This window comes from Lichenostomus cassidix, chromosome 12 (genome assembly GCF_008360975.1).
Source record: "Lichenostomus cassidix isolate B80296 chromosome 12, HeHo_3.0, whole genome shotgun sequence".
Classification (NCBI taxonomy): domain Eukaryota; kingdom Metazoa; phylum Chordata; class Aves; order Passeriformes; family Meliphagidae; genus Lichenostomus; species Lichenostomus cassidix.
The window spans coordinates 1,241,895-1,526,839 of record NC_139493.1 but is presented as its reverse complement, the minus strand read 5'-3'; the positions used below and the strand labels follow the sequence as shown (position 1 = coordinate 1,526,839).

General features: G+C 47.1%; 3 protein-coding genes and 1 long non-coding RNA gene across 16 annotated transcripts; 3 read left to right on the top strand and 1 right to left on the bottom strand.

Annotated features, from left to right (window-relative positions):
* Window positions 1-57,424: 57,424 nt before the first annotated feature.
* LOC146431520 (histone-lysine N-methyltransferase SETMAR) lies at window positions 57,425-60,029 on the top strand. The gene is made up of 2 exons (XM_085072242.1): window positions 57,425-57,524; window positions 58,789-60,029. Exons 1-2 carry the CDS (start codon window positions 57,438-57,440, stop codon window positions 59,581-59,583), a joined length of 882 nt encoding a protein of 293 aa, XP_084928368.1. The 5' UTR covers window positions 57,425-57,437; the 3' UTR covers window positions 59,584-60,029.
* Window positions 60,030-62,970: 2,941 nt separating this feature from the next.
* On the bottom strand, window positions 62,971-84,117 carry SUMF1 (sulfatase modifying factor 1). 3 transcript variants are annotated; one of them, XR_014854671.1, is made up of 9 exons: window positions 83,911-84,117; window positions 82,260-82,433; window positions 80,513-80,587; window positions 72,108-72,190; window positions 70,014-70,136; window positions 69,397-69,511; window positions 68,428-68,541; window positions 65,075-65,210; window positions 62,971-63,819 (listed from the first exon to the last, which is right to left on the bottom strand). XR_014854671.1 is itself a non-coding variant. In XM_085072240.1 (9 exons), exons 1-9 carry the CDS (start codon window positions 84,100-84,102, stop codon window positions 63,709-63,711), a joined length of 1,047 nt encoding a protein of 348 aa, XP_084928366.1. In that variant the 5' UTR covers window positions 84,103-84,117; the 3' UTR covers window positions 62,971-63,708. The 3 variants fall into 3 exon arrangements, 2 of the variants coding, with proteins under 2 accessions (XP_084928366.1, XP_084928367.1); XM_085072240.1 differs by lacking the exon at window positions 65,075-65,210 and adding an exon at window positions 65,249-65,308; XM_085072241.1 differs by lacking the exons at window positions 62,971-63,819; window positions 65,075-65,210 and adding an exon at window positions 65,405-66,619.
* Window positions 84,118-94,334: 10,217 nt separating this feature from the next.
* ITPR1 (inositol 1,4,5-trisphosphate receptor type 1) lies at window positions 94,335-241,568 on the top strand. Of its 11 annotated transcripts, XM_085072227.1 has the most exons (63): window positions 94,335-94,509; window positions 101,646-101,753; window positions 103,092-103,133; window positions 105,432-105,502; window positions 133,731-133,846; window positions 136,564-136,650; window positions 137,407-137,565; window positions 138,426-138,524; window positions 139,043-139,126; window positions 139,209-139,355; window positions 140,612-140,707; window positions 141,739-141,783; window positions 144,660-144,811; window positions 145,754-145,853; window positions 146,286-146,446; window positions 147,185-147,326; window positions 147,820-147,978; window positions 148,566-148,738; window positions 148,989-149,108; window positions 150,186-150,380; window positions 151,594-151,845; window positions 153,273-153,414; window positions 154,356-154,509; window positions 155,355-155,542; window positions 157,059-157,197; window positions 157,369-157,423; window positions 157,847-158,012; window positions 158,110-158,280; window positions 159,206-159,271; window positions 159,984-160,121; window positions 161,215-161,340; window positions 161,708-161,908; window positions 163,696-163,947; window positions 164,480-164,605; window positions 165,278-165,406; window positions 167,411-167,437; window positions 168,259-168,379; window positions 169,503-169,687; window positions 169,885-170,033; window positions 170,925-171,036; window positions 174,520-174,546; window positions 183,806-183,841; window positions 184,919-184,972; window positions 187,709-187,841; window positions 188,453-188,643; window positions 202,281-202,461; window positions 203,056-203,309; window positions 206,457-206,657; window positions 207,530-207,640; window positions 208,895-208,990; window positions 209,452-209,574; window positions 210,528-210,632; window positions 211,541-211,733; window positions 214,396-214,518; window positions 217,079-217,254; window positions 217,919-218,083; window positions 219,254-219,449; window positions 219,953-220,054; window positions 222,016-222,155; window positions 223,615-223,780; window positions 224,661-224,821; window positions 235,631-235,792; window positions 240,195-241,568. In XM_085072227.1, exons 1-63 carry the CDS (start codon window positions 94,484-94,486, stop codon window positions 240,282-240,284), a joined length of 8,367 nt encoding a protein of 2,788 aa, XP_084928353.1. In that variant the 5' UTR covers window positions 94,335-94,483; the 3' UTR covers window positions 240,285-241,568. The 11 variants fall into 11 exon arrangements, with proteins under 11 accessions (XP_084928353.1, XP_084928356.1, XP_084928355.1 ...); XM_085072230.1 differs by lacking the exon at window positions 103,092-103,133 and having other exon boundaries at window positions 94,336-94,509; window positions 157,369-157,427; window positions 157,851-158,012; window positions 184,922-184,972; XM_085072229.1 differs by lacking the exon at window positions 167,411-167,437 and having other exon boundaries at window positions 94,336-94,509; window positions 157,369-157,427; window positions 157,851-158,012.
* A 38,279-nt stretch (window positions 241,569-279,847) lies between these two features.
* On the top strand, window positions 279,848-282,677 carry LOC146431517 (uncharacterized). The gene is made up of 2 exons (XR_014854670.1): window positions 279,848-281,102; window positions 282,129-282,677. It is a non-coding gene; the product is annotated as an uncharacterized LOC146431517 (long non-coding RNA).
* The last annotated feature ends 2,268 nt before the right edge of the window (window positions 282,678-284,945 follow it).

Sequence of the window (284,945 nt, the reverse complement as noted above, 5' to 3'; positions counted from 1 at the left end):
TTAATGTCTCAAAAGGACTCTCCTCCACCTCCAAAATCTGTAATTATGTGTGATTTGCATTAATCCTTGGAAAGAAATCGAAATCCCTACACAAAACAGAAAAAGCAGATTAGGAGCAATATTCTGTTGACAGTCCCGCAAATGATTTATGTCAATTAAGATAATTCCTGTGCTCTCATGAAACCACCTCTCACTCCATCACTTCAGAAGAGGGGAACACTAACCCAGAGCCACACAACTCCATTTCCCAGAAAGGAACGACCTGATTTAAAGTTTATCCAGTGGAAAGTGTGTTACATTCAACACTGCTTCAAAAAGCAAAGCTGCAAAGCTATCAAGCAGCAACAAGAGAAAAGTCATTTTTCATTAGAGCCTCGAGATGTGCAGAGATAAAGCCATTAAAGCTCAGGTGTGGTGAATGCACAGGGCTGAGCTGCTCCCTCCCCACATCCCTGCCCTGCTCCTGCATCCCCAAAGGTCATGGATGATGATGACAGGAGGCAGAAACTGTTCAGCCTCCTTGTGAGAGAGATGCTGATACATCCTTCATCTAACAGGCACGTCTGCAGGAATATTTCTGGCAATTGATGAATCATTTTGCAAGTCAAGGCAGAAAAGCCATCATTAAAAGCACCTTGTTGTTCCTGCAACAGGCACCTTGTTAAGAATCAGCTTCAGCTCTCATTTTGCAGTTCTTTGTTAGTGCCTCTGCAGATAAAAATTTCCCACCTCTCAGAGGCTTTAATTTGCCCCCAGATACCAGCAAAGGATAATGCTGATGTACAAAACGTGTCTGAGAAGGAATTGCTGTGCCATCTGACAATATCCTGTATCTGGGGAAGTTAACAGGTGGGATAACTTCTACAAAAGTATGAAAAGGCTCACCGAGGCTCTCTGGCAAAACCAGAGCAGGTGAAACCAGGCAGGGACATCTCCCACTGTCCCAGGTTGCTCCAAGCCATGTCCAGCCTGGCCTGGGACACTGCCAGGGATCCAGGGACAGCCTCACCCCAGGGAACAAACTACTCACACATGAACCTGACCAGGGTTACCTGGCTGTGAGTGAAAACTGCTCTGTAATGTTTTATGTCAAGGAGAACTGACTAAGAGAAATTGCTAATAAAATGCAAGAATGGTTAATTGGCACATTGTTAGGAGAACATTAATTGGCAATTCTAATACACTGAATAAATTAGCATAGTCAACAAGCTGAGGACTTACATGTATTATCATGTACTTCACAATGACTTTTTAATTATTCAGAAAGCAAATAAATGATTTCCAAACTTGCATTTTCCTCTGTTTCATGTTGTCTTTGTGGCTTTTAAATACAGATTAACATTTTTCCTTTTTCAATTCAAGTCTACCAAGCATTGGTAATTCAGCTTGGTTTTTCCCTTCTATGGAAATGCAGGAATGGGAACAGAAATCACTCATTTGTAAAGCCTGCAAGATTTTAGTGATATTTGTAAAACCTAAATCCCTAAAGCTTCAATAACACAAACACCACCTTTGCAGAGGAAGAGGAAGAACCTGCTGATTTCAGTTTAAGGTATATTAGTGGTTTTAAACATGGTATTTATATATGGTGGTTTTAGAGCTACAAAAACAAGGTGTTAACCACATTTCAATCTAAATAACCCCAATGTGGCTTGGATCCATTTAATTACACTTTTAAATGCCTTTGTTTTAAACAACCAACACTTTGGACTGAACAGAAAGATCCATCAGAACAGACAGCTTTGCTCTGACACAGATATCTCCACACTCTGCCTTTTCCAATAATTCCCAAGCTCATAAATCTCTCTCTCCAGTTCCCCCTTTCAGTCCCAATTACAAACACTATTTTTAGCCAAAGCAAATGTCAGTGTACAAATAAAATTAAAAACGCAATTAACATTACCAGATATAATGAGATGTTTAATTACCCTTGAAACTATGCCTTGTGAAGAGCCAATAAACTTTAAAGTGCTTTTGTTACCAATCCAATTATCCATCACACAGAACATCAGACTATTTGCAGTGCCCTCAAATGAGGGTCCAAGAGTTGGGACAGCAGAGCAAGAGAACAATTCTGCCATTAACTAGAGGAGAATATTACAGAAACCTCTGATATAGAGTTACAAAAACATAAATGTGCAGAAAAATGAGTCTGCATTTAAACCCCCCCTGGGTTGTACAGTGTTATCTTTAATAAACACCAAAATCTTTGTATTAGTGCAAAATATTTAAACAGTGGGACCATCAGGTGGCAAATCCACCAAGAGGTTTTTTGAATTTCATGCCCATTTGGAAAAGAAGCAGATTCAACAGGGACTGGAGTCCAAATTGTCCTTAAGGAATGACAAAAGTACCGACAAAAAACCAAACACCACAACAAAACACCACCAAAAAAGCCCAAAACAACTGCACAGACTTTCTGCCCAAATTCACAAGATGATTTCCCATACATGAGAAGTTATTTATGTCATTATTACTTTTTTTCCTGGACAAAATCAACTCCTAGAAAACGTTGATTAATTTGCAGCTTGATGCATAAAAAGTGAGCTTGTAAAATTGCCAGAAGAGGTAAATAAATGATTCATGTGGGTTGGTTTTGCATGAATAAATTATTTGTTCCTTCTCCATGTTTCATCTGATAGAAGAATGCAAAATTAATGCTATTCTATGCAAATAGAAAGCCTTTTATAAAATTCTGACCTAATTATAGGTGTTTGCTAAGAAACCCACACTTGAGTTTTCAGGGAAGAAATTCCTTGGTGCCACATTAGTGTCATGGAAGGAAAGATTCAAACAATAAAAAGATGTCATTCAAGGATTATTAATAGAAATACACATTAATTTTTTTGTCTTCTTTAACCATTTTCATCCTTTTGGAGAGGTGATACAATTGGCACCCAAAATGCTACATCCCCACAGCTAATGTTGAACACAGCAGCTGATTCCAAAGAAATCACTGCAGATCATGCAAAGTTGTGTATCCCAGCAGATTTTCATTAATGCCAATAAAAGAGATGGCATTTAAATGATGTGGTAGCCAAGGAAACAGAGAAGCACCTGACAGATGTTCTCCCCCCAGCCTTCTCCTTCCCAGGCAGCAGAGATGAACAGTTTGGGCCAACCCTGCAGCAGCTGATGACCAACACTGGGATGCTGACTGGGGAGAAGCTGTTAGGAGAATTGTTCATAAAAAGAATGAGGAAAAACCCAAATCTTTTCTTTCTAGCCACCATTTGAAACAACACAAAACATCTTGTCCAGAGAAGCTGTGGTGCCCCTGGATCCCTGGCAGTGCCCAAGGCCAGGCTGGACAGGGCTTGGAGCAGCCTGGGACAGTGGAAGGTGTCCCTGCCATGGCTGGGGTTGAACAGGATGGGATTTGAGGTCCTTCCAACCCCAACCATCCTAGGATCTCCCTTTGGAGTTTGTATCTGGTAGAGAGTTTTTTTAGATTTACAGCTTTCCCTCTTTAACTGCTAACTCCTGAGAAATTCCATTAACAGGATTTCATCACAGTAACTAGCCAACAATTCTGGGAAAAAAAGACATGAAACATATCAAGGATTTAGACAGAAGTAAAAATCACCAAACTAAAAACTATTCATCTGTAAATATAAAGATTAAAAAAAAATTCCAAATCAAATGATTACCTTTAAATCTTTTACCTTTAATGTGAGAGGAACTCACACCATAAAGCTGACAAGATGGACAAGCAGGAGCCCAAATAAGTAAAGAAAATTTGTGCTATCAACTACAATATTTTCTACAGCAATATCAGACACTGTAGTTTCAAAATATAAAAGTCCTTCAAGAATGTACCTAAAGTCCTATTTTATGTACATCAATGAATGAAATGAATCTTTCCTGAATGACCAGAACTGCACTGTTTTAGGGACATTCATGCAGTAGCTTTGGCCTTGCTTGCAGGTATTTGCCCCAAGGCCATTCCATGCTCTCTCACTAACTCCAGCAAGCCCTGTTTGTGTCTATAATAGAGTGACTGATTGAGTGATTCAGTCAGTCTGAAGGTTCTAAGTGGTGTTTTGCAGCAGAATCCCACAAGAAGTTCCCATTCACTGATGTGGCTGCTCTGGCTCTGCATGCAGTGAGGGCTTTGCTCCTTGCTGATGACAATGCAGCACTGATCCCAGCTTTCCCAGGGGTTTAGCCCACTCTACACATTTCAGATGGATTTAATAATTCCTCTGTCAGTCCTTCTAGAGATGGCCAACCTCCCAGCAATAACTCACCTCCCTGACACCACTCCCAGCAGGGACTCCTCATGGACAACAGCCTCTATGTACCCACACTGAAGGGTGGAATTCCTTCTTAAATGGATATTTAATTCCAATTCATGGGAAATACTTATTGGAAAGGTCCACAAAGCAATGAGACATTTCTGAAGCTCCAGCCATTATTCTTCACCAGTGATCCTGCACTCAGGAACATCCTCAGAGCAAGATGTCCCAGACATCTCATCCCCAGGAGCAAACAGTTAAGGCAGAGCTGACTTGTCTCTAGATAAAACTGGCAGATTTTCCAAGTACTGTGGATAATTAGTGAGCTGGAGGTTAAACAGCCACAGAACTGTGGGACTTTATTCCAAGCTTGAATGCCCTTGATAGAAGCTAGTGAGGTGTCGATTCCAAACATTTCTGTTTCTGTACACAAAGTGGCTGCTCCAATTCAAAACAAACAATTTAGTGGGTGGATCTGTAATTAAATTATTATGGCTCATATCTAATTAAAACAGATTTCAAGGCACATTTCAAGCTGTGGTTGGATGTCAGTTTGAAGCTGCCTCGCACGGCTTGGCAAGCAATCGCACTGAAGGAGGGCAGGAACAGAATCCAAGAGTTAGAAAAGGAGGATCTAAAAATAAAAATGTTCTGGAATGCCTGCCTGTGGCTTTGAACCCAGCAGTGCACTGTTGGCACGATACCATCCCACCCCATGGATATCTCCAAGGGCCTTAAACTCAGAGAAAGAAGAAACAATTGGAAATGCACAGCCTGTGGTTGTTCCCAGGCTCTGCACAGAGTTTAACAAAATCCAGAGGAATAAAAGCCTTCCTGATGTATAGGAAAACAGGCTCAGTGGGAATATGTAATTACAAGCTGGACAAGGCAGAAGGGGTACAGCCAAGTGAGGCACACTACACAGTTTGTTAAGCTGAACACACACCTTGGGTTTAACACTGACTGCTGAGAACTCAGTGAGGGAACAAGAGCAGCAGCTCAAAGATCCCATTTCAGAAACCAACACAAGGGTTTGAAACAGCAAAGTTTAAAAATGTTTGGACTTTTTTTTCCTCTATTCGCCCAGTGGGAGTTTATTTCTACATAAACTTTGATTTAAGTAAGTGGATGTGTTTTCAGAAGACCTCAAGGTGCTGAAGACACCACAGGACTGAAACCACAAGAGGAACAAGCAGGAGCTGAAACTCCAACTCTGGGCTCCTTTGGGATCTCCCCCAGCACACCATCCTGCTCACTAATTACTTCCCCTCCCTCTTTTTCCTCTACTTTTCCTTATGTACTTAAACACATTTCAAATGTAATTGCATAAAAGATTGCCTGGTTCACACAGGAACTAATAAGTTCATGTAAGTGTTATTACAAAACTCAAATCAAAGGCACTGAATATTGCCATTGCAAAGTAATTAAGGCAGTAAAACCATCGGCGACTTGAAGGGCTCTTTCATTAGCAAAGAGAATGCAATTATTTCCCTGCCATGTCTCCTGATTCTATTAGGCTGACATGCAGGAACAGGCACACTAAGCAGGCTGATTTCTGTCCCAGCACACTGACATCCTGGAAATCCTTCTTCACGCACAGCTGAGCCATTGATGGTCACCACATTCCCTGTGCTGTCAGGGCTTAGCTGGGCTATCGAGCTTAAACATGAGCTGAGAAGGGCCTAAAACCCTTCAGCTCTCACTGAATAACCAATGAAAGTCCAATTTAACTGGTTAGAAAGGAGCACACAGAGCACCAAGAACGAATAGTGTCCTTGTCTATGGCAGGGGGTTGGAATGAGATGATCTTAAGGTCATTTCCAACCCTAACCATCCTGGGATTCTGTGATTAGGGGTGGAAACTCAGATGTCCCAGACAGGATGAGAGGAAATGGCCTCAGGCTGTGCCAGGGGAGGCTCAGGGTGGACATCAGCAGGAATTTGTCCATGCAAAGGGTGCTCAGGCATTGGAGCTGCCCAGGGAGGTTTGCAGTCCCCATCCCTGCAGGTGTCCAGGGAATTCCTGGCTGTGGCACTCAGTGCTCTGGGCTGGGGACAAGGTGGGCTTTGGGGACAGCTTGGACTGGATGGTCTCTGAGAGCTTTTCCAGCATCAGTTACTCTGAATTTGTAACCTGAGATCAAAGCAAACTTTTGGAAACTTTAAAAAAGTTTTGCTTTTAAAGGACAAGCACCAAGCAGGGTTTTCCTCTAACAAATCCCAGCCATAGTTTGCATTCTGTGTTACAAAAGGCGCCTTCGGCTCGATTGTTCCAACTATTTGAAATCAAGTGAAACAGCGAGAAGAACAGAGTTACATTTGAATCTGAGCAGGTTAAAAAATAGAAAACAAATGTGCTCTGTGAGTACCAACCCTCGCTGTGCACGCTGGGGCTCCTGAGCACACATTTATAATGAGGAGTCACTGCCAAACTCCCAGTGCATCCTAATACCACCAAAATTCAGACTGAATACTGAAAGGGACGGAGAGCGCTTGAAATTCAGCTCAAGAATGCTCCTACCTGACACACCAAAGGAAAAAAAAGGTTTAATTTCAGTGGGTGGTACAGTTTTATGACAGAGGGAAATAAATTTGCCTCGGGTATGATTGGCACTTCTGGAAACTGAGTTAGCTTTGTTTCCAATCATCACGTCAAAATAGATTTGGGTATTTCTATTCAGATCAGCACCATAATCAAAAGACTAGAAAACACCTCCTTCCCACTACACCATTTGAAGTCATCTCTTCATTTTGCATTAAGGCTCTCCTGATCTTGCAACCCACAATATTGAGTAAGATTTCTTCCAAAAGCCAGGGACTGTTTTCATCATCACCTTTGGAGTATTTCATAGAATTATAAATGGTTTGGGTTGGAGCCATATGAGCTTTAAGGTCCCTCCCAACACCTTTCACTAGAAGGTCCCTAGGCCACTCATCACATTATTTCAGATGTGACAAAACAACTACTCTTTTGAAATACTGTATTATCTTACAGCTATTTCTTATTAAAAGAACTCAGCGCTCTCTCAAAAGAACATGAAATTTTGGAACTGATTCTTTGCAGGAAATCATTTCCAACCCTCCCAGCCTGTGGAAGCACTGCTGGTTATATCCATGCAGAAATCTGGAGAAGGGCTGGGGGGAAGGTGCTCGAAGGTCAGCAGGGTGGTATGGCACTGATGTCATGGTTTCACAGGCTGTCAGATCCATCAGGAAAATTCCCCATGGAGGTTCACAAACCTGTGCAAGCAGACAAGTCCTCTCCTCTCACAAGCACCAGGAAAAGAGCCCTTCTTAAACCCTGTCTTTGCTTGAAATCACAATATCTAAGACATCGATAACACACTGGTTTTTCCTTTACTTTTGGCAAACAGAGTTCTGCTCAGGGCTGCCAGCACAGAGCAAAGCACATTTGGAAGTCAAGCAAGGAGGCTCTGAGCTGTGCTGGGAAAGGCTGATCCCAGGGAGAAGGAAGGGCAGCAGCAGGGGGACACTGTTTGATCCAGAAAGGGAATGATGCACCTGCCAGGCACAGCATGCTGGGCTATAACCTCGTGCCTCTGACTCTGGGGATGATTTGATGTGAGCACACACAGGTCAGGAGCTGCTCAGGAGTTTCACCTCCCAGTTCCAGGGCTTCTGATGCTCATGGTTTATCCAGCTGGCCATTGATCAATATTGATGTGACCCAACCCTCTGGTTCAAAGGTTTCACTATCAGCACTGGGTTTACGGCTTCTTCAAAACAGCTTCAATAATCTCTCATCTAAACTACAATAGGAAATTAATTTTTCCCCATCCCTTTTCCTGGGGCTTAATTAAGCATTCTGAAGATGGCTGCAGTGATTCAGCAGCAACAAGGGGGATCAGCTTGGTTGGCCACCCTCCTGCGTGCTCCTGCCTACTTACACTGTCAATACCACAATAAATACATTTTTCTGCCTGAAAGCCATTTGTTAGGAGAAACTTTCCTCTAAGAGGAATGGCATAAGGTCAGCAGACAGAAGGTGAGTGACTGCTCATTCACTTGAAGTGAGATCAGTGCTAAACACACCTAACTAGCTCACCCCATTACTGGTTAATTCCAAGTATGATGGACATTTAAATTAAAGGTCATTTGCTTACAAGGAATAAAAGGAAGACAAGATTAAGGAAAAACCATGACCTTTTGCAGCATCAGTTGGGTTCACATGGACACAGCCTCCATGTGAGGGATATTCCACAGGTGTCAGGAGCTCTGCTCCCTGAGCCTTCACACTCCCACATCCAGGTTTATTTTGCCAAGGATCCATCTGATGGCAATGTGTGGCCCAAAACCCTCATCTGCCAATGCAATTTATTGCCTTGATTGTCTCTGCACCTGTGCTGAAGTGACACCTCAGTCTCCATCCTTTTGCTTACCACAAGGAAATGACTCCAGTGTCACTGCCAGGGCAGCACAATTCTCTGTTCACAGCATTTGGGAGCTGCTGGGACACCTCCAACATCCTGACAGTCCAGGATGGCTCTAGTGACCACACATATTCATGTTGTGTTACATCATTTACAGAGGAAACATCCAAGGCCAGGGAAGGTGTGGGGAAGATAACAAAAACCTGCTGAATTTATGCAGTCCCATGGCACAGCCTCATTTTAGCAGAATGCCCCAAACTTAAGCAATCCCCAGTGGCTGAGCATTTATGAGCAGAACACGAGTGCAGTCAGGTCAAACAGCCCTTACTGGGTGACAAAATTTACAGGGCAGTGTTTGCTCTCCAGGAGAGCAATAAAGCAGTTCCTGGAGAGCACAGATTTACAGGCAGCACCAGCTCCTCGAGCTCTGAGTTACTGGCAGGTTGTGACTGTGCTTTCCAAGAGCTCTCACCAGACCAGCTGCTCTGAGCAAAATCCTCAGCTCCTGTCTGCAGGAATTAAGTCAAAAACTGGATTTAAAAATTGAGACAGTGTGTGCATTTCATCAGCTGGCCAGCGAAGGAAAGAAAACCAGGCTGAGAGATGGGAAAAACACTCACAGGAACAGATTTGATGATGAAAACATATGATGAATGAAACAGAAATAAGTATTTCCTTCAGCCAATTACCACTCAATCCTCACAAATCAAACACAAGAATGTTAAATAAATATTATCTGGTGTTTCCACATGGTTCTTTAATCCATCTCATAATCAAAAAGAATTTTGAACTACACCATCACTGTCTCCATATGTACAACAAGATGGCCAATGGAAAATATCTGGTACATCCTTAAGCCACTGGAATGTTGGGAAAGGTCTCCAAAGCTGCTCTCCACAAGCACTGAATTTGTTCTCAACTACATATTCTTAAGGAATAAATACTTTTTTCCTTAAGAAGCAGAGGGCACAGTGGGATTTCTGAAGATATCAGATGATGTGCAACTGCAGCAGAATACTTTAAATTACATCAAGAGTTGGTGTGCAGTTGTTTAACAGTAAGGGATAGCAAAAGATTAAAAGACCACTTTGCCTACACCTAATTCACCTGCTCTAAACAATTAAATAAGTAGGGAATAAAGCCAGAAATCAGTAGAACTGCAGAAAATGAAAATAATTATTTGACAACATGGGACAACTTACTTTCTTTTGAGTGAGAACAGATGAGGTCATCAGTCTCCTTTTTGCAGAGGCAAACTGGAAGTGGCCTGAATATCAAAAACGTAATCGCAATCAAACAGAGCAAAGCCTGGAATAGTGCAAGAGAGCTGCTCCTGTTGTGCTGCATTCTGGAGCACAAGAGCTCCTATCAGCACAGGTTGGCACTAAAATCAGCCATTTCTCTCTGCTTGCTGTGAAAAATAATGATCTGTTGATCTTGGTTTGTCATTCAAACTGTGTAACCCACTAAGGCAGCATCTGTCTCTTTACTGGATCTTCTTCTGTGGTGTTTACCAACTGCCAGAACGAAACAGAAACAAAAATACAGGAACAAAGCTTCAAGAAGCACTTTGAAAATGAGATTTGTCAGAAAGCCCTGACAATAATGACCATCAGAGCTCATAAAAACTCACATTCACAATGAGTTTATGACCATGTTTGACACTACACACAAACCCTTCTCAGGGGGTGGCACCCCAGCAGTGCTGCACAATTCAGAGATAAATTGGTGACACCTTCATGACTGGATGTGGACAAGCAGGCAGTCCATACCTGCACACTTTAGGTTTTGCAAATTAATGCATTTTGTTGGAAGCCTGATGAGAGTGTCAAGGAGCTTCAGACAGATCCTTAATAGCAGTTAATTATCCTCAAACAAGAGCTCAGACCATTGGCTTATCAGTTACTAACTAACCCAAACCACCACTCCAATTGCCCAAAATTCCTTCTTGGAGCACCCAATTTGCTCCTTTCCCAATGCACTGTATCAATGGGTTTGTTGGGCTCCAGCTCTCCTGACCTGTTTTATTCCATCTGACCACAGATGCTCAAATGGTTCCAGCAGCAAACTCACTCGTTAGAGTTAATGCAAGGAAAAAGATGATCAACCACCACTTGGAAATTGTCTCCTTTTGTTTGGAGAGGGAAACAGAGGAGTCAGCAGAACCTGAGCAATGGAGGGGGAGAAGCACAAGGCTGTGACTTCATCCCTGCCAGCAGCCAGATTGTGGAGCAATGGTGCAGATGAACACCTGTAAACACTCCAGGAGAAGGGCACATCAATCACCTCACTGCTTTTACTCTACCCAGAGTTCACAAAGAAAATAACCAACCCTTTTGGTGGTGCTCTCCACATACAGAGAAGAAAGTTCAGGCCTCAGAATTTTTAAGGAGTAGCTGCAAATAAAACAGTATTGAAAGAGATGAGAGCTCAAAAACTCTGAAGGACGCAGCAGGCATTTAAAAAAAATTTGTCAAGTAAATATGATTATTGCTGTCAAGACTCAGTATTTCACTAAAAGCTGCTGAAAAAAACTTATGTATTAATAATGCAAAACAAACACATGTACACTCATACAAGCAATATTTCCAAGCACTGCCGTGTTTGCCAGGAGATGAATTGCCATGTTCCAATCACACAATGCCAGTAACAAAAGATTGTACATCCTTCTCAGAAGCAAAGAATTAGCTACCACTGACTCCAGCAGTTACTGATCCCAGAAATCATTATTAACTTGAATAGTATTTGCATACAGAAACAGTCCTATCACTGCTGCAGCCCAGCTTCCAAGTGCTGGGAAGCAAACAGCCAGAATTGCAGCAGGTCAAACCCCAGACTGTCCACCATCCTGCTCATTTGCAGACAGGAGCCTCTTCTCTTTTTTCCTGCTAAAATGCTGCTCCCTTTCTCCTCTTTCTACAGAGAACAAAGGCTCTAGAGAAGCTAAAAAAAAAAAAACAGGAGGAAAGAATATCCACCCTCACTCCCATGGAAGGCAGAACATTATGTAAGGAATTTTTTTTGGTGTGTGTGTAATTGATGCAGTTCATGCACAGGTGGCTTCCAGCAGTGAAGGTTGGGGAGTCAGGATGTCCAACCTGGAGCCCCTGCTGCACATGTTTTGGGACAGTCTGGGTGTCCAGCAAGCTTCAGAGCTATGCCTTGGCCTGGCTGATAACAGATTTTGACATCCATACCTTTGCCTCCTGCCTGCTGCCAGACCTCTGCTCCCACTGCAAAAACACACCCTGCGTTTGCAAACAGCACAGCAGCCTTCTGGAAGCCTGAAGGCCTGGCAGACAGCTCCTGCTGTTCTCTGCTCTTGTTTCAAGGGTACTGAAACTGTTTGTACCTCGTTAAAGTGGCTCAACTTGTCTTAGGTGAAACCACAGCCAGTTCTTCAGAACACATTAGCTCCACTGGGAATATCTTTATTATTGATCTTTCAGAAGGATCAGGCATCCACTGCTCCTGCTGCTTGTGAACAGAAGACTGTACACCCAATTCCTAAACCTACACCAGATATCCCAAACCATATCCCTGGCATCACTGGGTACACAAGGATTTTGCTGCTAACATGCCTGGAGAGACATGGATAACTCAGATTATGAATCCTGTGTGTGGAACACTCAGATTTATCTACAAAACCAGTATGTGCATAGTTTGTAGATCAGGAATTCTGTATCTGCACCAATCTCAAACATCAGTAGGGATTTTTCACCTACTTGGAGTTAAGTTTGTCTGTAAATACCTTACTGAATCAGGTCTCAAGTTGCCTCAATGAATAGGCTGCAAAATATATATGCAACAGACTGACCCTGAACCCAAAAGTTTCAGTTCTATGAATACCTAAAGCAAGTTTATTTACTACTTTACACATTGTTCCTTTAATGCACAGCACTTGCTGTAACAGGGTGTTGGCCCCCAGCAGGATTCTGAGGTCTTACAGGTGTAATTAGCTAAAACTGATTAAAAATTAAAAAACAAAAACCTTACAATAAAGTCACGTTGAAGAAGAAAAAAAATAAGGTCTATTAAAGCCATAACTATGGTAGCAAGGAACTTAATAAACCTGCCAAAAAAACCGGCAACCACACAGAAACCCAAACCTGCTATTAATTAATTGAACAGAAAACAGTAACTTTTCTATAGAATTTTAGAAGCTCCACAGCAGTCTCTGATCCAGTTACATATTTGCTCCATAATTAGGTTGGGAAGCCCTGGAGGAAGGGCTCTCTTTTGTGCCACATTCTATTATGTCCTTACTATGCTCTGCTATTGATTTCTCAGCCCCACTCTACCTCTCCGACTCTTTCTAAAGGTTATTCACAAACAGTTGTTTCCATGTGCATAAAAACAGGGAGACCACCAGCCAGCAGGTTCATCACAGTGACCCTGATCCCTGGGAATGCAAGTCATGCAATGGTTTGGGTTGGAAAGGATCTAAAAGCTTATCCAGTGCCACCCCTGCCATGGCAGGGACACCTTCCACTGTCCCAGGTTGCTCCAAGCCCTGTCCAGCCTGGCCTTGGACACTGCCAGGGATCCAGGGGCACCACAGCTTCTCTGGGCAACCTGTGCCTCCCCAGCCTCTCTGGGAACAATTCTTTCCCAAAATCAGCTCTGACAGCTCCTGCTCTGGGCTCTGGTTTTCACAGAGGCAAAGCACAGCAGCTAAATTATGTTCACCACCAATCTCACACCTCCAAACAAGGAGTCAGGTTTTGTCACCAGCTTTTATTCCACACTGAACTTGCAATTTGTTGAAGTGTCAGTCTGGTGGCTTTGTTGGAAACCAATGAGTCGAGATTATTTGAGCAATTAGGAACCAGAATGAATTGCTGTGTTTGAGAAAGATGCAAGCAGAAAAATAAGAAAATATAACCCTTTTCATTGTTCAGCAAAAACAATGGTTGCAAGTGTTAAATACTTCTGCCAGGCCATCCCTGAGACATGCAGAAAATGCATGCAAGGCTTGAGCTTGGTATATTTTAAAGAGTTGTGGAAGTAATAAAAATGTTTGGGGTATTCTCTTAGTTTTATTTTGCAGATATTTTCCTTGCCCCATCAAATTTGCCATATTTATGCTTTCTTTTTCAGAAAAGATGAAAAAATTTTCACAGAACTCTTTCCGTTTGGTACCTGCACAGGATCTAACAAGTTACTGGCATATCTCATCATTTACAAAGCACAGAAACTGAGACATTTTTGTGTATACTAAGACCAGACTAAGCCTCTCACCTATTTCAGTACTTTTTTGCCAGGAGGAGATATTGCAGTGGCCAGGTATGGCAAAACCCAATTGTCCTTGTTGGGAATGGTTTGTATTTCCATGGAACACAAACCTGGGGAGTTTATTTAATGAAGAGGGTATGTTGGCCTCAATCCAGCACAGGATGCCCATAAACCCAGATTAGCTCCCTACACTAAGGACAGATGACCCGACCGGGCCCTCATCTGCTGCTGCAAGGAGCCCACAACCTGCTCCTGGACTGCCCATCTCTGCAACAGCCAAACAGAGCAGCTCAAAGTATTCATGGGATTAACAAAGTCACACCTCACCATGCTCCTTCAAACTCTAGGAAGTTTCTTTACTCTGCTGAAATAAAGCAACATTTCTGCACATATCTGCCAGATCCCTACAGCTGCATCTCCACTGAAACCATGTGGTTTAAAACAAGCAAGACCATGCTGTGCTCTGGCTTTCCTTCCAAAAAAAACCAAACACCAGGTTCAGCTCAAGCACCTTGTTCAGCTGCGCGTTTCCCCAGAATTGCTTGACCAACACCCTATGGTTAGTGTCTGATTAGCATGGATTCCCTCTGGTTAGCCTGGGCATTGAGCTCTCTCCTCAGCCCACGTGTGCCACTGAGCTGCTCTGGGGGCAGAATGAGCTGTTTGGAAGGTGTGTTGGGTGAGCAAAGAGAAAACCAACAGAGCTCAGGAATGAGCACAGCACAGGCCTCTCAGACATTCCCACCAACCCCACAGATCCTGGAGATGTTCAGACTGCTCTGCCAGCCCTGGGGGAACCCTGGGATGGAACCCACCAGCACAAGTTCATCTGCAGGAATTTGTGTTTGTGCTTCTTTCCCAGTGAGCAGCCAAGGTCAATGAGTTTTTTTATTCATGAGATCCTGGCATTGCTCTCGCAGACACAGGGCCCAAGCAATGTGTTTTTCCAGCATCCTGATTCAAGTCCCCTCAAGGCACATGGCACAGAATAAAATCCTTCTAATTAGAGACGACTATTCCAAAAGTGTAGCCCTTGCACAGCCTTGCTCAAGGTCATGTGCTAAGTGGCTGGTGAACAAACAGATCTGCTCACTTTCAGCAGAGTGAGGAATTAAAATCCGATTTAACTTCAGCACCAACCCTGGTATTTGACACTGTCAAAACAATTTTCTGTTTGAAAGCAACAGCAGACTGTGAGTGAGGCAGCAAAAGAAAACTGGCAGTGAAATTTAAAGTCATTTTGTCCTTAAAATTAGATGATTTTTGAAGAAAAAGGGTTATCAAGAATATTAATTAAAAACACCAAAGTTCTAAACCCAGTATTTACTGTTCTGCTGGATTACAAGTTGGATTCTAAATTCATATTAATAATTGAACAAAGGTTTTCCTCAGGCACATTGTTCATATTAAACATGCAGTGCCCAAAATGCCTTAAACACTCTAATTTTTCCTTACTCATTGAATTTGGTCCATAACAAGGTGGACAGACTGAAGAGATCAAACAGTATCAGTATTTCTGTAATTCCATACTTGGCAGCTACTTTTCAATAAAAATAATCACCTGTAACCAGCATCTTGGCCTAAAGATAATAAGAAATTATTCAAAGAAATTATTTTTCACATTAAGTTATAATTGCCACTAGCATGTTAGTGCTCATGTGGGAAATGCTGGTTATTTCCAGGGTTTGGGCTGAGGGATTGGGCTGGAATAGAAGCCAAAGGTGCAGGAGCTCTGCACCTTTCTAAGCATGGGGCAAGGAGAATTCCCTATGGGTCTGGGAATCCACAATCCCCACTGTTCCCTTCTTTCCTTCAGCCTGACAAACAGCAGCTCCAAGCACCACGGGAGATGGCAGGAAAATAAAGAATTCCAAATTGGAGAGAGATGCAAAGGGGATTAAAGCCACTTTCTCAGCTGCTGCCCTTGTCCAAGGGTCTCTCTTTGGGACAGACAGCTGAATCTCAGCAGCAGCTCCTGCTGACTGCAGCACAGAGCTCAGACACCTCGGAACATCCCACTCTCTGAACGACACCGAGTGGAATTCAAATTATTCCGGTTAACGCTTAAAAAATACTGCTCCTGTAACTTCCTGTGACAGATCAAAATCGGCACAGTCTAACAAGGTCTGGGAGCCATCGCAGATGGCATTTGGGATAACATGAGCCCTTATCCCAGGATACACTCCACTCCCATCAAGGGGGTTGGGAAGTTGAACATGGGCAATGAATGAGTGACACAGCCCTGCCTTGGGGACACGGCCCTGCCTTGGGGACACAGCCCCTGCTCCTGGTGCCAAATATCCCATTCAGTGCCTGGGGGATGGCACAGGGCAGTGCCCTCCTCTCCTGAGTGCATTCCAGAAGTACCAGATGCAGTCCCTGCTCTCGTTTTCTGAGCTGTCATCTCTCCCCATGAGCCTTACCCACTCTGACACGGTCTGACCATCCTGAACCAAAAAAATGGTATTTTTGGTGGGCTATTTTCTCTCAGAGAGTCACCTCATTTCCTTTGCCATCCCCCTTGTCCTGGCTCTGTTAAGGGGAAGGCCATGCCACCCTCAGCACCAGCCACAAGAACTTCTGGTGGATGCTCAACTAAAGATAAATAAATAGGAAAAGAACACAACTCCAGGCAGGCAAATGGAGGAAAGAAGCACATTCAAAAACCTGGAAATGATAATTATATGTAGTTTAAACCTCTCCTTTTAGAGACCAACCACAAATATTAGAAGAGACTTCATAATTTCTTTCTCTCTTCCATTAACAACACCGATCCCTGACCTTCATTCAGTGAAGTTATGAGAGAATCTTCCTTCTCTGCAGCGAGATGACTTTCTCCACTAAATCATTTACAGCAGGAATATTAAAAAGAATCACTGTCAAAAAAAAGTAAAAATGACAAAGACATTTTCTCATTTTTAGTAAACTGCCAGGGGAAAAAAACATTAAAACCACAGGTATGAAGATGAGTCAAAATGGTTCATATTCCCATGAAACTATTCCAAACCACCTGTATTACAGCTGGCTTAAGCCCTAAGGGTCCCTTTCAGGTTGGAAAAGTTCAAACAGGAGACAATACAGCATTTAACAATTTTTTTATGCATCAACACAAGGCCAGAGCAGGCAGGACAAAAGGTTGCCACAGTGCTGACAAGTTTTCAAACACCCAGATGGGTGTGAGATCTGACAGGGATGAGATGGAAAAACCTGACACCATTAACAACCTCCTGAGCCCACTCTGCCTCCCACTGCAAGGCCAAGGGCCCTGGCTGGGGTACCCTGATGTGCCACCAAACACAAGGTCAGGGCTCACAGCTCCTGCAGAAATGCACATTTGCTGATGGTAAATTGGCAGTTCACACTTTGCCTTCAAAACTACAACTCCTTTAGAAACTTCTGATAATTAAGCCCGTTATTTTTATCCTTCCAAAGTCCTGTCTCTTGCAGCACTCGGTGTTTGAGTGAAACATCAGCCAAATCTGTTCCTTTTTTACTCATCCACAAGACCTCTCAGCTACAGTTCTTCTGAACAGGATCTCTGCAACAGACAACAGAACATTTCCATTGCAGTGTATTAGCAAGGGGCAATAAAAACACAGCCTAAAGGCATATGCCTCAACATTTCCAAGAATTATTGGTCTTGGACTTGTCTTCTTTCACAAGGAACTTTTCAGACCAAGACACTAAACAGGTACAGGCAGGAGCATTATTATTATTAAGTATTCACAGAGCACTGATAAATCTCCAGTTTTACACAAATCCCAGTACAAACACTGCCAGGATATTGCAGTGATTTAAGAAGGTACAAAATGATGCTCAGCACGTTGCATTTTTAACAAAACCATCTGAACACCATCCATCCTTTTCCTTGTACCCACAGAGAAGAAAACAGTTCACACCATGAGTAATTACAGCATTAATAACTACAAAACTGGATGTATTATTGAACTGTTGGTCCACTTTGCTTTCAGCAGGCACAATGATGAAGCTGCTTGTCGCATTCTTCTCTAAATATTTCACATTTATGGTTCTTCCTATATATAAAAGCCAGCACAACAATTCAAACCTCACTCCACACCAGGCTGGGGATTTCTAAACCAACCTGGCTGCTCTCACAAGTTCTCCTATGAACTATTGGCCTGGAAACATGACCCAACTTCAGCTGCTCACACAAAACTGCTCTGATCTTTCTCTCCTTGTGGTTCTACAAGAACTAATTGCTGAATTTCACAGCCCTCAGTCCCAGCTGCTCACTAAGTTCATACCAGCTCTCCAGCTTGTTGTAAGGTTGTACCTAACCCCTGTTAACAGACAAACCCTCAGTGACACAGATTTGTGAAATATTCTACTTCAGTACTCAGCAATTACACACAGTTGTACATTCAGGGTGGTTTTCCAACATCAACCTTTAAATAACTTTGCACCCAATACAGGCAGCAGCTGCCAATGTGCTGAGTCAAGAATGTAACAGCAAGTCAACAAGTGGCATGAAAATTGTCATAGTGGTAATTAAATCCACAATGAAACCTCCAGTAACCCCTCGGTGCAAGGAACTATCTTGATTTTTGTATTGGAAAAGAAATGTCTTATTTCTATCTGAAATTATTCAGACAGTAATTCTGCACCTTAAAGTAATAGCCTCAGGCTGGTACGTGGGAGTCACACACAATGGAGGCATGTAAATTACAGGGAGAAAGGATTATTCCATCCCAGGGAAATCAGTGGAGACTGATTGAACAAGTTGTTGATGATTGAACAAGTTGTTCTACATTTTGGTTACCCCATCTACCATCCTTCCTTTACAGAGTATGAAAATTTTTAAGAAAGAAAAATAACTGAGGATTTATGAACCCAATAGTTCTGCTGGAAATATGATGCTGTTTATCTTCAGGTTCAATCAGCCTCTGCAAACTTAAGGTAAGTAAATAGTCCCAGGAACAGGCACAGCCTCAGTTCCATTCCCATTTCCCAGGATCAATGGGCTCCAAGGCAAACGTTTGCCCACAAGCATAAGAAGCAGCAGCAGCCCTGCCTGCAGTGCCTCTGCTCCTGACTAATAGAGACCTGCCACGGGATGGATGGCATGGAATGAGAACACAGCTCCATCTCATTTGTTTCCATTTTCAAGTAATAATACAAGATCAAATTCTGTATTAGTTTAGCTGCTAGAACAGGTGGCATAAGGACAAAAACAATTTGAGATCTTATTTGTATGAATATTTGGTCACGTCGTGCAATATTCTTCACTTTGTACTGAGCAAATGGAGAATTAACTGGTTCTGAATGAGCTGTGCTTGTTTACCAGCTGGATTTCCTGTGAGGCAGCTGTGCTCCTGCAGGACCTCACAGCACCCTGGCCAGCTGGGCACTCCAGGCCACTGCTGTCCCCCAGTGCAAGGGGGATCCAGAGCCCTCAAAGTGCCTCATGGTGCTGCTTTGTGGCTTTTCAACCCCCCAAGGGCTTTTCCAGAAGTCACAGAAGGGACATTTGCAAGGTGCCCCATCAGCACAAGCCCCAGTGCCAACTCTGGTGGGGCACAACTCAGATGAGCTGCTTGGGCCAATTAGATGAATTTGGGCAAATGCTGCTTTTGTGTAATTATCACAGAACCATCAGGGTTGGAAGAGACCTTCAGGATCATCCAGTCCCACCATCAGCACCCCTCAACCATGTCCCCAGGTACCACATCCAGGCACCTCCTGAGCACTTGCAGATTCTCCAGCCCCTCCCTGGGCACCCTGTTCAGTGCCTGACCACTCCATCCAGACATGCCAACAGACACTCCCCCTAACTCACAGCTTTCGTTTTCTTCTATGGCCATGACTTTGCTTTCCAATTCTAATATTTTGCTGCTTGCAACACACAGAGTGAGAGTTGTCTTCTCTTGACCTTGATTATCACTGCTGAATTCCAGTTGTTCCCTCTCTAACAAGCAGTTCTGGACACCACAAGAATTTTGAATGGCCCTATGTTACAGCCTTGGAAATCAACCCAAATTCAGGGCAGTGACTCCTGGACACCCAGCAGCACTGGTCCTGAGACTTGTGTTTCACCTGATCCTTGTGTAACAAGATGGACAAGTGAATTAAGTAGTTTGATCTCTGATCTTTTATATCACAACGCCAGTGAAACTCCTTTCTTGCCTCTGAATAGTAGTGATAACATTTGCAGCAGAACAGCATGGATTAGACATGAGAGAACTAAGAACAGGAACAACTTCTTAGGAGATAAGAAATTAAAGCATCTAATTGCTGCAAAGAAATATGCAGAAGCAAACTAAGCTTCATAAAAAAAACCTATTCTATTCCTACTGCCACAGGGAACAAGCCAAAGGCTATAGAGATGCCAAACATAAAACAAATTGGGCTCCTGAAATGAGATGAGGACTGATTCTGTGCATACACACAACAACTCAGCATTCAGATGAATTTATGACAAAGAATCCAACACATGCAATCTCTGTCACTGCTCCTCATTTCCTGCTCCCATCTGCTCAGAGCCAGCTGAAATCTGCTGCTGTGCATCAGACAACCCCTCTGCTCTGGGGCTCTCTGATTATGCCATGGAAGGTGAGTAATGAAAAGGCTGATGTTAGATCTGGTGCCAGGATTTGCTACACAAAGGATTCCAGAGCCATTGTGGCAGGACTGCAGGGGTTGGAGATAAGGGCAATGCCTAAAACAAAACTAAAGCAGAAACCTATGTTTTCCCAATGTGCTGCTGAGGCTGCTCTGTGTGAGGGAAGCAGTGCCAGCCTTCAGCAGGAAAACCCACATGAAATCCACAATTAACTTCAGGAGAGATACAGAGCATCACAAGGCAGAGGAATGGGCACAGTCTGCTGACTTGCTCTGCTCATTGATACATGGAAGCTGAATTAGACTGGAATTTCAATAGCAGACGCAACTCACCACAAATAATAATTACATTGTTTATTACAGTCAAAGTCATCCATATTATCTCTACTCCAAGAGCAGAAAGAATATCCTCCTCCATACCCTATTTTTTTTACCTCTTTGGGATGACCCACACTATGTAGAATTTCTGGATATTGCACCAGGGCTCCCTGTTATCTACATAGAGCTAAAAAGCTAAAAACCCCCAGGTCTCTGCAGGTTAAACTGGCACCAAAACCTTATAACACGACACAAGAAGTTGTCAGTCACAATCAGTGATAAATTCAAGTACACCATTTCCTCTCAACATCGTCACAACCTACTTCTGTCTCCTAGAGTTTATACTCTTGCCAACTAATTAATCTTTTATTACCCAATTTGGCATTATGAAAGTCATCTATTCCATATATAATGACAGGAAACTCAAACCCAAAGTTTAAATAATGAATAACAGCTTACATTACCTAAAGAGCTGTTTTTAAGCCCTTTATTTTTAATTTCTTTGGTAATTTTTGATCCACACAATGTGGCAGTTTTCCAACAGGACATAAGCAAAGCAATTATTTCACCCAGTAAAAGGTAACAGCTTTTGTGACACACAGGTCACACACCATTAGCAGCACTGCTTTCTATGGTCTTAAAATCATAAATATTTTGTTTCATCAAGGAACAGGTCAGGCTAAAGAGGGAGAAGTTGGCAGCAATAGGACTAAGCTGCAACAGGAAAAATTCTGTACAGCTCTGCTGGGAGCGTTCTCACTAGAATAAGGATTAATCAACCTCACTGAGGAAGAAGGAGACAAAAATGTAAATTACAATTCCATGGTAAAGATAATGAAAACTAAATACTAAGGAAACAGAGAATAGCTGGACTAATTAAAACTACATGATATTTAACTAATCTCAAAATACTCTCCCAGCTCTCATCTGTAAGAACTGTCAAGTCATGTACCAGCCCTGAAGGTGATCCTGCTGGAATTCTTCCAAGAGATTCCTTAAGAGCAAATCTGTTTATAGCAATAAGGGTCAGCAAAGTTTCCTAGAACATTCTGCACAGAGTGCCTTTATCAATACCCAGCCACCTGCATGGGGCAATGGCACATTAATATCCCAGGAAGATTGATTACTAATAGGTTCTGCACCTCTCCCCACATCTGGCTCCATTTCTCCAGGTGGTACAAAAACCCTGCAGTGCTCTCCAACACCTCTGTGGCAGGAAAATTCCCAGGCCAGATGTTCTCCTGCACCTTTTTCCTCACTGCAAGGTTAATGAGTAGCAAGATATTAACAGGTAAAATACTTTCTAAAATAAGTTTTGTTGCAACACTTAAGAAAACAAGAGTTGGCTCGGAATTTTTGGGGCTGTTATTTGTTTATTATTAATTTAGATGTGCAGGAATTCTGAATGCTCCCATGCTTCTCCTGCCCTCCCTCCCAGCACTGCTCCAGACACACAACTGCCTTGGAAACATTGCCTTGTCCAACACTGCAAGAAGGGATCTCAAAATGAGAGTTTTAAGGGTTAAGGCAGAAAATATCAAAATATCCAACCCATTCTAGGAGAAACATTTACACATTCTCAGCATTGAAGAGGAACAATAAAATTTTATAAGGCTGCAATAAAACGAGGCCAGTAGCTAATACTAAAAGCTGGCATTTTCCCAAGTGCCAAAACCAGATCAATAAATAACCACCTCAAACTAGAGCAAAAAGGCTGAGGGGATGTGTTATCTGGCAATGAGGGGACACAGCACAGGCACAGGGGTGTTGTGATGCACTGGGCAAAAGGAGAGTTTCTCTACACCCAGGACAAGCAGTTTCCTTTGCTGTCACTGCAGGTGACAGGTAATAGCCACCTTGCCCTCGGGGGTGGCCATCCTGGGCAGGTGGGAAGCTCCCAGCTGCTGGAGGGTGTTTGGAGGACACAGCTGGAGGTGCCTGCCTGGTTCTGAATTCCTCAGGCATGCACTGCAGGAGCTGCTGCTGTGTGCAGTGACACCTGGCAGGGGATGTCCCACCCCATCCAGCTCAGACACTGAGCATTCCAAAGGCACGGAAGCATGGAAGGGCATTTAGCAGGATGGGATAAACACAACTGGGACAAGAGTGTTCAAAGGCAAGCTTAACCTTCACCAATGAGGCAAAAATAGCAACAGCTCCCTATGCCTGAGAGTACAGAATTTACAGAGGAAAAAAAGAAAGCTGGAAGATCTGCTTTAGAATAGGCCATCCTAGAAGAGACACCCATGGGAAGTCTAATTTAAGGAAGCAGTTTTGAAGGATTTCTGATGCACAGAATGATCCCTACGCTCACACAGCAGCAGGGAAACAGACTTTGAGCAACCTGGTCTAGTGGAAGGTGTCGCTGCCCATGGCAAGGAGTTGGAACAAGATTGTCTTTAAGATCCCTTGCAAGCCAAACCACTCTGGGATTCTGTGATTCATTTCCCAGGCTTTTAACCAGCAGCCTTCTGAGGCATGCAGCTAAAAACCAAATCCCAAAATAGCCATCAGCACAGTGCAAGGGAGTGTCTGTAGGGCTCAAAATGAGATCCCCTCCAAACACCAAAAAACATCCCAAGACTCAACAAGATCCTGACAGAACTTGGCCAGCAGGAGGTGAATGGACAAGTGAGGAAGGGCTTTGTGTTGATGGACCAGGTAGGAGCCTGACCACCAAACCTGCTCTGTTCACTAGCCATTCAAGTGTTAAAATACAGGGATGCAAAACATAGGAAATTATGCTTTGAATGTTAATTTTAATTCCTTTTTTTATTACTATTACTTGTTAATTAGGAAGCAAAATGTTTTCATTCCTGTCCTAGAAGTAGGAGCATCTCAAGCCAAGCCTGAAGTACAGCAAGCTCAGTCTGGACCTGCACTGTTTAACACAGAGTGAGGATCAGGAGAGCTAAGAAGGATCAAAGCCATTTGGCCCAGCATGGGATGATCCCTTTGCTTTCCTGCACTCCCTGCCAGGCTGACTAATTAGTTTTTTGAATGACCCAAGTGTGTTTGTCACATCCACCTTAACTACTGAGCTATTCTACACTTTTTAATTATCTGGAACAAAATAAAACAAAAATCAAGTGAATTACCCTGAAGTACACAGTGAAAAGAGAATAAATTTGCATACCAAGAAAATAAAGTTCCATATTACATAGTGGCAACGAGGTCCTTGAAAAGCTACCAGCCAGAAGGGGAGTAAAATGTTTACTGGAATCAGAAGTTGTTTAAAATGGACACATAAAGAGGAGATATATGCTAAGCAGAGAATAAAAAGATAACTTTAGCAAACAACATGGGGAAAGGAGATTCCAGAATAATTTCTCTTTGGAAGACAAAGGAGACCAGTATTGGCTCTGAAGCTCTTTGTGAGGTCCTGTAACAGCTCAGAAGTCAGACGCCCAGGTGATGTCCCATTTCCCATGTTACCAGAAGCTGGGACAGCACCAAGTGTCTACTTAAGTCTAATTTCTAACATCACAACTAGAAGGCCTGTGAGACTTAAGAGGCTTCTAAATGTGACTGGGATATATTCAACACAAGCAAGTGAAAGAAAAAAATCATCATCCTGTGTCAGAAGAGGAAGGTCAATATTGCATCATTCATCAGCAAATAGAATTTGAATTTTCTGTAAAAGTGGTCTTAAAGCGGTTTGAGTCTCTCTTGAAAAATATGAAACAAATACAAAGTCCAGATAGAAATCTCAGTAATGAACAGCAGACCAGGTTGAATAGGAAGGTAGAAGCAAAGCAGGAATGAAATGAGATTTTTCTCACACACTCTGCAGCATTATAGTAACAACCTATCTTCACCAACAAGTCAAATACCCTTTGCTGGATCCCTCACACAGAATGACTCAAACTGCTGCTCTGACTTGGGCTGTACCAGCAGGAAGCACAATGACAAGATGACCTGACCATGACCATGGCACTGCACCACCACTGGGCAAACCAGATCTCAGTCCACACACATTGTGCCAGTCAAAGAGACCAACAGGAAAAGCTCATCAAGGTCACCTGCTCATTAAAAAAAGGTCCCCAAAAGCCCACACCAGGGGGCAGAGGGAGCAGGAAAGGCCTCCTGTGATACAGCACAGTAAGAAAAGGACATTATAAAGATGGAACACAAACCACCAACTTTAATTTCATTGCTTTGTGGGTTTTAGTTTAAGGCCCAATGTTATCTTAATGTGCTTCCTGGCTCCCATAATTAAATTCACTAATCCCCAGTCTTAAGGCATCAGCAAGTTAAGCTAATTTAAAGTTAGTACCTGAGCCTACATCCGTTGGTTGATTTTTTTTCCCCTTCAGCAAAAACAAAATTATCAAACCCTTTCCATGGCAAGGAAGTATTTTGGTCTCTGCAATTTTAATGGCTCCATCTCCACAGTCCTCATTCTGTACTTGAAGGGTTACAAAGAGGGCTTAGTATATTCATTCCTGAAGATTTAGATATGTGTGGATATTAACCAAGCACAGAAAATATCTCCAATATCCCCACTGGACAGCTGCTTGATACTCTGATTATTTGATACTCAGACATCAGTATTTGACAGTGAGTATTTGCTGACTCATCTGTTTCATCTCTCATTTCTCTGTTTTGGGGAGGGGGAGTTCCTGAAGGCAGAACCTGAAAAAAAACTGTGTCAATCACACCTTCCCACACTGTGACCCTGACAGAGCTCACAGGCAAAGCAGGATCAGTTCCCCATCAATCTGCACACTGCAGACAAACACAATTACCAGATAAAAATCTCCCGGAAACATGACTAGCTGGAAAAATAAATTTACCTTGCTATCTGCAAAGAAATCACCCAAGTTTCTCCATCACTTCAATATAATGTACCTGGCTCATCTTTTTAATTACACAGAGAACATTTCTCAAGTATTTCCAACTCTCCAATCTTCCTCAGGCCTTTTCCATCAGCAGCATTAACCATCCTATGGCCCAGTTTAACCTTTGGCAATTGTTTGTGCTCTACTTTAAATACCTTTTTGCAGTTCCAATTATCCCAGTATCATTTGCTTCCTGTCCCAAACCACAGCACCATTGCACATGATTTCTGGAGCCACCAGCTTTTAAGTAATGTCCCACTTGCCAAGTGCATTTCTTCGTGTTAGATACCACAGTTATCCTTGTCCTGTTCTTTCCCAGATACTCCTCAACCAATGCAAATCCAATATCTACTCAAACCATAGTTACCAGCAATAAATTACATCAAAATGCCTATAATGGAACCTCTGCAGTGGTGTTCCAAATGAATGTTGAAGAGAATTAGCAGATCAGAATGAAAAGGAAGACACTTTGCCCATTGAGAACAGCTCTGGCTCCAGACCACCTCCTGCTGGTTTTTGTTAGTGCCAAACCCAGAGCTAGTGAATGTGTTGGGATGAACCCAAGATGATGGATTACAAATTTACACACAAATAGCAGTGTACATCTATTACAATCAGACCTTCAGTCTGATTGCCATCTTAATTAACACCCGATCTGAGCAGAACCAAATGTGCAGCTCTAACCGCAGAGCTCTGCTCCCCTTTCCCTGGAGCAGTGGGAACATGGCTTTGGCAAGGGCACATCCCTCCCTCCTTGCTCCACCAGCACGTTCCTTCTCCAGCGAGGGGGAGAAACCACAGGCAGGATCTAAATGCAGGAACCCATTTTTCCCTGCCACAGCAAACAGGAGCTCATGGCTGTGCACAGGCAGAGCTCATCCATCACTCTGAAGGATGGCTCTGCTTGTTAAACTTGGGCTCAGCCCACCACTTTGGCCTTTTTTTCTTTACCATTAATTAAGCTTTAAAAAAGGCAGTTAGAATAAGAAATTGCTGAAAAATTATGGCTATTTTATTGTTTGTTCCCTAATTGCACACATAATGAGGCAAATTTAAAGTAGTGCACCTCAGAAGTTGCATTTTAATGACGCTGTTACTGTGGTCTGAGTGCTAATGCCCTCGTTTATATCACCAATTGCTGCTCCACTGACTGCTCAAAAAATGTCCTGTTAAGAAATGCTTAAAAGGCATAATTATATATTGTTCATATTCAGGTTACACTTAAAGAAGCCAAGAATTTAGTTGATGAAAATATCCTTATTGTGTATTACAGTGGGCTGGTTATAGTCTCTTACTGCTGTACAAGGCACAGAGTCTTGGCAAAGCCCCTGGTGAGCAGAAGCTATTATGTTTTCCGTTTAAATAACAAGTGCTAATTCAACAAAAAGGGATGCTCTGCTGTTTTTCCAACTTGAGATGCATCTGTCTGTCCTTAACAGATGAAATACCAACAGCATTTCTGCCTGTCATCCAAGCAGTAAGAGCACAGAGTTGAACTCAATACCATTTCAAAACCAAGGTTTAATTACAGGTCTGTCTGCAGTTGTAGTTTGGTTTCCACCAGCTGCCCACAGGAAAAAGGTTCCCAAATTCACTCTCAGGTTGCCTCCAGGCCAGGCTGGATAAGGCATTGAGCAGCCTGGGACAGTGGAAGGTGTTGATGTCCCTTCCAACACTTACCATTGTGTGATTAATTCTCCCATTCTGTCACCCTACAGCCTCTCTTTCCTGCCCAAAAAAAAAAGGGATATCCCCTTCCTCTGCCTCACTACATATAGGGATGTCTAGAAAAGCAGCACAGGACTTGCACACTCCCCCCAAAACAAATGCAGAGGCTCTGAAGATAAAGAACGGGATTTGAATTCTGCTATCAGTGTGGTGAGGAACCCTTACTAAACAACAGATTTATTAATGTAATGAATGACAGTAGAAAAACTCATGGCTGCAATTGAAATTATGAATAAAATATTCCTTCTTGGGTGAAAACTCTGTCACTACTCATTTTTTCAACCATCCTTTTCTGTCTAACTACGTCTGCTATGCTGGACAAATATACATTTAACCTAATGAAATCTGTGGAAACTACTCCTATGAAATATTCCCAGAAGCCCTGAAACATTTATAACTAGAGAGAGATTGTAAAAAACAATAAAGAACCATTAATTGTAGTGGGATATCATCCCTGAAACTGCATTCTGAGCTATTTCCTGAGGCCCCAAGGAACACCATTTGCTCAGGCAGGATAGATCCTTCCAGAGACCCTGCAATTCTTGGCATTTTGTGTTTTCAGTCTAAAACTGCCTGCAAGGTATTTCTGCTAAGCATGTTCAGTCGCTGCAAGGAAATAAGGCAGTGTTTAATTTGAGTGTTCTAACAAGTTCCTTCCTTCAGTTCAGCTCCTGCCCCATCCCTGACCACCCCAGAAGGTCATGTACTGTGCTCAGCTAACAAGGCTGAGAGCTCCAAGCAGGAAGCAGGAAAACCATAAACAATAATTTACCTCTCCTTCATGCTAAACTTCAGTGAGTTATAATTTGGCTTTCTCAATTCAAGGTCTCAGCAGGAGACAGCTAATGACTTTTTCCACCTTAAAATAAGCTGTTCCACACTGTGCTCACTTAGCTTTGTGTGGGAAGCCTGAAGTCAGGTAAAATAAGCCTCTTATGCCACAAAAGAGAGAAAAAAAGAATATTTCAAAACTAAAATTAGTCATATGGCTAAATATCCAATTTTTAGCATGTACCATCAGGGTTTTTTTCCCTGCTTAGCCTGCACTAGGAGCGTGTCACTGTGAAGTGGGGATAGTCAAATTTAGCCCTAAGCAAGCAAGGAAAACGATTTTAATGAGGAACTGGAATACAAAATGCGACAGCTTGGAGTGATTGTACACAAAATCCATCACTCCAGAGAACACTGCCTTGGCTTTTACACTGCTTGAGTCTCCTTCACTTAACACCAAGTTTGCCCAATTCCAAATTTAATGCTATGTATGTACAGAGCTACACTGCTTCAGCACAGGGGTCCATTATATCTGAAAGTATCACAGGACTACCTATCAACTTTTTAATATAGAGAAAAAACTGAGTAACTCGCAAAGATTGCACACATGACTTAAGCTAAAATACACATGCGTCTCGTTTTCTAATTCTTTGAAAGGTGGAAAAAAATGAAAAAGAAAAGGCAAGGAACTAAATTATAGCAACAAACTAGAATTGGATTATGAGATTCAGTAGCTGAAGTGGTCAAGAATGAACAACAACAGATTTAAAAAAAAAAATAAACCAAAGCATCTATTAGTAATGAATATTAGGAAAAGAAAGCTATATGGAGATGACAGAAGGACCAATGGACATGGCTGATAACCGAGAGCTTTCACACTGCTGTTCAACACGCTGCTGAAAACCCAAGGACAAACCCTGAAAGCCAGAAAACACATCTGTGTATCAGAATGAAGTCTTCCTCTCGGAGGAGAGTTAAACATTCAAGGACAAACCTTAGATTTCATGAGTTGGGCGAGAGTTACTTAAAGGGAACTGTGGTGATTTTCCATCTCTGTGCACACTGCCTGCCAGCCTCAGGGTGAAGCAGTGATTGCCTCCTCCTCCTCCTCCAGAGCACAGCACTGCACTGCTGCAGCTTCAGTGCCACGAGAGCATCCCCAGAGCATCCCTGCTGGCTCAGCACTCCCTGCTGGCTCAGCACTCCCTGCTTGGGATGGCAGCATGCCCTGCACACCAGTGCCTGAGCTGGGGAGCTTCATGCCAGCTAAATCCACTGGGAATTCACAGAAGCTCTGAGCTTGCCTCAGAACTGTCAGATGTGGCATGCACTTAGAATTAATTACAGAACCTCAGGAGAGCTTGGGTTAGAAAGGACCTTCAAGCTCATCCAGTGCCAACCCTGCCATGGCAGGGACACCTTTCACTGTCCCAGGCTGCTCCAAGCTCTGTCCAACCTAGCCTTGGACACTACCAGGAATCCAGGGACACCACAGCTTCTCTGTCACCCTGTGCCAGGGCCTCACCACCCTCACAGGGAACAATTCCTTCCCAATATCCCATCTAAATCTACTGCCTTTCAGCTATGAATTCTCACAGCTCCAAACAAAGGTGGCTAAAACTCACTGAGACAGAGGTAGAGGTCTATTAATAGCACTGCAATCCTTCTGTCAACCAGGCTGTTCATTACAGTGTCAGAAAATATTTAACCCGCCGCACTCAAACGAGGTGTTGTATTCCAGGTGGAAAGCTAAAAATAGCTTCTCACGCCTTAACACACAGTTTGTCACAACATTCCCATTTCCAGGGCCAGGAGGTGACAGCAGACAGCAGCACTGCTGATTTTGCATTGGCTCCACTGTGCAGACAGCAGTGCAGTGACCCAGGTAATGAGCTGTGTATTGCATGTTTTACTGCCCAGCTCTGCTGCTCTGACAGCCACCAGCGCTCTGTGTGCAGCAGTTACACTGAAACATCTCTGGGTAGAACTTTGGGAGAAGCTGCTGAGGGGTGGCAGAAGGGACAGCAGTGCCCCAGTGCTGGCAGCATGGCACTGCCAGCCTTCCCTGCCCACAGCCAGCACAGCCAGAAGCACCAAGTAATTCATTCCCTGACTGTGTGAAGTGTGGCCCTGGGCTCAGGACTGAGCCCTGCACAGTGTGTCACTGCGAGGTGAAGGAGAAAGCTGCAAGGAACACAAGCAGCTGGGACGTGTTTTGCTCCTGCAAAGTGCACAGTTTCCTTTAATAGAAGCAAATCTCTCATTTTGTGTTCTTCCAGCGCAGCTGAAAATACTTGGACTGGTTTGGCTGCTTCAAATACTTGGTGCTCAAATAAGAAAACCTTTGTGGAGATGTCTCCAGAGGTCAGTGCCACTGCAGCAGGCGTGACCATGTCTGTCTACAGCACAAATAAATACACACTTGATGAGCACAGGACAAGAGCATTAATGCCAGAAATTCAGAGTGCTCATTCCCTGAAGTGGTAGGAAGCAGTTTACCCCCTGCCCACAAAGACAAATAATTTAAAAACAGTTTTAAGCTGGCAACTCATTCTGACAGAAAATACACTTCAATATTAACATCATCTCACCTAAAGACATTTTCCAAGTATCATCCCCAGGTCTTAAAATGAACATCTGGGAACTGACAGAGCAGCTAAGGGAAGAGATTGATCAAGCCACAAATGCAGTGACCAGCACAAATCCAAAAATTGATCTGCTTGACTCATTGAAACCTCCCTCAGTTCAAATACAGACAAAATTTTATTCTTACCTTCTGTTTCCCATCTACTAGCAAATTACTAATCCATTTTTTTACTACAAATAAAAACTTTTTTTTTTTAAAGGGACCTTGCTGAAAGCACTCTGAAAAAATTGTACACATATTGACTAGACCACTCCTATCCACACATCCATTAACTCCTTCAGACAAATCTTATTTGCCAGCCATGAATCCCTTGGAAGGTTTTCTTTTCCTACTATTTCATGTTTATATATCTGTCTAGTAATCTTTGCTCTCTCTCGGGGAGCTGGTACAGAAGCCACACCTGCAGTTCCCCATCACCTCTCCTACTCCTTCCCACAAAGAATGTCCTTTTTGTCTCTGTAACACTGAGAGTTATTTAAGTGACAGGTTACTCCACAGTTAATAGCCCACATTTAAGTTCCTTTTTCACCAAGGATGCTGCCATCTGCTCCTGTCATTTGGTTCCTTTATTGACTGTTTTGACCATCTCCTCCTGACACATCAATTTGTGACAGTTCCTGAGACTATTCCCACAGGAAGAGGAGCTGAGAGCTCCCCGAGCTTCCCTGCACTCTGTGCCAAGGCAAATCCTGCTTTTACTCTTGTGCTATCACATTCCTTCCCTTGACTGTGACTTGTATGATTGTTTGACACTTTACCATCAATTACCTATTAACTCAAAACAGGAGTCCCAGGGCTGGTAAAGCCTCATTTTCAGAGTGTTTGCTTTTTTTTTTAATTAAGGCTGTCAATTCCTCAGAATTTTTTCAGCTTTTCTTGTGGTTTAACATTTAAATTAATCAGAACGTGCATTCCTTAAATTTTCCTTTTATTCTCTTTCCCTTCATTTTCTAATGATGCTGGTGGTGTCCTTTCCAAATCATTGTGCTTGAAAGCATTTATACTCTTAGCTGCTCCTTTAAAATTATGTCTAAGCAGCCTCTTAGGTGTTTTTTGAAGTTAAATGCTCTACTGTGCCAGATTTATTGCTTCTCCCAGGAGGTCACATTTGAATAAAATGATGACAAACCTCATCGCAGTATCTTGAATCATGTCCTGTTCGCTATGCAGGATTAATCAAGATTTGCTTTGCCTTTTCAGATGAAGTTATTTATTTTGCTGCAAATACCAGAGGTTTGTAAGATTTAAAATCTTATCTTCAGCCCCAAACCCAGCCAATATACCCATAATTGCAGTCTAATTTCTGCTTTGGCAACTTCTCTAATCTCTTTTAGCCATTCATGGACACTATCAGTATATCATGACAAAAGCTTCTGTCATTGTCTCATGATTATAATCATTCTACAGAGATTTTTTTATTCATAAAATTTCACAGCTTCTTTGGATGCAGTTTAATATTTTATCCTATTTGAGTTGGAAGTGTCTTGAATGAAAATATACATATATTTCACAATTCCTCCATAGCATATTCTGCTCTACCAATCCTATGTCATTTTTAACCTAAAAAATGATCCTCTAAGTAACTTCTCTTTTACTTTGAAGAATGAGCAGAAGAAAAATGTTTGTCTAAAGAGGGAATTGCATGATATGCAATAATTTAATTCAGATTAAATTACAACAGTTGAGCCCTGAAAGCCCATGGACATCAGGGTGTTGCACTCAGCCAGCCCCTGGGCACAGCTTACACACCAGGCAACAACCAGCATCTCTCTGCTCTTACAAGAAGAGAAAAAAGACAAGCCCTTTCCTAACTTATTTTTTTTTATAATCACCATTTTCATCAACCCCCCCAGCTTCAGATGCTGGGAGAAGGAAATAGGATGGGATGCATCAAGCTCCTGGTTTACAGTGACACATCCAGACAGAAAACTGGGGAAGGATCTTTTCCTCCCCTGCAGCTTACAAGTGTTGCATTGTGAAATCACACCAAGTTCCCTTGATTACACACATCAATACAAGCACCACAGATCCTTTGGAACCATTAGGTATCTGCTGATGATAAAAACTACTGTTAAAGCCAAGCTGCTGCTCTGAAATTCAGCCTGGGAAGGTGCCACCTGCCCTGGGAGGAGGACACCAGGCACAGTGGTGTTCCCAGCCCAGGGAACAAGCCCTGCCAGCTCTGGAGCCACAGCTCCAGTGGGGAAGTGTTAAGCTGGGTGTCTGCAGCCAACTTCCAGCCAATTACAGCCACAGAATCCCAAATGCACTCCAGCAACCTCATTAACTCTACAGTCAGAAATACGCTGCTGTAACTCTCAGCAGCACGAGGGTGCAAGTGTCTGTCAGGTGTAAAACTCCTCCAGACCTAAAATAAAATATCTCCTCAGCTGAAGTTTCTTTATATCCTCTGGGTCATTCTCTCAGAGTTAACGGTGTCCCGTAAATCTGATTTAACTACAGCGCATAAATCTAACGTTTCAGTGACAAAAACTTATGTAAACTGATCTCCATTCCCCCACTGGGGGCTGGGGCTAAACGAGGGACAGATTTAGGGTTTCAGACAAACTGAGAATACTTACAGGCTCTTCTAAATAAAGTCTGGGATTTAAAGAACTGTTGTTGCATTCCCTCAGGCTGCCATATTTCTGTCTCAGCACAGAAATACTCAGCCATGCCCTGTGCTCCTGCAGACACCCCCACAGCTCCAGAGGCAGCAGATTTATGGCTCCTGCTGGGCTTCCTGCACACAAACAGCTTCCCAAGGGGACAGGACATCGAGTGAAACACTCAGGGGCATCTTGTTCCCTACACAGCACGACCTCTGAGCTCAGGGCAGATGGAGAACAAGGTTGTTTTGATTTGCCAAATGTTTTAAAACCTAAATCAAATGAATGGCTGCAGATGAAAAAAGGAATTTGTGTTCCACTACAATTCTTGTTTGGATTGAATAAGAATTGTTATCTCAAAAAAACCATTTTGTCCAGAGGCACCTTTTAACCACATCCCTACAAAATCCAGAAAACCTGGCTCTGCAAGGCAGTGGTGGAGTGACCATTGCTGGAAGTGGTCAAAAATCAAGTACATGTGGAACCTCATGATATGGTTGATAGGACACAGTGGTATTGAGTCAAAGGCTGGACTTGATCTTGCAGGTCTTTTCTTAATGATTTTGTGATTCTCTGCTCTAGGTCCCCAAGTAAAAGCCTCAAAGACATCACCCGGGGCAGCTTCCTCTGCACTGCCATGAGAGGAGAGCCCTTGGCCTGTGGCAGCTGGGACATTGCTCTTGGGGACACCACGAGCTGGGGCTGCTGCCCTGCCCTACAGCAATGCTCGGCTCTCCTGTCCCGAAACAGCAGCTGAAAGCCCCACGGGCTCAGCCAGGGGGTTTGTGCCACTCCTACAGCTCCTGTGGGTCACACACACACCTCCAGTGGGTCACACACCCCCAGGGCAGCACCAACACACCCCACTGCTCACCCTGCTTTGCTGGTTCCTCCTCAATCGCGATCACTCAGCATCAAAGATGAACTCCAGAATACTTGAGAGGGAGACCTTGTTCTGTTTCTCCTACTGAACCTGTTCTTTTTTGCATAAATAAATATTCAGGAGACACAGAATTAGAATCCAGGCTCTCTCTGTCTCACTTTGTCCATCCCAGGAGTCCTCTACCCCACTGGCTATAATCACTCTTTCCCATCACTTCTCTCTCAAAGACAGAGTTTTCCCTAATAAGTAGAACAACTTGAGTAGAAAAGGTTGAGAATTCACTCTGTAGAATATTCCTTAGCACGGTGCTTAGAATATTTATTGGCTATTATAGGAAAATAAAGAATTGAGCACAAATCCCATACTAGAAGAAATTAATGATGTGTATACAGGACTCTTAGCACTGAGTAAACTATTTGTACAAAGCAGTCCCACAGACACACAGCAAAGGCACCATGAAGAGTGGAGGAGAAGAGGGATTTGTACCCAGAATGGCTTCATACAAAAATGTATCACTGATGTCCTGTTCCCCAAAATGGGTTTTCCCAGAATCCTGACCATCCCCACAAGACCAACAAGCATAGGAGGCTGAAACTCTCCCCAAATCACTAAATCCAGGCAGGGAGGCACTGCTGAGGGATGGAGCTCAACCTTCCCAACCCACAGCCTGAGGAGCCTGACTTGCCCTGAGAATTGCCACCATTGCCCCCCAAAGGCACCTCAGCTTGGGGTTCTGGCTGTAGGGAAAGAACTCACTGAGATCCAACCTTGCCTTCCCACACTCACTTTTCCAGAAGCTTCTCTCATTCAATGGAGGCAATTAAAACTGTTATCAAAGCTATCAGCCACATATTTTAATCATCTAAAAGGGAATTAAGAACTAATAATAATAGCCAAAGGAGCTTCCAGGCAAACAGTGCATCAGTGTACAACCCATCCTCTTAAACCATTAGACATTTCCCAAAACACTGCACCTACCACTGATGAAGTGTGCTGTCATCCACCAAACTGCCTTGGAGATTTATGTATTCCCTCCATTTCTCTGTTTCAGTACCTCAGTAGACAGATAAATTGATTACTTTTTTCTACCAGTTTCTCAGAAAAATTAATTCACTACAGAGATAAACCTGCAATTCTCTTCTTCCATCTTGGACTTCCTCCTTTGATTCCACAGTTCCAGCTAAAACATGTCCAAGTCTTCCCTGGGATATTGTGCCTCTAACCTGGCAAGGGCCATGTTTAGTATGTCCCCTCTGGCATTACAATTTCAGTAAGTGGTAAAAAGATGAGCAGCAAATACTCAGCAGTTCCCAAAATGCCACTCATTTTCTGCAATGGTTTAGGTAGCCTCTTCTGCTGAAAAAGCATAAAGCCATTTACATGATTTCATAATGTAAAAGCAGAGAGAAAGGAAAAATGCCAGATGTGCTCAGATTTATAACTGCTTTTCTTGGTATGGCCCTGAACTTTGCCTGCATCTGAGGGCAATAACAATTTCCAGAAGTCTGGATTGGATTTTCACTGAAGTGCCTCTTGAGGAGGCTGGATTTATTAGTGAAAACACACTGAACCAGTGCTAAAAACACATGGACTTGGTTCATCTGCAGCAAAGAACAAGGCCAGCAGCCACTGGTGTTTATTCCAAATTGGACCCATTTTCTACATAAAATGAAAAGATCATGAAAACAATGATTCTGTGCAAGTACTTTGTTTGGTCTCTTGTGATTTCCAGCAGGCAGCTGGCAGCACCTCGTGGCACTGCTGCCAGGTACACTCAGCACCAAGGAGCCATGGGAGCAGCCAGGAGAAAAGCTGGAACTAGCTCAGCAGGTCAGGGAGGGCTGGGCAGCTCCACAGCTTCCAACCCAAACCATTCCATGACAGTCAGAACTGCTGGCACAACAGTCAGGTGCTCACATCTCATGACTTCATTGGGAGCTATTTTACTGTATCTAACACGAGTGTACTTCCCCTAGTAACCCTGGCTGGAATGCAATTAGTTAATTATCTAGAGGACTAAAAACCCAGGAAGCAGCAACCACTAAATGGAGCTGAGCCTGGAGGAGAAAGCTTTGTATCAGACATAAATGCAACAGTAATAAATTACAGGGGTTTCATCCTGGAGTATTATTGTTGTCTTCTGTTATTTGCAACAAGTACCCTCAACAACTGCAGCCAGAGAGTCTCTGCCTTTTGTTATTTCCCAAGTGTTCAGTGGTAATGAGCCACATCTGATTAATCCTCCTGCCTTTGGGGGTTATGGGCACCAAACACAAACCATTCCAAGTTAGGGCTCTCTGGCCTGTCTGACCAAAAACTGCTGCCCAGTCTGACTGAAAGAGATGGAAAATATAAATCTGTAATGAGTCTTATACCCAGAGTTTGGATTATTTTTCCTTACCCAATAGCAATTAGAACACCATAGAAAGTGGAAGGTGGCAGGGGAAGATTGCTGTGATGTTTTTATTTGTTGTTAAATGATAACATTTAGAAGCCAAGCTCACCCCTAACAGCACAGTAGTGAGGAGGCCAGCAATCAGCAACCAGAAAAGACCTGTTTTTCATAAATACCCCTCCCCAGCTCTGCCTTTCTTCTTGTGTGCTCAGCTGGAGCAATTAAGAGAATAATCTATAGGAAGCCTACCCCCAAAAGCCTCTCACAGCTTTCTCCAGCTGTTTCCTTCTTTTTGTTGCCAGTAAACCCAAGCTCTGAAGAGATGATTCACCTCAGCAGGACTCCAAACTCTGCATCTGCTCTGGGGGCCTAATCTTTGCTGGGTACATGGAAACGGTCTTTAAACTAATGGAGTCACCAGACTAAGAAAAAAATCCTCTTCTCTGAATCCACACACAAAGGGTTTATTTTCAATTTTATTTCTAGATGGGCATTTTCAAGATTATCATCTTTCTTTTTTAATCATCATAATGCTTCTTTGCAACACACATTGCTCTTCTAAAAGGACCTTACTGCACTTTATAAATGCAAATCTGCATCATCTTTTCAGAGATTCAGACACTGCCTACAGTGGCTTGTCCAGCAACACAGAGAAAATCCCTGGAAGAAGTGGAACTGGCATTCAGTGACTGTAAACTCTCCAAAACCATAATGCTGCCCCAAAAACAATGCTGAGAAATTCAGAAATATGTTTAAAACCTGGAATTGAGCTTCCCATTCTACAAGAAAACTGAGTGTTCCATGTTAATTACAGCAAGTGATTGGAAAAAAGCTGTGTCTGTAATTGCTGTGAAGTATGGAGTGTGTCCCTAGCCCAGGGAGGAATCCACAGTTCAGCTGAGAGGGAAGGAAAGGGCAGAAGGATTCCATGGGTGTGGAGGAAAGTTTCAGTTTGTTGCTCCCAAGGAACTCCAATGCTTTGGAAATCTACAGCAACTTTTTGTGGCTTCCCTCTTCATGCCTCCATGTAGGAAAAACATTAATATAGGCTGAGGAACGGAAAAGGGAAATTTTTTCCTCTTTATATATAATGATTACAAATATTTTCCTCCCAGGACATGTGGAAGTTTCTGCAACTCAGTGCTATACTGGGAAAAAACCCCACTATTGCTGATCATTCCAGACATTGTCCAGAGCACCTCCTCTGGTATAAAGCTACTGGAAACTCACACTGAACTTTAGAGTTGATAAATACAATTTTCCCTTCTCAGAAAGGAATACTTATTTTCTGTGAGGCCCAAAGAAGTCAGAGAAGTGCAAAATAAAGTAATATTTTTCATCACACAATGGTTTCCTGGCTAAAAGAATTTCCTATAGATAGCAGACACTTCTCTCACAGATGCTGAACAGGCCCATTTCCACTCACTAGGGACCAAAAATTCTCTTTTGAACTCCTGGGATTGTGAATTGTCACTCCCTCCACATTCATTACCCAGCTACCATCTGCCAGGAACTAATAAAAACAACAGTTACCTCATGCTCCTAAGATAACTAATCTCATCACCTTTGGAGAATCATTAACAATGAAGAAATGCAAGCTTAATAATCCCTCCCTTGGGATTGGGAGTGCTGGGCATGTATTATCATAAATGAAATTCATTTTTGTTATATATTCCAGAACATGAGCTTCTATGTAAGACAGAAAAATGAAAGACTAGGAAACAAAGCCTGAAAAAGTCATATATTGTGCTTTGCTTCCCCAGGGAGCAGAGGATGAAGCTCAGACTGAAGCTTAGCTGTGGACCAGCCTTATTAAAATAATTCAACCCAGAAAGAGACCCATAACCCCAAAAAGAACATGAAAAGGACTCTTACATTCTGTGCTTTCACTTCTGAAACATAACAGAACCTACTCATCATCACAATATAAAAAATTATTCTCTCAATAATCAATTTGCTGACTCCCACTCTAGCAGACACTGTTATCCACAAAGAGCTCAACAATCTGGTGTTTGAAATGCTCACAACATCTGCTTCTGTGTTTGTCATAAAAACATTGAAGTAAGCAGGCAGCTGAACTCCAATCAGAACACCCTGGGCTGGAGGAGCTGCCAGCCCAGGCAGGCAGGGTCACCTCCTCCACAGCACTTCAGCAGCTCACAAAGCTCCACTCAGCTCCTCAACACTAAACCTGCTGCCACCTTCAGCTACAGAGAAGAAAAGTTGATTTTTTTTCCACAGAAGAGACTTTTCAACTCCAACGCTGACAGAACAGCAGTGGATCACAAGGAGAAACAAATCTTCAATCCCAAATTCTGGATTCAATTCAATCAGCTCCAATCCCACAGCACATCAAGGGCAAGCAGAGGAAAATAGTTTTAGCAAATTCACATTTTGTAGTGCTAAGGTTATGACCTTTTCCCCCAAATCTCACTTCTGTTACACCTCTGAACTATCTTTGAATAAAACCAACAGATAAAACTGAGGTGGGGTTAAAATCATACAAACTTTGAAATATCCAAACCCTGAAGGAACACCTGCTGCTGTACCTGTACCCAAAAGCTGCGTGGTTATTCTTGCCCTTGCTGACAATGTTACTTAAAAATAGTTAGTACATAGTCCTCAGTCTAATCAAACTGCCTTTTGCTTCGTTCATTATCAGCATTTGAGGCCCAGAGTGAGGGGAATTGCAGGGGAGTGACATATCCAAGCTGACAGCCCCCTGTGCCAGGGCTCTGCACTGGCTCTCCATCGCTCTGCTCTCTCTGCAGTCAGCTCTCTCTGCCAAATGTACTTCTCAGGACCAGAATGGCCTCATTTACTGCTCTGTGTTGGCTATTTCTGTTCACATCACAGGGCTTAATTAGGCTCTTGCAACTAAAATTACTTCTTTGGACTAATTTGTATTAGAGCATGCTTTATTGAAGGCTTAAAAAAAAAGTTACGTGTGTTCCCTAATGCCTCATCTCAGCTACACTTGGTCCTTGTTTTGTTTCAGCTGTTTTAGGGAAATATCCTTCACTGCAAAACTCTTGTTGTCTTTCAGCCTCCATGTTTTTTTGTCACATCTAGAAAGCTCAGGTTCAAATTATCAACCAGTTTATAGAGTTTTTCCAAATACTTTAAATCAGACTCAATGTTGGGAAAAGCCTCCAATATCTCAAGTCCAGTGTTTGACCAAATGAGCCCATGGACTGATGAGGACCTACCTCAACATTTAGGATTAAATTCAGTATTTTTGTTCATGGTCAGGAAGGCTTCAGTTCCCTGGAGCTCCCTTGGACACCTTCAATGCAACAGCAGGTCAAATGTCTCACCCCACAGCAAATGTTTGTCCTTTGTGACACCAAGCAGAATGTGAATTGTGATCTATAAAGTCTTTAATTTCTACTCAGTGAAAAACCTAAGCCAGATGGGAAGCAGGAAGGAGAGTTAGAGAAAACTCATTATTACAGAATATGAATTATTACCCACAAGTCTCTTAGGTCACCTCTGCTCTGCTGTGGAACACAGACTCCTTGCACAAGGCTTATTAAAATACAGACTACCTGACAGAATGGGGCTAGTTCCTACCTAGGCTGAACAAGATCCAGGCATCCTTCTCAAGCACTTAAATCAAGCTCATACTAAAAAGCACATTAGCAAAGCACTAAAATGAAGCACAGTATCTCAGAGTCCAGTTTTTGCCCCATCATATCCCCTTCCTGCTGTTAAACATGGCAAAACCAACAGTGTCCCCAGGATCAGAGGTGGCAGCTCAGAGTCCCTCAGTCCCACAGCCCAGGGCTGCACAGAGCTGATGTCACCCCAGCTGGCTGGGCTGCTCCTCTTTGCCAGGGAAGCTGCTGAGGTGCAGCATCCCCAGAGCCAGCCCAGGGATGTCCCCACTGTGACCAAATCAATGGGACACAGGCACCTCTGGGAGAAAAAGCAAAGCTTTGTGTGCTACAGCAATTCCTGACAAAAAGAGACTGGGAAAAACAGGAATTAGGATTTTCTCAGACACTGCCAGCAGTTGCTTAGGGAAAAAAAAAAAAAAAAAAAAAATCAAATGTACTCCTTTTCTATGGCATCGAGACCAGGCTGGATGGGGTTGAGAGCAACCTGGTCTATGGAAGGTGTCCTTGCCCATGCAGAGGGGTGGAATGAGAAGACTTTCAAGTCCCTTCCAACCCAAACAACACCATGATTATCTGAAATAAAAGGTCTTCAGCATATCAGATTTAACCACTGAGTCAGAAACTTTTGCCTTCTTTTATTTCATGTACATGAACTACTCTCTTCCCTTTCACACACACAATCCTACCAAGAAGTGTTCACTTCCTACCTCCTTCCTATCTCCAGAGCCTCTTCATCCCCGGGGCATGTTTTTAATGGCCTTACCAACTGGCTGGTAATTAACTTTTACTCTGGTTTAGTTATTGACCGTTTCCCAGGATAGATTATGCAGAAAAACTCTTTCACCCATAGCACAGCTCTAGCCAGAGGTAAAACATGATACCTAGGAACAGATAAGTCTTTTTTCCCCCACTTCTGGGAGAGTAAGTAACCATGGATGCACAAGAAACAATGCCTGCAGATAAAAAGAATGCCTGCAGATAATAATGTTTGTCAGAAGAGATTTGCACATTTCTTTGAACTGATATATTTATATCCTGCTAATTATTTGAAAAAAAAAACTCAGACCTTATCACAAAGACAGTCAATGCCATGGTTATACTTTTTTCCCCTTCAGGTTTAGGTTTCTTTCAAATGTACCCCTCACATTTTCCAGTTTGCTTTTCAGAGTTTCCAGTCATTTCAGTAACTCAGACCTATAAAAACACTCCTAACCCTGGAATGCACCTGTTCAGTTTGTCAGGAAGTGTCTCTAGATGTGAAGTGCATTGGAGTTTTTCCACAAGCAGCCTAGGTCATGTTTTGACTTGACTGTAAATACTCCCTCTCCTTCTTTCTCTGCATTTCCAGGAAAAGCACAGGACGCTGCTGTTATGCTACACCAACACCACACAACACACTTGACACACAATAAGTTGTACAAGCAGGAAGCAAACACAGGTAGGTCACCTCAGGGTCTTTTTTCCCCTTATAGCCTCTGGAATGGCAATTTAGAGAATGTTCTGCTCAGCAACTTTTCAGCTGCTGGTTTTCCCTCTCCTCTTAAAGGCATAAGGGAGGCAAAATATCCTAGGAAGGCTTCAAAGCAACACTACACTTGGACTGGGGGAACAGCCAAGCTAGAGGTCATCTCCCTTCCTCAGAGGAAAAGGGGAATAAAATATTGTGCAGTCACCTGCAGAGCCCCCATTTCCCTGCTTGAGTCACCTTTCCCTGTTGCCTTCAGGACACTCCATGGAAAACCCCAAACAAGAGGATGTGAGATAGGAGCTTTTAGTGGTATCACTTCCCAGCCTTTCCCAGGGTTGTGTGGCTCCTGGAAATTGCAATTACAACAGCACTGCACTAAACCTGTCCTCATTTCAGAGACACAACAGCCTGTCAGAGATGGCAAGTGCCACATTTGAAACAGTTTTTAAATTTCTCTCATTCTTTCAGCAGATGAGCTGATGGAAGTTGATTTGGCTTCAGGTTAAATCAAACACCCCAAGCCTGAGCAAGCTGAACTTAGAGCCAACTAGGGGAAAATGTGCTCTTCCTTAGAAATGACAGGGCATGTCCAGCACTCAGTACTGAGCTGTGCCCATCTCACCCACTGCCACCACAGGGAAGTGATTCCATCTACAAAAGCAGCCTCATTATAAGGATTTAAAAACATTCTGAGGTACAACTGCTTCTTCACCAGCAGGGCAACGCTGGCTAACAGAATTTGAGTCTCAAATCATGTCACAGGCAATGTCATTATGCTCTCCTGTGCCAGGGGAAGCTGACATATTTCAAAAATAATACACTTAAAATCATTCCACACCATCAAATATGCAGAGTAAGCAGAAACTCCAGATGTCTTCATGGAAGCAGAGATCCCTCAGACACACAGAGCAATTCCTGTTTTAAAGCTCAGTGTCTCAGCAGCTCAATTCTTATGTTGTTTAAACTCTGAAAGTCTTTTGCACATTCCAGTAGTGAGCACTGGGCTACAACTCTTACTTCATTAAAGCAAAATATTTCTTTATTATTTCACTCAAAATTAAGTGAAACAAAACCAATCAGTCATGGGAAGTCATTTACAAACAAGTTTACAAGAATTAAAATATTTTCATAAAATTAAACAACCACCAGCCTGATGCCCCTTAGTGGCAGATTCTCACCTGGTGTCAACTGTCATAATTCCCTTGATCTCAAGGAGGAATATCTGGATCACCTGAGAACCATTCCTTTTCACAGAGGAAAATCACAATCAATGGTGATTAACCAATTAAACTGGTCTAACAACTATTGTGTCATTTGTAAGGAGTTTGAGTGCTTGATAGACAACAGGAAGCTTACACCTATGATGAAATTCAGCTCTTTTCCCCATGGTATAACAAACACATGCAGACACTGCCAGCACAGCAGAAGCTGCTCCCAGAGGCTGATTGCAATGGGACAGCTCTACTGCTTCCCCTGGGAGTCACCAGGGCCCCAGGGATGAAGGCAATCACTTGGCTCTTCTAAAAATGTAGCCAGGATCCATTAAATAGCCACCAGTCCAATCTATGGCTTCTAAGGCCAAAGAGTGCCATAGCTCATGTATTCTGGCTTCCCAAAAAACAGAGTCCATTCCATTTTACAATCTCTGCCCTTAGGAAGAGCTGCATTTGTGACTGATGGAGAGTGATATTGGAGCTGAACCTGCCCAAACCTGCTGGGTTTGCTCTGAAGGATGTTGGAAATGCAAAACTAACTTCTGGCTGCAGCTCCTGTGAGCAAGGGGGTTTTATTCCCCTCTTTGTTATCTCCCTCTCCTGCATTAAACAATTAATGTGCTTTGTTTATATTGTCAATAGCACTGTGTGCCAATTGTGATAGAAAAATTTTACTTAGAATTTAATTAAGTATCTGAAGCCCCTGAGAAAACAACAGAAAGTGGGTGTGCAAGAAGAGACAGGGAAACATGGTCAGAGTAGGAAGTTTAAAGCTCTTTTTTCTAATGTGAACCTTGGACATGAATTTCTTAGTCAAATTCCTTTAGCACATGTACATCCTTCTCAAGTGAAGGGAATGAAAAAACACCCACAAGAGCATTTCATGATCCCAAGTTTATGTATTTGCTTAGATCCTGGAGTCACTTTGGGAATATCCCCTCAGCACAGACCAAGCCTGAGCAGCAGCATTTCACTCAAAACACAAAATTACAAAGCATTGTGAACACAAACCCACTCCTTTTCAGTTTGTGATGCATTTAGTGAAAGAACCCCAGCAGCCAGGTCTCTGCTCGAGCTGGTGGCCAGTGTAACCCAACATAAACCAGTATGGCTGCTCTGCATTTACACTTCCACAGTTAAGAAAAGGAACAAACCTGATGGAGGACAAGGGTGGGAGGAATAAATCACAACATACAGCTCAAAGCACTGCTCAACTCATTTTCACAGCCATGAAAGAAAAGGTATTTCAACCCTAACAGAAAACATCCTAAATCACACTAAGATGATGCGACAGAACTACAGGAAACACAAAGTTTTGAAATGACACAGTGAAGGTAGAAGACGAGCAAACTCAGATAAAAAGCCATAGGAAAAAGTACAACCTATGCAAAAAAAAAAAGTAAAAAGTATTCTGGCTTTGTTACTTTGTATAAAAATCTTGTCAGAGCCTTTTCCCTGGAAGGAAAGCGTCTGTCAGAGCAAGAGAGAGGAACTGAGAGCGGCAGATCTGAGTCAGGGGAACAAAAGCAGAGCAGCAGAGTAGAAAGAAGCCAGCAGCCAGTCCCCAACAGTCTGGCACACAATAAAACACACCAGCAATCACAGCTTCGGTGAGAGACAGTGCAGGAGCTGCAGATGAGATGAACAGATGGAAAGACAAAGCCAATCAGGAATCAAAATGCACAGTTCCAGCAAGGAGACTCCCCACCAGTGTACATTCTGCAGGCTTTAGTTGCATAACTAGGTCAAGTGAATTTTTTTCTTTACCCCTTAACTGCTGCCTGAATTAAAAAGTTCTGAAGTGAGGATGGATCCTCAGAATCCCCCAAAGTATTCTGAGCATGTATGGAAAATAAAGCCATAGATGAAAATACAAAACAATGTAAACAAATCAGTTTTTAGCATAAAACTTAACTGAAGTACAGAACAGGGCACTCCATGAAAATATATGGAAGGGGATAAAATATAAAGTGATTTTCAAAATGACTGGAGTGGTTGGGGACATATATATATTTATACAATGCCAACAGATGGCAAAAACCCTTGGTAATTGCATTCAATTTTTGTATCAATAGGAATTACTTTTCCCCCTTAATCTGAAGAATTTCTCAATACTCTGCTATCAAACTAAATTTGTGATGGCAATGATAATACACTATTTATTAGCATTCCAGGACCACAGGTTTATGGAGGGATCAGCTAAAATCTCAGGAGCAAACCCAGGGCTGTCCAGGCACGTGTACAAAACACAGCCACTACTAAATAATCCATCCCTGGCAGCAAACACTGCACGGACACCACCAACAAAAGGCTTTTCTCTCTCTGCCCCCCTGCAATGAAATCATTCAGACACTGCCACCCTGGCATATGTGCAGATAATCCTGAGCAGGGATGATTCCAAATGCTGAGCACACTTTATCTGGAGCCAGTGGGAACACAGATTGCCCATTGTGCCCCAGTCTCCATGGGATGAGGCACAGCACCCTCACACAGTCTGGCACAACACATGGCCCATCATTTCCAAGAAACAAGAATTTAGGGAATATTTGATGTGAAACGCCCTGAACACTGCAAAATGACAAAGGTTTAATGCTGAAGATGATGCTCACTCCTGTGTAAAACCAAGCCTAACCCAAAGGCTGCTGCAGGCAAGGGCAGGACTCGCAGTGCCTTTGCTGTGTTTGGCTGAGCACAGGGAGAGCAGAGCCCTGCTGGAGCCAGCAGTGAGCAGAGGCATGGCAGCAGCAGGTCTGGCTGCTCTGCTCCAGCTCTGCCACTTTGGCAAGGAGATTAGGCTGCACTCAAAAGCCCTGAATCCTCTGCCACATCCTGCTGGGGAATCCTTGATGAGTCATTTGTCCTCTGGCCCTCTCTTCTCCCATCCTTCACTCAGCTCTTTTCTAAGTTCTCCTGATGTGGTTAAAAAAGGGAAAAGCACAGCACACTGAAGCTGCACCAGCCTCTGCTGACACAAATCAGGGCTCAGGCCTCTCTGGACTCCTGTTCAGAGTTTAGCTTCCCACTTTTATGTCCTGTTGGCCAAAAACCAATGTTTGGTCTCCTGCCAGCCATCTGCACTAGAGCCAAACAGAGACAAACCCACTGAGAGCATGATTCCAGTCATGGCTTTGGAACAGACTCCAGGAAGGACATATGGGTTTAGGTTTAGTTCTCAAATTTTGGTAACTTATTGCATAGGTTATTCCTTCATTTTCCTCAAGTGAAGGATGTCTTTAGAATGGCTAGAGTATTTATTAAAGCTTTTAACCAATTAAATTCAAGAGCAAATGAACAAACAAGATGCACACTAGATAAGAAACCTCATATTCACTCTGAAATATAAATTATAAAGAGCTGTAAAATAGGAATAAGAATTCAAAATATTTATTATAGTAAGGGAGACATTAGCAAACAGTATTAAAACATAGAAAATTTAGACTGCATGTTACAAAATTGTCCTGACGGACAAAGTCCATTGATTAAAGTAGTAACATCCCATATGAATGAAGGGAACCTCTTCAACTGACAAAACAATTTTGGCCTGAAAATAGGCCCAGTCTTTGGGTTCTCTTCCTGATACATCATCACAGAGGCACCAGGATATTTTATTTCAGCCTTGAGTTTATTACCATTAGTCTCAGAAGCATAGAAAGGGGCAACTACACTACAAATTACAGGCACAAGTGGGACAGGTGAGCATCAGCTTCTCACACACAGAGAGCCAGCAGCACAGCTCCAGATACACTGATATCTGGAGAGGAAGGAAATTAGGCTCATTACCAGATTTTTCTGCCCTGTGCCCACTAGTGATGACTTTCAGGTCATTCATGTGGAACAGCAGAAAATGAGGAAAAGGAAGATGCATGAGATTTTGGGGAGTTAGAATGGAATCCTTAAGCAGTAAGCTAAGGAACCCTGCTGCCAACTGGAGTGCTAGTAAAATAAGGGTTTATTAAAATAAAAGCAAACAAAACCCCACTATTACTGTTTCTTCAGAGATACCCAAATATATTTTCTAGAGACAAGAAGGACCACAGTGCTTAGTCATGGCTACTACACACTCTAGTGCCAGGGTCACAGAAGTAGCCTCAGATTTTAGCAACAAACTGCACTAACAGAGGAGTTTTCTCTCCAAATACCTGTTTTAAAATGAGACACATTGTCCAAGAAGACACTTCCAGCATGAATAGATCCTTTCCCAGTCAGTGGCAGCAGATGACAGTGCAGCACACCAGCAGTGTGTGAATCCCACGGGACACTGGGAGAGGGAGGCTCAGGGCAGGAGGGTTATTCTCCTTCCTGAGGGACTTTTCTTCCCAGTCAGAGCTCCAGCAGCACATCACCCAACAACTGTAACCTCCAGCCTGCCTCTGCCTGACAGCAGAAACTGAATTACACGTGGAGGTACAGAAGGTACCAGCTCTGATAAACTCTTACTGCCTTCACCCTGCCAAACACAGGCACAGCCCCCCAGAACAGAACAAAGCCTCCTGCAGGCATCCAGGCCATCTCAGATTAACAGGGAAACAGCACTCTGCAGCTGGATCCCTCTGATCTCCCACCCACCTTCTCCAAGATGCACTTTGGTATTCAGGAGACCAAAAGGAAGTTTTTCAGCATTAACAGCTCTGTGTTCTGGTGCACCTGGAGCGTGGGGCTGCACAACAGAGATCAGAAGAAGGGTTTTCACATCAGAAGCCTTGTAACTCTGACAAATAAGGGGGATTACCCTTCCCTACAAGCCTTGCCTCACCTGAATCCATGCAGCACCTAGCAGGAAGGCAAGGGGATTCATGAATACAAGGGGATTCATTTGAGGGGGTAAAAAAAAAAACAAAACGAATTATGCTTTTGAATATTCCCTGGCTAACAGAAATCAGTGTTCCACTACTGTCAGGAGGATGTACCTCAGCTGTACATGGGATACAAATGATGCCAGCCTAAGAGTTGCCTTCGGATTTCTCTCGAGTGAAACAGCACTGAACCAGCTGCTAAAACCACAATTAACTCTTTCCCAGCCAAAGCACAAGTTAAGAAAAGCACTCTGCATGCAAGGTGGAAGTGAAACTTCCCAGAGCTGACAGAGTACTACAAAGCAGACAATCATTTTAATTTTGCTTATTTTTTTTTTTAACTCGCAGCTTGTATGAAGTGAGCCGCTAAATGTCGGTCTGTTCTAGGAGAGGCCAGCAAAAACCTCGGGAAGCAACCTCAGTATTTTCCCAGCTCCCAGACCTCCCGACAGGCTCAGGCAGCTCGTGGAGCAGCATTGCATCGCCATCTCTTGGCAGATGTTTAGATAACAACGTAACAAGCACACGAATACATTGACATTAACAAGACATCAGAAGCTACAAATATAGAGAGAGACATGTTTCTCTTACACGCCAAATAAAAACCGATTGAAACGCTAGGTGAAGAGTTTGTCTATATCCGTTTTACTTCCCTGACTCTCACGACTTGTACTTTATGTTACACATATTCAAAAAACTACTACTAAGAGTTCAAATGTGGTCTAACCTCTCCCCTTTTTAAAAACTTTCGTACAAAAGAGTAAATGATTTTTTCAACCAGCCTGTATAAGTAGCACATTACCACTATTCTGAAGTCAAGATTTTACCCATGCTTTACCATCAGAGCTGTGGGCAAAAACATGGCTTAAAGTTCTTACTTCTTTCAAGTATATAAAACAACAAATAACATACCCTAAATGGCAGTGAGTTGGGGTTTTTATTTTCTAAATACCTTGGTCAAGCCTTTGCAAGAGAGGTTTTTTATCCGACTCAGAGCTGTAAAATCTAATCTAAGTGCAAGTCCCTAAAACAATTTGAGAATTTAGTCCTACTGAAATCCCAAGCAAATTGGGATGAGTCTCAAATGTTATTAATTATTTCTGTAACTATGTGCAAGACATCAACTACAACACACAACAAAGTCTTGGTAGGCCCAACAAAGTCCCAGCCCTAAAACAGTCTCCAAGCACTGGTTTTTAGGGAGACAGCAGCCAGAAAGCAGTTAAACAGCTCCTGCAAAGCACCAAGCCCTGCACCAGGGTCATTTACCATTATTCCATCTCAGTGAACAGAAACAATTTGCAGCAGTTCAACACCAAGCCCATGAAATGCAGCTCTTTGCAATGGTATAGAAGAATGATAACAGCAAGATGTGTAAAAACCCCCCAGAATTATGAAGTGGCAAACACTGGGATATAAACAAGGTCACTGACTACCTCCTCAAGATGCAGCTATATGGATTTGACCTTTCTGTGAAAAGTGGTAATTTCAGTGAAAACAACCTTCCAGTTCCAAGGGAAAGGGGAATAAGTCATGTCTCCTGCCCTGGCAGTTTATGATGAGACTCCCAGCCCTAATTTAAAGGTCACCAACAATCCTTTGAAAGCAAGATTGCTTTTCACTTTGTCCACGTTTCATGTAATGTGGTCAGAGCTGACTAGTCCACAACAGCAAAAGCACAGCTGCCTGGCCAAGAAGGCAGCTCAGCCCTCCCTCCAGTGCTCATCACCTCCTTGGACATGGCAAAATTAGCAGCAAGAACATCACAATTGTAAGACCACTGGCATAAATTATTTTGCTGCTCTGTATTACAGGAGTTGTATCACTATTTTCACTCTGGTAATAGGGAGAAGAATTGCAGACCTTGCTATGCTACTCTGTTTAAACCCAGCTAATGCTCCACTAAAATCTGAGCAGACTTTCCACAGTGCTCCAGCTGTTTTCCAAACAGGAACAGCATTCACTCCATCCTGCCTGCTCAGCACTTGGTGATGTGGGCTGTATGCAAAGGACATGCTCGTGAAGGGCAGTCAGAGCAGCACGAATGAGCTCAGCAACACATTCCTGAGAAGTTCACTTCCCACCTGCAGACTCCCCTGAAATCTCCCTGGGAGCTTCCCGTTTGTGGTTTAGTGTTAGGTTTGTATGGAAGCACCTGCTGTGAGTGCTGGCATTAATGAGCCTCACCCATGCTCCAGGGTACAGAGGGAGCCCCACGAGGGTCTCATGGCTCCCAGTTAGCTGCACTGCACTGGGAATAATTCCCTGAGACTGAGAGGTCTTCAGAGAATCCCTGAACAGTTCCATCCCATCCCACCCCAGCCATGGCAGGGACACCTTCCACTGTCCCAGGCTGCTCCAAGCCCTGTCCAGCCTGGCCTTGGACACTGCCAGGGATCCAGGGGCACCACAGCTTCTCTGGGCACCCTGTGCCAGGGCCTGCCCACCCTCCCAGGGAAGATTTTCTTCCTAATACCTCATCTAAACCTACTCTCTATCAGTTTAAAGCCACACAATACAGTGTGGCATAGAACATTAGGATAAAAATTGAGGGATTATATAAAAATTAATAGCTCTGAAGGGTAATTAATTATGAAGAAACTGAAATCCTACATAAGCTTTTTTTTCAGTAAGGCATTATTTCTTTTTTTCCTCCCTAAATTTGCTTTGAGAAGGAACATTTAACATTTAAGCATTACGCCTTTGAGATAAATTATATTTAAAGGTTACAGTGCAAAACTACATATCTCAGTCCTATACAAGATGGTTTATTAATTGCCCTGGATACACACACACTCAAATTTGTTTGGGTAATTTGATGAGGGGGATTGATTTACTATCACAGTGAAATACTACATTAAACACACATGATTCTCTCTTTATACTGCTCCTCCCCTCTTAAAAGCATCCTGTCCGACTGCAGGCCACACTAAGTTATTATTCTATAATCATTAGGTGATTTATTTAACCACAGCATACACAGTTAACATTAATCTATATTCCTATTCTAATTTCACCTTTATGTTTTCTGTTGTCCTACCAACAAGGAAAAATTATGGGTTTCATTTAAATCAAAGTACAGTTATGGAGCAGCAAGACAAGATAAGGGACATTTTTATTCTCAAAACATATCTTTTTCAACAATGCCAATGGAAAAAAAATGCAAAATAATCTTTTTGAAAGTATAAAGAGTGCAGAACCATCACAGTGAAAAATTTGTAATATACTAAGCAAATGTTGCTTGAGGGGGCAGAACCAAACCCTAACCCATTTTTCTTACTGTTAAGCCACTTAATAAAGGAAAGGCTCAGCCCAAGATGCTACATGTGATGAGGACTAGAAGGACTTTTTCCATGATCCATCATGCCTGACCCAACATTTGCTTGAGATAAAAGTGATTATTCCTGACTCAACCTTCTATTTATTCACAAAGCACTACGATTTTCCATCAGCCTTTGCTTCTGTGCATTTTCAGATGTCTTGCATTCCAATACTTGAGGGACATTAACCAGCAAGATGAAACAATGAAACACACAACTGGCAGCAAACCACCAAAAAGAGCTACTCCAACAAGAGTATTTACTACAGGCAATAGACCATACTAGGGATGAGAAATCAAGAGCAGGAAACTAACTTATTTTAAAAAGGACATTAAAAAAAAAATCATTACATCCTATTTTATGAGGTATAGAGATGAGATCTGGGGGGGGAAAAGGAAGCATCTAGAGTCTCAACTCCAATACAGTCACTCAATACAATCTTTTGGGGCAAATTGAGATGAAAACACTATGAAATGTGTATATCCACACATCCAGGGAACACTGATACACAGAGGTGTCCTCCAGAACACTCATGTACACACCTGGCCTTTTCTGTGACCCAATCATCTTCAGCAGGGATGGCAAAGCAATTGTGTGTCAAAGGAAAACCAGGTGGGGGTCTGGGAACACCCTGAATAATGGAGAACACACCTTCACAAAACACAATAAAGTACAGACCCTGGCCCTGTCAACCTTCCCTGCCTGTGTGCAGCAGGATCCCCTGGGGATGTGCAGTGTAAAGGCTAAGAAAACCCCTAAAATAAACATTAACACCACACAGCCCCAGCTCTGAGAGTTGGCAGGGAGGCTGTGAGCACCTTTGAGGCTGCCCCAGGGAGCTGCTGACAGGGTGCCACCGTCACTGTGTCACTGCCAGCTCTAAGAGGGACCAGAGCATCACCTCAGTCAGCTGAGTGTCCCACAATACACAGGGTCACTGACACACAGGACCTGGCACAGCCACCTGGGTGTCAAGGAAAGCACTCTCTGGGTGACAACAGAACTCAAGCTGCTGCAGGCAATCTGCTGTGGGGCTGAAGACACTGGAAGCAGTCTTGCAAAAATCCAGAAGCCACCACATCCCACTAACCACACATGACCCTGACCCCCCTGCCCAGGCAAGGGCCAGAGGAGCTGCACAACACACACTTTGGGGGCAGACAGGCCAGCAAATCCGTGGGGATCCTCCCTCAGCTCCATTTACTCAGACAGAATGTGCAGTTCTGCCACTGGCAAACAGCTGAAGAGCAGCAGCACATTAAGTGAAACCACCAACCACATTTCACAGCAGAAGTTTGCTGAGCCTGCTGTAGTACTAAAACATCCATTTAAACACTGGCTTCAATCCCCTGGAACTGCCTATTACATATGTAGTCCATAAAAGACTTGAATGGTGTGCAAATATGCTTCCCTCACCCAGAGGGAAATGCCAGAGGTCACTGGTGTCAAATGAAGTTCGTTCATACAAGGCAGATGGGGAGCACAGAAGGAATTTGATGTGCACTTCAAAGGGAAAAAATTTGTCCAGTCTGGGAGGCAGCTCTGTGTCTCACTTGGTAATGAGTTTCTTTTGAAGAAATACTTTTACACAGAAGTCTCTTTAACTGGCATGCTGTTCTATGGCTTCCTCTATTAACAAAAATAGAATAATACACTCAGGAAAGATTCCCTGCAAAACATCAGCAGTTTTAGTCAGGAGATGGGTGGTCCATCTAGTCTTTGCAAGTGGCTCACCTGCTGCTGCCAGGCCAAAATACTTCGTAGGTGGGAATTTAATTGCCTGAAATACATCCCAAGATTAATTTTCATAAAAACACATTACTATTGATCAGGAAGCCATTTGCATGGTGACAGCTGAATTGTTCCCATAGCTCTAACTTGTTTGCTTACATCCAAGGATGTGACAAAATGTTAAGTTATAAAACTTTTTTACTCATCTCAAAGTCAGGAGTTTATGAGTGCCCATGTATTGGCAAAGAGATTTATGGTTCCCATTACCCAATCGATGCTGTAAGAGCAGCACACAGGGAAGAATGAAACACAGAGCCCTGGGATAGCCAAGAGCTCAACCACTGCTGCATTTCTTTCATGTGTTCCTGAGTCAGTTTCCTTATCTGGACAAGAAAGGAAACAAAGTTCAAATCTCTCTGCAAAAGCACTTGGAGATATTTTGATAAACTGTGTTATTCAAACACAGCATTTTCCAAGGTCAGCCCTCTCTGCACAGCTAAGACACGCTTAAATAAACTGATCTTCAACTTCTCCTTGCCGGGATTTCCAAGCATCATTAGCAGAGCCCTCCTTGCAGCGTGCGTTTCCTTCAGGAAGGTTTAGGCAGCTCATTAGCACGCAGCAGGAGCCAGGGCTGAGCAGTGACCCTGCCAGTGCAGCAGGGCTGGGGACACTCAGCCACAGCAGCCACACACACTGCAAACCCTCAGCCAGAGGGCACTTCAGGGGCTGCACAGCCTGCAAAGCACAAACGGATTCAGCTGCAGACAAACCCCAGTTTCCCAGCTGAGCAATTAGCAGCGAGTGTTAATGCGGTTATTACGTTTTAATCAGGTGCACAACGAGGAATTGCACCTGTGGTCTCTCAGGTGTTTGTGATTGGCTCTGAAACACAAGGAGCACATGATAAAAAAACTGCAGACTGCTCCGAGAATGGTTCAAAAGTGCAAAACACAAGGATGTGTGGTTTGGTTCCCCTTTTTCAGACTGCTGAGGCAGGTGGGTGAGCTGCAGACATCACCTTTATGTGGCAGGTATCTCATACTGACAAAAAACAAAAAAAAACCTTTATACCTGGTCTCTCCACAATTCTGAGCACTTCAGAGCAGATACTATTATGACATGTGAGACTGGTCCTGTCTATACATCTTGTCTAAATGCTCTGCAAAACATTTTTATTCTACTGGTTTACTAGTAAAAAAAAAAAAACCCAATAAACTGCAAGTGTCTTAATAAGTCAAAGCATCTTTTTGCATTACAAGCACTTAAGATGTAGCTGTTTGCCACAAACACATGTGAACAAAACTCTACCAGGATATGGTTTTATCTTAGCTGCCCAGCCAACCCCACCTCAGTGTGCAGACACCAGTCTGATCTTGTCCAGTCTGAACATTGTCATTTACTCCACTTAATGGGATATTGACTTTTTATACTTCACTCTCTGCAAATCAATATTCTAATGGGCACAAGAGACTGGGAGAAGGATACAGAGTACCTGCCCACCAACCTGACGGAGATGATTATCCATAAAAGAAGGTCAAATCAAAGGAAAAGTTAAACCTGACATGAAAAGAAGAGCAGCACAAAGAGAAGAGTCTTTAAATAGGGGAATTAAAATTTTAAAAAAGTAGTATCTAAGATTAGCTACAGGAAGGAGGAGACACAGCTTAAAGCAAGCACAGATAAGGAAGTTAAAACTCTCAGCCAGGGAATGACAGACTGAAGTCCCTTTGGAATGTCTGTGCTCAATGCCACGGCTTGAGCAACACTTCAGGAGGCATCTCCAGTATATCACACAGGAGATATGCTCCTTTTTAGCGTAAAATAGCAACTTTCAATATCTGAAAAGCATCTGAACAGACTATTCAGAACAAAGTCCAACAGAAACCACGTGCAATGTAAAATTTTAAAGCAAGTTGCTGGCTCACAGGTTCACACCCTGCTGAGTTCCACTACTTTGTTACAACACAGAGCCTCAGCCACCAAAACTCGGTGAAGACACAAACTCACAGTTAACCATCCAAATTCCAATTATCAGAAGAATATTAAGAAATCCAAGGAAGTGCAGAGAGGCATAACAAAAATTATTTATGAGCAGAAAGCATTATTTGTATAGGGAGAAAATCCAACAGCCTAATGCATGCAACATAACTAGAGGGATTTGCAGTCTCATCCTAGAGACAGCAGAATGTGCTGCAAAAGAAATCCTCAGCTGCACCAGGTGCTTCAGTTCAGCATGACAAAGTTCACCTCCAGTTCACTCTTTCTGCTCCATTTTCAGCTTTCCTTCTACAACACCTTTACATAACAAACGAAAACAAGCTTTCACCCATTTTTCACCCACCCTGGACCTCTCAGCAGTTTAACCCATTCACAATTCAATACAACAGGAGCCCTGGGAGGATAAGGAGAAGGAAAACATGGGGCTTTCCATGACCTTTTGCAGATTTCCAAACCCCTCTTCTGTACATATAAGCAATCTGTTTCTTCTACAACAGAGTAATGACTCATTGCTTCAATCATTTCAAAATGGTAGAGAGTTCCATCTGGCACTGTGGATCAGCAGCCAAATTACAGTGTCTTGATCTAAAGGTCAACTTGGTAATAACAGAAAGCCCTAAACTGAAGTGCATTTTAATATCTCCAATCACTCAACATTTCAGCATCTCTCATAAAGCTGATCTGCCACCTTCCCCACACTGGAGGGACTCAGTGAGAGCAGCCAGCCCCAGGAGGCTGAGCTTGGAGGCACCACGAGGAGCAGCTGTGTTGCTGCTTGGGTGGACAAACCCAGAAACACAGGCTGTGTTTAAACTCTTCCACCACATGCACTCTGATCAGTTATGAAGCACTAATGCTACAGGCTTAAATTGGTGAAAGTCTTGCCCAAAAATTATACAGACCAGATACTGGGAGGCACAAACCTCTAGAAATGCCTCTTCCATACCTTCCCTTCTCTTACAGCCTCAATGCAATAAACAACCCTTTCATTATCTTCCCATCAACTAGCTTCATCATACCACATAAACACAGATTGCACTGTTCAAACTCACTCATTTTCCTGCTGCTGCTCAGCTCCTCTTCCAGTCAGGAGAAAGGGGATGAAACAGGTGACAACTCCTTCCATTTCCTGAACGTTGCAGAAAAGCCACATCAGTAATGAGCCTGGGGAGGAGAAGACATGAGTAACACCTCGTCCAAGGAGCACAGAACACACTCCAGAAAGTTCTCTCCTACTTCTGCTGGGAGTGGTATTTATGGGTGTGAAATTGATTTCCAAATGGAAACACATGGTTCACACAAAGGAAAAAAAAGGAGGTGAAATGATGCCAAGAGCTTCCTTAACACAAAACACCTGAGTGAGGGGGCAAATACAAAACCATGGCAACACAAGGCTGGCTTTGTTTCCCCAAGACACAGGGCAGTTTCCAGCTCAGAAGGAGATAATGTGAGACACTTTAGAACAATATCGTACATAGCACTGGCAGGATCTCCCTGAGCCAGGTCTAGATGACAGACTAGGAATAAATTCTTGGCTGTGAGCAGGGTGAGACCCTGGCACAGGGTGCCCAGAAAAGCTGTGCTGCCCCTGGATCCCTGGCAGTGTCCAAGGCCAGGCTGGACAGGGTTTGGAGCACCTGGGACAGTGGAAGGTGTCCCTGCCATGGCAGGGGTGGCACTGGATGAGCTTTAATATCCCTTCCAACCCAAACCGGTCTGTGACTCCAAGCCAGAACTTGTTTCCATGGACTCGTGTCTCCCACCATGCAGAAGGCTGGATTATGTCCTGCCCAAAGCCAAGTCCATGGCTGTTCCCATCCCCAGGACAGGAGCGTGTGGCGCTGCCTCCCTGCCTGGGGGCTCAGCTTCCCATCCGCTCAGCGTTAACTTGTTCCCATCCACTCAGCATTCCCATCCACTAACAGTAACTTGTTAAAATTTAAAAAAAAAAAGAAGAAAAAAGAAAAAAAGAGAAAAAAATCCCGTATACCCTCAAAATAAGGAAGGATTGACAGCTACATGAAGAATTAAAACAACTCAGGGCGGGGCGGAGCTCCATCACACAATTTACCGGGCGGAGCGGAGCTCCATCACACAATTTACCGGGCGGAGCGGAGCTCCATCACACAATTTACTGGGGCGGAGCTCCATCACACAATTTACTGGGGCGGAGCTCCATCACACAATTTACTGGGGCGGAGCTCCATCACACAATTAACCGGGCGGGGCGGGGCGGAGCTCCATCACACAATTTACTGGGGCGGAGCTCCATCACACAGTTTACTGGGCGGGGCGGAGCTCCATCACACAATTTACTGGGGCGGAGCTCCATCACACAATTTACTGGGCGGGGCGGAGCTCCATCACACAATTTACTGGGCGGGGCGGAGCTCCATCACACAATTTACTGGGGCGGAGCTCCATCACACAATTTACCGGGCGGGGCGGAGCTCCATCACGCAATTTACTGGGGCGGAGCTCCATCACACAATTTACTGGGGCGGAGCTCCATCACAGCGCCCGCCGCTCTGAGGTGGGGCAGCACGAGACACCGCCCGCTCGCGCCGCTGTCAGTCGCTGCTCTGCCCAATCAGCGAGCGGCGCCGGCGGCGCGCAGCCAATGGGCGCAGGGCCGTGGGGCGGGGCGGCGCGGGCATGGCGGCGCGCGCGGAGCTGAGCGGCGGCAGCGAGGCTGTGGCTGTGGAGCTGTGGCCGCCCGGGGAGAGCCCGCCGGCCTTCCAGGTACCGGGACAGCGGGACAGCGGGAGGAGAGCCGGGCGGGGACACCTGCCTCTGCGGGGACACCTCACGCCGCAGGCCCCTCCAGCCCGGCCTTGCACACTGCCAGCCATGGGACAGCCTGTGCTTCTCCGGGCAGCCTGTGCCAGGGCCTCCCCACCGTCCCAGGGAAGGATTTGTCCCTAATATCTAATCGAAACTTGCTCTCTTTTCATTTGACTCCGTTCCCCCTTGTCCTGTCGCACCAGGTTGCCTAGGAGTTTGCTTGGTGGTGTTAGGGAGCCTCTGTAAAGCAGACTGAAGAAGCTTCCAAATGAGCCTGAGGAAAACATAAAAATGTGATCCCCACAAACCCCCTAAATCTCCCTAAATTTCCTGGTGTCGCATATTTTACCCAAGTGGGAAAACTCGCGATCATTGAGGAATAGGGACTATTAAACTTGCATTTGAGAAAAGCCAAGTGACTGAGAAGCTGATGTTTATAAAAAGAAGAAACTTGCAAATGCTCTGTCATCTTTCATCAGGTACACACAGGTACAAGGTGCTGTGAAATGTAATATTTAGTGATAGCACATCCTGCAGGCTTCGAAATAAAGCTGAATGCTGAGAAAGGAGTGGAAATATACCCGTGGCTGTGTTTAGATCTTGGTTTTCAAACGGAGCAGTTTCTGTCAGGTTTTGGTTTGTATCAGTCTGTGGTTGTATAACCATTCACCTGCTGGGGGCGTTAGTGTAATGTCGAGAACCTGATTTTCTACCGGAATTAGGAGGAAGTTTGAATGCAATTTGAATCTTCGTTTTGAACATAAACGTGTATTTAAAAATTCTGTGGCTTAGAATACCTGTAGATTAACCTTAGAAGTAACTTACTGAGCATTTTGAAGTGTGAAGAGATTAACAATACCTTGGTAATTCTGCAAATAAATACATCCATAAATAAATACCTTTGATATGTCTATAAATGAAAATATTATATAGTAGAGTAGATCTAATTTGCTAGTTTTTTTCTGCTAAGCATTTTTTATGGCTGGGGGGCTATTTTGAGAAATTCAGGTATTGACAAGACTATCAATTCTTTTGGTCTGTGTGGAGTATCTAATTTGCATTCTTCTAGACATTTCAGACAAGTGTGAATTGGAAGTTTACAGAAAGATGAAGCATTCATGATTTGAGTTCTGAGATCAGTCATTGCCAGCCACAAACTTGTTAACCATGCTGGTTTCAAGCAGTGCTGCTGGCAAGGCTGTGACTCGTGTTCTCTCTGCAGTACAGCCCCGACAGCGTGCCCGGAGCAGACGGAGAGCTCGACCCCACGGAGATCACCTTGCCGGGCTGCTCCTGCCGCAGAGCCTCCTGCGTGGCTGCCGAGTGCCCCTGCCTGTGCCGCGGGGACAACTACAGCGGGCTGCGCCTCCGGCCGGCCGAGCAGGAGCAGGAGCAGCAGCAGTTCTCCCGGCCCGTGTTTGAGTGCAACAGCCTGTGCCGCTGCGGGGAGAGCTGCCAGAACCGGCTGGTGCAGCGCGGGCTGCGCCTGCGGCTGCAGGTGTTCCGCACCGACAGCAAGGGCTGGGCAGTGCGCACGCTGCAGCCCATCCCCGAGGGCAGCTTCGTCTGTGAGTATGCTGGAGAGGTGCTGGGCCTGGCTGAGGCTCGAAGGAGAATCCAGGCCCAGAAACCACAGGACCCAAACTACATCATAGCCGTGAGGGAGCACCTGCACGACGGGAGGGTCATGGAGACCTTTGTGGATCCAACCCACGTTGGGAACGTGGGCAGATTCCTGAACCACTCCTGTGAGCCTAATTTATTCATGGTGCCTGTCAGAGTTGACTCCATGGTGCCCAAACTGGCACTTTTTGCAGCCACTGATATTTCTGCTGGAGAGGAACTTTGCTATGATTACTCTGGAAGATTCCACAATTTCCCAGAAACTAGCAGAGAACACAAACCTCTGGAGGAAGAGAACAGCCTGAGAAAACCTTGCTACTGTGGTTCTCGCACATGTGCTTCCTTCCTACCTTGGGACAGCTCTCTCTTTTCCACACCAGGAACTTCTCCATAGCCTTGCAGCTTTAAGCACACCTAAAAAATATTATTTCTCTAGTAGTTAAATAAAACTCTCTGTGTTCCAATGAAGAGCACATGTGAGTTTGAGTAGCAGCAGGCAAGGTTTTGACAATCTCATGAACATCCTATTCAAGGACTTTTGAAGGTGGATAGTACAAGGGATTATTAGAGCTTCAAGATGTTCCAAAATCGGTGACTAAACCAGGCCTGGTGGTTTTGTCTGGTTTTCCTCTGATAGTTTGCTGTATGCTAAAGCAGCTCTCTCTGTTTGTACCCTTTAGAAAGAGTTGGTACCCTTTAGCACTTGTAGATGGACAGGACATGTGGTAACAGCAAGAAAAGTCACTACAAATGGCACAAGAAAATGACACCATGAATCATGACATTTGCAAGAAAGGCATCAGATTTCTTAAAATTCATTAAATTATTGTTTTTTAATTACTTGCTGTATTTTTTTTGTTCGACAAATATAATAACTAATTATCGTGAATGTAAAAAGAGTAGCTTTAATACTTGGTGTCCCTTTCCCAGCTGCAATCCCATGCAGCTGCATGCCCCAAGCAGACTGTGACTGACTGGCTGTTCCACTCCCCTTTAGCTTTGTGGAAGTGGTGCAGGACTGCAGTCTCTGAGGAGCACAACATCCCATCTTTTTTAATCACCTCAGCCTCGAGGCTGCTCTGATCAGATCTCTGCCATCACAGCACATCTGTTTCTCCCCAGCACTGTCAGTACATGCTCAGGAAGCAAATCCAGCCCCTGCAGCACGAAGCAGGATGATGCTGACAATTGACTGAAGTAGAAATACAGAAGTGCATTGGAACAACAGATTTGTGTTCATGTTGAACAGCTGGCAGATACACAAGGGTTCTTACAGCTGCTAGCTGAGTCATGTTTTCACTGCTCCAGGGCCAGGCAGCATTAAGCAAGGCCTGGTCTTTCCCAGCACAGGGAGAAGGTCCTTGCATCTTTGCATCATCCTTGTCCAGCTCTAAGGTGCTTTTCTGAGCACCTCCTTCCACCAGGGATGCATTGCCAGATGGGCACATCCTGTAAGTGCATGTTCCTTCACTTCCTTTATGCAAAGATCAAATTAAGGAAGCTTCACACAGGCTGGTTTTGCTATTTAAGATGGACAAACTGCAACACAGCTTTTTATTCATGTCACACTGTGCCATCAGCAGCACAAACCCTCAGTTATTTGCTCTGGACAGTTGGATCTTTACCTGTTTTCATACCCTTTGACATAACACACACACAAGGGAGTACATCTCGTGGGGATAAGCTGTGCTGCAGGCTATCAGTAACTTCATTTTTAAATTAAAGACAACTTTGATTTGGACCTGAAAGATTGGTGCCACTGAAGGACTGAGCTGTCGCTCCCAGCTCAGTGTGCTCTTTCACAAGGAATCCAGGCAAACAGCTAAAAGCTAAAAGTGTTAATCCTGTCTACTCTCAATGAGCAGTAATGATTATCAATATTTCAATATTTATTGGGAGATGTCATTTCCTATTGACAGATCAGGTTAATTCAGCAATGCACCTCTGAGCAAACTGAAGAACTCCTGCTCTGGGGAGAGGACTTGGAACAAGATGAGCTTTAATGTCCCTTCCAGCCCAAACCACTGTGATTAACCTGATACTGACCAGGAATAAAGGGCATTTTGCTATTTGCTAAACAAAATCCTTCTTGGTGTTTACCTTAGTTTCCTTGATAAGATGCAGTGTTAGCCTCTCCCACTGAAGTGCCTTCCTGCTGCTGTTGGGGTTTACACACAGCTGTGAGTTTATGTTCAGATAAACATTATGTGATTTCTCTTAGGGTTAATCATTAAGTGTCATTTCTGTCAGTACAGAAACCTTCCAAAGGATTTCAGCTGCTTGTCAGAAGCAGTTTACAGGCTGAGTGGGCATTACATTTATTCCTTGCCTCACTGAGGATTCCTGCTGCTACAGGAGAGGAATTCCAGGATTCCAGAGCACAGCCTGGACTGCAAGGTCTCTTGTGTAGAGTCGAGCCTTGCCTGGTTTTCTCCCTGAAAAGGCATCATGCCAGCCACTGTCAGACCACAGGGCTGGGAGCAGATGATCCAATCCACTTCCTCTTTCCCTCCTGAACAGTTTCAAGATTAGTTTTACAGCATCTGCACTCCTCATTTTCAGGATGACAGCACAGTTTGTTACCTTCCTGTTATGAATATGGACTTGGCATGATTGTGAGTAGTTAAGGAAGTGTAGATTAAAAAAAAAATCCAAGCACCTTTAGCAATATCTAGTCCTTGATCACAGACTTACCCCAGGAGCACAGCTCAGCCCTCTGTCCATGCAACCCAATCCCTCAGCCCACACCAGTGCTGCAGCTGCAACAAGTGACCTGATCCCAGTTATCTGCTTAGAGCAAACTTCCAGCACAGAACAGGAACACAGTGTTGGACTGCTCAAAACAGCCACACTAAAGGCCTTGCAAAAACAGAATCAGAGTTACTGAGCTCTAAGCCATCCTGACAGTTGTTAATGGCCCTTTTCCATGCAGCACATGCACTGTACTTCACCATGCCTTGGCACTGCAGCTGCCTGGGGAAGTGGACCAAAAAATCTACTACAAAAAGTCCCTAACAAGAAGCTAGAAAAGAAATAGACCCTTTGTCGTGTTTGCTGAATTTCTGCTCACTTTTCCCTTCAGGCTCCTTTCAGCTTCAGAGCCCCAGTCTGCCCCTCAGCTCAGTGTGCTCTTCCACAATGAATCCAATCAAACAGCTCAAAAGACTCTGAGCTTCCTCTTGTCCTCCCTGCTCCTTTCTACTCGAGTGCAGTACTGATTATCAGTATCTCAATATTGTGCCATGTCATGGTGTGTTCTGGAATGGATTTTTCTGACTGCTGGACTTACCTGGACCCCTCTGGAGGCTGGTGTTTGGTGAAGGGCTGCCCAGGCATTCTCCTGTGTCATCTTCTCAACATGAAACCAGCTGGCAGGTGATGGATTTGCATTAAACCCAAACCCAGTTTACTAGAGCAAAGAATGCTGTCAAGAATTCAGCATCAGTGCCAAGGCTTTTGTTAATCCACTGTTACATTCAGTTCCCAAAACGAGGTTGCTTTTCAATTACCCCATTTCCCTTCTTACTTGCTAAAATTCCTCTCCTCCTCAGTGAGGAATTTTATTTTCAACAAAACAGTTTGGAGATTTACCCTATTAGGCCTTAGGGCTCACTGTTCCATCTGCCATCACTTCCATGACTTTTATTCAAGTGGAATCATTCATTAGCTTCAGTTTCTAATGAGGCCAACTTTGCAATTTCCAAGTCCTTAAAATAAGCCTACACTTTGTCCAAGAAATTCAAAGGAAATTGTGTTTTTCCATCAATAAAAGTCTTTGGCATAAACAAATGCTTGATATTTTATTCTAATATGTACAAGATTTCTAATCATCATCACCCTGAGGATTATCACCACTCAGTTGCAGAAGGCACTTCCTAAAGAGCAGCAAATATCTCCCCAGAAAAAGCCCATTTCTGGACATGATTTTCACTGCAAGTGGAATGTGACAGAAGGGCTGTGCAAGCTGCCTGTGGGGAGAGCTGTCATCTCCCAGCCCTCCCTCTTGACTCCTTCCATTCTCTCTTAAAGCTGCCTAGAATTCCCTAACTGCCTCAGATTTCTTTTAAAGCTGTCTAGAAGTTTATCAAGTCTTTGCTTATTGCATTTGAGTGTAGAAACTCTACATAAATTAAACTAATTAATAAAGATCTTGTCTAGAGGAGCTGTTGTAGTTGACAAGGTGGTGATCAGTCAAGGGTTGGACCCAATGATCCCAGAGATCTTTTCCAGCCTAAAAAATTCTGGGATTAAATAATCTTTAAAAACATGATTGGCATGTTTTTGCTCAGTTTTGTTCCAGTTGAATCCAAAATACTCTGGTCAGGATTTCAGTCCAGGCCAAGTTCCTCATGAACACGAAGATTCTCCAAGCGATGTTGAGTAGTGCTGGTTTTTCTTCCTTCAGCAGGAACTTCAAGCAAGGTTTTTCCATTCTGTGTCATCAGCAAGGGCCTCTGCTCTCCTGTCCCCTCACTGGGGTGGGATGGAGCCCTTCTGTGCCCAAGGAACATCCCCGTGGTCAGGGTGGCCCTGGCACGGTGTCGGCAGCACAGCGGAAGCCCAGGTTGGAAGCAGAGCTGTCAGGAGTGTTTTGGCTCCGAGCTGCACAGCGGTACCTGTAGCAGTAGGACTGCAGAGCAAGAGAAATAGAGCTGCTTAGCACAGCTGGGGCTCCTCAGGCAACAGCTTGTTACATTAACAGATTAATTAGTTTGATTAATACAGCAAAAGATTGCCATGGCTGTGGGACAGATCAATGAACTGATACGGATGGAAATCACTGCGTTTGGAATTGGGGAATCCTACAGACAGCTGCTGACAAAAACTAGACTGAATGGCAAACTAAAGTGTCTGATAATCTCTCCTGCTCTGGAAAAAAGCTAAAAGAACCATTGTGCTTCCCTTCAGAGCTGCAGTGCCCTGAGCTGTGTATCCAGAATGGAGCAGACAGGTACTGACACCTGCCTGGAAACGTTTCCCTGAATGAGATGCCACACGTCTGGGATGGGATGTAAAACGGTGCAGCTTCAGCCTCTGTCAGCTCTGAGAGGGAGAAGAGCAACAGCACAGAAAGATCAGTCTGAACAGATGTCAGGCACCTAATAAAGAGCCCTTGTACTAACAGTATTCAGTGGGTTTTTGTCTTGATACACAGCCTAGTTTTATCACCTACAAAAAAAGACTAGGGCAGACTAGAATCTTCACAAACCTTCAAAATGGGTCATGTTATTCATCACTGAAGAGCCTATTCCAGTGTTAATTTAATCAAAACTGCTAATTAACATCTGACATTGATTTCACCTAAGAAGGAAATCAGTGTAGAAAATGGGATCTCACTGCAGAAAATTTAATCTAATTATGAGAGCGATTTGCCAGCCACAGGCTTTGCAAGGGAAGAAGACCAGGACAGCTTTAATGAAACAGCAGATCCACAGTGAGGGGGTTTGAGCACTGCATGAGCAGAGTTTAAAACATGGTTTTGTGTCATGAACAGCCACCACTCTGTGGTGACATCCAGGCTGTTCTGGAGGATTTTCAGGTATGCCACCAACTCAGCTGAAACACTTCATCTCCCAGCCAGCTCTGCAAACACTTGATATCATAGAATCATGGGGTTATGAAAGGATTTGGGTCTGAAGGACCCTTAAAGCTTATTCAGTCTCAAGTCCCTGCCCTGGGCAGGAACACCTTGCACTAGAGCAGGTTACTCAGAGCTCCATATCCTTTCTGGATCAAAAGTCATTCTAAAACTTCAAAAGCAAAGATAAATCCACACTTTCTCCTCTGACAAGTATCACTCAAGCTCTATCATGAAAACAGCATTAGAAGCCTACATCAATTTTAAGTTCTGTATTTGAAAACCATACTGAGTAAAAAAAACTTACTTGTTTTAATTCCAAGCTAAGCAAAAAGAGATCCTTAGGAACATCAGGTGTTGCTCTTCACAAATTCCATGAAAACCCTTGACAAGCATCCAGGCTGCCAGGAAACTCTGTCAGAGGATCATTTCATGGTCAAGTGCTTTCAGAGGAAAGAGGAACATGAAAACACCACGTTACCTTGTGGCACATGTAGGATCCACCCTTCTTCACTCTGTCCGTGCCCGAGGATGGCCCTTTCTGGGGAGGGGAGGACACTGGTCAGTACTCAGGGAAAAACTGCTAATTACAGGGAGGGAGGAGATGGGTAAGGAGCAGTCATCAATATTCCAGTGGTGTCTGAACCAGACAGCTTGAGATAATTCTGCCATACAGGATTTGCAGGTGACAATAACTGTGCTTCTTCCCCACTGCTGCAGATATTTAACATTCCAGTTGCTCCCACCAGTGCTTTGTTTCTGGTAATACCTCACAACAGGGAGGTTCCTAAAGAGGACTTTACCAGGAAGGAAATGAGCTCCATCTTTGCTCAGTGCCCACCCTGTGCCCAGTCTGGTTACACCTGGCATGGATCCCACTGTCCTACCTTGTCTCAAGGGCCAGCTGTCTCCCAGCCAGGTCTGCATTACCAGGGGTGATGTTCTAGAAGAATCCACACCAGAGGAGCATTTGTAACTCAACATAAATCCCAGGGACTGTCTGAAAACTGAGTGCTGATGTCGGTACTCCAGAAGCTCCTGCATGCATCCCTCATTTCACCACACAAACTGCAGCAGCTTCATGTTTACTGCCAAAATTAGTATGTGTGGAAAAGAACTTGGCCTATCACTGCATTTAATGGCACAAATACTCAAGGAAACCCACACCCTGAGGCAGCTTCCGCTCAGTTCCAAGCTGGGTGCTCCTCCACAGCACAGCCTTGCTCCACTCCAAGGCCTCTGGAACTCTCCTCACAACACCTGCATGTGGATGCACAGTCCCTGCTCTGAGATAAGCCACTAACCAGCACAATCATCACCCAGCCTGGGAATCTCATTTCAAGGGAAGCCAGGAGAAAACTGACCTAAAAAAAGTTCCCTGAGAACAAGACAAAGCAGAACAATGGGGCTGTGGAGCAGGATTTCCCCTAAATGCTGCAGTGCACACACTGAGCAGCCATCTGGCTCCAAAGACACTTTGATAAACTAAGAGCAACATGCTTATTTAGGGCTAAAAAGCCATAAATCTATGGTGTATCAGCAGTTAAAAAGGGATGACTGCACTGAGCAGCACGTGAACCAAAGGCAATGATAAATGCATAAAGGCTTTTTATTAATTACAAATGTCTTCCACCAGGCAAAAACCGAGCATCAAAGGCTACTTGGTAACAAAAAACCCAAGCTAAATTGACCTCCACAGCCTCTGAAGGAGAATTACAGAACGGAAACACTTCAGCACCTGCAGAAATCTGCTGTAGTGTCCTCCATGAATCTTTTCTATTGCAAAACATCACCCTCTTATTTAAAATCACGGAAGGCAAAGAGTTGATCAGAAAACAACTGGCAGAGATGTCTGAAAATCAGAAAACCAACAGACATCATCAGCATCTGCAGTGTTAATACTTGCTTATGCACATATCTCACTTATAGATGAGGGAAAGTGCCTTGGCTGTGCTTCCCCACACTAAAAGCTAATCACAGCCCAGCAATTAAGGTCACATTTGATTAAAACAAGCAAATCTCTGTTCTATCAAACACTATTGTTTTACAGCCTGACCTAGAGAAGTGCACCAGCTGGTACTGAAGGGGAAGGACATTGGCTGTCTGGGCCAGAGCTGTCCAGACTTTGATCCCAGATTTAAACCCTGAATTTACTGTATATTAGCAAGTTTATTGTGTATTATAACACTGTAAAAGCCATATTCCAGTCTGATTACATAATTACAAGTGCTTGTGCATTCCATTACCAAAGCTCATAAGAATAGGATTGTTCTTTTAAAAGTTACCAAAATAAATCATAGTGACTTTTTTTGTTAATGAAAATAAAGTGGTATTGCTTTCACTACATCAAACAAATGCTTTCTGATGGTGCACTGGATGAGCTTTAAGGTCCTTCCCACCCAAACCATTCTGTGATTGCACTGAGGCACAAATAAATTAAAATTATTTAAGTGAGACACTTTGGTGTTAATGACAGGTGCAGCAGCACTTCCCTGCTGGATTAAAGTGATGGTGGGGAACAAGTGTCCTGTGAATTTTGCTCTCTGGTAAACTCCAGGAATTTGCTGAGGTTTTAAACCCAGAAAGTATTTAAAAACTAGGTGTTAACAATGAAGCTTTTAGGGTTTTTTCAGATGCAAACTGATTCTCAGAATCCAGTGTCTGAGGCGGAGCACTTCAAAGTGAATTCCAAAGGGTTTTTCTGATTAAATGGGTAAGGAAACTGAATCTCCTCATGTGAAAAGGTGTCCCAAAATAGCCAGGCTGCAGTTATCTTCTGAGACACTAGAACTGATTAGCACCAGATCTATCAGAGCCCATCTCTTCAGTCTCTGCAGAGCACAAGGCAGTGTAACCTAAATATAGGATGTGTTCTCTGGGCTGAAAAGACTCTGAATTCTTCCAGAGGGTCAGAGCTCAGGCAAAGTTTTTTAACATATTTAATTTAACACCCAAAATCTTCAAAGCAGATTTCTAGTACTGGAGAGATTTGGGGTATGCTGGGGATTGGGTACAAGGAATGTAGGGAATTCTGCACACAGATTGTTGAGGGTTTTTCATCATTGACTGTCTTGCCTTCACAAAAAATTACAGAGAGTAAAAATAAACTGGGACCCCTGAAAGTGCTCTGTAAGCTGTAAGCAAATAAACAACACTGCATTTTTGGGATTTTGAGTGACAAGTTGTATGTGGCCTTACTTGTCACATTTGGTGTGAGGTCATGAGATGTGGGAGAGGAGCAGATGTAACACTGGAACTGCAATCTGCTGAGACACAGCATCAGTGACTGCACACCTCTCACCCTGCAGGACTCTCTCTGCCTGCCACAAAGACAAACAAAGGTTCACCTCTCAGAGCCTGGTGACTTCTCCTAAACCTCAGCTTTGCCACATGCTCAGTTTTAAATGAGCTACCAGAAAACAGAATGGTAATTCATGATGATTTGTTCTCTGCCTGGCAGGGGTAAAATAAGTACAGCTTGTAGCAATAGAAATGAACTAAAAACCTTCCTCTTTTTAAAGAAGTCATTCCCTAAGTTCTTGATTTCTGTAATATGATGCCAGTGTGGAAGTATTCAATGGCTAACCAGCTGTGGACAAACAACACTAAAACAACCCAGGGGGGAATTCTGTAGCTGAGATGATGCAATTGGACACTTACAGGGTTGTGAGCTTCCTGAGGGGAATGGTGCACAGCCCACCAGTCTGATGTCCACTCCCAGGCATTGCCCACCATGTTGTAGAGGCCAAATCCATTGGGGGGGAAGGCAGTGACCTGCACAGGACAGAGAACACAGGGGTCACTCCTGTAAGCACTGCACACCAACAGGGCTTCAATCCTGGCACAGGCTGCTGAGGGGCACTTGGAGGAGCCTCAAAAGCAGCACCACATCAGCAGAGGAGAGCTGGAACACTTTTATATAAAAAAACCAGGCTGGAAGAAAGAGCTGTTCTCACCTCTGTGTTCTCAGCACCCTTCCCCACCATGACAGAGCATCTCCTCACTGCTTTTGCAGACTGATCCCCTCTGAGAGGCACTGCAGGAGCAGCAGACACACCTGGCATGGCATTAGTGCCCTCATCCCACTCACAGCTCCAGATTCCCCTGCCCACCAAGGAAAAGCCAACTCCTGCCTGTGCAGACTCCCCTTCTGATGAAACTTTTGGACTTATTTAACTACTGTTAAATAATTCATTGGCATTCTTGATTGCCTTTAAAATTCCACTCTGTTCGTTATCCTAGACAGGCTCAACCTTTCCAAAAAAGGGAAATTTAATTTCTTTTAAACTATTGTGAGGTTTTTGAGTTCACAAAACTGTGAGGCCAGAAGTGCAGGCAGAAAGTATTTCAGCTTCTGACTACAAATTAACTGGAAAGGGGGAAAAGAGGTCAGTTTGAGAGGAACTAGAAGTTAAAATGAAAGTAATCTTTACTTTTCAATTAGCTTGTGAAAGTGTCCCTTGATAATGCTCAAGCCTGCAGTGAAATATAATGTAAGTTAAAATCTAAAATGAAAGAGCACAGGGATGGAAAACAGCCATGGTTCATCCTGCTGAAGACAGACCTTGATTTTAGGAAGATTAAGATCATTTCCACATGCTGGATTGTCTTTGAGGTGCACACACTTACAGGTGCAGTGCCCTTGTAGCCATCCTCTGCTGTGTTGTTGGTTGGGAATTCTCCCTGCCAGATGTTGGCATAGTGCTGACCTTTGGGCTGCAGCTTGTTGCCCCATGGGAAAAGCCTGGGAAAGGACAAACAGAGCAGCTGTCAAACACTTCTAATTAACAGTGTTATATAGAATCCCAGATTGGTTTGGGCTGGGAGAGATCATCCCATCCATGCCCTGCCATGGCAGGGACACCTTCCACATCCCAGGTTGCTCCAAGCCCTGTCCAACCTGGCCTTGGACACTGCCAGGGATCCACGGGCAGCCACAGCTTCTCTGGGCACCCTGGGCCATGGCCTTATCACCCTTGCAATAAATAATTTTTTCCTAATATTCAATCTAAACCTCTTCTCAAGTTAAAAGGCCATTCCTCCTTGTCCTGTCCCTCCATCCCTTGTCCCAAGGTTCTCCTGGAGCCCTTTAGGCCCTGGCAGGGGCTCTGAGCTCTTCCTGGAGCTTCTCTTCTCCAGGTGAGCAGCCCCAGCTCTCCCAGCCTGGCTGCAGAGCACACTGAGGGCAATAAACCCCTCAGAACTCCTCCTCTTTAACAAGCCCAGGCTCAGCCCTGCTCAGGTACCTGTTCTCAAGGCCCCCTCGGCAGCTGTACTCCCACTCAGCCTCCGTCGGTAAGCGTTTCCCTGCCCACGTGCAGAAAGCCACAGCATCATTCCAGGACACGTGAAGGACTGGATGGTCCATTCTGGGAAACAAAACAAACAGGACAAGCTCCTCAGGGCCACAGGCAGGCTCAGGGCTGCACAGCACGATGTGACACTCGGACAGAGGCATGCAGCACTGAGGAGCTCACAGCTGGGCCAGGCACCAAGTGACTTTTACAGGAAAGAAGCTGTTCAAGCAAAGGCAGCAAGATGTTGGAAAGGAAATGCAGCCAGCAGAGGGAAACAGGAGAGAAAATAATTCTGTTTGAGGAGAGAAAATAATTCTGTTTGTCTCATCTTGCTCCTAGCTCCAGCTCTACAGTTAAAGATATTTATGGTTCAGTTGAAGGGATTTATGTTTTGTGCTTTCTCGAGTGCAGCACCCAGGAGGCAGCAGAGAACTGTCCATACCCTGCCTTCTGTGGGAACTTGGGCTTGCAGACACAAAGGAAGGCACCAAGGGCCTGCAGCATCACCACTGGCAGCCAGGATTCTCCACTGGAAAATGCACACTGCAATGTAATGGTGATTGTTCTTCACTCCCCTGTGGCTGGTCTCCTGCTCTGGGTCCCCTCCTTGCTGTCAGCTGTGGAGTTTTGAGGCAGAGCTGACATGAGGCAGAGTCTTACCAATATCAGCTTCTGTAGCACCCAGTCCAGGAAACTGAACAGCAGAAGTTTTGCCAGGAAGTGATTTTCCTTGGGTGCTCTAAGTAGCACCCAAGAGTTACACAAGAGTTCCCACCTTTCATGGGGTTTGGCTCCAGGACTGGCATTAAAATCCTTGTCTCTTTTTCCACAGAAATACAGAAGAAATGCCCAGGCATTCTTGCACTTCTGCAAGATCGTCCCCATCGAAGCCTCCAATAGACCAAGGTACTTCCAGAGGTGAGAATCCTGGTCCAGGTGACAGAGGAACTTCCTACAAACTTCTCTTTCCTGCCCCATTTCAGAAGCCAACATACCCCTGTTAACCCATGAGCCACTTGCACGTGGCAGCTTCCCAGCAGCTGTGCCAGGCCAGGTTTGCACCACCCTTGCACAAGGCCAGGATTTCATGGCAGGTTTCCAGCTCCTGTCTGCTGGCTCTGACCTCAATTCCTGTCTCCCCCTAACAATGCCTCCAGCTATTAGCTCTATTTTTGCCTCAGATAATTCTCTCCTTGCCCTTGGAGAACAGACAACTCGTTACTGAGCACTTCAGCCTTCAGATGACGGTGCACTAACAAAGTCCTGTCCTTAGAGGACTCAAAAACATGCCAGCACCTACTAGATCTAGGCTAGAGGGTCTGATTTGATTTCAAAATGCTGTTAGAAACTTTCACTAGCTGATGAAGTGCCAACTTCACTGACACCTGCCTAGTGATAGGAGCAGTTGCAATGTGAGAGGTCTCAAATGAAGACAGTAATTTGATTTTCTAGGCCTAAAATTTACTCCAATTGCTCCATTCAGAATGGAAAGCAACTGCATAAAGACAAGGACCAGCAAGGTTCAGGGTTCATGCAGGCAGAGCGTGGCACTAGCTGTAAGAAAAAGCAGTTTTCCAAAGCATTTAGAGGTTCTAGATAAGATCACAACTGATTTCCCACAAAGTCAGAATACAGTAAAAAACCCACAAAACTTTTCCATCTTCTGCTGCCAGAGAAAGAGACCTCCACATGGAAGAGTTCACACTACCCAGATTCCTGGAGTTTGCACCCAGTGAGTATTTATTCTTCCTGTCCAAACCCAGGCCTGCACTGAAGTTTCTGACCCTCAGAAGATCTGCTGTGTCTCACTGCTGGCACACAAATGTGAACAGCAAACACTGAGGCTCATCTCAGCATGGTCCTTACAGAGCTTTTTGCATTCCACCATTGACCACAGAATGCTGCATGGAACACACCAGCATTTGGGAGAACAGTCCCACAAGCAGCACCAAACAGGTAACTAAATAAAAATCCTTTCCTGCTCACCCATTCCTGGTGGGAACCACACTGTGTATTTGGATGGAATGGCTGTTCATGGCTCACCTGCTGGAGATGCTGGAGTCAGGGCCCTCAGGGTGCCTCCAGCTGGCTCCTTTCACAGGCAACCACCAGGGAGCAGCTGCCACCTGGAAAAGGACAAGAGCACCAGGGAAGGACACTGAAATTCCCAGCTCAGGGGTTTTTGGAAAAACCACCAGGTGACAACAGGCTTTAAGGTCCCTTCCAACCCCAACCAGTCTGTGCCTGTATGAATTTAACTTCCTGGCTGACTTCAGTTTGACACAGTCTGCAGAGAGGATAAAAAAAATTACAGTTTTGGCCTGAAGAGCATTTTCACCCCAATTATTTGCTCCCTGGACTCAGTGTTTTGACATAACTGAAACAACCCCCTGCTGATGCCCTTTAACTGGGGGTCAAACACACATCTTGCAACACATTTGCTTTCCAGGTCATTAACCCACTAAGCTGATTTTAAATTATTTGCTCTCAGCTTCCAGAAGGTGGAGACAGAAGAACCACACAAGGGAAGTGAAGCATGAAGCCTTTTCTCTTTTTTTTGCCCCCCAGTTTGAAGGGAAACATCACACAGCCAAAATCCTCTGTAGCAATGCAGACATCAAGTACTTCTCTCAAACCAGAAGTCCCAAATTTGGTTCTTCAATGCCAAGGAGTTCTTCCTGGAAGACATTCTTTAAGGATTTCTTCATTTAAGCTTACTTCAAAGCAGAGAAGGTCATGCTTAACTGTTCTGTTCTGATTCATATTCACTTAGAAACACTTATTTTAATAGTGGGGCCTTCACTGAGGCAAAAAAAAGAACATTTATGCCACCCATCAACAGTGGGTTTATTCCAGCAGCTTCCAAAATACTCCTACTACAGAGATATCTATGAAGAACAAAAATCCAAGGAAATAAGCCTGGAATGCTTTAGGAGGTAAATAACCAAGTAGCTGGTTAGTCCTAGACAGACTTTGTCAAGTGTTATTCACACAGGTAGGAAAAGTGCCAAGAGTGTTATCCTTTAACTCAGCAAACCTTCAGAACAAAGTCCAGAAAGTCACTGCAAGCTGGTATTTAGGGGACCCAGAACCAGTCTGGTCAAACAATTTTAACTCCAAGGGGAAGCTGCATCCTTTAACAGCGAAGAGCATTTAACATGTAATTACATGTGTGTGGGAGAAAAGATTATCTATGCCACACATAAATTGTTAAGAAAACTGCTCCAAACTACACACCGAATTCCTCATTTGGATGTTCCAGCAGGAGATTCAACACAAGTGCCCAAACACACATTATCCTGAGTTTAGAGCATCTCATGAGCCTGTGCTCTGCCAGCTCCCCTGACAGCCTTTCCCTCTTCCCCTCTCAGCACACACACACGTTTTGCCTCCAGCACATCTGGGTATTTAAAAGCTCATTATAAAGCAACAGCAATCCTGGACTAAAGCTGCAGAGCTGTTGTTTCAGCTCAGCTGCAGAGAGCCCACAGCTTTTTGGAGCCCTGGGGAAGTGCTCTGAAATCCCTGAGGAGGCTGCAGGACTGCTCCAGGCTGGGGAAGGGCTCTGAAATCCCTGGAGAGGCTGCAGGACTAGGGAGCCATTCACACACAGGCTTTGGACACCTTCCCTTCCGACAAAAACACCTGAGTGTTAAATAGCAAAGAAACAAAGATGCTCCCAGCAGCCTGGTGGTGAGCCAGACCTCTGTCCTCTGCTGTCTCCCCAGGCACACAATTAAAGCAATGGCAGTTTTTACAGACCCTTCCTTACCTCCCCAGCATGACAAGCACATAAATCAACAACGCCAACCCCAATTCTGGCTCAGGGCGTAACAAAGCCCAGGACATTCTCACCACAGCAGAGCTACCACCCTCTGCAAAAAGCATGAGAAATATTTTGTCTTTTACTAGGAACTGCAGCTCTGTTCCTGAGCATTCAAACCCCAAAATGGAACCTCCCTTCAGGTACTCTGCTCAACTCTCACAGCACTAAAGCTTCAGAGTGACTGAGCTGCTAAACTGATACTACAGTCAAGAGGTTTAAGACTAGTCTGATTTAACCAATTCCTTGCCCATATTGAGGTTTGACCTTTAAACTATACTGAAAATAGAACATAAATCCAAAATTAGCATTTTAAAGCTATTTAAGGAAAATAAAAGAGCAGCAGAACCATTTGCTAAAGGTAAAATCTGAAAGATCACAAGAAAGATTTCGACAGTTTCTAAGCACAACATATTTCTGTAAATTAAACTGCTGGGTTTTGGATAAAAACATCTCTGCAGGAGACTGCAATGATTTACACTTTAGACGACTTTAATTTTGGAAAACATTTTTGTGATGCAAAAGCAAAAGCAGATGCTTTCAATCAGGCTGGTTTATTTTAACCCAAGAAAAATGCCGTCTCTCCAGGGGAGAGCACTGCGTGTGCACAGCTCCTGGTTGTGGCTCTGCTGAGCTGAGCACCAAATGGCTGCCAGGCTCTGCACAACACCCAGAGCTCCACAGCAGCCACAGATCCAGTGCTGGGACAGGGAAAACAGGGAGAGTCCAGGGAGAGCCTGCAGGAATTAACTGGAGACTCATCCAAGGCAGCCCCTGGCTCTGGTGAACACACTGAGCTGTTCCTTCCATGAGTCGTGTACCTGAAATGTACAGTCCTCTCACAGAACTTCTCACAAGTCTTTATAGCTTTTAATTGCTCTGAATCTAATTAGCAGAAGAGCTAATTAGACAGAGATATTACAACATCACAGTTAATACAGCCAAGCCCTCCCTCGCCGCTAATGAGCTTAGTTACTTTCATAACACTTCACGTTCTGCTTCCCTCTGAAACATGTTCTGTGCACTGGCAACAGATTCCTGCTGTCAAAATAGGAGCAGATGCTGCAGAATAGATCCTGAATCAGAGGCCAAACCCCTTCCTTTTGGTAAATTCTTGCAGCATGTCACCTGTCCAGGTTAGCCACACCTGCCCAGCAATCCTTACACAACTGCTCGAGCACAGGGAAAGGGAAACTCCCCGGAGCAAAGCAGAGGCACAAAAGCTTGGTTTGGTCTGATCCAGCTGGAAATGGGGATTATCCAGCTCTCCCCTCCAGGATTAAACTTTAAGAACTCACTGTTCTGCTTCTCCCAGACTGGGAGCACTGTGAAAAGAGAGCCCAGTGTGATAACTCTGGGAAGAGCTGGAATAATGAATTCCGACCCACGAGCTCTGCACTGGGGTGGAGCAATTTGCAGAGCTGAAGCCTGAACTCCCACTAACAGCCTGCATAAAACTCTCACGCTAAGTATTCCATTTTCTTTTCCAAGTAGGCTGGGACAGCCTAACTTTAATTGCTCCATTACCTCGTGATGTCAAGATTTTTAAGCTACTTCACAATTGCCTTGAGGAAAATTCCTTCCTAAATCTAGGCAGAAAAGAAATCAAGAGTGAGGAGTACCACAAAATGAGTTTCATTCTCATCATTACCCTGTTGCTGGTACTGCAGTAGGGAAATACCTAAAAAACACCCCAAAGCCATCCAACCCCCAGCTAGTAACCATAAAAACATTTCTTAGCCTGGCACTAACATGGCACTGACCATGTTTGAGAAAAACAACCCCCACTTGAGGAGCAAATTTCAAATTTAAATCAGATTTATGTATTACAAAAATTACCAAAAATAAACTCAACGGAGCAGCTCATCTTGGCTCCAACTCCAACATTTCTAACAAGAAGTAAGTCCCTTGAAATAACAAAGCTGCAGATTTTGAACCTTAAGATGATGACAAATTCATGCTGTTGTCCAGATGTGGCACCAAACATCATCCTGTTTTGTGCTACAGCATTCTCATGCTATTTTAATGTAGCAAAGCCTTACACCAGGTCAGGATAAACAGCTGGAAAAAGCAAAAGTTACTGCAGAGCAAGAATTTCAGCAATTTCAGGATTAACTGTCTGAAAAGAGATTTTGAGTGAAAAGTAGTCCAAGTGTGGAAAACACTTTAAGAATAATTTATTAAGTGGTGGGTTCTTAAAAAGCATTTCAGTCCAGAAGCTGACTTAATAGGTTACCACTTGTTTGAATCAGATGGTGTTAAGCTTTGTACATCTTTAATTTGCAAAAGCTTCTTCCTAGCATTGGTAGGACGTGAGAAAAAATGAGTTATTCAGTAAAGAACATAATTCTTGGATGAGGTTTTATTTTACCCATGTAAGGCAGATACACATAAATCTCATCAGTTGTTCCTCCTCTAAGCCAGATCCTAAACCTTGAGCACTGATTAATGAACTACTGAAGAAGGAGGCAGACAGAAAAAGGAACGTTTCTAGGAGGGTGAGAAGTGTAGGAAATAAAAATAACTTCTGTGCAATGGATCCACTGCATTGTCCCTGCAGAGAACAAACGTGCTGTAATTATGGACGAGAATTCCCAGGATTGGGAAGTTCTGCACAGGATCAGTCACACACCCCCAAACTCACAATTAACACAGTATTTGTCCAGCAGATAACTCACACCTCCATCAGGGGTTGGACTAGAGGATCTCCAGAGGTCCTTTCCAGCCCAGCCAGCCTGGCTTTCTGTGAATACCTGATTTTGCCACTTCCTGCAACTCCCATGCTATTTATTCTATCAGTTAAAAGTCCCAGCTCCCCCAGAGCTCTAATTACAGAAGAATCTGTTCTCACTTATTTTCTAATGTTACTGGCCTCCCTCAAGAGCTCAGAAATTGAAACAACAAGGGAGTTTATTTAATATTCAATATTGATATTATCTGCTTTAAATCCCAGTATTTTACAGTAGTTTGAAACTGCACACAAAGGAAAGGCAGCAGCTTTAAAATACATTTATCTTTACTTTATAAGTCATCAGTTACAGAAAATATTTCAGACTTGATTGGAAACAAGCACTTTACTTTTATGAAGGGACCTTTTCCCTTGCATAAGGAAAGGACATTGAACTTCAGTTCAGACATTGTAAAACTTCACAGCCCTGTTAATCCTCCAAGAAAAATAACCACAAATATGTGATGCTAAAATCCAGTAAGATTCATTAAGTGCAAGTTTTGGAATCAGAAAAAGCTTCTTTTGAGGAACTGATATTCCTGGTGAAGGCAGACACCTCTGGAAGTCTTAATTTCCAGCCAACATCTAAATCTGCACTCAAACTGGTCATTTTTTCCAATAACCAAGTGCACATGAGCTTTAAGGAAACGAGCTGTGCACAGACTCATCCCCAGCCTGAGGCACAAACCAGGCCCTGCTTTAGAGCTGCAGTTTGTTCTGATAAACACGGACTGATATTACTGGCAATTCCCAGGGAGAATTCCCGCACATCCTTCTTTATCCCAACAGTGGGAGTAGAGCACAAAAACCCACAGCTGAACAGTTCAATAGCTCCATCTTCCCAGCTCCTTGTAGGGAAGAGCTGAAGCACTGGGGGCTGCAAGGAACAGCTCAGCCTGCCCACACTGGCACTGCTGTCCTACCTGCAACCAGCGCTCCTCCCAGCAGCAATTCCAAATGTTCAGCTGAAGTGCAGAATGTTTCCATCTGGGGCTGGAATGGGATTATGAAATAGGTGAATTGCACAGCTCCAGGCCACTGCAGAGATTTCCATACAAACAAGGATGAAAGTAACATCCCATAGTTCTGGACTGGCCAGAATTTATGTTTGCTCGAGCTGCCAGTGAACCAATTCCATTGCATTCCAGACCCAAAATTCCATGCCTTTACAGACAAAGGCAGCACACACATTTGTATGCTCTCAGGCTCTTCAGTGCAGAGTTTATCTGGCCTTGAAGCAAAAATTAATTTTTCTGCCTTCCACAAGCCAAGAATAACAATGTTCCCCCTGCTCTCCAGCGAGCAAAGACTGATGCTGCACTCCTGTTGAGCCATCCTGTTCCCCTTTTCCATTGTACCTGGACAGCAAGGAAAACTCCTGCACTTATTGGCAAGAGCTCTCAAATCCCCTTGGAATAAAAAGGAATTACAGGATTATTTGGATTGGAAGGGACCTTAAAGGCCATCCAGTGCCACCCCTGCCATGGCAGGGACACCTTCCACTGTCCCAGGCTGCTCCAAGCCCTCTCCAGCCTGGCCTTGGACACTGCCAGGGATCCAGGGGCACCACAGCTTCTCTGGGCACCCTGTGCCAGGGCCTCCCCCCTGGTCCTGTCCCTCCAAAGTCCTCCTCCATCTGTTTTGGAGCCCCTTTAGGAATTGGAAGGACTCTAAGGTGTCCCCAGAGCCTTCTCCTCTCCAGGCTGTGTGTAAAGAATTTAAGATGTGAAGCTCTCAGAACTTTTTAAACCACACAAAGCATTTCAGCTTCAAAGAACCTTCCACCCTCGCCCTACAAAATCCCTTTTCAAGGAGCCCTCCCCAGTTCCATCAGTAACACCCTCATCTGGAACAGCACCAAATCCTCCCTCTCTGCCACATGACCACCACAAACTTGGAGGCCAAAATGAAAATTTGAGTTCCCAGACATCTGCAACAATTCCATCACTGGCTGCTCCACCCCTTTTTACAGCTTCCCTTCCGGAGGTTTAGGCCAGCCCCCATTGCCAGTGGCTATCTGGGAGCTCACCTCACCTCCAGGAAAGGCACACCCAAGGCTCCAACAATCACCCTACGTGCTCAGCTGGATCACTGCTGCAGCAGCTGCCAGCAGCACCAGTTCTGCCCTCACTCAATGCCTTTGAGGCTCTGATAAATCTGCTTTAAGAAATGGAGAAGACAAAGTGGCCAAACAGAGCAAAATCCCCAACAGACACACACAGCTCATTATTTATAAATTATTTCGTTTGGTATTTCCACTTTCACCTTTCACCAGCTGTTTCACTGCATGTGAAATACTGCTTACTAAATTTACATTCCTGCTGCTCTTCCCCCATATTCACATTTGCATTTCACATCCCTGTGCTCCAACTGGAGAAAATCCTTGTCAAAACACTCCTGAGCTACTGAGGCAAAGGAAAACCACAATCCTTCCTCCCATCGATTTGGCTGGAGGGATTTTCAATGCCACTAACACACCAATATTTATATCTTATTTCTGTTTTTCATGGTGATAGTTATGATTGAAGACGTTTACTTTTAACAGCAAGTTTACTTTTAACAACTCCAGAAAACCTTGACAAAGCAGCAGCCAAAAAGACCAGTTTGGGCTGCATTCCAGGTCTCTGGCATAACACTTGTCCTGTAAGCACTGCAGCCAACACTTGGAAATTTGGCTGACACACTCAGGAAAGTGGCTCCCAACACTGTGTTTACAAAATAGCCAAGGCTGAGCTTACAGCAGCATTCTTCAGGTTTGTTTGTTTTAAAACAGAAAATCCGATTCAGGAATTTCTGCATCACAGAACTACACAGGAAAAAAAAAATTGCAATACTTACTGTTGGGAAGATGGGATGAAACATCAATTTTTTATCTGTATTTTTTATTATTTTTATTAAGGTAGAACAAATCCATGGATGGATTTAACATCAGTTATGGTGGTGGTGGTGGGAACTGCAACTTAGTCTTCTTATCTCTCACAGCGCACAAATGTTAGTCGTGAATCAAAAGATTACAAACTGCACTTGTAATCTTCCTTCCCTGGCAGGAGGAACCCAAATCCCACGTTCTTTGCCAGTCCCTCACAGCCCACACTCACACAGGGCTTCCTGAAACCTTCAGTCTCTCAGTGTGCCCCTTGAAAACAAAAATCCAACTGTGCCCATCGGAGCTGAGGGTAATTCAGACAGGAGGGGACCTCAGGGAGGTCATTTTGTCCAAATCTGTGCTCAGAGCAGTTCAACCCATCCAGGAGACAAGAAGACATAATCTGCTTATCTGTCAAGAGCTGCAAAGGGGACCTGACCTGTTAAGGTTAAGGAAGAGGTAAAGGAAGCCTCAGAAAGCCTCAGCAACACATCACAGCAGAAAAGAAAATGAGGAAATGGAGGGCAGGGAAGATTTACTATAGAACTAACTTTCTTTTTAAACCAATATTCACATCCACTCAACAGAAAATGGATCAGCTCCAGTGTAGTCAGCACTGCCCTCCCAGGATTACTGTGTTGCCCAGGGGGATGAGGAGCTGAAAAAGCAGCAAGTGAACACAGGATGTTCTACAGAGCAGAAGGAAACACCATAAACTTCAGCCACTCACAACATAAGGAGTCTTACAGACTCAGCCTGAATTTCTCAAGCAGAGGGCATAAGACAACAAGGTGTTGATACCAACTTTTGCTAATTAGGAGTAGATATTTTTAATTGTTTTTTAAAGAAAAAGGACGAAACAGATTGCAAATCATCCTCACTTCAGTCCATGTTTCCAAGCCAAACACCCCTGCATAATCCCCATTTTTGCACCTGGCTTTGGGGACATCACACAGTTTAGTTTTCCCTGCTGTAATTGCTAACACAGCCCAGGGATTGCTCAGGGAGTTTCACCCTGCTGTGTTACTCACTGCTTGGTGGATGTCAGCCTTCACTGCTTCACTCAGCATCCCCTCAAACACAAAGGAGTCACCAAATTTCTCTGCCTAGGGAAAGAAGAAAGGATTCAACCTTTATGTCATCAAAGGAATGATATTCTTAGAACCACAATCAACATTCACAGCTTCATTTTATCAAGGATAAGGAAACTCAGACAATCATTAAGGTTGGAAAAGACCTCCAAGTACATAGAATCCAACCTTTGACCAAACAAATTCTATCAGTGAATTTGAGTTCACTTTCAAGGAAGCTGTTTTGGAACAGAAAAGAAGGGATTTTTTTCTCCGGATGTTGTTGTTATTCAGCAGCCACTGGGCAGATGGCAGCTGACTGAGCCTCTGCACATGTTTTTACTTTTATTAATTAAAAATGCAGTTCTGATTGTCCCAACCGCTTTCAAATGCTACAGTCATTAATCTAACGTGGAAGGGCATGTTTCATTCCTCTTATTTTTCCTTTGGGAATCACAATAAGAGAATTAAGCCTTGTCACTCACTGCTCCATCATCGCTATTACTATGTTTAAAGTGCTGCTACAACAATAAAGAGTTAAAAGTAATTCAATCATTATATAAAGCCTAAAGAATAAAGAATAGAAATAATTTCAATCAATCACAGTACATTACAGCAAGAGAAAAAAAAGGGAGGAAGTGGAAGTTGAGCACCTAACTACACCAGCTGAGCCGTGAAGCCTGAGACAGACCCCACATGATGCAGTTCTACCTGCCAGGAGCATTTGGACAGTGGGATTGTCCCAATGTGGGATTGTTGGGGTGTCTGTGCAGGGCCAGAGGTTGGACTGATGGTCCTTGGGGGTCCTTCCAGCTGAGGATATTCTCTGATTCCACATTTAAGCCTCACTATACACGTGCTCATCCCAGCAGCTGTTTGCAACAAGCAAGCCCTGTTCCAACTCAAAATAGTTTAACAGCCTTTTTTTCATAATTATCAAGCTAAGAAACAGAAATAGTAGACAAAAGAAGCTCTTCATCCAACCAGAAGGATCCTGCCTTCCAAATGAGAACCAGTTCATCAAGTGAATTCAGCAAAGTGCCTCCTTTGAGACCTGCTCATTATTAAGGCGTTCATTTGCCTAAAAGGGCTGTCAGGGTTTTGTCAAAGTTGCGTAGGAACAGTCAACTGTCAGGAGGGATCTGAGCTTCAGGCACAGGTGCCTCCTTTCTGGGAAGAACTTGAACATATTCTTAGTCCATTGTTCCCAGGAATGTGCACACAATTATTACTGCACTTGCTGTTGTCTCCTCCTTAGGCACAGCTCTGCTCATCAGCAAGGAGCTGTGCTGAGCCAGACTGAAGAGTCCTTGGCCATCTCAGTTTGTTAAATCTCTACTCCAAAATAAGGAAAATCTAACCTGGCTGTACTCATACAAACAGCCCTAGGGCCCAAAAGTAAAAAAAAAACCCAAGCAAACCACTCCAAAAAACCCTGCAGAGACTTGTCAGCATCACCCAGGCTGCAGGACAGACATCAGTTCAGGTGTCAATTCTAAACACAGCAACAAACACCTGCATGCCCTTTCAGCCCAGGGCAGCAAGGCCTGACAATTCCTTCTCTCCACTACTTCCATCAGAAATACTGCAGTATGCAAATCCCAAACAAGTATTGTGAGGCCCTTCAAAAGGAAAAGCCTCAGTTTTCAACAGGCATTTTCTCAGCACAAAGCAAGATGACAGGAGCCTGGGTCACCTTGTGCCTTACCTCAGTGATGTAGCCAGTGGAATTGACAAACCTCTCGAACTCCTCGTTGCTGACCTCGTACTGATCCATGTAGAAGCTGTTAATGTGGACTCTCCTGGCAGGTCCCTCCCCATCCTGCTGGATCTGAGGCTCGTGGGTGCCCATGGTGAACACCCCTCCTGGAATCGCCACCATCTGCACAGCAAACACCACCCAAAAGGTTGGCAAAGGGAAGGACTGACTGAGAAGCCTCATGCTGGTTTTACTCCTCCTGCACCTCGTCTTTGCAGGTGTTCTTGAAACAGATCTTGACCAGCCCATTGTGGGGAAGCAGCAAATAGAACTTAAACTGGGAACAAAACCCCCATTTGCAGCTTCTCTACATGAAGTCAGGGTCATGCTTGTGCTGTCATGAGGAGAAACATGTTTTCTGTTTGCTGTGTTACAGTTTACTGTTATTTCTGCAGTTACACCACTGCCAGGGTAGCAAATGAGCAGTAAGTAAATTCACATCAGCTCCCCAACACCTCATTTTTCAGGGCAGCTGGAGTATTTGGCATGACCTTACACAGCCTATTTCAATGTTTCTTCTCCACTATAGATCTCTCCTCCTGCTTGGGTCTCTCCCAGCAACACCTAAAATTCACATAACTTGCAACTAGCCCATGAAAAGTGCTTCAAACACCTTCTCCTTTGGACTGCCCACATCTGAAGCTGGCTGTGTCCTCTTAACTTTCTCCACTGAGAAGAATCTCAGTACTTACAAATAGTCTGAAATTGACTCCATAAAGGGCTTCAGGATAAATTTGTTTCTATTTCTTAGGACTTAGGAAATGACAGTGTGGTACAAAGTTGCACCACTTCCTCCTTTCCAATCTCTCTTCAACCCAAGGCAGCTGAAACAATTCCCTGAAGAGGCTTTCAGACTCAGAGCTCACTGGTCTAAAACCATGTGCAAAAATAACTCTTGCTGGTTTTGCAGTTCTAAAATCAGGGTGGAAATAAATAATCCTATTTATGGGTGAGGCAGACACCAACTTTTCCCTCATTTCACTGCTGCTAAAGATGTTTTCTAGCTAAGCATCATCAAGTTATGTTGTGAGCATAACTTAAACCAGCAGTAATTAGCTTTCATTACCTACTGCTGAAGCTGCATAAAGAATCAGAGAACTTTTTCATCCTCCAGACCCACAACGAACTGCTGAAGTTTGTTATACAAAATGTGTATGGGTGACATGGATCCCAAGCACAACAGGGATTATTTAATTCACGCTCTTTAAACATTTTCCAGTTTCTGAAGCACAGCCTGCAATGCCAGAGGCACAGTTACTGCTGTTCATCTTTCACTCAGCCAGGTCCCACACGGCCTGTGTGACACAGGTTTTCCCAGCTGATGCAGCTTCCCAGAGGGAAATGGAGAGGAAGCCTCTCCTGTTTTCCTGCTCTCTCCGAGAGGGAAAAGGCAAACGGGGCCAGAAGCACCACCCGCGCCCAGCTCCTCGGAGGTTCGGCCCATCTGCCTTTAGTTTAATGTCAGTTCTTCCCCAGCAGCTCCCCGGCCGCTCCGTTATCCCCCAGCGCTGAGGGAGTCCCCGCTCCGCCGCAGCCCCTCACGGCCCCATTCCCGCCCCTCAGGGCTCCGGGCCCGGCCCGCGGGACCCGCACCGCTCACCGGCCCGTGCCCGCCGCTCCGCGCGCCGCCCGCCGCCGCCGAGTAGCGCCGCGCCGCCGCCTCCCGCCCGTCCCCAGCGGCCCGGCCGGCGCTGCAGCCGCACTGCCCGCTGCCGGGGCTCCCGGCCGCCGCCACTCCCATCGCCAGCAGCAGCGGCAACAGGCGGCGGCACGGCCGGGCGGGCGCGGCCATCTTGGCGGCGGGACCACGTGCCGCCCGCGCTCACGTGACCGGCCCACCGCGCCCTCAGGGGCGGGAATGGGGCTGAGCCTCGTGTGCCTCATGTCTCTCGTGTCCCATCATGTCCCTCCCTGTGCCTCCCTGTCCCTCATGTCATATCATGTCCCTCATGTCACATCATGTCCCTGCCTCTTCCTCCCTGTCCCTCATGTCCCCTCATGTCCCTCCCTGTGCCTCCCTGTCCGTCATGTCCCTCATGTCCGTCATGTCCCTCCCTGTCCCCTCATGTCCCTCCCTGTGCCTCCCTGTGCCTCCCTGTCCGTCATGTCCCTCATGTCCGTCATGTCCCTCCCTGTCCCCTCATGTCCCTCCCGGTCCCTCCCTGTCCCCTCATGTCCCTCCCGGTCCCTCCCTGTGCCCTCATTCCCCTCACATCCCTCCCTGTCCCCCCCGTCCCTGCCCTCACCACCACCTGCAGAGCCCGTGTGGATGCTGAGGGCTCTGGAGCAGCTCTGCTGAGGTGAGACTGTTTAGAGCTTCTGTAGTCCAGAGCAGGCTGAGAGAGGAGCTCAGCAATCCACATAAATACCTCATACCCATGGGAATCTCACCAGTCCTTAGGAATATCTCAAATATCCGCACAAATATATCTCAAATATCCACACAGATATCTCATAAGCAGTGCCAAGAGTGATTCCAGACCCTCTCCAAGAAAGGTGCTGTGGTGTTCCCTTGTACTCCCTGCACTCAGCTGTTTCTGCATCAGGGAAATGGAAATGCCATTGTTTTCCTTTATTTTTCCTGCTGTCCACTGTAGTTGTTGAAGATTCTGGTGCTCTGCCACGTAAAACCTTTACTTTTTGTGGGAGCTTCTGTTCAGAACTCTCAACAGAATGGATCGTCTGGATCCACTATGCCAAAAGAAATCTTTGCTCATCCTATGGGATATTAATTCAAAATATACAATATATATTTGCTCATACTTGCAGCTAAAAGAAGCATGAGCAGAGTGAAGGAGGGGTTTTATTGTTTGGTTTGTGTGAGTACTGAAAGGAGCTGCACTCAGCTGTGTTTGCTCTATGAAATCTTACTGTGTGTAAAATGGCAGTGCTGGGACGCCTTGCAGGGATGAATTCCAATTATCCATCATTACTCCCTTTTGCCCCATGACATGCCTCAGAAAAGCATCAGAGTGCAAGAAAACAAATGAATGCAAACTTAATTATACAACCAACCCTTGCTGCTTTGGGGTCACAAAATGGAAATATTCCTTCACATTGACACAGTGATATTTGTCCTGTATTAATGAATGAATATCTATGAAAATGAGAATTAAATCCAACTTATTTTCTCCTTCTAAATTTTTCCCAACACAACTCACTGAAATGAGAGCACAATGTAGGTATCCAAATTCCACAGACCTCTAGAACTGAAAACAGTCTGCCAGCATAACCTCCCCTTGTTAAAGCCATGGGATTCTGGCTGTGTGATGATGGAATTCGGGAAAATCAGCTGATTTCCAATGAGCTGGGACAGCTCTCTGGTGTATCCTGCCCACTCGTTCTCATGGCTCGTTTTCCTAGAATTCTCATGTGCATCATTTGTGTAGATCCATCAGAAGGGTTCATATTCCTTAATCTCCCTGGAGAACAGATGAAATAATTACAGTTTGCTTCTGAGCAACATCCTACTTCCAGTGTGTGATCCTGAGGACTTTGGAGAACTATTGCTGGTGTGGATCAAGTTTGTGCTCAGTTTGAGACAGATTGATCCTCAGGGTCCTGGAATATCTTCTGCTCTCATTTTCCTTCCAGGGCTGTTGAGCTGCCAACAGTAGAGACAAAATCTGTGCAAAGCCACCCTGCAGGCTGGAGGTGCAACATTTCCAAAACAGCCCAGGGAAGTCAATGGTTAGTTGCAAATTTGACAGCATAAAACAAGACAGTGGAAATAAAAAGCAAATAAAAGACTTCAAACTTCATTTTAACATCTTTCATCAATGCTGAATTTCCATATTTGCTAAAAATAAAGTAGGAATGGAGCAGAATAAGGTTTAACAAGGAGAAAAAGAACAAAGTACTCCAACAGCAAAAAATAAAAATCCCTCACAAGTTGTTTCCTTGTGACTGAAACCACATGTGAAATTGGGCCAAAAATTCATATTATAGCTCCCAGGGCTGAAGTGATACCTACCAAGTAGTGTTTTTTCACTATTTCCTCTCTGAATTCTTGAGTTCATTCCTTCGACCCGCTGGGGGTGTGTGGGCTCCAAGCCCAGCCCTCATTTGCTACTGAGTGAACAGGATTCTGTTCCTATCTCAGAGCTGTCTCCTCAGTTCACATTGTCAGGGAAACAGTTCCTTGAAGAGAATAGCTCTGCTACTTCCCAAGGTGACCTTTTCCCCTCCCAGACTGCCCTATTATTTCACCTCTTCTCAAGCATGTAAGACTACAGGAACCTTATGAACTCACTGTGCCTGCAGCAGCATCCCAGAGCAAGTTCCTGAAGAAAAATGGAAATGTTTTCTACCACTGGAAACTTCCATGATGATCCTGTTTTTGCCAGCACCCCTTCAAATCTAGCAAGTTCTTTGCAGAGCTTATTCAGTATTTTTGGCTGAAGGCCCATAAATTGATGAGGGGCCATCCCTAGCAAATGCTTGTAATGACAGGACAAGGGGGAATGGATTCCAGCTGACAAGAATAGGTGCAGATTGGATATCAGGAAGAAATTCTTCCCTGTGAGGATGGTGAGACTCTGGCACAGGGTGCCCAGAGAAGCTGTGGCTGTCCCATCCCTGGGAGTGTCCAAGGCCAGGTTGGATGCAACTGGCCAGGTTTGTAGCAACTCAAACCATTCTGGGATTCTGATTCTGTCAACTCTTCAGCCTTTGAAAAGCTGACCAAGACCCAGAATCAAAAGTAGTCCATAAGAGAAAATGTGGCCTTTGGTATTTGGCATTTGGGAGAGGAATGTCTCCAGAGGGGGAGACTCCACGCCCTGCCTGGGCAGCCTGTTCCAGTGCTCCCCCCTGCTGCTGCTCGGATTTATCCCTCAGCACTGGAGCTATTTCAAGGCACGCTGTTTGCAGAGCTGCTCAAGGTGCTCAGCAGGCAAAGCTCTGCCCCTGGCTCTGGTGACAGCCCTTCTGTCATTGCCTCAGAGCCACTGCAGCCACTCACAGCCTCCGCCTGCTGAACCCTTCCAGAGATTAGATTTGATTACACAAGAATTCATTAGGATTATCTAATGATATTAGGCACCACTACTCTGCCAAATTCCTGATGAGTAATGGCTTGTAGTATTGCAGCCATGGAGGAAACCCACAAAACTCTGTTCTCTGACCTTCGCTTCAATTCCTGAGTCACGGGCTCCAGCTTCTGCATATCCTTGCTCCAGAGCCACAACTATAACTCTTCTGGAGTTATTTTTAATGGAGAACCAGTGCAGAGAGAGGTTATGTTGATTTGAAACACTGGCTAATCTGGGCTTTTTCCCATTCACCAGCATTATCCTGCTGCTGTAGAGAGGGAGACAAGCGTTGAGCCGAGCAGCAGTTAAATGCAGGTAGGAAACAGAGTTTTTTGGGTTTCCACCATGGAATTCCTACCTGTTCTCCACAGCAGCAGGTGGTGTGGGGGAGAGAGAGCAGAGGGAAGTGTTTCCTTCACCTAAATCCCTGTTGAAGCAATACAGATGTTCTGCAGGGAAGCACTGCACCCACCACTGCACAGCTCTGGGGGCTGCCAGCCAGCCCCAGAGGGCAGGGAAAATAGGGTATTACTGCAGGAAATAACCTTGGCTAATATTTAAGGACAAATAATTGTACCATACAATAAATAATGAAATATTATTTTAATGATTACTTTATTAATAAATAATGAAATATTTTTTATTCGCTGCTGGTCATTCTGGCCGAAGTTGTGATGTTGCATTAGTGATACCCCCATGCCATAGTTTCAGTGAAGAGGAACCCCAGTGACACTCGGTGTTTTCAGGGTTTGGAGCCGTTTCCTGCAGAACAGCCGTGATCTGCTCAGCCAAGGGCTCGTACCCGAGTCACGGCACAGGTGGCACCACCTGTGCCAGCAGGTGCCCGCCTCAGAACTCACCTCCCCGCTACTCGGCGCTCCCCAAGCCGTGCAGACACCTGCTTTACTCAGTGTTTACTCAGAGTTTACTCTCCCTTTGTGCCCGGTACCCCCGTTCGCTGGCCCCCCGGCCGCTCCAGGGCTCTGTGCGGAGCGCCCCCGGCCAAAACACATCCGCGTTCCCAGCGCAGGGTTCCATCCCCATCACTGGCCGCACGGACCGGGGGACCATCCCCATCCCTGACCGCACGGACCGGCGGTCCATCCCTGTCACTCACTGACCGCACGGCCCCCGGAGGATTCTCCGCTGCCCCCTGCTCGGAGCCCGGCGCGGGGCACGCTGGGAGTTGTAGTCCTGCGGGAAGCCCCCCTGCGGCGGCGCGGCGGCGGCAGGACTCGGTTACCCAGCATGCCCGTGATCTATTTAAGGCGCGGCGGCGAGCGCGGAGCGCAGTGACCATGTGGACGCGCAGCTGAGGCGGCGGCGGGCGCAGCGTCCGGGAGCGGGACCGGGAGCGCCGCCGGAATGGGGCTGCCGAGCCGCCCATAGCCCGCCCCGCCGCCTCCGTAGCCAGGTACGGCCGGGAGAGAGCGGGCACGGCTGGGGAGGCAGGGAGGGAGGCGGTGAGTGGCCGCCGGGGCAGCACCGTCCCGCAGCCCGAGGGATGCAGCCTGGTGCTGGGCGGGGATGCCCGGGGGATGCAGCCCGTTGCTAGGCGGGGATAGCCGGGGATGCAGCCCGCTGCTGTGCAGGGATGCATTCCCCTGCTCGGGGGATGCCCGGCCGCCGCAGCCCCCGCAGGAGCGGGCAGGGACCCCTCCGTGCTCCCGGCGGGTCCCGCAGCGCTGCCGGACCGCGGTCCCCTCCCCTGGACCGCCGCGGGCTCGGCAGCGGAGCGGCGTGTCCGCTCCAACTTTCGCCGTGTTTTTGCCCCCGTGCTCGGGGCTCAGCTGCGAGGGATGTTTCGCGTTATGTAAACACTTGTGAGCGCCGATGGGGACTTGGCCATGGGCAATCTTCCTCTTAAATGGTCAAAAAGCGGGCAGCTGTGGGTGGATGTTTCGGAGGGTCCCGGCGACTGGCCTGACAGGCCAAATATTTGGCTGTTTCCTGGACTACAATAACTGGACTTCAGCGGGGGAAGGGGTGGGGGCACATGTGCATTCCCCATCCCTGTACGTGGGATGTGCCATAATCCCGAGCGGCTTCACGTCTTCGTGCCGAGAGCTCGAGTCGGGCGGGTTGTTCGCTGTTGTCGCTGCCCCGTGGCTCCTCCGGCTGAGCACAGGCTCCCTGTGCCTGTTGCTGTGCGGGGTTATCGGGGCTTTTTCCCCGGAGCTGCTGGGGACAGTGGGCTCCATGCAGCGGGAGCAGCTGGGGCTGGGTCAGGCTTTCCCCTCGCTGCCCCAGCTGGGTTCACTCTGGCTCACGGGAGTTTGTATAAAAAAACTCCAACAGGTGAAAGGTTTGAGTTGAATTCATTGCCGTGCAAGGGTTCGGTGCCTGCTCAGCCACAGATAGATTGGGCTGCGGTCCTGCTGCTCACAAATCAGGAAGGGAGAACGTGGCTAATACAATCCAGATCTTTGCCTGATGAAGATTTAGTGACTGCAAGCCGTGCAGAGAGTAATGTGTGTGTGAGCCGTTGGTTTTATTTATTAATGAGGGTCGGTACCTGTGCATGTGTTCTGTTTTTTAAAGTGTGTTTAGTTATTTGCCTTTGAGGTTCTTTTCCAATCCTTGGACATTTGCCTGGTATCCTAGGACCTGCAGACCTGTTGAGGCAGAGGATTGGCTGACAGAGCCCAGGCCAGAGTGGAGCTCCACGGTGGAGCTGTTTTCCTCACAGGGTTCAGCTGTGTGAGTGTGGGATGCCATGTGAGGCCAATATCCCTTCCTTTCCCTCAGTGCTTCCTCTGTGGCCAAGTTAATGGGCTCCCAGGCACTGGATTTCTTGTTGGTTTATTTTCTGTGCCTTAATTTACGCCAATTTCCTCAGCCAGCAAATATTCCAGGTTCTAAATGCCTGGTGGTTTACTGGTGTAAGTGCCTGAAACAATAACAGCATTACAGGGTGTTGTGGCTGGAGCAGAGCTTGGGCTGCCCAGCCCTGGCTGTTCAGTGAGTGGAGAGAGCAGGTGGCATTGATCAGACTAAAAACTCAGGTGTAACAGGGCACTCGGTGAAAGAAACATGAAAGTTGACCACTGTGGGACCCAGCAGCTTGAACTGCTGTGAAGGTGTAGTGCTCAGTGTGCCTAAACCAAAAAAAAGGAGTCACTGTGAAAATAAAACCACAGTTCCAATGTGTTTCAAAACAAGCTGATGCTGAGCTGATTATTCCTAATGTTTTCTTTAAGCCGTCTCTTGTTTGTCAATAATAGGGGTTTTTCTTGTTAAAATACCTTATTTCCCCAAGATTAAAGTGCCTGCTTAGATGAGGGTTTTTTTCCCCTATCTGCTTGTTTTGCAGTGTTGATTAAGCCTTGAAAATAGTTCCCTCTTACAGGGTTTCATAAATTAGGAAGTAAACAACCAACAAGAGTAACTTTGGTTTGCCTTTGCAATCATTGGGCGGAGCTTAGCTGTGGGAAATGGTATATTTTTGTGAGATGTGCTAATCCTGACCAGCATTGTTGAAGGGTAGAAGAGGACCTAGTGAAGAGCACAGGAGGGGGAGCATTTGGTTTATTTCTTTGGTGATGGTTGTTGGAGCTGTAGGTTTGGATGAATGGAGCTGTGCTGGGTTGAATGGACAGGGTGGAGGGGGTGTAAGGGACAGTTGTGAACTCTGGTTATAAATGAGAAGCACAGTTTCAGGAGGAATTCTTCACAGAAAGGGTGGTCAGGCTTTGGCAGGGGCTGCCCAGGGAGGTTTGCAGTCCCCATCCCTGGAGGTGTCCAAGGAAGGTCTGGATGTGGCACTGAGTGCTGGGGTACAGGCAGGGCTTGATGATCTTGGAAGGCTTTTCCAACCTCAGTGGTTCTGTAACATGATCTTATCCACAGCACCATCAATCCTCTCATGTTCCCTCAACAAACCTGTTTTGATGTGGCGTAGTCCAGAAAATGGATGAATGAAGTTAAAGTGACAAAATAACCTCGAGTCCATTGCAGCTTAGAGGGAGACTTGCAAACCACAATGTCCTGCTGTTGCATGGGGCAGTTCTGGAACCCTCAGTGCAGAAAAAACATTGAGGGGCTGGAGTGTCTCCAGAGAAGGGATAGGAACTGGGAAGGGGCTGGAGTACCAGGAGCACCTACAGGGAGCTGGGAAAGGAGCTCAGCCTGGAAAAAAGGAGGCTTAGGGGGAACCTTGTGGCTCTGCACAACTCCTGACAGGAGGGGACAGCCGGGGGGTCAGGCTGTGCTCCCAGGGAACAGGGACAGGAGGAGAGGGAATGGCCTCAGAGTGTGCCAGTGGAAGGTCAGGTTGGATATTGGGAAAATTGCTTTCACTTGGAAGAGTAGTCAGACATTGAAATGAGCTGCTTGGGGAAGTGGTAGAATCCCCATCCCTGGAGCTGTTCTAAAATCGAGCAGATGTGGCACTTCTTGGCATGGTTTAGTGGGCATGATTGTATCAGCTGGACTTGATATCTAGGAGGTCTTTTCCAACTTCCATGATCCTGTGATTTTGGCTGGTTTGTTGGCTGTGGTGATTCCTCAGTGCGCAGCAAGCTCCTGTGGAATATCTGATGTGTCAAGCTGCAAAGTGTACTGGGAGTCTTTGAGACATTATTACCCCATAAATACAAGACAGTTGTAGTTGTAGGATTGTCTTAAAGCCAGGAGGAATCTCAGGCTCCCGTGGGAGGTGGGATGAGGGTAGTGGCTCTGTAGTAGCTGGTAGACGAGCTGCTGGCTTGCCCGTGGGTGAGTGTGAGGGAAGGCGGCCTCACCAAAGCAGCTTATGGAGACCAAAGGCTTTAGAGGTAGAAAATCATGTGCTGTTGGAAAGTTATGTAAATGTAACATCTCTGTCACAATGTGGTGTAAATCCTGATTCCTAAAAATCTGCGTTACAGTATGTTCCAAATTAGCTGCTTCTGCCAAGATAGCAACAGAAACTGAAGGTGCTTGGGTGGCCTGGAGCCTTTTTTGTGCTGTGTGTGTGATAATGCCCAAGGGGAGTCAAAAGCTGCTGAGTTTGTGGTGGCCTGTGCTGGGTGGGGACAGGTGCTGCTTTCTGGGGTGCTGTAAAGGAGCAGAGGGGAAGAGCAGCAGAGTCTCCCTGTGCTGCAGGGCCGGATGCTGGCTGTGTCCATAGCTGTTCCAAATCATTCCTGTGCTCTTCCGCCGAGCCTCTCCTGGAGGCTGCTGCGGGAGGCAGGGTGCCAAAACTGCACGAGCTTTGATCTGGCTCGATATTCCTGCCTAATTTCTGCTCCCCATGGACACTACACAATTACTGCCTGGTTCTCTGTGTTGGCACAGTGGTTGGGGATGGAGGCAGATCGCTCTTTCCAGGGTGCTGCAACCACTTGTTAGATTGGCAGAGGCATACAGAGGCTCCATGTGTGGCTCTTGCTTGTGCTGTACCTGTTGAGAAAGTGCATTTGCAGGTCTCCAGAGCAGTTGTGGTTTATGAGATCAAATTTTCTCAGAGAAGCTGTGGCTGCCCCATTGCTGGAAGTTTCCAAGGCCAGGTTGGACAGGGCTTGGAGCACCCTGGGACAGTGGAAGGTGTCCCTGCCCATGGTATGGGGTGCAATGAGATGATCTTCAAGGTTCCTTCCAACCCAAAACATTCTGGTATTCCATTCTGTGAAAAAGATGAAGATGAAATGGAAACTACAGGAACTGTAATTCAAGCGAGGAAAGCTGCAACATTCAACTGTGGATTCTGAACTCAGAGTTTCATTTTCATACTTGTGGTTTTGGTTAAGCTTGTCAAAACTTGGATCAGAACTTCCTAGCAGTGTTGTGTGGGGAATGAAATGTCACTTCATATCTGAGCAAGTTAACCCTCTGGAGACAAAAATGGGTTAGAAATGTGCATGGAAGTCTGTGTTATTCGGGGATTTGTGGCTTGTGGCAATGTAACTGCATCCTCTTGTGCCAGAACACCAATGTGAGGAGTGTTGCAGCGAGCTGAGTGTTCCTATCTCACTGATAATCTTCCCTGGAAGTGTCCAAGGCTGGGTTGGACAGGGTCTGGAGCAATCTGGTCTAGTGGAAGATGTCCCTGCCCAGGGCAGGGGGTGGAACGGGATGATCTTTCAATTCCCTTTCAAGCCAAACCAGCCTGAGATTTGGCTGCACAGGTGATCAAAGGAAGGGGAATAGCTCTGAGACATTGAAATGCTAGATGTTTCTGGGTGAGGATGTTAGGTAATGCCTCAGCTTTTGGAGTAATGTGATGCTGAGCTATGAGGGAAGAGGCTTGGATGATTGAACCCAACGTCATGATGGACACAGGCAGTTCATTCTCTCCTCATCCTGCCCTGTGCATGATGCCTGTGGTCAGATGATAATCTCTGAGCATGTGCATGATAGAAATTTCTGATCACAGTAGACCAAAAAAGGGCTGCTGCCCAAAGGCTGTACTTCACTTTTTAATTTATGGATTTGTTGAATAGCAGTTTTGCATGAAACTTTTGTAAACATTTCTTTTGTGCCTTGGTCCATCCTGTCCACTTCTTCAGAAATCTGCCAAGAAGTTGTGAAGAAAAAAGCTTTGTTTGCAGTCCAGCTATGTCCCATCTGCATCCCACTCCAGGAAGAAACACATGACCACAGATGCAAACTCATGCCTCGGCTGGCTGATGATGCTTGATCCGAAGGGTTAATTGAAAACTTCTGATTAAAATAACTCTGCAATCCTTGGCTGCTCCTCTGGAAGTGTTTAGTAGATTCAGATGCTAATGCTCGTGGGTGGTTCAGCATTTTGAACTTTCGCCTTCTAGAAAATTACAGTTGGGAGGCCAACAGGTACAAGTCAGCCTGGGAACTGGAGCCTTCATCTGTAAAGGAGCCCAGCCCATTGGGGCTTTGGAGCTCAGCAGAGCTCAAAGTAGGTCCCCCGGCCACCAGTGGCTCTCCACACGTGCCCATCATGTGCTGGCAGTGGCTCCTCCTCTAGGGCTGGTTGTCCCTGGCGCTGAGGTTTTATCCAGAGAGCCAGGAGCCTGCCGAGGTGTCCAGGAGGGTCCTGCCTCGGGAACTCGGGACGAGCCCTCGGAGCCTGCAGGGGTTTCCTAGAGGGAGAGAGGCGTTGGCATCACTGCCAGTGCAGAGCCAGCTGTGCCGGGGGACACCCTGCCAAGCCCAGCCCTGGAGCCCGACAGCAGCACCACCATGGAGGAGAGGGAGCCCCCGCCGAGGTGCTGTATGCGACTGGGAGAAACGGGAGTGGGGATGGTGTTGGGCAGGGGGGACAGAGGGAGAGAGCAGCTACAGGGCATGGAGGCAGTCAGGGACAGGCAAGGAAACTGCACTGCTGAATTTAGGGAGTTGCATTTGCTGAGGAGTGCGAGGAAGGGAGCATGGAGGGTTGATGAGGGGAGCAGGGTATAGGAACAGTCCCTGCTGTGGTGACCTCTCAGGAGATACCTGGCCATGCAAAATGACTTTGGGGCTGTTCTGTACCCTCTTCTTCCTTGGCCATCTTTGTTCCTTGGCCAGACTCCAGTTGGTGTAATGAACCAAGCTTGCTCTCTTTCCCCATGACATTGGTTGTCCTGGTCCTTTTGGCATGTTCCAACTCTCTCCTGATAGAAATATGCAGGAAAACACTGTGTGCTCTTAGGGGCCTCGTCCAGAGGCTGACGTCCAGGCAGCCTCCTCCCAGCAGGGCTGGAGCCAGCAAGGATGGACTTCAGGAAGTGCTCTTTACTTTTCATGGGATTAAAAAGATGCTGTCAGGTCATACTTGGTTTGGAACAAAACGATATTTTTTCCCCTGACAGTGTGTCTCGAATAGATTTTCTTTTTCCAGCTGTCTGCAGATGCCTGTCAATAGGACCTGTCAGTTGTGTGTCTTACCTCAGTCAGTGGTTGCTATGTAAGGGATTGCTGTCAGAGTGTAACCTCTATGTCTCTGACCTGAATTTTCTGTAACTGGCTTGTCTGGTTGCACTGGGCAAATAATTAAAAAAAAGAAATGCAGGTGCCCTTTATAAGGAGAAAAGGACATTGGGCATGTTTGCTTTCCTGCACTAAAGCTTTATTGAGGTTAAAGTTAACAAAATTAGTTAATTTATCTATTTTCTTAAACTGGCGTTGCACCTATGAAGTAGTAACTTCATGAAATAATTTTGTCACTGATATGATAAAGAAGTCTATTTATCCAAGAAGTGGCAAATAGTATGAATAGAACCTAATTAACTTGGCCATCATCTTGCTGTGTGAATTTACACTCCTCTTCCTACTTATTTTTAGAGAAAGGGGAAGCGTGTGCTTGATTAGATGTGCAGTGAGACTGATCTCCCTCCTGGGAGCAGAGGGGCCATGTGGGCTGGTGGATGGGGATTCAGGAGACCTGGATTCAGATTTGGGCTCTGAGTCTGACCTGCTGTGTGTCCTTGAGAAAGTCACAGTGCCGTGCTGCTCCTTCCTTCCCCTCTTCCCCAGCCTCCATCTTGCCTGCTCAGCCTGGAAATTGGAAAAAAATCTGCTGCATTTTCAGCGTCGGGAGGAAAAATACTTTGTCTGAGAAAGTGCATTTCTCTTCCTTAATCTAACGGTTCATCAGCCGCCCATGTGTGGCAGATAGCAGCCTCCTGGACATGAAAGGTTGCAGCTGAAGGGAAAACAAGATCCTGTGGTAGATAAATGTACTGCACTGATAGGTTTTTTTTTAATGTGTGATCTCTGAAATGTAACTCCATGTGCAGAAAGCGAGCAGTGCTGAACCCTCGCTGTTCCTGAGCTGAGTCCCACTGCAGGTGTGTGAGGATCCTGGTGTTCAGGACCTGGCCTGCTCCATATCCCCAAAATCCCTTTATTTGCTTCTTCCTGGTGAGTGCAAAGAGCTCCTTTTAGATTTGCTAAGTCAGAAGCTTTGCAGATGACGGAGCTCTGTCCTCAGCCCCAGCACGGTGATTATTCACTGGATGATCTTTTAAATAAAGCACTTCCTCCCTGCTTTGGCTGTTTTAATGGGATTCTTAGCAATCTTTCTCAGCGTCCTCAGGGAGGAAATCTTCCTTTTTTTACTGAAATAAGAATGAGAAACATGAGGTTTGGGTTCTGATTTTCACGTTACCTGCACCTGTGAAAATAGATAGAGAATGCTCTGCGGGTGTTATCGAAAAAAACACATAAAATCTTGGTTAGTCTATAAGGCCAAATTTTCATCCAAGTAATCTTGTGATGTTTGGATTTATTAGATTAAGTACTGGACCTTCAGTATAATACAGGGTATGGTTGCATTTAAAAAATGTTTACTTGCTTGGCCTAATTTACCAATATTAATGACCCAATTCCACATAGTTCAAACACAGACTTACCTGGTCTTGGGAGTTCTCAGATCTGTTAATTTCTGGATGATTCTGCTTATGCCATTAAGCAGTTCTTTGTGTTTGCTTCTTTGTTGTCTCTTTACCCTTAAATTCTGGTCTTGTTTCTATCAAAAACCGAAACAAAATTAAACTTTGACTCTAGAGCTTCCTGTCTGCAGTAATGAAGTTGAAACTATTAAGTTCAGTTTGAGATTCTATTCTTAAAGTGAAAAAGACTTTGATGAAGTGCTGCTCCAATTTTGGTAGCAGCACATATAAAATTGCCAGTGTTTATTTCATTGAGCACTAAAGCACAGTGCAAATCTGCCAGTCGAGCCCTAAGTGCATCCTGGGACTGCAGGGCACAGCAAGGAGCTTCTTTTTGCTCTAAACAAACATCACTAGAACCATCTTAGAAAGATACAGTCATTTGTATCCCAGTTGCTGTGAATCAAACCCTCGGCAGTAAGACACATTTGGGTTTGTTTATTTTACAAACGGGATTTGCAGTTGTAGGATAAAGAATTAAAATCCCACGCAAAGCAGACGTGTGAGACATGAAAGCAGGGAAATGGCTTTGGATTCTTTGAAAAGTCCTTTCACAAGTGCTTGAGATGAGGAATGGCAGTGCAGGGATGTTGTCACAACCAGTCCCCGTGAAGAGGGACTTCAAACGGGGCCTTGACTCTGCTCTTCAAGGAAAGCAAACTTCAGCGTTGCTCTTGAAACCTGTTTTTATTAACTTAGCATCGGCACTGAGATGAGTGATGGGAGAAATTAGCGTGAAATGTTTACAAAGCAGTTGCATTTCCCATTCTGAGGGTTTCAAAAGGCAGCTGTCTCATTAAGGTATTTGATATTGAGCAGTCAGTTTGATTTTGCAGTGTTTTTACTGTTAATCCTGCTTTAACTGCCAGTGTGAAATGTGTTTTCATGAGAAAAAGGATTGCATTTCAGGGACTATATTAAGCTTATCCTGGCTTATTCAAGGCCATTAGGCTGAACATATGCTCTGCTTGTGCCCTAAAATACAACTGAGTCCTGAGAGCTGCTGGGAACTGTTCTGGGTTTGCAGAGCTTCACCTTGGGTTTAGGGACAAACCGTGGTCAAGGTATTGCACAAACCCCTCCTTTGCATTTCACAACTGCTTCTGTGCAATCCTTTTTGCTATAGGAAAAGCAGCTTCTTTTGAAGATACACACAAGATAATCTGTCGTAAGAAATAATCAGAACTGATCCCTGGGGTTGTGTCACTTTGTGTTCTTGCAGAACATCAGACTCGTGGTGTTGTGGTGCAGATTTGTGCTCAGCAGAGCAGGAGGGGAAAGTCCTGAAACTCCTGAGCTGAACAGCAGGTTTTCCTGGGTTTAATTCTCTGCCTGGATTTAGCTGGTGCATTTTCTGATCCAGCCCTATAGAGCAGAGCTATAGACTAGCAGAATAACTTGTAGGTCAGTGTCTTGAAATTCACTTGAAATTCACATGAAATGCAGCAGATTTCTATATTTGTTTATTTTTAGTCAGCTTCTTAAGCAGAGACTTGATTTTATTTTCCTGTGCAGATAAACTGTATATAAAACATACTTAGACACTAACTTTTATATAGGCATGAGGAAATAGGCTCCAACATAATTATAAAAATTCAGGCTTTCAGGGCTTAAAAAAAATACTGTAGAATGTGTTCATATCTCAGGAATTTTTTGATGTCTATGGGCAGATACAGTTAACTTCTCAATGTACAGTCCACTTTTAGTTCATGTTTCTTTTGTAGTCTGGCAAGTCCTTCTGTCTGTTAAAATTAGAACCTTCAGCTTAGTGGGAAAAGAACATTATTTTTAAAACTTGGATTGCTGCTGTCGACATCGCTGCCACCTGAGTTAAGCTGCTTGGAGAAAGCTGACTTCATTTTTGCTAGATATTGCCATGCCTATCAGTGCTTCATCTTCAATTTTTTTCAAAGTGAGTTTACCTAGAGGGAATCTTGTTTTCCTGCAGTGTTTAAGGGGAAGAGGAGGATGATGCTCCCTGGCCAATATTGCCTTGTTACAGCTGGAACAGCACAAATTTCCTGCAGCCTCTCTTGCAAGGCTGTGAGAGTGCCATTAAAACTGGCATTAGGCACAGAATAACTGCAAATGTTCCTTTAGGGCTGTCCCCTCCTCTGGTATAATCAATTGCTCTTGGCACTGGCATATCTAAAATAAATAAATTGTGGGGTAATGGTTGTATTTGTCCAGGGAGCACAATTGCTTTTTCAGCAGTGGGATTGTGCTGAGCCCATGAAAGCCAGGAATGGGGAGAGTGAAAATCCTCCTGGAATCCTCCTGTCCAGAACTTCCAGGGACTTGTGGTGGTCATGTCCTGTGTGTGGTCAGTGCCATGTGGAGGGAAGTGTCCCCTCCCCAGCCAGGGGACACACACAGATGCTCTGCCTGACGTGTCCAGGAGCAAACCTGTTCTCCTCAGTCCCTGTGCTCTCCCTGTGCTTTGAACTCAAGATAAATGTGCCAAGGCTGGCAGATTTTTACTGCCTCCGCTTCTGGATTCTCCTGCTGAAGAAAATAATCAAAAATTACTCCTGTAGAGGTCTGATTTTTGGGAGGATTGGTGTGGTCAGCTGTTGGTGACAGCATTTTTTAGAAACAGGTTTTCAAGCTGGGTACTTGGGAACTTTGCTCTTGAAAACCTTCCAGTTCTACTTTTCCCTTCACATTTCCCAGTTGTCCTCAACAAAGGTGGAAAATACTCCACTGGTGGTGGCTGATCACTTAGTGTTTGGTGCCAATAACTGGAGTAATTTTGTTAGTCCCTTGTGAGGAGACTATAAACAGCTTTGAAGCTCAGTCAGGGTAGCAATTGAGGCTGTATCCTGGAAAGTGTTGCAGGAATTTGCTTGTTCATCCCTGAGCCTGGCTTTGGTCAATGGTCTGAGATTATTTTTTTTTCCTTTTGCCAAGAAAAAAAATCTCTAATGGAAGTCAATAGTTTTGACCTTCACATTCCCTTGGTTCAGCTGTGATGAACATCTGCCTCTTTGAAAAGAAAAAAGTATTCCCCCTCACAGCCTGGAAAAAAATGTGAATGCCATTGCAGAAAGGGTTAATTTGGAATTTTTTTTGTTGGCTTAGATAGCTTTTGCTTTAGGCTGTATTAATTCAGAGCTGAGCTTAACTTTGAGGGATGAAAAGTTTTTTGGTCTAAAGTTGGTAGTTATCATCCAAGTCAGGAAATGGGAAAAAGTTGTATTTCCAGTGCTGCTAATTCAGTCACTCTCTGCATATTTCTGTATGTTTTGTGGCATATATCTTAAAATAGGTAGCAGTGTTTTTCTGTCCACTTATCAGGAAGGAATGGGAACAGGCTGTGTAACATGCAGTGGCTGAAGGACTTGGCGTTTAACAAGCAACCTGGAGCCAAAGGGTTTTGATGTGCACCCAGATTTGATTCTGGAGGAGCTGAGACCCTTTTACCTGCATATCAGCTTGGACTGTTATCTCTTGGTTTCCCTGAATTTGTTTTGAATTGTACCAGGGGTACAGATTTCCAGGGATAGAATATCTGTAATGTGTGTTGACTTAATAATGATGAAAGTTATTGTTATTCCCAGCAGCACAGATCCTATGGGAGTGAGGAGAGAGGGCTGGTTGGACCTTTTCAAAAGAAAAGTGTCTTGGTTGCCCTTTCATAGCTGCAGACATCACCTTTTAGATCTCCATGAATCTGTCCTTGTTGAGCTCCAGCCTTGCTTAACAATCTGATCCTTATGCTCTTGGTAAACAAGATAATGTCCAGGGAAAGGGAATTTTTATCCCTGCACAGTGGCAGGGCTGTGCTCTGTAATAAGCAGAATTTCCTGCTGCTCAGTTGTCCTGCTCTTAGACCACTTAGATCCTCCTTGGGTGTGATGGAGAGAGGGTGAAGGGTTTTGAGTTCTTTTTCCCTGATCTGTGGGAGTGTGGGCTGGCAGGGCTCACAGTCCTGCCAGGAGGAGCAGCTTGGTGCTCCTGCTGTTTGAAACCTCAAGCACAGGAGCTGCTTGGGCCTTTTGAACTCAGTGATCAAAAAGCAGGGTTTGGGAGGATCTCCAGAAAAACCAGTAAATGGCCTTAGAAATGGTAGCTTTGAAAATCTGTTCTGTTGGGGCTTTTGTTTGGGCTCACGTTGTCTCTTTGTTGCTGTGACAGATTGAAGCTCACCTTTTTTCTATATTTATTTAAATGACAGGTGGGTTCTGTGTCATTCGGACTTGGGGCTTTAGAAAAAATAAAGTTCTTAATACAACATTCAGTGTCTGTCTCCTCAGTGTTCCACTTAAGCCATCTATTTTAAACCCAGGATTGAAGTATTGCTGATTTCACAGGGATCTGGATCCTGATAAAGCATTCAAGCATCGAAATAAAGCATTGGAAAAATCTTTATGTTCTTACATGCAAAGTCTGTTGTCAGCCATACCGAGTGGGTCTTCACCTAGTTCTGGTTTTGGGCCTGCAGGTGTGAGCAGGAGGCTGCTGGTGTCATGTCAAAATACTGATGTGACCAAAAACTGTTGGCATGAATCAGGTCAATATTTTGAATTGAGGTGTGAATTCCACCACAAAGGAGAACCTTTAAAGGTTGCTTAAACCTACCTTTAATTCTGGCAAAGAAATGTGATTTAGTTCCAAATATGCCTTAAACTGAAGCAGTTCCCTCTGGCAGGTGGGGTGCAATGGGTTGGTACAGCTGGACTGAAATGCAGCATCCTCTGGGATGAATGCCTGCCTGTGAAGCAATCCCTCATGGAATGGGTTGCCAGTAGCTGCTTGTTTTTCCCTGGTTTGTTTTTCCAAGCAAGCACTCTGGAGTGCTGGGTTTTTTTTGATACCTGAAATTCCACTGCAAGAACTTGCTCAGTTTTCCAAACAAACAAATAATCAAAGGCAAAGGGTCCTGTTACTGTAACCTCTGGTAGCTGCACCAAGGAATGCTGCCTGATTCATGTTGTGCTTTATTCTTTATTCTTTATTCTTTCTTCCAGGGGCAGTAAGCCAGAGATGACTGACAAGATGTCGAGCTTCCTTCATATTGGAGATATTTGTTCTCTCTATGCAGAGGGCTCAACAAATGGATTTATTAGCACTTTGGGGTAAGGGCAGCTGTTCTCTTGTATTAAAAACACCGTGAGAAGGACTAGCAGAGCTCAGCTAGCTCTCCTGAGCCTGATCCTGGGGAACGCTGGGTATAGCAAGGGAGCTTTATGGATAGATTTGGCCTAAAGTTAATATGGCAGGATAGATTTTGGGAGGCTGGAGAGCATATCAATGGCTGGTGGTGTGGTTTTATGTCCTTGGTGGGGAGGAGGAACCTTGTCAAGTGAAGGTGTGGGTAGGGGGAATGAATGCAATCCAATGATTTCCATGTTGCTGTCTGTCCCGTGTCCATCCGTGTGTCCAGTCCTGTCCCTCCCTGCCCCCTGCTCCAGTCAGGGATGGATAGACCCCAGCGCACTCTGCTGACTGCACAAAAGGATGTAGCACAGGCAATGGAAGTAGTTTAAAAGAGGTATATATCTAAAAAAAAAAAAGAAAAAATCTAACCAAATCCCCAAGCCAAATGGTTTAAACACCACCAACTCACCACTACGACTAGTTCTGCCATAAAATTGAAGTTTAATCTGAGGTTTCTCCTACAAACACCTGTTCTTCTCCAGTCAAAGGAGAACATGGTTTGACCCTCGTGCTTTGCCAGAGCTCTGGAGCTGCGGTGGGAGCTGTGCCATGCTGGCTCCTGCCCTGGTGTGCTTCCCACAGATCCCCTTTCTGCTGCCTCCCCCAAGGACACAGAGCAGGTGCCCCGGAGCAGGGAGAAGTGAATGCTACTCCATTAACCAAAAGAAGTAGCTTTTCACGTGGGGAAAGGAAGAGCTGGCAGAGCGCACCATGGAATTGAACGCAGCTCTGAGGAGGGCCAGGCAGTGTTTGATCCTGCTGAGGAGGATGCTCTCCACACACCAGGAGCTGGCAGAGGAGCTGGGTGCTGCTTGGGGAGGAGCCCTTGCAGGGTGAGAAGCTCCAGGAGCACTTTTCCCCCTCTCCCCAAAGGTGTGAGGAGTGCGAGGGCGGGAGCAGCGTGTGCCACAGGGCTGTGGGAGCTGCGCCAGCACGGGGCTGTGCTGCCAGAGTGAGGGGTTTGCACACAACCTGCTCTTTCTCATTTCCAGTAGCCCTAAGGGCCTCAGGGTGGGTACAGTCACAGCACATTTTTTTGATGCCTACAGCCCAGATTCATGTGATAAGTGGAGCTCCCAAGCAGGGTACAGAGACAGCATCCTGGTAAGTGTCCTCGGCAGGAATCGATGGGCTGGAATCTCACCTGAGTGACTCCAAACTAACTTGTAGGTTTAGTCCTCTAGCTATTAGGATTCTGGAAAATAAGGGGGCAGAGAAGGAAGCAGACACTGAAGATGCACCATGATCTATTATAGGAAAGAGAAGAAAATATGGGATGCTGCCAGAAAGGAAAGAAGGTATGATAAAAGCAAGGGATGTAGTAAGTAGGGTTGGTTGAATAGTATTTGGCGAATGTATTTGACAAATTTCCCAGGTCCTCGTCAAATATGACACGTGCACTCTGCAGCCCTGGATCAGCTGTGGAACGGGCCAAATACTATCTGCTGAACACTGGCAACGTGAATTATCCTATACATCTGGCTATTGTTTTTCTTCCCAGTCCTGAAGCGAGTTTGGCAGTAAATAATTCCAGACCAAGTAGAAAGTTGTAATGTCATGTGGAATCCCAAACGGTGCATGATGAACAGTATGCAGTGGCTGTGGCTTCTGATGGCATTGCTGAGCAGATATTTTTCACCATGGGTAGTTCTTTTGGACATTACAGGCCCCAAGCACGTGTATTTCCTAGGCTTGATGAGATGTTCTCATGGCAGAGAGACCTAAAGACCTCCCAGTGTTCACCCCTCCTCTTTGATTTGCTTAGTGCTGTTTTAAGGTAACTGCATTATATAATGGCCACATATCTTCTGAGCCTAATTTAAGCCAGAATTCCTAATTGCTATGAGAAACATGAAATGCATTATCATCTTAATAAGCCTTTATAATCGAATTAGTTTTGTGCCATATTTAATTTAGTCTTTGTCCTGGAGAAAATTAAAGCAGCAGAGGAAAGATTTGGTGTAATTGTCCTCTAGACCATGTGGAGTTTTGACAGTCTGATGTCATAACGATGTGTAATGACTTGTTATGTGGTTACTGAAGGTTGAGGAGCAGATACCACTCTACATTCTAATGCTGTCCTAAATCTCTGAAGAGTGTTCTTATTTAATATTCCCATGACACATTGCTTAATCAGGACTTTACTCTTGCTGTTTCCCAAACTCAGTGCTGTCATCATGATGATTACTGATGTACAAGATATCCTCTTTCGTGTTTTTCACCCTGTAAAATTTTTCTCTTACCAGTTTGGGAAGTTCCTCTTTACTTTCAACTTAATCTCAGATGAGAGGGATGTATTGCACTGAGATAATCTGTGTGGGATGATCAGAGTAACCTATTTTCTTGATCGTTTTTGGCCCTTTGTTCACCAGAAGCAGGTGCTTCAGCTCAAATGTTAATACCATTCATGTTGGAGCACCTATATGTATAAATAGTACCAAGTAGGGAGAAAATCCATGGGGAAAAAGCAATTCACTCTGAATGTTTGCATATGCAAATTTTAGATGCATAGAACTGTTGAGCCCACTTAGTTTCTCTGATCTCTTAATTTTCATGCACTTCCTTATTTTCTCTAATTGTTGTCTCAAGATGCTCCCTGCATGTGACCAGCCTCTGCAAGGAACAACTCTCATATTCTAGGTCTCAGTCTTTCTCAAGTTGATTCTGCATGAGAATGGACCTCTCAAACCTCTGACCTTGGAGTTTTACTTTCTACGTTTGTGTAGAAAGCCTCTTTGACAGATTGCTTTTAAGGGGCCAAATTGAGTCATTTAGGATCAAATCCAACCCCAAAGTCTTTGGTTACAGGTGCAATTTTCCAATTTGGAAGTGGTGTTTGGTAAAAATGCAATTCCACCTCGATCCACAGCCTGCCCAGGCAGAGCAGTGAGAACAGGTGCTTCTTACATTTCCTTCATTCTGTGGGATTTCAATTGACCCTGAGTGGTTTTAGAGGGACAGAAAGCTGTCCTGGCATTCCCTGTTGGAATCTCTTGGGTTTACTTGTCCAGCTCACTCCCTTCCTGGCAGAACAGGAGGAGGTTGGCTCAATCCCTTGACTCACCTTGTGTTTGGCTGGTGAGCAGGAAGGTACTTTTGTGCCTTCTTTTCTCTCTGGAGTCAATTTTTATTGTGGCAGTGACTGTTTCTGCCATTTCTTAATGCTTGAGGGATCCCAGGGTCAGTGTCCAGTTTGCACAGTTGTCATGTTTTCCTGTTCTCCATTCATACAAACCCATTTGCAGCTTGACTCAAATCTGTCCAAGAGGCAGGACCTGTCCTGAGGCTGTCTGTCACCTCCCTAGAATATGGGCTGTTCTGTCTGCACCTCGAGCAGGGGACAGAAAGACGATGCAGAACACAGGAGCAATGACTTATTTATTGTCCCACCTACCAGGAGCATAGCTCTGGGCAACAGTAAAAATTAGCTGCATGCTTCTTAGAAAGATCTGGCATAAGTTGGCATTTGGGGAATGTCTTCTGCTGAAGTGGCCACTCGGATGAAATATTGCAAGTGAACGACTTTGGTTTTGTTGACGAGGATGTAAGGGACTGCAGGGGGATGGAATCTCACTTCACTGCTCATTTCTTTGCAGCCTTGTGGATGATCGGTGTGTTGTACAGCCAGAAGCAGGTGATCTTAACAACCCACCCAAAAAATTCAGAGGTAAGTTGGTCAGACAGCTCCTTACCCTTCTGCTTAGAAATGATTCTTCATTTTGTGCAGTGATGTGTAACGATTTCTGACCTCTCTGATTTCTGAAGCATGTTTTAGTGTCATCTCTTTCCATGGAGGACAGCTCAGGAGGAAAAAATGTGTGTTGAATGTCTGTGGGATTGTGGTGGTTTAACCTGAGTCAGTCCCACCTGGTGGGATGGGGGAGAGAATTGGGTGAGGAAAAGAGAAAACTGACAGTTTAGTAGATAAAGGAAAAGCTTCACACACAAGCAAAGCAAGAAATTAATTTCCTGTGGGCAGGCAGGTGTTGGACCAAGACAAATGCCATTGCTCCAGATGCCCCCAGCTCTATATCCTGGTGGGATGCCCTATGGTCTGGGGTGTCCCTGGGGTCAGCTGTGCCCCCCAGCTCCTTGTGCACCCCCAGCCCTTGCAGGTGGCATGAGGAGCAGAGATCTGCGCAGCAATAACTGAAACATCCCTGTGTTATCAACAGTTTCAGCACAAATCCAGAATGTGGCTCTACCAGCCACTGCAAAGAAAATTAACTCTGTCCCAGCCAAACCCAGGAACTGAGAAGAAAGCTTTGTGAGGGGATGGGGTTGAGGTTGTTAATTGTTTGCCTTTCAGATCTATCCAAACTTCCAGGATACCTGGAAATTTCATTTCTTTTTCTCCATTCTATCATACATCCTTTTTAATTACCCAACACCAAACCTGTTTCAGAGAGGAGGCAAATAAAAAGGAGCAACTGTTTGCCACAGCTATTGTTGTCTGACCTAATTTGATATGAGCTACCTTGGGCTTTGCTTTCATTCTGCCAGGAAACTTATGCTCAGTGATAAGAAATTAGTGCTGTGGCTTTGCAGTTTGGCAAGGGCTGACGTGGTCAAGAAGGGCCTCAGACAGGAAGAGAAGCACTAACTGGGATTTTCTTTCTAAAGACCTTGAATTTTTTCTCATCCCTGGGTTGCATCTTTTACCCAAAGGATAACTCAACCAAATATTCTACAATTTTGATCTGGATTGTATTGTCTCAGATGTAGCAGCAACTGTGGGTCTTGTTTCTTTGAGTGAATATTGTTTCCTTGGTTATGCTTTGCCTTTATCAGGGCCTCAGAATGACCACAATTCTGTTCAGGTTTGGCCAGAACTGCAGGTGATTGCCTTTGAAAATCATGTGCCATCTATACTGTCAGTTTTGCTGTCATTTGGGTGGGTTTGGGGTTTTTTGCCATGACATGATGTCTCATATAATGAAACTCTCCTTTTAAAATACTGCTGAAGTCTGTGAGTTCTTGTTGGTTTTTCTCCCTTTTTCCTGGAAAACTGAAGAGCTGATAATTGAAACACTGAAGAGGCAACCTGGGGAAGTTTCAGCATTGAGTGTTAAGCTCTCCAAAACAGAGCAATGTTATGTGAAGCAGAGCTTTGACTCGAGGCATTCTTGATTTTAAAATCGTATGAAAGAATAAAGCCAGATTTGACTGAGACTGCTGGGTGCAGAAGGAGGAGGAGGGAGAGAGGGAGAGAGAGAAAAGAATGAGAAAAAGGCAGCTCTTGCTAGCACAGTTTAGGAACTGCAAGTACAGAGAGACATTTGTCTGACATAAAACACCATGGTTAGACATTGTAAATGTTCTCATATTACTTATAATTTATACAGGGAGAAAGAATGGTGTGAACCTTTTCCAACCTTTGTAGTTACTTCAGTAAAGCTTTCATGGGGTAGTTTATGCTTAATGGTAAATGGCAACAAAAGTAATAAAATTTTAGCAGGCTTTTCTGTTATTTATACACATACTTGGTAAGTGTAGTCTGAGATAAAATGCTTTCCATGATAAATATGTTCAGAAGAGAGAATAGTGAAGTTTATCTCCCCATCTTCACCAGAAATGGAAAAGACCCCATTTTATGAGGAGGTTAGATGGGGCTGGGAGTAACGTGGTGTAGGGGGAAAGTGTCCCTGTCCATGGGATGAGTTTTGAGGTCACTTCCATCCTAAAACATTCTGTGGATCATGTTGGTCATCACAGCAGCTAAGGCCTGAGAAGTGGGATCAGGCACTGATAAATGAGAAGGAATGTTTGAAAATCTGCCTGGAGTGAGAACAGAATTAATCAAATGCAAGTCACTTGCATTATACTCCTACAGAGGACTGCAAAATCATTTCTCTGGCTTGGTGACCTGGTTTATGTCCCTGTGCTCCAGGGTGTCCAGATCCAGGTCAGGGCCATCTGAAGTCCCCTCTGGGAGGCACACTGAGCCTGTGACCTTTGGCCAGGCTTGAGGATCTTATTTTTGGTATCGTTTTAAAGAAGTGTCATTGTGAGCTTCTCAGAGCAGACCTGTCTTCTGTGGGCAGACGTTAAACAGTTGTAAATATAAATTTCATGCTTAATCAACATCAAGAGAGATCTCTAGAAGCAAGATTGACTGCTTCGATATGCATACGTGACTCCCAAGAAAATTCAGGGTGAAACTCAAGCCTATATATCCAGAATGAACCCATCCTGCTTTTTTTCCTAACCACAGGTGTTTCAGGTTGTAAAAAGTCATGTTTTGATGGCTATATTAAATTACTGGTATCTTGTGGAAGCAGCAAGGCCCTGCTCTAGAGGGTGGGGGATTTTCTTTCCACTTCAGCTCCTTGCCATGCAGCAGAGCTGCTGTGCACCATCCCTGTGCCTGGAGAGAGGGATGTGACAGCAGTGCCTCAATGTGAGTGTGTTCTGTCACCAAACACTGCTAACCTGCTCGTGGTGTGAAAATAGCCCTGCCTGAGCAACGTGTTCCTAAAAACAGCCACTTGCCAGCTGAAACGGAGGTGGGGTTTGTGTGCTGGGAAATCACTGCTTGGGAAAAGATCAGCCTGGAGTTGTCCTGAGGCAAACAGAGCGAGGGAAGTGGATGTGTGTGGTGGGACAGGAGGATGTGCAGCAGCAGGGATGGAGTTGGAGCCACAGAGCCTTGCAGGCTGCGGGGAGGGAAGCGAGCAGAGGGATCCTGAGGACAGCAGGACTCGTTTTGTTGACAAAAGTTGTGGAAAAAGGAGGCTGACAGATGGAGCTGGTGGTGGGGGAGCCCTGGGAGGGGTGAGGTGCAAGAGGCAGCTGAGAGTCAGAGGGGGTGGTGTTCAGGGTTGGAGTGTGGAGTAAAAGTGTAAGTGAGATGTTAAAAAAGAAAAGAGAAAAAGGAATTCCAGGGTTATTAGATGGAAAGAACTCCAGCACTTCACTTTTTTCCAACTCCAGAGGAAGTTAGTGCAGCACTCTCAAGTTCCTGTGAGTGTTTACCTGCAGTTACTTCATGTGATAAATGCTGTGATGCCTCTAAGTCATTTAAATACTCATTTGATCACTTGAAGGTGTGAAGGTTGCTTCTTTTTCTTACTTTTTTTCTGTCCCAATCAGGATTTCATAGCACCTGAGGTCAGTGGTTTGAGGTTGGATGGTAATTATGGTCTAGGATATTTCAGTGGATTTTTTTTATTCTGGCTTTGTGTCCACTTTGAATATGGTGGTTTGGGTGTGTTTGGGTTTCTTTTTTCAAGTACAGTGTCTCTCTGGCCCTTTGTGCTTTCAGCTCCAAATAATTCAAAAGTCCTCTAAAACTGCCTTGCAAAATGTGAAGACAGAAGAGTATGTTCATTAGGGTGTTTCTTTTTAAAAATGTTAACATGAAAATTCTTGCAAAAGAGTTTTTTTACTTAACTGTTGTAAACATACTGTGTACAGATGAGATTCCTGGAAGAAATCAGACATGTACGAGTCTCCAAAAAAAGGAAGTGTGACAGTTCCTTGGTTATCTGCACTTCTTTGAACAAAAAATACATTTAATTTTTTTTATTAAGCTGGAACCACTGCTCTAATTGCCATCTTTGAGTGTGACTAAAGAGTGGCTACAAGTGAATTTCCTTTTAACATGCATGGATTGATGTGGGGACTGTGAGCTGGAGCTGATCATCAGCTGGGCTCAAGCCCCACATTTCACTGGAAATGATTCCTGCTGAAAGGCACAGAGAGATCCCTGTTCTGCAATCAAACTCAGAGCTGCCCGTGGTGGTGGAGCTGCAGCAGAGCCTGGGGCTGGCAATTCTGTGCTGGAGCTGCTGTTGTGTGCTCTATTAGGGAGTTTGCCTGTGCATTTCAGAGGTTTATTTGTGTTCATTTGTACTGCAGCGTAGCCAAATGTGTTTGTTTAATGCAAGACACTGCTACTACAGCAAAACAGTCTGTCTGACAGCCTTCTCAGGAAATTCCTTACAGCTCTTTATTTGGGATGCAGAGCTGTCTGCCAGGCTTCCAGCAGCTCTGCAATAGCTGCTGGAAACTCTGGCAAAAAGGGCACTCACTGGGTTAATTTGTCCAGCAGCTCCCTCCTTCCAGAACATTGTTTTAGTAGTTGCTGGGCAACACGCTTTTTTTGGCAAGATGTTCAAGGAATGAACCCATATCTTAGACTTAAAATACCCTCATGGCGAAGCAGGAGAGGAGTAGTTCAGATTGTGTTTGTTCTTGTGATCCTAATCCCCGGTGTGCTGCTGTGAGTGCAGCCTGTGCAGGTGCTGGGGGCCAGCTCTGGGGGGCTCAGCCTGGAGCTGCAGCTTCAGCTGAGGTGGGAGGAACCCCCTGGGCAGCTGCAGTTTATAAATGTGTGGGTAGGAAAGCTATATTTAGTGTGAATCATGGAATGGATTGGGTTGGAAGGGTTAAAGTTCATTTCATACCATTCCACATCTTCCACTGTCCCAGGTTGCTCCAAGCCCTGTCCAGCCTGGCCTTGGACACTGCCAGGGATGCAGGGGCAGCCACAGCTTCTCTGGGCACCCTGTGCCAGGGCCTGCCCATCCTCACAGCCAGGAATTCCTTCCCAATATCCAGCCACAGTTTTGATGGATATTCTTGAGTTATCCCTGTGCTCAGCATCAGTGAGGTCAATGTGCTTCTCCCCAGCAGAAGTGTTTTATGTTTTGCCCATCAGAGCTTTGCCTTTGGTCATCTGAAGTCTCCCCACTCCTGCTTTATGTTACATGAAGGAAACTCCATATGGAGGAAAAATATGAAGGAAATCTGTGATTCATGCAGGTCTGATGGAGGCTCAGGAATTCTGTTGCACACATACACATTATTTACCCTTATTTAGCCAGGGCAAGCTTGTTTATGGTTTAGCATCAGGGCTGAGATTAAGGGATTCTTTCAGTTGAAGGGTCACATACACAGCTTGCCCAAACACTTCTGAAAATTAAAAAACAAGCTAAAACAAATAACCAGGTGCCTGTCTGTTAGTTTTGGAAGAATCTGAGCAGCACATAGAGTGCCCTTTGTAGGCTGTGAGGTGGTTCAGTGCCACCCCTGTGCTCATCACGAGCTTTCTGTGGGATCAGCCCTGAGCTTCCTTGTTCAGCTTCCAGTAAGTGGGCAGCCTTGAGTCCTGGTGCTCTCCATGCACACTGCTCCAGATCTGCTGTGGTGATGACAGCAGCTCTTTAACTTGGATGTGAAATAGCCTGAATTGTTTGACTCTCTCAGCTCAGCTGGAGTGGGTGTTTTGCAGAAGGTTGAGCTCATCTACCTGGAATGGTGGGGAAGAGGATGGGACAGACCTGAGCTGCACAGCCAAGTTTGGGCTTTTTTTCCTTTTGAACACAGAGTTTCTATTGCTGCTGAAATGCTGGGATGCATTAATTATTAAGATGCCTGGATTCCTTTAAGGAATATTTAAACAAGAGTCTAAATATGACTTCTTTTTTTCACTCTGATATTAGCAGTTCAAATAGCAGGATTTGTTTTTCATGCAGGAAGCAGAACTTTGGGGAGTGCCTGAGTGCTGAGGCCAAAGCCTTCTTGCAGAGAAATCCATCACTTGCAATTGAAACTCCTTTCCAGTTTTGAGATGTCCAAGTCAGATTAAAATGCCTGTGCTGAATACCAGAAGTAGAAAGTGGAGCATAATAGTGAATACCCACTTAGCAATTTCTGTTTACAGCCAAGCACCACAAAAAGAAAAAAATGATGCCTTTTACCCCCTTTTAAAAAAGAGCAAAAATCAAAAGAAGTCTAAAATCAAAATAAACTTTTAGGTTGTTTGAGGGAAGAGAAAAATGATAAAAACACAGTCTAATGTTGTGCCTATAATTTTTTTTTATTCAAAATTGGTGCACTGAGCATTTTGAGTAAAAACAAAATCTTTCAATCTTGCTGAATTAGGATACAGTTAAATCGAAAATACACTTTGCTGCCTTGATGAGGAATCTTTCAGTATTTATAGAACTGCACTAGAAAACTGCCAACTGCTTGTATGCATTTGAATTCGCTGCCCTTTATAAGATGAAGAAATCCTGAATCCTGTCTCTGAATTGTGAAACTTTAGCCCACTGCAGCCTACGTGCAAGCAGATGTTGGGGACAATTGTCACTGCAGCATTTAGGTCTCTTTAAAAAAACTGGGAAGTTGGAAGTGTTGCTTTTCCACACAGACAAGTTTGTGTTGTATCTGCTAAGGCTTGGGACATGCTGATCAGGGTGCATGCAGGAATCAAAGGCAAGGTTGGTTAGGTTTTTCATCATGGAGAGTGAATTGGAAAGCTGTTTTTATTTCATTTCCCACATCCCTTGCAGTGCTTCCTCACTGGCTTTCGAAGCCACACAAGTTTGTGGTGCAGTCAGTAAATATTTGTGATGAAGATCCAGGATATCCCAAAGACTTTCTGAGTCTGTGGCGCTTTGTTGCCCAGAGAAGCTGTGGCTGTCCCTGGATCCCTGGCAGTGTCCCAGGCCAGGTTGGACATTGGAGCAGCCTGGGACAGTGGAAGGTGTCCCTGCCATGGCTGGGGTGGCACTGGATGGGATTTAAAGTCCTTCCAACCCCAACCCTTTTGGAATTCTGTGTTGATGTGCTTAGCAGAGATAGTGAATTAACAACTGGCTAAATAATTATTGGTTTAATCCAGGTGGTTTAACGTATTTATTTCTGTGTCCCAAGATCAATGGGAGGCTCTGTGTGACAAAGCTGTCACAGGGCTGTGAGCCACAGGCTGCAGAGATTTGCTGGGTTGTGTTTTCCTGCTGCTCTGTGCCCTGAGTCCTGTGGCCAAACAGCTGCCTGCCAGCTCCTGGGTTTCGAGTGCTTTCATCTGGGATGTTTGCATGGAGATGAAGGCAAAGCAAAGCCCCTTTGAAACAGCAAGTGCCATTAATATGCATAACTGGAACGCTGTGTGAAACCCAATCTGGTGGTTCAGGTACAGCAGAAGGAGAGGGATTTATTTGAACTCCTGGTGAGAAGTTTGATTTGTGCACTTTGTCCATCTGCAAATGTGGGTGGCAGTTCTGTCTTGAGTTCTGTGTGGGATAAGGGGGGTTGACTGTGCCCTAAAGTTGAAGAAATAAGGAAAATGCTGTTTTGAATGTTTGTTCTTTCTCAACTCTTGCAGGTCTGAGCTTTTTCCCCTCTGGAAAGCTCAGGGTATTTCAGGTAGGATCGAGGAAGGGATTGCCAAAAAGCTGAGCTATTAAGTAGAGCAGTTCTGTTAATAAACCTGGTCCCAACCTTGTAGACAAAAGAATACTGTGGCTTTGTTGCCATAGTTTCAGTGCAAAATCTGACCTTAGCTACAATAACATTCGGTTAGAAAGAACTAGCTAATCAGTTTTCTAAAATTAGTGTGTTCCTTAGTACATAAGCCAGTATGAACAGGATATTTAATGAAATATTATACTTAGTCACAAGAGCCCAAGGGAGTGAAATGCCTTGATGAATTGTGGGGGTGGGGTGACATTGGTGCCTATCTTTTAATATAGCAAAGTTATTAAGATTTGTGGCTTGCTTAATATTTAGAGTGGCTCAAGTGTTGTATTCTTCTGTGCACCCCATCTCTTTTGCTCAGCTCCTTTTGAAGGCTCTCAGAGTGTTCTGTGAGCTGGGAAGATTGAGGTGCTGGGGAATCTCATCAATCCCAAGTGCTTCCAGAGGACCTTGAGGTAAACTTCAGGGTGGGTGTTGTGCTTTCTGCCAGCACAGCCTGAGTGCTCTGCAGAAGGAGTTTCACTCGCTTAGAAGGATGCAGGCAGATGGAGAATGTCATAAATCCTGTGGAAAAAATCTCCTGTGTGTGAGGGCAGAAGTCTCCCAGGTACTGGGAACATCTTGAGCTGTACACTGATGATCTAAAGCACTGAGAGACTAAAGGGAGAGGCTCAGGTAGGGCCCTGGGTGAGATTCCATCCAACTGTGGTAATGTAGAGCCAAAGATTTGTTTCTCTGCAGTACAGGAGCTGTGATGAATTACTGTTTTCTTATGTGCAAGTTGGTTATTTGGGTATAAATATAAAAAATACAAAATAGGCAAGTTTGAGGTGGGAGGCTGGGTGAGCTGTCAGTTCTCCACTTCTGTTTGAATTGGAGTTCTCTGGAGCTGTGTTCACTTACTGTTGGGTGCTTGAGATACCCAAATACATGGGAAAAGGATTTAGACAAGGATCATGGAAATCATGCTTCCCAGTTTGCTGGGAACTTTTGGAATTTGCTAGCCAGAGTGAGTTACCAGTGGATCATCACCTCTGTGACAGGGCTTTGCATTTAAAGTTAAAAGTGCCATTAATCAGCCAAAAGCTACTGTAGTTCACTTAAAGGCATTCCTAGGACTGAGCTGTGGCCTGTGCTGGATGTGTGGAAGCACAGACATTTGGTGCCAAACACACTCAGGTTTGGTGCAGAAAAGCATTTTCAGCTTGCAAGTGCTGACACTTGCAGGGCTCAGCTTCAGGCACATCCTCTTGGCTCCCCTTGGCTCGATGATTCCTGATGAGCACCCAGGGGAGGTGTGATCCATGCTCCTGGATCATCCTGTTCACATTTAGATTAGCATCTTGATGCTGCAGGAATTTTGTTTTTCAGCTTGCCTTCCCCAGTAAGCTTTAGGGAGCCACGCCTGGCCTCAAGCTTTTCCCCCTTGACATTTCTCTGTGGCCAGGTGTGATTTCCTCTCAGCCCTTGACTTCCTGTGGTCATGAGGTGTTTGGTTTTTCAGAGGGAGCAGATGAATGTACTGTAACACCCCTGGGGAGCTCCTCTGTGTCAAAATCTTCAGAGAGTCTCATCTGTATCATCTCCCTTCTCTTGTTTTTAAGACACAGTGAAGTTCTGTGCTGCTTGCAGTAGCAGGAAGCTATACTAAAAACTTAAATAATTTAACTTAAAAAATAAGGCTTTTTACTTTGAACTGAGTTACAATTCAAAAATATTTTCAGATTAGGTTATTTACTTAGGAAGACAAGAGATAAATACGCTAAATAGTCGTATCAAGGAGGCCTTACAGGTGCTGTGTCCAAGTGCCACAGGGCAGTCATTAGTCCAAGAGGAACCCAACCCAGAAGTTAAATAACTTCACTTCTGATTTTTCTGGGCAGCCTGTTCTTCACTGAGCAGGAGCCCTGACTGCAGTGCTGGTGTCCAGGGAAGTAGAGCTGTGAGTATTTGTGCTTGAGAGCAGTCAGAAGGAAAGTGCTGAGGCTGCCAGCATTGCCAGCCATAAAAATGTGCTGCTGGGGAAGGCAGACCTTGCCAGGTGCTTCCAGCAAACAGCCTGTGCCACTCACATCTTCTCCCTTCCCACAGTGCTGCTGCTGGAGGTGGAATACTCTGTCCTTCTCCTGCAGGGTCTGGATTCACCCTGCAAGATGAAGTATAGTACTTAATGTGTCAACACTGAGTGTGACTCCTCTCCTTCCATCCCCACTGCAGTTCTAGCACCTCCAGCTGCATTTTTCACATTGCTGGGTGGAGCTCAAGGTGCCAGTGCTGATCTGCCAAGCTCCTGGTGATTTGGGGCCTGAGTGTGTAAAAACCTCCAGTCTTTCCTGCCTGACTTGAAAGTTTGTGATCCAAACTCCAGGAAACAAGTGAGCTGTTGGTGAAGGTTCTTGTTTCTGAAAACTGCTTTGCATTTTTTTGCAGCCATTTGCTGCTTTGAGGTCAGTCTTGAAAAGCACCTTCCAGGATCTTCAGGAATAAACTGGAAAATGTCTGTTTGTTTCCTTGCTTGGCAACTGGCTGGCTGGGGGTAGGGAGCTGCAAAAAATGCTGGATTAGCTTTAGTAGCCCCTGACAAATGTGTAAAAGAAGCCTTATGTCTCACATGAGTGTGGAAACACCAGAATAGCCATTGCAGATTGACACTGAGCGCAGTGTTCCTCGAAAATTTTATTCTAATGAACAACTATTCAGTCAGAGAGGGACTTATGTGTTAGGGCTAACACTTCTTCATTCCTAATTTGTGAAAATAGTCAGCACTGAGCCCTCAGTGTTGGCAATTATCATCTGTTTTGATTATGTAACGCACAGAAGTTCAATGAAAACATAACTCCTTGTGTTGTGGTTGAAGAGCCTTTCTGTAGCTCTCAGTGAGATGTTCAGAGGAAAAAATCTCCTGCAAGCTCTCCTGACAGCAGAGAAACCATGACAGTGCTGAAAACACTGCCACAGGATCCTCCCCTGCCTGAACCAGAACAAATTATCCCTGAGCTGGGTTTTACTGCGGATACAGAGAGCTGTGCTATGCAGAAGCAATCTGGTAGCACTTAGACCTTGCATTTAGTGAATGTCAACCCTTTTATTTGTCGAGGTTAAAAATTACACAGGGAAAAAATAAACACAGAACTTGCAGGCATGAGGAAGTGAGGGAGCTGGATGAGGGAGCAGCCATCCTGAAAAGGAAAAAATCTGAGCTAGAGCTACAAAAATGCTTTCCCTCCCCTTTGGAGCTGCATGTGATCCCCAGCCAGCACCAGTTGGCTTTGGCCAGCCCTGGGGCAGAGGTTTGGGCTGCTGGTGGCCCAGCACTCTCTGGGACTCAGGCCAAAGGGGCTGGTTTGGGTTGGGGATTCCAGTGCACAGCTGCTCGTGCTGCCATAAAGCTGTGTTTTATTGTCAGAGGAAGGGGAATAAATCTCAGCATTATTAGGATGTAACCAGCACCAGTGTGGATGGAGGGAGAGCTCAGTCCCTCTGCAAACCTCTGAAAGGGAGAACAGCACCAGAGAGAGCTCAGCTGGGTGTGGGCATTGGTGCTTTCCCAAACTCCTCCCAAAAGCAGGAATTGCAGTGCTGATCTGGCAAATGCTCCATCACTGCAGGCTCAGAGCTTGGATTTAGCAGCACCAAAGGCCTCAAAGAAAGGACCAGGTGGTGGATCTGGGATGTTGGCTGCTCACAAATGGCTTCAGCACAGAGCCCTTCTCAGCCACAGCATTTTGATGTACATTTAACTGGATATTTATGGCAAATGCATCCAGGTGCCTTTGACCTCTTGCTCATGGTTTATCAGTATTGAGCAAGGAGGCTTTTTGGAGCAGACATGTTTGTGCAACTTTGCTGGGGGTTGTGTTGACTTACTTTGTTCTGTCCTTCAAAAGTGCATTTTCCTTTTTGATTAAAAGCAAATCATGTCCCATACTCAGGTGATTGCCACAAAAACTGATCAGAACTTGAGGTCCTGTAAGAATAACTCAATCACTGCATTTTCATGGGAAATAAGATTGTGTCTTTGCTGTAGGAACATTTGGCAGTGGAATGGGATGGTGGCTCTGTGCCCTTTGTGTGCTCCATAGGGAGAATAATCTTTCCCTGCTGCAAAGTGCATCCTCTCTAAATAGGAATGGCAGCACCCTCTGAGCTCCTGCCTTAGGGATTGGGGTAAATCTGAAGGCAATATAGATCTTACAAATAACGTTCTTGGTTGGCATTGACAAGCTTTAAAATAAGTGAAGAATTTCTATCCTCCCACTCCCTGTCAGGCAGATGGCCTTGGTCATGAAGAATGACAATGAGGAGAAGATCCTTCAAATATGATCTATAAGATTTAATCCCAAATATAATTTTTTCCATATGCAGCCTGTCATGTGCTGAAAGTTTTTGTGTTCTGTGAAAATTTGGGAAACTTGACAGATGAGAATTCTGTGTTGAGATGAAAATTTGCCTGCGGAGAGCTCTGGGGTTTAACAGCTTATTTGTATTACAGTCTCCTTACAGGTTCATTTATCTTTCTATATGTATATATACACAAACATTGCAGGAGAAAGGAGCACAGTATATAGAGATGATTTAATATTTAATTATAGCAGCTTATGCTATGAATATCCTCTAATATTTCCCATCAGCTTCTTTGAATCTTAATATTACAGTTGACATTTGATTTGTAATCTTTGTCTGATGCACGAATAACTTAGAGGATGTTTTCCTGTTTATTATTTAATATTTAGGTGCAGTTACCTTGAAAGATCAGAAGGCATCAGCACAGCTGCTCAGTGTTCCCAATCCTCAGTGCTGAGCAATATTAGGAGGACCTTGAAGGCAGAGGAGGAGCAGGGAGAGCTGTGAAGGGAACAAATGGAATTAATTAGTTCTTTGCCTCTGTGGAGTGTTTGACTGAGGGGAAGCCCTGCAGCTGTGCTGAGGCTGAGCTGTTCCAGGGTGTGTTTGCAGAGGGGTGGCACAATTCCCTGGGCTGCCTGTGCACCCACTAAATGGGGAGAGGGAGTTGTGTAAGGGTGGGAAGGAAAACCTCAGCAAGGTTTGGAGGTGTGGAGTGCATATGGGGATCTTATTCTTCAGACTGAGTGGTAAAACTAAGTGTTCAGAGTTGAACAGGTGAAAATATTCTGTTCTTGCAACTTCTCCATGAATCCCTTACTGAGAAAGAATACGAAAATATCCAAGTTTTTCATTTTCTGAAATACAGCAGAAAAAAGAAGCGTAACCCAAAACCTCAGAGAAAAAGTGAAGTTCTTGGAGGGTAAAAAAAGCCCAGAAAAATTGGTTCTAGTTTTCAGACACTTTCCAGGGACAGGGGATTTTTCTGTGCAGCAATTCTTTCAGCTTTCTGTGCTGTTTTCATGCTGATGGCTGCATACATTTGTACTGTGCTGAGGCTCTTGTGATCCTTCACCAAGGTTTGTTCCTGCCTAAAACCAGGCAGGGATTGAGGGGAGCTGTCTGCATCTCACACTGAATTAATTCCACCTTACTGTACTTTGTGTTCCCTCCAGGTATTTCCAATGTTTACTTTTTTCTGTTCTCTTTCTTGTACCTTTTCTGTGCAGAAACTACAGGATTTGCCTGTCTGCTCTGGGGTTTTAGAAGTCTGGTGAGCCTGCTCCTTGCTCTGATGTTTAATGCAGGATTGAAGTTAAATATTGTGTTGGGAACTAGATATCAAAGTATTCAAAAATAAAAGGGAAAAAAGTGTGAAGTGAAGAAGCTGCAGCCTTCGACTGAAAAAACTCAGGAACTTTAAAAGAAAAAACTTTTATCTGTCAGAGATTTTGAAGTGATTGTCACTTAATGTTCCTTCCTTCGAGTTCCTGGTTGGAGGCTCATTTCAGAAAACCACAATGACTCAGCTACTTTGAATATCTGCTCTGTGGCGCGTGTTGGAAGCTCCCAGAGCTTCTCCCGCCTCCAAACGTGGTTTTTATTGGTGCAGAATTCACTGGCAGTATCTTGTGCACTGTGCTAATTTAAACTGTGCTTCCAATATTTAGATTTTTAAAGTGTAAAGGCATAGTGCCCTGATACTGTAAGTAGCAAGGAGAACATTTGTTTATAAATATTTATTATTTTGCAAGTGTAAAGGTAAGCTTATCTAGATTTTTGTTCCAGATAAATGTACAACACTCAGTGTTCTCGAGGGCAAGGCTTGCCTTGTGCTGTGTTTTATGTCCTTTTTTTATGTTTTTGTTTTATGTCCTCAGGCTCTTTGGGAAGGATGTGGGGAGAGCTGTTTCTGGACAGAGCTTTGCTGAATCAGGCAGGTGCCCTAGTGAGAGCTGTGGAATGTATCAAAAGGAATTTTGGGGCAAATGCTGTGTAAATAGACCCAAACCAGAGCTAGTGGATTGTACAGGAAGGAACCACGTGGCTGTGGTTAGGATGCAATAACCTTTCTAACCCTGTTTAACAGAAGCCTGAGGATGGTAGGAGTAGATGAGAGGGACTGGATGTTTGTGATGATTGGAAAAGTGTCCAGTGGAATAACCTTTCCTCAGACGTGGATCCACAGGAGTTCTTAAACCATCTGTGATGGATTTTGACAGGCAGTGTCCTGTGAGGGTTTGCTGTGCCCCACCAGCTGCCAGGTTGGGTTTTTGGGGCTCACATGGAGCCAGTCCAACCTCTGGGCTGGAATTCACCCACTGACTGAGTTGCTGAGGTGCTGCCCTTGCTGTGCAGCAGTTCCTGGAGCCTGAGCTGTGCGAGGGCTGAGCACAGCAATCATCTCGTGCTCCTCTCTCCCCATTTCCCTGTGTGCATGGCAGTGTTGCCATGGAGGAGAGCGTGGGGTGCGAGTGGGCAGGAGCAGCTGCCTGGGGGCCACGCTGGGAGCAGGGGGGAGGATGCTCCAGCAGGGCTGCTCCTGCAGGAAACCCTGGGAAATCCTGCTGGCCAGGGCTGCCAGCATTCCTTGGGGAAACGTTTGGAGTTTTTGGGCAATGCTGGAGCTTCTCAGTGAGGAAAATGGCTTTTCCTGCACTGCTTGGGAGGGAAGAGGTTAAGACCTCATGGACCCTGGGATTTAGTTGAGTTCCTTGTCCATCCTCTGTGCATATAAACCAGTTCTGCCCCTTAGAGGATGTGCAGAACAACCCTGTGACTTCTTCAAAAGTCCTTTGCAAATTTTCAATCTCTGTTACTTCTTGAAAAGCCCTCTGCAAATTTTCAATCTAGCAAAAGGGTGTTCTGATGGTGAGCTGACGGATCCATCTGCTCCCATCACAGTGGGTTTATCAACAGTTTCAGTTTAAATATTTTTAGTGGAAAAGTTGATTTGTGTATGTAACAGGCATATGGCTTGAGGCTTCTACTCAGCAGCTGTTTTTGTTGGGTGTATTTATTAGTAAAAGTACCATGCAGGGTGTTCGATAAGAAAATCTTGTTTTCTGGGTGAGGTTGGGGTGTTGGAAGTCACTCAGAATCCCTCGAGAGCAGGCTGGAAGCTTTCTCAATTTAGCGGTCATTTGTGTCCCCAAACGTGGGACACAGTGTCTGAGAGTGTGGGCAAGCTGATGACAACTTTCCAGACATGTTATATCAAAGAGATGGAGATCATGTGCATGGAAATTCTAACACTTGGCAGTGTCTGTAGTAGTGCGAGCTCAGGGCTGGAATAGCAAATGTGTTCCACCCCAGTCTGCAGCTCTGTTCTATCCCTGCTCTGACCTGCTGTCACACTTCCAGCCTCAATATTGCCTAGGAAAAAAAATGGGATTATTCTCACCATGTCGTGGAAGTGTTTTGGCTCAGAAGCTGCTCTGCAGTGCACGTGATTCTCCAGCAGCTCGTCTGTTTCTCCTCAAATACTGAGTTTCTGTAGTGTTTTTAACCATCCTTTCAATGGCTGCACCTTGTAAAAAAAGCCTTCAAAGCTTTTTGAATGAGCAAGAAGGGAAATCTGCACAGTGGAAGTTCTGCCACAGGGTACCAGTGACCATTTCAGCTCATTAATGGTTCTCTGTTTCTACAAGAGCTGAAGATCATGGCAATACAATTCACTGAGTCTGTGCCAGCCAATGTCTTTTGTTTATACCCATAATCCTTTAAGAAGTTTTTCATTTCACTTAATGTGCAGTATTCTGAGCGCTCTTTAATAAAAAATAATGGATTTATTCTGCAAATCCCTGAGGTGCAGTTTGTGCACTTGAGTGATGGCAAAGTAGCAGACTTTTCACTGTGCAAAGAGAAGGCATTGTCGGTGTCTTGAAGTTCACCTTTTAAAAGTCCAGAGACTTGGCAGACAAATTTACTCTACTGCTTCTCGTGGCTTCCTCTTCACAACATCTTAGTAAAATGGGAAATCCATGTGGAAAGTCCCAAGTGCTCCTCCAGATCTAAAAGCTCAGGAAATGGCAGATAATCAGCTTTTCACATCTTTTTCACGTAGATTTTTTTTTATGTAACGTCTGTATCTTCAGATGTCTCACGGGAAGGTTTTGTTCTGCATGCACCATTTATCTTTGAATAAGATTCCAATATTTCACCAGGACAGTTGGCACTTCCCATGATGGAGCCTTTGGATAACATCAGTTGTCTGGGTTTCATTTGGGATTTGCTGAAATAGTTGCTATTTCCGAATCTATTTTTTGAGTGTCTCTAATAGCAAGGACGTTTGCAATCCAGATTTCATAACTTGTCTCTGGTTTATCATACGGGAGTTGCTGGTTGGATTCAGAGGCTGACAGTCTTGTTTTTCCAAAGGTTGGAATTGTTGTGGGTAAAAATTTTCCCTGGGATCTAAAGGTGAGTAACATAGTCCAGCGCTACCTCATGCTGCTGCAATTTTTCTCTGGAGTCATAAATCTGAGAAGCATTGTTTTCAACCTCCTCTGTGGGAGAGCTGGCAGGGGCTGGTGAGTTGAACCCTCGGGAGCTCAGGGTGCCAAGGGCTGGATTTTAGGGCTTGGAAGCAACAAGTGGCAGTGCAGGGGTGAAGTGGCACCACTCAGGTGTCACTGCTGGTCAAGTTCAATTTACAGCAGAGCCAGACAGCTCCAGGAGCTTTGGGGATTCTCCATCCTGGCTGTGAAACCACCACGGTTGCCTCCTAAATTTGAGTGTGGCTGCCTTACCCTCATGTCCCCACCAAAGGGAGTTTCACCTCCTGCTCTGTGCTTCCATTGAACTCTCTGTAAATTGATATTATCAAAGCTGTGGGATAAAATCAGGGGTTTTTTTGGTTGCTTCTCCTCTTTCTGAATGCCAAGGTTTTGTGTAGAAATGGAAAATTAATCTGAAACCTGATGAAATGAACATGAAACCTGAAATCCTGAAAATCGAGGCATAAAACAGATGCAGATCTGGAAATAGAGACTGGACCACCAGACACAACCAGAAAACAGTTCTAATGCAATTACGATACAAATAATAATTGGAAGTAAAGACAGTGATGGAAATGGAAATAAATGGAGGGGAACAGAAAGGAACAGACAGTGTTGAAAGAAGATTTCAGTTAATTTTCCTGAACTTGGAAGGTTATTTCTGCTTTGAGGCTACTGACAGGGGTGGTATTGGTGAGCCAAGACGACTGTTTTTGCTGACTCTGGGTGGATGTGCATGCAGGATGTCTTCAGTGATGCAGCTGGAGTTATTAAATAATTCTCCCAGCCCATCCATCACTTCTGAAATCCAGCTTTCTCCCTCCCTGATTCATGTGTTAGCACTGTGGCAGTAATGCAGCTTGAACGATGGCTGAAAACGGTGAAAATACCTAATTATTGTTCTTTGTGGAAAAGGGAGGTTTTAACTAGCTGCAGCACAAAGCAGCTTGAATACATTTATTTTCTGTAGAGTTTTCTGACAGGCAGACAGGATGTCTGTGGTGGTGACAGTGGCCATGCCTGGAGGGGCATGTCCTTTTTGACAACCCAAATGCCTTCATTGCACTCTCACCACAAGGATTAATTAAGGAGTAATAACATCAGTGCTGCAGTGATAGATAAAGGTTTGATTGTCACTTTTTCCCTCCTATTTTCCAGCTACAGGTGTGGCAGGTGAGCTCAGCTTTGGCTGCTGCAGCTGCTGTGACAGAGGAGTGAGAAGCCTCATTTTCAGAATGTTTTTTTTTAGGTTGTTTTTGTCTCTAGCATTGCAGGGGAAAAAGGGAGGCTTTGCCATATGCATGTGTAGCACCTAACCCCAAACTTCTTTGCTTCGTAGTTGGACATGGAGTTAAATAAATGAAACTGGTGGTTTTCTTTGCAGGTGTGTTTTAACTCCCTGGTTTATCCCATGAAGTTTTGGCGTTCCTGTGGGCTCTTACAGCCTCTTCTCCAGGGATACAATCAGCTGTGATAAACCAAGGAGTCAGAGAAGCTGCTCTGTCTGTTGGAAAATAGACACCAAGTTAACAGAGTGTTTATTTCTGCAGAAGGCTCACACTGGGAGCGTGTGTGAAACACCCCTAAGATGGATGATAGTGTGTTCTTCTTCTTTTGCTGGAAGACAAGGTAGTAGAGCAGGCAGAAATAAATTGAATTACAGCCATGCATCTAAAAAGGAGAGAAGGAAACAGCAGCTCAGTTGAAGCTGAAAAGGATCAGTTTCTCTTTAGCAGCTCGGTGTTGTGCTCCTGGAGCAGCACCTTGGCAGCTGAGAGGTGTCCCTGTGGGACACACGGAGCATCCCCAGCTCTGGGATTCTCTCTGCAGGCTCTCTGTGTTTCAGGTGGTCACAGGTGCCCCATGGTGTCTGTCTGACACAATCCCTGGGCTTTGCCTGTTCCCAGTGGCTCCCTGCAGTGCCAGCCCCAAGCAGCCCCATGCTGCCGGTGGGATGAGCCCTCCAGCCTTGCTGTGCTTCCTCTGCCGGTCGGGAATGTCTGTTCCATCAGCCCTGCAGCCCGGCGGGGCTGGCGGGTTCCTTCCATCCCTGCTGCAGCTGTGCTGTCCCGGCTCCAGCGGCGCTCTCTGCTGCCTTGGCTCCCGGCGCTCACTTCCCTTATTTGGTAACGCGCAGCTCCCGAGCTGTTCCTGGAAGGGGCTGTTTTACTAGTTTAGGGACTATTTTCCACTTTCATTTTTGATCTCCAAAGCCATGGATTGTGTTTCAGCAGCGCTGCTGGCACAGCTTAACTCTTAAGTGCTGTCAGACTGGAATATTGTGCTCTTTAGAAGTGCTTGGCTGTTCCGCTCTCTGCTTTGCTGCTGCAGAGGCAATATATGGCAGCACTTGTGTTTACGGGGTATATACACCTTGTCAGCGTAACCTGCTTATTAAAATGACTTCCAGAGTGCAGCCTTCAGTGCTAGGATTACGTTCTGAAGGCCAGATTTTAATTAGCTGCATGATTTGTTGGCGTTTCCCGTGCTGCGTTCCTGGGAAGGGAAGCGGCGCCCAGCGCCGGAGAGAGCTTGGACAGATTGAGCTGCATCACTTGATAGGCCTCAGCAGAGCATCTCTGGGGCCCTGCCAAGAGGATGGGGACTGTTTAAAGTGCAGAGAGGGAGAGGCCTTCGGGAGGTGAAACACTCAAGCCCAGGAACAGAAAGCAAGGAATAAAACTTTCAGGCTCGGAGCAGATAGAGGCAGTGATGTTTTGCTGGGTTTGCCTGGGAATGCAGCACAGCTGGACAGCAGGACTGTGCCCTGTTCAGCTCCAGAGTGGTGCTTTCCTCTAGTTAAGGCAGGCCTGGGTGTTTTGCAGTTGTCTTTGCTTTATTAAGGCAGTTTCTGGAAGGCTGAACATCTGTGGCAGCTCACAGCTCCTGGGTGCTGCCCACGTCTGCCCACGCCGTTGGTCACAGCTGGCTGTGCTCTGTGAGCTCTGCAGAGGAGACACCAGCTTGGGAATTCACTCCAGATCTGTCAGAGATGCTCTCAGTTGGCTGCATCCAGGGAGGAGGAGGATGGGCACATGGCAGTGCCATAGGGAAGGATCCACAGTGTGGGCATCGTGGTTAGAAACGGAGTTGTCCATGCTGTGCTGTGACAAAAAGTGCAATTGCTGCCTTGGAAAATGTATAAAAGGAAACATTGCCAAAAATCATAGTAATTATTTTTTCCAGTTTTGCTTCGTGGCAGAGCCTCAAGTGAAGTTTCTTGTTTAATACAGCACCTCATGCTTCCAGAAAGGTACAGAGAAAATCCAGGAAGGAAATGAGCAGGAACACCACTGACCAGTCTTGCATCTGGGTAGCTGTGGGACAGAGGGACAGAGGACCTGCAGATAATGCTGGGAGAGGGAGAAGTTCTCTTCTGCCATGTCCATGTGGCGAGGGAAGGAAATCATGGCATGAAATTGTAAAAATAAATAGGTTAGAAATAGTGGAGCACTGGAAGGGATCGCTTCAGGTGTTAGATCAAGAATGGAGCTAATTGTGCCTTGGAAGGGAGGGATGAGCCAAGGAACTTCTCCAAGGGGCTGCCAGCCCTGTGAACCTGGATTTGGAATTCTGCAGGAGGGCAGCACCTGGTGCAGAAGGAAAGAAACAAAAAAGCATTTCAGGCAAGGGATCCCAAGTGCTTCATTAGCGTAAGAAAAATTGAAGGGCTGAATTCAATTTTATTATTTCTCCCATTCTTCCAACCAAGACCTCAATAATATTATCAAATATTTATTTAATGTCCCTACATATTTTTTGGCAATGCATTTTTTTCTTTAAGCCAAATCCATTTAAGACCTGAAAATGGAGTTGCTTTATTGAACAGCTGAAAAATTTGCCATTTCTCTTGTGTGATGCTGTGGTGGTTCATTCCTGGTGACACAGACACTAAACGTTTTTAAATGGAAATGGCTTTTATTATGCTGTTCACTCAGCTCTGTCTAATAGCACAACAGTATTCTTTCCATGCTGGTCAACACTGATGCTTCCAGAGGGAGTTTGAAATTTGATCTTCCTTGTTCTTCCTGTGCTCAGACTGTCCAAGCTTTCCCTGCCTCCTGCCCCCACTTCCTGCCCCGTTTTCAGCAGGAGCTTTCATCCGGAAAAGCAGGAACAAGTGAAGAAGCAAATGTGAGAATGAAATCCTCAGGGGTGAGCAGCCAAAATGAAATGAAATTTGGCCAGGAAATAAATATGCTTTGGTTTGCTGCTGGGGTAAAATGTAGACTGAAGAGACCCCAAGATGCTGAGGAAGGAATGTTACAGGGTTCCTCTCCTGAGAGCTGTTAGTGTCTCACGGGGAGATTTGTCATGGAAACTGTCAAAAGGGAGAGAGGGAATGGCTTCCTGGGTCAAGGATCCAGCTCAGGCTGGGACAAAGGCTGGAGCCACAACAATTTACTTAAAATTGCTTTTGCAGCTCTTACAACATTAGTTTGCTGAATCCCCTTCATATAAAATATAAATTCTTATCCTTGCAGTGAGTAAAAGTTGATTTTCTGTGCTTGTGAGGGAGAGAAGGATGGCCTTTCAGTTTGTCCAGGTGGCCTCTTGTTCAGGGTTTCTTTTCGTGCTGAACCTCAGATGGAGCTGAGCTAAGACAGCAGGAACACTCAGTGTTTCTGAGCCCAGCAGCTTCCTGGGACCTTGGGTTCACTCAAATTAATGTGTGCAGCTGGGAACCTCTCTTGAGCTATTTCCTTCTCTTTTCCCCTCTCCTCAACAGGAAGAGGTTTTTTCCCTGACTTGCATCTGTTACTCACCAGGAGCCATCAAGGTGCTCGACGATTTCTAAAGAGATTATTCTTAAGCAGCTTCTCTTGGTCGATGGGTGGAAATTATCCATTGTGCCCATAAATTATGCTGATCCTTAATGCTTCCCAGGCTACCTGCTGAATTCACTGTGTCCTTAACAGCTTCCTGTGAGGGAATTTGCTCTATTTTGTTGTCTCAGATCTCTGGTAACCAGTATGGCGCATTATCCATCCTGGTGACAAGGAGAAGAATTGTTTTCTTGCTTTCTTTAGCCTGACCCCTGGATGGGAGATGGGATCCTCTGTACTTAAATCAGTGGGGTTTAGGGTTTTTTTTCCTTTTTACTCGTGCTGCTCTCCCTTCTGGCTCTGTGTTTTCACGCAGCATCTTCCCTCAGTACCAGAGATAGAAAAAAGCATCTGGTCTTTCCTGCAAATGTTTCCTTTTGGAACTGCCTGTATATCCAGTGTCTAAATATTTCTCTCTTTTCGAGTAGCAGCTTTCTTTTTGAAGGAGACCAAAGAGGTTACGTGTAGAAATAAAACAAACACTGGTGTGTTCGGAACTCTTTGGAGCACAAGGTGTTTACTTAAAGGTGCATTTCCCAGGTCAGTGTTTTGGTCATTTTTGGGTGCTTTGCTTCTGTTGTGGTCTTGGGGAGGTTGAGTTCTTTGTGCTTTGGTTCTTATTTTACCTTGAGATGTGACAGTGCGTCCAGAGCCTCAGGAGATGAATCCCTGCAGGTGAGGAGTGAGGTGTTTGCTCTTCCATGCTGGAATCCACTTATCCTCTTGGGTTTCTGCTGAAGGAGAAGCCAGGTTGGATGGGGCTGGGAGCAGCCTGGTCTTTGGAAGGTGTCTCTGCCCATGGAATGGGGTGGAACTGGATGGCTTTAAGGTCCTTTCCAGAGCCCAAACCCTTCTGTGATCCCATGATTCTAAGGACAGCTTTATCCCACAGAAAATTTCCATAAATCTAAAATGCTGTGTTTATCAGTTATTATCAATGTTGTGTGGAGTCATTTGCTAGTCAGTTACATGGTCAAAAAGCCATTACTTTTTCATTAATGTTTCATTGCTGAATATGTAGTTTTAGCAGACGTTGATATTCAATGTCCAGCTCCCAGGTATATAATTTTTCCTGCTCTGAAATCTCAGTTCAGTCTTCTCCCTTTGCTTTGATACCTCAGCTCCAAGTTAATAATGATTTCCTGTGTTGTTACAGCTTGAACAAATGAAGCAGCAGTTCCAATTGGAATGGTTTTGCATAAATGAATACAATAGCAAGAGGGTGGTTACCCTCGTGTCTTGCAGAATTGAAGGTGGTTATTTTAGCATAAAAATTAAAATATATTTAGATCACAAATCGTGCATATTTAAATGTTGGTTGCAAGGGTGATTTTCCCCTTTATTCTGCTTTAAAAAGCAAAGCATTGAAAGCCCTTGAAACACAAGATGCAGCAGCACAAAGCAGGGAGGTAACAGACGTCACCACAGCAGAAACCTCTAATAAATTTTGTCATGTAATTAGTTCAGGGTTTGAATCCTGAGTGATTGGGCTGCTTTGCAGAGGGATGTGATTGCTACGAGATCTTTGGGCCTGGAATGGAATCCCAGACTGGTTGGGGTTGGAAGGGACATTAAATCCCATCTAGTGCCACCCCAGCCATGGCAGGGACACCTTCCACTGTCCCAGGCTGCTCCAAGCCCTGTCCAGCCTGGCCTTGGACACTGCCAGGGATGCAGGGACAGCACAGCTTCTCTGGGCAGCAAAGCACCACAGAGTCAGGATGTCTTTGGAATATCCTGGATCTTCATCACAAATATTTACTGACAGCTTTTCCATGGCCTGTTCCATACCAGGGCTCTGCTCACCTGTGCTGCACTTTCCCCACTGTGGAATGGCAGAACTGTTGGCAACATGAGGTTGGAATTCAGTTGAGCTTTTCCACCAGGCTAAACGTGCAGCATCCAGGTTTGTTTTTTTGCTGGGATGGAACTCCTTTGGGACCACAGGGCAGGTGCTGCTGCATCCTGACAAGAATCCCAGTTCTGAACAGAGCTGCTGTGCTCCCAGCAAGGATTGATCACTACAAATTGAAAATGAAAGGATGTCTTCTCATCACAAAGAGAGTCATTGCAGCAGGATCAGGGGTTTTTTCTTCTCCCTCTTCATGGAATTGCAGGAATGATTAATAATCAACACATTTCTGTAGCTGCTTTTGTTCTATATTCTTTGAAGCTCTTAGGCTGTCATCTATTAATTTTAAATCTCAGAAAGAACAAGTATAGAAATAGATGATGGAGTAATCCAAGGGTGTCTGAAAAGGTGAAACTTGCCTGTGATTGAATATGTGCATTTTGTGTTATTCTCCAAGTCTCCTGTGTGAAAATACTGCATTTAAGCACAAGAGAGGTCTTCATTTTGCCTTTAAATAAACACCTCATCTTGTGGAGCATTATCATCCCTGTGAGTGTATTAAAGCTGTGCAATTTCGTAAATATAAAGTCAAGAATCTCTATTTGCAGTATCTCCATCATTGCCAGCTATGTTACTACTTCATTACTGCCACTCTTTCATGTTGAAAATAAAAAGAACAGGTACTATCTGTGTATTTATTCTCTCCTGTGAGCAGGCTTTGGCCTTGGGAAAATATCAGGCATCTAAGTATAGAAAAGTCTGAAGAGAAACTGCTAAATTTCAGCAGGGAATTGCTGGTTTTCTTTTAATTTTAGTTTTGCTGTGCAAAAAAGAGTTTGGTTTTTTCCAAGTAATGAAGAAACAGCTGTGTTGGTGTTAAATATTCAGTGGATTTGTAAGTGACTTATTTAAAGATCTTCATTTTTACAGATTTCCCTCATTTGAAAGCGCCCTAAAGTATGATTTTTGTGAGGGGGAGTAATTTCTCTTGGTTCTTACCTTTCTCCAGTTGGCATTTTGGAGAGTCTGGGTTTAAAACCCGAAATAACGACACACCTTTTTGTTGCCAGCAAACTATTTGATTCCTGCTCTCTCCAACTGCAGAAAAGTTGGTGAAGACCTTCTCCTAAGTGCTTAAAATAGGCAGTGGAGATTTGGAAAAAATGATGAGTGGTGGATTGCACAACCAGCCTGGCTGGAGCTGAAACTGCTTCCAGATCATTCCATAACGGGTGTGCTGGAGAAGGGCAGGGAGGAAAATGGGCTGGAAAATGAGCTGGGCTGTGACAGGAGCAGGATGGCACCTGAAGGAGCTGAGAAGAAAGACAGGGAGAGGCTATTTACAAGGGATGGAGGGACAGGACACAGGGAGTGGCTTCCCACTGCCTGAGGGCAGGGATGGATGGGATACTGGGAAGGAATTGTTCCCTGGGAGGGTGCAGAGCCCTGGCACAGATGTCCCAGAGAAGCTCTGGCTGCCCATGGATCCCTGCAAGTGTCCAAGGCCAGGCTGGACAGGGCTTGGAGCAGCCTGGGACAGTGGAAGGTGTCCCTGCCATGGCAGGGGTGGCACTGGATTAGCTTTTAGATCCTTTCCAACCCAGTCAGTGATTCCATGCATCTTTGCCATCCTCTGAAAGGTGTTTGCTGTTGCCTGGTGGAGCTCTGGGTGTCAGCAGGGTTCAGGAACTTTCTGAGCTGTCCTCTTACACCGAGGATAGAATGGATGTAAAGGCATCGCATAATGCCCCAAAGGGTGGGAAAAGCCTCTGAAGGGGAGGCTGGAATTGCATAGGTATGTTTGGCTTATGTATTTCTAGGCAGCTTTGAGTCAAAGAAGGTGATGATGCCTTTGGTGAGCTCTGAAATACTCTGCTTCCTTCTCCATATCAGTCCAGCCTCTCTAACCTTGGTATTTTCCATTTTGGAAAAGTCTTGCATTAAATTTTCTGATGATCTTATTAACATACTACCTAAATGTGACTGAAATCCCCTTTTGATGGAGTCAGTTTTAAGAAAAAGAAAAATCTCAGTCTTTGTCAGGTTTTTCATTGTGCAATGAGAGCAAAAATTGGGCATTTGAAATGTGTCTGGTTGGGCTTGGACTGGAGGGAAGGGTTGGAAGTTTGGAGTCGATGCTGGGCTGGAAAGGAGCATGGTTTAGTCAAGAAGAGAATGTAGAAGGGAGAAGAGAAAATGGAAAGCACGGGGTAGAAGGAATTGACAGTTGGCAACAATGTTGTTGGCAAGTTTCTCTCCTCCTTGCACCCCAAAATACTTTGGGATACGGGGGTTTCTAGCGTTCCCAAAGCCTCCCTTCTGACGACTCCTCTGTGCTGCCGGTGCACGCAGAGGGTAACCAATGGTGGCTGTGATATTTCTGGGAGCTGCAGGTGGCAGAGGCCCATGTAGGCTGGAAATGTCCCACCAGTGAGAGCATCTCTCACTCATCTCTCACGTGGTGCTCGGCCTCGCTCCGTTCCACGCACAGCCAGCGCTGCCGGAAGGACAGGAGGGAGCTTGGAAGCATTGAAATGCACATTTAATACGTGCCCATGGAACATTCATCATCTGATGGGCTAGTGGAGGATTATGCAATCTCTTTTTCCTGCAGGACTTTTGTTGGGTGTTCAGGCTTGATGTATCATCGTTTCATCCACAGTGACGTAGTATTTTATTTTTATACTTGTTCATTGTGCAATTCTGCCATTTTTCACCGTTGTATCGTGAAGATCTGAAAGCGAAATGCATTCCTTCCTGGTTAATATTCAACAAACAGTCTATAAAAAGATGTCGTTACTGTGCAGTAATTGCTTTATTTATCACCTTTCCGATGTGGCTAAAGAAGCTTGAATCACTGAGAGAGCAGAGAGCTGCTGTGGCTTCATTTTCAACTTTTGCCTTTGGATTTTTGGCTCCTGCTTTAGAAATAGACCTAAATTCCATTAGGATGGTGTGTGACAAGAGTGGGTTTATCTTGCACAGTCATCAGGGCTGTGGGCTGCAGATCAATGACCGTGATGGTACTCAGCCAGCACATCCTTGACTTTGTAAACATCCAAGGCCAGGGGCTCTGGAGATCTGAGAGTCTTCTGGCCATAAAGTTCATGTAGTTTGACCCGTGGTGAAATACAGTTGGTGGCCATATGAAGGTGAATAAGGCAAAGTTGAACTTCTCAGCCACTTCAGAAGTAGGTTTCATAGAACAAATACTAGAAAAAAATATATTGGGTGATTTTCATTGTTTGTTTTAGATCTGTAGCTTTGTTACTAGGGAGAAAACCTAAGAAAAACACGTTATGTTTTCCCTTCTTGCACTGGACAAGGTCAAACACGTGTAAACCTCTCCTGGTGCTTCAGGCAGGAGAAGGGGTTACTTGCAGTTAACAGCTTGGAAGTTGAGCCTAACTTGACAACTTTCTTGACTGAAGGATGAGGATGGAAAGAAGTGCACTGTGACTAAATCTAGCATACAATTAATTCTTCTCTGCAGCTCTGTGTGTTAATTGCTGTCATTGTGTGAACTGATGGTTTAAGCAAAAATAGAAAATTTTATAACTGGTGTGTTGCTTACAATGCAGAGTCTTAGCTTGAAGTGCCAGCCCGCAGTGGCTTTTTGAATCTCTGCTGTGCTGTCAATGTCTGTGAATCATCCTGATGGAAATGAAGGAAATGGTGAAGAGCACAAACCTGGGAAGTGTGGTTTGCACTTTTCCTGGCGGTTCAGCAGCCCCAGGCTGGCGGGGTGGATGCCAGTGGAGCTGAGTGTTTCTGCAGAGATGCAGTTCCATCTCCTCCCTCGTGCCCTGAGCTCGGTGTGTCCTTCCCCAGTGGCTCCCAGTGCCATACCCAGCTCCTGCTGCTGTTGCTGGTGTCCTGGGCTGCTAAACCAGGGTGGGATGGGATGGTCTCCAAAGTCCCTTCCAACCTGGCGTTCTTTGCCCCTCTGTGAAAGCTGTTTGATGGTGTGCTCTGGGGATGGATTGGAGGAAAGGCACAACTAGAGTGAAGGTGTCCATTTCAAATGGCATCCAGAGGTGAAATTACCAAGGTCTGTCTCAGCCCCTTCAGCAACTTCAGCCTCTGGCAGAGCTGCCATGACCTGTTTGCAGTGTGGAGTTTCTCCCTTCTCAGTTGATGTGCATCCAAAGTGTCCATGAACAAGCAGCTCTGCTTTTTGGGCAGTGAGAGTAAACCCAGGTGGGTCTCTCCTGACCTTGCTGCTCTCCCAGTTGTGCTGGTTGCCTGTAGGGATAGACCTGGAGAAAGGCCCTGTGAACAAGGAGCCTGAAGCCTTACATCCTCCCTCTTGCCAGAGAGGCTGGGAACAACCTCCTGGCTCTTCTGGCACTTTGTTTGAACTTCTGAGCTGCTACTTTAGGCGCTGCCTTTGAATAGCTGAATTTATTTTTTTGCGTGTTCTGTTGCTTAGCGACGAGAGGAGGAAAAACAGTCACTGCAGCTCATGTGGGTTTATTGCTGATACGTTAGCATCTCTAATACAGAAATGTATTTTTATTAAGACTAATGAGCTGTGATTCCTGACTTTTGCCAGGCAGAATGTTAAATAAACCGTGTTGATGCATTGGGTATGGCACCTGATACCCTGAGGGGTTTGGTGATACCTCGAGCTATGCCTTGAATGTCTGTGCTTGTGCAGGCTGTTTTTTAGGGGTATTTTATGCTGCTACCACTTTATTAGGTGAAGTTCTTCTATTTTTTTGCCTTGTTTTCCCTAGCAATAGAAGGGATTTGATTTAAAAACTAAACAGACAACAATAGCAGTGAAAAAATCCAAAGCAAAAGCCCCCTGCTCTGACAGAGTTTACCTGCTGAAGTACAAAAGCTCCAAGCTGAAAGTGCATAAACCAAATCCATTTGCCTGGGAAAGCACTGGAACGTGTTCCTGTTTTAGTCTGGTACTGTTTTTGACTGGGACAAGTTATAAATTTTCTGGTCTTGCATCAGATGTTGGCAGCAGCAGTTAGTTTTTATCATTCATGGGGCGACATTCCTGTTGCTCAAAAAAGCATTTGTCTGATCAAGAGCTTTTTGGAATTTGTTTATAAACCTCCTTGCCGCTGGAATATTTGAAGAGCATTAGCAGCAAGAATCCAGCTGATTATGACTGTCTGAAGCCATCTCTGTGTCTGTTCCATGTTTTTGCAGATTGCCTGTTCAAGCTATGTCCCATGAACCGCTACTCGGCGCAGAAGCAGTTCTGGAAGGCAGCAAAGCCAGGAGCCAACAGCACCACGGATGCTGTGCTGCTCAACAAGCTGCACGTGAGTATTCCTCTGCAGGGCCCTCACCAGCAGAACTCACATCCATCCTGCTGTTTAAACAGGGATTTCCAATCAGCTTGGCAAAGTTAATGCGGAGATATTGGGTGTACACAGAAATCAGTGTGCAAGAATCCTTTGGAGATGTTCACTCCAAGTCTTCAATCCTCTGATTGATGACAAAATCACAGAATAAGCTGAGTGGGAAGGAATTCTAAAGGACCATCTAGTCCAAACCCTGGCCCTGAACAGACACCCCAACAATCCCACCCTGTCCAAATGCTCCTAGAGCTCTGGCAGCCTCAGGCTGTGCCCACTCTCTGGGGAGCCTGGGCAGTGCCCAGCACCCTCTGGGGGAAGAACCTTTCCCAGAATCCAACCTAACCTTCGCCTGACACAGCTCCAGCCATTCCCTGGCTCCTGTCACTGTCACAGATCAGTGTCTGCCCCTCCTGTTCCTGCTCAACGTCTGTGTCCCCCAATACTGTGACCATGATGCTGCATTAGAGCTGGAGTGGCCCTGGAGCTCTTGCCATTAACCTGTGCTAAAGGTAATGGTGCTCCAGGGGAGCATTTTGGATGTTAGCAGCATTGAAAAGGAACCTTTGAAACAATTGCACAGAGCATTCTCAGGCACTGCATCTTGACGTGGGAAATCAGGAGCCGCTGGTCTGATCAATCTATTGGGATTGCTCAAACAAACATCACTGCTGTTGATACATGGAAAGGTTGATGGGTAATTATGAGTAATTATAAGGCCAGACAGCCTCTCCTTCCGTATTAGCTTGCAGTATTTAATATTTTCTTGGTAAAATGTTGACATTCAGCAGCTGAAAACTCAGTAAGGCAGTTGATTGCTGTTTTTAGAGCTCCTATATAAAAAAAAGCCAACTTAACTTAAATACCATCTGTTGACTTTAGAGTTAAATAAACTCAGTGTTTATGTTAAAATTACATAGCTGGAGTACTTCATGTCAAAATTACAATTCTAAATATTTTTAGGCTCTTGAAGCCTATATTAAGCTCATTGTAGCCTGGAATACGAAATGGCCCCGTAGGAGAGAGTCACTTGCTGATTGCCATATGGCTGCCTCGCTCCTGCACTGCACAAAGACCCACTGGTGGACTCGTTGTGCTTCACAAAATATATTTAGAACCCAAAAGTATCAGCTTGGCAGGGACAAAGCTATTTTGGTAGCAAAAAGCTCCCTCACCTGGGCCGTGTTTCTCATGTTGATAAGGGAAGTAGGCTGTGGCAGCAAGTTTAGAGTGATGGGGGTTCTGGGGTTGGCTGGTTTGGTGTGTAGGAGAGGGGAAAGGTCATGGGTTTTAAGAGAAAATAGAGTCTAAATATTGTATCACATAGAAGAAAAAGGCTTTGGAATTGCCCTGGGTTACATTCTTGTTTGGAGTTGTCTCCCCATCACCATGTCTATCCCAGTGCAGGTGTTTGGGACTTGTCCTTCTCACCTGACACTTGACCCTTTCGTGCCAGGAAACACAGGATGAGATCTTCCCAGGATTAGCCCCAGCTGAGTGAAGTTTGCACAGAAATGTCCCAGCATGACCTGCTGGATTTGGTGAAAGGATCTCAATGCTTTACATCTTTATTGGGGTTTATTTGATCTGCATCACTCTGACATGAAGTCTGATGGGCTGAGTCAGGTCTGCAGTGACCTGGGGCTTGAAAATAATTGTGTCCCATGAACATCACTCAGATCAAAACCCTTTCTGCCAGTCCTGTGTGTCCATGTGTCACCTTTCCACTTGCTGCACATGGAATGCACTAAACCTGTGCTGTGCATGGGCCATGTGCTTCTGCTCCCAGCTGTGAGCTCTGCCCAGGATGAGATTTCTTCATCAGTGCAATGCATTTCCAACGCAGCTGATGATGCAAGATGTGTTCATCATCATCACTTGCCTTTTTTGGCTTCTGTTTGTCTGCTGGTGGAATTTGTCTGCCACAGAGCGCTCCGTGCTGAGGTCAGGTTATTTTAAGTTAATGCCATTTAAGGGATTTAAAATCTGGGACACTTGTCTGTCTGTGGTCACAGCATCTGAGCTGCTTGAGGAGCTGACATCTAGTGGCCACAAAAGTGGTTTTCCTGGAGAGACTGTCAGGTTTGGGGGTGCTTTTGAAGTACATCCTAAGTCCTGATTGTACTTTCACAGAATACATTGTTCTCTGTATTTATAATAAATGTGGCACCCAGCATGGCAGGGCAGTCCAGTGATTTTGCTGCATAGGGGGAGGCATTAGATTCTACATAAAAACACAGCCTGGAGGGCAGCTGCAGCCTGTATTGGCAAAGGAAAATAAAGAATCAAAGTTGAGGTTCTTTGATTCAATTTGTATAGAAATCAGTAGAAATGGAAATAGAACTCCTGGCTGGAGCTGTTGCCCATCCCTTTTTCACCTTCCCTCCCTAGGTATCTGCCTTCTATCTTGTCTGAGCTTTTCATCTCATGTTTTATTCCAACATTTTGTCTAATTGTACCCAAATTACAGGTTACTTAAATGATGTGTGTCTATCTTCCTAAACAGTTGAGAAAGGGAATTGGAAATTACGCTGTTGGAAGCTGGAAGAAAAGGAAATTAGGCTCTTTCAGATGCTCGCTGTTTTTCCAGTCCTTTGAAATAATCTCGAAGAAAAGAGACTTTCATACAAACCCCCTTTTTGAAACCACTCAGCAATTGAACTGTTCTCCTTTCATTTCAGCATGCGGCGGATTTGGAAAAGAAACAGAACGAAACTGAAAACAGAAAACTGCTGGGAACAGTCATCCAGTATGGGAATGTGATCCAGGTAGGCTGTGGGAACAGGCACACCCAGTGTGGGAGTGTCATCCAGGTAGGCTGTGAACATCTGGGCAAGCTGGAGAGGATTTAGTTGAGAATTCCCTGCTCAGTGGACTTCAGATTTCTGGAGTTCGTGGTCAGGAGTCTGTAGTTTTGCCAGGTTTCACCAGGCTCTGAAGTAAGGCCTGGGTGCTATATTTGTGATAAAGTCAGTTTTTTATTGTGGGTTAATTGTGTTTGGGTTTGAGGCCACCTTTGATTGTTTTCTCCAGAAATACTAGTTAGAGCCCTCATTAGAGTGGTTGGAAGGTGGCACATGTGCAACACCAAATATCAGCTCAGTGAAATGTTGACACATCAGATCACAAACTGACACAGAGAAAGGAAATCAGTATAAATAGTTACCTCTTCTGTTAAATTAGACCATGCAAAGCTAGAGAAGAGCTGCTTTGCCTCTTACCAGGAAGAGCCACTTAGTCCCAGAATTTTACAAATTTTTGGTGCTGGGTTTTTGAACAGGTTGTTGTAAGTGTTGAGGGCATTTCCATGTGTTTGTCCTTGCTGGGGAAGGGACAGCTGGACCAACTGAAGGTGTTTTGTCCTGTGTCTGTACGTGTGAGTGGAATTGTGCCTGAGTCCCTGAATATTTGTCCATAATTCAGTTTGCACTCCTGTGTAGCATTGCAGTTGTCTGATGCACGCTCGGGTTATTGAGGGGAGGAACAGGAGCATTCTTAGAACTGAACTCTGATTCTTATTCTAGCTGCTTCACTTAAAAAGTAACAAATACTTAACAGTAAATAAGAGGCTCCCAGCTCTGCTAGAGAAGAATGCAATGAGGGTGACCTTGGATGAAGCTGGAAATGAAGGCTCCTGGTTCTACATCCAGCCCTTCTACAAGCTGCGCTCCATCGGCGACAGTGTAAGTGCTGGCAGCAGTGTCCTCGCTCATCCCTTTGGACACAGCCTGGCCAGGCTGCACTGGGGAGGCCTGGCTTGCAATTAATGAAATGCACAAATCTCTGAGTGCGTGATGATGATGCAGGAACAACCTTTTTTCCTATGCTGTCATGAGGGGGAGGAAGATTGCTATGGTAACTTATATTTTGGAAACGTGGAATGATCTAACATTGGAGGGAATAAGGGACCTAATTAGGCTGGCCTTGCACAATTCCTGCTCAATTCAAAATGGTAGGAAGTGTTGAGTTCCTTCAGGAGGCTTGGAAGGAATAATTAGCATCTTGGTTTTCAGTGTTGTCAGCTTAGACTCAAAATTCATCACTACATTGGATATGAGGCATGAGGTAATAAGGAAGTGAAATGCTGCTGTTCATGGGAAATCTTTAAATGCATTGCCATATTAATCCCTTCTTTTGCAAAATCTGAGTCGCTTGGGTATAGTATCTCCCTAAAATCAGGAGGTAATAAGCTTCAGTGTGCTCTGGGGTTTAGGCCAGATGTATATTTGGCACCTAAATACAATGAATTTATCAATCAGCCATCATTTATCCTGTAGCCCCATCTGTACCAGAGCTCTGTACACAGAGCTGCTGCTTCTGCAAGGCTCTGAGTCCAGTAGCATGGGGGTTTTTGCCTCAGTGACTGAGTTTGGTGAGCTAAATCTGAACCAAACAGTATCCTGGTGGAGTACTCTGGCATCTCTCCAGACTGCAGAAAGGTGACTTCCTCCCATTGCTTCCACTATTAAAAAAAAAAAAGGGGGGGAAGAAAAAGAGCTTTCTCAGTGTGCAAATTTCTGTCTGATGCTGCACTTCTCTGCAGGTTGTCATTGGAGACAAAGTGGTCCTGAATCCTGTCAATGCTGGCCAGCCTCTCCATGCCAGTAGCCACCAGCTTGTGGATAATCCAGGGTGCAATGAGGTAAGGGGACTCTGGCACAGCTGGAACAGCTGTGCAAACCTCTCTGTGCTTCTGCTTAGCTATTAGTGCATGGTTTATGAAACTCAGCAAGTTGGTTGGTACCTGTGGTGCTGCTTAGGAATGGTTGTCCTGATAATCAGTGACTTAAAAGAAAAGTCTTTGTGCTCTACTTTCTCTTGGGTGCTGGCAGAGGTTTGAGTTTGGTCTCTATTGCATGATTAGCTAAAAATAAGGTGTTCAAAAATTAAAAGTTGTGGCACAGTGATGTGCCCCATACTAGTCACTGTGAAGAAAATGAGCTCTGCCAGCCTGGATGTGTAACAAGTGGCTTCCAGGCAAGTCAGCTCTGAAGTTACTTTTTCTGGAGTAGATACAGAAAGGACTTTCCTTCTCCAGGGCAATGCAGCCAGGCCTGCAGTATGCTGGTGAAAATGGTCTGAAAAATAAGACAGTGGCTCGTGGCAGGATCTTGTGCAGGCACAAGGCAGTGGGACTGATGGTCTCAGTTCTCCTTTTAGGTCAACTCTGTGAACTGCAATACCAGCTGGAAAATTGTCCTGTTCATGAAATGGAGCGACAACAAGGACGACATCCTCAAAGGGGTGAGAGGCAGAGCTGTGCCTGTGTGTCCCTGGGGCCCTGCTGGGCACTGCCTGTGCTCACCCTGCTGCCTGCCTTTGGCAGGGGGACGTGGTGAGGCTGTTCCACGCAGAGCAGGAGAAGTTCCTGACGTGTGATGAGCACAGGAAAAAGCAGCACGTGTTCCTCAGGACCACAGGCAGGCAGTCAGCCACGTCTGCCACCAGCTCCAAAGCCCTGTGGGAGGTGGAGGTAAGGACTGCAGCCCAGGCTGGGGCTGGCTGGGTGGGAACAATTGCTGCTTCTGTTGAAAAACACTCTCTGGATTTCTCTTTTTAGGTAAAAATTTCCTGTTATTACAAGTTTAAATTCAAATTCCTTCACTTGCTGTGCTTTCTGTGCACAATCACAGTGCAGCTCTGCTCTCTGATGGTGCAGCACAGAGCTCTCAAATTCAGGTGCTTTACAGTTCAGGAAAAGGGCACAAAGAAACATCAATGAAGTCATTTTCTTACCAGTCACTGAGGTTTAACAACAGCTTATAATTTCCACTGTCCTGCTGAGTGTACTGAACGCTCTATTTTTGGTGTGGAATAATGTGATTATGCATATCCTCATTTGATAGGAGGCTGCAGCCCTTTGCTAGTCTGTCTGAACTGGCTTTTTTCATTCACTTGGCTTTTAAACAGAGTGACTAACACCTTGGCCATCTCTGGCTTCTGAAAATAGCCTCAATCTGTTGATATTATTAGAGTTGGTTTATGATTGTAAACCTGATTAAATTATGAACTGCATGTGAGAATCAAAAAATGAATTGCAGTGATGGATAGGTATTTTTATATTCTCTTTCCAGAAGTATCTGCTGTGACATTCAGCTTCTCTGTATTTGCAATGAAAGCCTACCTGTAATTAACATTTCTTTGGCATGTTAGAGCACAGCAGCCTGTGCTAACTGTCCATGTGTGTGCAGTTAAATGGTGGTAAATTCATATCTCACATAGGTGAGATAGTTCTTCCCTCAAAGGCACAGGTCAGCTGTGCTGAGTTTTCCCTAAGGAAGCAGCTGTACCTATAGAGGAGCCAGCATGAGGTTACAGGTCATCTAATGTTGGAGGTTCTGCTTGTCCCACGTAGTAAATACTTATTTTGTAGATTAATTATTTTGTACAGCACATTGCATTTGAAATGTTTCCAGGTGTCTACCCTCATCCACTGTAAACAGTCCAAAATTAGTTATACCCATTGGGTAATGGATTTTTTTAAAGGGTTTATTTCAAGACTTGGCAATACATATATGTATAGAGGAGCTTCTTTAATTCATTCATCAACTGAACTAACCCCAGCCAGCTCAGAGCATTCCCTGCACTGTGCTGGTCTCAGATGAGAGGTGGTTTTGCCTTTTCTCAGTTCCTGGCTCTGTTTGCCCTTCCCTGCCCGTGAACTGAGGCAGTCCTGCTGGGCAGGAGCTCTGTGCTGTGCTGTGCTCCAGGTGTGTTCCTGCCTTGCAGGTGGTGCAGCATGATCCCTGCCGAGGGGGAGCTGGCTACTGGAACAGCCTCTTCAGGTTCAAGCACCTGGCCACGGGGCACTACCTGGCAGCAGAGGTATGTGGGCAGGGCTGGCACCTCTGCCTGCCCCTGCACTGCTTTTCCTTCCTTTGGCACCTCCTGAAAATCTGTCATTTCCCACCCTGAAACTGGACACGGGGAGGGGAGGAGAGTGGTCACTTGGATGATTACAGAAATAGATGCTAAATGTACAAAACAAGATGGAAGAGCTGAAAGAATACTGTGGTTTGGGGTAGTCGTGAGCTGATTCCACTTTTTATATGAATTTTAGAGGCAAAACTTCTCCTGCAAAGAATAGGCACTAAATAGTATCCTGTCATGTGGGCACTAGAATCAATGTGACTTTATTAACTGATGAATAAATGGTAAATGACTGAGAGCCTTTGGGGGAAAGGGAATTCAAGTGTTGGTAATTTCTCTTGAATCACTGAATTTTGAGCAGAATTGTAGAATTGAGGATAAAACTGAAACACTTACTTCAGGACCAGTCTATAAAAGCTGCAGATAGAGAAAAATGCAGATTAAATATCCCATTTTATGTTCTTCTGATAAGCAGATTGGAAAACCAGAAGCATTTTGTCACATGCACACTGCAAATCCTTTTCAGTAGTGATCCAGTGCAGAGCTTTTCCAGTAAATCTTGGGTTTTCTAATCAGCCAAAACAAACACGTGGTCTTAGATCATGCACCAATATACCAGAGGAGATTGCTCACCTGATCCCTGGTTAGAATAGTGTTTGTTCTAAAAGATTTCTCCAAGCCAGTAACTTGTAATTGGAAATTCCACTTGGAATTGAAACAAAAAAAAACCCCAAAAAAAAGCATAAACTTGTTAACTCTGTACTTTTGCTCCTGTAGTGATTCTCCTGAATGAGCTCGATCTCCCTGCATGTTTGCAGGTTATTAACCTGTGTTTCTGGCCTGGTGAGCAGGGCTGGGTGTGGGCAGTGTGCTCTGCATGCCCCTGGCAGCTCAGGGCAGTGGTGACCACCAGAGCTGAGGTGCTGCTCAGGCTGTTTCCCCTGCAGCTGTGTGGATTTGACGTGCCTGTGATTCTGTTCCATCAGGTAAACCCTGACTATGAGGAAGATGACCTGGAGTGTCAATCCTCAGTAAGTATAGGCAAGGGTATGGTCTTGCCCCTGCTTGAGGAGGGCTTGGCACAGGCCCAGGGCACAGCTGGCCCAGCCTTTGTTGGTAGGGAAAAACTAAAATCCTGAGAGTTCTCTGGAGGCTTTTAAGGCCTGTCCAAGGAGTGGTGTTGACACCTGGATTAGGCCTTAGTGAAGAGCAACCCACTTGGAACTGATTTACCTGAACCCCCCTCAGCCCCTCCCTTTGTGGCATCTTTTTCTGTCTTCCTGTTTGCTCAGCCTTTGCTTCCTTGGAGCACTGTCCTGCCTGGGGCTGCCAGTCAGTTGCTCAAGGTGACACCAGATGGGAAGTGTCCCTGAGGGAATGTCCCCCAGTGCTGTGCCTGTCTGACCTCCTTGTTAAGGAATGAGTTTGCTGTCATTGTGCCTTGTCTCAGGAAAGCAAGATAATGGAGAGGAGGAATGGCAGGGGGAGGGTGATTGCAGTGCCATTCCTCTGATTTTCCTGTGGGAACCAGTCTGTGTTGTCAGTAAATGTTGTTGTGTCAAAGATTGAGTGTGTGGTGCTTTGTATTGAAAGAAGCTTCTCTTTGGTGTCAGAGGAAACCAGCGTTGCCTCAGTAGCTGAAAACAGAGAAAACTGGAACAGCACTTTCTGTTGTGGATTTTATTTATTTAGTTGGACTTGATCATAGGCTTACACAGCTTTCTTGGTCATTTATCCTGTGTTATGGAAGATTTGCACCATTTGGATATGACAAAAAGCTATTCCTTCCCTTCTTAAGAGATGAATGCGATGCTTAGAAATCCTGCAGGGTGCATTTCTCCTCCTAAAAGGATTTGTCATTACAGCCTGGCTATAAAAATGCTTCCCTTGCCCTGAGATATTGATTGAGCTGCTTTCCTGATGACTTCTTGGTGGCATTTAGGAGCCTGACTGCAGTAAACATGCTAAAGAGCAGAACAAACCCCACCCATAGCTATTGTGTGGGGAGCTGTGGGGGGAATCCAATACTGAGATGTTTTTTATTTGGTTGTTTTTTGGAAGTTAATCATTGTTGAGGTCCTTTAGGTGTAGGCCTCCCTGCCCCTGTGATGTGTCCTGCTGACATGTGCATGGATAACATGACTGCACTGTCTCAGCTCTCTGCTTTTCCCCTGCTCTCTCTTTGCCACTAGATGGCAAAAACAGACAGCAAGAACAGGACCAGGAGCCCAAAACTGAGCTCTGACAGGAAGCTGCCACATCGTTTAACATTCACTGGTGACAGGAGGGTGTAGGCTGCTTTATCCAACTTTGTCCAACCTCCAACTTGATCCAAATGTGAGCTGTCTGCAGGGTTTCTGTGCTCAGCTCAGTGGTTTTATTGTTGCTTTCTCCTTGTCCCTCAGAGGGCTCTGCAGGAAGGGTTTCCATGGGCATGGAATTTCCCATTGCTTCCAGCAGCAAGGGGGCTGTTCTTGTCAGCTTTGGGGTTGAAGTTTCAGTGCTCCCTGAACTGCCCCATTTCCTACTTTTTGATCCACTGCTCCTGTTCAACTTTGCCACAGTTTTGAGAAGTGACCAGTTTGTCTCCTGAAGGACAAGCTGGGAATGCAGAGCAGCTGTATTCCTTGCTGTGTTCCCTCCCCTTGCTGGGGGGATGAAGGAGACAGCTGAAATTCAGAGAATTCATTCCAAGTGAGCGAATTTCTCCCAGAATTTCTCTCCAGATGGACTCTGAGTATGGAGTTGCTCCTTCCCTTGAAGGCACACTCCCAAAGTGTATTTCTGTTCCATACAGATAACTGCCTGTTCCCATGTACAAAATCAGCCTTTAAATGTCACTGCTTTGCAGCCAAGTTCATTGACTGCAAATATGTTAACTTGAGAGTATCCTTAGGCACAAGCAACACTGGATACCTTTTCCATATGCTTTGGGATGGCAGTGCCTTACACAGGACTGTGACAGGCAGGTGCCAGAGTGCTGACTCCTTTGGGTGCCTCCCTTCCCTGGTGCCACCAGCACAGAGAAGCTGAGGAATTCATTCTTGGCCACTGTGGAAGTTGCATCCAGGGTTTAGGTGGTTGTCTGTGGATAGCTGGCTCCTGTGTGCCAGGACAGTGAGCAACTTCTTCAGGCACTAGTGATAGCTGGGAGTTCCCTAGGAAATTATTCTGAGAAAGTTGTTGTTCCTTTTTCTCAGTTCATCTTTGTTTTTTTCCCTACCATTTCGTCCTTCCGTCTGAAACCCCAGGGTTTTACCCAATTGATGTGTCTTTGCTTTGCTGAAGGAGGCTGAGGATTTGCTGGCACCTTGGGAATAAAGATCCTTCTGGTGCCATGGCCTTTGGAACATATTATTGTGCTTGAGAGCAGCACAAGCTGTGGTGTGAACAGCAAGCCTTCCAGCTCCTTGATTAGCTCTTTGTTTCTCTTGCCTGGGATTGATGGATGTGGGTCCCATTTTTGCTGCTGAAGCTGATTATTTCCCAGCAAGCTCGTTGGTGTGTGGTGTGGCTGGTTTTCATATTTTTGGCTCACTAATTACTTTGTTAGAGGGATAATTGCAATGTGTGGAACATGTTTGGAGAGCTGGTGGTGTCAGGATTGGGATCTCAGCTGATGTGTGTTATCAGAGAGCAGTCAGGAATGTGTGGGGTGGATGGCTGGAGGGTTTTGTCTCTTCTGCAAGACATGAATTCTGTGTGAAGGGGGAGTTGCTGTGGTTGTTACTCAGGAGTTACACCAGGGGAGCAAGGAGTGGTTGGCCAGAGCAGCTGCTGTCAGTGGTGCTGGTGTCCTGCAGCCCAGGTCACTGCCCCAGGCTCCTGTCTGCACCCGTCTCTGTGTGTTTGGGCTCTGGGGTGGCTCTGCAGGGCTCATCCTGACCGGGTTGGGGTTCCTCCACAGCTGGACCCCGAGCAGGACGCAGCACGGCGGGGCAGGGGAGCCCAGGAGAAGATGGCCTATTCCCTGGTGTCTGTGCCCGAGGGCAACGACATCTCCTCCATCTTCGAGCTGGACCCGACCACCCTGCGAGGGGGAGACAGCCTCGTCCCCAGGTACAGTCCCCACCCTGCCCTGCCAGGGGGACACAGCCTCGTCCCCAGGTACAGTCCCCACCCTGCCACAGCTCAGGCTGCTGCGGGGCTCAGTGAGTTTTCGGGGCTTTTTTAAGGTAAGGCTGCCCCAGGCTGTTTTGCTTTTATCCTTTGGAATCAGGTTCCTGCTCAGATTAGTGTAGAAATAATTAGAAAATGCCTGAAGCTTGACTTCAGTACTTTACAGTTGAGGTGTAAGTAAGAGAACACCATTTTATGGATGGGAAAATTGAGATTAAATTACTTTCTAAGTGACTTCCTTGGCAGGAATGACCTGGGACTAAAAGCATTGGGTATTCTATCAAGGCACTCTTGTGACCTGTCTGTATTGGGTTAATTAGGATGTAAAATAATCTATTTAGCACAGGATTTTCTGTTGTTTATGTGGTTTTTACTGTTCATGTGCACCACTTGCTATTGAAAAGCTGCTGCACCCTCCCAAGACACACTGTGCCTGCAGCCCCTTTGCTGCTGTTTCCACTGAGAAAGCACAGCAAGTTTGTTCCATCTATACAGCAACTCCCAAAATCATCAGATACTTTAAAACACAGATATTGGGGAGTTCTGGGCTGAAAACCCCAGAGGTAAGAGAGGAAGCTGGGAGCCTCCAGTGGTGGTGGAGTGAGGATGGGAAGAGATTCAGTTTGTTCTGTGCAGCAGCTCAGTGTGGCTGTGGTTCTGTTGTAGAGCAGAATCTTTCATTCTAGAAGAAGCCTTCCTCAGGTGAATTTATAGAATGAGCTAAGGCAAGAAGAATGTTATTCCAGTTGTAGTTTGCAGCGTGGATAGTGATGACACTTCTTTTCCACTTGTTCCTGCCAACATCTCACAATCCCAACAATGCAAAGAATTCCCAGCTGTGGGAAGCTGACTCATGCTGGGGCACTCCTGACTTTCTTTCAGGAACTCCTATGTGAGGCTCAGGCACCTTTGCACCAACACCTGGGTTCACAGCACCAACATCCCTATTGATAAAGAAGAGGAGAAGCCTGTGATGCTCAAAGTGAGTTCTGCTACTTGGTGTAAGCACATGCTTTCATTCCTGTCCTTCCACAGAAGTGATGTTGGCAAGAGTTCCACTCCTGAGCCTGTCGCACTCCAAACATGTGACAGTAATGAACAATGCCTGTGCAAAATATTTGCTCTTATAGGCTCAGTTTCATGGTAGTTTTCTAAGACTGTTCAGCTTCTAGTCCACAACAGTCTTCAGGAGGAGGATGTTTTTTCCACTGGCTAGAGCCACATTTTGCCATCTCACCTGCTGCTCCTTTGACTTTAGGAGCAGCTCTGAGCTTGCACAGAGTGCTAGTGTTCTCGGAGTTTGGCTTCCTGCTGCCTAAGCAGAGAGGGGCTTTTCTGTTTCATCATCACTGAGTATGTGAACCACTGCTTTGTTCCTGCCTTGGGTTTGCTGATAAAACTTGTCTGGTTTCAGATTGGTACCTCTCCAGTGAAGGAGGACAAAGAGGCCTTTGCTATAGTGCCAGTGTCACCTGCAGAGGTTCGGGACTTGGATTTTGCAAACGATGCAAGTAAAGTTTTAGGTTCCATTGCTGGCAAGCTGGAAAAGGGAACAATAACCCAGAATGAAAGAAGGTAAGGAAACCAGAATTGGGTTCAGATAATGTTGTTTCCTTTACTCAGGATCTTTTTCTTTGAAAATTTTATCAGAGTAAGCAATAGGAGATGGATTCGGTTTCCTCCTCGATGTTTTAAAAAATTGTTGGTTTTATTGTTGTGTCTATAGTGGAGGTTCTCAGGCCTGGTCTGAAGAGCCCTCCCTGTCCTAATGTGAGGAAGTGAGAGCATGAGAAATGTTGTGATTAATCCCCAGCATACCTCTGCAAGTGGAGTGTGGGAATTCCTAATCCATCTTGTGAGGACTGAACATGTGACTTGTTGCAAATCCTCTGACCGTGTCTGTGAAAATGTGGCCACACAAAAAGAGCACAGAGGTGGCTGTGTCACACCAGGGCCCCTGAGCTTCCATAGCCAGTCCCTTTTATTTGGCCTTGGGAGAGATTAGCACCTGATTTATTGTTTGTGGCAATTGAAAGAAGTGCCAAATAGAACTTGGCAAGTGCAGAATTGCCCTAAAGTGATTTTCTTGTCTTGCTGCTGCTCTGGTTTAGCTGTTGGACAGTGAGGCTGCAGCAATAGGGAGCATTAGTTCCTAATTTTAAATTCTGTGCAAACTTCTGAGCTTTATCCAGTCTATAATTGCAGTTTCTTTTTCACTTAGCATTTAGAAATCTGTGTCAACTTAACCTGGCATTGTTCTTTTAACGCAGAAAATTTGTGTTCTTATGTTAACAACCTCTGGCTTTTCTGTAGATCTGTTACCAAATTGTTGGAGGATTTGGTCTACTTTGTTACTGGTGGAACTAATTCTGGGCAAGATGTCCTGGAAGTGGTGTTTTCTAAACCTAATCGAGAACGACAAAAGCTGATGAGAGAACAGAATATTCTGAAGCAGGTAGGCTGGGTTTTCCTCTAAGCTCTGCCTATGAGGAGAGTTGTTGGGAAAAGGGACTTGGCAACAGAGAACCTGGCCAGGCTGGACAGGGCTTGGAGCATCCTGGTCTGCTGGGAGATGTCCCTGCCCAGGGTAGAGGATTGGAAGATGATCTGTGTGGTACCTTCTAACCCAAGCCATTCTGTGGCTCTATGAAACTTTGGTCTCAAGTTATGGAGGCCAAAAGATCCTTTCAGTTTCCAGCTTTCAGCAGGCTCTGGGTAGTGGGCTGTAGGCTCACCATTGCTGGAACTAAAAATTCCAGCATTTTGTGTTGAGTAAAGGTGATCAACACCTTTTATCCTGGCTGATCCATGACCAAGAAACTTGGTGACTGCAGCCTATTTCTGATGTACCTTTTGAAATACAAAGGCAGAGAGTTTTTACACTGCTTTTAAGCAGAGCAAGCCAGTGCCTCATGGGGTTGTGTCTCTGTTTTTTAACCAATCTGTAGATTTTCAAGCTGCTGCAAGCTCCCTTCACAGACAGCGGGGACGGCCCGATGCTGCGGCTGGAGGAGCTGGGCGATCAGCGCCATGCGCCCTTCAGGCACATCTGCAGGCTCTGCTACAGGGTGCTCAGGCACTCCCAGCAGGACTACAGGAAAAATCAGGTTGGAAATAACATCTGTAATGGTCAATGGCACCAGCATGGTTCCTGTGTTGATTAAAAAAAAAAGCTTTATCCCATTAAGTAAAGCCTGCTCTGCTGCGCTGTGCTTGTACAGTCAGCACGAGGTTTTGGGATGGCTCAGTTTCGTTCTATCTGGCATTTTTCATCTCTATCAGAAACTTTAATGTAATTATCAGTGGTTCTAAGTGGGATTTAAGAAAACAACAGAATTTCTAACTGTCCCATCCAGGTGCATTACAAGACTTTGTTCACTCTTGCTTACTACAGACTTAATTGAAAGTTGCCCTGTAAATTAAGGCTGCTTAGTTTTTGTTGCCATGTATTAAAAATAAGGTCCTGTCAGATAAGTATAAATGCCTTGCTGGTGTCTAGCCCAGGAGAGAAGGGAGGGATGGAGGTGTTAAGGTTGTCTGTCACTGTTTGCTTTCTTTCACACAAACAATTTGGATATTATCCAGTTCACTCCTTGCGATGTTGGTATTGACAAACATCCTCCTCTTTTCTGTTATCACTTGTAATTCCGAGGGTTAATTACACCCCCTTCCTCCTTGCCTGTGTGTTTTGAAGGAATACATTGCCAAGCAGTTTGGCTTCATGCAGAAGCAGATTGGCTACGATGTCTTGGCCGAGGACACCATCACAGCCCTGCTCCATAACAACCGCAAGCTCCTGGAGAAGCACATCACAGCTGCTGAGATTGACACCTTTGTGAGTCTCGTGAGGAAAAATAGGGAGCCCAGGTGAGAGCTGCATTTTTGAATATATGATTACCCTTTTCCTTCTGGGAGAAGTCTGTACCTGCCAGCTTGCTCAGGAGGAAGCACAGCCAGTTCACTGAGTTCTGGCAGTCGCCCTGCCGTCCCCTCGGGCAGCAAGTCTTGCTCTGCGCCGTTCAAGTGGAGTTCTGAATGTTTTCTTCCTGAAATGCACATTGCTTCAGTCTAGATCTCAGCGGTGATTGATACCCTTTTGGCTCACGTTTTCCACCAGGTTTTTGGATTACCTCTCGGATCTGTGCGTTTCCATGAACAAGTCTATTCCCGTGACACAGGAGCTGATTTGTAAAGCCGTGCTGAATCCAGCCAATGCAGACATTCTCATTGAAACCAAGTAAGTTGGTGCCTTTCAAGATGGTTCTCCTGGTGTGAAGCAGAAGGAAGGTGGCTCCAAGCTGAGCATGCTGCTGGCACGTCCTAGGGAAGCAGGGAGTTGTGTGGGGTCCTCTTCAAACACACGGAGCTGGGGCTGGGGACAGCAGGTGTCTGTCAGGTGCATCCTCAGCCCTGCAGGCACAAATCCTTCAGATCTCTCCTGTTTGATCCAAAGCACACTGACTTTGCTCCTGGCCTGTTCCTCCCCCAGCCCTGAGGGAGCTCAGCAGGCAGCAGAGCTGCAGCTCTGCTCACCTCCCACCACTGAGGTGGGGTTTGGGTCTCCTGCTTTCCTCTGCCATTGCTGAGGTCTCACAGCAGCCACCAAATCCTGATTGTCTTCTGAATAAAGCCATCTTTATCATACATACACTAGGGGATAGATAACCATTATCAAAATACTGCAAAAGGGAAGCAGGTAGTATTTAAAACAAATGGCTGAGAGTATTCTTGCACATTTAATTCTCATCATGAAATCACAAAGTTTGTATTTATTTCCACGAGCGCTTAGAATTGGTGCATCATTTATTTGTAGTTATCCTTGTGTATTTAATTTGGGGTTTTTTTCAGATGTGTGATCTTTTCTTTGCTGGAAGCCTTTTTAGTATCAGCAGCTGATTTATTTCCAGTTACTTCATCACATAAGCAGAAAGAAGTTCTGATCCATTTGGCATTTATGGGATACAGAACTGTTAATTTTTTAAAATATTTTTATTTCCCATGTCTTTTCCTGGTCTGTTGAATGATCTTTGAATCAGTTCTTCTGTAAAGAGGGTTTTGAAAGTGCATCATAATCTGTCTTTAACTTCCTTGTTTCTTTATCTTTTTTCAATTGAAAGCAGCTGAAATGTTCATCTCTTTAAGGTTGAATGGAAAGCTTATAATCTAATGCTTTTAATAGTAAACCCCAATGATTTGATGTAGTAAAATGCTACTGCTGAAGGGGTAAGATACATTTTAGTAAGTGTCTTAAAGGAATTGTGAAGGATTTATGTGGGTCTCAGCCCTGGAATGTAACCTCCCCTCCTCCTGGCAGGCTGGTCCTCTCCCGATTTGAATTTGAAGAAGTGTCAAGTGGAGAAAATGCCTTGGAAGTGGGAGAGGATGAGGAAGAAGTGTGGCTGTTCTGGAGGGACAGCAACAAGGAGATCCGCAGCAAGAGCATCCGAGAGCTGGCCCAGGATGCCAAGGAGGGGCAGAAGGAGGATCGGGATGTGCTCAGCTACTACAGGTCAGCAGCACTCAGCACTCGGTTCAGAGCTCCTCAGGGCTGCCTGGGGAGGCCCTGGCTGCACGGGGTGGAGTTTGGGAGGAAAACTCCTGTTTGATGTGCACAGCAGCCTTCAGGGAGGGAGGGTGAAGTCTCTCGGAAGTGAGAGCTGAAAGCACCAAGTTATGCTGGTGACAGGTCCAGGTGTTGACATGAGCCAGTTTAAACTGATTTAAAAAAAAAAGTTGAGGTTTGGAATGTGTTGAATTTCCCCAGCACTTTGTGCCTGTGTCAGTGCTTGGTTTCCTGCTGGGGGTGTTGGGAGAGCCCCAGCACAGTGACCCCTGGGCTCCCTGTGTTCAGGGGGTACCTGGGGGAACAGCCACATGTAGGACTGGGGTGTGCAGATGGCTTTGCTTTGGGTTTGCAAGAAGTCACTGCTGCTCTCTGGGCCTCCCACTTTCTCTCTGAGCCCTCAGTGGCCCTGTGCCTGCCAGCAGCACCAACGTGGAGCTGTGTTTGTGCACAGGTTGGGTGTGCAGGGCTGCTCTGCCCAGCCCAGGCCGTGCTGTGGGCAGCTCTGGCACCAGCCATGTTTCCAAACGACTTGACAACACACTGAGTTCCTGGCATGGTGCAAGGTCAGGTTTCAGCCCAGACCAAATTCCTGTGTCTGGGTTATAAACCCCTGAGAGTCATTTGACAGACTCAGTTGTGGCAGTTCAGAAAGTACAACTAGATTATTCTTTTAATAACAATCTTACTCTGACTTATCTCTTCCATTGGAATGGTTCTAGCAGAAGAATTCCTAATACATGGTTTTATTTGAGCCTATTGGAGCTCAAAAGGAGACCCTTCCAACCCAGACTACTCTGTGATTCAGTGATTCTGTGATACTTAATGAGAGACTATATTATTTATTCTGTGATATTTCACTTATTCTATTGTTTCACTCTGTTACTCTTTACTAGTGTTTGAGTACTTCATTCTTTCTGCAGTAAGAATGAGCTCTATTACTGGACAATATAACACTGAACAATAATATAACGTTACTTCTATTAATACACACAAATACATCATTATATATACTTCATAGTATAATTTTTACATCTTCACATATATATTATAGTATACTGGAAATTTAAATGGAAGCTTTAAGCTTACCTCAATTAAAATATAAGCTTTTAACGTTGCTCCCCTCTTGCTCCCCTCTTGTTTTCCCTCTCCCCCCAAGGTACCAGCTGAACCTGTTTGCTCGAATGTGCCTTGACCGGCAGTACCTGGCCATCAACGAGATCTCGGGGCAGCTGGACGTGGATCTGATCCTGCGCTGCATGGCCGACGAGAATCTGCCCTACGACCTGCGCGCCTCCTTCTGCCGCCTCATGCTGCACATGCACGTGGACAGGGACCCCCAGGAGCAGGTGACCCCTGTCAAATACGCCAGGCTGTGGTCAGAGATCCCCTCCGAGATCGCCATCGACGAGTGAGTGCTGCGGGGGTGTGAAGGCAATGGCACATTGGCCCGAAATTCGTGCATTATTTATGCAGTTTGTAAATAAATCAAACCCCCCATAATGTGATCCTGAGGATTCAGGGAGCTCCCTGTGTGTGGGGTGAGCTCAGTGGTCATAGCATGTGTGGGCAGTGTGACCATGGAGTGACCTAGAGCCAGGGAACAAGGGTTTTGTCTCTCCTCCTGCATCATTTGGTTCCAGGAGAACCATGGAGTTGTTAAGCTTGGAAAGACCTCCAAGCTCGAGTCCAGCCGTCAGCCCACATTCACCACTAAGCCATGTCCCCAAATGCCACATCCACATGTCTTTGGAACACTTCAGGGTGTGCTTCCACCACTGCCCTGGGCTCCCTGCTCCAGGGCTTGCCACTGTTTCAGTGAAGACATTTTCCCTAAAGTCTCTCTTGAGGCCATTTCCTCTGAGTTTGGACTGCTCAGGGCAGGATGTCCTTAGGGGAGATCACCACCAGCAGAAACAAGGGGGAAGATGCTCAAAAAAGGCTCTGTTCTTAACTTCCAGTGGAAAATCCTCTGGCACAGTGCTGAAAAACCTACAGCCACAGCTAGACCAGGTTTCTTGACCATTTCTACCGACTTTTTATAATTAGTAATTTCAAATTTATAGTACTCAACTGCTCAGAGCTCATTTTATTCAGTTGGAGAAAATGAACACCCAAAATTGATGTTACATGTTAGGAATTTAAGTCTTGTCAATGTTAATACTGGTGTTCAGTGGTTTCTTGTATTTCCCTCCTTGCTAGCCTGGTTTTCTCTGCTGAGAGAGATGCAGTAGATAATAAATCAAATTTAATGGCCAAAATATAAACCCAAATGGTTTCAGCTCTGGCAGAGGCTCACTAGTGATAAGTGATCAAACAGGAAGCAAAAGTATTTCGTGGGAGGTGGTGGGATTGTCCTTTTCGAAGTCACTCTGCACATACTGAGAATAAAACCCTGGAATTTATATTAAAAATTAATATCTGCTTTGCATATATATTGGTTTTATTTAGAGGAAAAATACCATCCCCAGTCAGCCTTTCTTGGCCACCCATTCTCCTCAGTGCTGCACATCCCTTGTCATTGTTTCCACTCAAATATTGAGTGTTGCTTTTTCTATTTTTTAGGACAAAAGTCTTCTTTTTTTTTTCTGTTTTCCTCAGACATTTTAAAATAGTTCCTAATGAGCATATGGGATAAAACAACAAAAGCCAGGAAATTGTGGTGTCAGTGTCTTGACTCCCTCGCTTGGATAAATTATTTACCAGCCTTTAGCTTTTCTTAGATTTTGACAAATCAATGCAAAATTGTGCTGGGGGGAAAAGAGCCCTGTGTATTTGCATGCTAAGTTTTGTTTTGTTTTCTTTTTTTTGTTTTGTTCTTTTTTTTCCCCTCTTCAGCTATGATAGCAGTGGAACTTCCAAAGATGAAATTAAGGAGAGATTTGCACAAACAATGGAATTTGTAGAGGAATATTTAAGAGATGTGGTGTGTCAGAGGTTCCCTTTCTCTGATAAAGAGAAAAATAAGCTCACTTTTGAGGTAGTTATCCAGTTCTGATTTTTATCCTTTTTTTTGTGGAATGTTGGTTATTTTTTCAGCACCAGGTAGTTTGGCAATAATTAGTGAGTGTAATTAGTGAGGGCTGAGCCTCAGCAGGCTCCTTTCTCCTCATGCAAGTAAACCCACTGAAGTTTGAGTTTGCAGTGATGGTTCTTGAAATACAGTTAATGAATGTGAGTTTGTCTGAGGTTTGCAGCAGCCTTGTTTACTCTCTGTGCTCTCAGTGTTATTGCAAAGCCAGGCTTTACTGGAATAAATATCTGAAAAACTAAACACTGTCTGCATGCAGAGAGTTTCCAGAGCTTATAGTGATGTCCACCAGGAGAAAAAAATGTCCTGTGACTTGCTGACCTGTTAAATAGTCTGTGCAAATAAAATGTAGCAAATCCATGCAGTAAATAACCATTAATTTAAGAAAAGATGTGATATTCTGAAAAAAATACGGTTGAGGTAATATACTTCAGATAATGGGGCTACATTAAATATTTGCCCTGTATGTGATGTTTTTATGTGGATCTTTATGGGGTGGACTTGTGGGGAAACTTTATAACTTGCAAGTTACAAAGCTCAGCTTTATATTTGTGCCATCCTTTTGTAAGACAATGATAAAAATTATCTGCACATTCCCTCTAGTCTTGCCTTGTCTCACCTGCTTTATAATGAGATAAATATGGTCTGATTTTGTGGCTATAGAATGTCAGTTGCAGACATAGAGATTAACTGCAAGTGTTGCAGTATTTGTGGGGAAGTAGAAAACTTTCTGATGTGATGTAGAACTAGACAGTCTTGCAGAATTCCAAGATACTATGATAAAATATGATTCTCAGCCAGGCTCTTGATCTTGTCACTGTGTTAAGACAACTTGACTGTGATAGCAAAATGTTTAGTATTAATCAGGCTTTTTATTATTATTTTGGTAGGTTGTTAACTTAGCCAGAAATCTGATATATTTTGGTTTCTACAACTTCTGTGACCTCCTCAGACTAACCAAAATCCTCCTTGCTATATTAGACTGTGTGCACATCACTACCATCTTCCCTATTACCAAGATGGCAAAAGGCGAGGAAAGTAAAGGTAAGGCTGGAAAACGTAGGACAGAAAGCTCTTTGGTGGTTCTAGTTCATCTCCAGGTGTCAGTGTGGGGTGCAATGATGAAGTCACACAACATCCTGAGCTGGAAGGACCCACAAGGATCAGAGTCCAGCTGCTGGCCCTGCAGAGACACCCAACAATCCCACCCTGTCCAAACGCTCCTGGAGCTCTGGCAGCCTCAGGCTGTGCCCATTCTCTGGGGAGCCTGGGCAGTGCCAGCACTCTCTGGGGGAAGAACCTTTCCCAAAATCCAGCCTGACCCTCCCTGGCCCAGCTCCAGCCATTCCCTGGCTCCTGTCCTTGTCCCAGAGCGGAGCTCAGAGCTGTCCCTGAGGAGGAGATGCAGCCCCTGGGGAGCTCTGCCCTCTCTTCCCCAGCCTGAACAGACCAATTGATCTCAGCTGCTCCTCATATCATGTCTCCTCTAGTCCCTTCCCCATCTTTGGAGCTTCCTTTGGCTTCTCTGTAATACTTTTAGATCTCTCTTACATTTGGGGCACCAAAGCTGCCTCCAGGACTGGAGGTGAGGCCAGCCCACTGCAGAGCAGAGAGGGACAATTCCCTCCATCCCTGGCCAGCAAACCTGTGCTTGGAAATCTCCTCCTTTCTGTCCATGGCTTGGTTGTAAAGCTGAGTAATTCCTGCAGAGGAAGATGGACAGGTCAGGGGGTCTCTCCAATTGCTGCAATGCTTCTGTTTGCTTCCCTGTGCCCAGGATGAGGATGTGTAATGTTGAGACAATTTCTCTTTGTAGGATGTGGCTGCTCCTTGCCCCATTAACACAGTCCCATCCCACCATCCTAACCCTACCTGTTTCCTCTCTGAAGGGAGCAATGTGATGAGGTCAATCCACGGCGTGGGGGAGCTGATGACCCAGGTGGTGCTCAGGGGAGGGGGCTTCCTGCCCATGACTCCCCTGGCTGCTGCCCCCGAGGGGAACGTCAAGCAGAGTGAGCCGGAGAAGGAGGACATCCTGGTCATGGACACCAAGCTCAAGATCATCGAGATCCTGCAGGTACCCCCAGTGCAGATTGCTGTGGCATCTCGTGCTGTCCTCCAGCATTAATGGTGTCCTGCTGCCTTGTGGTTTATTTCTGACTCTCAGACTGGGAAAGCATTGCAAGGGTGACCTTGTCAGGCACTTAGCTCTCAACTTGCTTATGACAACATCGTGCCATTACTGAAAGAATTCATTTAAAAAGAGTTTGCAGTAGGTATATGTATGTTTAGCAGTGATTTGGAAGTGTCTGACTTGAAGCAGAGCTGTCATTTTCCACCCTATTGTCTTCCCAATTTCTGAGTCTGCAGGGCCATCTCAAGTGCCCCAGGGAACAGGGAGATCTGGAGACTCCTCTTTGCAGAGCCATCAGCCTGACTTGTATTTAAGCATGCACAGCCAGCCTCTCTCTTCCACCCCTGTGTGGTTTTTTCACTTGCTCACCCCAAAGTCTTTGGGACACACATGTTTTCTCCTAGTTATTGACACGGAATTATTGCACTGAAATGCAATAATTTCCATAATCTTCCCCCTCTGAGTGTAGGAGTCCTTTTCTGATCCATAACTCCATCAGCGAGGCGCTGGGGGTCAGAATGCTGCCAGAGCCTGGTGGGTGCAGCAGGAGAGCTGTGGTGTTCCTTGCCTGTCCCCATGGGAGGCTGTGCCCTTCCCTCAGCAGCAGATGCAGCACAGGGAAGGCTCTGTTCCTTGCTTGCACCTTGGCTAATTTTAGATCAAGCCAGAGCTTCTCTCATGGCCTGGCATGTGCAGGGGGATATTTCAGTGTGCCAGAGTTCCCTGTTAGCAAGGTCTATTCAAACTGGCATTAAACATTTTCTCCAAAAACTGCAAGAACTGTGAGTTCCTTGGTGTTGGAGCTCCCTCCTCAAGAGGAAGAGCATGGAGAAGGTGGTCTCTGCTAGGCTGGAGGTTTCTCTGGCACCAGCTGGTCCAGCCCAGCTGAGCTGGTAACTTGTGTGGCACAGCCTGGCTCCTGTGTCCCCAGCACCCCAGGAGAGCAGCAGCACGTGCTCAGCATGGAGATGGAAATGCTGCTTTCCTTTCCTGGGGACGGGATGAGGATGCCAGCTTCAGACACTAATGAGACACCAAAACTCTGCCAAAATTTTTTACTCATAAGTATTTATTATGTGTGCGTATCATGCTTGCTGAAATCCCTGGAAAATATTACTGAATTCTAGGGATTTTTAAGGCAATATTTTCATATCTTAGACATATGGAATCCTGTAATGGTTTGAGTTGGAAGGGACCTTAAAACCCATCCAGTGCCTCCCCTGCCATGGCAGGGACACCTTCCTCTGTCCCACATTGCTCTAAGCCTTGTCCAGCCTGGCCTTGGACATTGCCAGATATCCAGGGGCAGCCACAGCTTCTCTGGGTAACTTTCCCAACTTAAATCCATGTCTCTGGTCAACTGACATTGCATATTGGTAGCTCTGCATTATGTGTGAATTGTAGATGTTCTGGAAATACATAATTTATTTCAACATTTGTCCTCCTTCTGTGTCATCAGTTTATTTTGAATGTGAGGTTGGACTACAGGATCTCCTGCCTGCTTTGTATATTCAAACATGAATTTGATGAAAGCAATGCCCAGATGTCTGAATCCCCCCCTGGAAGCAGTAGTCAAGAAATGCCAGCTAATGTACCAGGTGGGTTATTTCGCAAGGAATGAGGTTGTGTGGGTTAGGGAAGACTCTGGAATCTTCAAGGGGCTAATGGGATGATTGTTTCAGGTTCCCACTTGCCATTTGAAATGCTTTTAGGCTGGAGAAACATCCTTGATGCCCCTCTGACATACTGTATTTGTCTTATTTTCTCAGGAGCCCTAGACTTTGAACATATTGAAGAACAAGCCGAGGGGATCTTTGGTGGAAGGAAAGTATCTCTTCACAGGTGCTAACTGAGGGGGAATCCCCAGGCTGGAGAGCTCCCCAGGAGTGGAGACTCCAGTTCAGAGTGAGGTGGGGACTGGGAACAGCTTGCAAACAGCTGCCACAGTTAGCCGGGCTTCATTTCCCTGAAATGTCTTTGGTGCTGCTCAGAGCAGTGCCCATTTGGATTAATAACCACAGATAAGGAGCACAGGTTCTTCAGCCAGAAGGATCATCAGGGAAGAGCTCCACTGTGTGGGTGAAAGCCAAGGTGCAGGATTAGTGCATCTAAGCTCAAGGCTGCAATAAAATTTCTGTACAATTTCCCCCTTAAGTAAGAAAAAAGGTTTTCTGCCACTGCTAAGTGGTCTTAGAACGTGCTGAACACTCAGTCTAATGTGCTGTCTAACTCCTGCTGTGTTTGCAGTGAGGAGAACACCCCTCTGGATCTGGATGATCACGGGGGCAGAACGTTTCTGCGGGTCCTGTTGCATTTAACGATGCATGATTACCCTCCCCTGGTGTCTGGGGCTCTGCAGCTGCTCTTCAGGCACTTCAGCCAGAGACAAGAAGTCCTTCAAGCTTTCAAGCAGGTATGTCTGTGTTTGAAGAGTTCTTCCTCGTCTGAGTGTATTTATGGCAGCTGAGCCCAGGCCCTTTTGTGCAACTAATGCCTTGCCTCCCTGTAAGGTTCAACTGCTTGTTACCAGCCAAGATGTTGACAACTACAAGCAGATCAAACAAGATTTGGACCAGCTGAGGTCAATAGTGGAGAAATCTGAGCTCTGGGTGTATAAAGGCCAAGGTCCTGATGAGGCCATGGACAGTGTGCCAGGTGAAAACGAGCACAAGAAGAAAGAGGTAATTAGGTTGTGTTGCTGCGAATTTGGGTGGTTATTTGGAGGGTGTAGCTGCTTTCAGAACTGTGACAAGGCCCATCTTCCCAGCACACTGCCTAGGTGAGGTTCTCTCTACTGCCTTCAGCTTAAGGCAGGAATTAGAGGAGAACTGGAGCCAGGTGATGCCCAGTAGCAGCCACGGAGGTGTCACCTGTAGGGTTTAACAGGGCTGGTTTGGGTTTGCTCTGGCTCCCCAGCTGTGTCCTTTCAGCACTGACCGATGGCATGGGATTTGTGCAGTCAAAAGTACCTCCAGTAAGGTAAGGGCAGAGCTGTGAACTGCTCAGGTGGTGCATTTTGAGTCATGGCACTTGAATAAACGACAGCAGAGAGCTGTGCTTTATCTGTACCTGATAATGTAGGATGTTCCCAATGTGCACATCTGGCTTAGACCTCCTTGACCATCTTTAGCTTCCATATAAATTGCAATCGAATAGGAAAGACTGGATGAGGGGAATCCAAGAAGCAGTCACTGGTTTAGGAGCATTTATTGTTGGAAGTAAATACAAGTAATCTACTTGTTGCTTTTCTTGTACACAGCGCTGTGAGGAATCTCTTGGTATTTGTGCAGTGACAGTTTAATAACAATAGAGAAGGAGAGAAAGTAAGGGGTTTTTTTGAGGGGAGACTTGATTAGAGACAGAATGTGACAAGTAAAGGACAGGAGGTTGCTGCCTCTGAAATCATCCCACCCTCACCTTATTTTGTGTTCTAGAGGTCAATGTGACTTGACAGGATAATTGTATGTATTTTTCTGAGGCTGTCAGAGAGCTGGAGGATGACAATCCTTCCCAGGAGGAGAGCGGGCGCTATCCTAGAACGGTAATTTTAGCCTTCATGTAGACAGTAGTATAAGCTACTAATAAATTGTCTGATTTTATCCTCAGGAAGGTCACAGCAAGTCTCAAAAGCCTGAAAGTACTAGCAGCTACAACTACCGGGTAGTAAAAGAGGTAAAACTTTGCTTCTTGATAGTTCACTGGAAGTGTAAATGAGTAACAGAGCTCTGGAGAGCTGCAGTCAGAGGGAGGCACCCAGGAAAGTCTGAGTCATTCTGCCATTGTGGAAACTATTTGCTGAGTAATAACAAATCCCAGCTTGAATGGGAAGCCAGGATAGAATAAGCACAACGTGTGTATTCTTTCCTTAAGAATGGATTAGTGAGAAACACGACGTTTGCTGCTGTTTCAATGGTAACACAATATTTTTCTTGTTAAGGACTACAAAGGCAGTAAGCGAGGGGAGAAGCCACTTAATTTGCCCTGTCCTGAGTGCCTTGCACTCAAACCCATTGTGCTGTTGAAATGTAATGTAGAAAATACCTGATGAGAACGTGCTGTGGTGGTGCTGGTGTGGTGTGAGCTAAAGGTGTGTCTGTGGCTCTGCTGTGGGGCCTGTGATGTTGGCTTTACTTGACACGGCTGAGTTCTGCAGGAGCATAGAACCTCAGAATTGTAGAGTATCCTGAGTTGGAAGGGAACCCACAAGGATCATCCAAGTCCAGCAGCCCTAGTCAGATGCCACGGATGGAGCCTGGGCCACGAGGTGCTGCCTGGAGCCGCTGTGCTCCGTGCTCATGAGTTGTTGCTGTTGCTGCTCGCTGGGACCTGGCGCTCTCTGGAAGCAGAGCCAGAATTTGGGCTCTAAGGCCAATCTCTCGTGCAGATCCTGCTGCGGCTCAGCAAGCTCTGCGTGCAGGAAGGAGCCTCGGTGAGGAAGAGCAGGAAGCAGCAGCAGCGACTCCTGAGGAACATGGGAGCTCACGCCGTGGTGCTGGAGCTGCTGCAGATCCCCTATGAGAAGGTGGGGCTTTGTGTCACCTCAACAAGCTTTTCATACCTCTGAGTCTTCCTAAACCTCCTCCCTGCACACTGCATGCACAGAGGCTGGTTTAGCCTCACAGTCTATAAAACACCCATGTTCAGACAAACTGTTTATTGGAAGTCTTTGAATATACAGCTGTGCACTATGGCCTGGAGAAATATTTGTGCTGTATATTTGTAATGTTTCTGAAATAGATTCAGCTGTGTTGGTGGAAGCAAGCCCCTTGCTGTGTGCCCACCATGCTGGGAACCCTAAGGGGAGGGAAGGGGCTGCTCCCCCAGGGCATTTATCAGCAGCCCTTAGATACAGACCCTCCACTCTACTAGAATCCATGTTGTCTCATGGTTTCTTGCCTCATATTTTGCTAAAAAATCAGCAGCAAAAACACCCTTCAACACCTTCTCGTCGTCTTTCTGGCCCCTGCACGTGACTGTGTATTGGACAGGCAACGTGGAAGGGGTTTCACCCTTGGAAATATGTGAAATTCCTTAAAAATAAAAACAGACAGTAATTTTCCACCGTGCAGCTTCTGCCACCAGTGGGTTGGGAATCCACACTGACGTCAGAGGAAGAGCACCAGTTCCTCAGAGGTGCTTGGAAGGGTGCAAGGAGCGTGGAGGTTCCAGTAAATAGAAATTGGGCTGAGCTGGTGCAATAACAACTTTCCATCCCTGCTCTGCCTCCCCATCCTGCCGGAATGTGCTCCAGTGGAACATGGCAGCTTTCCTGGGCAGCCCCGAGGTGATGATGTGTGGTTTGGCCAACAGGCTGGGATGTTCAGAAGTGTAGAAGTGCCTAAAGCACGTTGCTGGCAGGCCTGGCTGTGGAACAGGCAGTTTTAGAGAATAAACTACTGTAATTGCTATTATGGACTTTATTTTTGACGCTCTTTGGAAGCGTGGAGCTGGCCCAGCTCATCCCAAATGTCTGTGAGCTGGGTGGAGGTTTGTTTTCCTTCGGGGTGTGAGAGACGTGACAGTTCCCTTGCTGGAGCTGTGGCTCATCCTGTGCTCACCTCAAAGTGAACCTTTGGATTCCTTTTAACCCCCTCTCCTTTGTCATGCAATCCCAGGCTGAAGACACGAGGATGCAGGAGATAATGAAGCTTGCACACGAGTTTCTGCAGAACTTCTGTGCTGGGAACCAACAGAACCAGGCCTTGCTGCACAAACACATAAACCTGTTCCTTAACCCAGGGGTAAGAATAACCTTAGGTCATGATTTATTTTCAGATCCAGCAAGAGAAGGGACTGGATTGTCCTCGGTGAAGCCTCTGGGGCTGTTCTGTTGCAAGATTGGTCGAAGAGGTCACATTTTGTTTTCATTCTAAAGCCTCAAAAGTTGGCAAGATATTTGTTTAGGGCTGTTTTGCTGTAGAAAGTTCAAGAGGCTGAAGTGGAGTGAAAAATAGGCTGAGATAGGAGCTGTGGTGTTGAAAGCTGAGGTCCTCAGCAATGTTCCCTTCAACCCTGTGCAGGAGTGTTAGATTTACCCTGCCTTCAGTGGGGATGTGGTGGGTTGTTTATCTTCTGATTTTTTTCCCTTCCTTTCAACCTCTCCATCAGATCCTGGAAGCAGTGACAATGCAGCACATTTTCATGAACAACTTCCAGCTCTGCAGCGAGATCAACGAGCGCGTGGTTCAGCACTTCGTCCACTGCATCGAGACGCACGGCAGGAACGTTCAGTACATCAAGTTCCTGCAGACCATCGTCAAGGCAGAGGGGAAATTCATTAAGAAATGCCAAGATATGGTAATGGCTGAGGTGAGAGCTGCAGAGATTTGCAGGGTCTGAACAGAAGTTTGCACATAGCAGTTGGTGAACATGACAAATTGATCCTCTCGCTTCGGGGACTGCCAAGAAGCTGACAGCTCTCACCATGCAAAAAGAGCATTGCAGCTCCCAGGAAGCTCAGGCTTTTTGTGACCAAAAGCTCTCTGAGCTCTTGGCTCACAGGTGTAAGGAGGGGTTGGTTTTTAATGGCACAAGTTACTTCCCAGGCCTGCACACAACAGCATGTAGGTGGGGTTAGGAAGCAACAGGGCCTTTCTCTCGCAAAATTGGCTGGAAAAGAATTAGTTTAATTTCAAGATCACTAAAGCAGGAGAGTTTCACCATGATAGTTTTTTGATGGGAGTTTTTTATGAAATCATAGGACCACCATGGAATCACCTTCCACTGTCCCAGGCTGCTCCAAGCCCTGTCCAGCCTGGCCTTGGACACTGCCAGGGATCCAGGGGCACCACAGCTTCTCTGGGCACTCTGTGCCAGGGCCTGCCCACCCATATTTTTCCTGCTATCTAAACTGACTCTTCTTCAGTTTGAAGCCATTCCCTCTTGCCCTGTCTCTACAAGCCCTTGTAAATAGTCTTAGCAAGATGTACTTATTCAGCTGTTTGAGTGCTGAAGGGGGAAAAGATGAGGGCAACTCACCTGGGTAACTGGGAAATTGGGGTGTCAGGATGAAAGGGAGAGGTAAGAGAAGGGTGAATGGATGCCTTTATGTGGGATATTGAATGGGATCTGCTTGACAGTGTATTTGCACATCTGATGGGATGTTTTGGCCTCCTCAGCAGGGGGAGCCCCAGGATCAGATTTGTCAAATCTGGCTTTTGAGCATCAATCCTGATAGATGGATCTGAAAATCTTCCCTATTTTGTTGTTCAGCTCAAAACCAGGTCCGTGAGCTTCTCAAGACACAGTTGAGTGTGAGATGCTCAGCAAGGAGTTCCCCTGGGGTCAGCACTGCCCTGAGGTTTTCCTCTGCATTTCATCCTGCTGTTGTTACAGCCCTGGATCCCTGTGTGCTCAGCAGTGCCCAGCCTGGAGCAGGGCTCGGTTTGCTTCATCTCCTTCCCTTCCTGGAGTTCCAGGAGGTCTGAGCTGCTCTGAAATCATGGCCAGCCAGGTGTCAGATGTGAAATCTTCAGTGTGTGACTTCATGTGTCACTCTAGGCCTTGGAAAATGGCTGCTGTTTGCTGGGAAGGGTGGAAGGAGTGAGCCCTGCAATGCTCCCATGCAGTGTGCCCTGGGCAGCTCTCCACCAGCTCAGAGCTCTCCACAGCTGTGTTAGAAAGCCATCGAGGTGACATCTGTGAAGTGCAAAGGCACAATGCAATGTCACAAACTCCTCAGCACAGGTTGTGGCTAAGCAGGCACCTGGACTGGCTTTGAGCTTATTCAGCAGTTCAGAGTGCTCAGTTCTCCTCCCAGAGCCCTGTGTCCCTGAGTACAGCCCAGGAGCAGTGCCCAGCTGTGTCCCTGGGGGCAGCCCAGCAGCAGTGCCCAGCTGTGTCCCTGAGGACAGCCCAGCCCAGGAGCAGTGCCCAGCTGTGTGTGTCCCTGAGGACAGCCCAGGAGCAGTGCCCAGCTGTGTCCCTGGGGCAGCCCAACCCAGGAGCAGTGCCCAGCTCCCCTGCAGGGCTGTGCTGCTGTGCAGGGGCTGAGGAGCAGCACTGGGGATGTGCAGTGCGACAACCCCTGCTGAGGGGAATGCTGTGGGGTATGCCAGGCTGTGCTGTGCTGATGGAGTGCTTTCCTTGCCCTGCAGCTGGTGAATGCAGGGGAAGATGTGCTGGTGTTCTACAACGACAGAGCCTCCTTCCAGACACTGGTGCAGATGATGAGGTCGGAGAGGGACCGCATGGATGAGAACAGCCCCCTGATGTACCACATCCACCTGGTGGAGCTGCTGGCTGTGTGCACAGAGGGCAAAAACGTCTACACCGAGATCAAATGCAACTCCCTGCTCCCGTTGGATGACATCGTTAGGGTGGTGACCCATGAGGATTGCATTCCTGAGGTGAGGGCTGGCAGGAGAGCTGGGCTGTTTGTGTTTGCAATGGGCTGGGCTTGGCTGAGAGGGTTGGCACTGCTGAGTCTGGCCTGGCTAGGGGGTTGGTGCAGGTGGGCACTGAGCTGGGAAACCTCAGTCCTTCCCTGCTGCTGCTGCTGGCACCCCCAGTCAACCTGGACAGTCAAATTAAATCCTTTTATACTTACTCCTTACCCTGAACATGGGAATGTGATGCTGTACTTGGTTGTTTTATAAGGTTCTTGAGGCAGAGAGGTTTATGGATGTGCTGCTAACCTTGAACAGATGGTTCTGCAGAACTGGAAATTATTATTATGCTGACGTTTTGTCTGCAGTAATCCTGGTGGTTTTTTATTGGATGGTGTCTTGCTATTCAAGGCATTAAATTTCACCAGTGTTTTAAGTAAAAGGAAGAAGTAGAATTCCAAAGGACTTGTGTAGCAATTTTAATGTGACATTATATTCATTCATGCCACCATTCAGGTTTTTATTCTCTATTAATTATTTTCTCTACTTGTAGGTCAAAATAGCATACATCAACTTCTTGAATCACTGCTATGTGGACACGGAAGTAGAAATGAAAGAGATTTACACCAGTAATCACATGTGGAAGCTGTTTGAGAACTTCCTGGTTGACATCTGTCGGGTAATGTATCTGCATCAAGGAACTGAACTCAGAAAGCTTAAAAACCTGTTTAATCCAGTAAGGATAAGACATCCCAGTGCATCAAGGCAATAAGTACCCTGAATACTCTGTTCCTGCAAATATGTGTCTCCTTTTCTTATGCCTGTGGATTCCATTAGTCATATTCCATGGAACACATTAATATTTTCCTTTTTAAAAGAAAAAACAGGCCCAAACCAAAGCTCAGTGAAGCTCCACACCCTGCTCCTTTGTCCAGGGCCTTTTCTGTCCTGCCACCTGGCCTGCTTATTCTGGTCAGGATCACTGAGCTCCTTCCTGAGCAGCACTCAGTGTTTTTTGGCAGGTCAGGGCAGATTGTTTTCCAGGCTTGGCGTTTATTTGGCCATATGGCTTTTTGCCTGGGATTCCAAGTATTTCCCCATACGAAAGCATTACACCTCAGTCCTCCCTGTGCTCCTCTTGCTTTCCTCCAAGACTGTGGTTTTTTGCCTCCCCCAGCAGTGCTCTGTGCCAGCAGATCAAACCAGGAGCAGCACTGGCTTTGCCCTGCTGTGTGCTGGAAATGCAGAGCCCCAATGCCATCAGTGGCATTGAGCTGCTGGGCCCAGGACAATGTGAGATGAGGAATTCCAGTCTCAGCTGCTCCTGACCCTGCTCTGGTTTGTGCTGCAGGCCTGCAACAACACCAGCGACAGGAAGCATGCAGACTCCATCCTGGAGAAGTATGTGACAGAGATCGTCATGAGCATCGTCACCACCTTCTTCAGCTCCCCCTTCTCTGACCAGAGCACCACTCTGCAGGTGGGAAAATGCACAGAGATACAGCAGGGAGATCACAATTGTGTTATTCCACTGTGGTGCCATTTACCAGTGCAATAGAAACACCTGTTGTAATGGGGGAGTAAATACATCACTGTTCTTGGTTACCAGAATAGTCTTTTTGCTGTAGAAATAGGAAGATTTGCAGATCAGAGTACAAATATTCTTGTAGAAAAGCTCAAGTGACACATTACTTCATCATTAGATTCAACTCTATGCTACCACCAAGGTCTTTTGCAGAGAATTCTTGTGTGTAACAGAATCCCAGAATGATTTGGGTTGAAAGGGAACCTAAAATCTATCTCATCCAAGCCCCTGCCATGGGCATCACAGAGGGGGCAAGGGTGATTGATTAAAAAAAATATGTTTTATAGAAAGACTCAAATTTCCCTTAGAAAAAAAAAAGGCATTCAGAACAAAAATCCAGAAGCTCTTATGTGTCTCACTGAGCATTTTTTTGCCTTGTTCAGAAGTTGGGCAAATGTGAAGGAGGAGCTTGGAACACTTGTGCAGTGGAGAAGACAGAGACTTCCACAGCACAACAGCAGTGTCAGGACATTGCCCTAATATTTGTATTTGCACAGAGATAACATTGTTCTTTCTTCCTAAATAACTTTCTGGGAGGAGTGTGGGTGGAGTGGTCAGGTGTCTGGCAGGAGGTTTGGAAGGGCAGTTGTTGAAACTTGATGCAGCCTGGTTGTGCCAAAGGCAGATGTTTGCAGTGCAATCTCAGCTCTTAGAGCTCATCCAGTCCTCCCCCTGCCATGTCTGAGCTCAGGTGAGTGAGCAGTGCAGCAGCTGATTTGATCCTCAGGTGACTTCAGTTGCTGTTGCCCATCACCTTCTGTGCTCATCAGAGAAATGAGAAATGGAGATTGCAGCCTTGTCCCCAGGGCTCTGCCCTTCCCTCTGTGCCATGTACCTGGGCTGCTCTTAGTTACCATCTCTGAGATGCAGCATTTGAACACACATCTTGCCATCCTATTTTAGCCATCTGTTAATGTTATATCAGCAGTTTTTCTTTAGTTTCTCAATCTCCCCCTCTGTCTAGCAGGATGAAGTCACTTGGTTCACCTCTTTTCCCATCTCAGTTGATAGCTCTGTCTTGTCCTAGATTCCTCTTTCTATCTCAAAGTTAGGAGCAGTTTCTCTCCCTTTTCCTGCCTGTCAATACTCTTGTCTATACCCAGGGATTCTCCTGGCTGAGGAGCACCTGCCTGGTGTCCAGGTGGTCACCTCCCTGCTCCAGGTGGCATTTCCTCCCCTCTGGGCTGCAGCCAGGGCTCCCCATGGGTGAGGGATGTGCTCTGGGTTCATTCCCTCCCTGCCCTTCCTGCTGCACTTTCCCATCCCTTCCCCTGCCAGCCTCCTCTTGCCTCCTGCTCCTTCATGTCAGGGCTTGTTGGACTCATTGCTCCTGCCCTGAGTCAGGCCCAGCCTTGCTAGTTCAGGGAACACCTTGTACATCCATCATGTGGTCCAAATCATATCACATTAGAAGGACACAAATGTCTTTGCAAAGGAGAGCTGCCCACAGCTTCTCTTTAAGCACTGTTCATCCTGTTTGCCTCCCAGGGCTGCTGCTGCCCAAGGCTTCCCATCCCAAGTGCACTTGGAGACATGAGGGACATGAAGGAAATTTATTTTGAGTTATTGACCTTGTTTAAGCAAATGAAACATCTTAAAGACCAAAACATGTAAAGACCAAAAAGCCTTTAGACATGAGCTGAAAGGAATATATGGGTGGTTTAAATCCAAACATGCAGGTATTTTCAGGGCCCTGGGTCAATGCTGCTGTTTTGCCATGGTTTTTAGCTTATTTCCAAAAAGGATAATGGGTATTTGCCTCCTAGCAATTTTGGGGGCTAGAATTTTGATTCTCCTCTTGTACATTTTATAATGGTGTTTGATTTAATTGAGCTAATAGATTTAATTAGCTAATAGATTTGGCTTTTTACTCTAATTACACTTTTTTCTTGCAAACAGGCTTTACTGTTGACCAGAATAAACGAGGTATTTTTTTCCCTGGTTCCTAAATCCTGTGGTGTTTGCACTGTGGTGTATTTCCCTTAGCTGATAGAAGCATTCCATAGCTAGTGGGCACAGGGACACAGGGTATTCTGTCTCAGTTTGAAATATTTAAAATACTCTCTCCTCTACAGGTAAAATAAATTCTTCTACTATGTAGTCACAGAACAAAACCAAATGGAGTTTTGGTCACTGTTGTTGAGCAGCTGCAAAGGTGGAAGAGCAGAGCTGATGGGTGTGTTGGAGCAGCTCACCTGTCTGTAGTGGAAGATCACCTTGTGAAATTTGGGGGTGAAAACCACACCTCAATTTTAGCTGATCTGCAGCAGCTGCAGTGTTGGCCACTAACTACTGCCTGTGCTCCAAATAACACACAGCTGGTTTCTCAGTGAATTGGATACCAGCTAATAAAGCTTGGAATGATGAGTTCTCAACTCTGGAGCTGTGCTGTCACCTAGCCAATCTCATTTACCTGTGGCCTCTTGAGTCAGCTGCTGGTCAAGACTAAAAGAGGAATCTGAGTGCCAGGGTTGCTGATAGCTCAGATTAAACAGATGAAGGTGATGCTTATTTCCTGTGCTTAGTCAAGCCTCAATTAGCAGGGCTTTCTGCTGCAGAAGCTCCTGTTTCATGTTTCCCTTCCAGCTGGTTCCCACCCTTCCCATCCAGTTGCTGATGGTAGATACTGTGGCCACCACGGGAGTTGCCCAACAAGCCTGCAGAGCAGTTAGCAGTGGCTGCAGAGCTGAGGGAGGCTCAGCCCTGGGCTGGGAGCAACAGTGTGACTGTGCTGTGCTTTGTTGCAGACTCGACAGCCGGTGTTCGTGCAGCTGCTGCAGGGTGTGTTCAGGGTGTACCACTGCACCTGGCTCATGCCCAGCCAGAAGGCCTCTGTGGAGAGCTGCATCCGGGTGCTCTCTGATGTGGGTAAGCAGTGGCTGTGGGTAGAGCTGCCTGCTCACACCTGGGCAGCCAGCATGTGCTGCTTGGGTCATCCTGCCACAGGGACAGGGCAGGTTGCTTCCTGCAGTGCCACCTGGGGATACCTCGTGGTCCAGTGCAGAGCCAGGGTGATGCTGACAGGTTGTCATGGGTGAGCAGTGGGTGTTGTCACTGTCACCTGAAGTGCTGGCTCTGTCAAAACTCCCTGCAGTCACATTGATCTGCAGCAGGGAGATGGTTTTCATGGAATTACTGAGGTTGGAAGAGCCCTGTAAGACCATTGGGTCCAAGCTGTCCCCAATGCCCACCTTGTCCCCAGCCCAGAGCGCTGAGTGCCACAGCCAGAAATTCCTTGGACACCTGCAGGGATCGGAACTGCAAACTTCCCTGGGCAGTTCCAATGCCTGACCACCCTTTCAATGAAGAAATTCCTGCTGATGTCCACCCTCAGCCTCCTCTGGCACAGCTTGGAGTGCCACTCCTGCCCATCAATTTGCTCCACTTTCAGTGTCCACAAGAGTAGCTTGTACTGGATATGGGGTCAAGTTCTGCTGCTGTGTGTCCACGTGTGGCAGCATGAGTAGTTGGGGGTGTGTGTTTAGGGACAGATTCCTACTCCCACACTTCAAAGACACTAACAACTCTGAGGTGTGGAAACCTCCAAACACAACCCTGCCCAGGCCTGACCCACTGCATGAGGACTGAGCACTGCCTTGTTTAACGTGCTCTCAGAGTGTTCTGCAATGGTTAAGGTTGGAAAAGATCTTGTAAGGTCATCAAATCCAGCCATCCACCCAGCACCACCACTGTGATCACCAGTGAACCATGTCCTCAAGTGCCACATCCACAGGTTTTTATGACCACCTCCCTGGGCAGTCCTTTCTAATGGTTTTTACAACCTTTAGAGTTAAAAAAAAATTCTAGTGTCCCAATTTCGTAATGTCCAAGATAAATTTTCCCTGGTGCAACTTGAGAATGTCTCCTCTCATCCTATCAAGGAGGGTTCGTAAAAGGAGTTGGTAGAAGGAATTGGCGTGGATGTTTGCCCTGTTTTTGTGTTGGTTCACAGACTCAAGGTCTCAGTTCCCCCTGCTTTTCCTCGTTGCAGCAAAAAGCCGAGCGATTGCCATTCCCGTGGACTTGGACAGTCAGGTGAACAACCTGTTCCTGAAATCCCACAACATCGTGCAGAAGACAGCCATGAACTGGCGCATGACCGCGAGGAACGCTGCGCGCCGCGACTCGGTGCTCGCTGCCTCCAGGGACTACAGGAACATCATCGAGAGGTTACAGGTGACTGCTCAGCCCCCCTTCCTCCTGCAAAACTGAAACTCTCATCTCACCAAACCCTGAGCTCTTGTCATTTATTCAGACAGGACAGACCTAATTGCCTGAATAATTGCCTGTCCCTCTCCTGCCCTTTATAAACTCAATTCACCTCCAAATGTGAATGTTTTGAATGTTGAAACGAGGCTGTGGTTGTATCCCAGGACATCGTGTCAGCCTTGGAGGATCGCCTGCGCCCTCTGGTCCAGGCAGAGCTGTCAGTGCTGGTGGATGTGCTCCACAGGCCTGAGCTGCTCTTCCCAGAGAACACAGATGCCAGGAGGAAGTGTGAGAGTGGAGGTTTTATTTGCAAGTAAGTTGTCTTGGAAGTCTGGCTTGTTTTGCTTTTTCCCAATTTTCCCATGCCCCATAGAACAGAGTCCCCCTGTCCAGCTTGGTAAATACTTGCTATCATCTGAAATTCCTGTAAAAATCAGTGTTTTGTCATATGGTCAAGGCAATTTCTCCTTGGAGGGGGAAAAAAGCTCCTTGTGGGAATGGGGAAAGACTGGTTGATATATTCTCCCAGCTACTGCTTAAAAAATATCTGTTCGCTGCAGCATGCAAATGTCCTGAGCATTGAATAAGTGAGTTAAATTTTGAGGTGATCCCAGTTCTTGAGACCTGCCTTCACCCCAGTAATGCTTGTGAGGTGCTGGGTGAATACATCAGGATCAGTTGTTATCATGGGCATCACCACAGTTAGAAGGAAGGAAAGGGAAAGATTCCAAGGTCATGCAGAGGGCAATTCAGAGCAGATCCAGCTTCTCCCATCACCTCCTGGAGGGGTGGGCTCTGTACAGAGGCTATGGAAACTGGGCTCTGAGTTAGTCCCAGTTGCTGGGTGGGATGGATTTCAGGTTGCACTGTCCAGGGCTCTGGAGTCTCTTTTTTAACCAAGTGGAATAGATTTCTTACTGCTAAGTGGTTGTTCTGGAGTACCACCCAGGTCCTGGATCCCACTGATTCCTTGCTGCCTGCAGCCAGAGGGGTTTTTTGGCTCTTTTCCTGCCCAGGGACTGCAGGTTCCTCCACAGCTTCCCCCAGTAGCTGTCAGGTGTTGTTCTGGAGAGAATGCTCCAGAATGGTTGTGTAACAGTATGATGATAAAACTTGTTTGCAGCATAAACCAATTAAGATAACCACATCTATCTTAGCCCATTTTTAGAATATTTGTACTAACCTGATTGATGGCTTTTTTCAGGTTAATTAAGCACACAAAACAACTGCTGGAGGAGAATGAGGAGAAACTGTGTATTAAGGTATTACAGACGCTCAGGGAAATGATGACCAAAGATAGAGGCTATGGAGAAAAGGTAAGGTCCAGCCCATCATTCTGTGTTAAATACTGTCTTTATTCAGTAAAGGAAAATAAAATTCCTGCTTTTTCAAGCTGTTTTGTATGTGTAAGCACTTCGAGGCTGGAGCAGGAACAAAACATTTTTAGTCAACTAATACCTGTCAAATCATATTTGAAGTTAAGCTTGTTTCTGTTGCTTTTCTACTTGAGACTGACAAGTTTAAGTCTAATCCCTGCAGTTGCTGGCACTCTAAAATACCAATTTTCTTACGTTCTTATGAAACCTATAACCTCTTTATCTGCTTTCTGGGTCTAGGTGACTCTTCACCAGGTCACGTAACCTTGCAACAAGAGGGTATTTTGTAGTTCACTTGAATTTGTGTACAACTGAGTAATCTTGTGATTTATAGATGGAAAGTCTCTGTACACCCACCTGTGGTTTTTCTTTCCCTTTCCTACATACAACTCTTGACTGGTTGAGAAGAACCCTTTTCTGTAGGTACAGACCTGCTCTTTATTTACATCAGGAGACTGTGTACGCACCCAGATGTTTGTGTATCTAGAAGTGGCTACAGTCAGCCCAGACTGGGATTTGGAGATCCTCCTGGAATTCCAATCAGCTGAGGTTCTTCCCATGCCACCCAGTGGGTACAGAGGAACACACCCTGCAGTGAAGGTGTTGGGGAGCAGCTGGGAGGGGGAATTGGGAGCAGCAGTGGTGTGGAAGGACTCTCTCTGCCTCGGGGAGGCTGTGCCCAGGAGCAGGTGGTGTCTCAGCCCAGCTCTCCCCTGCAGCTGGGTTTGGAGCTGCTGCCTCATGCTCAATTCACAGCAAAAAGGGAAAAACTGCAGAGTTTCATAACAGCAGTCATTGTTTGGAGCAGCTGCCAGGGAGGGAGATGCTCCACAGGCAGAGGGACCTGGAGCATCCTGGCCAGCTGGGAATGTCACCAGGAGGCAGGAGCAGGACGTGGTGCTCTGGGGAGGGCACAGGGGAGCCTGGCACACGTGGGTGTGCATGTGCACGTGTGGGCTGCTCCCAGCACACCCAGGGAGCACACAGCCGTGCCAGGGAGCAGGAGACTCCCAGGAAAATGCCCAAAGGGTAGGGATGGCCAGGGCTGTGCTCCCTGCCCTGCCAGGAACGCTCTTCCCACGTGCTGCCAACCCCAGCCCAGCTCTGTGCCTGCTGCTCTGCTCCTGCCTGGGTGCTTTCTCTGTGCATCAGCAGTGTTTTTGAATAAATTCACTGGCTTGGGGCAATGCCCTAACTGCAGGAAAGCAGCACATCCCTGTGGGATGAGGAGGGAGCAGCGTCCATAGAGAAGGGCACAGCTGCAGGTGTCAGCTTGGAGCACGTTGTCCTCTGCTCAAGTGGCAGAGTCCTGTGCTGGGTCATCACTTTCTGTCCTCTCCTCAAGGTCCCTTCATTCACACCTCCCTCCTGGCTGTGGCCTGCAGGAGTCAGTCTGCTCCTGGGGAAAGGAGTGGGATTGGGGATCCTCTAATGAGTGCTGCTATTTCCTGCTGTTCAGCACTGGGGGTGTAACAGGTTCAGTGTAACCACGGATCACATTTTACACTTCTTCAGCAGATCAGTGTATCCTCTCCTGTTAAAACAGCCAGGAGCCACTGCCCAAGGTCACCTTAAGTAATGAAAGCTGTGGGTGATGCATACTGTTTATTCCATTCACCAGCGAAACTCAAATGAGAGCATTGAGGGTTTTCCTTAAATGCAGTCTGCCACTGAGAGATTTTCCAAAATGGAAATTAACTTCCAGGAGTTGCTTAGACTTCATTCAGCTAACTTGGATGAAGCAGTATTTCTAGAAGCTGCAGTTAACATACCTTGCACCATTCAGACCATGGAGAACCCCACAAGATGCGAAAAAATCTTCAAAGTGTGACAGAAGCATTAATTCCTGAAGCAGTAGCTCTGTTACATAAGGAGTCAGGATATGCCTGCCTGTGAAGTGATTTCCGAGTCGGAAGAAGCAGCTGATTGCTCACAGATAGACTGTGAGTAGTAGTAGAACAGCTTTTGCTGTCTGGCTGTGAGCAGTGCAGTCGGATTTATTCTCCCTTGTGACTCAGAGAACTGAATTTAGTCGCCACCTAAAAAGCAGCACCTTTTGTTTTTAAAAGCATCTTGTATTGTAACAAAAAAAGGCTGAAAAGAAACACCTTACATTGTAAAAACCCCACTGTGAAAAGAAACTCCTTACGTTGTAAAAACCCCACTGTAAATCCTGGAGTCCCTACAGAGAGATGGGTTCCATACAGAGAGGTGGCAGAACTTCCCCTTGTGACCAGCATATTGACCTGAGAAGCACAATCATGGAATGGTTTGGCTTGGAAGGGACCTTAGAGATGACCCAGTTTCATCCCTGCTATGGGCAGGGACACCTCCCACTGTCCCAGGTTGCTCCAGCCTGGCCTTGAACCCTTCCAGGGATCCAGGGGCAGCCACAGCTTCTCTGTGCACTCTGTGCCAGGGCCTGCTCACCCTCCCAGGGAAGCATTCCTTCCTAACATCCCATGTCACCCTTCTCTGTCAGTGCAGAGCTGTCACCCCCTGTGCTGTCCCTCTGCCAGGGCTCTCAGCAGTCCCTCCACACCCATGTCCAGGCACAGAGCTCTGGGTAAGCTCTGGCACTGCCTGTGGTTCTGCTGAGCCCCACGTGGTGCTCTCTGGAACAACCTGAGTTACATAAGGATGGGGCTCCTCCTCTGCTGCTGCTCTCCCAGCCCACACAACAAGTGCCTCACCCTGCTGGCCCGTGTCCCTGCTGAAGGTGGGAGTGCAGGGAGGACACGGCTGTGCTCCTGTCACCTCAGCCCCACAGCTGGGGCTCCTCCTCAGGGTGAGCAGAACCCGTGGGGAGAGCACAGATGCACAGAAGCCTGTGGGAAGGCTCAGAATTTTACATATTGCTAAAGACTCCTCGCTTGGCACGCGCTCAGGATGGCTCAGTGACGGGGAGCATACTGTGGAGTATTTAATAGGCACCAAGCTGCACTACATTGACAGTGTAGGCTAGACCCAAGTTTTTCACTGTGCTGAAACATGTCATTCATGCACGTCTCTCCGGGTGCCTAGCAGCTGACTCGCTCAGCTCTGCAGGACTGGGACTGGAAAGCTCCAGCTTTCCTCCCAGAGTGGAGATGCAGCCCCTGCACTGCTGCTGCTCACAGCTCGTGACACTCCTGTGCCCAAGGGTGAAGTCCTTGGCTCGGGGTCAGCCAGCCCACGTGGTTTGTCACTGGCACAGCAACAAAGCCAGGGCACATCCTGCCTCCCGAGCTCCCTGGCACAGCATCCCAAACAGTGTCTGTTCCCTAACCCAGTGCTGGCAGATACTCCTCGTGCCCACTGTAAAGATAATGGATTGCAGCATTAAAGTGTTAAATGATTTATAAGATCCTAACGTGAAATTTATGTGTCATTTCTCTTACTAATCCTTGCTTTCAATTCTTCCCCTTCTTTCTTTCCCGGCAGATTACCATTGAATTGGATAATGCTGAGGTTTTAATTTTATTTCTTTTCTCCAGTGTTGTTTCTATGGTGTTTGTTTTACCAGTAGCCCTGTGATCTGTCCTGTCTCTGCAGCACTGAGCATTCTGATTTGTGTGCCTGTGTCAGTGAATTAGTGGAGTTCTCAGTCTGCTGTGTGTCTATCCCGGGAATAGTTACCATAACTAATTCCATATGTCATTACTTGGAATATTAATCCAAATGGAGTTATCATTTTTAGTAGTCTGCAATCAGATGGTGCCGTGGTAGATGCTGTGAAGTCTAGGATCAGATCTGGAGGATGAACTGCTCTAAGCAGTCAGCATTTAGCACTCAACCACCATTCCAGTGTCATTTGTGAGGGGGATGTTTCTCTTTATTTGGGAAGCTAAATGCTGAGGTTTAATGGTGTCCATGCAGAAGCTAGAAGAAGGTGGGTGCAGGTGGGACTGGGGAGAGGCAGCTCGCTGTGCAGAAATGGTGCTGCTGCTTTTCCCACAAAGGTGACAGTCCTACAGCTCGTGAGAGCATCTCAGTGCCCTTCCTGCTGCCTCTGCTCGGGGCTGGGTGTGAAGCACGTCAGGCAGGCGGGTGGGCTGTGTGTAACCCTGTGGGATCAGCCGCTTGGGAAGCTATTTCTGGGTGAAGAGCTTCCTGCGTCACCCCCGGGCTGGCGCTGCGGCTCTGTCCTGCTGCAGGCAGGAAAGCCCTGCTGGAGGGAGAACTCGGAATTTAACTCAGATGGAGCTTTCCAAGGACTGACAAGCCGAGTGTCTGGTCGGGGCAGCAGCGCAGGGCGAGGGAGCTGAGCTGCCTGTGCTGTGCAACTTCCTCATCAGCTCAAAAAAACCCTCGTGTGGGTGTGGAATTTGCATAAATGTATAATACTGAGAAAGTGATTGACTGGCACCTTATTTTACTGAAATACCACGGAAAAAAGAAATATTTTCCTCTCAGTGCTTTGTTTCCTGTGTTCTCTCCCTCGCCAGCCTTTTATTTGGAACAAAGCTCAACCGCTTAAAATGTCTAAAGCATTTCTGACCTTTATTTGGTGGAGTAGGTAATGAAATCTACAGAAAGCAATTTATGGTGTGACTTGTTAATTTTGATGTCTATCACCTGAATTCAATGGGTAAACTGCATTCTGAAAATGAAATATTTGGGGACCTTGCCTGGTGAAATGGATTTGAAAGCCAAACTATTTGTCACAAAAGTGTCACAGACAAAAACTGTGCACGTCAGCCAGGGTTGGCCTGGAGGGTCTTTTCTGCTCAGGAGGGCTTTTAGGGTGGAAGCAGAAGGTCCAGTCAGGGTCTGGGGTCCCTTCCTTAAGAAAAATGTCATGAGTTTCCCATCCCTAGTTGCAGCCCAGAGTCTGATTTTTGGCCTGAAAGACAAATTTCTTGTTGCACAAGTTCATTTCCTGTCCTGCCATCACCTTTGAGCTGTGCTGGGATGAGATCTCAGGTGTGTCTCCAAGCTTCACACACAGTTCTGGCATTACAGAGGTGCTCTGCTGTCTGTTTCTATTTTTTTTTTTTTTTTTAATAATCCCAGATTTTTTTCCCCTCTTACCTGGGGCACACACAGCAGCAGCCTGCTCTGGTTTCCCCAAGTTAACCTGTAGCACAGAAACGTTTCCATCAGGCCAGACCCTTTGCATGATGTGCTGCTGCAGCTTCCCAGAATAGCACGTGTATATGTATATAATTTTAGCTTGGAGAAACTTCAGAGAGAAAGTTGAATTGTTTAATTGCAAATTAAGTCATAATGTGAAACTCTTTCCCCTTCGGTTTCTGGCTGTGATGTGCTGTCTTTGCCTGCAGTAAATCAGCCAGAGCGTGCAGAGCAATTTAGGATTTGGTCTGGAGGCTGCAAAGGAGGAATTTCATTGCTCCTTGATGGAGCAAGTGCATGGAAGGAGCAGGTGTGTGTATAACCATCAGCACTGAGCAGTGGCTGCACAGGGAAAGGGATTCAGATGGAGTTGGAACCACTGGCAACTCTCAGAAATCCTGGGGTTCTCTGTTTTTCTTATGTTCTCCTTGTCAGCCCTGGAAACTGTAAACATTCAGAGCAAAGAATACAAAAATCTCCATTATTAGTAAAATTATTAACTTGCTTTTCTATCAAAACTATGCACAATTTCATGGTTTTGATCAGCTGAAATGCTCCTTATTCCTTCAGGGGAAACTCCATTAAGGTGACTGTTTATGGCATGATTTCATGGTGATTATTTTATGTAGCTTGAGTTATCTTAGTTGTGTCCTGCAAGGTAATTCCAGCCAGCAGTGGGTCCAAACAATAATGGATATTAAAAATGCCAGGAGATCCATTTGTTAGTGGAAGTCACGATAAAAAATTAGTGTTAGAGCTCTCCTTAACATTCTTGTGAGTGAAGAAGGGAGTGTCCTTTGGATGTGGGTGAATAATGCTGGAATTCACCTGATGGTAGGAAATCCCCTGAGCTGGGGGCTTGGGGTGCTGGAGAAGTGGAGTGGAACAGCAAGGGTGCTGCTGTTGTCCTAACTCACATGCTTTCTATGGAGGGTTTGTCTGTAACTCCCTTTGGTTGGAAAGGAGGGACGGGGAGGAACTGGAGTTTTCCAGGGAGAAGAGGTGCAGCATTGATAGAAAACCCAAACCATGGGCAATGTAAACTGTGTCACACCACACTTGCACTATGGTTTTCTGGTTCTGTCCTGCTCTTGGGGAGCTGTGTGCTCAGAGCTTTGGGGTTGTGTTGGGCTGCTCTTTGCCTCTCCTGGGGCATTGGGATCAGGAGCTGCAGGCTCTGGAGCTGAAGAGCTCCACAGGGTGTGTTTGACATTGGTTCTATGCAGGTGTTTTGGGTAAAAAAGCCAAAACCACTGAGGCAGGGCATTGTCCTTAAAAGCCCTTGGGCTGAGTCTCCTGGTGGCCTCCTTGCTGGGCTGGAGCTGCTGTAATCCCCTTCCTGCTGGAGCTGCTGCCTGTGCTGCTGTCACAGGGAAGACCTTCAGGGCCGAGGTGAATTCCTCCCGAGTGCCACCAAGTGTGAATCTTCACACAACAGCCCTGCTTGTAATGAGACACAACAGCTTAATTTGCTGTTAATTCAATTTCCAGCCCACTGCAAGGTGCAGGCGTGCTGCAAATGCAGATTTGCTGTGTTCTGTGCTGGGCTGAGCTGGGCAGCTCACCGTGGGCTCCCTGTGCTCCAGCACAGCCGAGGCGCCGACAAGGACATTCCCATCCCTCTCCTCAGCCCAGGCTGGCGTTTGGGGACACCGTGGCCCAGTTTCCAGCTGTGGTGCGAGGCCTGGGTGCTAAAACAGCCCATCCTGGAGAAAGCAGGGATCTCTCCTGGGCTCCAGGCAGGCCCCGTTGGCGCTGACCTGCAGGTGGCACGCGCAGGATGCGATCGCACTGCGAGATGGCCTACTTTGCTCTGCTTTTTTTTTTTTTTTTTTATTCCTTTTTCCCCTCCCAGCCACATTGCAGTGAGCTGTTCCGCTGGGCACCTGCCAACATTCAGGCAGCAGTTACATAAGAAGAGGTTTTTTTCCTGGAATTTAGGCCCGCTGCTGATGTGTGACCTTCAGCGGTAATTGCCAATGGAGGCGGTGGGGATGTTTACAGCACCGGGCTGGCCGGCAGCCTGGGCCGGTAGCGCCGAGCTGGGCTGCTGCTGCTGCAGCTCCTTCCAGCCCCATCCCACGCCCCTGCAGCCCTGCTGGGTGTAACAGGGTGAAATAGGGGTGCTCTGCTCCTTCCAGCCCCATCCCACACCCCTGCAGCCCTGCTGGGTGTAACAGGGTGAAATAGGGGTGCTCTGCTGCTTCCTGACCTCATCCCACACCCCTGCAGCCCTGCTTTATGTTCCAGAGTGAAATAGGGGTGCTCTGCTCCTTCCCGACCTCATCCCACACCCCTGCAGCCCTGCTTTATGTTCCAGAGAGAAATCGGGGTGCTTTGCTCCTTCCCAGCCTCATCCCACACTACAGCAGCTCTATTTTACTTTCCAGAGTGAAATAGGGGTGTTCTGCTGCTTCCCCCCACCCCTCAGGGCCAGCAACCACCCATCCAAATCCAGCAAAACTCTGTTAGGACCCTGAGTTTCACTTGTAGCTATTTAGATGTTTTTAGGATTATGTTGGGGTTTTATCCATTTTCCCCTCTTTTCGTGCAGCTGACATGTCTATAGGCAGCTCTATCCAGTAAAATGCACTTGCAGACCCACTCAGTAGAGTTTAGGTTTGGGTTTTTTTTGCTCTTTGCTTTGGTCTTGAGGTTTCAAGTAGGTGAAAAGGGAACTGAAAATCCTGGTTCAAAGGGGTTGCCTGAATTAACCTTCTCACTGCTGTTTAACAATGATAAACTACAATTGCAATGGCTAAGGTGCAAAATATATGCTGGTTTATGCATTTTTGATTGGAGTTAGGGAATGTTTTAACCTCTTCAGATCTGGAAAGCTGCACTTGGGAATTATTTTCCTTGTAGAGAGCTCACTCCACAGTCATTTCTCTTGTGTATTTTGCTCTTAGACAGTGCTTCACTTGTTATGTCTCGAGCAGAGGAAATGCAGGCACTCATAAATTTTTGTGGGCTGCCTTATATTTTTTTTTCCCCTTGAGAAATCCTGCAATCTTTGGACTGGGTGTTTTTTCTTTTTTTTTTCACATGGACTGGAATTGGTGAGCTCTTTGGAAAAGGAGACTGGAACATTTCTTTCAGTTACTTGTCACCAAAAAAAAAAAAAGTTGTACTATCTTAGTGGCTAATTAAAACAGCTGCTGTAAAATGTGCTGTGAAGGTAGTTCTGTCTGTATTCAGTTACTGCAGAAGTCCTGCAAGATGGAGGATTTAAGGAGGAGGAAGTAGTTGCACTCCCACTGAAGGGCAGACACTGAGGTCTCCAGCTCCTGGAAAGTCCCAGCCCAAGTTAAAACATGCTTTCTCCACTGAAAATGGTGGAAAATGAGGGAAGGCATTCCCTAAGGCAGATCTTGGTGACCTTTGAGTGCAGCTCTGGCAGCCCTGGTGCCAGGTTTGCCACCTCCTTGAGTGGCAGTGCATGAAGTCTCTGCACAATCCCTGAGCTGGGGGAGGATGTTCAGCTGTGTCCTGCATTGGGTGTGTGGTGAGGCCAGGGCTGGGAGCCTGGGGAAGCTGGGGGGCTGCCCCTGCCCCCAGAATCCCACCAGGACAAGGTGCTGCCCCACATCCCCTGCTGCTGCCTGGTTGAGGCAGGTCTGAGCTCCTCCATCCCCAAAAATGTAACGTGGGAAGCTTGTCAAAGCAGTTCAGTGCTCCTGGGTCCCAGTTATTCCCCTCTGCCCTGAAACTTCTCCATAACAAGTCAAATGCTTGTTTGACAAACACCTACAGATCATCTGCAGGGGCTAGAAATTTCCTATCCAAATTCTTCCTCAGCTCCACAAGGTAACAGTGTTGGCTTTGCAAAGGGGACTTGGCAAGGAAGCCACGCAGAGTTTTGTGGTATTTTTGAAGAGTTATGAAGGACAGCAGCATAATTTGTGCTCTAGTCTGGTGTCATGAATCAGACAAGGTGATGCTTTTGCTGTGTGCCTTTCAAGGAAGAGCTGCACTGATTTCAAAGGGGAAGCAGAGGAATTCAGAGAAGGAAGGAAAAAGTGGAAAGGGACTTTCGGGACTCAATCTAAACAGCCATTCCCACTGGAATTCTAGCTGATACTGGAGATGGCAGTGCAGGAGCTGAGGTAGAGGCTTCAGAATAACATTTATTGGAGATCTTCACTCTAGTTCCTCGCATCTGGATGTACAACCTGGCTATCAAAGCTTAATGTGCTATTTGGCTGACTCTGTAGTTGTGTTTTTCCCCTCTTTATTTCCTGCTCTCTGCCAAATGTCTCCCCCTGCCATCCCAATAATGAGATGCCATATGCATGGAGTTGGGTCAGTTCCTGAATTCACAGATTTTGGGAGCAGAAGGGACCTCTCAGTGGTTGAACCTGACTTCCTGCACAGCCCAGGGCTTCTCACTCCTCACCATTGTTTATCCATGGAGCTAAATCCATGGAGTTTGGCTCAGTTTCCTCCAAGTGCTCAGTGTTGAGCTTGAGGACCTCCCAGCACAGGTGTCCCTTTACTCTTGCCTTGCACCAGCTTGTCACCTTCCTGTCCCATGGAGAGGGATGTTTGGTTGTGTGCTGCTTTGGGAAATGTCATCAGTTCAGCAGTCTGAGCTTTGTCACCTCTCAGTCCTTTGAACACTGAGGCAGCCTCGAGTGTAGGAGATTTGTGCTTGGAATTGTGATGCTCTGTCCATTATTTTGCCAAAATGCCAAAGTCTGGTGAGGCTGAAAAGAAAAGGATCAGGTTTTTGAATGTGTGTCTGTGTGCTCACACAAACATGGGGGATTTCTCATGAGATTATTTTCCTCACATTTATTTACAAGGGGAGATGTTTTCCATCCTGTTTTGCTGAAGCCACTCTCTGGAGCAGCCCCAGTCTGTGAACTGCAATATCCACCAGCCTTTTAAATGCATTTCAAGCCTTTTCAGTGCTGAGTGGTCTGGGTGTTTACTGCACAGTTGAGTAAAAAAATAATGGAGAAAAGCAATTCTGGTGCTTCAAACTTGAATGAAAATATTTCTGCTTTTCCTCAGACCTTTTCCCCTCTACCACAGTAGTTGTTGTTTGAATTTTCTGTGAAGGAAGGATTAGACAACTTTCATCCTGATTGTTATTTTGAAAGCAAATGAGAATAAAACTTTGAAGAATGCCTCCAAAGTGTAAAGGAAAAGGATGGAAAGCTTGTCTGCATCTCAGAAATTGAGATGTAATGAATTCACCCCGGAGCTGTCACGTGCTCTGGTGGTTTTTGGGGGGGATACATCCACTCTTGAGTCAGATAGTCCCTTCTGGGAAGCACACGTGGCCTGTGCTGGGGAAATGGATGCTGGAAGCATTCCGGTCACCAGAGGGTCAGAGATTGTACATCTCCAGTCATGGCTCTCGATGAGTGGTTTATTGGCCAGCCTTGAGGGAGTGGAAACTTCAAAGGAGGAGAGGGTTTTGCACAGCAAGTTGAAAGGACCTTTCCCTGGTGCTTGTAAAAAGCACAGATGTTGGACTCTGACCTGGCCACCCACTGGGCTCCAGTTTAAAGCTGTCCACTGTGTCCTGCTACTCACCTGGCTGTGCTTGGTGTTCCACAGACTTACCCCTGCCCCCCAAACCATCACTTTATCATGGCTGGAGAGCTGAAGTGTGTGGAAGCACAAGAAATTTTGGAAACTTACTGCCTTGGGCTGCTCTCCCATCCTGTTCAATCTGTGTAAAACATAAGGTGATACTTGGCTGTTGCAGCACACAGGAGAGGGAGAAGTGTAGCACAGCACCTCTAGCTCAATAATTCTTTGCTATTTGAACCCACTTGGACTCAAAGACTAACAATTTCAGTATTTGGGGTTTATATTCTTACTGGGAGATTGCTGAGGGCTGTGCTGCTGTGGATGATCCACATGGGCACTAGCCAGGGCTGTGGTTTTACTCCCAGGTCAGTGTGTGGGGCTGGCTCTGTGCTGTCTGTGCCACAGAGGGAAGGCACAGCAGTTTGTGAGCTGGAATATGTCATTTGGACTTGGGAAAGAGCAAACTGATTTTGTGCTGATTCTTCATCTGCGCTGCTTTTCAACCCCAAAATATAAACATATGTTTGGTTAAAATGGGGTCAGAGTACCAGCCCAGGAATCCCACAATGGTTTGGGTTGGAAGGGACCTTAAAGCTCATCTAGTTCCATAGGCAGGGACTCCTTCCACTGTCCCAGGTTGCTGAGAGCTCCATCCAGCATGGCCTTAAACACTTCAAGGGATGGAAAATCCACAGTTTCTCTGGGAATGTGTCCAGAAGGAAACTTTTGTTTGGAATCCTGAGTCCAGCAGTCATGTCCACTTGACCTGCCAGCTTCAGTCTCCCCTCCCCTGAGGAAGGGACCTCATTTCCCCTTCGGAGGAACAGGCCCTTGGCTCCTGGAGAAAGCAGGGATGTTTGCTGTGCCCCAGGCAGCTTGTGCAGGCGGTGCTGCAGTCAGGACAATGTGCCCATGTTTTTATTTTCTTCCCCATTTTCGGTGACACCCAGATGCCCCCATGACCCCACAGGGCCCCAGCCTGGGGGCAGCAGGCAGGGCAGGTCAGGACAGGGCAGAACGGTGTGTTCTCTGCAGGAATGAGCTGCTTCCTGCTCACTTTGCTCCTCTGGATTTAATCCTCCCTGCCTGCTTCCATTTGGCCACAGAGGGGGTTTGCCTGCTTTAGACGCGTCCAAGAGTGGGGACAATGCAGGGAAGTGACTCCCAAAGGCTGTGGGAGCTGGCCAGGAGCAAAGTCCTTTAGCAGGAGAAGGGAGAAGGGTCTTTCCTGGCCAAGGAGCCCCTGCTTGTGGAGCACTGCAAGGGAAGTGCTTTCTCCTGGGCTCCTTGCTGGGGAGTGGAGTCTGATCATTCCTGCTCCTGCATCTGCTCTCCCACTCTCTGCTCTGTTTGTCTGTCCCTGTGGCCTCTGGGCAGGCACAGCCAGGAGTGCCTGGCTCATTTTGGGATTGCAGGATTGTGAGTGTGTTATTTCCTGGTGTCTGCTCCTGAGAAGATACAGCAATTTCCCCACAATTAAATCAGCAGTTGAGTTTGAATGTTCAGGTCTCTGCTGTGTGTCTGTGCTCAACTAGATAAAAGTTACTTGTCTTCATCTGTTTCAGCTGAAGATCAGCATTTTAAATTTGAAAAGCTGTCACTATGCAGGCCCTTATTTCATTGCTCCTGTTTGGTGCTGTATCGTATATCTTTTATCTTGAGAAAAGTATGTTTATAGATGAGGATCCACGGAATACATTTTTTTTTTTAAACTAAAATGATAAGGCTGCTGTCTTTGTGATGTGCAGCCCTGGCTTCCTCCTCCTCCCCACTGGGATGGATGTGCAGCATTCCATCCCAGGTCCTGGGGGTGTGTTCCCCAAAAGAGCTCTGGGCACCTGCAACTAAACCTTTTTGCTTGTGCCTCTGAGTTCATGCAAAGCAGTTTGGGATGTTCAAAGGATACCTGCGAAATGTTCCCAATGTGGCCCTTTTAGGAGCTGGGTGGGAGGGTGTAAACAATAATTACAACTATAATTCATTTGTGATGATTCAGCTGAAGTCAAGTGCTTTGCCATCTCTCTTCCCCTCACTGTTGACCACTGGATTGCTGTTGGGATGAAAGATTCTGGAAGAATGACTAATTTTTCTCCATTTTACTTTCAACTAGCTGCCGCAAGCTCCAGAAACGGAGAGCCCTGTGGAGGTGTGTCCCCCACCTATATTTGTACAACACACAAATATTGGTGTTCAGTAGTCCTAGTGGAGTGTCTTGTTGGTAAAAAACCCTGTGAAATGTGTGTTCCTGCGTGGTGTTAGACAGGGGAAATAAGTAGATTTGTTGAAGTGGTTTAATCCAATACAGCAGTGTGGTAGTCTGAAAATATTTTTTAAAAAATGTAAACTAATCCCCACTCAGTGCAAATCTAAGAGAAACAACATGGAAGTCTAAATCTGGGAGAGCACTGATTCTCTGAGCTGTATAGACATGAGGATTATAAATATGAAATCATATAGAAGAAGATATGTTTGTGGTGGTTTAGACCTTTGTATTTGTAATTTTTGTGGAATAGTGTTTACATGTAGCCTGAAACCTCTGAGTGGTCATCAAATGGATTTGAGATGTTTGGGAGAAGGCTCCTGGTTTCTGATGGGTCTGTGTACAGAGCAGTTACTCTACATTATTTCAGATGCTTTAAAGCAGCAAAACCCCAATGTGCTTCAGCTTTGCAAAGTGGAAGTTGCCTTCCTGAAAATAAATATCTGAAATGAGAGAGGCTTGATTTGGAAACCAGCAGGTGCCAAGGGGCTCTGTTCAGTGAGTCCCCACTGCAGTCCCTGCCACTGACAGGAGCACCCCCAGGTTGTCCCAGAGGCCTCCCCATCTCAAATGAGTTTCAGTGACCACGGTGGGATGTGTTGGAGTCCCTCACCCCCCAAAGTGTGTGTCCAGTGGGCTGGGGGTGTACTGTGTGTCTGCATGGGCATGTGTGGGCTGAGCTCCCCAGGGCTGTGTGTGCTGCTGGGAGCTCTAACACCTGACAGATGTGTTTCCTCCAAAGCCCAGGCATGCCAGGGTGGTGTGTGAGGGTGGCACAGCACAGGGACAGTGCTGCCAGGGCTGCCCAAGGGCAGGTGTCCTGTTTTGATGGCTTGTCAGTCCATCTCCCTCATCTCCCCCCTCGCATTCAGCTGTGACTTCCCTGATATTCCCTGTGAGTGCCAAGATGTTGGTGTTTCTTGAGTGTTGTTCTGCTTTAAAATGAACTTTCTGCACGCACAGCAGCAGGAGCTTGATCAAAGTCTACCACAGAGGCAACTGGAGGATCATAGAAGGGTATGTACAGCAGCCAAGCACATTCAGAACTAATCTCTACCTTTCCCTTTTAAACAGTGAAGCCTAAGTCGTGTTGAGAAACTTGTGTGGTTAAATGCTGGTTGTTGGGCTCTTGGGCAATCTAAGAGATGAGCATGTTTACAGAGTGAGGTGCTGGAGCTGCTCCTCTGGGGTTACATGGGAGGGACAAGTGCTTGGCTGCTCCAAATTAAACTCAGGTCCTGCTCTGGTCCATTCACTCTGTCAAAACACTCTCCTTGGGTGCTGATCACTGAGTTATGAGGTGACATTAATCACTGCTGGTGGGGTTGGCTGCTCTGGCCACACCACCCCTTTGTAAGCAGCCAAGCTGCAGAATCAGCATCACTGATCCCTTTCTCCATGTCTTCTGCTCTTGTAGCTGGGAACACAACAGCAGCAACCTAGAACTGCTTCACTCTGAAATATTATTGAAGATGGTCTGTTTTAAAGCTTGTAACAGGTTTCTGATATCCCTCAGAGCTGTGTGTTGCATCTGCATTGCTGATACACGTACAATGATATTTCTGTGTGACTTACTCTTACTTAACCTGGTGTGAATGCAGATGAAACTGGACGCTGTTGCGTTTTTCTAGGTACCATATTTGATTTTTCTGATTACTGCCAAACATCTGATATTTGTTTGCACACTGTCCTCATCAGAGTGGTGCACAGCACTAACAGGATGGTTAAAGAACTGTTCTGGAGCCAAGCATTGCAGCTGAATTAATTAGAACATTTCTTAAATATCACTTCTTTTTTTCTCCCTTCTACTTTGATCACATACTCCTATTTTGTTAGCTGATATGGTGGGTTTGGATAAATTTGTAGGAACCAAAAATTTCCTTCCTGGCTAGAATCTGAAATGCTGGTGAGTGTGTATTGCTGGACTTGCAAACCACGGACCAGCACACTCTGACTAGAAACAACTGCTTGAGGCATGTTCCTGCTTGTATTTTCTGTTGATCTGTCTTGTTTTGGATACCCAACACCTTCAGACAGCAGAGGTGCTGCAGGTCTGTCCTGGTCAGGTCTCCACTCACCCCAACTGTTTAGAGCATGGAATAGATGTCACCTCCTTCTCCACAAGGGGCCACAAGGAAAACCTGAAGGCAGCTCCAGGAGCTTCAGCTGCCCTCCTGAGCAGCTGTTCTTGAGGCTGGACGTGTGTTATCTTTGTAGCAAGTAGTAATGATTACTGGTTTAAATGCCCCTTGACACCATGGCTGCCAATGGGTTCAACAGAGGAGGGAAAAGGGAATGTGAGATCTCCCTTGTAACCATTTGTGTCCTAGGGCCCAGCTGGCTATCAAGTTGCCTTTCTGATTTCTGAAATTTGGTAAAAAACTTGATTATCAGACAGGCTTTTGTCTTTTTTCTTTCGGGGTGTAAGGATTTCTTGAAGTGACCTTTGTGAGTGCCAGCTGTGTATCAAAGCAGTGGGACTGCAGCAGAGCTGGAGTTCTGTACAAGCCAATTAATGCACATTTGTGTTGTTCTATTTGCTTGGGTTTTAAAGGCCTCCTGTGAAAGTTAAAAAAGTAAGACTTCACTTTTGTCAGCTAAGGTGTTCAATGACACCTTGAATCCATAGTCAGACAACTAATTTCATTTGAAATACAACTGAAAATCAGTGACAAGCACATGTTTTGTGAATGGAATTAAAGATAAGATGCTTTAGGTCATCTGACACATTTTTGACATGAAATTATTTTTGGCTAGATCAATTTTGTTTTATTATTATTTATTTCCTGACTCCTCAGAAAAGCCCCTCCCTCCCCTATGCAGCACTGTCCCGGGGTGGTTCTGCTGTCACCACACTGCCATTGGCAGGGCAGCAGCTCCTGGTGACAATAATCCCCACTTTTCCTTTGTGCACAAAAACCTTACAAAAATCCCTTAATCCCCATGTGGTGCTTGTGTGCTGGCAGTGCTGCTGGCTTTGTCCAGCTCCCTGAATTCCTGGGAATTCCTGTGGAGGCTGAAGTGGCAGCAGTGGGTGACGTTCCACCTGGAGGTGTTGGATCTCAGCTGGCTCATGCTCCGGGGTTTGGGGTTATGTGAGGAGCTGCTGTGTGCTGGGATGGCAGGGCTGGTGTGACTTGGCAGCTGCCAGCAGGGACCAGAGCTGGGATCCAGCAGGGGACAGGACTGGGATCCAGCAGGGGACAGGACTGGGATCCAGCAAGGAACAAAGCTGAGATCCATCAGGGTCACTTGGCAGCTGATGGATCACAGCAGCTGCTGATGGAGGGACAGCACAGCACAGCCTGTGGGGTTGGTGAGATGGCAAAATAGGAGAGGTGTGAGGAGATTGCATTGCTCCTTAAAACCATTTCTAATGTTCCTCTTCCTCTAATCCACCTCTAACTTTGTGTACTCTGTACTTTGTGTTGGTGCTGTACAGATGCAACTTTCTTGCGTTTAAGACTGGGACAATAGAGCTTCATTAAAACTCTCTGAAAATTAAATGTCTGGAAAGGTTTACACAAAACCTGAACTGCATGGGGGAGCCCATAATCTTACTGAGCCCCATGAGACCCCCCTGATGTCCCAGCCTGCCCCAGCACATCGGGAGCTGCCCAGTGGATTTTTCCACCTCTCCAGGGTTTCCATTCCCCATCCCTCACCCCAGAAGGGTGCTGGTGCCAGTGGCCATGGGTGGTTGGTGTGTGTGTGGAGCTCCCATGATGACTTTGCTCTGCTCTCTGGCTGCAGGGCGAGGCCCTGCGGCAGGTGCTGGTGAATCGCTACTACGGGAACATGCGCGCGGCCGGCCGGCGCGAGAGCCTCACCGCCTTCGGCAACGGCCCCTTGTCTGCCAGCAGCTCCGGCAAGGCCAGCCCGGGAGGTAGGGCATGTTCTGCTCATCATCCCTGGGGCTGTGCTTTCCTGACATATCTGCACCTTATGGCTCAAATCACAATGGTTTCCCCTCACGGTTTTTTCTGCGAACTCCCAAAAAGTAAAACTCTGCACATGGATGACTACACTTGAGATTAAAATTAAGCAGACAGAGCTATTCGTACTTCCCATTGATTACCTTGGGTTGGCTTGAAGTTTGTGATGCTGCTTTGAATAAATGTACTTAGAAATCCTGATCAATTTATATTTGCAATAATACCTGAGAAATGTGCTCGTAAGGATGTCAGATTGTTAACCATGTCTGAAAGAAAACCATTTCATGGTATTGCAGAGATTCTGGGAGAGGATGAGCAAAAACTCCATTTGAAGTCAGTTATCCAGTGGAGTTGATGTAGTTTGAGACCCTTGCTAAAAATCGAATCATAGAATAAAATGGAATAGTTTGGGTTGGAAGAGACCTTAGAGCTCATCCCATTCCACCCCTTCCAAGGGGAAGGACACCTTCTGCTGTCCCAGGTTGCTCCAAGCCCTGCCCAGCCTGGCCTTGCCATCCCCACGGGGTCAAAGCCAACGTTTTTCTCATGATCACCCTTACAGGAGGAAGCTCTGGATCCAGCTCAATGAGCCGAGGGGAGATGAGCCTGGCCGATGTCCAGTGCCACCTGGATAAAGAAGGTGCTTCCAACCTGGTCATAGATCTCATCATGAATGCCACCAGTGACAGAGTCTTCCACGAGAGCATCCTGCTGGCCATTGCCCTGCTGGAAGGTGGGAACACCACGATACAGGTAGGGAAATGGAAAACTTCATCTCGTGCCTGAACCGTGTCGGGAAGGGAAATGTTTTTGTGAAATCCAGGAAACTTGAGAGGGTTAAGGAGGTGGGAGGGGAAATGACTAAATGATCTTTGACCTGTAATTAAGGGAAATATTAGTGTCTGCCATGCAAAAGTGAACTTATTAAATGTTTGCATGGGCACTGGGTAATTGAGGTGTTTTCCCAGGGCAATACAGAGGAATGTATAATAAAACAGCTTTGTAGGTAAGTTATTGACTGCTCTTACAGATAAGTTTAAGCAACTGCAAAGTGCTCAGAGACTTTTACAACAAGCTGTTAAATTTCAGACTAGAATTTTAAATAAGTGGATTGCAAACTCCAGACCATCACTGTTCTCCTGCAATGTTACTGTTCTTCCTTTCTGTGATTTCAATAAGGATTAGATTCACCTGAGTGAAAATTGTCCCTGGTGAGGATTGTAATGAACATACACCAATGAGCTCTTAGCATATTCTTCCAAACAGAAAGTAAAACCTTATTCCAGCAAAACTTGCTTACAAAGATGATTGAATATGTGATATCTTATTCTTTTGTGTCTGCATGAGTTGTGTTTGCAGTCTGTCCGTGGGGCTGAGTCCTGACCAGGTATAACTGATTGTTGTTAAAACACACCAAGATCCCTACAGCAGCACCTCCTCTGTCTGTGCAAACTTCCCTTGAGGTGATAGGGAATGTCTTTGGGTTCCTTCACTTTGTTTCTGTAATCAGTACCCTCATTACTCCCCTTCGTATAGGCTCAGGAATGAAACGTCTTTGCAAAAGACAAAGCAGGAATTGAGTGTTGAAAATCCTATGTCACCTTAAATTGCAATGACAGGATTAACATTCCTGCGGGACAGTGCTTTAAATTTCCTGCTCTTCTCTAATGTAAAGGAAGCTGAGCTTTCATCTTTACAGCTCTCAGGGAGCCTCAGGTAACCTCGCACTGTCATGCTGGAAAGGAAAACAAACTCTGCACCAGCCTGATGTGGGGAGATCCTTTGCTTGTGCTGGACTCCAGGGCTAAAGGATTGAGCAAAGCCACTTCCCACTGTGCACAAATCCATGTTGGAAGCAGATTCCTTAGCTCAACCAGTGAAAGCCAACAGGAAAATCTGCAGTCCATCTCCAAAGACATCATTTTTGCCCAAAAGGGAGATAGTTTAGTTTGCATTTGCTGTCTGTAACCGGGAGCTGGGAGGCTGTGGAATAACCCTGCGGTCAGGAGTGATGGATGGCTCTCAGGGCAGTGGTGCTTCCACCCCACACTGTGCACTCCTGCCAGCTCCTGCTGCTCTCCAGCCTCTACAGATGTGCTTCCACAAGCCAGAGTGGCTCTTTTCCATCCTTTCCCACTCAGGGATAAGTGCTTGGCAGGTGTCTGCAGGATGGGCTGGGAGGGGGCTCTGCTGGAGTGTGGGCTGCTTCTAAGTACAGAATGTTTTAGGAACCAAATGACTTGTGATGCCTACAGCTAGTGCTGTGAGCTCTGAGGGCTCAGACACACCCAGCAGCTCTTACTCATGCATGCAAACACGGACGGGATGTTATTGAAAATATCCCGTGGAGCGGTTGGGATGTGGATATTCCGTGCTAGAACACTCCGTGGCCTTGGGAGCAAAAGGCAGAAAAGGAGCATAATCAGTGCACAGACATGTTCTGTGGCTTTCCTCTGCATTGGTTAAACTCCTGGTGCTCAGAGAGTGTTTTCTGGTGCCTTGCAGTGGCTCCAGCACACAGTGGACATTGGCAGTGGGGAGCAGCATGTCCTCAGCACTCTGAGCTCTCTGGAGGGCTTTAGTCATGAGAGCCAAGGCAGTAGGACTTCATTGTGGAAACCACCAACCACAAAGCTTAACTTCTGGGAGAACAGCTGGCTCCACACTGGGAATCAAAGAGAAGGTGGAGGCTTGCTCTTTAGGAAAATCATCTGTTCAGGGCTCTGTCTCCCAGGTGATTGCTGAGTGATGTGATGGCCAAGTTAAACTGGTATCCTGGGACTGTGAACTCGAGTGATCAAGCCTTGCTGTCTCCACGTAGGAAGAATGGCTCAGAATGCAGAGGGCTCTGGGTGCAGCCCAGCTGCTCAGGAGAGCTGTGTGGGTACTTGCTAATCTGCAAGGCTGATGGGTTTTGTACAACAGCCTCTGGCTATGGCACAATGAAGATTTACTGAGTGCAGCAGAGTGATGGTCTCCCCACAGTAGGAATTTTTACAAAATACACTGCAAAATTTGGCTGCTTTTGGAAATAAGATGCACTTAGGAAAATGAACCCAGTACGTTCCTTGTGTTTTATCCTGATCTTTCTCTAACCTGTGTTCTTTTGGTAAGTTTTGCAGAGTGGGTAGGTAGGGCTTGGCAACCTCTGCGACCTGCAGAGTGGATTTTCTGCAGTTCTTTTGCAGTTTCCAGTAAGTGCCAGTGGAAGAATCATTCTCAGTCTCTGGACTAATAACTGTGTTCATCCTGCATTGGATACATTTGTCATTGTGAAAGTCGACCCAGCCAAAGCAGCCAGCTTTGTCTTTGAGGTCTAACACAGTTTATCTTCATTTCACCTTTTTTTGTTTTTGTTATTATTAGCAGCTTTTGATTGATAGTGTTCCAAACAAGTTTGTTCTGTGCTCAATTTGAATAATTTCTAATGAACTTCAATTGCCTCTGTCTACAGGCCTTTGAGAATAGGAAAGTGGTGGGATAGGGACAGGTTATGTAAAAAAGGCTCTTTGGCAACAAAGCCAGAAATGTGTCACCCCTGCATGGCATTTTCTTAACTCCAGGTTTTCACACGGGAAATTAATTCAGCCTGAAGTGCAGCAGAAGGTTTGTACCAACACACAGGAACTTGCACATGATGATTGTAATATGGTTAATAATGGGAGTTCCCAGGTAACTCCCATGAGCTTCAGTGAGAGAACAGATCCCCATGATGCTGGGAAGGGATAGCTGGAATAGGTGTTGCTGTTTCATTAGGTACAGGCAGGGCCAGTATTAAGGGTAGGCAAAGTAGGTGGTTGCCAACTCCTGCAGAAAAGCAAATCTCGAAATGTTCCTTATTGTAATCGGCAGGAGGGATTTTTATTGTATTGTTAAGGAAATGAATGTGGGGGAAGAAGCAGGACAAGAGAAAATGCTCCTGGTTCACCTCAGGAAGGAGGCTGAGCTGGTGTTGTGTGGCACAGTGAATCCCACGCTGCTCCGTGTTTTGCTGCAGGGCTGAATGTGAATGTGGCAAATGAGCTCTTCTGGGAAGGTCTTTGCCTGCTTCCAGCTCTCTGGGAGGAAACTTGCTGGGGTTTAGCTTTTGGAATTAACTTAGGAAGGCAGTCAGGCTCTTTGGTAGCAGGATGGTGGTGACCTTGTGGTGGCTCAGCAGGAGCCCTGGGTGTCAGTGGGATGTCTGCCCTCGTTTGCACGGAGACACAAGCAGAGGTGGAACCACAGGGTCAGCACCAGACAAATTAACTTGACAAATGCTGCAACTCACTGAGCTGCAAATTACATCAACCCCTTTATTAATTTATATAACCCTGAGCTTCCCCCTGGGGAGCGCTGGCTCAGCGGCTCTGCATCCGCCCTGGGGGTGTCCCACACTGCTCCAGGGGTGAGGGCTGAGTGTGCCCTGCTCCTGGGGTGCCAGTGCCTGGCTGCTGTCCTGGGGCTGAGTGTGCCCTGCTCCTGGGGTGCCAGTGCCTGGCTCCTGTCCTGGGGCTGAGTGTGCCCTGCTCCTGGGGTGCCAGTGCCTGGCTGCTGTCCTGGGGCTGCCCTGGGCTCCCTTCTCCAGAGCAGGGAATGCTCTGGTAGGTGCTGGTGCTCCTGGGCACTCGGAGCTGTGTCTCCTCAGGAAGGGATGGATCCTTGCTCCCTTCCCACACAAGTGGCAGCACGGGAGGCTTTCCTCTGCTACAGCAGCCTTGGCAATGAGTGACAGCGCAGGAAATTGCTGAGGACTTGTCCTGCAATGCTCATCTCTCGTCTGCTAGATAAAATTTCCATGTGCCGTTGGTGTGCCTCACCTCCACCGAGTTTCGGCTTTCCTTGGTCGGTGGCAGTTAATGGCAAGTAAAGTCCCTTACATAACACCTCTCCGTGGAAACTCTGCTCCTTTAATTAGGGATCTTCTCCAAAGTCAGCTTGCGTGACAAATTACCCATACACACATGCTGGTGCTTTCAGCAGGGGAAGGTAAGATGAGGTAGATGACACTGGTTGTTTCAGGCAGTTTTTAAGTGCTGCCCCAAGGTGACACCATGCACATCTGCCACTTCATAGAGTGGTGCCTTCGTTCCCCTTTGTCCATTGTTGTCCCCTAGGTGGGCTGCATACACAGAGGATGAGGTGATGGGAGTTGGCACACAAGGAAAAGGTGATTATTTTCCAGGAAAGAAATGGGATTTGCTCCTGGCTTTAAGGCATCTGGGCAGAGTGGCTGCTCCTGCACAGAGGATGATGATGGGATGTGCTCCACACCCCTCTGTTCCCCAGCAGCTGAGTATGGGATGAGGACCAGTGCCACCAGGTGCCTCAAGTCACTGAGGCAGCAGCAAGGAGCTGCTGGTGGTGACCTGGAGAGTTGTGCGTCCATCACAGCATGGCAAGAGTGAGTGCATGGTGTATGGAATGGTGGCTTGGAGCTCTTTGTGGATTCATGAGGTTCCTTTGAGCTGTGACTGTGCAAAAAGCTTGTGGCTTTGAGCTGTTTGAGCTCCCAGAGCTTGTTGGTTTAGCCTCCCCAAAGGATCTGTGTGGCCTCCCTTGAGTGCTCCCTGGGGCTGTGGCCATGCTGCTCATGGATACAGAGATCCCAGCAGCCACCTCCTCATCAGTCAGGCTGGCTAGGAAATTCTGGACTGGACTCACACAACTCTCCCACCCCAACCCTTGCTCCATACTCAGACTCAGTTGACATTTCTCAACATTCCTCCTCGTGTGTTGCCAGCATTGAGGAAACTCCACCATGGTGAGTTGTGGTCTCCTTTTCTGTGCCTCAGGCTGTCCAGAGATGATTGATAGTTATTGCATAATTGCAGGATTGATGCACAAAAGGAATTGAATCCAAAGCTACCCAGTTTTTTGTGCTTCTGGCTCTTGGGGGACCCAGGGAAGCCCAGTGAGCTGGAGGTACCCAGTGGACAACCTCCACTGGTGCTGGTTGTCCCCAACCCTTGTGTTGGAGAGAGCAGAGGCTTCAAGGCAAATTTGTGTCCTTGAGCTCAGTGTAGCATTGGCTGTGAAATACTGTGACCAAAATGTCCTATTGGGTTGCAGGAATGCTTTGTTTCTTTTTTCTGTGGCTGCAACTGCCCTGCAAAATGAGGGGACAACTGTGTAAAACATTACAGAGTGTTGGTGGGAGAGAATGTTGGCTTAGTGACAGAGTGGTGCTTTAATTTGTGGTTTGGACTTTTTAAATCAGATTTATTACTTGCAAGATTTGCAGCAGTCACAGATATCAGTGAGCACAGACAATTGTACGTGATGTCAAAGGCTTCAGAGGCAAGAATGTCTTTGGGTCACTACACTTCTGTAAATAGTACTTGAGAACTTTTGGTCCTTGATGAAACAAGTCTTAAATTTGCTGTTTGTTTCTAAGAAGCAGAATTCTTTGATACAGGATGTTATATCTTCTTTTACATTGTTTAAATGACACTTGTTTAGGAAGCTAATGCACAACCAGCAAGCTCTCGGCATGTGTTCAACAATCACCTGTGTCTATCACCATTTTAATTTTTCCTCAAGGTAAAACACACCATATTTTTTTACTTTCTGAGTATGTTACAAACATGACATAAAAAAGTTGATCAGGACTTTTTAACTGTGGGCAGAGATCTTGTCCTTTTCTGGAAGAGTCCTCTCCAAAAGGAAACCTGGTGCAAATCCTGACCTCCTTGACAGTGCAGTTGCTTTCCAGAGAAGGCACAGGACCTGCAGCAGCCACGAGGAAACCTCTGTCCTGATGCTCTGCTGCTGCACAGCACGTGAGGAGACTGAGGATGCCAACCTGTAGGATCACAGCCATCTTCCCATATATTTAAATGGATTTAGCATGGTGGAGTCTCAGTCTCCCACAGCTGTTGGACATCACCACGTTCAAAACAACCCAGCCCCACTGATACTGCACTGTGAGGAATCCTTGCTGATTCTGCTTTCATTCAGGGCTCTGGGATGCACAGGTGAGACTGAGGTTGGGTGAGGTGAGATAGTAACAATACCACCTCATCTTTCCACCTGAGCTACAGCTCCCACTGCTTTCTGAGGTATGTTTGGGCCATCAGTATTCCTGTAGCAGAACATCTCCCAGCCTTTTTTCCCAAAGAGAAGTTTTCTGCTGGATTTTGAGGTGCCCATCTGTGCAGCTGAGCAGTGTAGGTGGAAAAAAAGGAGGAGATGTGCTACCTCAGCTGTGTCTTGGTGGCCTTGTGGTGTTCATGGTTGGGTAGCAGCTCCTGTGTGGAATCCTCTCAGCATTCCACTGGGATCCAGGTCCTGCAAGGAGCAGGGACGTCAGTCACTAATTCTCCCAATTCCTCTCCATGGGATCCAGGTCCAACAGAAACTTTCAAGATGATCCCTAGCAGGATTAAAGTCCTCCCCGAGCAGGCAGAGGCAAAGCTATTCAGCAAAACAAGGTCATGCTGCCTTTTTTTTTGGTAAGCACAGGAATCAACAAAGCGCTGTTATATAACTTCTATTTATATCCCACTTGCTCACTAGCTGCAGGCACACAAGAGTAGCTGAGAAGGGAATTTAATGAGCTCTCAGGGCTTGCTCACCTTCCAGAGCGGGTAGGAGCCAGCTTGTTTTTGAAGTGCGTCAGCAAATGAAACTGGTGGTGGGTGGGTGGTTTGGGTAGGTGGACTGACTTGTTGCTATGGTTTTCTTTAATTCCTCTGTCTCTCAAGAAGATCTTACACTTTTATTTTTTCTTTTGGGGAGTCTGCAGACTTCCTTGTTTCTCACACCTACACAGAGCTCGCCAGTTCGGTGGGGAAGTGGGATCTGTGGGGAATGGGATCAGTGTTCCTGCCGTGGGGAATGGGATCAGTGTCCCTGCCATGGGGAATGGGATCAGTGTCCCTGCCATGGGGAATGGGATCAGTGTCCCTGCCATGGGGAATGGGATCAGTGGTCCTGCCATGGGGAATGGGATCAGTGGTCCTGCCATGGGGAATGGGATCAGTGGTCCTGCCATGGGGAATGGGATCAGTGCCCTGCCATGGGGAATGGGATCTGTGCCCTGCTGTGGGGAATGGGATCAGTGTTCCTGCCATGGGGAATGGGATCCATGCTCCTGCCATGGCTGAGCTGACTGCCCCAGCACTGTGTGTTCCCACAGGGATGCAGGAGGAACCCAAATCAGCTCTGTGCTAACAGCAGGGCAGACCCCTGGTCTCCCACATTCCTAAGGCAATCTGTGAGCCCAGACCCCACAGTTCCCCCTGTGGTTCCCCACTGTGCCTTCACCAGTGTCACCTCATGCTTCCAAGGGCTCCTTCTGGCTCTGGAAGGGTGTGAGGGAACTGTATTTCTCTGAGGGTTTTTCTTGCTTTCCTCTGTGAAATTAAGTTACATCAAGCTTTTGGGTGTTGGCACTAGGAGAACATGTAGGATACAAGGGCTCTTCCTGGTGTAGTTCTGCTGCTGGTCTCATTTGAAGCTGGTTAGGACAGACAAGCATTTCCACAGGTCAGCTCTGCCCACTCCTCATCCCCAAAAAACATCCCCCCATGAGGTGGGCAGAACCTCCAGCAAAGAGCAGAGCTGTGCAGGATGGAGGGTGGATGCCCATGGCAGGGAGAGTTTGTCTTATTTGTGGAAAATAGAGCTGGGAAGTCCTCCTTCTGCTTTCAGGACAAAGTTTATTTTACAGTTTGCAAAAAAAACCAGGCAATTGAGGTGTTCTGGCAGATTTTCCTTATGGGTTTATTTCAAACTGTGAAGTATGTTCAGTGTGAAATATTTCAGCTGCCATTTCCTTAAGCTATGCAAGACTAATGATATCCATCACTCATGCCCAAAGTGATGGATCTCCAGCAAGGCAGGACGTAAGAGAGATTTCAAGAGAGAGGGATTAGCGATATTTAAAATAAATAAATGAGGAGGGACCAAAAGCAAAGCTAGGCTGGAATTTTCTGCAGTGGAAGCCCTCGCAATATGTTTAGGCAGAATGCAGAGGGCTGGCATTTGTGCTTAATTCAGTGCTTGTGCTAGTGCAGTTCTCCTTAAAATGTGGCTTGTTTGAAGCAGTCCAGCTCTAAGAACTCGTCTGGGGGTGGCAAACTCTTCCTGCAGAGATGAAGTAGCACACAAGTTTTGCATTAGCTCGTGCTGGCAGCCTGGCCGGATAACCCGAGCGAGCTGAGGGACCTGCAATGATTTCTCTTTAGTGTTGGAATAAAATGTCCTGAGTTGAAGCCAGACTGCTGAGCTTTCTCCTCTTTCTGGAGGGACTTTCCTCTCTCAGATCTCCCCGGCTGGCCAAGTTCACGGGGTATTTTCTGTTCACAGGCATTAGAGAAATGGGGAAGGAGACTAGAATGGTTTGCTTTAATTGGTGAGGTGTTTGCTGGGGCTTTGCCTTCCCTGATTCCTTGGTAATCAAAAGCTTGTTTTGCTGGGGAATTCCTGGGGATGTGTTGGGATGGTCTGGCAGGGCTCTGTGGCTGATGAAACAGCTCGGGGAGGGTGTGGCTGCTGGAACTCTGCGAGCTCTGCAGGCTGATGGCAACCTCGGGGTGACTCCTGCAGCCAAGGCTGCCTCAGGCCAGGCCACCCCTCGTGGGGAGCAAACCCAGCTGAGCAGAGCTGCCCAAACCTTGCTGCTGCCTTTTGGGGCTGTTTCTCCCAGGATCAGTCAGACAGCCCAGCCTGGAACTAGTCTGGGGTGGAGAGTCAAGCTGTTCCATGTGAAACAATCCAACTGTTGTTCCTTTTCTTGGCTGGCAGAGCAGTCGTGACTTTGGGGCAGATCAGGTAATGGGGCAGGGAAAGGTGTTCCCAGTAAAGGGGACATACAGCACACACTGGCAAGGCTTTCTGAGGTGAGAGCTGGAAATCTGCTGCCTTCAGCTGCTGCCTGGCTTTATCCCCATTTAACAATCCTGCACTGGGCACAGGCTCACTCATCGTTGAATTTATTGTGGATTAGTTACATTTATAGTGGATTAGTTACCTGGGTCTGTCCTCTGTACACCTTACACAAAGGTACCAGACTGCTGTGCTTTATGGTTTCACTCTCCAAAGGACAGGTGTCAGTTCTGCTGGCTAAAATCCAATTTGTCACTGACTGCTGGTGTGAGAGACACGTTAAGGAGCATTTCTCCCTGCCCTGTGGTTATCCTGCCTCCATAATCCTGCTCCCTTGGACTGCTGGGGAGTTAGCTGAGCTTCTCTTCCACTCATCATTAGAAATTATGTATGTTACATATGTCAAAGGTCTTAGAGTTAAATGCTAATGCCAGCAAATGTGCCTGTTCTTTGCTGATTTATTTTTTTTTAATGTGGTTCTACCATCCAGCCTGTTAATGATTTGCAATATTAGGAACGTGCCAAAAAATATCCACCACAGAAAATTATATTAATGATGAATAAAAAGCCAGCAAGCAAAAATGGTATTTTCAGTTTAGCACGAAACGTTAGGTAAACATTTCACAGAGTATGTAAATACTCCGAAGGGGAGAGGAGACCAAGTTCCTGGGAATAACTACAGAAGAGACACAAACTTTAAAAAAATATCAGTGACTGGAAGTTAGTGACATGAAAAGGAGCTTAACCACATATTTCTAACCACAGTTGTTAACCACTGGGATAGACCATAGACAGACATAGTTCATCATCTCTGACACTTTCTCAAAGACAGGGTGTTTCTCTCAGAACAACCCACATGAACCAGGCTGGGTTGATGAGGGAGCTCGAGGGGCTGCTGGTGCTCCAGGGTGGGCCAGGCTGTAGCTGGTCAGTGTGCTGCATGTGGAACTTGGCCTTCCATTGCTTCTCCAGAGAAATCCATCTCTTGCTTTACAGCTTTTCTTCTCCTACATTTTGTGTGGAGCAGGAGGTAAAGCCATGGGTGATGATGGTATTTTCTTAGTGACCTGCTTTGGCCCTGAGGGGATGCACTGGAAGGGCAGAGGTGTAAGGGGGATGTCCTGCTGTGCATTAGGCTCCTGGCTGGAATCCCTCAGGAGCAGAGTTGGGTGATGGAGAGGAAAAGGAAGAAGTTACTGCACAGGTTTCCTGCTAGCTGGTGTTACTAGTTGCTCTGCTCTGTGGTACTTTAACTGGGGTGTCAGGAGGAGCAGTGTGTGGCTGTGATGTGATGCCTGTGCTGGGTTCTTCCACCCCCTGGAAACAAGGAATGTGTGCAGGTGGTGGCTGCTTCTCCTTACAGGGGATGGAGAGCTCTGTGGTGATGTCCTTGCTCCCTTGAGGGAGTAGCTGTCCTCTCAGGCACTCTGCATGTCCCATGGGGTGGCTTTGGGTTTCCTCCTGTGCCTGTGTCATTAATTACAATCCCATTATCTTGGTGCTGTCACCTCAGAGTGGCTGTGGTTCATGTGCTCGGATGGTTGCTGTGCTCTGGAGATCTGCTGGGCTTCTCTGAGCTCTTTGCTGAGCCTCAGTTCATGGGGCAAACCTCCCAGGCTGCTGTGGCTCCTGTCCAGGGGCAATGACTTAACAGACATTAGCAACACAAGGTTGAAATCAAATGCAGTTTCATATTGCATGAGTTTAGCACTCTGTAAGAATGCCAGGATGTTTTGGGTTGGAAGGGACCTTGAATATCATCTCCTTCCAACCTCCTGCCATGGCAGGGACACCTCCCACTGTCCCAGGCTGCTCCAAGCCCCAGTGTCCAGCCTGGCCTTGGACACTGCCAGGGATCCAGGGGCACCACAGCTTCTCTGGGCACCCTGTGCCAGGACCTGCCCACCCTCCCAGGGAACAATTCCTTCCCAATATCCCATCTAACCCTGCCCTCTGGCAGGTTAAAGCCATTCCCCTTGTCCTCTTCCTCCATGCCCTTGTCCCAAGTCCCTCTCTGGCCTTCACTGCCAGTACCAGATGGATCTGTGTCTCCACTGCCTCTCAGACATCTTTTCCATACTGGGACAGCCAGACACAGCCCATACTGGTTTGCTGTGGAACACAGCTCCCTGCCCTGCAGGAGGTTTTTAGGAGCTCCCAAGCCACAGCGTGGTGGTGACTGCACCCTCAGGGATGCCTGGTGTCAGATGCTGCAGTGTCAGGGCTATGTTTAAAGCTCTGTGCCTCAAAATCCTGCAGCAGTGTGGAGGTTGGCTGTTCCTCCACGCTTGCTCTTTCAGCAGCCTGTGGTTCCATGGTGTCTGTACACAAGCCAGGACCCCAGCAGACGGTGCTCTAAAATGGCCACTCGATTTCCGTTTTAAAAAGGGAGATTTCTCCACTTTCTGCTCGGAGGCTATATCTGTAAATAAAATTTTAGGATTTCTGTCATAATTATCACCACCCGTTACCTGCTCGAGCGCAACTTGCAAGATCACACCTCTTAAAATACAGTATCTTTGGGAGCTGGCATGTGGTTGATTCATATGTGTGAAGGTGTTAGGCATCCTGACCTAAACTGAAACAATCATTTGGTGACACCCCTTCAGTGTATGCACAGCATGCACAAAAAGCTTTACTGGAAACGCTCCTTTCATTTGGGTTTTTCTCTGAAGCGCAGTGGAAAGTCAGTTAAGAAGCTTGAAAAGATGAAAAATCAAGTCTGTCAGCAAGTAGTAATTACTCTCATAAAAGGTATTTCTTTAGTGTGGTTCATTAAAAAACGCTTTTCCTTCACCATGGCTTCATCATGGGGAAACTCCTCCTGTCTGGGCTCTGGGGATGTGACAGCCAGGTGACGGCCAGGTCATGGCCTCGCTGCCTGGTGACCAAATCATGGGCTTTTGCAGAAAGTGTTTAGCCTTTCTAGAGCCTGTGGTTTCTGCTGGTCTGTCTGTGAATTATTGTTGTTGTTATTTGTAATTTTCGTATAATGGAATTTCCAAGATGCTCCTTAGATACAAACTTTTCCTGCATCTGTTCTTGTGGCCACCAAGTAACAGAGTTAGTTTAGGCTTGGCTGCCTCAACCACCCAGTTATTGAGGGATTTGATTGTTGGTCAGCCTCACCCCCTCACAGGAAGAATTTCTTGAATATATCTAATCTAAGTCAGCCCTCTTTCAGTTTAAAGCCATGGGAAGACATTGAGAGAAAACATTCAAATTGTTGATATAAAGTCTTGGATTAGATATTATATTTTTATTGTACCAATACTAATAATTGACTTGGGCACTCAGATCACCCTGTGGGTACTGGTGTGACTGGTTTTGCAGATTTGGGATATCTGTCCTGGATTCTTCTCCTTTCCCCCTCTCTCTTAATCACTAGAAATAAACAGAACCTTCAGAGTTTACCTGAGCTGCTCAGGGCAGGTGGGAGGTACTGCAGTGGTGGGAGGGATATCTCGTGAATATTGACCACGTTCTTTAAATAGCCCCACTCCTGCTCTGCCTGTAATCAAAGACACAACTCTGGGAGTGTTCAAAGTCACTCGGTGTGTTCTCAGTGCAGCTGCTGGGGAGTGATCAAAGGCAGCAGCAGCCATGGCCCCGTGTGCTCCGCAGCAGAGCGGGCAGGATATATTGCTATTCCCATTTTAATTTGTTTTTTCAATAAATCAGCCTTCATTCCTATTCATCATGTAAAGCTGTTGGATGGCGAGCCGCTGCAGAATGCTAACTAATTTCATAATGCTCTGCATAAGGTGACCCACTTACAAGTTCATCCTTCAGTCGTGTTTAAGCTCTGGTCCTGATTTATGTAACAGCATATTGGTTTCATCAAGAGTTGTCTGATCACTCACTGTGTTGGCTCCTTCTTGACCTGTACATGATTTGTATTCTCCTCGATTTTAGGGAGAACTTTCTGTCTCCGTGCACATATGTGCAGAAGAAGAGTAATAAACCTTCTTAAAAGTAGTCAGTGCTTTGAGTTTTTCTGTCACTTCAAGATGTATTGGAGTGGGAACTAGAAGGAGTTTTAAGGAGCCAGCTGCAGGCAGGGCAGGGGAAGCTCAGCACGAGATGTCCCTCACAGCATCGCCCTGTTTGTACATTTTTGGACTGTGATTAACGTTGGCTATTGCATGTTATGAGTCACAGTCCCTTAGATTTGAGGGTGGGAAGGCAGGAGAGTTCTTTTTTCTCTGTATATTGCTCATACCCTTTTGTTTCTGAGCTGGGAATCAAATTACAGGGAATTCCCTTCTCCTTACCTTAATTCATGGTACTTACCTTATTTCCCGTGTTGAGAGTGAGGTGTTCTGCTCAAAAGTACAGGCTGGTGTGATTTATTGCCCTCACTTCTTTTTAAATATGTGTTTGAATTTGCTGATAAGGGACTTAAAGCTGAGACAGCGGGGCTGCCTTACAATAAACTACAAGTTTCCATTGCTCTGAGTTCCAGTTTGCTGACAATGAACCTTCCAGTCTTGCAGGATACCACAGAGAGCAGAGCAGTGGAATAGTCTGGATTCAGAGCTGTGTATGGAGCTACAGATGTTTTTCCTTTTCTCTTGTAGCATTCCTTCTTCTGCCGACTGACGGAAGATAAGAAATCTGAGAAGTTCTTTAAGGTTTTTTATGATCGCATGAAAGTGGCACAGCAAGAAATCAAGGCAACTGTCACAGTCAACACCAGTGACTTAGGAAACAAAAAGAAAGATGAAGACTCAGACAGAGATGTCCCCAACAGGAAAAGAGGTAATCCCCAGTCATTCCCTTTCTGAAGTGACAGGGGAGTACAGTGTTTTTTCAACTCGTTTCAATTGATGCAATAATGCTCTGATCTCTGATCCCACAGAGCAAAGTTCAGAGATCAGTGGTGCCCTGGCTCAGGATTTCAAGAGCTTCATCCCCTCTTCATCATTTGTGAGGTTGTGCTGTTGCAATGAGGAAAAGTCTTTCTGAGCTGAGACTCTGCTGCCTTGTCTTGTGACAAGCTGCCCAAATCTGATCCATAGTAACAACCCTGGACTGGGGGTTGTGGTTGATGCCTTCACTAACAATAAGTGAAGAAATCCTACTTTTCTTTTAAAGCAGGTCCTTTTACCATAACTGCTGCTAGTGCTAGATGCGTGTGCCCTAACCAATTAACCCCAGATGGTTTTAACCAATTAATCGTGGTTGGTGTCCAAGGTGCAGAGTGTGACACGAGCCCCTCACCTCCACTAAACGCACTCACCAAAGAGCTGCTGCTCGACAGCCTGCGGGTGAAGCCGCGGTGGGAAGGTGTGAACAGATCTGCTGGCCCCTGGTGCAGCTGCCCTAAGGAGGCTGTGTCCCTGTGTGTTGCAGTGAGGGAGCCCATGACCCAGATCACCGAGGAGGTGCGCGACCAGCTGCTGGAGGCGTCGGCAGCCACGCGCAAGGCGTACAACGCGTACCGCAGAGAGGCTGACCCTGAGGAGCACTACTCGGCGGGAGAGGGAGCCCAGGCTGCGGCAGACAAGGGCAAAGATGAGCTGGAGATGAGTGCTGTCATCTCCATCATGCAGCCCATCCTGCGCTTCCTGCAGCTGCTCTGTGAAAACCACAACCGGGATCTGCAGGTACCGTCTGGTTCCAGACAGCTTGGATCACCTTGTGCATTCACTGCTGCCACACCATTATCCTAATCCCGTGCCTTTTTAAATGGATTATGTGGCCAGTTATTCTCTTTGGTCTTGAGGTTAATCCAAAAAAAAATACTTACACCTTGCTGGACTGATGAGGAAGTCCAGTTATCCACTGGTCTTTGAAAGGTACATAAAAGGTGGTGAAATCAACACTTCTTGTGGCTTTTAAAATGTTTGTGTTTAAAGCAAGCAAGTGTTGTCCCATGAAGTTACTGATTTGCTTTTGAGAGAGGAGGGAAAGAAAGAAAAATCAGGTAGGAAAATGAAAAGGACATTGGGACTTTGGTTGCAGCAGCCCTGAAGCTTAACTTTCCAGTGACCAGGTTCTCCTGGATTTTCATGGATCTCTTCATGTGTCTAGAGTTCCCTTGCTGCCCTGGGATGTGTTTGTAGAATTCCAGGAAGCCCAGAGCAGCTTCCCCCTTAGGAAGGCACTGCAATTCCGATGATTTTTGTTCAGCGCTGCCAGGTTGGGATGGAGGAGCTGGTGAGGCACTGTACAATGTGCTAAATGCCCTCATAAAGAGCAATAATTGCCTTGATTGCACATTGTTCCGTGGCTGCAGGAGCGTGGGACCCTGCGTGAGAGCTCTGCAGAGCTGCCAAATGCTTCCTCGGCGTGGGAATGCCCCGGCAGCACGTGGGATCACAGCTGCACACAGCCATCCCCGAGCTCCAGCCTGGTGTTCCAGAGCATCCCTGAGCGCCCAGGTTATACACATCAGCCTTTCTCTCGTTTTGAAGAGAAGAGAGCTCTTTGATGTGTGTTTTGTCAGAGGATTTTCCTGCCGCCGGCGGTGTCGGAGCCGAGCAGGCCGGCGGTTCCTGTGGCACAATTCCAAACCGCACAGGATCCGCTCTGCCTTTGGCGAGGCACCCGCAGCTATAGGAGCACAGCTGAACTCCAGCCAGCCAGAAACTTGGCCCGAGCTCTTCCCCATCCCCAACAATTACATTTCCCAAACAGCAGGTAGTTGTAGTCGGCTCTGGGAGAGAAGAGGTTTTCTTTTTTTCTACAAAAAAAAAGAGGTGGAACAGTTTTTTCAATGTAATCCTCTTGCAGCCTGCCTGCCATGAGGTTTGTCCCCCCCGGCCCTGAAGGGCAGGCAGGAGTGTCTGATCCTCCAAAATCTTGGTGTCTGCAGCTGGTGCATGTAACTGAGCTCTCTACAGCAGTGCCAGAGGACTCGCTGCCTAAAGGAACAAGGAAGGACTCTCCTGGAAGCTGTGTGTCTCCCAAAATTGCACATTGTATTTGAATGAGGAGGGAGCTGGGCTCACCTGCCCTGGGCACACCAGGCATTTGCAGGCTGTTGGCAGCTGATGTGCAAACACAGGGAGCTGCAGTCACTCTGGAGGAGCTGCTGTGTGTCAGGGGAGGATGAAATCTCTGGGATGCTCAGGCAGCTGCAGTGCTGTGCCCTCTGCTTCAGTCAGTCCTTCCCTTCCCAGATACAGCCCCAGTTTGCTCCGTGAGGATGCTGTTCTGGGCTGCAGTGCTTTCTCCAGATGAATGCAAGGACTGGGATGGATGGGTGGATGCATATTCTTCACGTGTTCTAGCTGAATCTGCCTGTGGCTGCTCGTTCTGGATGCAGGGTCTGTCAGAGGGTCCATACCTCAGAAAGAAGTGGGATGGCGCACTCAGTGCTGAACAGCTGTGTTCCCACTCCAGAGCCTGTGAGATGCTCTGGGTCACTGAAAATGAAGAGCTCACTCTGTCCTGGCTGAGACAGCAGCAGACACTCCCTGGGGCAATTTCTCACAGTGCAGCAGGGGTTTGTTTTCTACAGTTTTTTCCTTCCCGTTGTTTCAGCCTAACAATATCCTCATGCCTCTTGTGCCTCATCCCTCCTTTCTCCTGACTGACTGTGGATCTAGCAGCTCAGGTACAAGTGTAGCTGTAATCAGAATAAATGCTGTGCTGCAGACAAGGGAGCGTTCAACTTCCTCACTTTGGGTTTTATCCTTTAGTTTTGCTTTTTTTCCTGGAGGGAAGGCACGAGCTCTGATTTCTGTAGGATCAACCTTTTTACATTCTGACAAGTTAATCAGAAGTCAGGATACTAAATGAGCAATCAGCTGAAATGTGCTGAATCACTGTCACCTTTAGTCTGCATTCATAGACAGCATTTTCCCTTTTTAGCTTTGCCTTCCATTGAATCTGCAATTTCTCTCTCTGTTTGCCTTAAAAGACTCATTAGTCTGACTCAGGCACAGAGACAGCCAGGTCAGGAAAGACCCTGCTGGTTCCATAGTCCCATGTCTCCTGCTCCTCTGAGGGGTTTTTCACTCTGGAATTGTTGTTACCTGGTAGAATTCAGCTAGATAAGAGTTTTCCCACTGAAACTTCAAGGAAAAGAAAGTGGTGGTGGCTGTCAGTCTCTGCAGCACTGCTGGGAATGCACTGGCAAACAGCATCTGAGTCACTGGGAAATTGGTTTTCATTAGTTGTCCTTTAGTTTTGGTTGGATTTAGTGCTTTTTTTTCATTTGGAATCCAGGAGAGCAGAAAGCTGTTAAATCCACACTGATAAATCTAGCTTTCCATTAGAGGAGCTGCTCCTAATCAGCAGCTTCAAGCAGGAACTACAATAATTATGTGGGAAGAAGTGTAGGGGAGAGAATTGCACTTCAAGGTGTGCACTCAGGTGCCTCTTGTGCAGGTGGAGCTGCTGGGTAGCCCCAGCCAGGGAATTGTTGCTCCCACCTTGGAGAACAGTCTGTGAGGAGCCTGGAGGGATGGTTGGCAGGGAAATGCTGCAGGTGGAGTGAAGCTTCCAGGCTCCAGAGAGCTTTGCAGAGTGCCTGTTCTGGTCTGGGTGAGAGGCTCTAATGGCTCTGTCTGTTTATGGGATGCACTCTGGTTATTGCTGTACAACATGAAGCCAGCAAGCTTCTCAGGAGAGCTGCACCTTGCAAATAAACCCTGCAAAGAGGCTTCAACTGCTTGTCCAGTGAAACCAGAGAAATCCACTGGGCAGTGCAGCTGGGGATGGGTGAACCTCATAAATACTGTCAACCAAACAGCACTTTGTATGGTTCTCTCCCTTCCCTCATGGCTCTGATGCTCTCCTCACAGAATTTCCTACGCTGCCAGAACAACAAGACAAACTACAACCTGGTGTGTGAGACACTGCAGTTCCTGGACTGCATCTGTGGGAGCACAACTGGGGGCCTTGGACTTCTGGGGCTGTATATAAACGAGAAGAACGTGGCACTCATCAACCAGACGCTGGAAAGTTTGACTGAGTACTGTCAGGGGCCCTGCCATGAGAACCAGGTAATGAATCCAGACATGCACCCCCTTTCCCCTGGGCCCCAGCCCTGCTGGACTGCTGTTGTCTTATAACACTGCCCACTTTACTTGCCCTACAAGTTTATAAAGGAAAAAAAAAATCCTCAAACTCCTCCTAATCAACCTGTCTTTCTGAGCATCCCCTCTGAGGAGCTGAGCCACTCAAAGCAGTAGAAGTATTTCTGCTTTGCTAAGATTTGTTTCACTGTCCTGAAAGTCTAGAATGTGACTTTTCTGTCATTCTTGTCTCTTCAAGAGAGTGTGTGAAGCTGTGAATGCCAGGGAGAGCTGGCAGTGTCCCTCTGCTCTCTGGATCAGGTGGAATAAAGCCCTTTAGGTATTCTAGGAGTGGAGCTCGATGGCAGAGCAGGGCTCTCTCTGGATTTTAAAGCCAGCAAGCTGCTGTTTGTGTATTTTACTTACAGATCATTCCAAAAGCAGGGCTGAAGGGTAGGCAGAAGGTGACAGAAATTCCCATTCTTTGTGTAGACAGGACTGAAGTAGGTGTTGATTGGCACATTTATAATAAAGAAAATTCTCCCTAATCTCAGTGAAACACTGTTCCTCCAGCCTGGACACTTTGGCATGGAAATGCTTCATTTATCAGCTATGGTTCTTTGTGCTTCCTGAGGCCGGGGGCTCCAGCAGGACCATGGCTGGGGAGAGGAAAAGCTTGGAACAAAATGCCTTCATCTTTTGTTTTGTTGCACTGCCCAGAGCTCTGTGTGCAGTTATCCATCTCAGGCAGCCCACGAGGTGATGACAGAGGGGACTCTGCTGCTCTGGCAGGGTCACCAGCCTGGGCTGTGTTTGTAGTGCAGGCAATTAAGGAAGCCTGATGACTTTTCTTTGGACAGAACTGCATTGCTACTCACGAGTCCAACGGCATTGACATCATCACAGCATTAATTCTCAATGACATCAACCCTCTGGGAAAGAAGAGGATGGACCTCGTGTTGGAGCTGAAGGCAAGTGAATGTTTTGTGCGAGGCACGTTCACAGTGAGATGAAACATCATTTTATTATTGCAATTACGTGGGTGTTTATTATATCCCAATATTCATAAGTGCCAAAAAATTATATACATCAGTGAGCTGGAGGCAGTGCCCAAAGATTGTTTGTCACAGGTATTTCATCCCTTAAATGATGATGTGAAGCCACCAGTTCCCAGCTGGGGGATGCAGGCAGTCAGGGTATGCTGAGGAATCCTAGAATAATTTCCTGTAAAAAATTTGGAGCTGATGAAAACTTTTCTGTTGTTGCTGAGCTTTTAAGTGTACAATGGAAGTGAAATTTCTCATGTTGCAACTACTTTCCCAATACTTTATTGGTGTTGTTTAATCGGTTGGTGTTAAATCATCAACAGTTCTTTAGGGCTTTCATATTAATGCTGAAATAATTAGCCCTGGTGCTGGTTTCAAAATACAGGAGCAGGTTCCCCTCTAGCAACAGCAGTTCCAGGGCACTCTTGCTTCAGCCTGTGCTTGAGAAATATTTCCTTTCTGACTTATTGCCCTGACTGACACTGCAGTGTCTCCTTGTTTTCCGTTGCCGACTCACACCATTATTATGGGTAATGTGGGTTTTTTATTATTGTAAATAAAAAATGCTTTTAGACTCGATTAGCATTATACTTCAAAATTAAATACTTTTATTGGGTTTTATTGTCAGGCATGATGGATTTTAATCTTAATTGTTCGTATTAAAGTAGTCTGGTGCCTTGTGGTAGTTTCCCATTTCCTCCCTGTGTTCCTTGGCGTGAGCAGACTGCAGAGTGATTTCAGTTAAAAGCAGCAAAGCACGTCTGTGTCTTCAGCCCTGGCTGTCCCTTGATTTAATCAGCAGCATCTTCAGCAGAGCTCAGCTGCACCATTTGGGAGCTCAGAGCTTGTGGTGATGCTGCAGTATCTTCAAAACAAAACAGCACAAGCATGAAACAGCAGCTTTTTTAGAAATCTCAACCTTGGCTGGGGTTAATTTGATGTCTCTCAATAATAGGATTTGGGCAATAAACTAGTGAGAAATGCTGTTAAGTTGTGCAGGTCAGTAGTGGGAGAAGGGAGGGCTGGGTGAGGTGAGGTGAGGCTGCAGCAGCCCTGGGCTGCCTGGCACAGTGTGCCTGCATGGCTGCTGGCAGTGCCACCCAGGTCCCTGAGCCCTTCTGGCAGCAGAGTGGTGCCACTCCAGCTGGGCAGTGATGCCATTGCTTTTCCCTCCCTCAGAACAATGCTTCCAAGCTGCTCCTGGCCATCATGGAGAGCAGGCATGACAGTGAGAACGCAGAGAGGATCCTCTACAACATGAGGCCCAAGGAGCTGGTGAGTCCCAGCATCACTCCTGAGCTCCTGACTCCAATCATTTGGACAGGAGACACAGAAATGAAAATTCCATGTGCCCTAAGAGCTGTCCAGGAAACCACAGCAGGGTTTTGGGGCTGGTTAATGTGTGAACTGGTGAAAACACAAACAGGAGATCCAAAGTGCAGCCTAAGCACCATTGAGGCTGCCTTGGAGCTGGGGTGGGAATGTGACACAGGTGGGGAGAGTGGGGCTGGAACATGCTACCTCCAGGAGAACATGAGGTTCAGTCTCTTGTGTCAGTGAGCTGGGCTGAAGCTGAGTTCAAGCCTCCTGTTTATGCTGAGAAACCCTTTGCCCTTGCTCTGGATGTCCCTGCTCCACTCCCATTCCCGTCCCTAGGAGTGCCGAGGGTGTGCTGCCCTCAGCAGCTCCCAGCCTTTGCCTGAACCTCCTCTCCTTGCCTCTGCCTCCTTCTCCAGGTGGAAGTGATCAAGAAGGCTTATCTGCAGGGAGAAGTGGAGTTTGAGGATGGAGAGAACGGGGAAGATGTCGCAGCATCTCCGAGGAACGTGGGACACAACATTTATATCTTGGCTCATCAGGTAGAGTTTCACCACGAGTCACACACTGGGAAAAGCCAGAGCCTGCTTTTCCCTGGAACTGTTTTCATGGCTCATCTCTGAGAGAAACTCCCTGCAAGTTTTCTTGTTATCAGAGCAAATCCCAGTCTTAATCAGAAACAAAAATCGTATAATACAAGAACATTTTGGGAATTTTCTTTTATAGTGGGAAGCAGGCAGGCTCTGGACCAAGTTCCTGAGGACACATGGCTCAGTTCTTGGCAGCACTGAGCAGCAGTGTATTATTTTTCAGCTGTATCAAAGGTTACTTTATACTCCCGAAGAAATTCTACTCACAGATCAATTAAAGTGTAATCAGAAATCTCAGTCCTAGCCACATTCTCTGCTGGAGCCAAGCAGAGCCATTGTATTGATACAATGTGTGTTTGAAAGATAAAAAACCAAAGGGGAGAAAAAATATATTGATGCTGTATCTCTCACTGCACTAGAGACTTCTTGTTCCTCCAGCATCTGAGCAGACAGACCATCACTGTGCTGCAGGATGAATTTGGAGCATCCAGCAGCACTTTTGGAGCAGTGCTCTGTGCATCTGCTGCTCAGTTGATACAGATTTTCTCTTTGTCCCTGCCTGCATCCTCGGGGGATGAGCACACCTTTGGGTTAGGGTGGCTGTAGAAGGACAGACTGAATGTGAATGCCCAAAAAGATTCCCAAGCCAGGCAAAGGGTGGGAGAGGATGGGGAAAAGAGGAGTACAACACTGGCATTAAAGAAATACATATTTGAATCATTCTGACTTGCTCCCAAAATAGAGCTGCAGGGTGTCTGGTTGGAACAGAACAAGCCTTCTGTCAACTTTGCCCTTTCCTAGCAGCTGACTGCGTACTATTTCTTTTTTTATGCCAAAAATCAGAAATTTAATATCACAGAGAGACATCTGGTGTCTCCCACTCCCTGTGCATTCCTTTATTTCAGTTGGCTCGTCACAACAAAGAGCTGCAGAACATGCTGAAGCCGGGGGGTCAGATCGAGGGGGACGAGGCGCTGGAGTTCTACGCCAAGCACACGGCCCAGATCGAGGTACAGCAACCCGAGGGGCTGAGCCTCCTGGGAGGGAGAGACCAGGCAGCTCAGCCCTGCTGCATTATTCATGATACTGCCGTGGCACTGCCTGTGGACTGTTGTCTGTGCTGCAGAACATAGAGAGGCAGTTATTTATTTAATTCCCTGGCAGTGGCGGGGGGAGCTATTCCTGAGCTGTCATGTGTGGGCTCGGGGATGGAGCTGAGCAGAGCTCTCTTGGCAGGAGGAAGTGTGGCTTCGCTTCTGTTACATTTTGGCCGCTGCTATTGCTGAATCCAGAAAGTTTGTGATAGCTTTTGCCACTCTTTCTGGATTCAAGTGACAGTTTGGCCTCATGTGCCATCGAAGAGCTTTATATAAGTAAAACGTTCACAAATAGAGAGATTTCCCGGAGAAGCTGTGGCTGACCCTGGATCCCTGCAAGTGTCCCAAGGTTTGGAGCAACCTGGGACAGTGGAAAGTCCCATGCAGGGTGGGATGGGATGATCTTTAAGATCCCTTCCAACCCAAACCAGTCCGTGGTTCTATGACTTCACAAAACTCTCTAATAAGCATTACAGATATAACTGTTATTCCTTGTACTTGCCCATGGCTCAAATTGGCCAACATTCTTGAACTGGGCAACCACATTGCTCTGAAATGCATCCCAGCTTTGGTGAAGGATTCACTGGGCCTCTTGGAAATCCCAGCTCAGACCAGTACTGCCAGGATAAGACCACAGCATAGAAATACCCAGTTTTGCAGCTAAATGTAGACCAGCTTTGAAAGGTAAATTAAATGAAATCTGCTGTTCTCTGGAAATGTTCCTGCATGTAGCTGGTTTGAAAGGGGGAGCAAAGCAGGCAGCAACCCAAGCAATAAAAGCATTTCAAGCCCTGGGAAGGGCTGATGAGGCTGCTGTGCAGATTGTCAGGTCGGACCGCACCATGGAGCAGATCGTGTTCCCCGTGCCCAGCATCTGTGAGTTCCTCACCAAGGAGTCCAAGCTGCGCATCTACTACACCACGGAGAGGGACGAGCAGGGCAGCAAGATCAACGACTTCTTCCTCAAGTCAGAGGACCTCTTCAATGAGATGAACTGGCAGAAGAAGCTGCGAGGTGGGTCGGTGTTGCTCCGTGTGGGGAGGCGCCGGCAGAGCTCTGAGGTTGGGGTTTTGGGATTTGGAATGTTGGCTGGGCAGCAGGTGATTCCTCGATAATTGTTTGCAAGAGCTGCTCCTCTGCACCACAGCAGGGTGCTGGGATAAAGGCAGGCTGGATGCTGGAGCAATAGGGACCCTCTGCAGGGGATCCAGGGTGGGAAGAGGGAGCACAGGTCATCCTTTTGGAGATCCAGCAGGAAGGAACAAATGTGTGGAGGAGGAGCTGAAATGAGAAGGAGGCAGGGAGAAAGGGAGAGGACCCAGAGCAGTGGCCTGTGCTGCTTCCCTGTGCTGGATACAGGGAGGAGTGGGGCTGGGGAATGCAGCAAGGTTGGACTTTGAAGTTCTTTTCCACCTTCGGGCTTAAGGCATCTCCAGGAATAAAAGCGTTCAAGAAAAAGTTAAAGATGGATTTCTCAGTAATGGTGAAGTAGAATTAATTCTTCTTTGGGCACATAGACTGGCTGACAAGTTGATAAGTCCCTTCCCATTCCTGTGATGCTAAAATATCTGAAAGCAGGTGTTTTCAAGCACTGATTTTCCCTCTTAGGTTCCCACTGGCAGCTGGGAAATCCCTTAAAATGATACTTTAATTTACACAGTGCCAGCACGTCCCCCAGTAAACCTTCTAGCTCATTTGCTTAATATTTTTGCTCTTGTTTTGCTAAAGGCCAAATGCTGCAGCTGAGGCTCAGTGGGCAGTGGTGAGAACTGACCAGCAGTGACCCTGTGAAATGGGAGATAAAGCAGGTCCTTCCTGCTCAAGCCAACCCCTGCCATCTGACAACCACTGTTGTTCCCCTCTCTGGTTTTTAGAGCAAGAGTAGGACTGGGCTGGAAGCCCCTCTTGGAGCAGAGGTGGGATTGCTTCCAAAAACCTGAGAGCTCTGCAAGAAATCTGGGAGAATGACATCCTAAACTAATTGCAGCTTCAGCAGCATCCATATATTCTGTTCGGTTTCGTTGTTTGAGTCACTTTGTCTTTGAGGCTGTCTCCCAGCAAGCTGTGAAGGCATTCATCATTAACAACAGACCACAAATGAGCCAAGATCCACCTGCAGAAGTGGGGAATATTTATATATTTTTTAAAGAAACTGGGGTAATTTATTCTGTCTCTAATACTCGGGTCTTGTCTGGCCTCTGAGTGATTTTTTACATTCATACAATTATTTTTCACATCTTCAGTAGAATTTGTGTTGGAGCTGTGACCTCTGGCAGTGCTGTGTGTGCTTATGTGATGCCACTTTTTTTTCAACCCTCAAAAAGACTTTTTAAATAAAATCCCATGTACTTCTCCCTTCATCTCATGGTGCTGGCCCATCACCAGAGCAGCAGAAGTCTCTTAATTGTTAATTAAGAACAGAAATGAGCTGCCAAAGCCAGGCAGGAGCAGTGCACAGCCAGAGAGTCAGTGTCCATCCCCAAAGGAAGGTGTAAAGTTCAACCTGGACCTTTGTAATCTCCCTTATGTAACAATTTCATATAAATCAATTCACCCTGCTTACAAATTCTTCCATTAAAGGGACACTGAGAACATTGGGTTATTGTGGAATTGTTTATCCCAATTTTTGCTGGGGCTGTTAGAGAGGGGAATTTGCTGGAGAGAGGTGGTGGCTACTGCAAGGCTCACAACTGCTGCATCCAATAAATTACTCTTCAGCCCCAAAGTCTGCATTTTCAGCTTGTTTCTACATTTTACTGAGAGCTTTTTCTTTGCTCTCTGATATCTAAACATGCTGCCTCATTCCACCAGGGCAAAACACTTCTTTCCCTTCTTAGAGAGCATTTTTAATGGATTTTTCCCCTACTCTAGATTTCAGGAGGACACAATTTTCTGTGCACTAAGCCTGCAGGAGCTAAAATCAGGGGGATTTTGCCTGGATGGAGAGGGAATTACTGCCAGGCAGCTTCTTGGCTTGCTTGTCTACTTAGGGTTCACAACCACTTCAGCAAAGGGATCTTTCTGCTTTCTGCCTCTTGGTTCTGGCTGCAGGGATTATTAGAATTAGGAGTCTTTTTGAGCAGTTTTTCTGTGTAACATAAAGAATTTAAATGTGCTGTTTGGCTGTGCATTGAGCTCTGTGCAGATGTGCTGAGTCCTTTGCCCTCTGGGCAGAGGGGAGGCCAGTGAGCTTCACCCCCTGGTTATTCTGGGCTCTTTTGGGCTGTTCTCAGCAGAAAATGAGTTTGCAGGTGGCAGTGCCTGGTGCAGGTGAGCTGCTGGCAGCAGCAGAGCACAGAGGGATGGGGCTGCACCTCACTGCTCATCTTCCTCCTCCAAATTGTTCTTGGTGTGACTCTGAGAACAAAGTATGTTATTAGGGGAGGCCTGAAGTGCTTGATCTCTGCAGTTTCTCAGCTTTTTCTCTTGCTGCTGCCAAACCATGTTTGAACCAGGGATTTTTTGCCTTAAAACACCATCTAGGAAACATGAAGTGCCCCCAAGATGAAGGGTAATTAAATAAACTTCAGAATAAGCCATGAATATTATGACTTTTGAGGCTGTGCTTTTGGGCAAACTGAAAATAAACTTGTTTTGGTGGTGATATTTGTTTTTATGGAGACCTCTTATTTTTATTAAGCCCTCCATTAAAAAGAAATATTTTTCTGTTTTGCAGCTCAGCCTTTCCTGTACTGGTGTGCTCGGAACATGTCCTTCTGGAGCAGCATTTCCTTTAACCTGGCTGTCCTCATGAACCTCCTTGTGGCATTTTTCTACCCATTCAAAGGAATTCGAGGAGGTACTGATGGTTAACCTAAAAAAAATGTGGACAAATATGGTGTAATGAGTCAAATTCTGCCCTCCCCACTCGTGTCTGTGCACTGCTGTTCACATCAGCGAGGGTGGGAGAACAGAATTTGGCTTTTTTAATTGCCTTCTTTCAAATTGTGCTGTTCTCCTACTCTTTCTTGAGGCATTTTAAGGAAAATGTAGAGCCATGCTTTTTCCTAGGGGAAAAAAGTACCCAAGACAAATATCCACCTTTAATTACTTGACTGTTCTAGTTCAGTTTAAAGTTGTGCAAATTAAGGATTGAACTAAAAATAGGCGAAATGTTGAATGTGTTGTTTTCCTTGAGCTTGCAGTTTATTAATGACATTTTCCACTCCGTTTTCATGGTGCTCCAGGAGGCCTCTGGGTGCTGGGGGTGGGTGACAGTGTCCTGCCTTGGCAAAGGGGATGTGACCTCCAGGAATCCGTGGAGGATAAGGGAGAAGAGCTCATTGCTAGGAGGGTGGGGACAGAGGATTCCCACAGGGAGCAAATTTGTCACATCTGCAGTAGAGTTTGAAGGAGTTTTCACCTTGTGTGTTGGGGGTTTGTATCCTGAAAAAAAACCCAGAAGGAGGGGGAAGAGAGCAGTTTTACCCTCTGCCATCAGGAGCAGCTGCTGTTCCCCTGTGTCACACCCAGGGTCAGCAGAGTGGGGACAGCCCACATCCTGGTGTGAAGGTTCTGACAAGCCCAAAAAACAACTGCATTTCTGTCTCTAGTTGCAAAGATCCCAAAAAAAGCTAAAAGCTCTGTATTTATGGCTGCCAGGAAAGCTGCTGGTTAAATGAGTTCCCTGAGATTACAAACTGCAAGACTTGGGGGGGATTGTTTGGCATTTTGAAGATGCCCTACCCTACATATTTGAAATGCTTTATTTATCAGGTAACATTTTGATAAAATCTCTTCCTCTCCAAGTTAGAATCCAAAAAGTAAAATAAATAAATACATGTGTATCTTATATTTAGCTTAAAAAAAAAAAAGAGTCTTCCAAACAGACTGTTTGGGGGAAGTTGTCAGTGTCTTGAATTGCTCAGACACGGTGAACTGAGCAGCTGATGAGCATCTGACAGTAGCAGAAGCTGTAAAACTTCTGACTTGAGGAGCAGAAACAAAACTGGATGCCTGGAATTCTGTACTGGAATGGTGAGAATTCCAGAGGCAGGGAGCACTTCCTGCTGGCTGCACGTTCCTGCTGCCTGTGGCTGTGCAGTGACTCCCTGTGCTCCCAGCACGGCTTTGGGGTCAGCCTGGCTGCAGAGAGTGACCAGGCTGGCTCAGTGTGCCAGGACAGGGACACTGCCCCCAGCCTGTCCCTGTCCCTGTCCCTGGGGAGGAGAGGAGCCTGTGCCCTGCTGTGCCCTGCAGGTGACACAGCTGGGTCCCTTGAGGTGCTGGCTTTGCCCTCCTGGTGCTGCTGGGCAGCCTGGGGCTCTGGGCTGGGCCCAGCTGGGTATTCCAGGGAGCACCTGAGGCTTCCATAACTCCAGGTGTTTCTTCAGCCCTGCTGGGAGCTGCTGCAACCCATGGGAGAAAATGTATTCCCAATAAACCTTACCTGGATAAGTCACTCCTGAATAAGCTGCTGCACATTTCCTCTGTCCCCCTCCCTGCTGCTCTTGTTCCCACTGGGGTGTCTCCATTGCCAGCCCTGTCCCTCGTGCTGTGACAGCTTTGGTGGCACTGCTGCTCCAGGAGCCCAAACTCCCCTCAGGCAGCCAAAACAGCTGTTCAACTTTACGCTTATTAACTTTTAATTTCCATCCATCCTCTGCTGTCTTTATTAATCTGCAGTGATTTGGAACAAGATTAAATGGCTGCTCGTGGTAGTCAGATGAGAGTAATATTTCCTAAGCTGCCTGAATTTGGGAGCAGGAGGAGAAAGCCCTGAGTGAGGATCTTGCCAGTCAGACACAATTTCTGTGAGAACACTTGCAGAAGGGGCAGCAGAGTGCTCTGAAATTTGGGGATCTTGCCTTTTTGTCTGTTGAGGGACCAGTTGCTCGAAGACAAAAATCTTTATGTCAGCTTTAAGAAGGAGGTGTCTCACATTCTGCATAAACCCAGGGTAAATGGTATTTTGGGCTGAGTCTTTTTTATGGCTCTTTCAGGGAAATGTATTTTTAGCTACACGGGCTCGGTGTTATGTAAGCAGGCAGTCTCATGGGACAGTCTAAATAGCCCCAGAAATAGCAGGAGATGACAAAAATGGGTACGAGGGTCTGAGCAAGGCACATCAGGAGGCTGTGGGGAGTGTCCTCCCCTGCCCAGGCACTGCAAAGAGCCCTCAGCATGCAGGTGTACAGCAGTGAACACCAAAATGGAGATCCCACAGTAGTTATTGTTTGCATCATGGTTGAGTAACAAGTTTGTAGTTCAGGCTGCTGAAGGGGCTCAGGTGCTTCTGTGCTCTCAGGGATGGCAGAGCACCGGGCTGGGTGATGCTGCAGCACAGACACAACCCAGGCAGTGCTGTGCTCACTGTGGTCATTCAGGCTCTGCAATGGGTGTGTTTTCCCTCTGCCCAGGCACCCTGGAGCCCCACCTGTCTGGCTTGCTGTGGACAGCCATGCTGATCTCGCTGGCCATCGTCATCGCGCTGCCCAAGCCGCACGGCATCCGCGCGCTCATCGCCTCCACCATCCTGCGCCTCATCTTCTCCGTGGGGCTGCAGCCCACCCTCTTCCTCCTGGGTGCATTCAATGTAAGGACCTCTGGGCTTTCCTCACCTTCTCCTGCCTCTTGTGGAAGGGTTCCTCACCTGAGCCTGAAGATGTGGAGGAAAAACGGCCTGGGACATGGGGGAGGAGGAATTCCCTCCTTGGGCTCTCCCTAGCACGAGTGCTCTGTGGTGTTCCTTTAATCCTGGTTCCCCAGGCTGCACAGAGCTCTGAGGTTTTGCTCAGTGTAGGGACAGCTCCCACCCCAGACACACACGGGAAGGAGTCTCTGTGACATAAAGCACTTTGTTCTTCACCCAGAGTGCCTCAGTATTTATGGGGATGTGTAAGAATCACCAAATGATGCATTGTGAGTCTGATGGGGAGCAGCTGGGGGAGTTGGGGGAGCTGAGCCTGGAGAAAAGGAGGCTCAGGGGGACCTTGTGGCTCTGCACAGCTGCTGACCGGAGGGGACAGCCAGGGGGTCAGGCTGTGCTCCAGGGAACAGGGACAGGAGGAGAGGGAACAGCCTCAGGCTGGGTCAGGGGAGGCTCAGGTTGGACAGCAGGAATTTCTGCATGGAAAGGGTGGTCAGGCCTTGGAAGGGATTTCCCAACAAGGTGCTAAGTAATCTCCAGCTTGAAAAAACATCCTGTTTTCCCTGAAAAACTACCTGTTGTAACTAAGTTCTTGATCATCTCTCCTTAGGTTTGTAATAAAATCATTTTCCTGATGAGTTTTGTGGGTAACTGTGGGACCTTCACGCGAGGATACAAGGCCATGATCATGGATGTGGAGTTCCTCTATCACCTGCTCTACCTGCTGATCTGTGCCCTGGGGCTCTTCGTGCACGAGTTCTTCTACAGCCTCTTGGTGGGTGTTTGCTGTCTGTTTTGAAGTCCCATCTCAGGCATATCCAGAACAAATTCTGCTTTTCTGCTGGGAAGCTGTTGGGCAGACACTGGGCAGAGCCATACACTGGAGGTTTTCCTTAGGAGAGGTTAATGTGAGAGAAAGCAGGACTCCTGCCACAGCCCTTCTTCTGCTGTGTGACTTCTTACACAGACAGACAGTGAGAGGGCAAGGTTTAGATGGAATATTGGGAAGATATGGTTCCCTGTGAGGGTGTGAGGCCCTGGCACAGAGTGCCCAGAGAAGCTGTGGTGCCCCTGGATCCCTGGCAGTGTCCCAGGCCAGGCTGGACAGGGCTTGGAGCAGCCTGGGACAGTGGAAGGTGTCCCTGCCATGGCAGGGGTGGCACTGGATGAGCTTTAAGATGCTTGGCTGTGTTATTATCAATAACTATAACACAGTGCTGTGCTTTCTGAGCAGCTGGAAAACTTGTGAGTGTGTCCATGGCTCTATCCAGGCTCCTGCCCTCACAGGACGGACACAGATCTTGTCTGGGGTGGGATTCACCTTGCACAGCATGACTTCTAAGAATAGCACTGAAGGAGTGGATCTGGTGTTGGTGGAGAAAATGTGTCGCTGTTGAAGCAAAGCTGAAATCCCATTCAGAACAGGCTATTTTTGTCCCTTTGTTTGATGTTTGCCACATCCTCTGGTACCTGAGCTCGTGATTTTCTGTGTTCACGGAGGTCCAGTTTAACAGATACCTCTCCTGTCATCCCCCAGCATAGCCTCAGCCTGCCTGGGCTCTGCTGTGAGTTGTCCCTGACCCAGAGCAGTGAAAAACAAAGGAAACATCAGCAGAGGAATCTAAACACAGAATTTGGAAAAAAATACCGCTTGTTTAATTAAATGCTCAATAAATGAAGATTTAAAGAAAATAGCTAATTGCAATTGGAAACGAGCTGCTTGGAGGCTGTGAGGGGTAGAGAATACTGCAGACAGCAGCTAGCAGTGTGTGTTGGCAGCTGGCTGTGTGTCTAGCACTGAGGCAGAACAGCTGCCCACAGCAGGCACGGGCTGCTGGCCAAGCTGCTGCACAGGAGGGCACAGCTGCCTCAGCTCCTCCTGCTCCAGCGTGGCTGGCCCTGGTGGCACCAGCGGTGCTCCATGTGCTGTGGTTGCTGTCCCCAGCTCTTTGACCTGGTGTACCGCGAGGAGACTCTGCTCAACGTCATCAAGAGCGTCACGCGCAACGGGCGCTCCATCATCCTCACCGCCGTGCTCGCCCTCATCCTCGTCTACCTGTTCTCCATCGTGGGCTACCTCTTCTTCAAGGATGACTTCATCCTGGAGGTGGACAAGCTGCCCAACGAGACCCTGCTGCCAGGTCAGTGCTGATCTCTGGGGTGTGGGGAGGGAGGGACAGGGTGCTGTTCCCAGGGCATGGACAGGGCAAGGGGAAATGCTTCCAGCTGGGCCAGAGAGGCTCAGGTTGGACATCAGCAGGAATTTCTCCATGGAAAGGGTGCTCAGGCATTGGAACTGCCCAGGGAGGTTTGCAGTCCCCATCCCTGCAGGTGTCCAGGGAAGGCCTGGCTGTGGCACTCAGTGCTCAGGGCTAGGGACAAGGTGGGGACTTGGCACTCAATGGAGAACCTTGGAGGTCTTTTCCAATCTATAATTCAAGGAAATAAAAAATGCTTTTGTGGTTGAAGTTAAAGCCATGGAATGTGTAAATCAGAAAGTACTGTGCCCTTCTAAACCCTAGGGTAAGATACTGCTCTAAATGCCTTGTAATTGCACACTGAATATGATGGGGAACATTAGTACCTCAGAATTCACCTTGCAGGGTGTTAAGCCATCCTTTGATGTAGCATTTTCTGGTTGCAGATCGCACAGAGCCAGGTGAGACCATGACTGGAGAGTTCCTCTACTCAGATGTGTGCAAGGCAGGGAGCAGTGAAAACTGCTCCTCCATCATTCCCTCAGACCGTGAGTACCACTCTGGAATTCCTAACTCACACCCTGAATTTTCACACTTTTTTTGGTTAATCACCTTCAATTAAAATAGTTTCTTTAAAAAACCTATGCAATAAATTTGGGAACAAAACCATCATGTGATTGACTCGAAATAGGATTAATTTAGGCCAACAGCATAAATAACATTTGTTACAATAAGTGACTAAAGCAGAGGAACTTAGATCTAAACCAGACTTCATAAAACACTGCCATACTCTTTAATTTTCTACGTCAGTTGGAGAAGGAAGAGATGCAGTTTGCCTCTTTGCAAAGTTTATTATTTTAAAACATTAGGCTCTTAAATGTGATCTCAGAGGATAATGCCCTGTGAAATACAGTTTATTGGCAGCATTGTTCTGTCTCAAACTAAGGAAACTGTTTTAATATCATGGCAGGAAGTACTCAATGGATTAAGTAGACAGGAGTACGCTTGGAGATCAAGAAAGTGAGATATTACCTGAGTATTGAAATATTTCAGTTTTATTTCCTAGAAAATGTAATTTCCTTGTGGGAGATTTATGGTACTGGCTGGGAGGGGCAGACAGAACATCCCAGTTTCTGTGGGAAGGGGAGCTCTTGCATGGCCATCAAAGGTCAGTGATGACCACCAGCCTTCTCACAGGAGGAGAGGACTCTGCCTCGCTCAGGGCTCCTTTCTGAGAAACTAAAATTCAGCCTTGATACAAGAAAATAAAAAAAAATCAGCCTTCATACAAGCTTTTTTCAGCTTCTTCACTCTGGCTGCAGGAAGGAAAACTCAGGGATGTTTTTAGATCACAAATAATCAGCACAGCCCTGGGGTCTTGTGTGGTCAGGGATGTTCATGATGCCCCATCTTTGGCCATTGCTCTTGGGTTTTGGTTATTTCAGGGCTGCACAGGGATTTGGGCCTTTCTAAGGCTGGCTGTGGGAAGGTGGGATCTGCTTTTGAGCAGTTTGGTGATGAAATGAAAGTTGTGAGGCTTTTAATGGGTACAGGGGGAGTGTATGAGGTTAGGGAATGAATTCTAGCAGCTCTGCAAGTGAAACAGTGAAGTTGGAGCCTTGAGCCAAGCGAAGAGAAGGTCAAAAAAAGTGTGTTGCTTTTCTAGCAAAATGCTGTTTCCACAAGCAGTGATATTTTAGCCATTTGAAAGCTCTGAGTGGAAGTTGCCATTTTGAGTGCAGCCCAAAGGCTGTGCAATCTGTCAGGCACCAGGGGAGAGTGGAAGAGGCAACACTTTGTCCTCTGAGCTGTCAAAAAGCTCGGATTCTGTATAAACAGGCATCTGGTGATCTGAGCTGTGCTGAGAGCAGCGATGGGAAGAGATTGCACCGAGGCACAGGCAGCAGCTCAGGCACAAAAGGAAAGTGCTGGTGGGGAGAGGAGGGCAGGGAGGAGATTTGCTCCCAGGGTGGCTCTGGAGAGGGGCAGGGGAGAACATGGAGATGATGAGGAGATCTCCTTTGTGGGGAGAGACTGTTCAGGGCTGGTTAGTCCTGAGGAGACCAAGAGGGGATCCCATCAATCCATCCAGTGTCTGCAAGGGCTGTCAGAGAATGGTTCTAGGCCTTTTCAGGACAAGGAGCAATGGCCATAAACTAAGCCAGGTTTTGTTCAGCATGAGGAAGAGCTTCTTTCCATGGAGGGGCAGAGCCCTGGAGCAGCTGCCCAGGGAATCATGGAGTTTCCCTCTCTGGAGACATCCCAAACCCAGCTGGACATGTTCCTGTGTCACCTCCAGGTGACCCTACCTGGGCAGGGCTTGGGTGGATGATCTCCAGAGGTCACTCTGACCCACCCTATTCTGTGATTATCTGGGAATGAACTCGCAGGGATTTGCAACACAGGCTGGCAGTGTGAGGGGGGAGAGAGCACAACCAGCAAAGAATGGAGAGGAGGATTTAGAGCTAATCTTGGCTGTGAAACGTGTCTTTGCTTGCTGTGTTCCCAGAGCTGATCAGCGAGGAGCTGGAGGAAGAGAACAAGGAGCATACGTGCGAGACGCTGCTGATGTGCATTGTTACTGTACTGAGTCACGGGCTCAGGAGCGGGGGTGGAGTAGGTGATGTGCTCAGGAAACCTTCCAAAGAGGTAAATTACCACTGGCTGGGGGTGGAGGAGTGATCCCGTGTAGGGCTGGGATCTGCTCTGCTCTGCTCTGCTCTGCCTGCGAACACAGGGAGGAGCAGAAGCACAGGCACCGTGCAGTTCTGCTGCTGTGCACTTCCATCTCCGGGGATCCCATCCAGCACCAGCCTCTCCATGCACCTTCCACACTGCCTGCTGTAGGGCTTGGGGAGCTTTAGGGCTTGGGGAGCTGGGGGCTGTGCAGAGCAGGGCCAGAGGAGCAGGGCTGGGGGAGCCAGCAGCTGGGAGCTGAGGAGAAGGGAGGAGATGAGCACAGACTGATGAGGTGGCACAGGAAGGTGCTGAGGTAGCTGGGGGATGCCAGTGGCACGAGTTTTTGTGGGAGCCATCCCTGGGGAAAGGTAACGTGTCAGATGGAATGGATGAGAGGACAGGGACCAGGCTGGGCTGGTGGGAGTGTGGGGGAGGAAGGATGGATGTGGCTGGGAGCTGTGAGGACCAGGCTAAGCAGCAGGAATTTTCCATAACACCAAAGCTCTCCTATAGCTCTTTTTGAAGGTGTTTGTGTCCATCATTTGGGAAGAAATTCTGCCCAGTGAGGGTGTGAGGCTCTGGCACAGGGTGCCCAGAGAAGCTGTGCTGCCCCTGCATCCCTGGCAGTGTGCAAGGCCAGGCTGGACAGGGCTTGGAGCAGCCTGGGACAGTGGAAGGTGTCCCTGCCATGGCAGGAGTGGCACTGGATGAGTTTTAAGCTTCCTTCTCACCCAAGCCATTCCATAATTCTGTGATGATTCTGTGATCTGAGGCTCAGGCTGTCACTCCCAAAGCAATGCTGGAGGCCAGTGCTTTTTTGTTCTACCTGAAATTTCAAAGTTTTTTCTAAAACTTAGCTTTATTTTCAGCTTACAAAGTTCATAATTCTTAATAATAAGTTTGGCACTTGACTGACAGGATGATTGTGAAAATGGGGGTTGGATATTCAGGCCTGCAATAAATATGGAATGTGTACTGAAGCATCCAGCTTAGTGTTCATATACAGGGTTGTTAAATGAAATTAATGGTATTAAATTCCAGTAAAAGACTTTATGGTCCACAGTGATCCTCTACTGATATACAGCAGATTAATATAAGGATATAATTTGGAAGGGCTTTAGGGAGGGGTGAGAACAAATTTCAATGTGTGAGAAAAGAGTTTTTTCTCTTGTGAAAGTGAGACAAGAAGTCCAAAATCTTGGACACAGGAAGAGCAGCTCTGCAGAGAACCCACACTGGCACCTGACTAATTTGTCTTTCAGTGATTTTGCTTTTTAATTTTGCATTTTAGTTCCGTGTAATGTTTTGAGCTGTGAGTTACCCTTGGAGAGCATCAGCAGTGGAGATTCTCAGGGTGTGGGGCAGTTGGTACTAAGGGTAAGATGTGCACCTGATTGGGCTGTTAATAATTCAAATGTGTATCTTGCAGGAACCTCTCTTTGCTGCTAGAGTGATCTATGATCTGTTGTTCTTCTTCATGGTCATCATTATTGTCCTGAACCTGATCTTTGGGGTGATCATTGACACTTTTGCTGATTTAAGGAGTGAAAAACAGAAGAAAGAGGAAATTCTAAAAACGACTTGCTTTATTTGTGGTAAGTGTGGAGACACAGTTGACAAGAAGGGGTTACTCTGTGCAAGCCAGGGATAGCTGCAAACTCACAGGAAAAAAAAGTCTTGAATTCCTGGCTGTTCCTCCTTGCATTCCTCAGCCAGTCCATGTTCCTGGGTACCACGTGCACTGGAGCTGGCAGCAGCAAGGGATGGGGAATGCTCAGGATACCATTTTTCCTCAAGACTTTGGTTCTTGTTTCTCCTCTGCCTCGAAGAACAGTTTCCTATTGGACTGGGAGAGATTTTTATGAGCAGTCATTTTTCCAGGCACACAGAGTGCTGCCTGTGAAAGCTTTTCCCACCAGGAGGTTGGGAATGGAGGTGCTGTGGTTGACTGACATGGTCCTGCCATGTTGCATAACACACAGCCTGGCAGGATAACCTTTGGAAGTTTGCTGCAAAGCAAACGTTGCTTTTGCTATCAGTTTGCCTAAAAATAGGAGATGTGTTATGAAATCCAACAAACTGCTTGCTACAGGGTTGTTGCCTTTTTTTGAGCAAAATTTTTCTGCTACATGTAATAAATATAAGCAGTAATTTTCCTCCTTTCTTCTTCCTCCTCCTCTTCATTTTCTTCTCATCTTCTTCTTTCTCTTCTCTTCTCTTTCTCCTCTTTCTGTTCTTCTTGTTCTTTCTCATCTTTCTGTTCTTCTTCTTCTTCTCTTTCTCCTCTTTCTGTTCTTCTTCCTCTCCTCTCCCTGGGCATTTAGCAGAGTTTATCCCTGTAATTCAGTGTTCATTCCAGAATGACTGTGACTTTCAGAAGTGCAGCAGACTGTAGAGATCAGTTTTGTTCTAGAGCTGATTTTCCAGGCTCCCAGCTGGCAAACACTCAGGGCTCTCCCTGTGTTTCCCTCCCAGGTTTGGAGAGAGATAAGTTTGACAACAAGACTGTCACCTTTGAAGAGCACATCAAAGAAGAGCACAACATGTGGCACTATTTGTGCTTTATTGTCCTAGTGAAAGTCAAGGATTCCACAGAATATACAGGACCAGAGAGTTACGTGGCAGAAATGATCAAGGTGAGCTTGGAGTTTTGGTTTTTTTTTCTAGATTACACCAATCCAGAGGAATATGTGGTATAGTGCTCTCTATTGTATTTATTTGGTAAATGTACCTGTGACTTGCCAACTTCCAAAACACTGTGTTTGTGTGCCAGAGCAGGTGACAGAGACTGGTGACAGCCAGGTAGTCCCCATGGCTTGAAACAGGGGAAGAGAACCTGTTCTGCCTTAAATTCACATTAGGGAGAGTATTTTCAAGTTGGTGGAAGTGTCTGAAGCACAACAAACAGGTTATAACCTGTCTTGGTATAAATATCTCCAACTGACTTGGAGGATTTGTTGTCATATGATTTGAGCTTATTATTGTGAAAAACTTTAATTAATATCTACTCAATTGGAAGGGCTTTTAATGAGAGAATTAAAGCCCTCATCTCTGCCAAGCTGCAGGTTCAGAGCTCCTGGAATTAGATCCAAAGCCCAGTCACTAATTCGTGTCTTCTGGCTGGGGAGCAAAAGCTGTTTGATTTATACCATTTCAATCTGATTTCTTTAGAGCAGAAGACTTTGCTGACTCCCCTCCCCAGCCCTTTTGCTGTGAGGTTCCACCTCCCTTGGGGTCATGGTGGGTTTGCAAATCCCCCCAAGCCCTCTGCGAGGTCAAACACGTTATTTTGGGGTCACCAAAGTGTCCGTCCTACTTCTGGGCTCCTACCTCAGTAATGAGGGCTTAAAGAAATCTTGTGAGCAGTCACCTGATAGAGGATTAGCACAGTGAGATAACCAAGTGCATCACTGCTGCTTTCCAGTCTGGCTGATTATATTGCTCCCTTTCTTTATCCCCCTGCAGCACGCATGACTTCAGGGGGAAGCACTGCACTTCTGAAGCGTTTTTGCTTCCAAAAGATCATTTTGTGTTGTGTTTTTGCTTCTAAAAGATCATTTTGTGTTGTGTTTTTGCTGTTGGTAAAACCAGTTTTAAAAAGAAAGTTTCAATTGATAACCAATTCATTACTTCAGCTGAACAGTTCGAATTAGGTAAGAACCAAAAATTAGTCACTGAATATGTTTGCATGGAACACAAAAACTGGAGAACTTTTATAAGAATTCCCATTCATTAAGTGTCAGCAAGGGCTAATTACTGTGTGTGGATGGGAATGGGGATAAATTATGCATAGCCAGAGTGTCTCATGCAGATGCAGTTTTATGTAACCATGTGCTCCAGGTAGAGGTTTGGAGTGTGTCTGTAGCTGGGGTTTTGCATTTGATGAGCCAGTTTGAAATGAAGAACTAAGAGCAGGTCTCAGTGAGGGCTGTTGAATGTGGGGTGGAGCTGTAGGAGTGTGAAATAGGAAGGAAATCTGGGTTTCACCCCAGTGCTCTGTCACCATCCTGCCCCAGGCTCAGGCTGCTCTGCCCTGGCTCTGGAGTTCCCTGCACTCCATGTGTTCCTTAGGAGCCATTTGGCCAAGCTTACTCTGAAAATCCATTTCTTTCCAGTGTCCTTTAACATTAAAACTTCCCTTCCTGCCCTAAAATCTGGGTGTGAAACACGATGAATCTATTTCTCTACCAGACCTCTTTTAAATGCTGCTGTGAGTCAGGAATGCTTTTTTTCCTGCTCAAGGTGTTTTTTGGGGTAATTTGGGTGGGGCCTAGTTCATCTGTTCCTCAAGCTTTCTGCCTTCCTAGAAGCCCAGACTGGTTTGGGTTGGAAGGGACCTTCAGGAGCATCCAGTGCCACCCCTGCCATGGCAGGGACACCTTCCACTGTCCCAGAGTGCTCCAGTTCCCATCCAGCCTGGCCTGGGACACTGCCAGGGTTGGGAGTCCCCAGCCTCAACCTCTCAGGGTAAAGTCCCATGAATGCAGAAGGACAGGAAAGGAAAACATTTAAAGTTGTGATTCCCAAGGCACAGAGTCACCTGTGGAGGTGCTGGTTCCCCATGGACTCCTTCACACCACAGCCTCTGCTGGGAGGTCTCCTCAGGGCATGGCTGGGTTTTAAAGGGATTTTCCTCCCGTATTTCAGACTGAAGGTGGCACTGTAACATCTTGGATAGTGGCACAGATGGGGCACATCTCCCATGGGCTGCTGGGTGGGACCAGCGTTCAGCTGCTGCGTTTTTAGGAGCTGGGCTAGGAAGCATCATGAGCTCCAAGTCCCACTGTGATGGCAGAAAACACCTCAGATGTTCCACCTGTATCTGATCCCCACCAAAACATCTTGAGGAAACTCTTGAATTTCTGCCCTCTGGTAATTGGAAGAAAAAGATGAAGAAAATACAATTTTAAACATTGCCTTTGCAGTTCAGTATTTGTGGGTTGTTCCAACACCACAGAACAGTAAAAAAAATAAAGAATGTAGGACACAAATTATATCCACTGTCAGTTAGTGAGTTCCTTCCAGTGCTGCTTGTACAGTGCTTTCAAGATATTTTAAGCACTGTGGTATCAAAAGAATCCTGGACAATTTCATTTATGCAGTTAGTGAATATTCAGGAACCCTAAGAGTGATCTTGAATTTTGATGTTTTCTCGTCTAAAAATACTGTGTGTAGAAAGGCAGTTTTGAGGATTCCCACTGTACTGGGTATGGCAGAGGTGGGTTTGGCCCATGGCATTCATCATGCACCCTGCACTATCCTGAGCCACATTAAAGAAATTGTAGCCTTGAAAATCAGTGATTAGCTACAATCCTGTACTGAATTTTGTATTTCTTCACAGACAGAAGCTCATTAAGTTCAAACACATCATGAGGAAAGAAGTCAACAGGTACACTTAGAAATGGAGTTGAATTTAGAGCACTGAAGATTGATCAAAGAATCAAAATTAAAAAAAAAAAGCAGTGACCTGACCTGAGCAACCTGGCCTAGGGAAGGTATCGCTGCCCTTGGGGTTGGAATGAGATGAGCTTTAAAGGTCCCTTCCAACCCAAACCAGTCTGGGATTCTGTGATTTTATAACCTAAATTCTCCTAACTGTTCTGGCAGTGCTGCTGTGACTCTAAACTTGCAGCTCTGTCACTCTCCCTCCCATCACCCTGTTGTGGTGCCAGTGTGGGGCTGCTGGTGGCTCTGGCATCTGGGCTGGTTTGGTTGAGTGCTGTGCAGGGCTGGGCTGCCCTGGGCTTGTAGCTGCAGGTCCAGGCTGCTGATAGAGGCTGGAATTCACCTGTAAACAGGGATAATGTTCCCTTTCATCACGAGGGGAGCTGGGGCAGGTGATGTAAAGCTCGGGGTATCTGAGCAATCTTTGCTGGGAATGGCTGGAGATGCAGGGGGAATGGAATGGGGCTGCTGGTTGGTGTGGGGTGTGAGCTGAGCGTGTTTTTACACCCTACTGCTGCCCCAGCTCATCCCTGCCCAGCCTGGCAGCCTCGTGTGTGGCAGGAGAGATGGCAAAAGGATTGCAGCAGCTGCCCTTGGAAATGCATCCCTGAGCCACCTCCTCAGGATCAGGTCAATGGCACAGGCAGTGCTGCAGGATGTCAGAAAACATCTCTCGGTAGCAGAGATGATATTCAATAATTCCTGGTGTTCCCAAGGCTCTCCTGGCCGAAGCAGGAATCCCTCTGGCTCCATCCCTGCGATGGGCACTGCAGAGCAGGGCTGGTCCTGCCCTGGAGGAGGTTTGCCGGGAAGGATGCTGAGGGTGCTGCAGAGCTGGCATTCCGGTGATTCCCAGGAACAAAGGCCCTGTTCCTGCGAGCTCTGCAGTCACCAGGAAGATCAGGTGATGTCTGAATAACACCCTGTGTGTGGGAGGTGGGGGGATCCACTTATCGCCTTGGCCAGACATTGACATCCACACCCAGATGACTCATGTGAACTCCGTGCAACTCCCTGCAGATTAGTTCATTTAAATGTCTTATCTTCCCATCCTGCCTTGAGAATTGCTGCTGGAGCTGTGTGTTTGCTGTGGCAGCCTGGGCAGCACGGCAGCTCAGCTGTCACCGGGGCCTTGGCAGGGCTCTGCCACAGCCAGCTGTGCACAGGCATTCAGGATATGTAAAATCCTCACTCTGCAGCTCGACACAGAGAAAACCACACAGGGTTGTGTGCATTCCTGAGCTGTCTGCAGGCAGCTGCAGGGGCTGTCACAGCACAGACCTATATTGCTGTGCCCAGCTCCTGCATGCCCTGCTCTGCACCTTGAGCAGGGGGATGAGCTGTGGCTCTCAGGGATTGTACATGAAGATATGCTTATTGAGAAATAAAGGCTGTTTTGGAAAAGGTTTTAGCACAAAGCTTCCTAACTGGCTCCTGCAATTCCCCCAGGCTTTTAATCCCAGCAGGGTCTGTGTCATTACCAACCTTTATTACAAAAATGAAGCAGAGGTGTCAGGGTTGCCCAAGCTCCCATGTCCAGGTCGAGGGCACTGAGTTCCAAATCTGGATTGTGTTGTCATTGAAAATGAACCATTTGCAAATAGGAGTGATGGCACAGATATCCTTAAAGGAATTTGGAATGGGAATGAGAGCTACAGATTTCCCTGTGTGCCTTAGTTAACCTCTGTGTACAAACCTGGGGATTTAAATATATTATTGGGCTTTTTCCTTTGTGTCCTGAGCTCTGTCCTGTAATGGGAAGTGTTTCTGATTCTGGGTTTGAGTGACTTCTGCCAAGGCACAGCCTCCTGTTAAGCAAAGACAAGGTTCCATCAGTGTCAGGATTTTAAATTGCATCCTTCCAGAAGTGCAAGTGTGACCTGAAGCCTTTCCCAGGGAGCTGCCCAGCAAGGGCAGTCACTGTGCTCTGAAACCCAGCAGGAATGTGGGATTCATGAGTGGTGATGGCTTTGGGGAGTGGCTGTGTCCCAGGCTCTCCATGAAATCCAGTTCAGCTGGACATGGCCAAGACTGGCTTTGCAGTGCAGCACCTACAGGAATGACAAGGGCAGACCATGATGCTTCCAACCCAAAGCATTTCAAAAGGGCTTTAATGATTCCAGCACTGCTGAAAGACATATGTGCATGAAATTACAGTCTGAGAATGTGTTGGAAACTTAGTTATGTTCATCTGTCATTTGTGCCTGGAAATCCTGTACTTCAGGCAGAGTCAAATAGGAGAGATTTGTCATGTCAATATTGAGCAAACCAGCTGCAGACAGGAGAGAGCAGCCTGTGCAAATAATTTGGTTGCAGATGAGAAAATTGGGGTTTTGGGGCTCCCAGTGACTGTGATACTGGTGCAGGCTGGGAGAGGAGGAGGACCAAGGAGGTCAGGATGTGATCTGGAGCTGACAGTGCTTAGTTTGGTGGGAACTTCCCAACAAGCTGCATCTTGAGATAGCTGGCCAGAGTTAGCCAATATAATTACAGGGTTAATCAACAAATCATGGCAGCAGCATGGAAGAGCCAAGAGTGTTTGGCAGCAGGCCTGGAGCTGCTGGAAACACAGTGTCATAGGCACGGGCTGAGCTTCGTGCTCAGATAGGGAAGGAACTTGTTCCACCCTTGGAATCAGCCTTGAGGTGCAAACCAGGAGCTCACTGGGAAAAAGGAATGGTCAACCTCATCTTCCCCAGCTCTGGCACAGGCTGCCCAGAGAAGCTGTGGTGCCCCTGGATCCCTGGCAGTGTCCAAGGCCAGGCTGGACAGGGCTTGGAGCAGCCTGGGACAGTGGAAGGTGTCCCTGCCATGGCAGGGGTGGAACAAAGTGGGCTTTAAGGTCTCTTCCACCCCATCCCAGTCTGGGATTCTCTGGAGCCTGTGAGCTGCCTGCCCCATGGTGGGCTGCAGGAAACCCTCCTGCTGCTGGCAGTAACCTCACATGGCTCAGTGCTTGGTTTTCCCTCATAAACCACCCAGAATCCTAGCTGGGAATCTCAGGTTGGCATCCCAGCTGACCAGGCAGAGGTTTCCCTTGGGCTGAGCGTGTGGAAGAAAAGGGCCTGGGTGGATGAAAGCAGAAGGAAAGGCTTGGGGCCAGTTCTGGGGAATGGGATGTTTGCATAACGTGCTGGGGTTTGGGTGGATCCCAAACAGCTGGCAGGGTGGGTGCTGAGTCCTGCTGGTGGAGCAGCGCCAGTGCCCTGGGACAGGGGAGGCTCCTGCCTGGAAACCATGGGTGACAGAGCCCCGGGGAGCTCAGGGCACTGCTGCTGGCTCTGGCTGGGCCCAAAAGCCCCGTGGGGCTGTGGGGAGTGGGGCGAGGCTGGCCCTGAGTCAGCGCCCTGACCCGCAGGCGCTCCCGGCCGGATGCTTGTGCAAGAGACGTGGGTGACAGCAGCCACTGCCACCAGCTGTGCTCTCAGCCTCTGCTGGGGAATTGTTTTCCTGCCCAGCTGTGGAGGTGTAACGTGCCCTACTTCAGTGGGGATGCAAACAGCCCGGAGGAGGTTGGTGTGGAGAGGTGGCCTTGTCCTTTCAGGGCTCCTGTCCCCGCAGGCCATCGGCTGGGTGGTGCTTGGCTGGGCTCCACCGAGTCACCCACAGCACAGCTGTCCCAGGGATGTAGGGCCATGGTCATCCTCTGCCTTTGGGAACGGTGTTTGTGTTCCAGGGTCCCTGCTCTGCACCTGCCCGAGTGCCACGTGGGTATTTCATTTCTGGCAACAGAGAAAAGGAGGTTATTGCACCCTAAACCTTGTGTCATCAGCCTCCTGTGGCACAACACACAGCATGTGAGGAGTTGAAAACGTTCTGAGTGTGCAGGGGGACACCATCCAGGGCTGGTTTCCATAGAGAGGGGAGAAGTGCAGCTCGGTGTGCAAGTAGTGATGGTGAGCCCTTTGCAGCAGAGAGAGAACCTGAGGTGGGGATTTCTCCAGGAAGCTCTAGAAAGACCCAAGAGGAGTCCCATCTCACCACAAACAAACAGATGAATTTTCAAAGTGCTTCACAGAGCTCTTTAGTAGCTGTGTGGATCTGATTTTTAACTTCCCATGACAGAAACTGAAATTTGCTGCTGCCACCTTTCCCTGCTTGTGTTCAAGAAACGACTGGACGTGGCACTCAGTGCTCTGGGCTGGGTGACAAGGTGGGGATCAGGCACAGCTTGGACTTTGTGATCTTGGAGGTCTTTTCCAACCTCAGTGCTTCTGTAAACTATGCTGCTGGGCAGCCTTTTGATGGCAGCTGTAGGGATTTACTTTGGAGAGGGCTGAATTAGCCCTTCAGCACAGGGGTAACTGGATAAATGGAGAGGAGTGGTGAGCCCTTGGGGCAAGGAGAGCCCCAGGCCCTGTCAGAGCAGCTGTCCCCTGCCCAGGGAGCAGAGCTGCTGCCTCTCGTGGCACAGCTCATGCCGAGGTCGCCTCTCAGCCTTTCTCAGAAGCAACTCTTCGGCAGAAGCGGGAGGAGCGGCGCTTCTCAGAATGAATCGCGTGTGCATCACGCTTCCTCTTCCTCACATTTCCAAGCGGGGATGGGCAGCATCGTCACCCCCGTGTCTGAGATGCTGTGATATTTGCCTTACAACAGGGACTTTTCCAACTTTACCTAGAAAAGAGCTGCAGCCCCAAACCCAGCCTTGCGGTCAGCCAGCTTCCGTCAGTGGCTCCGCTCGCTGCGGCTGCTGCAGCACAGGATGCTGTGCCTGTGCTGGGAATGGGCAGTGAGTGTGCCCCAGGATCCTGGGAATGGGGAGCTGAGTGAGCCCCAGGATCCTGGGAATGGGGAGCTGAGTGTGCCCCAGGATCCTGGGAACGGGGAGTGAGTGATCCCCAGGATATTGGGAACAGGGAGTGAGTGCAGCCTGGGATCTTTGGGCAGAGGATGCAAAGGGCACTGGTCTGTGGGCACCAGCAGGAGCACTAGCAGCCTCCCCTCACCCAGTGCCTTTGAAACACCTCTGAAGCCTCAAGAGGGATGTGAGGCCATATCTCTAAAGGCACCCCAGGGCTGAGCTGAAGTTCAGCAGAAACTGGATCATGGAGATATAAATCTTTTATTGACCCCTGAGCGGCAGCACCGGGAGCTGGGCTGGCCCAGCAGGATCACCATCCCCTGACCTTTCAGCATTCCTGCTCCCTTCTGGTGGTGCTGGCTGTGCTGAAATATTTATTTATTTGAAAGAAAACACCCCCGCGCTCCCAGCAGGGACAGGGACGGGCTGGAGGCTGTGTGTCAGCAGCCTGGTCACATCCAGCTCCTCTCTGCAGGGCTGGGGGAGGCTGGAGAACAGGCTGAAGGTTTTCCATGTAAATCCAGGATGAGGAGTGTGTGCAGCAGGCAGAGCTGTGTCCCACTGTGCTGGCAGCCTACCTGCTGTCCTCTCTGCAGTCCCAGCATCACCTGGTGCCTGCATTACCTGCATCCACGGGGATTTATCTGCCCCCCGTGGTTCTCCCCCTGGGTGTTTTCCCAGCCTCTTTGGGTGAACACCTCCTTATTTCTTGCCGGGTGGCAGCTGGACGTGTTCAGAATAAACACTGTGTTGGAGTGGTGCTAACAAGCCCAGTCAGGGTGGGCACAGCCATGTCCAGGCCATTCCCTAAGGTTGTCCCTGCACAGGGAATTTCCAGGTGTCCCATTAACCCTTTCAGGTGGGTCAGCACTTAGCTGGGCATTGCCAGTTCCAGCTGAACAGTGAGCTCTGTTCTCCAGCTCAGAGACACCCCAGAGGGCTGTGATTCTGTCCCCTTCCTCAGCCTTCCCCTTCCTCAGCCCATGGAGTTCACATGAAGCGTGATGTGGTTTTAATCTTTGAACACTGGCATGAGAACTAGAAGTGCTTTGTTGGTTTTTTTCAAATGAAAGCCAAGATTTACCCACTTTGAGGGCTGGGGCTTTCAGAAACCCAGCGAGCATGGAAGCTCTGAGGAGGCTGCAGAAGCTGTGGGTGCTGTTTGATTTCACCCTCCAGGCCTGGAACGATCAAGTCACAGCCTCTGCAGCAGCTGCAGCGTTGGCTGAAATTGCAGAGTAATGTTGGAAAGTGGTTGGGGTATTTGTTATGAAATATTGCAGTAGGGAGGGCTGGTGCTTCCCTCATCCCTTTCATCCTTCCCAAGGATGGGGCCTGGGAATGCTCTGGGGATGGCCTTGGAAATGTCTTTGGGAATAAGGAAAATACTTGTGGGGCAAGAAAGGGGCAGGCAGGAGCTCCAGGGCTCTTGTGTCTGCCTAGAAACCTGGGGACATGGGCCTGAGGGTCCAGGCAAGCCTGCAAAGATAAATTGCATCAGTTCTAATTCTCTCATCCTCTGTCCTTGTTTCTTTCCTGGAGGAGCACAGGGAAGTGCAGTTGGTGTAGTTTGTTTTCCCTGGGTGGGAAATGCTGGACCCGAGCACAAATGTTGAGCTGCCCCCTCCTCCCTAATGAGGGTTTTACTACAGCTGGAAGAACACAGTGCAGTGTTGCCTATTCCCACTATTAAACCTTAATTGTGGGACTGGCGTTTCCTAAAGTCCAAAATATTTTGGCACTTGTCTCGATAAAGGCATATTTTTTTCGTACATAGATTTTTTTTCCCCCCTTTTATTAGCAGAAACCATCTGCCCTGTAAACAGAGATCAGGAGCAAACAGCCTTCCTGGCAGTTCTGCATCACGTGGGAATGCTGTGGTGCCTGCATGGGAAAGGGCCTGCTTTCTGCCTTCTCATCCTGGCAAAAGGAAACTCCAGGCAGATCAGAAGCAGCTAATTTAAGCTGATGAGTCTTGGCACCGCATCTGAATTGCAGAGAGGATGTGACTGGAGCTCTCTGTAGAGGTGCACAGCCCTGATTAAGCAGGATGGATGCTCCTGGGAATGAGGGGGGAGCGTGGAGGGGAAGCGAGCTGGAGCTGGAGATTTAGGCAGGGAATGACAAAAAGCCAGGAGTTTGCAGTGCTGCAAAAACAAGCTGAGAGCCCAGAGAAGAGCCTGGCCAGCTCAGTGGGGTGAGCTTTGGTTGCCTTTAATCAGCAGTGTCGATTGATTTTTGATTGCCAGCATCCTTTGGTGTTAATGCAGTCACCCATCACCCTGTGTGGTGTGTCTGAACCTTCCCAGCTGTGTCACCTGGGAGAGCAAACACACCCTTATCGCAGCCAGCCCGAGTTCAGCTTCCATTTCTGAGCATATCTCCAGCGTGGGAGGGGAACCAGACTAGATGGGAAACCAGTTTGATGTTGAACTGTAAGGTGTCAGGACGTGGGGTGCACCCCTCCTCCTCTTTTGTGGCTTTCTGTTCCGCTCCTGCCTTTATTTTTAACATCTCTGGCGTGTACAGAGTGCCTGTGTGAGCAAACTGAGTGTCCAGTGACATTCCTGACTGCAACTTAAACATGGAATATTAGAGAATTTCTATGGCTGAACAAAAACTCTACTGCAGGCAGTGCATTGTAATGTATCTGTCCCACATTTTACCCTAAACCAGACAGTCAAATTATGATTTTCTTTATTATGAAAAAGGAAGTATTTCAGCTGTGGAAGATTTTCCAGGTAGAACTTGGTTTCTTTCATCAGAAAGCACAGCCAAGCTTTGCTTGATCAAAAAAATCAAACCAGCTTTATCACCAGCAGAAAATCTTCTACAAACACAGAAGATTGTAAGATGGCAGCAGATTTCTAGCACTGGGAAATGCTTGTCCAGACGTGAAATATGGGCTGGTTTGATGTCCAGTGTCAGTGTATTTATCCTGAAGTGTATGTGAGGGAGCAAGGGCTGGGGGCAGTGAGGAGCTGGGGAGGAAACCAGCCCTGAGCAACCCCAATTCCCAGCAGCAGCACCTCAGTGCCTCGGGCAGGCACTTTGCAAACTTTCCAGTGAGATGCAAATGCAGATAACTGCAGATAGCTACAGATAAGTACAGAGCTGGTGCATCCGAGGAATGTCCCGTGGCTGTAGAGCTCTGCCTGTGCTCTGCAAACACTAATTGTCCCTGCTGTGTGACCCTCAGGAGAGAAACCTGGACTGGTTCCCCCGCATGAGGGCCATGTCACTGGTCAGCAGCGACTCGGAGGGAGAGCAGAACGAGCTGAGGAACCTGCAGGAGAAGTTGGAGTCCACCATGAAGCTTGTGACCAACCTCTCTGGACAGCTCTCCGAGCTCAAAGATCAGGTAAGGAGCAACCATACACTGTGACAGGCAGGACATGGCTCCTGCCAGCCCCTCGGACCAGCTGGGTTCTGCAGCTCCACGGCTTCTCCAAACCCCAGGGAGAGCTTTCCCACAGTAACTCATGTTTAGGGAAGAAGTGAACAAACCAGACATCCCTCCAGAGCCCTGTGCCCCAGCTGGCCTGCCTGGTGCTGACCCAACTGGCATCTTCCAAAGTGGCCACCTCAGAAAGGGAAAACTTGTGTTAAAAAAATCACCAGAGTTAAATCTGGTGCAGGGAGCCTGGGTGTACTGTTGTTGTTGTTGCTGTTGTTGTTGCTGTTGTTGTTGTTGTTTGGGGTTTTAACCCGAAGAGCTGAGCACGATGCTGTCAGCCAGAGGGTGTGACCCTGATACAAAGGGCTGTGTCACTGCGGGGACCTCAAAACCCACCGAGAAACTGGAGAAGCGCTCGAGTGGTTGGTGGTGCTGGTCCCTGGTGCTGTGGCTGTGCTGCTGTGCAGATGTGATTTGGCTGCTGCCACCCTCAGCCTGCAGCATACATCCCCAGAGAGGCTTTGCACTGCACCACATGCTGCTGTGAGCTCCCCACACACCTCGCAGTGTTTTTTGGTGCAGCAGCTTCTCTGCAGCGAGAGCTTGTTGGCTTCTGCCTTGGCTGGGTTTGAGGGCATCGTGGGGCTGCTGCCCTACCCAGCCCACCTATGGCTTTGTGACACACAGAGCAGCAGGGCTTTAGCTCCTGCTGTCCACAGGGATTCCAGCCTAACTGCAGGGAACAGGAGAACAGTGCTGCCTGCACTGGCAGGAGCTGTTTGTGGTCTGCTTATCTCTGTGCATTAATAAGCTGAGCCAGATGGTTCAATTAGGAATTTCTATAGGTATTGGCACTGGCTAGCATTAATTGCTGCCTTGGATCCCGGTGGTGGATGGAGCTGCCTGGAGCAGGAGTGGCCCAGCTCTCCCAGCACCAGTGCAATCCCTGCTGCCCAGGTTTCTCCATGAGCCATTCCTGTGTCAGGAGTCCCTGGCAGGCAGCACTGCCTTCCCATCACGCTCTGCACTGGGGCTGCAGCTTTCCTCAGCACCCTGTGGAGTGCGAGGAAGGGATTAATGTGAGGGGCTGGGAGCTGACAACCTCGCTGCCCCGGGCTGTAATTAGTGCTCAGGCACGGTGCCACAGAGCCCCTTGCTCCACTTGGTCTGAGCACGGAGGGCAGAGGCAGTTGCTCTTTTGTCTGGGCTTTAATTCTTGCTGGGCAGTGGTTTCGCTGGTTTGCCTGGAAACAATTAGCCTTCCCCACGTGTGCTGTGCCTCCCTGCTGAAGGCTCTGACTCGAAGTGCTCTGCAGGCACAGGAGCCCTGCCTTCCCTTCCCAGGGCAGCAGCCAGCACTGCCTCACGACACATTTCTCTCTGAAGCTTGCAACCCTCTTGGCTGACCAAGCACTAAAACCCCTTCTCGCTCTTTGTGAAAATAAGAATGAAGGGTTTAGCTTTTAGAGAGCAATTTGACTGTGAAAGCAAGAGAGGAAACCAGCTTCATTAATGTGGTGATAGCTTTTAGGAATTCCCCTAAGTACCATTATTGAGAGCCCTGCTGAAGATGCAGGATGCTCCAATTATGTGACAAAGCCAGTATATCCCTCCTCCTGATCAGGAACTGTCTCCAGGAAAGGAACTAACTCAGGGAATTTTTATTTGTATTTATTTTCTTGTAATTAAATAAAGGGAAAACCTCTCATTCATTTGCTCTTCAAGCTCGTTAGGTTTCTGGAGATTCTAATTATTAGAAACCGAGCTCCAGCTCGCCTGCCTTCCCAAAGTGCACCAAGAGCCATTAAAATCCTGATCACTTTAATTCTGTGCAAAAAGATTACACCATAATTGTCTGCAGCAGCAGGGGATTAGATGTAATCACCCAGAAATCCTTCCCAGCGCCTCCTCCGGTGTCAGCGAGTGTGAGACATCACTGCTGGGGCCAGGCCCTCTCTGGGGACACCCCCTGACCCCAGGGGTGACTCAGGGTGACTCAGCTGCCAGCAGCCCCAGGGGCAGGGTGTCCAGTGGGGTCCTGCTCCTGTTCATGCCTCGTTCCTGGAGGAAACTCCAACTCGCCCTAACCTTTGGAGCCAGGCAGCCTCTGTCAGTCCCAGCGTTATCGGGGAGCCCAGGCTGGCTCAGCTGAACCCAGGGCCCCTTGGGATTTGGCCCTGTGTTTGGATCCTGTCAGCACAATTCCAGGGCCTGGCAGCTCCCTGGGGATTCGCTGTGTGTGGATTTTATGGCCTGTTAGCCCAGGTGTGCTGTCACTGGAAAGCTTTTGCAGGAGACTCACTCTCCAGTAAATGTGATGGCAATAAGCTGCCATCCTGCAGCCCTGTGCCCTCCACACAAGCATTAAGCATCGTGCAGGATTAATAACATTCTGCATTGACACTAAAATTGCATTTCTCTCTCTTTTTTATGGTTGGTTGCTTTATTCTTCCCTTTTTTAAAAGCCACATCTTCTATGAACACCTGCATCAGGGTGCACCATCCCTTTTCTACATAGCGTGAAAAATATCTCCTACATTCCCTCTTCATTATTCCTCTTTCTTTCCATTTTTATTCCATGTGTCCTCTGAATCAGTTTATTGGCAGTGTGAAATTGTGACTCAGTTTACTCAGTGAAGACAATTAATGTAAAGGGGCATTTTTAAACCAAGTCCTTGTGGCCTCTCTGCATTTCCACTTGTGGTTTATCTTAGCAGCAGTTAACATCCAGGTTCAGCAGGGAATGGTTGAGTGTGCTCAGAGAGCACTGCAAGGCCCTTCTGCCGCTCCCATTGCCTGAGAAGCATTGGAAGCCTTTAGTGGAGAGAATTGCAGCAGCTGGTGCAGAGGAGCAGGAGGTGTGACCTGGTCTGGGGAGGCTGCAGTCATCCCTCTGGAAAGGGAAAACAGCAGCTCTGCCTCCCCTTGGGCCAGGCAGCCAGCAAGGTGCTGGGCTGAGGGAAAGGCTAATTATGGTTTCAAGAGGAATGGTGGTGTTCCAGCCCTTTTCCTGGTGGTTAAAGGGTTCAAGGAGTGCCATGGACACCCAGGGAGCTGTGGGGTGTGCAGCACGTCCGGCCTGCGGGACATGGAAGAGCCTTTGGAGGATGTCCAGAACTACCTGCTGGGAGCAATCCTGTTCCCCACAGTGAACTCCAGACCCGAGGTCAGCCCCTGGCCAGTCACCCCAGCATGCCCCAATACCCTGCACCAGCTGGGAAACTCCATCAGCGCTGAAACTGAAGGTTTTAAACAGATGCACTCAAGTGGTTTAGTGCTGGCCACGGTGATGGGGCTGGGTTGAGTGTTGGATTTGGTCTTAAAGGTCTTTTCCAGCCTTAACAAATCCATGATCCCAAGTGTGTTACAAATGAACTGAACGTGGACACACCACCTCCCATCTCCTGGGGTTTCTGCCACAAGCAGTGACATCGGCTGGCATTTGTCATTAAATCTCAGAAACTGGAGAAGTTCAATGGTGGGTGTAGCTGGAAGGAGCAGCAGGAGCAGGATGGGAATGTGGAGCACAGGCCATGGTGTGCAGAGCCCTGAGGGTGTCCTGGGGGAGCCTGGGTGCCCTGCTGGTGCAGGGATGAGGTGCTGTCCTGGCGTTCCCTCACCCAGTTCCTGTGGGCAATCCCACGTGTTGGCTCCTCTGCTGCCGGGACGGGAGCTGTGGGATCCAGCTGTGGGATCCAGCTGTTCGCTCCCGACACCCTGCCCAGCCAGAGTCATTCCTTACACAGCTTATGTAACTTGTCAGAAACCTCCCAAAGTTTTTAAAAAATGGGAGTGCAGCCATTGGATTGCGGCCATTTCTCAATATCAGGAATAACAAACAATGATCCATTTTCCGTTCACGGTTCACCGGTCAGGGAAATGCTGTTTTATTTGCTGGGAAGCAGATGGGGAATGCTGAAGTTTGGGATGCCTGGCAGTGAGGTGGTTAAGTCCTGCCTTGGCAGACGGGGAAGGATGTTGGCTCACTCCGCTCCGGGTGAGAGCAGGGAGTGCTCAGCCTTTTCCAGCAAAGGCAAGGGTATTCCCAGCCTGACTGCAGGGCTCGCCCCTTTTTCCGCCCTCTCCGTCTCGTCTGCTGGACGGGTGACAAAGAATTCCTACCGGGGGAGGTTCCTGCCGGCTGATTCCCGCTGCCCACGGGCTGTGCCCAGCTCTCCGTGGCAGAGCAGTGTCCTGGCACACAGACAGGGTGGCCATCCCGAGGTGGGCACGGCTGGGGCTGGAGTCACCCCCTGGCCTGGCTGCCGCCGGTGGCTCGGGGCAAACGCCAGCCCCAGCAGGCCCTGGGGCGAGCTGACGCACAGGAAGCGCCGAGGCCTAATGAGCAAACTTGTTAATTTTCCAGATGACGGAGCAGAGGAAGCAGAAGCAGCGCATCGGTCTCCTTGGACACCCCCCGCCCATGAATGTGAACCTGCAGCAGCAACCAGCCTAGGCTGGGAGGGTCTCTGCCCCTCCGGGACACCCCAAACCTTGCCCAGCCCGGAGGCTGCTCCCTGTACTTCTGTGCATCCTGTAAATACCCTGGTTTTATACTACATGTATATGACTGCTACTCTATCGAGCTGGGGGCGTGTGGATTGTGATTAGAACTGTTGGCACGGGACGGAGGTTAAACTTTGTGCCAAAACTATCAAAATTGCCTTTTTCTTGGAAGGACTAAAGAGAGCACCTGAATTGCACTTGAAAAGATTATTTGACTATGTGACATGTATTTTGTATTTAAAAAAAAAAAGAATAGAATAGCTAGTATTTATGTTTTTATACAATTGTGCAATATGAATTATGCAATCACAATATATTTGGAACTCCTGAATGTCCCAAAGGGAGTGCACATCTTTGGATCTGGTGTGTTAGTACAATGTAATAAATGGTATAAAATTACAGGTGTAAATGAGGCTGCTGCAAAATTGTGTAACTGGTGATTTTTTCATACCCTTGGACATTTTTGTACCATGTGTGTAAATATCTTGCAATGCCATATTTGTTGCCTCTTCCTCCCAGAGATGATGCTGGGACTCCGTGAGCTGTTCAATTGGTATCGATTAAAGCAAAACATTATTTTGAAGCTTCCGAGTGAGGAAAGCAGGAGGTATTTTTCAAGAGATTTCTTTAGAGTACTGGGGCTAGAAGAGCTCAGACACCGGGTTTTTTAAATGCTAAGATTTCTTAAAGGGAACTTTTTATGCAAAATGAAGTTTGGAATGAGGATGCACTGCTGGCGAGTCGGTGCAGTCTCCAGAGCTGATGCTGAGGCTGTCCAGGCTGTGCATTCTCAGCGTGTAGGATCCTTTCCTTCTATTTTTTCATTAGAGACCTTTGTGCCTGCTAAAGCTTTAGCAAAACAGGCACTGCACCGACTGAAACGTGTCCTGTAGCTGAGCACTGATGTGTGTAACGCTTGTGTGAGAGCCACTGGTTTGAGGCTGCTCTGTCCCACCCTTTCCTCTCCCTGTCCCCTTTCATTCGGTCACTTTCTTTGGTTTCTGATTCTCCAGAGTGTGAAAGGAAACTTGTCAGGTTGTTGTTTGGTTGGTTGTTTTGTTTTTTTTCTCCAATCCGCTGCATAGTTTTATACATGGACCTCATTTTACAGAAGCTGACTTCTCTGCAATACTGTCTACAAAAGAAAAAAAAAGAAAAAAAGCTACAGACAGAGCTATGAAAATTTGTAAATGCATAAATATAAGTATTTAAATAAATGATGCAAAATACTCTACAGTCAGAGGCTGCTGGTGGTTTGTGTCCCCTCCAAGGTGGTGTGTCGTGGGGGCCTGGCAGGTAAGGATTGGGGCTTTCCCAGTGCCCAGAGGGGCAGAGGTTGATATTTTAAAACCAGAACAAACCCCTCCTCCAGCAGCAAGAGGCACTGTCACCCAGGGAGCCTCACCTGCCGTCACTCCAGGCTGGGATACTTCACACTCTCCCCACTGATAGTTCAGGCTTGTGGCTGTCACTGGAGCATGTGAGAGTTAAAAACCCCTCCAGCTCCAAGTATCGTGTGCACAGCAGCGTTGCTGATTATGTGTATTTGATTAAGAGGTAGCAGGAACTACCTGGTACAATTAATCATCTTTAATCGGGTAAGTGCACACAACTGTCTGAGGTGGCTGCGTGTCCCTAGCTCAGGCCATCAGGAAAGCTCAGCGGGAGGGGAGGGAGGAAGGAGGGCAGCCTGACCAGCAGTCTCCCAGCCGGAGATTTACCGGTGAGATTGTGACTCCTTAATCACATGTATTTCCATATATATCTCCTGGTAAATCTGTCTTCCCCTCTGCAGCAAGGTGTGTGCGAGGCGATGCGGCTGCCGCCGGGCTGGTGCGGTGGAGGAGCAGGATTTCATTTCCCCTGAGCAGCAGAGACACATCCCTGACTCATTCCTTCCCCTCCTGCCATCCAGGGATAAGCAGACACACAAATTTGTCAGGCTTCCCGGAGCCTCTGCCAGTCAGGTGAGAGGGAGGCGGCTGAGCACAGCCTGACAGGGCACCCCGAGGATGTGCAGCGTTGCTTCATCTTTACCTTAAAAAGGCAGAAGTGCCTCAGCACTGGCACAGCCCTGCTCTGCTCTGTGATCCGTGTGAAAACCAGCGGGGTGGAACTTGGTGTTCTCACTGCGGTTGTGCCTTCCCAGGAGGTGTGGGGAGATGCAAAAAGGGAGGTTGTGTCCCTCCGCTGCAGCTGCAGCGAGAGAAGCAGAGCAGAACCAGCACCCTGGCAGTGGGTATGCAGTTGTGCAGGGCAGGTGGGTGGCTCCAGGGGTGGCACAGATGGCTCAGGAAGTCACACTGTGTCCCCCGCTCGAGCAGAGGCTGTGTCAGCTGGTCAGCAGAGGAAGGTGACTCTGTTCCTCCCTTCAGCCCACGGAGAGGTCATTGGCTTCTGCAGATTCATTTCTGCAGTAACATTTCATGCATGACCATCACATTTTTTCTTTTTTCTTCTTTCACTCGGGTTTTCTAAGCTTTTTTTTGATTTTTCTTTCTGGCTGAACTCCTCTGCCCATCGTGGCTGTGCCAGCAGAGGTGGGGAATGGTCAAAACCCTGCTGGGGCTGGTGGTCATTCTGTCCCTGCAGCTTCTGAGATCAAGTCTGTGTTAGGACTTCCCATTCTCAACTGAGATCTGGTGCCCCATGGCACCTTCCTGATCTCAAAGAAAAGCTGTGTGAGGGATCTGTTTAGATTCCCATTTGGGGTACTCTTTTCCACAAAAGCTGAATATCTCTTGACATCACAAAAAGCTTTATTCACAATTGTTGGACTCCCAAGTGAAAAAACCCCTCCAAAACCTGAGATTGGCATCTGTAATGCAAATTTAGGTCCTGCACAGGAGGGAGCTTTTTGGCTCTAAAAACACATCCCTGACATCCAGTAAAATTAATGATTGGGTGACAGACAGATGGCTGTTGGTTTAAGGATTAGATTGAAACCAGGGAGGTTCCACCTGCCTTGCACACACCTGGGTTTTCCTTTGGCATCAGGTTTCATTAAGCAAGACTGCTGCATGTTAAAGTTTGGGACCACGATTACTTTGGCTCTTAAATAAGAACTTTCCTTCGGAGGTGGAAATCTAAGTGACCTTCTGAAGAGGAAGGAACAAACCGACTCTACCAATTTTGCTAATAATGGAAAGTCCTAGAGGGGAAGGATCTCCGTGCATTCCTCAATTTGCATGACTGGCTGAGTGTGTGGAGGAGCCTTTTCTCCGCTAATGAAGCAGGTGACATGCTAATCAAGGCAATGCAAATAACTGCTCTGAAAGCACAGCCACGGCCCCAGCGCCGCCACAATGGCAAATTCAAGCCTCATCCTCAATTTTGCAGCAAATTGGCGCAGGGCAGGACAAAGGAGCCGGGATTGCAGCCTCGGTGCTCACTGCAGGGCCTCGCACTGGGGCGCGTGTGATGGAGACCTCGTTACATAATGGAGCCTTGATTGATATCGGGGAAGTCACAATACAGCTCCACAGAACAATTGTCCTCGTCTCCCCGGATGGGAAATGCTCCTACACACATGCCTAATAGGGGTTTTAAATTGCCCATTGTATTTCCGAACAAGAGAAACTTATTTGGAGTACTTTTCCTTTCCCGTTTCCAACATAAGCAGCCAAAGATGCTGCCATGTGTGTTCTGTGTGCTCTGCAGACCCACTGGCTGCATTTCCAGGCACACATATGATCCCAGAACAGACCAGGCTGGAAGGGATCACCTGGTCCAACATCCCTGCTCCTCCGGGGTTGTCTCAGGGCACATGGCAGGAGTGCACAGGAGGTCTCAGGGGATGCCTGCAGAGCCACCCCGTGCCAGAACAGCCAAGCCAGCTCCATGTCAAGTGCCTGCCCCACCAGGGCACACAAAGGGGCCCTAAGCTCCTGCTGACGGGTTGGGGTGGCTCCCTGTTTTCACGGGAGACTCCCTGGCTGTGAGCCAGCATGCCCAGGTTCTCCCACGCCGCGCTGGAAGTTCCGTCCCGAGCTGTGAATTTCCTGGCCGCGGCCAGCGCAGAGCGTAACCTTTACACTCAGCATGGTGCATTTACTTCTACAAACACACTGACCAGGCTTTGAGCTTGCTCAGGATGAGCTGTGGATATTTGGAGTAAAATCAGAACAAATATTCCATCTCAGTGAAACTGGCATTGTCACTACGACATAAGGAGTAACTTCTGGAGCGATGCTGTACTTCTCCATCCAATTTTTTATTTACTACCTTTCCAACCTTCTTTCAGACTAAACATGTTAATGAGATGAATGTCAAAACCACCCACGAGTAAACTGAGCTGTCCCATCCAGTAGGCTGATGTTGGTTTGTTTTTAGTAACTAGCAAGGATGCTGGAAAACCCCTATAAAGATTTCATTTTTAACAAAAAGTACCAAAAACTCCACCAGTTTTGCATCACAAAGTTGTGGTTCAAGTCAAGATTTGAGTCAAGCAGCATGTCTGTGGTTTTTGTGGGTGGGTGCATCTCGGAATGACTATCAATCTGTCAGAGGGAGATCTGCATGTCATCTCTGCATATGACAAGCAGAATCTGCAGTGACAAATATCTTTCCAGTACTCGCAGCGCCGAGCGTCGTACCCCTCCTGCCATCCAGAATCGCCAAGTCTTGTCAGCACGTAGCTTGGACCCGCTTTTTTTCCTTTAAACTGAGACAAATAGAGGAAGGAAAGACAAATTTAGAGCAGTGCTCTAGAGATGCCACTGAACACCTCTGCCAAAGTGCTTAGTCACCCCAAAGTTGTGACGTGAGCACGGGAGATGCCACGGGGGACACTTGGATCAGAGCAGCCTGCCCAGTCCTGGCTGCTCTCACATGTGTGAGGGGGACACTTGGAATTGAAATTATGTAAGGCTGGAGGGAAAAAATTAAGGAGTAACTCTGGGCCGAATCAAAGTAACTCAGGAGACGCAGCTGGAATTGCATGTAGAAGTTCGCAGGGAAAAACAACAAAAACCCCCAGAAAATCTGACTGATTTAGAGCTTGACTGCTGGTGTGGAAATGCCCAAATCTTCTCCCTGTGTTCAGCTCTCCATGGGAGAAACAGGAGCAGTTTCAGCCAGTGCAACACAGGAAAAAGGCCTGAAATGTCAACAATAAGCAGGAGATGGGAAAAGCACCCTGTGAGGAGCCTGGGATGCATTCAGTCCGTGTGAGAAGAGGCTGACAGCTGGATAAATTGCCTCAAGGCAGGTGCTTCCCCAGGAGCCCCACGAGCTGGAGCAGCTATTTCCAGACCCATTTCCAGGCAGCTCTTCCCTCCAGAAGCACTGCCATCCCTCAGACCTGGCTCAGGATGTCTCACCCATTGGTGCTCCTCAGCTGGCTCTTCTCACCCTGACTCTCAGCCCTTTTTCTCCCCTTTCTTGTCTCATCTCAGGAATGACTTTGCAGCTCTCTCTTGCCCAGAGCCCTTGCACTGCCTGGAAATGGTGCCTGGTCCCAAGGGAAGGAGCAAAGCCCATTCCTGGGCTTTATTGAGGCAACTGGTTTGTTTTCAGTTTCCTTTTCTAGCGCTAAGTAAATACACAGCACACCAAATCTGAAGGCAGTGAAGAGTGGAATTCCATCTCTGTTCCATGTGTTCCAATATGACTCTTAAAATAGTGGAGATGCTGTGTTATGATTTCCATTTCGCTTGTGTCCATAACACTGTTTTTACGCAGCAGAGATGGAAACACAATCTGTTAAGTCTGTAAGAAACTTTTCCTTATGAATGATGGGTGCAAACATCGTGTACAATCACATTCCAGGAAGAAAATTCTATCCCCTTGGTGTTAGCAACACCAAAAGGAGTTAAAAACTGCAGTTTGCCTCTATTTACACACCACAGGAGTTTTCACATCAATTTAATCACTGGATGATTCATTATTCACAAAGCAAAGAACCATTATAATCAAGTTGAATCAAAGAATTGTTAAGGTCGGAAAAGACCTTTAAGATCATCAAGTCAATGGTCAACGCTGCCCCACTACCAATGTTCCCCACTAAGCCATGTCCTCAATGCCACTTACAGAGTTTTTTGGAACACTCACAGGGATGGTGACTCCTCCACTTCCTGGGGCAGCCTTCTAATGCTTTACAAGCCCTTCTGTGAAAAAATTTCCCAAATATCTAATCTAAACCTCCCCAGTGCAACCTGAGGCTGCGCAGTAGCCTGCAGGACCCAAATCACAGAGTATCTCCCAGTATCCAACCCCAACCTGGTGGGAAAACTGCCCTGCATCTTTAAGAACATCTCTGTGTGATGCTTAATTTGGTGTAGACATTTGCAATGTGGCCTTTTACTGATAAATGTACTCATTGCCTTTAATTTGAAATTTTGCTGCCAATAAATCTCATTCCAGCACAAAAGGTCACCTCAGTGGCGAGGAGACTTCTGCAGAGAGCAACCTGGATTGTGTCCACTTAGATCTAGAGCTGATGAGAGAATTAAGCTATTTAAACCCCAAATGCAGATCCTTGGCAATCCAGACTCACCCTGGAGACACCACCAAACCTCCAGCTGCTCCAAGTCTGCAAGGAGGCAGGAGTAGGGCCATGGAAAACCTCAAACAGGCAGGGCTGGCCGGGCAGGATGAGTCATCCACAGGGAAATGCTGCTGATGGGCTCATCCTGAATGTGCTCCCAGACATCCTGCTCTGCTGCGTCAGGAGCCTCTCTCCCAAAGGTGTGTGCCTGTGGTTGGCAACCACAGCTTGCTCCCTTTTTTCCCCTAAAATTAGGAAGTGGGAGAAATAGAAGGAAATGGTGGCCTCCAAAACCTGCTCAATGTAAATGTGAAGAGATGGAACGGCAGGTTCCTTGCAGCCCTTTGATGTCAGTGCCATCACAGCTGCTCTAAGTTTCTTCCTGGCCCTGTGAAGATTTCCTGCACAGAGCCAAGGGCAGCATTGCAAAGGATGTCTGGGACGAATGGATGGCCCTGAAGGAGCCACCTTGTAGCACCCCAGACAGAGCAATCCACTTTTTAAGGGAATGCTCTACCAACCTACCAACAGCTACTCCTCAGCATTGGCACAGTTGCCCAGGGCAGTGGTGGAGTGAATAAAAATCCTGGGCTGTTGCCTGGAGCAGGCATGGACAGCAAGACTTGGCTGCTCCTGGCCCACCTGACAGGGTTTGAAGGAATACGGAATATTTGAAGGAATATCCAAGGAGGAATGAAGCAGCTTCAATCTCAGGGATGTCTTGCTTGTTAGAGCTTTTACCTGGAAGAACTAGATTAAAACCTTGCCTGGGCACGAGAGGGCATTGCTCCTGGTTCCCATTTTGGGAATGCTGTGTGGCTCTTCCAGGCTGCTGCCCAGTGTGTATTGTGGTTTGTTCCCCACCTCGCCCTGGGCAGTGCTCCCAGATGTGATTCCAGCACTGAGAAAAGCAGCTGGAAGAGTGTTTTGTGTTGACCAGAGGCTACATCCCTGTGCCAGAGGCTCTCCTGCCCCCGCTACACACCCACCTTTCTCGCTCCATCGCCTGTCTAAGAACTGAGACCCCAAACTCAGGGCCTGAGTTGGTGCCTACAAGGGAAGAACAGGAACTCTCAGATTATTGCTTTTCAAACCTTTTCCAAGCCTAGCTCCTGGTCTTCCTGTGGGTCTAGTACTCAGTTTGACATGGCAGTAGGGGAAAATCTTGCTCCTTACCCACATCCTCACCCTAATTCTGAGCAATTTGAATTGTAAATCAAGAGGGAAGATTACATGCTCGTACAATACCTACAGTGCTGCCCCCTCCCCTCTCTGCCAGCTTCTCTCTCTGGGTGAGCAGGGATACCTCAGCCTATTCCAAACCCCACATTTTATACAGCAGAAAAGTAAATAGGCAGAACATTCAATTTTCCTGACCCAAAGCCCCAGAGGTGGTGCATGAAGCCGTGCAGGAGCAGGCCGGGCAGACAGCGTGAATCAGAGGGCTGGGTGACTCCTCGGAGGAGGAAAGCCCTGGTGGCAGGCAGACAGGCTGAGGCACAGCGCCCGCGGCACATTCCCGCAGCATCCTGCCCACCCTGACAAATCCCTGCAGGCACCAGTGAGGAACACTGGGGAGCTGGTGACCAGCAGCCCTCAGCTGGTGGCTGCTTTGGGGTGACTGTTCACCGTGCTCTCTGAAAGTGAATGGCCTTTCAATTCAGAGTTGGGGTTTGGCTTGTGATTCAAGCCTGTCACGCATGGACAGGAGCTGTGTGTGACAAACAGCCGGGTGTGAACAGACCAGAAATATCAGGGTGCCACCCCCAGAAAGGAAAAGCACCTGGGAAATCTCAGTTCTAAATGCCCTCAAGCTCAGGCTCAGCTGCTGGTGGGCAGGAGTGGGTACAGCCAGCCCTTCGCTGCTCCCCAGTGCCACTGTCACCTTCTGCAGGTGCAGGGTGAATGGGGCTGGTGACGCTGTGCACGGCTGCTGACCTGGCTGCTCACCTTTGTACTGCGTGTTTACGGGAACCACGGGCTGCCTGATGCCTATAAATTACTGCTCTCGTGTTACACTCAGTCCTTACTACACCTTTTTGGGGACGAATTTAATTTTTAACTGCAAATCGAGACTGAACCGATATAAATCATTAAGTCATCAATCCTGCCTAAATTAATATACTGCAGTCTTTTAAGAGATACATGGATAAGTGTGTGTGTGAGCCGTTTGGGAGGGGTTTGGGGAGAAAAGGGCATTTCTGCTCTGGCTATCCCAATGTGTCCCCCCGCAGCAGCGGTGACCGTAAAGGTTAAGCCTGCCACAGACTATTGTACCCAGCGGCACTGCTTGGCTGGGCTTTGCAGTCTAATTGCCACTGACCCCGTGACAATGAGGTAATGTCTCTGCCTCCCGGGTCAGATAAATACTGCTCATTTTATAACCACCAGACATGTTACTGAAAAACAGATAGGAAACGACCCAAAGTCCCATGATCAGTGGAATATAAACTCTGCTACAGCTGTTGCTCTTGTCCTTCATTTGAATGCTCGGGGGTTTTTCTCTAACACCCACTCAGAGGCAGAGCTCTTGCCCGAACTCCAGCCGGGGATGCTTCTCCCCAGGTGGCCTCACCTAAACTAAGAGGGAAAGGTAGGACAGTGCCTGAGTGCAGGGATGTGAGTGGTAAGAAACAACCCGGATAAAGATGGTCCTCAAACAGATTTCTAAAGCCCAGCCACCAGAACAACGGATGGGAATTCAAGAGAAGAGCTGTGCTGGGGAGCGAGAGGCAGCACCCTCACACGAGCTCAAGGGAGCAAAGCCCCCGAACAGCCCAAGTTCAACGCTGTGGGTTGCAGTCCTGCCGGCGCAGCCACAGTTCAGCCCAAAGTCCTCGCTGCCACCTCTCTCCCCGTGCCCCGTTACAGCTCCCTAACGACGGGGCCTCTGCAGATAAATGCCCCAGTGACGCCAGAGTGACGAGCAGGACTTTGCCCCCCTCCCGAGAGCACCAGCGGGACACAGGACAGCGATAACCCTCCCTCCAAACCCATCACTGCCCCGAGCCCTGCCTGAGCCAGCCCCAGCCTCCCTCCGAGCACAGCGGCCACGCCACTCCCAGAGCGACGGGCAGGGGGATGGCACGGAGTGCTGAAGGTGTTCTTCTGGAGTTGCAAAGCAGCTTTTCTCCCCTGTGTCTCCACAGACTCTCTCCGGCACCTCCCTGCATCCTCATCGCTGGGAAAAATGGGGTTAAGATAAACCCTGCAGTCTTAAACAAGAACCTCTGCAGAATGAACCCCAAACTCTTTAGAGAAATTGACCCAGAATTACCGAGATAACCATGTCCTTTTCAGTGAAACATTCTTATTTTATGTAAAATATCCCCAGAGCTGATAGCTGGTTTTGCTGCTGTTCACAGTTTTACCCATCTCTTCTGCTGTACCTTTGATTTTAAGAAGCTGAGGGCTTTTTTTTTAAGCTCTTGAAAAATGCTGAGATGAAAAATATTTTTGCAGTTCCTTACCTGATATTTAAGATAATTTGGGCTCTATAAATGTTTAATTTAAATTGTTTGAAGAGCTTCTTATCTTGGTGTACTGTCCCCTAATTGCATGCTGTGACTGTCACGAAGGAGTGGTTCAAATTCCAAACTCAAAAGCTGCAGGACGATTTTTTTTCTTTCCCTCACGACAGTTTTCGGGTCACACTTAAATTTACCTTTTTTCCCCCCACTATGGCCATGACTCAGCAGCATTGATTTGCATCAGGCTGGCACTTTGCATACAAGCTACAGAGAAGTGATTTAAATATGAAAAGGTAAAATATTTCATAGCCATTCTTTGACCTTCTCCATTCCTGTACCACCAATTTCTTTTCCACATGTTTCGATGGGAAGGGTGATTCCTGGCATGGGATGCTATAATTGTAGGGAGAAGAATTAAAATAAACTCAGCTCCAGCAGCTCTATTTACTCACAGAATCAATTACTAATAGTTATGGATGGAATTGTGGGTGCAATCCCCCTGTGGAGCAAAGGGAAGGACTGGTCAGCCCCCGAAGGTCCAGCTGCACAGAGGGGACACCCAACCCAGACCCCTTCATGCATCAGGCTGGCCAAGGTCACCTGCCCTGAGCACCCAGGTTTAACCCACCCACCGATGGTCCTGGTGCCAGGGCAAGGCAGCAGCAACTTCCTCAACCCCTCGATGTTGTGTGAAAATACAGCAGAAAACATTTTCCCCCTTGGTTTGGCACAACCTCTGTTTGACTTAAAAAATGACTGTGCTGGGGGTTTTTCTCTTGGTTCTTGTTAACCATCACCACCTTTCCCTCATTACTGGAACAAACACGAACACATTTGGACTACATTTCATAATGTTTCAAAGAGAGATCACATCTCTCTGTGCACTGTCAGGGCTTGAGGAGGTTTACTTAAGGCATCACTTATATATTAAGCATATTTTATTTAAGAACAGCTGGTTATTTGCAGGATTATATTGGGGAAATACAATACTTGCAGCAGATTAGGAGACATTGAATTAAAAACCCTGAAAGGTTTCTTTCTTCAAGGAAGCAAGGCATTGATTGTGCTAAATTACCAGTTTCTGCTGAACCACGGTAATGCATCGACTGGGGCAGATGAAGCATTTAAGATGAGCCTGGAATGCCACTAATGGCACTGGCACATCAGACCTGACATTGCAGCCGTAAATTGCCCACTGGGTTCCAGATTTATAAATCCCAACACAATAAAATCTGGAAAATCACATTGTCCTTGCAAACTGGAGTCAAGTGGATCAGTCAGATCCCAAGTAACTGCTGTTCTGCACAGATAAGCAATAAATTGCAAGGTAGCAGCCTGAGAAACAGCGTTTTTCATTAATAAGTTAATTTTTGAAGTAAAACATTATCAATAAAATGTTAAAAAGTGGGGATGTTAGTCTCTCCAAAGCAAAGTTCTGATTGCCCTTTTTTTTTTTTTTTCTTTAATATTGTGAAAAGTAAAACCTGATGTAATTGCAGGGATAACGCTTGAATATTATGCAAGTGCATGCTTAGGCCTTTTGGAAAGAACAAGGTCTCACATGTTCTTCTATTTTAAATGCCTGCTGCACCTCCCGAAATCCCTGGGGAATGTGCTTAGCAAAAGGTGAGCACAGCATTTCCAAAGGCAGGGAGCCGCGCGGCTGGGCCGGGAATTCGGGAATTGGGGGATTTGGGAATTCGGGAATCTGGGAATTCGGGATTTCGGGAATCTGGGAAGCCGGGAAGCCGGCGATTTCGGCAATCCGCGAATTCGGGAATTGGGGAATTCGGGGATTCGGGAATTCGGGAGTTCGGAAATCCGGGGATCCGGGAATTCGGGCATTGGGGAATTCGGGAATCTCGGAATTCGGGAATCCGGGCATTGGGGAATTCGGGAATCTCGGAATTCGGGAATCCGGGGATTCGGGCACTGCGCTGTGCGGGATCGGCACAGCGGGCACGTCCAGGGCTGCGGGGATCCCGGCTCGCTCTGGGGGCTGCGGGTGACATTTCTGCCCGTGAGGCAGCCCCGGGACAAGGCTTACAACAACCCGGCAGTGCTGTGTTTGTATTTTATCCCCGAACGGCTGAGAACAGCCCGGCTGCTGGCGGCTGACGGGACGGGCGGTAATGCTCAGCAGCCGCTATCTGCTCCCGTCCGTTCCCAGCCCTCACGGGCCCGAAGGCGGTCTGAGCCCCGCGGTTCGCAGCTCGTGATTTGGGGCTTTTCTCGCCGTTTGGCCCCGCGGTGCAGCCCCGGGCCGGGCGCGGCGGCGCTGGAAAGCCCCGCGGGGAGGCGGCCAGGCGGCGGGGGCGGCAGGAAGGCGGGCGGACACAGGCCGTGCCCGCGGGGCCGGGCTGGCGCAGAGGGAGCGAGGCGGGCCGGCAGCCGGCGGTCTGCCCGCCCGAGACACGCCTTGGCCGCCTGCCTGTCCCCGTGAGGGCCGGGCTGGGCTGGGCTGGGCAGGGCCGGGCGGGAGGCGGTGCTTCCCCTCTCCCGGCGGGGCGGCCTCCTCACGTTCCGCTCCGCATGGCCCGGCAGGACCGCCCTCAGGGAGCGTGCCCCTCACAGCCCGGGGAGCGTGCCCCTCACAGCCCGGGGAGCGTGCCCCTCGCAGCCCGGGGAGCGTGCCCCTCGCAGCCCGGGGAGCGTGCCCCTCGCAGCCCGGGGAGCGTGCCCCTCACGGCCGGGGGAGCGTGCCCCTCACGGCCCGGGGAGCGTGCCCCTCACGGCCGGGGGAGTGTGCCCCTCACAGCCCGGGGAGCGTGCCCCTCACAGCCGGGGGAGTGTGCCCCTCACAGCCCGGGGAGCGTGCCCCACAGCCGGCCCGGCACGGGGAGCCGCACACCGCTCACTCACACTGCTCATCTCACACCGCTCCCCGCTCACCTCACCCCTCCTCAGACACGGTGTGAATTCCTCTCCCCAGGGACAGCGGTGAATGTCCCGGCTGGCGGCGATCCTGCTGATGTGAGAGCGTCCTGCTCTGGAAGTTCTGGGAGACGGTGTAAAATGAGTGTGACATTTCCCTCTTGTCCCTACTCGTGTGTGAGCGTCCTCAGGGCTGCCTCACTGCCAGTGCTGCACACAAGGGTCTCTCACAGCCCTTTCCAATTTCATGGAATCGTTGGATGTCAAGGGGTTGGAAGGGACCTTAAATCTCATCCAGTGCCACCCCTACTATAGCAGGGACGCCTTCCACTGTCCCAGGCTGCTCCGAGCCCTGTCCAGCCTGGCCTTGGACACTGCCAGGGATCCAGGGGCAGCCACAGCTTCTCTGGGCACTCTGTGCCAGGGCCTCCCCACCCTCACAGGGAAGAAGTACTTTGTAATAACTAAATTTTCCCTCTTTTGATTTGTACCCGTTATTCCTTGTCCTGTCACAGCAGATCACGGTGGGGTCCCTCTCCAGCTTCCCTGTAGCCTCCTCCAGATACTGGAAGGTTACTATGGGGTTTCCATGCAACCTCTAAATTGCCTCCGTGAGTCATTAGTGACTGTCCCTCACCCACCTGTGGTACCTCAGTGTCCTCCTGCTACTTGTACCGATCTGGTTCTTTTTTTTCTACACAAAAGTGGTTTCTGGGTCTATTTTTCCACACACAAATGTCTCCTTGGTCGTTATTGTCCCCACTTGTACCAGAGCTGGCACAGTGAAGCCCCAAATGATTAAAGCACAGACACGAAACATTCCTCAAAGGCCAATTCTGTGGTTGCCAAATCCGGGACTGAAAAGAGATGCCTGTGCAAAATTAATTTGGCTTATCTCTGGGCATGGATTAGAAGCCTTATTAGATATTCATCTCCTGCCTTTTGCACGGAGCCCTGTCTCGCCAGTGAGCAGAGCGAGGGTGTTCCTTAACGAGCAAGGACTCAGTGTTCTGCTTTACCTTTGGAACTCGGGGTGTTGCCTGTGGCTGTGAGAGACCCACATGCCCCAAGCCCTTGTGGGGCAGTCAGCCATGTTCTCACAGCCTTTTGCATGGGGCCAGAAGGTTTCATGGACACTTGCAGATGGTGGAAGTGCAATGGGAGATGGAAGACTTAGGACCTGGTCCAAGCTCTGAAAGGGAACTGCCAGACATTGGGCTTGGCCCCCTGAGGACTCTGTCCTTCAGACTGTTCCTCTGCCTTTCCCTCTCAGGGTCCTTGTGCTTACATCCTTGCCTGGCTCCCAATCTCCCTTCCAGCCCTGCTACTCTCCACCAGTGTCAGAAAAATAATGAGTTTGTGCTAAATCAAACAGCAGTTTCTCAAACACAAGTGCAGGTGTTGCCCTCCCAGTGCTGGAGTGGGGCAGCTTTCACCCCCAGAGATCCCTAGGAACACATGGAGGTTCAATATCCCATCTTCAGTCTGAGTGCTCAGGCTGAGCCCAGAACATCTGCAGCTGCAGAGGAGAGCCTGCTGGGCCTTAGCAGGATGAGATCCTCAGGGAATTCAGCTGGGAGCATCTATCAGACCTCTGCTGAGAAGTGCAACAACTGCAGCTTCTCAGAACCTTATCAGTTATCAGCTTATCAGGTCAATTGCCTCATCGTTAAGATGGCAGAATTTACCCTTTCCTCCACTGCCACTGGCATGTTGGCATCAGACCTTTCCACAAAAAACAATTTCAGAATTATTTTAGCATGGGTAAAATATCCCTGCCCCCTTGCTTCGTTGGCTGAGAGAACCAGTGAACATTTTCAAAGCTGTAATCAACTTAAGGCAGGGGGTTTATGGTGGAGAGTGTTGGACAACCCTTGTGATCTGTGAACTCCTCTTGTCGGTAATATTAATGGAAAAATAAGAACAGGGTGGCGTGCTAAAGATGTGTGTGGGTTGTTAAGATAAATGTCTGGAAGGAAAGTTCAATCACGGTGCTTTCTGCAACCTAAGAAATGTTCCTGCCGGGCACCTTGCGGGCAATGACAGGGGTGGTGTGCCAGCGAGGAGAGGCCAGAGTCCGCCGGGGACACGTCTGCCAGGGAGGCAGCGCGGCTGTGACCTCTGCCCGCGGCTGTGTGATCAGCGAGCACGTCAGCACCGCGCCAGGCACATTGAACAGAGCTGAATTTTGGTGGGACAGGGAGACAGAGATGCAGCTGTCCCAGCTGGAACAGAAGCAACGTGACAATCTGTGAGCCCGTAAATTTGTGTTTCTGTCAATGATTCATGTGCTGGGGTTGGCTGTGTGTGTTGACTCCCCTCACCTGAGCGGGGACCTGATCCCCAGGCTCACCCAAAGGTCCATCAAGGAGGTCTGCAAATACATTAGAGTCAGAGTGAGATGGAAGAGATAAATCTTTATACAACCAGCTGTTTTCATCTACCAAGATACAGCAACCTCTTCTCTGTGCCCAGCAATGATAAATGTGCTTGTTTGGGTAAAGCTGTGCCCTTCAAAAATCTGTCTTGTGGTGACTACCACAGGTTTGATTAAAAATCTCATGCTCTTTCTGACAAGCGTGGCCCACATAACAAAATAAATGTGACAGACAATTGGCTTGCTAATAAGTGCAATTAAGCAGTATGGGGGCTTGGTTTTATCACAGTTTATTGGTAAAGCCACAGAATATTTTATGAAGCTGGTTTCGCGGAAATGAAATCATGGATAGTTTTGTACTGGAATGCCATGGAAATCCTTTTGTTTCCTGGCTCAGAAGACACACACCATTTTTCAGAGTGAAGGAATTAATTTCACTCCTGTTTTGCACACAATTACTTTGCACACAAACCCCTCACTCAGGGACCCCTGTGGGTTGGTCTCACTTGAAGAACCTCACCACTGGGTCAGATAAAGTTTACATCAAAGCCAGTCAAAATACAGCTGTCTTTTAATAATGCAGTGAGGAATCATCCAGGATCCAAGAAAAATTATCCATCTTGCTTGACCTGTGGAATCTGAAAATGCTGTAGCTCCATATTGGCACTGTCTACAGTGCCATGAGAAAATTGTAGAAGTGTTGTAATTCCAAAGAAATGTCTTCTTTTATTTCTGCGTGGCTGGTGGTCTTCTCATCAGGAATAGGGATGAAGCCTGGACTGAGCCCCATCCAGCCATCTTCAGAGCACTTTGTGTTGATGAATTTATAGGAACTCCAGCATGCCATTTTTAGAGCACATTTTCCATGAAATTCTATTGCTGGAAATACAACAATAATGTACAATACCTGTACATTAATTGGAAGATAATTTTGAAGAGACAGGGAACCCATAAGCTGTTGTGCCACAGAAGTTGAGAAATGGGAGTAATTGGTGAAATAAAGCATAACCCACACCTCTAAAAAGTGTTCTGTGATCTGTGAATGAACCCAGGCAAAGGTGACAAGCAAGAAATCAGGATGGTTTGCAGGTCGTGGATTTATTGGAGGGCACAGCACAGAGACAGCTGTTAGCACAAAACTGCTGCTGGAATGACCAGATCAATAATGACCTGGGTGGAAAACAGAAAGGAGAGGGAGACAACCTTCCTGTGAAGGCAAGCACAGACAGCAGGAGAGAGGAGCAGACAGCTGGTTGGGTTGGGGCTGGGTTGTTTTTCAGGAAAAGAAAACTTCATCTAGTGAGAATCATAAAAGGTTGTAAAATCAAAGAGCCAGAGACTGGAAGGGCTTTGGTAAATATTAATAAATAAAGACCTGCATGCTTTGAAAGACTAAATTAAAGGCGGTGGGAGCCTTTGTAGCAATTTGAATGGCTGGAGGTCAGGCTGCACAGGGCTCATGGCACAGGGGTGTCTGGGTGGGAGCTGGGATCTGGCACTCCTGCCTTCCTTAGGGCATGTCAGCAGGCTGCTCCGGGGAAAGGGCTGTGCCAGCAGCACGTCCCTGATGCTGGAGACACCCAGGAAATACTTCAGAGTGAATCTTCCTGAGTGGGACAACATGGGAGCAAAAAGAGGCTGGAGAGGAGTCAGGAGCTCAGAAAGGGTTTTGACGTGGAGCCAGGTGGAGGGGCCCATTCACAAAGGCTGGCAAAAGCATCTCCCACTTGTATAAATGAAGGATTGTCAGTTCCATTCTTGAACTTTGCCCTGCCTTGATGATTTGGCATTTGCTCGGTGGCTGTTCCTGCTTGTCTTCACCTCAGCAGTTATCTGCCAGCAGGGTCCGATTATCTCGCGGCAGTGCTCCGCGCCTGTGACATCCCTTAATTAAACTATGACAGTTGCTAACTGTGGAAAAGAAAAATACTGGAGGAAAGAAACCCTCACTGCATTCTCATTAGACCACAGTATTCGGGAGACTTTGGGTGCCACGCAGGAGAGCGGTACAAAGGATATTTTTAATGAGCTTCAGTAAAGGTGCCCTTGATTTTGGTTTGTCTCTAATTGTGCAAGCTTTGATCTTGATTTCTTCCAGAGATATCTTACTGTGCACTTAGATAGCACTGAGAGACCTGAACAATTTTTCTTTGTCCAGTTTCTAAGAGAGGAAAAAACTTTCCACTTCAAAATGGTTCCAGGGAAAGTTTCAGTGAGCAGCATCTTCAGGATCTGTCCCTATAATTGTCTACAAATAGGTTCTGCAGAAGGAGGTGTGCTCAAGTGATATGGAACTCATGCACTGGGACAGGTGAAGTCAAATGCTGACTCCAGGGATGTGTTTCATGCTTGGCTATCATGTGCAGGGGAAGGAAGGCTTTTGAAGTGCAGGGAAGCAGCTGAGGAATATTGCAAGGCTGTGTAGCTACACAAACCCAGCTCGTGGCTTGAGCATTCTTGGCCCGTTCACTCTCCCTCACATTACAGCTCCAGTAAGGCTGGAAGCCTTGTGGGAGGGAATTTCTGCATTTATCACTTGGAGTGAGCACCAGGCCTGAGAAGACTGTTGAAATCTCTTTTCTGATATGAATCATTTAGTGTTTTGCTTATTAGTAAAGCAAGAAACAAGATGCAAACTCGAGGTAATTGTAAAGCTGTTTTTAAATTAAGCTTGGCATTTCGCTGCTTGACAAATCCGAAGCCTCTGAAATCATTGCACAGCTGTAACAAATGAAGTTCTTATTCAGAAGAGATCAAGTCTGGAGGTTTTTGTGTTTCCAACCATGGCTTTACAGCTAAGGCTGCCAGGAATTAAGTTTTCTAGAACAAGACTGAGCTCACTGAGAGAAGAGCCTTCACTTCAGAGGGAGCTCAGGCTGCCTTAAATAAATACTTGATTCAGTGGAGCCTCAGACTTGAGTTTAGGGGTAGCTGGCATTAAGGCAATGTGGGAGAATATCTGTGGTGTAAGAACAGCTGCACTCAGGCTGTGAACCCTCCTCTTCCCAGCAAGAGCACAGGATGAAACCTGCTGAGACATCCTTGGTACCCTGCCACGAGCTCCCTTCTCCGGTGCCTTTTCATCTTCCCCTTGCATGAATATTAACAGCACTTCTCTCCCTCTGAAGAGCTGCAAAGCTAAAATTCAGCCAACTATGCCTCCTCAGCCCCGCTTTGCGGTGAGGTGTTCACTCAGCCCCTGACAGCTGCTGTTTTACAACAGAGCCATGGACATATAGGACACTTGAGCAATCAAACACGCTGGTGACTTCTTGCCATTATTGAACTAGGCTGGCTTTAATCAAGAGCATTTCCAGCACTGCGCCCTCAGCGCCGGGTGCTTGGAGGTCAGCGGTGGGAGGGAATGCCAGCCTGGAATCCGGGGCTTCCCTGCTGAGAGGCTCACAAAAGGCAGGGGGAAAAGAATTCATCCCAAGCTTCACATGTTCCCTGGAATAAAGTTCCGGTGTAGTGAAAGTTTAGCTGCAGTGTCTGCATGTGTCTGCAGCTCCTTCATCGTGACTCAGTGGAAAACCTCCTTTTTATTGGTGTGAGTGAGTGCTGTTGAGGGGCAGGTCTGCAGCTGAGGGAACATCCTACTCCAGGTACAACGCTAACCTTTAGAGGTGCTGTGAAAGCACTTTTGGCCCGTTGTCTCCTGGATGTTTATTTGCTCCGGTTTTTTTTTTTTTTTCTTTTTTTCTTTAGCTGTCTGCAGATTCCCCCGACAAAATTACTCAGGGAATAAATCACTGCCCCGTGAAAAGCACCTAATCAAACAGATAAGTCTTGCGTTTCACCCTTGCCTCTCTCACTCCCACACATGACTTTGCATGTGAATCTTTAAGACCTGTATGCCCTATATTTTTTCACTCTAATGCTGCAATTAATCACATTACATAACCAGCCTACTGCTGTTTCTAATTAAATTTTTCGGGGGGGGGGGGCGGAGGGGGAGGGGAGGGTGGGGAGGGAAGAAAGAACCCTGCATTTAAATACCGTGAAGGATCTGTCTTGAAATGACAATGCCAGGAAGCGGCGAGGGAAGGCTCCCTCCATCCTCCTCCTCGCACCCCCGCGCCGGGAGCTGCGGCGCAGGCCCGGCTTATGCAACATCCCACGCCGGCGTCTGACTCACGCGCACTTACCTCACCCAGGACAGGCTAAAAATAGGGATTCATTCTTAACTCTGCACAGCCGGGCTCTGCCTCGCTCCCGAGAAGACCCTTGTCGGGATTAAAATAGCGCGCTGTGCTGTGCGCTGTTTCCCGGCGGAGATGCGTGCGCGCTCCGTGCGCTGCGTTCAGCCGGGCTGGGGAGCGGGATGCTCCCGGGGCACGGCAAACACCTCCTCTGGCCGCGGGATTTCCCAAACTGTTCCACACACGAGCAGGGATGGGGCAGCGGGGCGGCGGCACGTCGGGGGCAGCGCTGGAGTGGCTGCGTGCCGCCAGCTGCCGCAGCTTTGGGAAGGGACGCCGGGCTGGAGGATGTGAAATCAGCCCTGGGGTGGCTGCGAGGAGAGTGCTGTGCCGGAGCAGGGGCTGTGGGAACAAGCCTCCCTCAGAACTCTCTGTGCAGCTGAGAGTCACATAGAGAGCACAGTTACACGTGGAGCGCTGCCCCATGTCCCCCATGTGCCCCACGTCCCTCCTCGCTCCGCCCCAGCACCCTTCCATCTCTTTTTGGGAATGGTCCAGCGCAGGACGGGGCTGACACAGCTCATTCCCCCCCAGGACCGGCAGCCATGGGACATCCTTGTCACCTCCCACCTTTGCTGTAGCAGCAATGCCCCGGCTTTGCGAGGCTCCCAGCACATCCAGAGCCCCCACACCTGATGGGGGATGTCCCAAGAGCTCTGCTGCCACTTGAAAATAAAGCTGTTTTCGAGCTATTGTGGTGGCTGCAGAGGGATCCAAAGTGCAGATGAGCAGATCAATACTCAGAGTAAGTAAACTTCCAGATGAATTAGAAAACTTTTTTAAAATTCTGGCAATCGATGCATTGCTCCAATGAATCCTCTGGCTGCCCTGAGGAACAAGTCCTGGAGCCTTGGCTTGGTGTTATTGGCACCAGGCTGCTTCCCTTCCCCTCTGCTTTCTCAGCACATGAACCTTTGGCTGAGTGTCATTTAGAGGGGCTGGAGATTTTTTCCCTACAAATTCTACCTTAAACAATTTGAGAGTGAAAAAGTGATGAGAAAACCTATACTCATTTTGTTTCCATCAGCCTTTTTGAAAAACATCTGTTTCTAGGTTGCCTTATTTTACCTTATTTCAGTTTCAGCCTGTCTTTAACCTGTCAGTCGAGATGAGCAGTGAACCAGAGGCTCTTATAGCAGCTCTAACCCAGCTGGGCACATTCTTTGTAGATTTACCGTAACAACAGAGTTTCTTAAACACAAATCCAGTGCTTTAGGAGATCCACGACCATTCCCTGATTCCGGAGCTAACTTTAAAGTGCATTTGTAAGGAATTTTAATCAGATTATAATGAACATATCTAATTCCTAAAGGCCACGTAAAGACCTGTCTTCTTTAGCTTGCTGCTCCTCCCCAAGGGCACGGGCAGTAGTGGGGCAAGGTTCCTGTGTCCCGTTTATTTTGCCTCAGGCATCTCATCCTGCTGAGCCCTGCAGCCCTTGCCCTGTGGCAGTCAGCATCACTCACTCCATTTTTTGCCTCACAAGAGCAGCAGAGCTGCTGGCCTGAAGAGCTGCACAGGATGATGTGGCGATGGTCAGGCACAGCACTGTGCCCTGGAGCAGAGAGGTGGCACTGGGAATGGCATGGTGGCAGAAGGGCACATCATTGCCTCACACACTCTGTCACCTCAGGGCCATGAGAATCTGAGCTCCTGCTTCACAGACCAAGAGTTCAGCAGGATTTGGGGAACGGAGGTGGCAGGAGGCTTTGATGCCATGCGGATGTCTGAAGTGATTCCTGATTACTGCTAAACTGAAATCTCCTGTTTGATGTGATTGAGAAAGAATGCAAATGGCCTTGCAGGGAAGCCCGGGGAAGAGGAAGGAGACATTGGTTAACTGTGAGAAAGAGAAGATGATAAGGAAAGGGAGGAAGGAATAAGAGAGAGAGAGAGAACTATTTAAGGAAGCAGGTACCTTGAGGGCATAAAACAAACAAACAAACAAACAAAAAAAAGTAGGACCAAGGTAAAGGGCAACAAGAAGGAAAATGTTGAAACAAGCAGGGAGCAAAGCTCATAGACCAGAGCACAGAGTGAAGGAGGAAAATGAAAAGAGAGGACCTGATTTACATACTGACAAAGTCAAACAGCCTCCTGGAACCTGTGTGTTAAGAGCATGGCATGGCATGGCACATGTCCTACATCAGTGGAGCAGCGCAGGAAAGGGTGTAGCCAAGGGATGCTGCTTTGGAGTGCTGGAGCCTAATTACTACCTCCTGTTATTTGGGACAAGTGTTTTAAATTTGCATTCTGCCCTGAGAGGCATTGCTCCCTCTAATAATTTCAAGTCTTGGTTTGGAGCTGGGAGAAGGAGATTTCGGAATAGCATCAAAGTAAGTCGTGGGCCTTGGAGGTGGGAGCAGAACTGGTATGAGTGTGGTAGGAGCCAGGTGCTCGGGTTTGGCATTTCTTCAGTGCTGGCTGCTGGCCAGAGGAGAAACTTCTTGTGCCTGCCTGGCCACCAGCTGAATCCAGAGCAGGGAGAGTTGATGGAGACCCTGCTTCATGATGGATTTTCATGCTTGTGGGTCATGTTCTGTCATTTGCTGTGTGGGGTGTGCTGCTCTGTGTCGTGTAAAAGAAAGCTAAGCCAGCCAGAGAGTCCCACAGGAGTTTCTGTTTATATAAAACTAAGAGAAGTGTCCTCCATGCTTCCTGCAGTGTCCAGACAGTTTGTTGGGACATATGGGACAGAAGGTGGAGGAGCAGAGCTGACAGTTGGATGTGATTACTGTGGAGTGGTTACAAAGGCTGGAGATGTGGCACCAGCATCCTTGATGGTTCAGAACAGGCATTAGGAACAAATTCTTTACTCAGGGACTGGTGAGGCCCTGGCACAGGTTTCCCAAAAAAGCTGTGGTTGCCCCTGGATCCCTGGAAGTGTCCAAGGGCAGCTTGGATGGGGCTTGGAGCAACCTGGGGCAGTGGAAGGTGTCCCTGCCATAGCAGGGTCCCTTCCAACCTAAACTCTTCTGTGATTCCACAATTCTGTGCTACAGTTTTCATGGCAATGAGGCAGAAATGGGGGAGGCAAAACTTGTACCTGTGGGCCCAGGAGAACCCAGGGCTGCGAACCACTGGCTGCCAGTGGCCCAAAGCCAGGTGCTGGTTGCCCAGCTCTGTGCACAGCCCTGCTGAAATGGGTGTTTTTTCTCACAGAGACGGGCAGTGATATTCTCCTGTTTTCCTCGTGGATGCACCATGGCCTGACGCTGCCCTGGTCGGAGGCCAGAGATTTCCCAGGCGCTTGCGGCAGGTCTTGCTGAGATCCATGAGTATTCCACGCACAGATCCCACTCTGAGTTTCCTAACTGGGCCATTAAATAAACAAACACAGCATAAATCCAGTGTGGGCAGTAAACTCCTCAAGCTGGAGAGCCCAGAGACATTGCATTGCTGCGGGGTTCTTCTCAGGGTGAGGGAGGGAGTTTGACGTTAATGCAGGAGAGGGGAAAAAGCTGATGCAAGGCTGGAAAGGAGGAGTGAAACAAAAGCAGGGAAATATCTTGCATTTCTTTATTATGCATTGGACTTTGTAATGCAATTCACCTGTATTCCATAGGGCATAACCCTATGGGGATGTGGTTTGGTGGGAACATGCATGTAGCACCCTCAGTGTGTGGAATCCCCAGCAGCTGCTGGGAATACCATAAAATCCATCTCTGACTCCAGAGTGGTGTTGCTTGCCCTGCTGCTGTCACACAAGGAGCTCCACAGGTCATCCTGCCAGCAGCAGCCTGCAGCAGGTTTTACCCAAACCACATATTCCCAAGGAGCCTTCATCCATTTCTGAAAAGGACATTCCAGGAGGATTGCTGCTATTTCTCTGCAGAACAGCCCATTTTTCCCCTTTTGCAGTAAGCAGTCACTGTTCACCCCATGAAGGTGTTAGTCCTCCCAGGATCTGAGGTGTGACCACACTGGCTGTGATCTGCAGCCATGTCACCTGGCAGGGGAAAGCCTGTCCCATCCCAGGATGGGCTGCCCAAAATCCCAAAGCCTCATGGATTGGCCTTTTCACTGAAGGATTCCTGTCCTGACTCATAGGCACAAGTCAAGCAGTTTGGAAATGCAGGAAGGTACTGCTGGTTGGTATTGATTGATCTAGGACTGGTGTTTAGTCTGAGAATATTGCTGGATAGAATTTGGAGAGGCAAACAAAAGTGTTGCTGCTAGCAGTGGAATACTGGCATATGTGGCTAGTGGGGGCAAACCTGCCTTTCACTCAGAGCTGAGATGTGGCAACCACAATTGCCAGTCTTGGGAAATTTGAGCCACCCTATCAATCTGTGATAATTGTCATATTTATGAACTTTTTAGGGGAAGTTATTTTGGGGTGAGAAGCTGAAAAGTCCTTGGCTTGATGTAAACACTGCTCAGCAACAACCAAACCATCAGTGTGTTATCAGCATTACTCTTATCCTAAATCCAAAGCACAGCCCTGTACCAGCTGCTGGGAAAAAAATTGCCTCCACCCCAGCCAAAACCAGGGCATATGATGGTGAAAGCTTCTTCAGGCAGCACATTATGTTCATTTAAGATCACATGCAAACACAGAAACCTGAACTGGAGCCTCAAAACCCCCCAGAGAAGTATTTCCCTGTCCTTTCCTCATCGTCAAAAGGGTGAATTGGAAGCTCTGACTGAGGGAGGAGTGCTTAGAGATTGTAAATTAACTTGTGGAGTCTTCTGATATGCTCAAACTTCAGCACACATTTCCAAGACTTCATGTCTTGAGGAGCCTCTTCTCCTGCTTCCCTGACTTTCGTCCTTCGAAGGAGGAGGTTTGTTCTGCATCAGCTCACACAGATGAGACTCAGAGTGTTTTTCTCCCACAAGCAAATAGGGAGTACATGAGCCTTTCTCTCCTGGCCCTGCCACGGGACTGTGGCTGGGTGGATTTGGCAGTGCAGGTGCTGCAGCCTTGAGCATTCCTGCCTGGTTTCACCTGCTCCCCTGGGGCTCCCCAGGCACCAGGACCGTCTGGCACTGCTTGCTCAGCCCTTGTGATTCAGCTGTTGATGCTGTAGTAAACCATCATTTAATATCTTCCTTCAGAACTCTGATTAAAGAGAAATCTCTCAGGTGTGTTGCACCGGCAGAGGAGGAGGTTGGGTGGTCCCAGCCCGGTGTCTCGGGCGGTGACCTGGTGGCAGCAGCTGGCCTGGGGCAGCCACCACGGCTCTGACTGCAGCAGCAGGGCTGGGTGACTCTCGGAAGTCATCTGGGGAGGGTGCAGAGCATGAATCAGTCTGGATTTCTCTGATGGTTTCCCAGCCAGAGTCTGCAGGCAAATATGTACTTTTGCATCATAACAGCTGCTGCCCTTTCTGCCAGTTTCTAACACTTGCGGTCGCAGGCTTGGCTCTCGCACATCCTTCCACCCAGAGTAAACAAATCCCACCCATGTTATGTTTGGGAGATGAAAGCAGAGATCAGTGTGTGAGGCGAGGAGCGGCCATGGGAAGCGTGGGATGTGTGCTGCTCAGGCATGTGGTCAAGCGTGGTTATCGGGAAGCACGTGAGCTCCATCCACTCCATCCCTGCTCCCAAACCAAGGGTGAAAGGTTGGACTCAGTGATCTTGCAGGACCTAAATGATTCTGTGATTCTGTGAAACCCAAACTAGAGGTCTTTAGCAAAAAGGCAATGTTATTATCAATGCAAAGTCATCCCTTTTAAAAAAGGGAATTGAGATGGCTTCATTACTTAAATATCATAGCTATGGTTTGCCCTAAGTTTTCCTGGGAAAAGACATCCTTTGTCTTCACACTTCAGGGCCTTGGAGAAACTGCGTTCTTAGATGTCTTCTGATGTCTTGTGTTTGTGACTTGAGGGAGCACTAAGCAATTACATCTGTGAGTAATAACTGCTCCAGAGTGTCTGGAAAGAAAAGTATATGGCAGTAAGCAGCTAGATACTGAGCAGGGATTGGGAAAGGTCAGGGTGGTGACAGAGCAGAGGAGAGAGGGATGCTGCTCCTCTGATCCAGAAAGCACAAAAGGAGCTGCCAGGAGCAGGAGCTCTGCAGGATCACCACAGCTTCTCTCTGCCCTAAGAGGAGCAGAAACACAGGAGCTCCTTTTCCTTACCACACGTGTATGAGTTGATCTTGTTTTAATCATACTCAGTATTTGCACCTCTCTTTTTCTCTCCAGTATTGCTTTTTTTGCTGTGTAAGGCCTTTAAGTGGGTTAAGAGAAAAAAAGTGGAGATCTCCTATATTTTGATTCTGCTGCACAGTGATTTCTGCATCTGCACTGGGGGTTTCATTGGTGTTTGTGTCCTGGACTGAGCTGGAGCCTGATGGAGCCAGCCTGGAGCAGCTCCCTGCAAGGGCATGAAGGAATATGTTTGAGGAATGACAGTCAGAGCTTTCCCATGACTGTCCTTTCCCCTTTATCCAAAGGGAATTCCCTGCGTTTGGAAAGATTGTTCAGGCTCAGGAACTGCAGCCAAGATCCTGAGGCACGCAGCAGAGGTCTGGGTAGCTGTGATGGTAATGAAGGAGCAATAGGGACACTCTTTCCCTGGCAACTGTCCTGAAAACATTGCCAGATCAATTCCCGGAGAAAAAAAAAGGCTTTATGCCTCAGAACAAATGGCCTTGGGAGGCAATTAATGCTGGAAAATTGGCCAAGGCAAAGCTTGCTGTTGGGAGGTTGGTGTTGTCCCTGTCTGGTCCCAGCCTCGGGAGCAATGGGGATCAGGAGTAAATCAATGCTGGGGAGCCAGGGAAAGGTGGGGAAGGAAATGTGAGGAAACTAATGACAGTTCTGTGGAGTATTTTGAATCATCAAAGGGGTCATTTTGAGCCTTTTTGCATTTCACTTTGGGTTTTTGTGCCCCTTGAGTCCCATGAGATTCACACCCAACATGTTTCTGTGGCCCATCATCACGAGGAAGTTCCACTGAAACTGTGGCTTGTGCAATCTCTTTGCCATGGGTCTGACCCATCCTGACTCCAGAGAATCACAGAATGGTTTGGGGTGGAAATGAATCATAGAATGGTTTGGTTTTAAAACTTATCTTGCCTCACCCCCTGCCATGGGCAGGGGCACCTTCCACTCTCCCAAGCCCTGTCCAACCTGACCTTGGGCACTTCCTGATGGGGCAGCCACAGCTTCTCTGGGCAGCCTGTGCCAGAGCCTCACCATCCTCAGAATGAAAACCTTTTCCCATCAATTTTTCCACCCTTGGTCAGCTTAAGGCCATTCTCCCTTGTCCTGTCACTCCATTGCATTATCCAAAGTCCCTCTCCATCTCTCCTCCAGGACATATGCATGCCCACTGATGGGAACCTCCAGACACACATCTCAAATTCAGCAGAGGTTTTCCAGTGATTTGAAAAATTTTTCCCAGCAAAACTTCAGTGGTAGAGAAGAGCTGCCTGGCCACCATCAGCAGCACTTTGGAGTCGTCACAGACAATACACCACTCTGAGTGCGTTCGGGAAACACTTGGAGAACAGACTGGCAAAAGCAAGTAAAAACTTATAAAAATTATCTGGACTTGCTGTGGTCTCTCCTGGTTCCCAAACAGCAGCAGCAGCAGGCCAGTGGCGCCGTTGAATGTCAGGATGACTCAACTGGTGCTGGGATCTGCTGGGTCAGGAGGGGAAGGGTTCATGCCCAGGGCACGAGGTGACATCCTGGCCAGAAGACAATCCCCTGAGCACCCTCCTGCCTGCCCTGCTCGCTGCCCACTTGGCAGCTGCAGGACCCTGGGAGCTTTTGGAAGGACATTGGGATAACCTGGGCATCCCAGAGATGTGCTTGTCCTCCTCAAAGGCACCTTTTGTACCCAAATGTTAGGGTCAGCCTTGGTGAGGCTTCCAGCTGTTGTTTCTCCTTGCTCTGTCTCTTTAATTTAATGTCTTCTTAATTGAATTTTATTTAAATTTAACTCCTGTGACAGTCCCCCCTAAAATGCTTTGCTGTCCCCTGGGTATCTCAGGATCTGAGGAACACCAGGCTTTGCTGGAGCGAGGGTGAGGAGGAGCTTTGAAAGCAGAGCTATTGATTAAATAATTAAATGGATACAAATGAGCTTTTCTTGGGATTTTGTTTAGCTGGTCCTTGGGTGGAAAAAAAAATATTAGGTGGCCTGAAAAGAACCAGTATTCTGCCAGATCTCATTCCTGTTTGGAAAGGGCCTTTGGAATTTCTCACTGCAGGAAATTGCATTGCCATCAATAATTTATTTCTCTTCAGTAAGGAGACCTTTTCTCTAGTGATGCCTGTGTTAGAGGTCTGTCCTGCAGCACACCCAGCTCCCTCCCCCAGCCCCACTGCAGACTTGCCACTGATTCCAGGTTGGGATTTCTCTGATTCCCACTGCAAACAGTGTCAGAGTCCCTCCGTGGTGGGTGGGAGGAATCTGTGGGTCTGGTGCCTCTGCTGCCACTGCAGGTGAACATCCTGCTCACCCTGCAAGGTTTCTCCCTGGCAGCTTTGTCCCCCTGGCAGCTTTGTTCCCTGGCAGCCTTGTCCCCCGGCAGCCTTGTCCCCCTGGCTCTCTGTGTCTCCAAGCAGGGCTGGGAGCCTTTGGCCCCACTGGAACGTGGTGGATGCACTGGTTTTCTGTGCAATAATGAAAATATGGTTGCTGATAGAATGATGGATTTGTGCAGCTTTTAGCAGTTTTGGGGAAGATTTGTGTTTCCTGATGAGGTCTCAGTGCCGGAGCAGTGCTGGAGGCACCGCCTCGCATTTTTGGAGATGCTTCAGGAGCCGCTGGGCACCAGAGGGTCCATGGAAAAGGTGGATCACAGCCCTGGCACGCCCCAGCGTGAGCTGGAGCTGTGCTGACACTTCCCACAGCTCAAATCTGTCCAGTCCCTCCAGGGCTGGCTCTCATTTTGGGTTCACCTGCTAAAAAGTGAGACTCAGACACCTCGTGAAATAGGATTGGTTTTGTCTGAACACGCACTGTTCCCTCTAAAGCTTCTTTGGAATCCTGTTTTACCATGAAAAACAGCTAAAATGAGGAAAAAAAATTGCAGAGAGATTTCAATATTAAACCAGGGCAATTTTTACTGTCTTTCCCCCCTTTTTAATTTTATTTAGAGCTGATGGGAACTGTTTGGAAAAAAGAGCTGGAAAAGTGAATCTTTGAATAGCAAAACGTCCCTGAAGGGAGAAAGGGGGGAGAGAAAAAGGGAGAATGGTCCTTTCAAAGAATCATTGACCTAAATTGCACTTTAATGCACATACCACGCTGTCCACACCACCTACGTGTCTCCAGGAATCCTGCTCAATAACAAGCACTCGATGTTTAGTCATTTCCTGCAGCACGTTTGCAGGAGCCGGTGGCTCCGTGCGATCGCATGTGTCAGTGCTCGGCGGCTCCAACAGTTGCTTTCCATATCAGCAGCTGCTGGCTTTCATCTCCTGTTGGGAAGGTGCCACGGCGAGCCCAGGTTAATGTTTCAGCCGCCTTGCAGCAGGAGTTCCAGCAGAGGCTGCGGTGACGTGGTGACACCTCGCCCCAAACCTGGCGTTTGCAGCTCTCTCTGGAAAACCCTGGCTTCAGAGGCGGGCTGGGCAGCAGGAGATGGGTTTGTCCTTTCCCTAGCAGGGCTTTTGAGGAGGTTTTATTTTCGTATTTATGACTGGTGAGTTGATGGGCTGGGTGGCAGCGAGCCGTGCAGGGGAAAGCAGGGGTTGCTCTGACCTGGGCAGCTCTGGCTCGCTCAGCCCAGCTGCCTGCTGCCAGTCCTGCCTGCCCCCTCTGGGGCTTGGTGCTCTCCACATCCTCCCCAGATCACTCCCTCCCTCACCCAGGCCACAGCATCAGGAATTTACACACACAGCTGGTGACAGGACAAGGGGGAATGGTTTTAAATGAAAAGAGGGGAGATTAAATTAGATGTAAGGGAGAAATTCTTTCTGGTGAGGGTGGGGAGGTCCTGGCACAGGTTTCTCAGAGAAGTTGTGGCCGTCTCATCCCTGGAAGTGTTCAAGGCCAGGCTGGACAGGGTCTGGAGCAATCTGGGATAGTGGAAACTGTCCCTGCCCATGGCACAGGGATGGAAAATGAAATGAGCTTTAAGGTTCCCTCCAACCCAAACCATCCTGTGATTCTATTAAATTGATAGCCATTAGCTCAGCCTTTGCTCAGCCATGCAGGGAAGATGGTCTTGCCCAGAGAGGTTTGCAGTTTTGCATTGCCTTTTCAGACGGGCATCAGAGCTGATTTCTGCCCAAGGAATCGAGGGCTGGATCCTCTCACTTTTTAAAGTGTCTGCTTCAAAATGGTGGCTGCTTCTCACTTGAAGTTCACGGGAACAGATGGCTGGATCTCAGAGACAGGAGTTACAAGCTATAGGGTGTTTTTCACCACATGTCTTGCTAGTTTCCCTCCTAAAAAAAAAGATCTGTGTGAGAAGCCTCCCAACATGCCAGGCCAAATCTGACCGTCTGTTAAGTTCACTTTATATAATCTCTGTTTAGAACTGAGTGGCCTTTAAAAAACCAGGGAGAGCTCCTCGCTGGGAGCTCCCAGAGCCCAGGGTGGGCAGCACCTGCAGAACCCCTGAGCCCAGCACCTCTCTGTGCAGAATTTGAATTTTATTTGAATTTTAGCTCTGGAGGAGGGGGGAAGGTGCCCGAATCGCCTCCCCTGTGTGCGTGCTCAGGGCGCAGGGAGGGCTGGTGGCAGTGTGAGCTCCCCAAGCATCCCACGGGCACATCCAGCAGGAGAACACGCCGGGATCTCACAGCTCCAGGAGCAGCATATGCTCCGGGAGACCTCGCTACGTTGCATAAGCCTCCCATCCCGGGAGCTGGCTGAGCACAGCACATGAGTCAACAGCACAGCGAGACTTGTGCCGTGGGAGTCACACCTACTCTTGGCTGCAGAATTATCCAGAGAAGCAGAAGGTTAATAGGAACAAAATAAAGCCTAAGGAACCCCGAAAGGTTAGTTAGAGGGTTTGGTTCTGTTGGAAAGGGAGGGGAAAATGGGTCAAGGCAAGGAGGAGAGAGCAGGGTAATGCAAAGCCGTGGTGTCTGTCTCCTCAGGAGACAGTTCAGATTGGATCAGTAAAAATGTGATCAATAAAACATTTATATTTTCAAATTATCTGCTTCTGGAGAGGGCCATTATTAATTACAGAAAGAAAAAGCCACTTCACTAATGAGAAAGAATGTGGAGTAAAGCTCCAGGATGCTCGAGAAATATTAACACAGGATGAAAGCAGTTCTGCAAGAGAGAGAGAGTGACTCCCCAAAGTGTGTAAATACAGGCACAGCAAGTACCTGACCCAGAGCATCAACAGCACAGTCCTTGGCTTTGCTTCTGCTCTATAGATCATTGCTTCATCTCTAGGTCATTATTTTATCTTGGGACAGTTTGGAAATCAGAACCAAAGCAGGAGCAGCTCTGTCTGTGGCACCTGAAGACCTTGAGCACCCCTGGTCCATGCAGAGCAGAGCTCATGCTGCTGTTGGTGCCAGCAATGAGTTCCACAGAGGGATAGCAGTGCTAGCCTCCCCAGTTCTCACCAGTTTGGCCCCAGTTTGGCCTAAGAACCTCTAAGGACCTGGGGCAGACTGGTCTGCTGCAGGTTGCAGGTTGAGTCCTCACTGTGTTTAGCTGATCTGATCCCCCATTTCACTGCAGCTGATGGAAAGGCTCTGAGTGAGCTCTGGGGCAGGGTGGGAAATGGGGATGATCTGAACAGATGAATTCACAGGATTTCAGTTTATACAGATGCTCCATTGAGTAAAATTTATCCTGATACTGAATCCTTACTGTAGGCTGGGGCCAGTTTCCATGTAAATGAATTTGGTTTATTGCATTTGTATTTGTCAAGAATGCAGTGGAGCCTCCCTGGCCTCAGGAGAAGAAAATGAGGGAATTCAGAAGGTTATGTTTAATTTCCAGGATGTCATCTTGTTTTTTTCCCCCTAAACCAACATTCCCATGGCCAAAGCTGGTGTTGCTCACGATGAACAGTTCCCTGCCCGAGGTTCACCTCAGTCCCAAATCTGTGCTGGAGAAATCGAGGATTGCCAGGGTGGGAATGCAAACCCTTGGAGGCTCCGAGCTGCCTGGGAATTGTGTCCTTGCTGTCCTGGCTCCTGGCCATGTCCCAGGCTCTGAGTGGAGCACGTCCGTGGGGGAGGTGTTGGGCAACACAAGGGATGTTTCATCCCTCGCTCCCGGTGCTCTTGCAGAGGGAAAGATCATCTTGTGATCAAGGCACAAGACCAGGAGTCAGGCGATGTGGGTCACTGCAGAGCTGGATTTGCCAACAGGAGGGGAGAGTCCTGACACCTCTGGAGGCACTCTGGGAATGTGCAGGTTGCCTTCTGCCACAGTGTATTTGGGGTTCTTTGTGCTGGTCTTGTTGGGGACATTAAAATAATTTAAGTGATGAACTCTACTGTGATGGAGTGGCCTTGGGCTGAAATTTGGGAAAAAGGCCTTCAGGATGGATGGATGGATGGATGGATGGGGGAAGATGAAGTACATGTGAATAGTTGGTCTCCATGTGTTTCAGTGCTCATCTCACCATCTAACCTGGCACTCGAGGCCATGACAGTCACTCCTCTCTCCTGCCGGCCCCAGACTGCCCTTCCCTGATGCAGGAGTGCCCAGGGAGCCCTGCTGTGCCCATATGAATGAGAGACTGAGGTTCTGCACCCATGGGGAGCACAGAGCTGGCCTCACCTCCCACCCAGGGGTGTTGGGGCTGGAGGTGTCACCCTGTCCCTTCCCTGACTCCAGCCACAGTGGGAAGGGGACAACACACCTGGCCAGGCCTTCCCTGTGACGTGCAGGGCCACAAGGTCCCTGTGCAGCCACTGGGCAGTTCCAGGACATCCAGGGGTTGTCATCACCTCTGTTCCCACACACCCAGCTCAGGGGTTGGGCTGCAGAGCCCCAAGGGGTCCCCAGGAGATCTGAGCACAGCCTGTGCTGCATCCCTGGCAATGAGCACAGGCTGAGCTCCATCCCTGCCTTTCCCCCAGCATCTGCCATGGGTCCTGGCACAGGAGACTGCTCAGTTTTTCCTAAATCTGGCTGATCTGTCTCCTGGGAAATGGGATCAGCTTGCTCGCACTCCTGCTTGCATCAGGGTGGCAGGTGGGAAGTCAAAGTCCCTCTTTAGCTGTAGACACACACAGGAGCTTTCATCCCCAAAATGTGCAGGGTTTGAAATGTTCATGGGGGAAAAAAAGAATGTTTCCTTATAGGGGAAAAAAAGGATAAAATTCAGTGAATCGGTTTGGCTCCTCCATGCCTTCTTTTCAGGTGTAGACTTGAGGAGCTGGAAAAAGGCAGAAAGGAGGGAGAAACCCCAGCTGAGAAGGTTCTGTGTGGTGTGTCCAGGTGGTGGGAGCCTGAGCAGAGGTCCCTGCATGGCTGTGGACTCCCTCCCTACACCACCCAGCTCCAAAGCACTGGTCTTGTGATTATTTTTTTTCTTTTTTTTTTTTTAATTCTTATTATTTCAGTCCCATGATTTTGTTTTCGCCATTCCTAATTCTTTGCCTTGGGGAAGGGAGGCAGGGAACAGCACAGGATTTGTACTGCCGTGGTTTCCTGGGTGTCGTGGGCCATAATGTGACACTGAAGTGATGAGGCATTGCCAGCCAGGCTGCAGAAATCAGATTTTTGATGGAAGGGGGGGAGTAGTGCGACTCTAACAAAGCTGTGGGTTCACTTCTATTCATTTCAGTATTTCAATGCTTTCCTAACTTTACCCAAGCAGTGAAGATCCATCAGTCAGGAGCCCCAGAGCAGAACCCTGGCATGGTGTCACTTCAGGCAGGTGCTCAGTCCCCTCAGTGAGCATAGGAATGTGTTTGGCCAAGGACAGGTAAAGATTAAATCCTGCCTGCTGAGCTTCCAGAACTGAAGGGGTTATATTATTTCGAGGTAATTTCAATGGCACTGAGAGAGAGTTTTAAGCTCACACAGGGCTTTTTACCCTAAAGAATCCCAGAGCAGAGAATTGCATGCAGAAACTGTGTGTGGAGATAAAATCTGGCAAGTGAGTGGTAGTGCCAGCAAGAAAAGTAAAGAACAACCTTCTGTTTTGGATGCTGAGGGAGGGGGGCACCCAGACAGACAGACAGACAGATCTGTCTGATGTTTGTACAGCCACAGAGCACACAGCCTCGTGAGAGACACGAGAAGCAGAATTGTTTCCCAAAGCCCATCTGGACGCTGGCCCAGCAGTGTCCCTGTGCCCACCTGACCCAGCAGGCTGCTGGCTCCTTGTGACCAGGCTGCCCTCGACCCCAGCTGCCCTGGGGACATGGCCATGGCAGGCTCCAGGGGTTCTCCATGTCCTGCAACTGGAAAGAAGCAAGACAGGACAGTGGTCCTGTCAATGTCCTGTGGGGTGTGAGTTGTCTGTCACCTCCTGCCAGCCCTGGTGGCATCACCGTGGCTCCATGGCAGCTCCAAGTGTCACACAGGGAAAGCTGTGTGTGATTAAAGACATTTCCCAACAAGATGCAGAATGGAAATAACAACTCCTGCCAGGGAATTTCCACCCCAAGTCAGTAACGTTTGAGCAGTGGGAATAAGCCGCCGAAAGAGTTGATTTTTTTGTTTGTTTGTTGTTCAATCTGATTTTTCTGGAAAGCTGGCTGTGCTGGTGTGTGGTGGGGTGGTGGGTGTGGTGACCCCAGCACAGCACAGTGTTTTGCCCATAAATGTTGCTGAGTGATGCCTCAAATGACAGCCATGGCTGGGGAGAGGTGACAGTGCCAGAGCTAGGGCAGGACAGGATCCCAAATTGTTTTATGGCTAAAGGAGGTTTCGGAGTTTTCTTTGCAAACATAAATAGAATTTATCTGTACTTTTAAATCCCCTATGAAAACTAAACCCCAAGATCTCCCACTAACTTTCTGAGGAAGTTCGTTTCTGTTGGAAATAGTTTGGTATCCAAAACACACAAGGCTCGGCGGCTCGGGGGAGGTCACAGCAGGCAGCTGCGCTGGTCCTGTTACTCAGTGCTCTGGGAGGGGGTTGCTGGAAGTCTGGAGGAGGTTTCACGATGGAAGATTGGGCTAAATAAAGGTCTTCCACCTCCATAATTCCGGCAGCTGCATTTCAGCACAGGATCCAGTCACAGTGTGACACGGCGTCTTGGATGGAGGAGTGAGCCTCCAACCTCACTCCGTTTGGGGGCAGCCAGAGTGATTAATGGAGCAGCCTCTGCTCAGGTGGGCTGTTCTGAGCTCCCTGTCGCTGTCCCTGAAGATCCTCTGCAGTGAGTGCTGCTCCTGGTGAGCTGATAAACCTCTGTTTCTGTAATATCTGTCCCCAGCAAGTGCCTTTTGCTGCTCGAGAGGGCTGAGCCTGGCAGAGCCGCAGCGCCCGGATGTCCAGCCCAGCCCCGTCATTTCCAGTGAAACTGGGGTTGTCACAGGCGTTCAGCCAGTCCTCTCATGGTCTGGGCATCCTGACAGCTCCTGGCTGCTGCCTGGGAACAATACCACTGTTCCCAAGGGATGGCAAACCAAAATCAGGGTATTTTAGTATTTCCGATGAGTTTGTAAAGAGTAGCCAAAGTTGACGGGCTCCAGCCAGCTGTTTATAGAGTCATGGAATGGTTTGGGTTGGGAGGGACCTTGAAGTTCATCCCATTCCACCGCTGCCATGGGCAGGGACGCCTTCCACTGTCCCAGGCTGCTCCATCCTGGCCTTGGACACTGCCAGGGATCCAGGGGCAGCCACAGCTTCTCTGGTCACCCTGTGCCAGGGCCTCACCACCCTCCCAGTGAAGAATTTCCTCCTGATAGCCCATCTAAATCTCTCCTCTTTTAAGTTTAAAACCATTCCCCCATGTCCTATCAGAACAGGTCTGCTGAAAGGTGAATGTTTGGTTTCCATGTGGAGTTCCTCATTCCTGGTTGCCTCATTTAGTTATCAGCAGGATCAGGAATCAGCCCCCAAATGATGCCCTCAGCTCACCTGGGGCTCCCCCTGTCCAGGCTGTGCAGCCAGGAGCACAGAAGGGGTTAATGAGGGTAATTGGGCTGCTCTGGGAAGGGATTGCTGCGTGTGGGGAAGAGGAAAGCCCATCTGGGGTGTAGGAGAGACCTGGAGGTTGTTCTGCCATCAGGAGAGGTCGGCAGAGTGGGACAGCAGGCGAGGTCACACCTTCTGGCTGAGGCCTTCACAGGGACTTGCTTGTCAGGAGAACTTCCTCTGGGAGGAAGAGAAAAAGAGACATGGAAGCTGTCCAAACCCTCTGCTGAGAAAGAGGGTGAGGCCAGACAGGACTGATTTGGGACTTTATTTGGGTGTGCTTGGAGCAGGCTGTGCCGGGGAAGCCCCGGGAGCCGCAGGACGCAGATAACCTGTGGGTGCTGCCGGCAGGGTGAATCACCTCCCACACCTTCCCACACCTGCACAACGCACCTTGCCGGCTGCAGGGGCAGCAGCCTGTGCTGAACTGGGCTTTTTGGGGACGTGAATAGGAAACGAGCTCTGCAGCTGAGGGATGCACAGGCTCTGCCTCTTTCCACGCCGCGCTCGACAGGGTGGGAGAGGCTTGGCCAGCACAGTCACTTCGTTAATAAGCAAATATATGTGGCTCCACAGGGTTTGAATAACTTCTGGGAGCAAAGCAATTCTGAGGGCTGGGTCCTCTGCCTGCTCTAAATGACTGAAAAGAATTGGTTTTATTTCACTTCCAAAGCGGCGGCACTCGCGCGTTTCCGTGTCACACACCCGACTCGGGCTGTCCCGCAGGGACTGAGCCTGGATGTGCTGGCTGTCCCCAGACTGGATGTGCTGGCTGTCCCCAGACTGGATGTGCTGGCTGTCCCCAGGGCTCGACCCCACACACTGCTTTTCCAGGTGTCTGCACACCTTGCCCTGGCTGGAAAAAGGCTTGGAAAGGCTGAAAGCCACAGGCTGCAGGAAGGAGCCAGGAGGAAAAGGGATTGCTGGGGGCTCTGGCAGCTCCAGCCTCACTGGACAGGATGGGGTGGCACTGAGGGGTCCTGCAGCCCACCAGGGACTTGGCCTGTGGTCATTCGTGAGCCAGGGGAGCCTTTTCCATGACTCTGTGTCACAGGGCGTGATTCAGCAGCTTTCTAGAAACGCAAGGATCTAAAAGAAGTAAAGAAGGAAGTTTTCCTTCTCTGTTTTCCTTCTCTGTCTCATTCTACATTAAGAAATAAGGCAATTTGGGTTCTCCCTTCAGGGAACTGGGAAATTTGGCACCAAAAAGCCCCTCCATCCCTTCCCACATCTCTGTACCACATGTCTCCGCTTCACTTCTCACTTGTTTTGACATAAAGTACTTTCCCCAAAAAATATTAGTCACAACTTTGGCTTCAACCAGCCAACTCTTAACCTTCCTCAAAGTGGTTTGCAAGGGGTGACGTTGGTAGTGTGTGATGGAGATGGGGACGGGTGGGCGGATTTAGTGCTTCTGGAAGGTTCTGCGTCGAGGTTTGGGAGCCCAAAACTGCTGCCTGCTGCAGGAAGGGAATCCCAAAGGATCTGCCAGCAGATCCAAGGAGCTTCGGTGGGTCCTTGGAATATCACAGACTGTGAGGCTGGAAAACCAGGACATGTGGTGGGGGTGAGATTGTCAATGGAGGCTGAAGGAGCAGTGATGAGTACGGTGTAAAGCTGACTAATCCATGTTGAGGGGTGGCAAACTTGGACCAGCTGCCTTAAATCCTGGGTTTGGAGCAATAACTGCTTGATCAAGCAGTTCAGCACCAGCAGGAAGGAAAAACCCCAAGTGGCATGTGGGATTGGGTATGGATTCCCGAGAATTCCTGGGAAGGAAGGAGTGAAGGATGCTTGGGTTGGGCAGAGCTGTCAAGTCACGTTTCAGGCCCACAGCAGCTGCACATGAGGAGCCTGAAATGGCTGTGGGATCCAGGATGAACCCAGCCCTGCCTTCTCCCGTGCTTCCTCAAGTAATTATCACACACCTTGCACCCTAATGAGAACCTGCTCCATTTTCTCATCCCTCTGCTCTGCAGCTCTTCCCTCATGCCTGCTCCTTCAGAGCTCATTGCAAACCCCATCTGCTATAGGGCTTGCATTTTCTTTTTAAAAGGAGAAATCATTGGAAATTAGTAGTTTCGCTGTGCGTTATTACGCTTATAATCCTCTAATTTGGTAATAGGGCTGTAATCACAGCTGTGCAGGGTGAGGAGCAGAGGCTGCCCAGAAAGGTGCCCTGGGGATTCCCAGGCACAGCAGGCACAGCATGCCTGGACAGACCAGGATTCCATGGCAGGAGAGGCAGGCAGAGAGAGCATGGACCTCCCAGCACTGCCTGTGATGGAAAACCAGAGTCAAACAGCTCATGGAAGGAGCCCTGAAAGAAGAGATGCCACCATGGGCAGTGGCAGACCCTGTGCCCAGAGCCTATCCATAAACAGCAGTTGACAGCCCCTGCCCTCCCCAGAAAGTCCAGAGAAAACAACAAATGCTGTCCCTTTGCCAGGGATTCTTCCTGCTCAGGAAGATTTTGCAAGGCAGGTGAGTTCCCAGGATGCAGAGGAAGGTGTGGGCTGTGAGTGAGGCCCTTCCAGCCCCAAATCACAGCCTGCTGCTCCTGGGGCTGCTGCCCAGCCCATTCCCACAGCAGGATTTTCCCTCTTCCCACACTGCAGGGAGGGAAATTGGTGCGAATATGCAGCTTGCTGAGGGTAATGTGTGGTGCTGAGCCACACCTTTGTAAAAAACCAACCAGGGACATGGAGATGATTAGACTGGAAAGATGAGTGGAGCTAATTGGGCTCTGCAGAGCCTGGCTGTCCAGGCAGGAAATCCATCTGTGCTGGGGTGGTGGCTGGTGGGGCAGCTGGACATTCCCACATCCTGCATCCTCTGAAGGGCTTCCATCATGCCAGCCTTGCAGACTGGCAGAGCTAAACCCTGAGGAAACCCCGGTAAGCACCATGGAAAGGGGACTGGAGCAGGCCTGGCTTATGCTGGAAATGGGTTAAATTCCAAATAATGCTCAAACTCAGTCCCAGTGCAGGAGTTGTTGATGGGAGAGGTTGCCAGGGGCCAAAACCTCAGCCCTGTTGGGCAAACTGGAACCAGGGATGTCTTCACTCGGCACAGCTGGCTCAGAGATCTAGGGAAAGCCCTGAGCCTTGAGAACCAAGGGACTAGAAATGCAGAGCAGGGATGAAAATGATGAAAACGAGACAAAGTCACCACTTCCCAAAAGCTTCACAGTGAAGGAAACACCTCCCACTGTCTGGAGGATCCATGGGAATATTACAATATTTGTTCCAAAAACATGACTGGGTGGATCCAGACTCACTGACGCAGACACAAGCAGCTAATTGAATTCATACGTAGGAACCCTGGACACCATCTGGCCTCAATAAAACGTGGGTCCAGAGCTGTTTCTTAGCAGATGGTTCCTCATTTTCATAATCTGAAATCAAAAGATCATTTTTCTATCTGGAGATCAAAGGCACTTAATGTCTCCTTGGTCGAGGGTTATAAAGCAAAACCTCTGTCCTCTGTTTTGGCATTTCGTGCGAGGCAGACGGGGGTTTTCCCCTGAAACCTCTGCTCAGGCTCCGGGCAACCACATCTGGGCAGCAGCTGCAGATGTTCACAGCTCTCCAGGGCTGGGGCTTGTTTCCATGATAGGGACGTGCAGTTTATAAAATCAGAAGGGACAGCTGTAAGAAGCTTGTGTGGCCGTTTCTATTTCCCCAGATCATTGTGATATAGCCCATGTGAATATGTGGGGGTGAAATGATTCCTTTTCCCTTAGAAGAAGTGCTCAGAGCCCCCTGTGACCTCTCAGAGGCCACACTCTGCCCCACAGCCCTGTGTGTGAGGCCAGTGTGGACTCCACTCTGGTGTGGTCATTGGGGTGTCTGGGCAGGGCCAGGAGCTGGACTCGAGGATCCTTGTGGGTTCCTTCCAGGTCAGGATATCCTATGATTTTCTGATCCCTGGGAGAGACAGCCCTGCAGAGGAAAGAGGCCAGCCCTGAGAAAAGGAGGCTCAGGGGGACCTTGTGGCTCTGCACAGCTCCTGCCAGGAGGGGACAGCCGGGGGGTCAGGCTGTGCTCCAGGGAACAGGGACAGCAGGAGAGAGAACAGCCCCAGGCTGGGAAGGGGAGGCTCAGCTTGGACAGCAGGAGGAATTTCTCCATGGAAAGGGTGCTCAGGCATTGGAACTGCCCAGGGAGGTTTGCAGTCCCCATCCCTGCAGGTGTCCAGGCAAGTCCTGAACATGACACTCAGAGCTGCGGGCTGGGGACAAGGCGGGGATCAGTCACAAGCTGGACTCGATGGTCTCGGAGGTGTTTTCCAGCCTCAGTGATGCTGGGATTCTGGGAGTCTGGGCTCCTCTCGGCTGTGCAGGTGGGCGAGCATTCGCCTCCCCGGCGACGTCAGCGGCGCTCCGGCGGCAGCGCAGGGGAGGAGAAGGGGGCGAGATGCGCTTCTGGGGAAAGAACTTCCACACCCACCGAAAGCCTCCGGGATAGACGTGATCTTTGCCACCTAAGAACGGGAGCTGTGCGGTTGCTCGGAGCAGGTTGTAACAAATTGAGTCCTGCTCGCAAAGCTCATTTTCCAGCGGGTAGCTGCGGGCTCGGGGTTGTTCTCATCGGCCCGGGGTGGAACGGCGCTGCCCCCCCGTCCTGCCAGCCCACACCGCCCGAGCGCCTTTGCATGTCAAACACCGATGCGCCAGGTGAATGTTGGAGCCGGGATCAGCTCCCAGAGGAGCCGGAGAGCTTCCCTGCCCTGCCTCCCGCCTCGCTGCGCTATGGAAATGATCCTCCCGGCAGACAGCTGAGTCCCACCTCGGTTCCCATTCACCTGGAGATGAAAGTGCTCTGGCTGCCAGTGTAGGCGGAGCAAAACTATTTAAAAACCTCATTAGAGAAAGTATTTGGGGAAGACAGCAACACCCTCAGTTGTGGTTTGCTCCAGGACTTCTCAGCCAGATCCCTGCTGATACAGAGGGAAGGGCACTATGAGAGACATTCCTGTCAAATACTCCTCCTCCTAGGGATGCCTTGGGTGTCCTTTGCCTTTCTCTCTGTCCTGGTGGGCTGTGCTTTCTGCCTAAAACCCCACATTCCCCTGCAGGTGCTGTTCTGGGGGATGGGATCAGGGCTCTGTGTGGCACAGAGGGGTCCAGGAGGGATGTAGGAAGGGTCCTGCTCCGTGCTGGAGGAACACAGTCAGCAGAACTGGGTGCAATCTTGATTAGGCACAAATCCACCATGAATATTTCCTATTCCGTTTAATTCCCGTTTGTGCTTATTTCAGCTGAATTTGCAGCAGGAGTAATGCCCAAGCCACATCTGGCTCGTGATGCACATGGGATCAGACTGGGAGTTTGGGAGGAGGTGGATCTGGATTCGGAGGTTTGGCTTCTTATTTAGCAAATGACGGGTTGCATTCTCCCACGGCTGCTCCAGACTGCCCCAGAGCTCAATGATATTCCTGGCCAAGGGTTTTCTCAGTCTGCCTGACGAGGAAACAATCTCGTGTAAGGCTTGTCTGGCCTCGTGCACCTGCACTTCCCCTTCTGCCTGCGTTTTCTTTGCATCCCACTTATTCCAAGGGGCCAAATGTTCATTAACTCCTGATGAGTTCGAGTGCCAGGAATCCCTTTTCCTCTCCCAACACAGCCATCCACCCACCTTAAGCAGTCCCAGTTAATCCAGACAACTGCAGCCAGCCATGGGACATCCCAGGCTCTCCTAGGAGGTGTTTGATCCCATAGGATCATCCAGTCCCACCACCACCCCTCAACCATGTGCCCAATGGCCACATCCAGACACCTCTTGAGCATTTCCAGATGTGGTGACTCCACCACCTCCCTGGGCAGCATTTCAGCCCCCAGCTCCCCACACTGACCTGCCCCACTGTCACCTGTGCCCCATGCCCTGACAGCAGCCCCTGCTCACCCCTGTGCTGGTGGCATTTGCAGCTTGAGCCAAGTCCCCCTGACCCAGGGAGGTCACACAGACCTTGTCCCAAAGCCTGGAGTTCAGAGGTCAAGGTTTAATTCATCCATGTCCTGACATGAACTGCAGGAGGAAAGAACTCCCAGGCTCTTCTTCTGCCTGTTCCAGCTTTATTTTATTATTCTTTTTAAGGGTGTGTGTGTGTAATTTTTTTAAACTCAATTAGCAAGTTCAGAATATTCTCCGTGTTAATATTTGACTCAGACGTGATGCATTTTGGCCCTGTAGCTGTTGTTACCTGCATCCCCCGAAAGAACAACATCTCCCCAGACTGGGAGCCTCGGTGGTGTTGATTCCTGCTGGGGTACGTGGGTGCCAGTGGAAAATAAATAACGTGGTATTTTCCAAGTGGCAGATCTGAAGGCACCCTGCTTTCCTTGCTTTGCATACTCACCGAGCACCATCCTCTCTGCTTCCCAGATCTGAAAGCCGAGGCAGAGACATCTGATGGGGCTCCAGCGCTGACTCACTGTTTGATGTGAGGCAGGAGGGATGTGATCAGATCCCATTGTGCACAGCATCCACCAGACATCGCCAGCAGCAGGAGAAGAAGCCACTCCTCATCCTCCCTGCCCCTCCAAAGCCTGGGTCACCCCTCGCCATCCCCTGCCGGGATGTCACCTCTGAAATGGCTCTTTGGGGATTCCCATCCCTACATGTGTTCAAGGCCAGGCTGGACAGGGCTTGGAGCAGCCTGGTCTAGTGGAAGGCATCCCTGCCCATGGCAGGGCGTTGGATCTGGATACACTCCAAGGTCCCTTCCAAGGCAGCCCATTCCATGAGTCGCTGATTCCGTGCTGAGGCTGTGCAGCCCCGGGGTGTGCCGGCTGTGCACGCCCGGGGTTCTTTCTCACGAGATGGTGCAAGAGCCGGGGGGGAACTGGTTAAACAGCGTGAGCTGCCGGGGCTTGGCAGGGCACGGTGTCACCGGGAAGCCGCCGTGTTTTATTAAACACGCTATCACAATGGGCCAAAGTCTCTTATTAATGTCCACAAATTTTGCCACTTCCAAATAGTTTCCACCTACATGTTCCTCCCACTGCTGCACCGGGTGCTGGCAAACATCTCTGCTCGAAGAGGGGAATGGCTTTCATTTGAATAGTCCTCGGGCGAGTTTCGCTGAGCGATGCCAGCGTCATTCCGCAGCTCTCACGTGCCCGGCAGCGCTCCAGGGTCGTGCCGCAGGGAGGGCAGAGACAGCAGCTCCTGCTGTGCTTTCCCAGAGCTTTATGCAGCCAGAGCCCGTGGCAGCCCAAACCGATAAAACTAAGCAGCGATGGATGCACATATTGGCAATATTAAATCTCCACTCCTGACTCGTGGCGGTTCCTGACGGTTCTGCCGCAGCGAGCTCGGCCAGCTGTGCTATCGAGAGTCACACGCGGCTGAAACCAGCCGCTTCACACCAAACGGGGCTTTTGCAACTCCCAGAAGGCCGAGGCAGAGCCCTGGTGGGTGTCAAAGTGCTCCTCAGAGCCTGCGCTGGGAGGTGCCACGGTGTCCCTCGGGACACAGCCTTGGGCTGAGGGCTGCGGGCTCTGCTGCCCTTTCCTCGGACACTGGCTGGGAAATGAGCCCTGCAGGTCTCCTGGGAGCTCCTGGCTGGATACATCCCACACTGAGCCACGCTCTGCAGGAGCACAGACCCCATGGGGACGGAGATGCTGTCCCCCGGGCTGACTGCCCACCCAGCGCCTGCCGTCCGTCCCGGGGTGGAGCGGCAGCTGCAGATCTGCCGGGCTGGGAGCGCAGCCGTCACGTTTGCTGAGCGCAGGAGAGCCTCCCGCTCCCCAGCCCTCTCCGAGACAGCCTGGCTCCCTCAGGAACTTCTCGTCGTGCGGAAAGCACGGGGTGTTCCCGCCGGCGGCTCGGGGCCGAGGATGCCGAGGGCTGAGCGCGTCCCGCCCGGCAGCGCGCCCGCGGCCAGCCCCGGCAGGGTGCGCGGTCACCTCCGGTGCCAGTAACCCGAGCCGGGATCGCTGGGAACGGGACACGGGGAGAGTCAGCGATTTGATTACAGGCCACAGGCACATGCCTGGCCTTCATGGATATATTAAGTAAGAGACATTTTAAAACAAAACCACCCTCAGTAACCTTATCGTAAGCTCGAATCCACAACCCATCTGTTAACTCCCGGCGCTGCCCACATAGGCTTCCATCAGACAGCAGTGCCAGGGATTTTTGGAACGTTTTCCCCCAAATCCCTGCGGTCGGAAGGGGACAGTCCCGGGGAAGGGGCAGATCCTGGCGCTCGGATTGCCAGTCCACCCTCAAAGCAGCCCCCAAACCCACACCTCTCCCGCCTCTGTAAATAACTGCAAATCCCCTCGGACGCGAGCTGTCGCCGTCCTGTGACTCCCAGCCCTGCTGGAGGAGCACTCAGGAGAGCTGCTGCTCCACGGATGGCTTGAGGAAATTCAGCCTTTTAAAACATTTTGTTACTGCCTGAATCTGTTACTGTACGGTGTAAAGGAGCTCTCCATGTAGAAATAATTCAGCAAACACAAGCAAGAAGGAGAATCGATGATTGCATCAGCCCTTGCTTATGAAAACTGATCCCCAGGAAAATGTAACTCAACTCTCGAGCAATCTCACTTGATGCCCAAGAATGTAATAACTTCATTTGGATCCTCCTTTTAGGGGGACTCCTAAATCCTTGGCAACGTCCCTTAAGGTCATGAGCAAATCCTGATACGGAGAATTGTTTGGCAAGCACGAGAACAGTAAAAGGGCTAAATAATTGGGGATTACCTCTGACCCTGATTTGTGGCTCACCACCCACTGCAGGAATGTACCGAATATCTGAAGGAGCATGCAGGAGTCAGACAATCCACGGGCATGAAGCTGTCCACGTACTCTTAGAGCCTGAACTTCAAATACAAGGCAGGTTGGCCCCAAACCTCATTTTTCATTAGCAAAAGGCTGCAGCAAGTGCTAATTATTTCTGTTGCCTTGGACAAAGGGTCAGTGTTGGGACAGATGAAAAATTGTCCGTATTTTTTTCACTCTTTGTTTGGAAAATAACAGCTTGGGTCTTGAGGGCACAGAGAGAACGAACTGTCTGCTCCAGGGCTCGTTACTGAGGCTGGTCATGGTCCCCTGAGCTGCAGGAGGGGACAAACACATCGCCCCCATGTCTTCTGAGCGTTACTGCCGGGTTTGTTCAGTGCCAGCAGGAAGGACCAGCTCTGCTGTGAGAGGTCACAGCTCGGAGCTGGGATCCTGTGCTGCTCAGAG

What these genes read in the sequence shown, in the direction of transcription:
- LOC146431520 (XM_085072242.1), top strand. Translation starts at nt 57,438, where the DNA reads ATGGCGGCGCGCGCGGAGCTGAGCGGCGGCAGCGAGGCTGTGGCTGTG. An exon ending in AGAGCCCGCCGGCCTTCCAG is followed by an intron (nt 57,525 to 58,788) that starts GTACCGGGACAG and finishes TTCTCTCTGCAG; the next exon opens with TACAGCCCCGACAGCGTGCC.
- SUMF1 (XM_085072240.1), bottom strand. Translation starts at nt 84,102, where the DNA reads ATGGCCGCGCCCGCCCGGCCGTGCCGCCGCCTGTTGCCGCTGCTGCTG. An exon ending in CCACTGGCTACATCACTGAG is followed by an intron (nt 80,588 to 82,259) that starts GTAAGGCACAAG and finishes TTCTTTCCCTAG; the next exon opens with GCAGAGAAATTTGGTGACTC. An exon ending in AGGCTGACATCCACCAAGCA is followed by an intron (nt 72,191 to 80,512) that starts GTGAGTAACACA and finishes GTCCTTTTCCAG; the next exon opens with GTGGCAGCTGCTCCCTGGTG.
- ITPR1 (XM_085072227.1), top strand. Translation starts at nt 94,484, where the DNA reads ATGGAGGAGAGGGAGCCCCCGCCGAG. An exon ending in AGGAAAAATAGGGAGCCCAG is followed by an intron (nt 148,739 to 148,988) that starts GTGAGAGCTGCA and finishes GTTTTCCACCAG; the next exon opens with GTTTTTGGATTACCTCTCGG. An exon ending in GGCCCTGCCATGAGAACCAG is followed by an intron (nt 206,658 to 207,529) that starts GTAATGAATCCA and finishes TTCTTTGGACAG; the next exon opens with AACTGCATTGCTACTCACGA.